Source organism: Sorex fumeus, unplaced genomic scaffold, assembly GCF_029834395.1.
Source record: "Sorex fumeus unplaced genomic scaffold, SorFum_2.1 ptg000003l, whole genome shotgun sequence".
NCBI classification, from domain to species: Eukaryota; Metazoa; Chordata; class Mammalia; order Eulipotyphla; family Soricidae; genus Sorex; species Sorex fumeus.
In genome coordinates this window covers 22,969,643-23,258,000 of record NW_026606060.1, presented here as the reverse complement: position 1 = coordinate 23,258,000, position 288,358 = coordinate 22,969,643, and the positions used below count along the sequence as shown (strand labels likewise).

Sequence of the window (288,358 nt, the reverse complement as noted above, 5' to 3'; positions counted from 1 at the left end):
GAACTAACTTTAATATGATGCTCCCTCTTTTTCTAAATGTTCTTTGTTCTTGTAGTTTATATTTCTCTATAATTTTTCCTTTATTAGTAAAAGTCAAATCTATAGTATAGGTCTCCCAAATTGTTTCCTCAGTCATATAAAGGATAAAATGATAAAGTAAAAAAAAAAATAAAGAAGTTTCCAAATTTCTCACTATTAGTAAATAAAACCTTCCATAGACACAGGAATAGCTGTGGCCTGTAAGTCACTCTAAATCACCTCTGTGTCAGTTCATGGGTGGAATTAGAAAAACGACATCTAGAACATCTATGTAGTTAGGTGATGGCATACAGCACACTTGTACAACAATATGCATTTCCCTTGGTGATACTAAGTAAAATTATTTTCCTTTTCTCTGTCATTGGCATTCTAGTTCTCCTTATAGGTGAATTCAATTTATGAAGTCAGAAAACATTTAGGAGGTTGGGCTGGCTCAGTGACAATAGCATCTGCCTTAAAGATAACAGAAACAAAAATAATTAAATGGGGCTGCATAAATTTAAAAGTTTTTACATGGCAATTAGTTCTAGTCACCTTGCTTGCCAGTATAATTATCAGCAACTGTGGTCTCCATCTTCTCTTTCCAAATGTTTTTATGAGTGGTTAGCTCTAAAATATTTTTTCAATAAAGCATGTAAAATCTCCAAAAATGAAAAAATTTAAAGTTTTTGCATGACAGAAGAAACTTAGGCTAAAATGTAGGTTCTGAGGGTCTGGAGAAATAATATGGTGGGCAGGGTACTTGCCTTGCACACAGCTGATTGGGTTCAATCCTTGGCACAGACTGTCCCTCAAACCTAGCCAGGAGAGATCCCTGAACACTGAGCTAGGAATAATTCCCGAATACAGCTATCTAAAAAAATGCATGAACAGCACAACTACAAGGAACAACCACCAGCAAGCACTGGTGCAAGCACCCTAGCAAGTGGGTGCAACCATCAGTCATTATAAGAACAACAGAAAGAAACATTTTTTTTTATTATTATTAGTGAAACACCATGAGGTACAGTTGTAGATCCACAAATTTTTGTGCTTGGGTCTCGACTATACAATGATCAAACACCATCCCTCCACCAGTGCCCATTTCCACCACCATGGGTAATATCCCTCCCACCCCCATCCCGCCCATCCCACCCTGCCTCTGTGGCAGGGCATTCCCTTTTGTTCTCTCTATTCTTTTGGGTGTTGTGGTCTGCAAGAGAGGCATTGAGTGACAAACATGTTCAGTCCATAGTCTAATTTCAACATGCCTCTCCCCTCCTGGGAGGATCCTCCAGACACCCTTTATTTGGTGCTCCCCTCTCAATCCGAGCTGTCCTTTCCCATAGAACACCCGGCTGGCCTCTAAGCTATGGAGTAATCCTCCTGGTGCTGATCTCAGCTATTCTTGGGTATTAATCTCATATTTTGTTATTTTATATCCCCCAGATGAATGCAATCTTTCTATGTCTATACCTCTCAGAAAGAAACATTTGTTGTGCTTAAACTCCAAGCCTGGTAGTTCTCTAAGTGCTGGGATATAAAGAAAAAAAATTTTTTTAAGAAAAAAATTTTTGTTAATTGTCTATCATTATCATGTTGTTTACTATCAGTAAACATTTACTGAGTTAGAAAATAAGTGGAATGCATTGAACTTTCTTTGAACCAGGTTTATCTCTCTTGACATGATTTAGTTCATTCTCACAAGACTTAGCAAAAATGATAACAACATTGGCTTCAATTTGAAAAATGCTAAGTAATAATATATGCAAGGATTTATTTGCATCATCACTAGTCCAGTCAGTAATCTTTAGGTGAGTAGGAACAAAGACAGATTCAAAAGGAGCTTATTAATTAAGAAAATGAAAGCAATGTCTAAGAATATTGATAAGCATTATTACAGTCTTCAAAGGAATCCAGAATCAGGACATGATGGGGCCTCAACAGAAGAAGCTCACATCATGACCATTTTGTATTGTGGATTATCATGACTTGGTGGTAATCCCACATGCCTTTCTGTCCTCCCCAGATAGCCACTCCTGGACCAAAAGCAAGGCACTAAATTGTGATTGGCACTCAATACAAGAAAGTCTGTTGATGGTGATGAAGTCTAGGATATATGTACAGGAATCAAAGTCTTATATAAAAGTGACTCCACTTGTTGCCAGGTGGAAATCTAGCTTCATTGCTATAAAAATATGACTATTTAGTCAGATAAGGCTATTCTGCTGAGCTATGCTCAGTGAACTACACCACATAGCTTGATACAATGCTCAAGGATCCAAAGCTGCTTGAGCCTCGCGAGATGCCAGGGCCCAATAGAGCCACCAGGGCCACACTCAGATCACCCTGTGGTAATCAGGATATTGTCTTAATTATTAAAGAGTGGCAGTCAGGGGACCAGACCATTAGTACAGCAAGTAAGGTGCTTGCCTTCATATGGCACACCCAGGTTCAACCCCCACACCCCAGATATGGTCCCCCAAATACAGCAAGAGTAATTCCTGAGTGCAGAGGCAGGACTAATCCCTGAGTAAGTGGCTCCAAAACAACAACAACAACAACAAAAAATAAGAAATGAGAGAAAAAATAAAGCATAAAATGACAATCAAGAAAAAATAAGCCCACCCCTCTCTGCAAAAAATTTAAAAAATTAAAAAAAATAAAACTGCATGAACAAATCCTGTTCTGACTGGTCCAACAAACGAACTAACATAGTAGGCCTAACTGTTCTAAAAACAGTCTCCTAACGTGGTTGACCCTTGGCTGCCATCTGGAGACTTACATTTCAGGAGGATTTTACCATTCCCAGAGGGATAAGCGTGACTCATTGGCCGGGAACTGCATAAGCAATATGGTGCCTGCCAAGCACCTGCCTTCCTTCTGAAAGTCTGGAATTTTGGTCCATGCCTAGAAGGCTGTGTGGGACCACTCTTCCACAGAATCCCCAGGCACTGAGTTTTACTCAGCTGTTGAATTGGCAGCATTTCCCACACCTGGTCACAACTTACTGCTGGGGCAATTGAGTAGTGCTCCCAAGGGCCCCCTGGTGATACTGAGGTATGAATATGAGGTAGCAGGGATTGAACCAGGGTTGGTCACATGCAAAGCAAAAGCCTTACCCTTGTGCTAACTCTCCAGCCTCAAAGAATCTTTTGTGTTTGTTTGTTAGGAGGGAACTACTTGTGGTGGTTCTACTCCTAGTCCCCACAGCAATCTTTGACCGCACTACAGGCAGGTGTATATGAGCACAAAAATGGAAAGCTTGGTGAGCACCACTACAAAATGTCTGAGCACCACATCAGGTGCAAGGTTCCTGGTCATCAAAGCAGCACCACCAACTGAAGAAAGGGTAGGGAGCAATTTTAAAAGTAAAGGAGAGAGGGAATTCTGGGTTAATTTGGGCTGGGTCCACATCCAAGAGGATGGTTGTCTCTGCCTCTGACTCATGGCTTGTCAGAGGGGAGCCATTGTTGTTCCAGAAGGTTCTGCAGTGTTTGAAGCAGAAACTTGTGTGGTGTTTGAGGGAGAGTGGCAGAGTTTGGGTATCTGGGTAAGAGGTTTTTAAGGCTGAGTTACAGTCTCAGAGAAAGAAATGGGCTTAGAAAGTACTGATCTAAAGCTTAAAACTGGCAGAGTCAAAAGATAGGAAGGGAAAGCAGCTTGCTAGTAGCTATTCTCTGGTCTGCTGAATATCAGGCTGAGGCCATCAAATCTGATGACATCCTCTTTCTTGAGTGGTCTTCTCATTAATGATGAAAATGAGCTCATAAAGCTGAGTAGACCCGGGCACCACTGAGAAAAGTAGGGGCTGATCCTTTCAATGGAGAAACATAGGAACACAGGTTTGCTTTGCAGTATTCAGACAATGCCTCTCTGGAATGACTCAGGAAGTATGAAGAAACCATAAATGATACACAGATACCATTTCAGTGAACTCGAAGGTTATAAACATTTTTAAAAAATCATGTTGCTAGTGTAAGCAATTATTCCCCTGCTAATCTGTTCTATGGATATTTTGATGTGAGGAAGTCGCTGAGTTATAAATATCAAGCTTGTGGGCATCCTGTCCAACAATGGACCCACCAGTGTCTGGACATCACTTGAGCTTGTGATCAAGGATCACTGTGGCGTCATAAAACTAAACATAAAGCAGCTGCTGCTCCGTGATTTGCATGGTTACTTTTACACACATAAACTCATAACTCCTCAAGGATATTAACTCAGTAATCCCATGACCTAGGTATATCATTATCATATTCATTCCATGGAAATAGGAAAGATTCCCTATACTTATTCAATATAAGGAAGAAATGAAGGCACCGAAACTTTAAGTACAATTTGTTTGGGAAGTGTCCTCTACGTGGGCAATGAACAATTTAGGTAGCGAAATAAAAACGAAATAAGACATTTTCAAATACGCACAACTTGTACTTCCTTCCTTCCTAGACATTCACTCCCAAACTGCCTAATCCTGACCTTTTGTTTCCGCCCTTTGTTCCCCGTGGCATCCAAGCTACTCTGATGCCACCTGTTGGCCAGTCTGGAGAACTTACCCAGTTCTCTTTCTGCGCTCATTTCTTCTAGTCAATTTCTTCCTTTTCTCTCCTACCTTTAGAATGTTCGTTTTCCCCATACAACATTAACTGCTATCATTTACGTCTATAGAAGCGATTGTTTAGGAGATTTATCTTAGGTAAAAACACTTAATTTAAGAGATATAGTTCATACATTGTGCGGGCTGAACTGTGGATTGCATGGTCCTCATCCTTACTGAGGGACCAGGACACAGAGCATTTAGCAGGTAGAGGAATGACTCCAAGAGGGTAGGTTGGTCTCCTTCAGCAGAGCTACCCATCCATGGGAGTTCTCATTCTTCTAACCCCAACAAAACAAGAGGTACTTGCAGCAAAATCCAGCTTACTCCAAGGGATGTTCTTTGTGGATCTCATCATTTAGAGTTTGTACCTTAAAGTTGGGCTGGAGCGATAACACAGCGAGTAAGGCATTTGCTTTGCACGCAGGCTATAGGGCCAAACCCAGGTTCGATTCCTCCAGCCCTCGCGGAGATCTGGGCAAGCAACCAAGAGTATCTCACCCACATGGCAAATATTCAATATGCCAAAAACAGTAATAACAAGTCTCACAATTTTTTGTGAGACGTTACTGGTGCCCGCTATAGCAAATCGATGAACAAGGGGAGGACAGTGCTACCTTAAAGTAACTTTTTTAGTTTCAACATAGACAGAATTTCTTCTCTAAATAGCTCATTTTATTCCTCTTAATGAGTATCAGCATTGGAAGAGACGTTACTGGGCCCGCTCGAGCAAATCGAGAAAACAAACTTAATTTTATTACCATCATTCCTACTCTTTCTTTTTTATAAATAAAGAGATTGAGGGGAAGAGAGATAAACAATAATTTAGTCAGATTCATAGGCAGAGAGCACAGAGCAGAGCAATGAATCCTGGGCTCCTACATCACAGAACAATACTTACATTTCTGTTTTGTCTAAAAGTTAGTATTGGGGCCAGTGTTGGGCTAAGCACGTGCTATGCATGCAAAAGGCCTGGGTTTGGTCATGGGCACCACATGGTCCCCCAGGCACCACTGGGAACCACCCTCCAGCACAACTAGGTGTGGCCCACCGAACCCACAAAAAGTAAAATAAAAACCACTATCATAACAATGTTTTTAAATGTGTTTTTGCTTATAAATATTTGATATTTCAACAACATGTTTTAAGTCTCTTAGTGGCCTCACCTCAGAAATGAATTATTTAAATCAACTTTTCTATGGGGAGAATGAATTTCTAAAACCAGGTTTCTGTTTCTATATTGTTTTAGTCAAGTCAGATAATTAAAATAACTTTGCCTCAGTGGCTTAAACAATGCACTGTTATAATCTCACCTCTTTTGAGGCTGGGAAGTCCAAGAGCAAGGTGCTGGTGGATTCAGAGTCTTGTAAGAGATTTAGAGACAGTCACATATTTGCTCTGTTCTCCTGTGGTGAGGGGTGAAGCTGGAGCTCTTTGATCTTATAAGACCTTGAGACCCATCATGCAAGTCCCACCTTCTGACCTCATTTGATTACCTTGCAGAGGCCCCTGCTCCAAATGCCTTCACAGTGAGGATTAGGGATTTAGCAGGAACTGGATCCAGCTCAATTCATCAATTCACTCTGAATTTTGGACAAGACACTTGGAACTTACATGTCTTTGGAAAAGCACATAAACGTTGGGAAGATTTCAGGACACCAGTTGAATTTTGTAAAACTCTTATATGGAAACGAAATGACTCAGGCCCTCCCACGATGTGCAATAGCAAAGGAAGGTCATGGTAACCTATGAGGAGGCGAACAGGCCACTGGCTCATCAGTTCACGGTTTAGTTTGTGTTCACATCTACTGATGTGATGATCTATTTCATTGAGATGGTCTTTGAATCATATTTCTGTTTTGCTACCTCCTTCTGCTGGAAGTGGGCTTAAAGTTACAAATAAATTATTGCAGGTCTCTTAAGAGCTGTTAGCTTTTACAAAGGCAAATCAGCAATAACAAAAAATAAGTTCACAAACTCAAAATGAATTGCTTGGAAACAGAAAAAAAGCCATCTTCAAACGCTGTTTCTATGGAGATGATAATATTAATAATAATACCATTTACTGAGCACTTAGTTTGTGCAGTTACTGCCACGAATACTTTAGGAACATGTTATTCAGTCTTCACAGTGGTAGGCAGAATTTTCTGGATAAAGAAACAGAGTCTGTGAGAGGTCAGCAGCATTTCTAAGAGTAATACAACCAGTGGGACTTGGGATTAAAATCTAGATCAATTCAATACGGAACTTTCAATCATCACCCAGTCTGTAGTTTTGTGCTTTTCAATTTCATCCCATATCTTCTTAGTCTTCTATCCTCTGAAAATGTATAAATTGGCTATTAGACTTCTGCATCTTTTGCTTGTTTTTGTTTTGTTTTGTTTTGTTTTGGGGACACACTTGGCAGTGCTCAGTAGATACTCCTAGTGTGGTGCTCAGGAGGATCATGTGGTGCCCGGGATCAAACCTGAGTCTCCTACATGCAAAGCATGAGTTCCAGTCCACTCATCTCATCTTTAGCCAAAGCTTCTCCCTTCCTTCCTTCCTTCCTTCCTTCCTTCCTTCCTTCCTTGCTTCTTTCCTTCCTTCCTCCCTTCACACCCAGCAGTGTTCAGGGCTTGCTCCTGGTGTGGCTCAGGGAATCATATGGGTTTCAGGGGATCAATTCCAGGTATGCCGCTTGCAAGGCAAGCTCCCTACCCGCTGTAGGATCTCTCCAGACCAGCTCTGAGTTTTCTTTCAAGCAGCGGGAGTGAAACGACCAGGTCAGTGTGCTCTTATCAGCTGGAAGCATGCTGGTACCTAAACTGCCACTTTTAGGTGTCCAGGGTACATGCCAAGTGACCTGTTAATGTTTGTATTTTTTTTTTAAAAGCATGTGATGGGGGTATGGTGCCGTAGTAGGTCAATCTGCACCTGTGAGGCGAGTGCATCAGCAGCCTGATGGCCCCTTCAGACTTCCAGATACCCCAAAATTGCTGCTGTGTCTTTGGCCAGATCCCAAAAACTTGGGACAAAGTTTACCAAGAGAGTAAACAGCCAAAACTTAGGTATGTGGGAGACACACCCACAAACCACCTTTGGCTCGGCTATATAATTGGAGGCATGGCCTCTTTGGTTCCTGATCGAACTGCTTAATGGCCATGATCCCAGGGACTCAGAAACAAATCTCGAAACCCAATGGCTTTTGGCAGAAATGCATCCGGTCCCTGCAGTAGGTTACTGGCACTGGGCCACCCCAGGTGGGAATAGGTTACGTGCCTTGGCCTGTTCCCCCTAGCGGCCCAGTAGCCTCCATCCTCCAGAGGTCACTGGTCAGGTTTGGGCCTGCAGTGACGAGACACGTGGGGCCTCACGGGATGCAGGTGGAGCCAGCCTTTTCCTCCCCATCCCAACAAGATCCTGAGTCGCTGCCCACAAACAGCCTCTCTGGCTCCTGATCAAGCTGCTTAATGGCCATGATCCCAGAGACTCAGAAACAAATCTTGAAACCCAGCTGCTTTTGGCAGAAAGGCCTCCGGACTGCGCAGTAGGTTACTGTTGCCGGGCTTGTCCAGGGGGGTAGGGTGCTCTCCCTCCGCCTGTTCCCCCTTGGAGGCTCAGTGGCCGCCTCCCTCCAGAGGCCATTGGACACTCAGGTTTGGGCCTGCAGTGACGAGACACGCGGGGCCTCACGGGAGCTGGGCCTTTCCCCCCCACCCCACGAGACCCCAAGTTGCCACCAATGAACGGCCTCTCTGGCTCCTGATCAAGCTGCTTAATGGCCATGATCCCAAAGACTCAGAAACAAATTGCGGAACCCAGCGGCTTTTGGCAGAAATGCATCCAGTCCCTGCAGTAGGTTACTGGTGCTGGGCCACTCCAGGTGGGAATAGGTTTCGTGCCTTGGCCTGTTCCCCCCCTGGTGGCCCTGTGGCCATCATCCTCCAGAGGCCACTGGACAGTCAGGTTTGGGCCTACAGGGACGAGACATTTTGGGCCTCACGGGATGAGGGTGGAGCCAGCCCTTTCCTCCCTACCCCAAAGAGACCCTGAGTCACTGCCCACGAACGGCCTCTCTGGCTCCTGATCAAGATGCTTAATGGCCATGATCCAAGAGACTCAGGAACAAATCTCGGAACCCCGCAGGTTTTGGCAGAAATCCCTCCAGATTTAATTGTTAAAATTTTGGAATTTCAAAATTGCACGGCCACTACTGCAGCCACATGACATCATGTGTTATTCATAACTAGCAACAGAAAACAAATTGTCTACTGCTGCCTTTTCAGCAGATCTGAGTTTTGGGGTAAAATCCCAAATAATAATGGTGGGTCTGGTGTCAAAACATTGATTGTAATCAAAGTAGAGAGAGAGTAATGTGGAAATCATCTGCCCCACAGGTAGGGGGAGGTTGTGGGATGGGGGTATACTGGGGATTTTGGGGTGGAGAATGGGCACTGGTGAAGGTACAGGTGTTTCATTGTATGACCAAGACTTAAACCCGAAAGCTTTGTAACTGCTCTCATGGTGATTAAACAAATAAGGTAAAGGTAAAGGTAAAGGCCCTCCTGTTGATCGTCGATTTGCTCGAGCGGGCCCAGTAACGTCTCCATTGGAGACTTTGTTGTTACTGTGTCTAGCATATCGAATACTCTCGGTAGCTTGCCGGGCTCTCCGAGAGGGGCGGAGGAATCGAACTCGGGTCGGCCATGTTGGCCGCTTGTAAGGCGAACGCCCTACCCGCTGTGCTATCGCTCTTATAAAAAATGAAAAAAAAAGTAAAGTGTAGTTCATGCCCAATTCAATCAGCTAATCAGTGACTGAATAAATAGCAGTACTCCTACATAAAAAAAAAATGTGACTCCTATTCATATCAACAACAGTAATGAAGGGAATGGAAGAGAGAACTTAAAGAAAGTAAGTCTGTAACAAAAAAGGGGAAAAAATGAAAAGAATAGTTTAGAGTAATGGTTTTTGTATTGATTTGGGGGGCACATGCAGCAGTGCTCAGGGCTTTTTCCTGGTTCTGCACTTAGGAATCCCACCTGGTGGGACTCGGGGGACAATATGTGGTGTTGTGGTCAAAACCGGGTCAAGAAATGCACCTTCCCACTTTCTGAGGGTAGTTAGGCGTGGCCTCATAAATGGGATTCTCTAAAAGACTTGACCTTCTTCCGGGCCAGTGATGCTGCCATTACCCTAGTACCAGCAGAGAAGCAGAGAGCCACGGGATGGCAGATACAGGCAGACAGTTCTTGCTTGTCACCAGTGATGCAGAAGCGGAGTGTGGTGGGTCTCTGGGTTTGTGCTTTTATTTATTTATTTATTTATTGCTTTTTGACTCACACCGGTGATGCTCAGGGGTTATTCCTGGCTCACGCACTCAGGAATTACTCCTGGCGGTGCTCGGGGGACCGTATGGGATGCCGGGAATCAAACCCGGGTGGGCCATGTTGGCTGCATGCAAGGCAAACACCCTACCCGCTGTGCTATCACTCCAGCCCCAGGTTTCTGCTTTTAGAGTCATGGCTTTTAAGCTCTGGCTTCAGGGTTATAAAAGTTGAAAACTGCTGGTCTGGAGCCTACGTGCCCATGAGAAAGCTGAACTGCTTAATAGAGAGTTCACGGAGTGAGAGATGAAAGAATATAGGCATACAGGGGGCTAGAAGTTTCTATTAAATAAAGTTCATTCTGAGCCTAAAACTTAAGCCAGAAAAAAAATAGTGAAGCAGGGGCAGATAGTACAGGAGGTACTGGAGGTAAGGTGATTGCTTTGCATGTGGCCACTTCAGCTGACCCTGGTTCAATACCCAGGACTTCCAAGGGTCACTCCTAACATACAGCCCCAAACAGCCCCTGAGCACTCCCAGGTGTGGTCCAAATCATCACCCGATAAACAAACAAAATAATAAAAAAAAAAACCTGACTTACTAAGAAATCAGGAGAACTGACATAAAATTACAAAATTCATGTTGTGAATTAGATTGTCTTGGTACATAATGTATGTACCAAGTTTTCCCCACATATACAAATGCTTCTTGGCTTGTCCTATAGGTTCATTATAGGTTGAAAATTAAGGTTTGCCATTTAAAAATGTGTCTAATATATTTAACTTAGCCCATGGCTGAGCTTGGCCTACCTAAACTTGCTCAGAATAGTAGTATTAACCAACAGATGGGCAAAAATAATCCATCATAACATCTATATTATTTTATTATTTTTCTGAAGCAAATAGCTTTATTGAAAGAAAATTAGAGATATGTAAAGGGAAAGAGAGAGGGGGAGAGAGAGAGATATGTTCAAGAGAAAACACAGTTTGGAAGGAAAAGGAGAGGAGAAAAAGAAAGAAATCTATGTTCAACAGAGAAAATAGGCTTGAAAAAGCAAGCAAGTCCATAAAGCCTATTTTAAAATAATGTGTTGAATTGATAGAAAGATAGTATAGGGGTTAAGATGTTTGTCTTGCACGCTGCCAACTCTGGTTTGATCCCTAGCAATGCATTTGGCCCAGGCGTGATCCCTGAGCACAAACAAGGAGTGAGCCCTGATGTAGCCCAAAAGTTAGTATAAATTTACTTTAAAAGTTTCATTATCTCATTAAAATTATTGGATACTGCACTGAAAGTGAAAAGAAGGATTGTCACATGGGTTCCCATAATTAATCTTAATTTGTGTGGTGGGGGGAACCTTCTACGTGGTGCTCAGCGAGCCACTCTGGCAGTACTTGATCAACAGGAGTGGTGGCTCAGTGCTATGGCCGAGACTGCCATGCGGCTTGGCCACTGCAGTGCCAGGAGCTACCAAGGTCAAGCTGGTTGGGTTCAGAGGCTCCCAAGGTTATACCAGCAATGCTGAGGGACACGTACTTCTGGGGTTGGAACATGCAAGACGTGTGCCTGAACCCCTGTACTATCTCACACTCCCGCTGTTAATCTTACATTTCTGTCTGAGATATCATAGGTAGATGACCCAGTATTAAGTAAGTATAATAAGGAAAAAAAAAAAAGATTAAACCCCTTCTTCAGACTAAAATGAATTTTTGAGAAACCATTGATATAGCAGATATCTAGTTTTATCAAAGAGACAAAATTCCAGCTCACCTTTAATTCAGAAGAATATATGCACACGTATGTTCATTGCAGCTTTTGGTACAATAGATAGGACACAAAAACAATCCAAATATCATATCTAACAGTGAGTGGATGGATAAAGAAGTTGTGTGAGGGGCCGGAGTGATAGTACTGCAGGTACTATCACAGCCGACCCCAATTCGATCCCAGGAATCCCATATGGTCCCCTGAGCTCTGCGAGGAGTAATTCCTGAGTGCAGAGCCAGGAGTAAGCCCTGAGCAACACCAGGTGTGACCCAAAAAGCCAAAAAAGAAAAAGAAGAAAGAAAGAGGTTGTGACAGATATACATAGTAGAATACTATGCAGCCACAAAGAAAAAAAAAACCAAACTGTGAAGTTTGTTGCAAAATATATAGAATCAGAGGGTATCATGTTAAATGAAGAGACTCAGAAGGAGAAAGACAAGTATCAGATATCTCACTCAGCTGTCACATACATCGGGACAAAACAAGAGAACAGACAGTATTAAACTGTGAATATGTTATCTGCTAAGAAGTGTGTTAGGCTTCATCAGTGAATTACCCCTTTTCCCAGTGAAGTTTATAGTGCTCTTGTGAGCATCTCTAATCCCCTGAGTTTATTTTTGTGTTTTACACCTCATTGTCACAGTTCTGCAAGTCAATTTTGATTACTTGTAAGCCAAAACTTTCTGGTAATTCTGGATTTTGTATTTGTAATGAATCACTTACTTTTCTATTTCCCCTATAGCCTTTTCATGTTTTACTATAGATCAATGTTTTTTGTTTAACATAGAAAGACCTTAATGCTATGCTCCTAATATTTAGAGGTTGATTGACTCTGAAATATATCTACTCCTGGGCATCCATCATAATTACTTGACTCACGCTTCAGTTGCTGTAGTTCCTAACACTCCAAAAGCAGGATGGACCTGGGGCAAGTGACAAAGCTACCCCAGAATTGAAATGGGACAGTCTAGAAATGCCTGGTCTTGATGCAAGCTGTTATGAATGAAGAGACAGGATCTCAGTGGGGAAGGACAAGCTGAACTGGCCTGAGGACTTGGTCTGGAATTTATGGTAAAAGCCTTGCTTGCTCTCAGAGCCCAGAGAACTAAGTGTTGGGATCTTTGTCTCTTACCGTGTTTATCCAAACAACTGCAAGTATTGATAACATATTCAACTAGAGGGAAAGATAAAAGCAATGTAGATGTCCCTGGGAAACAGAGTGTCTCCTTGAGTTAATCTCCCCAAGAGAATTTCATAGTTTTATCTATGTAAATTTCCAGATGTTTTAGCTATGTAAATGATCAGTCACACCTATGTCCTTACCTCAATCCCACTCAGATGTTCTATAAGTATGCTAGCAGCTCTGCATTAAATGGACCATTTTCAGCATCAGTCTGTGCTCCCTGTCTCTCTGGCTCCCTGTCTCTCTGCTGAGGAGGCCAGGGGAGGATGGGAGAGAGCTCTAGGACACCAAATGCACACGCATCACAGCAGCATCACCCACACACTTATTTTGTGAACTCACACTAAACAGTAACAAGCCCTTGGTATTGGAACACAAAAGAGCAGGGTTGAGGAAAGCCTGACCAGTGCTGGTTTGCAGGGACAGTGCGGAAGATCGTGGCACTCTGATGGTAGGTAAGGAAAATAATTTTGTATATCACCACTATAAACTGTAACTACCTAAACTATATGGTAACTAAAAATAACCAAAAGGAAAGAAAAAGAAACCCAGAGTCATGAATGTGTTGTTCATTTGTCACAAAGGAAAAGGCTAAACTCTCTTTTCTGACTTAACAAAGAAACCTCACAAACGTTTAATTATTTTCTTTTAAAAAGTAGAGAGGTAATTTTAATACCAGTGCTAGGCAGTGAATTACTAGAATATCTAACTGCAATTGCAGGCTGTCGAAGGTCAAGGGGGAACATTTCAGAGGACACAGCCACAGTTTCTCCTCCAATCTGGCTGTCTGTAAAAGCCTCCTTTGCATAGGCATCTTTCAAAGATACAATAATAGAAAGCAGCGATGGATCTTACATGTTCCCGAGTATCTCCAACAAATCAAACAGCAAAGAAAAACTGGTACCTTTGTGAATGCACACTAGATCACTAGATTCAAGTCTCTCTCTCTCTCTCTCTCTTTCTCTCTCTCTCTCTCTCTCTCTCTCTCTCTCTCTCTCTCTCTCTCTCCTCCCCTCTAATTTCTTCTTCCCTCCATGCCGAACCTCCATCACTGCTGTTGCAAAGACTGGGAGTCAAACACTTGAGCTGCTCTCTATGCCTGGGGTGCTCTGCATGGTCTGGTTGTGGTGCTCACACAGTGCTCACTTGGGCAAAGCACTCTGGACTTGAGGGCTCACACACAGTAAGTTGGATTCTTGCTGAGGCCCACACACTTGAGTTTAGTCGTTGCTATGGACACTGCTGTGGTGCCAGGGATCCCAGACAGCAGAGGTGCCAGGGCCATGTGGGCAGCTCAGGGATGAAACTCAGGCCTCTCGCTTGAGACCTCTGAGCCATCACCTGGCCTAAGAGTCAACAGCCTATGAGCAACACCTTCATCCTTTTACTTCTCTGTGAGGGGAAAATACATTTCCTATCTGGTTCCTTGAGACTTTCCAGTGGAGTAGAGATAAAAGAGATACTCAAAAGCCTGAACTCTACTGAAGACAAGCAAGTTTGCCTAGGTGCCAGAGTTAATGAGAAAAGACATTGTATCATGTTGTATTTAATGATTTGAATTTCTTTATTTACATAGGTCAAAATCATATAGCAATCAGTCATTACAAGTTGCATTAACATACACCTCAGAGACCTGGGCCCTACGCAAACAGGATGAGAACGCTATTCGGGTCTCCCAAAGAGGAATTGAAAGAGCTATGCTTGGAGTATCACGTTTTACTCAAATGAGAAAAAGAATCCGGAGTTTCGACCTCCTTCAACGATCAAGAATCAGGGACGCTGTCTTGTTTGCCATGATGTCAAAAATCAGATGGGCTGGTCACGTAATGAGATTTAGAGACAACCGCTGAACTAGAGCCATTACCAACTGGATTCCACGGGATGTCAAAAGACTGCGTGGCCGCCCACCTACCAGATGGTCAGACTTCTTCATCAAGATCATGAATGATCGGTTTGAGGCTCTTCGTGTTCCTAGAACAAACAGACGCTGTTGGGCTACACTAGCACATGACAGGGACAAATGAAGACGTTACTGGCGCCCGCTCAAGCAAATCGACGATTAACGGGAAGTCAAATGATCAAGTGATCATCACAAGTTGACTTTTATTGCTTTATTTTCAAACATCGCTGGAGTGATAGCACAGCGGGTAAGGTGTTTGCCTTGCAAGCGGCCAATATGGCCACCCGGAGTTCGATTCCTCCTCCCCTCTCAGAGAGCCCAGCAAGCTACCGAGAGTATCTCGCCCGCACAGCAGAGCCTGGCAAGCTCCCCGTGGCGTATTCGATATGCCAAACACAGTAACAACAAGTCTCATGATGGAGATGTTACTGGGCCTGCTTGAGCAAATCGATGAATAACGGGAGGACTGTGACCATGACCGTGATTTTCAAATAATCACATTTGTCAGTCCTTTAAGGCTTTTTTTCCCCCCAGCAAGCAATATGAAATGAATTTGTTATATACCTGCCAAGGGTGCTGTCTGGGGGTTGGGAGAAAGTCTGGGGACACTAGTGGAGAGAAGGGCACACTGGGCGTGGGATTAGTGTTGGGATACTATAGGACTGAACAACTTTGTAAGTTATAGCATCTTAATAAAAACAAACTAAAAAAAAAAAAGCAAAGCAACTTTGTTAGAACCTCTGGTGGTGGCAACTACCAGAAGCCCAACTGAATTCTATGAAGAAGGAAAAAGGAATTAATTTTGAGGATTGAGTTCCACCCCAAAATTTAGAGAGAGAGGTGCAGCAGGAACTAACTAGTCAGCTGGAACAGGACACTGAGCACTATTGGGAATCTGCACATCTTCCTCCATCAGACTGTCAGTCATGTCCCTCCACACTTCCCCACCACCATGTCTCCATCCTCCTTAATTCACAGGGAAAAATAATAGCCACCATTTACTACTACTTCCTTAGGTAGATCTTCTCTGTTCAAGTCCAGAAATCTAGTGAAATTTCTTATCCAGATTTCAGATCTCCAGCTATGAATCTCTATTCCTGAGAGGTAGTGTCACCATTTAGAAAAAAGAATATATCTATATCTATCTATCTATCTATCTATCTATCTATCTATCTATCATGGTGTGGACTGGAAAGCCGAGCTCCGAACACCCAGAGTGTGGGGAAACTGGAGGACGGGGCACACCAGATATTCTCTGGACGCCTCTCTGGGTCATAGGCAAATGTTCCCATCTCGGGCAACCACATCTATGCAGTTCCTAGGTCAGGTCACTGCAGGCTCCAAGTCCCAGGCCCTGGGCTGTGGAGCATGTATGGTAGGTTTGTGGGTTCTGCCCTCTCCCCGACTCCCCCACCCCCATCTCTCTGTCTTTTTTATTGGCCGCATTCACATAACAACAGACTGCCTCCGAAGCCAGAGGGCAAACACAAGCTAGTTCTGCGAATTGTCTCTTCTCAGAGCTCTCCCACTCTCTTTATGGAGCAACTTGGCCCTTTCCAGAAGTTTCTGGGTCTAGTAGTTGAAGAAACCAAAAGAGACCAGTCATGGGGGAGGCACCTGACATTCTTTTTTTTTTTTTAACCCAATCTAATTAACTTGAGTTTATTATTCCTCTGAAGAAGCAGATGGTGGTTGAGAAAAGAGATAAGGTTGAAAATTGTAACGAATTTTCTTTTACAAAAAATATTCCATTTATTTACTCCTCACTGCATAAAAATCCTGGGAAAACCTGTTGATGTGTTGAATTTCTATATAGTCACTGATAGAAGCTTAATTTAAGCAGCCTAGCATTCACATAAAATATTACAGGATAGAACCACCTTGAAGAGGTCTAAGGAATTGTCCAGTTTGAGTTTTCAGAAATTTGATTATTTTCTCCCAATATAGTCAAGCATTATCAATATCTCCAAGTCAGATTTCACCAAAGAAACCTGAGAATAAAATCTTAGTTCTCTCCTAATATTTCTTTCTCATTTTCTTTCTTTTTGTTCTTGGGTTTCAGTTATACAATGATCAAGTACCCATCCCTTCACCAGTGCCCATTTTCCACCTCCACAGGTCCCAGTATCCCTCCCACTCTCCATCCCCCCATCCCACCCTGCCTCTGTGGCAGGGCATTCCCTTTTGTTCTCTCTCCCCTTTTGGGTGTTGTCGTTTGCGAAAGAGGCATTGAGTGGCAATCATGTTTGGTCTATAGTCTACTTTCAGCATGCTTCCCCATCCTGGGAGGGTCCTCCAAACACCCTTTATTTGGAGGCACCTGACATTCTTTATTCTCTAATCCCTGAGCTCTCTGTCTCAGGCTTTCAGAGGAGGACTCTGGTAGCAGTGTTTTTGGCAACTTGCTGCTCGTCTCTGTCTGTCTGTCTTTCTGTCTGTCTATCTGTCTGTCTGTCTGATGATTGCTAGGGTCAGGAGCAGCTCCTAGTAGTGGCAGTAACCCTTAATTAACTGGACCTTGACATTGTTTCTTCTCTCAAGGGTCCCTGAAATTCCTATACTCTTAAGGGGGTGCCCACTAGCTTCTCATTCAGTGGGAGCCTCCGTCTAGCTTGCTTATTCTCTAGAGCATGCTAGAGTCTGGAGGAACTCTCTTTGATAGGAAAATAGAACAAAGGTAACTATACCTCTTTGCCTACAAAGCTCAGTCCCATTTTCAGGTACTTAAAAGTACAGCTATCTTACCTGAGTCTCATATTCAGGGTCCCTGTCTTCAAGGTCCTGGTATTTTTCCCCAAACGAAGGACTCATTCCCACCTGGGGCTCCCAAACATGTCACCAGGCACAGATCCTCTACAGGTCAAAAGTCTGTGTTTCGTGGGGAAGAAAAGCTTCACAAAAGCCGTACAGTCTTCTCTTATGCTGGAAATATAATGTACTGGGTATCAGTACACTTCAGGCTTTCACACTGCTTATTTTGTGCCTGTGTTTTCAGGGCAGCATTAACAGCGCACTCAGGTAAATTACTGTTCCATCTCAACTGCTTTGGAAAAAGCAGCTTCATTTGCTAATGTGTAACTCTGACCCATAAGAACTCCTTGCTAAAAAATTACAAGGGTGTTTTCAAGCTTCAAGCTAATAACACTGAGAAGCCTTATCTTTTTTTATGAGGCGAGCCCAAAATAAAGAAGTATTTTCTCAATTTACTTACATTTGAGAATTATTGTTTGGTTTTTACCAGACATACTTTTCCCCTATTTTCTCATAGAATCCACTTTTTTTTTCCCTTTATTGTATTTTATTTTTTTTTAAAGTTGTAGATTTACAATTTTTTGTGTTTTGGTTTCAATTATACAATGATCAGATACCCACCCCTCCACCAGTGCCCATTTTCCACCACCATGGATAATATCCCTCCCACCCCCATCCCCCCATCCCCCCTGTCTCTGTGGCAGGGCAATCCCCTGTGTTCTCTCTCTCCTTTTGGGTGTTGTGGTCTGCAAAAGAGGCATTGAGTGGCAAACATGTTCAGTCCATAGTCTACTTTCGACATGCATCTCCCCTCCTGGGAGGATCCTCCAAACATCCTTTATTTGGTGCTCCCTTCTCTATCTGAACTGCCCTTTCCTCTAGGATACCCGGCTGGCCTCTAAGTTATGGAGTAATCCTCCTGGTGCTGATCTCAGCTATTCTTGGGTATTAATCTCATACTTTGTTACTTTATATCCCCCAGATGAATGCAATCTTTCTATGTCTATCCCTCTCTTTCTGACTCATTTCCCTTAGCATGATACTTTCCACATTGTACCACTTGTATGTAAATTTCATGACTTCATCTTTTCTAAGAGCTACATAGTACTCCATTGTGTAGATGTACCAAAGTTTCTTTAACCAGTCATCTGTTCTTGGGCACTCAGTTTTCTTCCAGTTTCTGGCTATTGTAAAGAGTGCTGCAATGAACAAACAAGTGCAGATGTCACTTCGACTATACATTTTTGCCTCTCTGGGATATATTCCCAGGAGTGGTATTGCTGGGTCAAATGGGAGCTCAATTTCTAATTTTTTGAGAATCGTCCATACTGTTTTCCAGAAGGGCTGAACCAGTGGACATTCCCACCAACAGTGAAGGAGTGTCCCTTTCTCGCCACATCCACGCCAGCATCGGTTGCTTTTGTTCTTTTGAATGTGGGCTAGTCTCTGAGGTGTGAGATGGTATCTCATTGTGGTTTTGATCTGCATCTCCCTGATGATTAATGATGTAGAGCATTTTCTCATGTGCTTTTTTGCCATTCGGATTTCTTCTTTGAGAAAGTTTCTGTTCATTTCATTGCCCCATTTTTGGATGGGGTTGGATGTTTTCTTCTTGTGGAGTTTAACCAGTATTTTGTATATCCTGGATATCAACCCCTTGTCAGATGTGTATAGAGGAAGAAAATGAAAAAAAGGCTAGTGCTAGTTTCAGTGGAGTAAACAACAATCAAGGTGACTTCATCTCTCTTTTTTTTTTTTTGGTAATGAATCACGGTAAGATACAGAGTTACAAAGCTAATAATGATCTGATTTCAGTCACACAGTGTTCCAATACCCATCTCTTCACCAGTGGGTATTTCCCACCACCAATGTCCCCAATATTCCTCCTGCCACCATCCCCCTAGCCTGTCTCTATGGCAGGCACTTTCCTTCTTTCTTTCTATCTCTCTGTCTCTGTCTCTGTCTCTGTCTCTCTTTCTCTCTCTCTCTCTCTTTCTCTCTCTCTCTCTCTAACTCTCTTTCTTTCTGCCCCCCTCCAAGGTACATTGAAGATAAAGTTGGCAAAACCCTCCATGACATTGAAGCTAATGGTATCTTCAAAGATGCCACGCCACTGGCCGAGCAAGTGAAAACAGAGATAGATAAATGGGACTATCTTAAACTAAGAAGCTTCTGCCCCTCCAAAGAAACAGTGACCAAAATACAAAGACAGTCTACAGAATGGGAAAGGATATTCACCGAATACACCTTGGGGAATTGTGGTTTGCAATACAGGTACTGAGAGGTTATCATGTTTGTTCCTTTACCTGTTTCCAGCAAGCAGTTCTTATCCAGAGTGATCATTTCCAATTATCTTTATTATGGTGGTCCCTTCTCTATCCCAACTGTCTTCATTCCAAACATTTGGATAGGCTTCCAACCATGAATTAATCCTCCGGGCCCTTGTTTAAACTGTTCTTGGGCACTGTTCTCATATTATGTATTTTTTTAATATCCCAAAAATGAGTGCAGTCATTCTATATCTGTCCCTCTCCTTCTGACTCATTTCACTCAGCATGATACTCTCCATGTCCATCCATTTATAAGCAAATTTCATGACTTCATTTTTCCTAGAAGCTGCATAGTACTCCATTGTGTAGATGTACCATAGTTTCTTTAACCAGCAACTTCTTTTTAAAGGTGACACTTGGTGCCAGAAAAATAGTACAGGGGCTAAAGCCTTTGTCTTCCACATGGTCAACCGTGATTCAATTCTCAGTATCACATATGGTCCCCTAATCCCCACCAGGAGTGATCTCTGAGCATAGAGTCAGGAACAAGCCCTGAGCAAGAAAAGGAAGGATGGAAGAAGAGAAGGAGGGAAGAAGAGAGGGAGGGGTGGAGAAAGGAGGGAGAGAAGGAAGGAAAGGAGAGAGAGGGGTAGAGATGGAGGAAGGAGGGAAAGAAGGAAGGAAGAGGGAAGGAAGGAAGAAAAGAGCAAAGAGTGACAACAAAATTGTAAAGGAAACAAAGACATAGACATGATAATAATTGGGAGATCATGGTTTTTGAAGTGTTGATTTTCTCTGATTCCTAAACAGTTTCCAATAAGCTTAACAATCACAATCAAATGATCCTATAGGGCAACACAACTAAATTCCTGTGTCCTCCTTCAGGCCTGCCACTGCAGTCTCTGGTTCTGTCCCTGATTATTTATTCCCTTGCTCATTTTCCTCCACAAAGCAACAATAACAGTGTCCAGTGCTTCCATTCATTACAAGACTCTTTAAAAAGTGTCACAATTCTTCTTACCCTAATGACTGTCTTAAGAGCAGTTGCTGGGGGCAGTGTTGGTAAGGAGGATGTGTCTGTATCCATCAAGAACTGTTATTCTCACAGTTGCCTCTTAATTGGGGACCAAGATCAACTCCACAAATATACATCTGAAGTCACCATATACTTACATGCAAATAAATTCAAAATAATTTCACTAGGTTAATATTCCTCATCCCCAACACCCTCACATACACGGATGTTTATATTGGAGAACGCTGTTGCCAGTGCATCCAAGTAGAAATTCTGACATCAACATTGACTGGTCTTTTGTGGTTACGGCCCATTTAGCTCCCACTAGTTAACCTTCCCTAAAGGATGTACTCTTCCCCTGTCTTATTGCAAGCTGGGTTCCCCAGGAACTGACTCTAAGACAGTTAGTTCACTAAATGATGTCTTGGTATACGTGTTTATAGATGAGAAGGGAAGGAAGCAGTGTGCACTGATGAAGAAGATGTGATACTGCCCTTTGATGGATGCCACAGGTGATTCCAGTGTCAGAAAGGCCCTTTTGGAACTGTCCCTGGTTGGGGTGAGATAGCTAGACCTTTCTGCTCTCATACTAGTCAGCTGTGAGCAAATGCAGGCCACATAAGAAGGTGTGTGTGCAGGTGCTAGTGAAAAACCCCTGCACCTCCATCCCTGCTCTGCGAAGCCAACATACCATGGAAGAGGAAGCCTCAAGATGACTTCGGCCCAACAATAGCCTGAACTACAGTCACATACAAGACTGGGCTTAGCCAAGACCTGTGAGCGCCCAAAAGCTTGAGAGATGATGACAAAGATCAGGCACATTCCATGCTGGAGCTGCTGCATCCCAGTGTATGGTGTGGATTTTTCTTCCTGTTCTCTCTCTCTCTCTCTTCTCTCTCTCTCTCTCTCTCTCTCTCTCTCTCTCTCTCTCTCACTTGTTCTCAGCCTCTCCCTCTTTCTTCTCCTATTTTCTAAATAAAACTATTTTTACTTCACTAAAAATAAAATTGTTTTTCACTATTGAGTTGAGACGATTTCTTCCCAAAGAACTGAGAGTGTTTTACCCCAGCGTTGCCTAATCAGAAGCACTTAATGTTATACTCTTTGCATGGGAGACCATTAGAAAATTCTCTTTACAGTTTCCCGCAAAGACCTCTATAGCCTTCAAAATAAGATGCTGAGTTATCCCTTTTAACATCCTTAAGGTAATCATGTGGTAGTTTTCTTGCAATAGATGGCACTGAGCTCATCACCCTGGGGGACACTGAAGTAACAACTTACTTTCTGGTGAGAAAATCAGCACTAACATTGCAGAGCCAGGCAGCTACATCTAGTGAGATACTGTCCTTTATTGCACATATTTATTAGTTCATTCTGAGATGGTTTCCACTAATAGAAACTTAGTTTAGGTAAGGTAAAGGTAAAGGCCCTCCTGTTGATCGTCGATTTGCTCGAGTGGGCCCAGTAACGTCTCCATTGGAAACTTAGTTTGAAAGGGAAAAATTCATCAATTTTGAGAGAAAAGGGAAAAGGGTTGCCATGGAGGATTTAAACAAGAGAATAGCATATATATAAATATATATACACACATATATACATATACATATACATATACATATATATATATATATGCACTGTAGCACTGTTCTCCCACTGTTCATCGATTTGCTCAGGTAGGCACCAGTAACGTGAGTAACCAGGAATTGTGAGACTTGTTACTATTTTTGGCATATTGAATATGCCACAGGTAGCTTGCCAGGCTTTGCCATGCGGGTCGATATATATATATATGTTTTGGAGTGCACACTTAGTGCTGCTCAGGGCTTGCTTCTGGCTCTGTGCTCAGGGATCACTCCTAGTAATGCTCATGGGAATCAAACATGGGTCTTCCACATGCTGGGCAAACACCCTACTCGCTGTGCTATCTCTCCAGCCCCTATTCCAACTATATATTTAAAACAGTGTTGTTTCTGCTATGTGAAGAACATAACAAGGAAAATGAGTTATGAGATTATTAACTACATCAGTATATCAGATTAAGTATATCAGATTATTAAGTATATAGGTAAGAATTCATGATATGGACCTTGAATGTAATTAACATGTAAACAATATTAAGTAACAATTCACTAGAATTCCATAATGGGTTAGAAGTGGATCATTAAAAAAATCAAGGAATATTTCCACTCATCTTGCATAGGTAGCTTGAAAAATAGAACATGAAAAAATGGTATTGAAGGGGGAGATTATCCTTTTTCAAGTTCAGATGCTTACATGAATGAAAATAACAGGAAAGGGCAGATAGAGCCTGCTGGAATATCAAAAAAAAAAGTATAAGCAAATAGAAAAAAATATGAGTATGAGTTGTAAATAATTTCCCACATTTGTTTCTGCTTGATCAAATATACTTATTATTTTCTTCAGCATCTTCAGCAGCATCACTGAAAAATTGTTCAGTATTGCTTAAAAGGTGATTTTCCTCATTTGTAAGATTATTGTGAAATGTCTGCCATCTGGTGGACCATCAAGGAGAGGGTTAGACAGCTACCTCATCTGCTCCAACAAGTATCATTGACAAACTACTTTTAAATATCATTGAATTGTTAACAGTGCATATTTTTCATATACATCTAATTGGGAAAGTTCATTGCCATGTTTAAATGTAAACCACATCAAAGTATGTAGCATAGAAAGTATGTTTAAAAGGCATCTTTAGTTGTATAAAGTATTACAATTGTAAATATAATTTCCAAAACTATTTTCTAGGAACTACACCATTAGTTTTTTCAATCTTTAACAGAAATAATTATTTATTTTTCTTTCAGGTAATAGCCACTAAGTACTGAAACTGATTCATAAAATGTCATAAGAAACAACTATACAGATTTTTTCCTAACTGTATATTCAGTGATTCAAATTGGTAACTTAAAATTGGTTATTGGGGAGGAGCTTTTATAATAAAGAAGTCAACAAAAACTTCAAACTAGAACATTTTCCCCTCAAGAAAGTCAATTTACCAGCATGACCTGCATATATCTCTTTTCTTTATTGATCTTGTCTATTTTTCAAAAAGTGTTCCCTGGAAAATTCATCAAAAGAACTATTTAAGAATACTTAATTTCAAACTTGGGAGACTCTGAAAGCTTCTGGTAAATACTTGAGTCTAAGTTTTATTATATGTGTTGGATGATTCAGAATTAGTTCCTCTGGCATTTTTGAAGGCAAAGTGATAAGCTTTCCCTGGCTCTAGTTAAAGCTGTAAAGAGACCTAAACCATAAATGTTATGAAATTGTTTTTTTTTTTCCAATTCCAAATCTTTTAACACCTAAGGACAAGCCCTGGATATATTAAGCTATAGGACAAAGGTCTTTCTTCACTTTGCTGTATTCTAAAATGGGAGTTTCAGATCCATGGTTCCATCAACCCTCAGATAAAAGATAATGCATCTCTCTGCTTGAAACAGGAGCGAGTAAGACTGTTTTATGTCATTTGGGATTCAGTAGAGCAGAGGAATTTCATTCTGTGGAATGAAACTGAAAACATTAATTCTCCTTCCATTAGCTTTCAGTGGTAAGAGATGACAATAATATGTAATTGGTACAAATGGATTGAGATGGTGATGTGAGTGGAAAGGGGAGTTGAGTTGAATCACATTAGGAGGCAAAAGAAATGGCATTATTAATATTAAGGATGTCAACTAAAATGTTTTACTATGTAATACATTTATAGCCAGGTAGAATCTTCTACTTTGCAGAGACAGCTACTTTCATGTCGCTGATGCCTTGCACAAAGTCCCAGAAGAAATTTGTTAATTGTCTTCCAAGTCAAAGTGAATGCTTTTATTTCGTTAATTCCCATTGGTTGGAATCAACCATAAGTGCATGTGGAGCAGAGGATAGGTAAGATAGAAAAGGGACCAGGATGACAATAATAGCTGTAAATAATCATGCTGGACAAAAACTGATTGTAAAAAGTAGGTAAAGAGATATACTGGATAATCATTCAGTATCTGAATTGCAAACCACAATGCCCAAAATGAGAGAGAGAGAAAGAGAGAGAGAGAAAGAGAGAGAGAGAGAGAGAGAGAGAGAGTAAGGGAGAAGAGAGGGAGATGGAGGGGGGAGGGAGGGAGAGAGAGAGAGAGAGAGAGAGAAGAAAGGGCCTGCCAAGGAGACAGGCTGGGTGGTGGAGAAGTGATGGGAAGGAAATTAGGGACACTGTGCTGGGAAACGTACACTGGTGGAGGGATGGGTGTTTGAACACTGTATGACTGAAACAGCTTTGTACAAGATCTATCTCAGTATGATTCAATAATAATTTTTTTTTGCTTTTTTGGGTCACACCTCAGCGATGCTCAGGGGTTATTCTTGGCTCTGCACTCAGGAATCACTCCTGGCAGGCTTGGGGGACCATATGGGATGGCAAGGATTGAACCCAAGTTGGCCACATGCAAGGCAAACACCCTACCCACTGTGCTATCACTCCGGCCCCTCAATAATAAAATCTTTTTTTAAAAAAAGTGAATGTATTTATTTACTTAATCCCCATTTCTTCCCAGAGACAAGTCCCATGAGGTCAGCTATCTTATCTGTCTTATAAATATTATACCCTTCGTGCCTGACAAATGGTCGATAATTCCTACATTTTGTTGAATGAATAAACAGGCAATAGATAGTTGATATGCTGGATAGATATGAGCCCACTCCAGGCCCATTTAAACTTGTTTAAGGATATTATGGCTTACCCAGAATTCCATCCTGAATTTTGGGGGGAGTGGAGGCACAATCAACAGTACTCAAGGTTTACACCTGACTCAGAGCTCGGGGATCATTCTTGGCAATGCTAGGTGGACTCTGTGGGATGCTGGGAATCAATCCCAGATCTGCTGTATGCAAGGTAAGTGCTCTACTCTCTGTACTAGCATTCTGGCTCCACCATCCTGAATTTACATGGAGATTAGAAAGTCATATTTAATTCCCTCATGAAGGTTAGAACATTAGATTTTTATTTTCTTATGGGGATAAGTAAGAAATTATCTTACTAAATTATTTCTAATTTTTGGGATTCTTTTTAGCGTTGAAGAAAGAACTACTCAGCTGTACTTTTTGGGGAGAGTGACACTACTCCCCTTTAGAGAAGGTGAGGTCTGGGCTTCTGTGTTCATCAGTCATCCTGTCTGTTGACATCGCTTTCATTTTCACGAAATGAAGGAAACTGAAATAAAAACACAAGTACATACAGGTGTTCGCCACTGGGCAAAAAAATGTGGAAAACAAGCTTTTAACCTGCAAAACAAACTTTTCCTTTCTTAAAAACCAAACATCCCTTAAACAGTTTAGAGTTAAAATGTATTCCTGGGGAACATCCCAGAGAAGAGCCAGTAAACTGTGGTCCCATCCAGCTTTCCTTCCTGCTCTCAGCAAACAGATCTCCCTCTAGTGACTTTAGTGCATACAAAAATTTTGCTTTTTCCTTTTACCTGATACACGTTCAAACCTCTTTTTTTTTTTTGTCTTGGTGTTGGAGACATAGATCAAAGATAGCACATGCCTGATTTAAAAAGTCCCATGTTTTAATCCTTAGCTCTGCCCATGCCAGGCCTAACAGAAAACTGCCAAGTATGACTTAAAACCTTTTTTTGACTGATGAAAATCTCATCGGCTCTGGAAATTCATTTCTTTGATAACTGTAAAGTTAAACCACTGGTATATCTCTATGATATAAGCTGTCATTTACTCATCACTGGCAATAAGGAGATACAGTGTTCTTAGTTGCTGCCCAGAAATGCCGTGATATTCCATGACAAAGGTCATGGTTCTTAGCTTATGTGATTACATGTTCCCATTTGGTCTCTGAGAAGAAAGACTTCACTGTAGAAAAAAAAAAACCTTTTTCTAATCATTACAGTTCAGTGGTCATAGGAATATATGATGTTTCTACAAGTCCTACAAATCCAGGACATTCCAGATAGAACTGAGATGTACCATGAACTAGTCATTCTTAGCTTCAAAAAATAGAAGGACTCTATGTACCAAAACAATGAGAATAAAAAGTTTATTCCTCCAGAATTTTTTCTTTAATTTAAAATTTTTTATTGAGGTTTAAGTAACATAGCTACAATATGTCATGGTATTGATGTACACAGTTTTTGCATCTTCACCGCCACCAAAATTTTCCAGATTTTCTTTTTAATACATTAAGTGAAAAGAAAAGGATAGAGATTTCATAAAATGCAAAGGAGAAGAGGGAAAATTGAATTTCTTGAGTACTTACCAGATATCAAGGTAAAGAACATAACATGGTAGTAGTTTCTTGGATTTCTGCTTTTTCCTGAATTGCAAGAGCACCTGGCTGTATTTTTTATCTCCAGGATTCTTCAGTTCCTCTTTCCTTCTGTAAAGGAAGACCTTACACTTGGATGCTCAGATTTCCAACCAAAGGCATTCTCTGCTGTTGATCTCAATTGATTCCAGAAGATCTTATCTAGCTTATAAATAGTGTGTGTCTTTTTATAGCTTTTTATAGCTTTTTGTCAGGTATTTTATCTGCTCATCTTAAGCTGTATCCTTTAAAGCTAATTTTATGATTTAATATCTCTTGGTCTAAAATAAGAGACAGGATTTGTCATACCGATAGGAAATCTAAGTTGTCCCAAGGAACAGAGCCTCTGAACACAAGCCTTATCCAAATAGATTGTGTGTGTTTGTGTGTGTGTGAGTGTGTGTGTGTGTGTGTGTGTGTGTGTGTGTGTGTGTGTGTGGTGTTAGGGTTTTGCTGGCGGTTCTTGGGGATTACTTTTGGCTCTGTGCTCAGGAATCAGTCCTAGCAGGCTCAGCCAGGTCAGCTGAATGCAAGGCCACAGCCTAACTCCTCTACTATCTCTCCACATTCCTAGATAGACCTCTTAAGGAGGCAATCAATGAATGTCTGGATGCTTTCATGTAGTAAATGCCAATAATACTTTATTCCCAAAGGAAACTTTTTTTCATCTTTATAGAGCATAGGGAGACAAGACAGCTGTTTTTTTTTTCTTGTTGTTTTTTCTTTTGGGGTCACACCCAGTGATGCACAGGGGTTACTCCTAGCTCTGCACTCAGGAATTACCCCTAGCAGTGCTCAGGGGACCATATGGGATGCTGGGAATCAAACTTGGGTCGGCCGCGCGCAAGGCAAACGCCCTACCTGCTGTGCTATTGCTCCAGCCCCGGAGAGCCCCGGCAAGCTACTGAGAGTATTCGATATGCCAGACACAGTAACAACAAGGTCTCCAATGGAGACGTTACTGGGCCCGCTCGAGCAAATAGAGCATAGGGTAGAAAATACAAGGTCTTTGAAAACAAATGAAACTTGTTTTCAAATGTCGTTCTATCACTTCTGATCTGATCTGGGGATAGTTACTTAACCTCTTTGCACTGTATTTTCTCTTATGAAATTCCAGATACAATATCTAAGAGTTATTGTGAAGATTAATTGGCATAAAACTTACCATAATAACTAGCATATTCATATCACTCAATAAATACGTATGAGCTACCATTGTTAAAATGAATAAAGATCTCAGACTTATCCTGAGAAAAACTCTACAGAGAACTAAAATACCAACTGCATTTCTCATTTCCCATTTCACAAAGATACAGTAAAGCCAGTTTGCCTTAACCACAATTTTCTAAAAAAAAGTTAACTTCTAGCTCCTGTAAATGCTATAAAATTAAGTTGTTCCTTATTTGAAGGGCCATTTAAGTGTCTGGTAGGTAGTGAAGTGAAGTCATCCTCCTGTCTCACACAAACTGTTCCTTTTTCTGACTTCCTGATTTCTTTTAATACCATTTCTATTTTCCTAGTAACTTGTGCTTGAAATTCAAATTATTTTTAACATTTCTCCCTTTCCCCTACATATGATCTTACTTCCTTGTTACTTTCAAAACTCTGTATTCCTCATATCTCACTTCAATTGTCAGGGCTCAGGTCTCCAAACTGATTTTCTTGCTTCAAGTCATTCCCAAACAAATTTTTTCTAATATAGTTGCCAAATAAATCTTAAGCAAGCTTTTATATTAAAACTATTTCATCCCATTATCTCTGCCCAGACATTTTTAGTTGTACTCTAGTGCTTCCCAAATAAACTGTAGGCATTCAGCATCTTCTCTAAGCTGATCCAATACTGCTTTTCCAGCCGTGTCATTAATTATTGTACTACATACTTCCTTCTTAACTTCCTAAGCAGTTAGTTTCCTTGCTATTTCTTTTTAAGCTCCACATAATTTCCATAAGGGCTGGAGCAATAGCACAGCAGCAGGGTGTTTGTCTGGCGCGCAGCCGGCCAGGGCGAGCCAGGTTCAATTCCTCTGCCCCTCTCAGAGAGCCCAGCAAGCACCGAGAGTATCTTGCCCGCATGGCAATTCCTGGCAAGCTACCCGTGACATATTGAATATGCCAAACACAGTAACAACAATGGAGATAATGGAGACGTTGTCTCATAATGGAGACGTTACTGGGTCCACTCGAGCAAATCGATGAACAATGGGAGGACAGTGCTACAGTGCTACATAAGTTCCACAATTTTCCTTCCTTCCTTCCTCCCTTCTTCCCACTCCCAGCAGTGCTCAAGGAGCTACTTCTAGCCTGACAGAGGTCAGGGTACCATATGTAGTGTCAGGAATCAAACCAGAATTGGAAGCATGCAAGGCAATGGCCTTCCTTCCTGTGTCATTTCTCTCTAGCCCCAAATCTGTTCTTTCTCATACTTTAAAAAACTTACACTTTTGTTTCACATGCCCCAAACATGACACCTTTTAAAAACCAAAGTCAAATGAAATAATTCTAGGATATAACACAGTAGATTTGCAGAAAAATGTTCAACAGTCAATGTACAAATGAAGTAATGAATGGATGAAATGAAATTCTACCCTGAATGGCTAGGCTGAATTCTGATAACAAGGTCACTGTCACTGTCCTCCCGTTGCTCATCGATTTTCTCAAACAGGCCCAGTAACGTCTCCATTGTGAGACTTTGTTGTTACTGTGTTTGGCATATTGAATACATCACAGGTAGCTTGTCAGGCTTTGCCATATGGGCGAGATACTCTTGGTGGCTTGCTGGGCCCTTCGAGAGGGGCAGAGGAATTGAACTTGGGTTGGCCGTGTTGGCTGTGTGCAAGGCAAACGCCCTACCGACTGTGCTATCACTCCAGCCCAATATCAAGGTAAAGAATTAAAATGTAATCATTAGATTAGTGTAGTATTTGATTAGAAGGTTTAACATTGAAGCAAGAAATCTCTACTTAAGATGAAATTGGGAGTAAGTATCGTGGCTGGAGAGATAATACAGTGGGTAGACCACTTGCCTTGCGTGCAGTCTACCTGGGTTTGATCCCCAGCATCCTATATGGTCCCCCAAACACTACCATTAGTAATTCATGAGTGCAGAGCCTGAAATTAGCCTGAGACCACTTGGTGTGCTCCCCAGGCCCCCCTCCCCCACCTCAAAAGCCAAAAGAAGAAGAAAAAATCAGGAACTGAGTTAGAACTAAGAGCGGAATATAAAGGGTCATGATTGTCAGTCTGTGGAAAGATTGATGAAGGAATATCTAGGCCTAGAATGATTATAAGAGCATAACAACATAGGCACTTTGCAGAAAGGCAAAAGCTGTAGAAAATGGATTGTTCCACTTACGATGTAAGTTTTGTCTTGACCAGTAGTTTTCTCTAAGTGCTCAACAGACCCCAAGAAGTTCTTGAAAAATTTTCAAGTATCTGCAAGGTCAATACTATTTTCACAGTAGTAAGACATTATAAGCCTTTCACATTGTGTTGACATTTGTACTATGATACAAAGGTAACAGTGGGTAAAATTGCTGGCGCCTTTATAGAACTCAAGGCAGCAATACCAAATAGAACAACTACCCATTTTATTCTTCACTGTTATTCATTAATAGGAAAAGAGAGAATATTTATTTAAGAATATGTTGATAAGATAGTAAGTATTAACTTTACTAAATATGAACCCTTGATTACATATCTTTTAAAAATTCTATGCAGAGGACAGAGACACAATGCAGTGGTTACGGCACTTGCCTTGCTTGCAGATGGCCATAGTTCAATCCTGGCACAGCATGTGGTACCTCCAGCACCACCAGAGGCAATCCCTGAGCACAGGACCAGGAATAGCTTCTGAGCACAACTGAGTTAGTACAAAAATAAATAGAAATTCCGTGTGAACCAGAGAGAAAGCTCAGTGGGTTGAATGCATGCTTTGCATACAGGAGACCTGTATTTGATGCCCCTCTACAGCACATGATCTCTCACACAGCCAGGAGCAATCTTGAGCACAGAGCTGGGAGCACCCTCTTAGGACCATTGGTTGTAGTTCAAAACCACCCAACACCAAATGAAATAAAATAAATATGAAATAAAACGCATAACATATAAAAGCACAATAGTTTTCTTGAGGGAGGGGGTTTGTATGATTGAGAACAAGCCACTTTTTATATGAAACCATTTTTTACTTGAAAAAATGAAAAATCAAAAGATAATGAAACAAGGGTTGCAAATAAGGGCCCTAGGATAGGTGAGAGGCAAAGTCATCTGCTTTACAATCTTGAGGTTTGGAGCTCATCCCTAGACCCACTCACATGTGCTGAGTATAGTTCTCAGGCACTGTATTTTGGGGACTTTAGTGCCACCACAGAGTGTGTGTTACAAGGGAAACTTCAGCCAGGTGTGCGCAAGAGATATAACTCAAATGTGCAACATGGACAGGCACCAAAATTAAAGAGGTGTGAGCAAAATTAAGGTGTGCAAACCCTTGCATGCAAGTGTGCAAGCACCACAACTTAAAAAATGTGCTTGGTGCTTGGGAGAGAGTTCAGAGAACTAGAGTATACATGCTTTGTATGTGGGAGGCCCAGATTTGATCCCCACCATCACATAGTCCTCAAGCACCACTGGGAACATTCCCAGAGCATCAAACTGCAAATTTCCCCCAGGCACCATAGGTTATGGCAGCCCAATCCGCCCCCCCCCACCAAATAATGTGTGTGACCCCCAGTGAGTACCATGGTTAAGTGTACAAGCATCCTCACAAAATATCTGTGTAACCACCAGCCATCCAAACAATGAAGGGAAGGGAAAAGGAATTAAAAAAAAAAGATATTGCACCAAGGCATTGGCAATACATTGTCTCAAAAGTTAGTGAAGGCTTGCACTTCAGCTAAAATAACTTAAAGCATTTGCTTCTAGGAATAAAATTTTAAGGGGAGGAGCAGAGATAGTACAGCAAGTAGGACACTTGCCTTGCAAGTGGCCTGGGTTCAATCCATGGCACCACACGTCATCTCCCAAGACCACCAGAACTGACCTCTGAGCACAGTGCTAGAAGTAAGCCCTGAGAGCTGCTGAGTGTGGTCTACAAACAAAAGAATAAAAGATTAGGATCATGGAAAGAGTTCAAAGGGCTGAGGTGCATGCAGCTTTGCATATGGTAGGTCTGGTTCCTGGCACTGTGTGATTTCTCTCCTAGCACCACCAAGTAGAGCTCCAAAGCTCAAAATAAAACAACTATAATAAAGTTTAGCTTTCAAGAAAAATTGGAATTTTGAAAAATTGCTCTGTTGCTGGTAAACTGGTGAGGTCATGAGCTGGGTCCTTGAGCACTGTATGTAAAATTAGCACAAAAAATTCCAGGTGCTGATGAAGTTATAATTATTTACCAGCTTTATGAAGGCAGTTTGGCTCCTCTGATGTCCCATGTCCAGCCCTTGTTCCCCTCCAGTTCCCATGTCCACCATCCTTGGTCCACAGTGGTCTCTTACTGGTTCTGTCCCTCAAAGTCCATGGGTCCTTCTGGCCTGTCACTGCTGTTTTGTGATCTGCCTCTCCGTGCTGGTGCTTGCTGCTCTTTGTCCCTTTGGCTTTCCTTGGGGCCATATGCTTGTGGATGTGCCCAGGCCAAGAGAGGAACTGTGTAGGTTAAAGAGAGAATTACCTGACTGGTTCTCCTTTTAAAGTGCTATTATTCCTGCCCTTAGTCACTTTCATAATCTTACTAACCCTCCCATTAGCAAGATTTAACATGATCAATTGTATTTTCTTGGGTACCTGGCACCCTTTCCCGCCTCACCTCCTCTAGAGCATACCCATCACTGTGAATTTGACAATCTCAATTCTCTTTGCTGTTTCTGTTGTTTTTGGGCCATACTCTTTGCTGTTTCTGTTGCTCAGGGCTTACTCCTGGCTCTACATTCAGGAATCACTCCTGGCAGGCTCAAGGGACATTATGATGTGCTGGGATTGAGCCCAGGTTGAGCTTATCCACTGTACTGTCTCTCCAGCCCTGACACATTTTTTATTAGTGAATTACCGTGAGGTACAGTTACAGGCTTACAAACTTTCGTGCTTGCGTTTCAGTCATACAATGATAGAGTACACATCCCTCTACCAGTGCCCATTTCTCAACAACAATGTTTCCAAGCACCCCTCCCACCCTGTCCCCTCCACCCCACCCCAACTCTGTGGCAGGGCATTCCCTCTTGCTCTCTCTCTCTCTCTCTCTCTCTCTCTCTCTCTCTCTCTATCTCTCTCTTTGGGTGTTGTGGTTTGCAATAGCGGTATTAAGCGCACATCATGTTTGGTCTATAGTCTGCTTTCAGCCTGCATCCCGAGCGGGTCCTCCTGGTATCCTTTACTTAGTGTTCCCTTCTCTATCTGAGCTGCCTTTTCCCCCAGCATGTGGGGCTGGCTTCTAAGCTGTGGAGTGATCCTTCTGGTACTTATCTCTACTATTCTTGGGTGTTAGTCTCCCATTCTGTAACTTTATATTCCACATATGAGTGCAATCTTTCTATGTCTGTCCCTCTCTTTCTGACTCATTTCACTTAGCATGATACTTTCCATGTAGAACCACTTGTATGCAAAGTTCATGACTTCATCTTTTCTAACAGCTGCATAGTATTCTGTTGTGTAGATATACCAAAATTTCTTTAACCAGTCATCTATTCTTGCAGCCCTGAAAATCTTAATTCTTAAGAATTCTTCTCCTAAGGGACCCTCCTTCACTGCTGGTGGGAATGCCAACTGGTTCAGCCCTTTTGGAAAATAGTATGGATGATTCTCAAAAAATTAGAATTTGAGCTCCCATTTGACCCAGCAATACTACTCCTGAGAATATACCCTGGAGAGGCTAAAAAGTATAGTCAAAGGGACATCAGCACTTGTTTGTTCATTGCAGCACTGTTTACAATAGCTAGAATATGGAAAAAACTGAGTGCCTGAGAACAGATGACTGGTTAAAGAAACTTGGGTACATCTACACAATGAAGTACTATGTAGCTATGAGAAAAAATGAAGTCATGAAATTTACATACAAGTGGTACTACATGGAAAATATCATGCTAAGCGAAATGAGCCAGAAATAGAGGGATAGATATAGAAAGATTGCATTCATTTGGGTAACATAAAGTAACAAAATAAGAGACTAACACCCAAGAACAGGAGGTTCACTCCATGGCTTCGAGGCCAGCTGCACACTCTAGGGGTAAAGGCAGCTCAGATGGAGAAGGGAGCACCCAATAAAGGGTGCTGGGAAGATCCGCCCAGGACAGGAGATGCATGCTGAAAGTAGACTCTAGACCGAACATGATTGCCACCCAATGCCTCTTCTGCAAACCGCAGCACCCAAAAGGAGAGAACAAAAGGGAGTGCCCTGCCACAGAGGCAGGGTGGGATGGGAGGAATACTGGGATTGGTAGGGGTGGAGAATGGGCACTGGTGGTGGGATGGGTACGCGATCATTGTCTACAACTGTATCTCATGGTGTTTCACTAATAAAAAAAAAGAATTCTTCTCCTGGGGCTAGAATGATAGCACAACAGGTAGGGCGTTTGCCTTGCACGCAGCCAACCCAGGTTTGATTCCCAGCATCCCATATGGTCCCCTGAGCACTGCGAGGAGTAATTCCTGAGTGCAGAACCAGGAGTAAGCCCTGTGCATCGCCAGGTGTGACTCAAAAAAGAAAAAAAAAAGAATTCTTCTCATGAGATCATTGGTGATTCTAGGAATTCTTATTTTGATATTTCAAACATTATAATTATTATTATACTTATTTTGAAACATCAAAATAAACTATGGCTACCTGATCAGAGCTCTCAATTTCTTACAAAGCAGGTTGGTGCTCTTTGAAGTGTCTAAAGATAGTGACAACTGTGGCTGAAGTGCGTTGTGGGCACAAGCCCAGCACTGAGCTAATTGCTTTCTCTGCCATTTCACAACATCTTTATGAGGACCAATGCTATTATTATCCCTCTCCTAAGTATGGAGAAATGGTTAGCCTTGGTTAGGTTGTTGAGTAATTGCCCAAGGTCACACGGCTCATAAATGAGAGAGCTTAGAGCTTCAGAGCTCATGTCCCATGACTCTAAAATTAAGGCCTACAAAGGCAACAGAACCTGAGAACTGGTCTACAGAATTGAGAGCACCATGGCAGAGAGACATGGTGGTGGTGGAGGTGGGGGAGGGGGAAGGATGTGACCTTGAGACAATGGTGTGGGCGGGGGAGGAAGTGGTCACTCTGGTGGAGAGTGCGGGGTTGGAATATGATATGCATAAACCCTTCTAACAGTATTTTAACTGTTTTTAACAGTAAATCATGGTGCCTAAAATAATATGAAATTAAATTTAAAAATTAAATTAAGGCCTAGATCCTACTAGGATCTAAGTGATTTAAAGTTTATAGTTAAAAAGAATTTAGGTTTATTTCATATCTCATTTTAATCTCTGAAACAAATATGATTAACATGCTTGTTCTCTAGGAAATTCAGCTTAATCTATAGTGACAGAAGGCATGTAGCTGGATTTTAAGAACAAGCTGGGAGGAGCAAGAACAAGAGAAAGGGATTACAAGGTGGTATGAAAAAACTTTTGGGAGTGATGACTGTGTTCACTACTCTAATTGTAGTGACACACAACTATATGTAGACATGATTTAATACATATGTTTATAATGTTAATTGATATGGACATCAACACTTATCAAATGATATTTAAATATGTTCAGTTTATTGCAGATCAATTAAACTTCATTTTATGGATGAAGTAGGAAGTGGATATGAAGAAGTTCAAGTGTCTGTCAAAGATTCGCTCCAGACAGGTGGTAATTCAGAATCAGGAATTCAGCCATGCAAGTCTGACACTGTCCTTCTGAGTAACACCCCCAACTTTACAATTCTTGAACAAGTGTTTTTCTCATCTCAATATGTAAATTGTTTGCATGTGATTTTTTTTAAAAAAGGGATGATCAATTGATGCAACACATATTTATAGAAAGAAGATTGTATTTCATAAGTCTGTCTACTTGTCTCAACTGTACAATGGAAACTCACTGTGAATTAATTGGGTGAAAAAATCTGATGCACCTCTTTTTTTGTTTGTTTTTGTTTTGGGGCTATACTCTGAAATGCTCAGGGCTTACTTCTGGCTCAGGGATCACTCCTAATGTGGAGAAACAAATTGAGTGCAAATTGAGTGCTAGGGATCAAATTCCAGGTTGGCTGTGTGCAAGACAGTCATGGTACCCACTGAGAGAAAAAATAATAATTTTTAAGAATTTAATAAATTTCATAATTTATGACCAGTAGGGGGCAACTCAAGACTTCAAAAGCAGTATTTTATATGGAGGACAAGTTAATATTGCTGATTTAGAATTCTTATTTATGTAGAGCTGATTTCCTTCTAAAATGATCATTGACACCTAGCTACATATTCTCACAATATTGAATTTGTGAAGATAGTTACAATATTCTCTTGAGTAGATTACAAAACCATATTGTAATGCCTATATATGGCAAATTATTTGGGATTTCTTTTTTATTTTGCAAGGTTCTTTGTAAAAATTTATATACTGTATAATCAATAAGTTATTTTATTTTTTATATTATAGAAAATATAATAAGTATTAATTTATTTCTGTAGGTTATTCTAGGTTTCAGCTGTTTCACTGAACAAGAAAAGATCAAAGTAAATAGGGTTTGCAAATGACCTTATTTGTGGCCTACATGTAATAATGCGTCACTTCCTAACTTTTTTTTGTAGAGACTAATTTAAGATTATTGAATTAGTTGTGGGTCTTCAGAGAAAGAACCAGTGATAAAGAGAGAGAAAGAGACAGAGACAGAGACAGAGGAAGACTGTGATACAAGTCCGACAATGTAGAAGTCATTGGATGGATGGATGGAAATGGGGTGGGGGGTTGGGAGAGATTTTAAGGAATTTATCATGCAATTATACAGACCGAGGCAAGAGTTTCAGTTAAAAGACAATTTACTGCCAGAATACTTTCTTACTCAGTAGTTTAGCTCTAATAAGTCCTTCAATTGGTTGGACGAGGCCCAGCCATATTGAGAGCAATTTTGCTTTTCTTATTTCCATCAACTTGACTCTTATTCACATCTAAAAACACCTTCACAGAAATATCCAGAATAATATCTGACATCTTTTTGTGTACTGTGACCCAATCAAGCTCACACATGAAGTAAACCACCCCAGTTAATCTATTGTTTATGTTGCAGCCTCAAAGTTTGTAGAGATTGTCAAAGAAACCAACTCTTCCATATGCTACTGCAATAACTAGCACAAAGATTACAAATCAGCTTGCATTTGAATGAACAACTGTATGCTGATTTGAATTAGAGTTGAAGTAAATAGAATAGTATGTATAGCAGTGACTGGCTTCTGCCAGACGTTCAGTATGTGGAGGAGATAAGGTAAAGGTTAAGCTCAGGCTCTGCAGTCAGGTTACCCAGGTTCACAGGATGACTCCTCTGCTTACTGTGTAACTTTGGATGACTTACTTAGCTCTGCTAAGCTTCCATTTCCTCACCTATATAAACAAAACAGATTTAATAATGGCTATTATGGTACATATTGCCAGAGTTAATCAATATTCAGTTCTTTTTCCCTTCTGGGAACTCAGTGGATGGATTATATTTCTCAGCAACCCTGCAATTGTATGAGCCCATGAATTCATTCTTGCCAATGCGATATTGTGAAACAGATATGTGTCAACTTCAGGATGAGGCCATGAAAGGCTCATGTGAAATTCTAGTCTTTCTTCCTTTACTGGAACAAACATGAAAGGTGATTCATGTGAAGATGGTGGTGCCACAGGCTGAAGCAGCTTGGACTATCGTGCAGTCATGAGAGGATTGTTACTTATACTCAGAACCAACTTTTATTTAAAGGTGGGGTCCTACCAAGTAGTGTTCAAGAGCCCGAGGGCCACTCCTGACAATATTCAGCCAAGCAGTGTAGACCTGATTGGTCCCTGCTTGGGTTGGCAGTGCTGGGAGTTACGGGGCAGCAAAGGCAACAATTAGCAGTTCTGGGAAAGGGTTTAAGTGCCAGGGATCCAACTCAAGGCTTCAAGCATGTCAGGCATGTGACTATACCTCTTTGAGGTATCTCCCTGGTCCTAGAGCTAAAGTTTTGAAACAAGAAATAAATAGCTGTTAAGTTAAACCATAGACTTTTTTCTAACTATAGCATAATTTTGATTATTCTTTTCTGATTTGGAACTTTTTTGAGAATTGAATCACATGTTGCATAGGAATAGCTTATTTGGGAGGCAATAAGCTCAAATATTATTATTGTTATTATTATTATACTGAACAAATTACATTAGCTTTGAATATAAAACATTGCTCTGTCTTTGATCATTACTGTCACTGTCCTATCACTGTCCTCCCGTTGTTCATCGATTTGCTCGTGCGGGCCCAGTAACGTCTCCATTGTGAGACTTCTTATCACTGTATTTGGTATATTGAATACTCTCGGTAGCTTGCCGGGCTCTCCGAGAGGGGCGGGGGAATCGAAGTCGGGTTGGTCATGTTGGCTGCATGCAAGGCAAGTGCCCTACCGCTGTGCTATTGCTCCAGCTCATCTTAAGTTATAAGTAAGTTTATTTTCTTACAATGATTTACATTGTTGCTAATAATAGTTTCAGGCATACAATGTTCCAACTCTACACCCACCACCAACATCACAGTCTCTTCACCAATGTCTCACAGTCCCCTCCCACACTACAATTACTACAATCATTTCTGAAACTTGTGTTCTCTAATTGTCAAACTGGCGGGATTTCACTTTCCGTTTCTTCTGTCAGACTTAGGTTCTCATTAAACAACCACTTTGGGAGAAAGTTGTTTTATTAACCATGGGGCTTAGGCAGTGAAAACTTCTCATATGTCCTAACCCCTGAAGTCAGAAACAATGTAGACAGAGCAGTTTCCTGTTCTTTTGTTTGTTTGTTTTGGCTTTAGGGACACATATGGCTCAGTGCTTACTCCTGGCTCTATGCTCTGAGATCTCTCCAGGAAGGCTGGGAAATCATATGGGGTGTTGTGGATTGAACCACCAGATCAACTGCATGGAAGACAAGTGCCTTTTCCTCTGTGTATCTCTCCAGCACCCAGAGAAAGATTAAAAAAAAATCTATCTTTTAGGTGTCTTATGACACAGCATTGTCATTATGACACTCCCTACCCATTTTCCATAATTACCATACCATATTTGATGGGGATCAAACATTCATAGAGGGAAGTGTATATATATATATACATACATATATATATATATATATATATCTGCCCATATGGCAGAGCCTGACAAGCTACTTGTGGTGTATTCGATATACCAAAAACAGTAACAATAACGGGTCTCATTCCCCTGACCCTGAAAGAGCCTCCAATATGGCAGCATTTGGAAAGACGAGTAAGGAGAGGCTGCTAAAATCTCAGGGCTGTGACGAATATTACTGGCACCCGCTTGAGTAAATCCATGAACAATGGGATGACAGTGATACAGTGATACAAGGATGTTGTAGTTGAAACTGGGAAATATGACTTCAACATATGGCTATGGTCTGGACCAAGATGAAATGGGTGATGACATTCCAGAAGAAAATTTGGACCTTCAGGACAAAGTCAGGCAGAATTGTTGTTTCTCACTCAGTGATGTCAATTATATTTTTAAGATTATTTATCTATTTATTTATTTATTTTATATAATGTAGGAGCACTACTATTTATTCAGCCATTGATTAAGCTGATTGAATTGGGCATGAACTCCACATTACTTTTTAAAAATTTTTTTAATTTTATAAGTTAGTTCACAATGTTTGATTACATTCAATATTCAAACACCAATCCCACCATCATTACACCTTCCCACCACCAAATTCAGGATATTTCCATCCCAAACCCCAATCCCTGCCCCAAAACACCGCCGAAATAATATATTTTGTATTGTCTGTTATGAAGAACCGCTGAACATGCTTACAAAAAAGTGTTCACATAGGAAACAGTGTGAAGATTGTTCTATTTTAGCAGAAACCATTAAGACATTCTTTAGGATATCACTAACATGTTGTTAAGGTTTGGGTGATGTGAACTTAGGTATGTATATCTGAAAATATGTATATATATATATATTTCCCTCTATTATTTGTTGCCTACTATCTGAACTCCATCAAATGTGGTGTGGTAATTATGGAGAACAGGTAGGGAGTGTTTTATGATGTGTCCAGGAATATGTTTACTCATATGTGAGGTTCGGCCTGAGCGTGTGGGGAGCAGCCTTGGGCATGTCAGTGGTTGGGTTGTGGAGGTTTTTGGCTGCTGGATCTGGGTCCCTTGGATCAGGGAGGGCTATAACCAGCCCCCCTCTGGGTGCCCCATGTGGAACAGCCTGGTGCGGAGTCTGGTCGCGGGGTTACGGGGGCCTCATATTTTTTTAGATTTTTTTAATAGCAAGAATTGGATTTTATTTTTCTCTCCCCAAATCACCAACTAAATAAAAAAAATTTACTTGAGGAAAGTGACAGAAATATAAAGGGAAATTACTCTTCCCTAAAGTTCTAAAAGAATTTAAGCCCTAATTTTTAGAATCAGGTTGGGGAAAACAAAGAAAGGAAAGACAGTTCACTCTAAAAACAACAAAGAAGTCAGTATGACAGTCTTACAAACTGTGTTCTGAAGTTACTTTTTGATTTTATAAGAAATCTATTTTTATAATATGTTAATTATCAGCATATTCAAAAATTATAATTAATTTTCTGATATATCTTTCTCCTCAATTTTATTGTGCCATTTGTTGTTGTGGGGACCACACCTCATGGTGCTCAGATGCCACATCCAGTGGTCCGCTGAGGGCTAGCCTTTATTAAAAAAGAAGGTAGCACACCATGGGAATACAATTGCCATTGACCAGGAAAAATTCCCAAAGAAAATGACCTTTATAAACAAGTAAAGGTGGGGGCCGGAGCAACAGTACAGCGGGTAGGGCATTTGCATTGCACACAACCAACCTGGGTTTGAATCGGAGCATCCCATATGGTCCCCCTAAGAACCACCAGGAGTAATTCCTGAATGCAGAGGCACAAGTAACCCCTGAGGCTTGCTGGGTGTGACCAAAAAAGCAAAATAAATAAATGAGCAAACAAACAAGTAAAGGTAAGAAAAAAAAAGGAAAGGCACAGTTATAGATTAAAATAAACTTCTCAGGGGTCAGAGAGATAGCACAGTGAGTAAGATGCTTAGCTTGCATTGGCCCACCCCATTCAATCTCTTGCACCATGAGCACTGCCAGGTGTGATCCCTGAGCAGAGAGCCAGAAGTAGGCCCTGAGTATCACCTGATGTGACTCTTCCCCACCCCAAAACAAAATCAACATAAAATAGAACTTTTTACATATATCAATCAAATGTCCAAAGCCAAGAACATTTAAAAATTCTGGTTAAGGGCCAGAGAAACAGGTAATATGCATGCTTTGTACTTGGTCCACCTGGATTCAGTCCCTGGCACCCCATAGGGTCCTCTGAGCACAGTCAGGAGTGATCCCTGGGTGATTTCTGGCAGAGCCCAGAATAAGCCCTTAGCTTCACTGGATGTGGTCCCCAAACCAAATCAAACAAATTTAAAAAATCTGATTCACATAAATCATTTTCATTGTATTTTACTATTATTGTTTACTACCCAGCCGCTGCCACGCTCCAGGCTGCTTTCCAGACTGCGCAACCCATCATAAGAAACTTAATACCCATTTTCCATGATTACCGCACATATTCGATGGTGTTCAAATATGGTGTGAACCATGGGAACACCTGGAAGGGAGATTGGAGGCCGACCTAAAAGTCTCCATTCCTCTCAGAGAGCCCGGCAAGCTACGGAGAGTATCCTCCCCACATGGCAGAGCCTGGCAAGCTATCCATGGCATATTTGATATGCCAAAAACAGTAAAAACAATGGTCAACAATATCACTTGTATCACTTGTTATCCTGTTAATCTTCGATTTGCTCGAGCGGGCGCCAGTAACATTTTCATTCATTCCTGTCGCATGCTAGTGTAGCTCAATGGCATATTAGGGGCTCATATTAGGGAAATGAGACCCATTATTGTTACTGTTTTTGGCATATCTAATACATTTCCGGGTAGCTTACCAGGCTCTGCCATGTGGGTGGGATACTCTCGGTAGCTTGCCGGGCTCTCTGAGAAGGAGAAACTGCATCGCTCTCTTCTGGGAGTTTTGCTTTATAGATATAGAAAAGCATATTTTAAAAAATATTTTAAACCTAACAAAGATAAAAAAATTAAGATTAAACCTTCAATATATCTTTTTTTTACCCATAGGCAGTGTGCACGGAAATGTACTCTGCAAGTACTACTTATTATCCTGAATAAATCATTTCTCCTTATCATGTCTTTTTAGTTTTTTTAGTAAATGATTTTAGTGAAGGTATTCAAATCAAAAGCAACATATCTACCTCTTATTTACTTCAATACTTCTATTAAACCACCCTGAAAAGCTTAACATCATATGACCTGTGGTAAGTAAATCTGATTGAGCACGTTTTCATGTTCAAATTTATATAACTCATTCTGCAAATACAGATTACTCCAGAGATGCTAAGAAGCAGATGTACTGATCTCCTTGGCATTCACATGATTCAGCTACAAATAGAATTTGAACAGATTCCAAATGCACAACTGTCAAATTCATAAAAAGTAGCAAAAAATGTCAAGTGAAAGTTTAGGCTTTGCCTTGAATAACACTGACTGTTATCTGGAAACAAAATATTCTGTTAATGTTTTATTTCTTCTTTGCAATTATTTAACAAGAATCAAATACTTTCACTTCTAGCAGAGATTTTTCCATTCGGGTCAGCAGTGAGAATCTTGAAACTGTTCCAAGTCAATATTACTATTATGTCCAAGAGAAAAATCTCAAGATTTGTCTCAAGGGATCAGGAAGATGACCCAAAGGATTAGTGCACATGTTTTATGTGTGTGAGAACCAGGTAAAATGTCCAGTACTACACGTTTACCCTGAACATAGCCCAGAGTCAGCCCCTCAGCACACAGGCCAGGGGAATAATAGTCCCTGGAAGGTCAGATTGGTAGAACAGGGAGTAGGATATTTGCCTTCGGCGAGGCCAACCAGACCTTAATCCTCAGCATCTCATATGGTTCCCCAAGTCTGCCAGAAGTGGTCCCTGAATTCAGAGTTGAGTCAGGAATAAGTTTTGAGCACTGCCAGATATAGCCACAAATCTTCTCACCCCACACCCCCCAGATACACCAAAAGAGAGAGAGAGAGAGAGAGAGAGAGAGAGAGAGAGAGAGAGAGAGAGAGAGAGAGAGAATAGACCCTGAACATGGCCAGTTGTGAGGCGCACTACCATCCTGTAAGAAAAAAATCACTTCAGGTGCTAGATAAGTGGACAGTGGGTAAGGTGCACATGACAGTTCCCAGTTCAAATTTTAGCATCACAAATAGTCCCTCAAGTCCAGCCAGAAGTGATCCCTGAGTGCAGAGCCAGAAGTGAGCCCTGAGCAATGATAGGTATGGCTCAAAGACAATCACCAGAAACAGCAGTGAAAATTAGAAATTTGTCTAATTGAAGTAGAATAGTTTAAAGGAGTTGATCTTCAACTTTAAAGTTCCAGTTCAAAGAACATCCACTGCTGGCATGGAAACGGGGAAAACAGGACTCTCCTTCATTGCTGGTGGGAATGCTGAATGGTCCAGCCTTTCTGTAGAACAAATGGGCATTCCTCAAAAAGCTAGAAGTTGATCTTCCATATGACCCAGCAATACCACTTTTGGGATTATACCCCGGGGCCCAAAAACACACTGCAAAAATACCACCTGCACTTCTATGTTTATCGCGGCACTATTCACAATAGCCAGAATCTGAAAACAATCCAAGTGCCCAAGAACAGATGACTGGTTAAAGAAACTATGATACATCTACACAATGGAATACTATGCAGTAGTTAGGAAAAACAAAGTAATGAAATTTGCTTATAAATGGATGTACATGGAGAGTATCATGCTGAGTGAAATAAGTCAGAAGAAGAGGGACATACATAGAATGATTGTACTCATTTGTGGGATGTAAATAAACATAATATGAGACTAATATCCAAGGACAGTAGTAATAAAGGCCAGGAGGATTTGTCCACGGTTGGAAGCCTGCTTCAAGTGCTTGGAGGAGAGGCAGTTGGGGTAGAGAAGGGAATACTAGGACAAAGATAGAGGGAAGTGATTACTCTGGATAAGAACTGTGTGCTGAAAGCAGGTCAAGGAACCCCTCAGTATCTGGATTGCAAACTATAATGCCCAAAATGAGAGAGAAGGGGAGGGGGGTACTTGCCATGGAGGCAGGCTGGAGGACGGAGGGTGGTGGTAGGGAAACTGTGGTTATTGGTAGTGGGAAATGGACACTGGTGGAAGGATGGGTGTTGGATCATTTTATGACTGAAACCTGATCATGAATAGCTTTGTAACTGTGTATCTCATGGTAACTCAGTTTACAAAAAAAAAAGGTTCCAATTCAAACTCTATCATTGTACTGCTCTACAGTCTCACAAAATCTCTTTTCCTCACTGAAAATGTGAAGTTAAAAACTCTGTTTTTACCTCTACTCTATAGGAACCAGACTCAGGGGTGCTTGCTGAGACAGTGGCTAGGACTGTTTCTGGTGCTGCTTTGGTGCCACTCTGCAATCCTCACATTATCACATGTTGTCAAGGATCATACTGAAGAGTTTATACCACCTAAACATCTTGGTGCTATGATTTAAGTATAAAACAATGCAAGAAATAGAAACTCTCCTAATTACTCTTTTTGGGAAGTATCACATTCTGCACATAATTACTATTTTTACTTCACTCATTTGTAAACAAATTTCCCACAGGGCATACACTCTACCAATCTTATAATGATACCAAGGTTTTTTTAATTTAAGAGAATAATATAAGATAGACAGTATAACCTCTGGCTATAAAAGCAGTCTTACTTGAAACTCTACATACTCCTTCCCCTTGCCCCCACACAGCCCAGTTCCACATCTCATATGAAATGTGAATGAAAGTCATTTATTCAGCAGGCAGGAGGCCTACTCCATTGCAGAGTTGTGTTTTCCATTCAAGGAGACGTCCAGCCATACCTCCTTTTGAAATATATGGAGTCTGTGCTCTAGACCAGTACTTTCTTTCTTGCCTTAAGTTTTCCTTATGTGGAATGAATTCTAGTATCCGTAGTACAGAACAGTATATATATATATATATATATATATATATATATATATATATATATATTTCTTATCTTTCTGGTCCACAGTGTCACTATCAATGCAGAGCATCTTATCTATGACTTTTTTGTTTTGTTTTATATTTTTAGGCAACAGGTGCTCAGGGTTTAGTCATAGTATGGTGCTTGAAGGACCTTGTAGTGCCAGAGATGAAATCAGGTCCTTTTGCATGCAAAGCATCTGCTCCATCCCCTTGAGCTATCTCTCTGGCCCCTCTTTGACTTTTAATAGATGCAAACATGGGGGTATGGTGCCGCCAGCAGGTCAATCTGTACCTGTGAGGCGACTGCATCAGCAGCCTGATGGCACCTTCAGACTTCCAGATACCCCCAAATTGCTGCTGTGCCTTTGGCCAGACCCCAAAAACTTGGGGCAAAGTTTACCAAGAAAGCAAACGGCCAAAAGTTAGGTATGTGGGAAACAAACCCACAAACCACCTTCGGCTCAGCTATATAATTGGAGGCAAGGCCTCTCTGGTTCCTGATTGAACTGCTTAATGGCCATGATCCCAGAGACTCAGAAACAAATCTTGGAAACCAGCGGCTTTAGGTAGAAATGCATCCGTTCCCTGCAGTAGGTTACTGGTGCTGGGCCAACCCAGGTGGGAATAGGTTTCCGGCCTTGGCCTGTTCCCCCTGGTGGCCCAATGGCCACCATCCTTCAGAGGCCACTGGATAGTCAGGCTTGGGCCCCCAGTGACGAGACACACAGGGCCTCATGGGATGGGGGTGGAGCCGGGCTTGTTCTCCCCACCCCAACGAGACCCCAAGTCATCACCCACAAATGGCCTCTCTGGCTCCTGATCCAGCTGCTTAACAGCCTTGATCCCAGAGACTTAGAAACAAATCTCGAAACCCAGCGGCTTTTGGCAGAAATGTGTCCGGACCCTGCAGTAGATTACTGTCGCCGGGCCACCCCAGGGGGAAAGGGTGCTGTCCCTCCGCCTGTTTCTCCCTGGCAGCTCGGTGGCCGCCATCCTTCAGAGGCCATTGGACAGTCAAGCTTGGGCCCGCAGAGACGAAACTTGTTGGGCTTTACATGGGATGGGGTGGAGCCAGGCCTGTCTTCCCCACCCTAATGAGACCACAAGTCATCGCCCACGAATGGCCTCTCTGGCTCCTGATCAAGCAGCTCAACAGCCATGATCCCAGAGACTCAGGAGCAAATCTCGAAACCCAGTGGCTTTTGGCAGTAATCCCTCCAGATTTAAGTGTTAAAATTTCGGAATTTCAAAATCACATGGCCCTACTGCAGCCATGTGGCATCAGATGTTATTCAAAACCAGCAATAGAACACAAATTGTCTATTTTTGCTTTTTCAGCATATCTGAGTGTTGGGGTAAAATCTCAAATAATAATGGTGGGTCTGGTGTCGAAATATTGAATGTGATCAAAGTAGAGAGAAAGTAATATGGAAATCATCTGCCCCACAGATAGTATACCCCCTTGGGATGGGGGTATACTAGGGTTTTTGGTGGTGGAGAATGGGCACTGGTGAAGGTACAGGTGTTTCATTGTATGATCGAGACTGAGACCCGAAAGCTTTGTAACTGCTCTTACGGTGATTCAATAAATAAAATTATAAAAAATGAAAAAAAAAGGTAAGGTGGAGTTCATGCACAATTCAATCAGCTAATCAGTGACTGAATAAATAGCAGTACTCCTACCAAAAAAAAGATGCAAACATGACTCTTTTTTCAGTGCTCAGGACTTACTCCTGGCTTACTCAGGATCACTTTTGGCAGTATTCGGGGAACCATACGCAATGTGAGGGATCAAAATGGGGTCAACAATGCAAATGTCTTAACCTCTGTACTTTCTCCTCAACTTATGAAAGTGATGTTTTGGGAAACCTTCATTTGGAAGATATTTGTTGGAGTAAAATACACACTTTGGAATGGAATATTTGGGTAATTTATGATTTTATAAGCATCTTTTATCCCCTTTGATAAAGTAAAAATATTAAAGCTTACACTGATTTCAGAATAAAAGATGTGGCAGTCTCATCCTTATTTTATTAACATGTGACTCAGAAGCAATTTATATAGCATGGTGTTGATGCTTTAAAGATATCCAGTTTGGGGGCCAGCGCTATAGTACAGCAGGTAGGGCATTTGGCTTACACCCGGGTTTGATACCTGGCATTCCATATGGCCCTGCAGTACCGCCAGGAGTAATTCCTGAGTGCAGAGTCAGGAGTAACCCCTGAGCATCGACAGTGTGATCCAAATAGACCAAAAAAAAATTAATTAATAAAGATACCTAGTTTTTCTTCAAACATAAAGCTCATGCTTTAACCCCTGTTGAAATTGCTTACATAAGCCAGTATTTTAAATAAAAATCGCAGGGCACAAGATGTGGTTTAGAAGCATAAAGCACTTGCCCAGCTAGTATCAGGCTGCAAGTTCAAAACTCAGTGCCACCATACGTGTCCAGAGAGGGTGGCAAGAGAATAAACTAATGAAAGTGTAAAATAATTTTAGTTTCATCATTCCTTCTAATTTATGATTTCCTCAAGTAAAAAACTTGCCTTTACTACCTGAAACTATTTGGTTACCCTGAAATATAGTTCCTGCATGAAAGAAAAACATTAATTCCTTCATTTCAGGGTATTCAGGGATCTGTAGTCAGGGTATTCACCTTATTAATTTTCAGAGTAAGAATGAATATCTTTAGTGTAATGTGAATGTTTGGATTTAAGATAAGATGAAAATCCATTGACTTGGAAAGGTAGAAAAATAGACTACAAAATAACACTTGAGTATGAGACTATTTTGGTTAAAAACATACATTTATTTATAAGCATAGTATGTATCAATAAAGATCCGGAAAGATATGTAATAAGCTGTTAACAGTAGTAGTGTCTGGATTGGGGAATTTGGATGTTTTTCTTTTCTTTGTTTATATATAGTTTCTCACTTTCTACCATGCATACACAACTTTTGCAATAATAAAAGATTTTATTTTAAAATTACTATTTTGCACTTGAGCCCACTATAGCTTCTGAGTCATCAACACAGACTGGTATTCCAGCTTAAGAAGCTGCCAGGGCCTCAACCTAGCTGGTTACATCTTCAGAACATCTCTGCCTGCTTATTTTCAGTGTCCATGCATTGAATGTTAGGATCATATGTTTACCTTAGCACTAGATCGACATACCTTCTCCACCTTTGTTAGCAATTGGCAACTTCTTTGTGAGTTCCTTGGTTTGACTTCTTGTGGAGCCAGAAATTCTCTTTAGATTTTATATTATCACATTCTCTTAGTTTTCTTCCTACATCTCTCACCCTCTGGTCTCCCTTAAAAATTTATTTTTCATTATTCCTTTTTTAAAAAAACATTTATTGTTGGTCATCCACAGCTTTGGAGATACTCCTGAGGACAAAGCAGTGCTGGGGTTTGGACCAAGCCTCCAACATGCAAAGCATGCACTCCAGGCCTTTGATCTATCTCTTTAGCCTTCTGGAAGGGTCTCAGGGAAGTCAGGGGTTAAAAGAAATGATCGGGGTTAGGATTGGGGTTTGCTTTCAACTTTGTATATAGGGATGCAGGCAAAGGTTAGGTTCTGATAGGAATTGACTAAAACCATTTAGGGGAAACTATCAACAGGATCCATGAAGATGATTCTATAATATAGGTAGGGTACCTTCATTCTCTACCTTGCCATTTCTGGGATCAATGTTCTAGAGTTGTACAAAAGAGACACTAAAATGTTTAAGAGACACCCATAGGCCTCTAAGTGGGGACTGTGCTTACTGGAAGAACTGGAGTGATGGCTGCTAGTTGTTAATATTGAGTGTTTGTGGCACTTTCACACCTGGAAGAGAATAGCACGAGTGATTTCTGAAGCAGCTGATGTATAGTCATGGCCCTTGCTAGTTTTGCATGTATTTCAGCAAAGAGGTAGGATAACTCACAGATACTTAATAATTTGGGGGTGGGCGTGGAGGTTAGGCCACTTAACAGTATTCAGGGCTTATTCTTGGCTTTGTGCTCAGGAATATCATATTTGGTGCTGGGGATTCATTCAGGGTAAGTGGCATGCAAGGCTAAAACGATCTTGCCAGCCCTGATAATTTATTTCCATTGTGGTACTGGGGTAGTCCTTGAACTCCCGTAGTGAAAGATAACCAATTGAGAGAAGTAATGTAAAATCTAATCTATGAAAGTTATTTATCTTTGTTTTTATTGGCTACACTTGGCAATGTTAAGGGGTTACACCTGGCTCTGTGCTCAAGAACTACTCTTAGCAGTTCTCAGGGGGTCCTGTGGGATGCCAGGGATCGAGAGAGAGAAAACCCTAATAAACCAAATCAGAAATGAAAAAGGGGACATCACAACAGAAACCAATGAAATTCAAAAGATCATCAGAGATAACTTTGAGAGTCTGTATGCCACGAAACAAGAGAACAAGAAATGGATAAATTCCTGGATTCCTACAATCTCCCAAGACTGAGCCAAAAGAATACCTGAATAGACCCATTCATATCAAGGAAATTGAAACTGTAATCAAAAGTCTTCCCAAAAACAAAAGGCCCATATGGATTCACTAGCGAATTCTTCCAAACATTTATTTATTTATTTATTTATTTTAATGTAAGAGTACTGCTATTTATTCAGCCACTGATTAGCTGATTGAATTGGACATGAACTCCACCTTACTTTTTTTTTTTTCATTTCTTATAATTTTTTTTTATTGAATCACCATGAGAGCAGTTACAAAGCTTTCGGGTCTCAGTCTCGATCATACAATGAAACACCTGTACCTTCACAGGTGTCCATTCTCCACCACCAAAAACCCCAGTATACCCCCATTCCACACCCTCCCCCTACCTGTGGGGCAGATGATTTCCACATTACTCTCTCTCAACTTTGATCACATTCAATATTTCGACACCAGACCCACCATTATTATTTGAGATTTTACCCCAACACTCAGATCTGCTGAAGAGGCAACAGTAGACAATTTGTGTTCTATTGCTGGTTTTGAATAACATATGATGCCGCGTGGCTGCAGTAGGACCATGTGATTTTGAAATTCCGAAATTTTAACACTTAAATCTGGAGGGAATTCTGCCAAAACCTGCTGGGTTCAGAGATTTGTTCCTGAGTCTCTGGGATCATGGCCGTTAAGCAGCTTGATCAGGAGCCAGAGAGGCCATTCGTGGGCGATGATTTGGGATCTCGTTGGGACGGGGAGACCAGGACCGGCTCCACCCCCATCCTGTGAGGCCCAACAAGTTTCGTCACTGCAGGCCCAGACCTGACTGTCCAATGACCTCTGGAGGATGACGGCCACCGAGCAGCCACAAGGGAGCAGGCGAAGTGACAACGTCCTTTCCTCTCTGGGGTGGCCCGGTGACAGTAACGTACTGTGGGGTCTGGATGCATTTCTGCCAAAAGTCACTGGGTTTCGAGATTTATTTCTGAGTCTCTGTGATCATGGCCGTTAAGCAGCTTGTTCAGAAGCCAGAGAGGCTGTTTGTGGACGATGACTTGGGGTCTCGTTTGGGTGGGGAGGACGGGACCAGCTCCAACCCCATCCCATGAGGCCCTGCATGTCTTGTCAGTGGGGGCCAAAACTTGACTCTCCAGTGACCTCTGAAGGATGGCGGCCACTGGGCCGCCAGGGGAAACAGGCCAAGGCATGAAACCTATTCCCACCTGGGTTGGCCCAGCACTGGTAACCTACTGCAGGGACTGGACGCATTTATGCCAAAAGCCACTGGGTTTTGAGATTTGTTTCTGAGTCTCTGGGATCATGGCCATTAAGCAGTTCAATCAGGAACCAGAGAGGCCATGCCTCCAGTTATATAGCTGAGCCGGAGGTGGTTTGTGGGTGTGTTTCCCATATACCTAACTTTTGGCCATTTACTTTCTTGGTAAACTTTGCCCCAAGTTTTTGGGGTCTGGCCAAAGGCACAGCAGCAATTTTGGGGTATCTGGAAGTCTGAAGGCGCCATCAGGCTGCTGATGTACTCGCCTCACAGGTACAGTCTTCCAAACATTTAAAGAAGACCTGTTGCCAGTTCTCCTCAAGCTTTTCCAGGAAAATGAAAAAAACAGAAACTTTCCCAAACAGTTTCTATGAGGCACATATCTCCCTAATACCGAAAGCAAACAAAGACACCGCTAACAAAGAAAATTACAGGCCAATATCTCTGATGAACGTGGATGCGAAGATCCCCAACAAAATATTAGCAAATAGAATCCAACAACTCATCAAAAAGATCATACACCAGGACCAAGTGGGATTCATTCCGGGAATGTGCAGTATTGTTTAACATTTGGAAATTAATCAACATAATCCATCATATCAGCAAAAGTAAAGATAAAAATCATGTGATCATATCAATAAATGCAGAGAAAGCATTTGACAAGATATAACACCTGTTTTTGATGAAAACTCTCACCAAAATGGGTTTTGAAGGAACTTTCCTCAAGATAGTCAAAGCCACCTACGACAAAACTATAGCAAGCTTTATCCTCAATGGGAAAAAACTAAGGGCCTTCCCTCTGAGATTAGGGACAAGACAAGGATGCCCACTCTCGCCACTTCTGTTCAATATAGTACTGGAAGTACTTGCAATAGCAATTAGGCAAGAAAAAGATATTAAGGGCATCCAGATAGGAAAGTAAGAAATCAAGCTCTCACTATTACAGATGATATGATACTATATCTAGAGAATTCTAAAGCCTCTACTAAGAAACTATTAGAAACAATAGACTTGTGGAGTAAAGTTGTGGGCTGTAAAATCAATACCCCAAAATCCATGGCCTTCCTATATACAAATAATGAAACATAGAAAAGAGACATGAAAAAAGCAAACCCGTTCACAATCGTGCCCCAGAAAATCAAGTACCTCGGAACCAGCCTAACTAAGGAGGTAAAGGACCTCTACAAAGAAAACTACAAAATGCTACTCCACAAAATAAAGAGGACATGAGGAAATGGAAACATATCCCCTGCTCATGGATAGAAAGAATTAATATTGTCAAAATGGCAATACTCCCAAGGCACTTTACAGATTCAATGCAATCTCTATAAGGATACCTATGAAATTCTTCAAAGAAATGGATGAAACACTCCTACAATTCCTTTGGAACAACAAACACTCACAAATAGCTAAAGCAATTCTTGGGAAAAAGACGATGGGAGGCATCACCCTCGCCAACCTCAAACTCTACTACAAAGCAGTAACAAAACAGCATGATACTGGAACAAAGACAGAGCCAGACCAATGGAATATCCCTACACACAACCCCAAATGTATAAACATCTAATCTTTGATAGGGGAGCAAGAAATGTGAAGTGGAGCAAGGAAAGACTTTTTAACAAATGGTGCTGGCATAACTGAACAACCACATGCAAAAGAATGGGCTTAGACCTCAACTTAACACCATGCACAAAAGTGAGATCAAAATGGATTAAAGACCTCAACATCAGACTAGAATCCATCAGGTACATTGAAGACAAGGTTGGAGAAACCCTTCACTATATTGAGGCTAATGGTATCTTCAAAGACTACATGCCGCTGACCAACCAAGCGGAAACAGAGATAAACGAATAGGATTGTATTAAACTAGGAAGATTCTTCACTGCAAAAGATAAAGTGATAAAAATACAAAGAAAAATCTACAGAATGGGAAAGAATATTCACCTAATACCCATATGATAAGGGGTTGCTATCAAGGATATGCAAAGCATTGGTTGAACTCCACAAGAAGAAAACATCCAATCCCATCAAAAAATGGGGTGATGAAATGAACAGAAGCTTTCTCGAAGAAGAAATCTGAATGGCTAAAAGACACATGAGAAAATGCTCTACATAACTTAATCATCAGGGAGATGCAGATCAAAACAACAATGAGAAATCATCTCACACCACAGAGACTGGACTACATCCAAAAGAACAAAAGCGACCGGTGTTGGCGTGAATGTGGGGAGAAATGGACTCTCCTTCACTGCTGGTGGGAATGCCAACTGGTTCGGCCCTTTTGGAAAACAGTATGGACGCTTCTCAAAAAATTATAAATTGAGCTCCCATATGACCCAGCAATACCACTCCTGGTAATATATCCCAGAGAGGCAAAAAATATATAGTCGAAATGACATCTGTACTTGTATGTTCATTGTTGTACTGTTCACAATAGCCAAAATCTGGAAAAAACCCGAGTGTCCAAGAACAGATGACTGGTTAAAGAAACTTTGGTATATCTACACAATGAAATACTATGCAGCTGTTAGAAATGATGAAGTCATGAAATTTACAAACAAGTGGTTCTACATGGAAAGTATCATGCTAAGTGAAAAGAGTCAGAAGGAGAGGGACAGACTTAGAAAGACTGCACTCATCTGGGGAATATAAAGTAACAGAAGGGGAGACGAACACCCAAGAATAGTTGAGATAAGTACCAGGAGGTCAGCTCCACGGCTTGGGAGCAGGCAGCACATTCTGGGGGAAAAGGCAGTTCAGATAGAGAAGGGAACACCAAGTAAAGGGTATTTGGAGGACTCGCCCAGGGTGTGAGATGCGTGCTGAAGGTAGACTATAGACCAAACACAATGGCCACTCAATACCTCTATTGCAAACCACAACACCCTAGAGCAAAGTGAGAGCAAAAGGGAATGCCCTACCACAGAGGTGGGGCGGGGTTGGGGGGACAAGGGGTGTGGGGATAGGGGAATAGGGTGGGGTGGGGGTGGTAGGGGGTGTGGAAGGGCTACTGGGTTCATTAGTGGTAGAGAATGGGCACTGGTGGAGGGATGGGTACTTGATCATTGTATAACTGAAACCCAAGCACGAAAGTTTGTAAGTCTACATCTGTACCTCCTGGTGTTTCACTAATTGAAATTTAAAAAAAACACCCAGATCAGCTACATACAAGGCAAACGCCCTGCCTACCTGCTGGCCCCTAGTCTATGAAATGTAATTCCTTGTAACCTCACAGAAATCTCATATGTGTATACATACAGCATGGATCAAAGCTAGCTGTAATAATCTATACTTGTATGATAAATATATAAATAAATAAAAGACATTTTGACATCTGTAGTGAAATTATAGATCATGTTTTTATCAAGAAATTATTATTTAAGTACATGTTTTGGATAATTTCATGTAGTTGAGGTAACAAAAGTACATCTTTGGTAAAAAAAATTTTCTTTCTACTATAGTTATCACAATGATATATTTAAGGGCTTATATATTCTCCTTAACTTTGTTTAAGTGTTTATATAAACATCTTTTTATTCTGTAGCACTGTAGCACTGTCCTCCTGTCGTTCATCGATTTGCATGTGCGGGCCCAGTAACGTCTCCATTGTGAGACTTTGTTGTTACTGGGTTTGGCATATCAAATACATCACGGGGAGCTTGCCAGGCTTTGCCGTGCAGGTAAGATACTCTCAGTAGCTTGCTGAGCTCTCCCAGAGGGTTGGAGGAATCGAACTCGGGTTAGCCAGGCCGGCTGCGTGCAAGGCAAATGCCCTGCTGCTGTGCTATCGCTCCAGCCCATCTTTTTATTCAGTCATCTAAAATTAAGATAAAATCATATTTACAACAGGGAATTTAAAGTCTATGTAGTTATCTGAAAGAAATGGATTCTTCTTTCAAAAATTCATCTGCAGTTTATGATGGCATCTGAACTGTTTAAAACTCAGGAGTCAATTCTTCTACCCTGAGCATAAATTTCCAACTATTTCCAGAGATGGTGTTAAAAGTCATAACATGCACCTAATTTTGAATAGGACATGTGGGTGGAAAGTGTAGGCAGAGATTTTCAATAAGACTTAATTGTCCTTAACCTGTGAATACATAATTATATAATTTGTTGTGATGAACTTTCCTCTTTAGACTTCTGTGGTGAGAATCATTAATGTTTCATAGTTACTTGAAAATAGTATATAATTCTGCTTTTTTTATTACTCTAAATCATGATCTCCTAAAAATAGACTAATTTATTAGTCTGACTATTAATAATAATCATCTTCATTGGTACATTATGCAGATTTGAAATGTCATTATGAATAAAAATAAAATGCTACATCAGTCCAATCCTTTTAAAAGATTATACCAATAAATTATGAATATCATTTTGCTTATATAGATGGGAAAAGAAGAAAAATGTTTAGTTTTTTTTTAAAGGTATGTGTAAGGTGGAAGTATTTATATAAACAGGGAAAAGACTTGTCTGATGAGGTCTGTTTAATATTAGATACAAAGTTTAAGAATATTATTAGACATTTTTTCTGGTAAGGCACATAATTATTAGCTTTTCTTTTAAAAGTACAGAAATTGGGGGCACAGAGATAGTTCAACAGACTGGAGTGCATGCTCTGCACACAGGAAAACTGTGTATAATATCTGGTGTGGTTTGGTTTCCTGGACACCACCAAGAGCATTGACAAATTCAGGTAAGGAGTAGTCCCCTCAGCACTTCTGGGTGTGATGCCAAAAACCAAAAGCTACAGCAAATATATAAAACGTGATACCAGATGTTGTATTTTCATTTATTTACTTTTTCAGGGGTCATACCAGATGGGCTGGAGTGATAGCACAGAGATAGTTCGTTTGCCTTGTGCGCAGCTAGCCTGGCTGAGCCGGGTACGATTCCTCCGACCCTCTCAGATTGCCTGGCAAGCCACCGAGAGTATCTTGCCCGCACCGCAAAGCCTGGCAAGCTACCTGTGACGTATTCAATATGCCAAACACAGGATCAACAAGTCTCACAATGGAGACATTACTGGGCCCTCTCGAGCAAATCGATGAATGATGGGAGGACAGTGTTTACATTTTAATAACTCATACTTAAATTTTTTAAATTATATTTTTATTAATTTTTTTCTTTGATTTTCTTTTCATGGGTACTTTTTCCCCCTCATTTTTGGGAAGGTATATATTTTCAAACCTAACTTTCAAATTTTACCTTTGTCTGAGAACAGAAATGTGGCACCAGTTTCTTAGAAATGATTTACCAAAAGCAAGGTAGGATAGTTGATTTTCTTTTCTTTTCTTTTCTTTTTTTTTTTTTTTGTAGTTGCTGGGTCACACTCTGCTGTGCTTAGGGCTTAGTCCTGGGACTGCCCTCAGGTATCACTCCTGTTGACAAAGGAGAACCATATGCAGTTGCAGGAATAAAAGTCCAGTCAGCCAATGTAAAGCAAGAACCTTACCTCCTATACTACCTCTCTATGACTGTTAATTTTTAATGTAAATTTATGGGGATAGGTAAGACAGATATAAAAGAGAATGTATTTTTCCACTGAATAATCCTTAGAACTTAATTGATATGAGTGTGTGTATATATAAATAAGGTCAGCAGTTTGTTTTGTCAAAGGCTCATGTTAACTGGCAAATGATTTTGAGGTATAGGCTGACTTTAGGTTATTCTCAACTCTAGATTTCTACACAAATTTAATTTTTACTTCATTAATTTATTAATTTATTAAAGTTCATTAACATATTCAATAAGATTCAAAAATACATTTCAAGATCTAGGTTTTGGTGTGATCACCGCGTGAGTGGCTTAGCCCAAAATATTGCCAGAAATAGAAACTAGGATTCCAAGTGATCGTTTATAATAATTTACGTTTTCCATGAGGGATATTTCTTTTAAAAACGTTCTTTTAAATTTTAGGCATGGTGATTTACATTACTGTTAATGATAGCCTTTCATGCATAGAGCATTCCACACCCCACCCTTCACCAATGTGTCACCTGCTCAACCTTCCCCTCTCCTGACCTTGGTAAACTCAGTTCTATAGGCCAGTTCTAAGGTTCTGTTGCCTTTGCCCATCTGTTATTCCATGATATTTTTTTTAAGAAACAGTAAATAGATATAATTAAATCAACATGCAAATATTTTGCAAGCTAATTTGTAGATTTTTTAAAAGATCACTTTTAAATAAAAATTTTAGATGGATGTTTACTGATTATCTAGTTGACTGTTCTGTTTTCTGAAACAAAATTTTAATTATTATTTTTTTTTTTTTATAGCATTTGCTTTTCTTTCTTGATGGGGAGAGGCACCACACATAATAGTGCTCAGTGGTTTCTCCTAGCATGGCCCTGGAGGAAGCAAGTGATGACAAGCATCAAAGTCAGGTCTCCCAGGTGCCAAGCATGTGTACTTACTCTTTGTGCTTTATCTCTGGCCCAGTGTTTTATTTTCCTTTTGGAAAGGGCACACCCAACAATGCCTGGAGTCACTCCTGGGGTGCTCAGGGGACTGAACCCAGGCCTCTTGCATGCAAAGCATGTGCTCAGCAGATTGAGTTATCTCTCAGGCCTCCAGCTTTTTACTTTTCACCCACACACTAATCTTCTGGCAGAAAATTTACTTTAGGTGATTTGAGAGATTATGATGCATAGCAATTTCAAATAGTCTGTAATTTAGAATGACAAATATTTATGCTTTACTCTTTTTTTTATGTTTGTAGCTGCTGGGTCAGTTGCTGTGGAACCATTTCAGAATAAAGGTCATTTTCAGATCTGTTCTGTGTATTTTTTGATTTTGAGACCCAGTTTGAAACATTTTTTCTCAAGGCAGGCACTGCAAGACTCAGGGACTGAACTGAGGACATGCACTCAGATTTAAAGAAGTTGATATTTTCACATCTAATGAACTACTGTCTAGAGCGAGTCACATGATCAGTAATAAAAACAGAATCCACCACAGTTTTTGAAGTTGTATTAAATACCTTACATTTGAGTTTGCTGTCAATATCAGCCTTCTTCCAGAAAATAAGTATTTTAACTGAAAATCCTCATTAGTAATTCTTGGCAATGTGTCTAATTAGATACTAAAGAGGGGTTGGGGGATGTTCAAGCCAAATCTCTTTATTTCTTGGTCAGAGTTGAAAAATATTCTGGGGGTAAGACTATTATTTTTGTAAATGCTTAAAAAGGTTTAAAAAAAACTTCTTATTCTTGGAAATTTATAATTAAACAGCAGGCACAAGAGGTAAATTCTGAGTGAAGATTACTCACAATGCGAAGTATTATTTTAAAAATACTTTTTTTTTCTTTTTTGGGTCACACCTGGCTGTAACTTGGGTTACTCCTGGCTCTGCACTCAGGAATTACTCCTGGTGTTGCCCGAATGACCATATGAGATGGTGGGAACGGAACGTGGCTTGGCCGCTTGTGAGGCAAATGCCCTACCCACTGTGCTATCGCTCCAGTCCCAAAATACTATTCTTAAAATCATTTTAGGAGCAGCAAACTTGAAGAGTATCTCTTACCAAAGCACATGGGAATTATTCAGTATAGTGCAAAATTGAATAATGTAGTTTCTGTTTTATGTACTTACATTGTGCTACAGTGAATTATTTCTGAGAATCTTAGACTAGATCTGAAAGCATATATTTTTCATCTCTAATGCACTAATGAACCATTGTGCTGCAATTAGCTATACCAAACTCATTACTTTCTTTAAAAACTATTACTCTTGATGAGTAACTTACTGACAACAGTAAAAAATTCTGAAGACCATAAAAAATAGACCACCATTTTCCTTGATGTTCACTTTCACTTTAATTGCGTTGTTTCTTCTTCTTCTTCTTTTTTGAGTGGGACTAAAAAGAAGTTACAGCTAGTTTGACAAGAGTTTGCATAATCTTAAGTTTATTGCATAAGTTATTTGTTTCAAATGTGAGTATCATCTGTTGGGGGGAAAAAAGGTTGTTATCATTCCTCAAAGAGCAAGTAGGCCAACTCCCTACTTTTATCAGCAGAAAGTAATTTATCTAGTCACACATCTCATTAGTGAAGGCCTCCTTGTTCTCATTACGTTTTCCATTTCAGCATATGACCATTTATTTTCAACAACGAAATAAGAAAATGGGACTGAAGTAGAAGATAAGGCAAGGCAATCTGTCCCCTTTTCTTAGCTTTAGTTTCTGTTGTCAAAGTAAAGGGAAAGCACAGCGGAGTCAAGCCCAGATGGTATGTTTTACATATAGTCTATTCTCTAGAACCCGGCTTCTTAAACTGGCCATTCCATATGGAGGTCATGTACTGAATATGGGGGTCGGGAATCACCATCCCGACCTGTGTCACATACATGGGTCATGTACCTGAATGAGGTGATTGGGATTCACCTAACAGCAGTAAAAGGTTTGTGAATGCACACCAAAGATTGATTCAAAAGTCAACCCCATAAGGATTCCAAGGTATTTCCAGCAGTGTTCACTTGTGTGGCATGTCTCAGACATAAAGGGGTCATTGAAAAATATATATGTACAAAGTCCTGCTCTAGAACATTCTGTTTCAAAGCATTTGTGTATAACCACAGTAAGAAAGAGTTTAAATCAAAACGTAGGACACACTTACCTTCCCCTAATAACTGAACACAAGTTTCAGAAAGAATTTCTTGTCCTAATTCGATAAGCATGCTGGTTTTTCATACTTAATCTATTTTAGCCTATTCTATTAAAAATAAAATAGAATTTCGAGTTAATTGGAGAAATACTGCTCTAGAAAATGTGGCAGGTTTCCATTTGTTGACAAACTCTAAAGTTATTAGCTTTGCTGAAAGCTTGAGTCATAGACTAATAATGAATGTGCATTTGTTCTTCCAGAGAATTGAAGATGTAGAATCCATTCCTCATTTAGAACCCAGCTTCTTTATTTTGTGTGTGCTTGGCAGAAGAAGGGAAATGCCCAATGATGCTCAGGGCTTGTTCTGGCTCTTCGCTCAGGGATCACTTCTGGGGGTTTTCAGTGATTGTATGCAGTGTTCTGAACTGAACCCAGGACAGCTGGTTGCAAGACAATACCTTAACCTCTGTACTATGCCTCCCACCCAGAACAAGTGTCTTCAAAAAATTTCGTGACCCCAGGAAACCGAATGTGGTGGTTAGCACCAAAAATTAAACATGCAGTTGAGCGATCAATCTGTGGTTTTCTGGCAGCACTTGCCAAGACTGAATTTCTAGATAGAAAGGTAGTCTCCAGGGAGAAAATTAGAAAACCCGGGTTTAGAAAACCTTCGTTAGGGTATTTCCTAAAGAACTGACTCTAAGAGTTCATCTACTGTTATTTTTCTTGTCCTTATTTTTATGTTTTGTTTTAGCAGTGCCAGGGTGGTACCAGGTAGAACCTTTGCTTACATGTGTGAAGTTCTGGGGTGAGGCCATATTTTTTACATAGTTCAACAACTCTGAATTCAGGATTTGTCTTTTGAAAAATCATTTGCATGGAATAGTCTGTTAGCCATTTCTTTCTTTTTTTCTTTTGCTGGTGTGTGGGGGGAGGGGAAGTCATGCATCATAATAGAGAGTTCATGATTTCTTAGAACTCCATGAAATACAGTGGTTCATTGTTGCTCTTTCATTTTTTCTTTTTATTTATTTAGTTTTTTGGTTTTGGTAACTCAGGCATCACTCCTGACAGGGCTTGGGATTGAACCCGTATAAGGTGCTTGGGATTTAACCCAAGTCAGTCAGGTGCAAGGCAAGTGCCCTGCTTGCTATACTATCTCTCCAATCTGTTTTTCATTTTAAAGTATCTAGTTGACTAGAATGCTTTCTGAATTCTTGATTTTTTTCTTTTTGGATTTCAGATCACATGCAGTGTTGCTCAGGGATCATAGATAATGTAGGGACTTTGACTGAGGGCAGCCAGCAAATGCCCCTGTACTATTTTTCTAGCCCCTGATTTCTCTTCTCTTCTCTTCTCTTCTCTTCTCTTCTCTTCTCTTCTCTTCTCTTCTCTTCTCTTCTCTTCTCTTCTCTTCTCTTCTCTCTTGCTTTTTCTTTCTTCACTGTGAGATAGCGTTACAAAGCTTTCACAGTTGGGTTTCAGTCATACATTGAGTGAACACTCATCCTTCCACCAGTGTATATTTTCTACTACCAGTGTCTCCTGCCTCTGCACCTGGCTGTCCTCACCAGGGCCCCTTGGAGCGGGTGGGTTGAGTTTCCCTCCCTGCCCCGAGCCAAGTCCCGGCAGCTGAAGACCTCTGGAACCCAGCCACAGCCATGCTTAAGACCACTCTCCACATGTTCGGATAAGCCTCATACATGAAGGAACCGGCAGAGAAACCCAGGTCTGTAGGACCCAAGGCTGAGATCTCCAAGCCTGCTTGGATCAGAACTGGGCCTCCTCCACCCAGATCCCCCATCTTTCAGTAGCTAGACAGTTACACTCAGCAAATGCCCCTGGTGCCGTGTAATCCCATCAATGGCCTATAAAACCAAGCTCTGGAAGCTCTTATTGTCTAGTTCTCGCTCTCAGAGAACCCAGCAGGCTACCGAGAGTATCCTGCCCGCACGGCAGAGTCTGGCAAGCTCCCGTGGCATATTCGCTATGCCAAAACGCAGTAACAATGATGAGTCTCATTCTCCTGACTCTGAAAGAGCCCCCAATGTGGCACTTGCTAAAATCTCAGGGCTAAGATGAATGGAGATATTACTGGTGCCTGCTTGAGGAAATCTATGAACAATGGGATGACAGTGATACAGTGATACTTCCATCACCCCCAACCTCCTCCCTACCCCCCAAGGCAGACAATCTCCCTCTTAAGTCTTTCTCTAATTTTGGGCATTATGGTTTGCAATACAGATACTGAGAGACCATCATGTTTGGTCCTTTATTTACTTTCAGCATACATCTCCTATCCCCAGGAATCCTTCCAACCATGTAAATATGGTGCTTATTTAGTGGTCCCTTCTCCATCACAAGTTGCCTTCTCTCCCAGCTCATAAGGCAGTCTTGCAAGCATGAAGCAATCTTCCTGGCCCTTGTCTCTACTGTCCTTGGGTGTAGTCTCATATTGTGTTATTTATAGTCCACAAATGCTGACTTCTGTCTTATTAAGAAATGGTAAAGAGGTAAGAGTTGTTTAAATTATGAAAATCATTTGTCCTGGGCTAGAAGGAAAAAGTAAGTAACAAGCTCCTTTCGTCTTTTGCTAAAGAGTTTTCCTAGTGACTGAAATATGGTAGGGTTTGGTTGTGATATCTACCTACCTCCTCCCCTTATTTCTCTATTATTACTTTCTTTTTGTGCCAAGTATGTTGTTTTTTGGGTCTCATCAACAGTCTTAGGGTGTAGGAGCTGATCCCTTCTGTCATGGTGTAAAACGACAAAAGCTTAGAGGCTAGAGAGGTAGTATAGGGTAAAGACACTTGCCTGAGGCAGTCAACCCCAGTAAGGTCCCTGGGGCCAGCACCTTTAGGAGTTAGCCCTGATCACAGAACCAGGACTAAGCACTGAGCACCACCAGGTGTGGCCCCCATACAAACACAAAAATTTATGTCCAAAAGTTAAGGCAGCTTAAATTTTAAAAAGTAGACTTTATCTAAAAAATAAAAAGAAACGCCAAATAAGAGTCTGTTTAAATTGTCAGTCACCATTCCACCTCACACTTTATAAAATATTTGAGACCGGCATCAAGGATCCTAAACACGACTAGGCAAGAAAAATTAGTTTGCTTGGCTACTTTCATTCAGATTGATTAAAATGTCTCATCCCTTCCTAAAAATCAGCTTCTAAGAAATCAGTTATTGAAAGAGAATTAGCAGGAGTGAGGGGAGACATGCTGAAAAGAGCTAAAGTGAAACACAAGATAATCTTTTAGTAACTGTATTGCAAACCACAATATCTAAAATGGGACAGAGGAGGGAGAGGGAGAGGGAGAGGGAGGGAGAGAGAGAGAGAGAGAGAGAGAGAGAGAGAGAGAGAGAGAGAGAGAGAGAGAGAGAAAGAGAGAGGGAGGGAGAGAGAGAGAGAGAGAGAAAGGAGGAGAGGTGTTTGCCATAGGAGGCAGGTGGCGGGAGAGAAATGTACACTGGTGAAGGCTTGGGTGTGGAACACTGTGTGACTGAAACCCAATCGTGAACAACCTTGTAACTGTATCTCACAGTGATTCAATAAAAACAGGAAAAAAAATATAGCCCGAGAGAGAGAGAAACACACACACACACACACACACACACACACACACACACACACACACAGAGTGTTACGAGCCACAGACCTAGTATCAAGTAGCTGCGTTTATTTAATTTTGGGGGTGGAGGAGAGCGGTTGTGGGGGTCACACCTGGCCTTATCGGTGGGGATAGGAACCCACGACTAAGACCACGGATCTGGTCCCTGCTTTGCAAACTAGACGCCAGCCGCCGCCGCCTTCTTTTCCTCTGCGAAAACCCGAGCCAAGCTCCAGTGTGTGTGTGTGTGGGGGGGGGGGCGGGGGCCGGTCTCGGGCTTGGGCCGCAGGGTGGAAGCGAGCTCCGGGGCCCCGATCCGGGAGCCGCCAGGGTGCAAGGCCCGGGGCGAGTGGCGCAGCAGGCTTAGCAAGTGCCAGGCGCGGGGCTACGGGGCTGCGGGCTCCGCGGTCTGGGGGCGACTCGACGGAGATAACGCTCAGCTGGGGCAAGGTGTTGACAGTTACTCCCGCGCAGCCCACGCCGCTCCCGCCGAGAGCTCGGCCGGGCCGCCGCCCCCGCGCGCTGTCACGTGACGGGAAGGGGGTGTGGCCTGGGGCGCGCGGGGGGTGTGGCCTGGCGGGGGCGGGGCCGGCGAAGGGCGGGGGAGGGGCGGGGAGGCGGGAGCTCGAGTGTGAAGGCTCTCGGCGGCTCCGGGTGCCCACAAGCGGCGGCGACGCGGCCGATGACAACATTAGGTCGCGACGCGCTCCGGGCCGGGCGGTGCTGGTAGCGGCAGCCCGGGAGGCTGCGGTGCTCGCTTTGGCCGCGGCGGCAGCGACCGGACTTGAGGGAAGGTGGGGGGGCGCCCGCCCAGGCCCGTGAACTGCCGAGCGGGAGTTTCCGCCCCCCTAGCGGGCCGCCGCCGCCGGCACCTCGCAGCCAGCGCCCCGCGCGTCCCAGCTGCCGCCGGCCCCCCGCAGCCGAGGCAAGTTGAGGTCCGCCCGGACGCGTGCGGGGCTCGGGAGGAACCGGCCCCCCGCGCCCCGCCTCTCAGGGGGCTCCGCACCGGTGAGTGTCTCTCCCGAGTTGGGGGGTGGCGGCGAGTGCCGGCCGCACCCCTCCCAGCCGCCGCTCCGCCCCGTCCCGCGTTCCGTGCCCGGGGCTGCCCCGGCGGGGGGGGGCCCTCCAGCCTGGCGCCGAGGAGTTCCTCCTTACCCCGTCGTGCCCACTCCCCACCCCCGATTTGGGGGCGGAGAGAGGGAGTGGGGTGTTCCGGGGCCCGCCGGAGCGGCGTCCGCATCCTGACAAAAGCCGCGGCAAGGGGCGGGGGAGGGGGGCGGTGCGAGGCTTTTTCGGTGTCCCGCGAGTCCCTCGCCTTCTCCCGAAGTTTGACTGCGCGATCGGCGGGGGTCGCCGGGGAGCCCCCCACCCCCACTCCCGCTCCCCGCGTCGGGGGGTGCGGCCGGGGTGGGGGAGGGAGCAGCCGGCGCTTTGTCGCCGGGTGCGGTTGGGGCGCGGCGCGGGGGTCTTCCTGTGACAGCCCCGGAGGAGGCTCCGCACCCCGCCCTTGGCAGCGCCCGGCGGCTCGGCGGTGGCGTCCCCTACCCCGCCTGAGCCTCAGTTCCTTGTGGCCTCCTTCGGCCGCCCGCCCGCCAGCCCGCCCGCCCGCTGGAGGGAGGCGAAGCCTGGCCTCCCCGCGCCCGTTCCCGGTTTGGTTTCCGAGCCCTTTATCAGGAGTAGAATCAAGTTCCCCGGCTTGGGATTCCTGCGTTCTGGCCCGGGCAGAGCAGCAGCAGCCTCGGCCGATTGCCCGTTCCCAAAAGTCGTGTGAACAAGCACGGGTTTTCTAGGAGAGACGTCGCGTTAGGCTTTGAGCATAACCTCATTTCATCTCATCGAAACGTTGTCTCGAACTGATAGGTATCTTGGGCTCTCCTCACTGGTTAAGCAGATGGGAGAGCTTCATTGATGAGACTGGCACATTTGTGAAGTTTTTGCCTTCTGTTGCTGACTTAGAGGACTTGTGAGGAATTGAATGCCCTCTGTATGGCCCGAGTTACTTGTTTTCATGAACTTCTCCACATATTTAGCCTCAGACTAGCGCCACTTTTGGTCCTTTTTAAAATAATGACTTAATGCAGTTCTGTCTCCCATTAAGAATGCAGGGAGAGTAAAAACTGTGGAGGAACATGGGTGAATTACCTATTGCATTTTCTCCATCCCCTCCACCGTCATGTAAACCAATAACGAGAAACTGGGGTCAGTTTGGATGCTTGCTAGAACCTCCTTTGCAGTGAAATTGTAAAGAAATGTTAGTTTCATAAAATAGTTTGGGGAAGAAGACTAAAGTCAAGCGATTTGTTGTTTATTAGAAGTTGTGGGGCCAGAGTGATAGTACAGGGGTAGGGTGTTTGCTTTGCAGGAGGCTGACCTGGGTTTGGTCTACACCCCACTTGGCTACCAGCCCCCCCCCCCCAACCCTGCCAGGAGTGATTGATCCCAGAGCACAGAGCACTGAGCCTGAACACTGCTGGGTGTACTAATAGGACTACAGAAGTATTAGCTCAGAGGACTGAGTGTGTGAGGCCTGGATTTTATCCCCATACAGCATTGTCCCCTGAGCACTGAGCTGGAAAGTAGCTTCTGAGCACTCCCGGGTGTGTTCCCTCCGTGCAAATAATTTGTTATCCCTTTTTTTGATAATAAGGTAAAATTGACCATATGCCTGTTCAGAGTGCTGGGAAAGGGAATAGATGAAACCTAAGAACTAGCTTTTAGGTCTTTAATTATGGAGATTAAGGTTGTGGTCAAATTCCATGTGAACCATTGGAGCCACAATACATTGTATGCAGGTGCATAGAAATGACCGGTTCATTAAAATTAGTCCAGGGTTTCTCTCTCTTTCATTGGATATTGTATCACTGATCTGGGAAAGATGCTGCTGTTTATTAAAAGTGTTGTGTTAAAAGCAATCAAATATGTTCCTTACAACATTTATGGCACCTTAAATTGTAGTACCTAGTGTGAGTGTTCATTTTCGAATAGAAAACCTTAAAGTATACTTTGGGGATGAATATATATTTCTGTCTAATGTAATTATGCTTACGTGTGCTTTGCTTTAAAAATTGATGAAATAATCAATGTACAAAATGTGCACTATAAAAGTGTTCTTGATTTTTTGTGGGGAACACACCTGAACTCAGGAACTACTCCTGGCCAGGCTCTGTGCTTGGGGGTTCACTCCTGGCAGTTCTTGGGGAGCATGTGGTGCCAGAGGTCAAACCAGATTTGTATGCAAAACATGTGCTCAGTTTGTCTCTCTGGTCAGGATCTTTTTGAAGAACAAATGCACTCAATCTTTTAAACTAAAAAAAATTTTTTTTGTTTTGTTTTTCTGGGCCACACCTGGCAATGCTTAGGGGTAACTGCTGACTCTGCACTTAAGAATTACTCCTGGAGGGTGCTTGGGGGGTCCATACAGGATGTCCACGATTAAATCCAGGTTGACTGTGTAAACAAGGCAAGTGTCCTATCTGCTGTACTATTGCTTCTGCCCCAAATGCACTCACTTTAGTGTGCTTTTAGTGTATTTCAACTTACTTTGGTTTATAAATAGTCCATGAGGAGCAGGTTACTTGAAGTGTGAATGGCAAAATAAAGAATTGATAGTAACATATAGTATCAATTTTGATATTATTTTGGAAACATTTTGTACATTTTTTAACCTGAAATATTTAAATAAAATATACAATGTTGAACACGTTTATAACAATATTAGAACTTTGGGTTAAAAGTAAAAGATACAGTTTCTTGTCTCATTGTAAATATGACCTTCAAATTCAATGTGAATAAAAAGGCCTCAGAGTTGTTCTTTATGAAGGTGATTCAGTGCATGGAAACTGATGGCTTGATTAGAGCAATTATGGCGAAGGTATGGCCATTTTCATGTGGGAGAGACATAGATCTTTCAACTAATGTGAAGATTTCATGTCAGTATGTGGGAATCTGGACTTAGGTATCTGGACTTAGATCTATCCTTCTTTTGTCTTGGTCCCCATACTTATATGCCTTCTGAAAGGCATGAGTTGAAAGTGTAGTCTGGGATAAAAGAAATTATTCTCCTTGAAAAATGTATTGAGTTTGCAAGCAAAAAAGGATTTTCTTCAGAAACCTTACAGGAAATGAATCTCTGTTCTGAAAAGTCTTTATCTCATGCCCTGTGTTGTTATTATTTTTGTACCATATTTCCAGACAACCTGAGTGCTTTGTCATGCCAAGGACCATGTTTGTTTTGCTGATCTGTGAGTTTCCAAATGCTTTATAATTACTGAATGAAAAAAATGTAATTCTTGTTTTATGAATGGAGAACAAAGTGATGTGTGAGATTATATCAGTTCAGATAAAAGCCAATGTGGCAGTATTGGAAGTATGTTGCTAGGAGAGCAGAAAACTTTAATCTGGGAAACTTTTTAGGAAAAAGTAGTTCTTTAGTTAGGTTTTGCCTAAAGATTACCTGAAAATAAGTAGACGTTCTAAGGGGGCTAGATAGTTTAAAGCAATGCATGTCTGATTAAGGCTAGTCTCTGGGGTAATGTTATGAAGATCTTCTCCCTTCACAGTTGTCTTCCAGATAAAAAGATAGACTTACCCTATAAGATTAAGTATGCGAGTTTCAAAAGTGGCAATGTATAGTGAAAGCAAGGACACTGAGCCAGTGATCAGAAATTTTGAATGGAATTTGGATTGCATTTTATGTAAGTAAGTGTGCTTGGGCAAATCAGTGGGCCTTAGTTTAGGTAAAAGGAGGCCAATGGTATTAATCTCACATGGTTGTTGGGAGAATAAAGTTATGTAATGTTTATCAGTGTACCTGCCTCAGTATCTAACACAGAAGCTCAACAAACATTACATTATTTAAGATATTTCCTGTTTAGAGCTTTAAGAAGTATTTGAGGGCCTGGAGCTATAGTACAGAGGGTAGGGCACTTACCTTGCGTGCTGCCAACCTGGATTCAATCCCTGCCAATCACCATGGTTTCCCCAAGTCTGCCAGGGGTAATTTTTGAGCACAGAGCCAGGAGTAAGTCTTGAGTACAGCTGGGTGTGGCCCCCAAACAAACAAACAAACAAAAAAGAACTACTAAAAAATATTTCATGAATATCTATTTGACTTTTAGATGTTAAGTTTTCTATTACATGTAATGTTTTCTGATGTAATTGAAGTTTTATTTTATTACTTTATTAAAACACATTTTTTGGGGAGTGCCCCATACCCAGAGTTACTCTGGGTTCTTTTCCCAGTGTTCGGGAGACTGTGGCTCTTTGGATTGGACCCAGGCTTCCAGCTGGTTGTGCTTTCTCTGTGCTCCCTGTATTACTTCTTAAAGTCATAGATTTTAGCTTTTTAAACCGAGGGTCATGAGCCCATTTGTGGTCCAAAAACAATATGTGAGTTGAAAAAACTCGGCAACAAGTAAAAGGTTTCTGGAGACTCATTGCCAATAATTAATTGAAAATTAAATGTGTAATGAATCCAAGGTGTTTCTGGCTGCTAGTGGAAAAAAGTTTAAGAAGCTCTATTACAGACCCACAGAATGCTAATACCTTAAAACTTTAAAGAAAGGAATATGTGGTACTCAAAATCTGAGTTATTAGGCTTTTCTTTTTTACAGTATTTGTTTTTGAAGAAATTGCCTCAATCAAGGCAAGATAGATGTATCTTTTCATTGTTGGAAAGAAGGGGGATTTTCCTGTTATATAAGAACAGTTACCAAAAATACTTTCTGTTTTAAAAAAGTCTCAATCTGAGAGTAAACCTTGAAGAATTGCTGCTTGATGTGTTTTATTCTAGAACTGAATTTTTTTTTTTGAGCCAGTCGTAATAGACTTCTGATGATTTCTTATCTAAGCTTTTTGCTCCAGTAGCTTTTTGCTCCAGTAGCTGTTTTTTCTTTTGTGAATCTCAAATTTTTATTATGCTTTGTAAACTCTTTGTACTGTTTATGAGCTGCAGAGCAGTCTCTGCTTTGGAAGACTTTTATTAAAAGTATTTGGAAGGGAATTTTATCATAAAAAGACATAAACCATTTAAGCACTTTCTTCCATATTCACAAAGAACTGAAAGAGGAAATGATTTTAAAGCTTGAAGACTCTTTACAAAGATACAAAGAAACTTTCTGATAGTTATTAAAATTTTGATATAGAGGCAGATTGTTATAGTACCTGAAGGTGTTTTAGTAGTCGTAGGCTGGTTATAATAATAGTTCATGTGTTGACTGCAGTGTTCCAGGTATTGCTTTAGAAGTACTTGACATGTTATCGCATTTAATGCTCACAATAACCCCACATAACTTTTTTTTGTTCTTTTTATTTATTTATTTTTAATTTTTATTAGTGAGACACCATGAGGTGCAGTAGTAGACTTACACATTTTTGTGCTTGGGTTTCAATTATAAAATGATCAAATACCCATCCCTCCACCAGTACCCATTTGTTCTTTTTAAATCTAAGGAACTGAGAGATTGTGAGTAGGTAGTAAAGCCAGCATTTTAACTAAATCTGAGTCCGAGGAAGGCTAAGTAGTAGATGGTAGAGTTTACTAAAAGGATTTAATTTTGAGGTTTAACCTGACCCTTGACTTCATAGCTTGACCTTTTAACCACAGTATTATATTGCTGTCTATAATTTATTTGCAGGTTGACTTTCTGAGCCTGTTTTGAGTGTATGATTTTATGTGAATATACTTTGTGATGCCACGAAGACTTGATTTGGCTTTGCCTACTTTAAAAGTACTTCGAATGCTTAGGTTAGCTCACAGTTAGGGAAAAAGAATCATTGATAACAACAGCAACAATGAAACAAAAGAACCCCACAAAGGCTATTTCAATAAAACGTTGAGTATGTCATAACTTATTGAATACTGTACTTAAAAGAGTAATGGCTGAGGACTGGAGAGATAGCTCAGTGGGCTTAGCACGTGGAAGGCCTGGGATCCAGCGCAGCACAGAGTCAGGGGTAGTGCCCCTCCCACCTTCCACTTTCTAGCACTTCTGGGTGTGGCCCCCAAACAAACAAACAAAAAACCCCCCAAGAGTAACAGTTGTTTACTCTTGTGATCTGGTGGCTGTCTGGGAGCTGTGACTCATTGCTGCTGCTGGCGTCATGAGAGTATCTTACCACATATTATCGCTAGCCTGGAAAACAAAATAGACTTTCTACTGAATGTGTATCACTAGCACCACTGTAAAGTTGAAAAAGTCGTAGTTGAATCATCCTCAGTCAGACCTGTGTGTTGGTCAAGTGAAGAGGAGGGTGAGGGACTTAAAAATAATAAACTTTTGTATAATCTTCCCGGTCCCTGACTATAATATTCCATTCTGTTTTGTTTTGGGGTCTATAATTTAGGAATAAAGGCTGTGCACCAAATAGTAAATATCCACAGGGGCCTATAATTTTAATAAATTAAACTTGCTGAGAATTTAGGTTTTTTTTTGTTTTGTTTTCCAACTAGTAATGCCTTAACTATAAGCAAGAATTGCACAGAGGTGATAGTTGAGGTCCTGAGGATATTCATACCAGTAGATGCTGACATGGGGCCATTAGGAGGTTCAGTGGATGCCTGCTCTAATCTACTCATCAGGCATGCTTTTAAGGCTCTAAAGGATCAATGGGCAAACTGCAAAGACCTGTCTGGACCCAGAAGATGGCCCCTAGATCTCTAATCAGACCAATCATAAGACATCTGTGTACATGAAAATATTCCTTTCTGTCAGGATACCATCATAAGAATGTACAATAGAGCTCTGGAGAGAGAGCAGGTGAGATGCTTACCTTGTATGTAATCAATCCTGGATCCAATTCCTGGCACCCCTGAGTGACCCCTGAGCACAGAGTCAGCCACACCCACCAACAAAACAAAATGCTAAAATACAAAACAAAACAAAAAATGTGAAGCAGAGAGAAACTATTAATGCTTTTCCATAAAAGTTCCAAAAGTTCCCTAAGAAGTAGAATTGATCAACTTGTTACCACTGACATTTGGGACTGGATAGTCGCATCCTTGTCTTGTACCTTAATTATACAACAGCAAAATGTTGCTAGAGAGACACTGAGAGGCAAAATCATCTTCAGTAGAGAACCATTGACTTAAAAATATGGAGTCAACCTGAAATAAATAATTTTAAACAGAAAGAAGCTATCTTTTATTATAGGGCTTTCTCTGCTCTTAAGGAATGGGGGAAGGTTTGATTATACGTACAGCACAAAGGAAGCTCTGTTGTATTTCTAAACAAACTTATTTTTTATCGAATGTTCATCCACACTTCTTTTAATTTATCAAGTTAAGATAATACTTGAATTTTCTCTTTTCTTTTTTTGAATTAGTAGCTATAATTTGCATTGCTGATACAAATTCTCCCCACCACTTAGCTGTAATGTTGATAGTCCTCTCAAAATGATGAAAAACTGTATAATTTTGATATTAAAACTTTGTTTTGGGTCAGGTAGTATGCTCAGATTGTGATTTCTTTTCATCAGGTCCTATAAGCAGCTTCTGAGCCACTTGGAAGAAGAGTAACATCAGGGTCCAGTGGATTTTGTTTTACTTAATCAGTTACTCAAGCCTAGCTGTTTATTGTTTTATTTATTTATTTTTTTGCCACACCCAGCTATGCTCAGGACTTACTCCTGACTCGAAGATCAGGGATTACTTTTGGTGAGACTGGGGGTGCAAGTGAACCTGGGTTGACTGATTGCAAGCCAAGTGCCCTACTGGCTGTACTTTATTGTTCAGACCCCCAAAACCTAGTTATTTAATTAAAAACATTTTGTACATCATTTTTTCTCTTGGTATTTTAACTGCTCCCTATTTCTGCAATTTATACATCTTTATAGTTTGTCTTTCTTGTATGCCTATCGCCAGATCTAGCTTGATATCTATTGTGTTCTCTGTCTGGAGTTCCCTGTGATTTTGTTTCTATTTGGAATTTTTATTTTCTTCTCTTTCTTTTCCTTTCCTTTTCTTTTTATTCTGGGGAAGGCGGGGGTGTTGGGGGGAACACCTGGCAGTGCACAGGGCTTATTCCTGATTCTGCGTTCAATAATCACTCCTGGTGGGCTCAGAGGACATATGGGATGTAGGGAATTGAACCCGGGTCTGCCACATGCAAGGCAAGGCAAGCACCATACCTACAGTACTATTGTTCTGGGCTCTGGAATAGTTTTCTTTTAGGTCTTTCAGAAGTTCTTCCTGGAAGTTCTTTCCACTGACCCCTTGAATTAAATTCATTCATTGACACATTTTTTTCCCCTTTAATTTTATTTTCCAATTTTGGAGTATATCTTTAAGTGACTTCTTAAAATACGCATATAGAAGAGGGAAGTTTTTAAATTCTTCCGTGTACAAAAATACCTTCCTTCTGTTCTTGTACCTGATTGAGTTTGGGTGGAGTACACTATTGTAGGTTGCGAACAATTTTCTTTCAGTACTCGGAAAGAATTGCTCAGTTGTCTTTTAGTATCTAGAGCTGCTGTTTAGGAGTCACATAATGAATGAGAAGACAGTTATCCTTTTAAGGTGATTTGTTCTTTATTTTATTTGAAAAAATTTTAGAATCCTCTTTATCGTATACCTTTCAAATACAAAGTCGTATTGAGGCTTATAGATATTTTGGGGGTGGGAAGTTAAGCTTCTGTGAAGCTCAGGAGTTAATTCCTGGCAGTGCTAGAGGAACACCATAAGGTACCAGGGATTGAACAGGGGTCAGCTCCTTGCTAGGTAAGCACATACCACTAAGCTATCTTTCTGGTCCATATAGGTTGCCTCTGTTTTTGTTATTTATTCTAGCAACTTATTTGCCCTGGCAATCTGAATCCCATTCTTCAACTCAAATAAATTCTCTTCTATGAGATAAGTTCTTTGATAACTTCTCCCCTCACTTTGTCTGCTAGTTCTCTAGTAGGCAGATGTTCACTTTCTCAGTGATGCCTTTTGTTTCTTCTATACTTATAAATTTTGTGTTCATTTTCATGGTGTTCATGGGATTCCCCCCCCCCTCAGTTTTAGGAAGATTATTTTGATTTAATTAAAAACATTTCTTATAATGCTGTCTTTAGTCTCAGAACACGTAGATTTTAAAGAGATTTTTGTTTCTATTTACCCCCTGGTGAGGTTCTTTTTTTTTAATCATCCATTTTCATACTTACTTTTCGTTATTACTGCTGGCTCAGAAATTACTCCTGGCGGTGCTTGGGAAACCATATGGGATGCTAGGAAATGAACCCAGAATTGAACCAGGTTCAATTCCTCCGCCCCTCTCAGAGAGCCCGGCAAGCTACCGAGAGCATCCTTCCTGCATGTAGAACTTGGCAAGCTCCCCGTGGCATATTTGATATGCCAAAAACAGTAACAACAAGTCTCACAATGGAGACGTTACTGGTGCACGCTCGAGCAAATCGATGAAAGACGTGCTACAGTGCTACTTTTCTTTGTTAGACTGTTGATCCTTATTTGTTTATTTTGCTTCAGCAAGTTGATTGAGTTCCTTGGTCTGACTCTCATCCTATTCCTAAGACTTGTTTTCTCTTTTAAATATTTTCATTGAGTAAAAATTCTGATCAGAGCACTCTGTGGTCAGAACAGTATGGGGTAAGAACTGTCTCTTTCCAGGCATTGTCTTAGGGTAACAAGGATGGAAAATAGCTTCTGGGCTATGGTACTGTAGTGCCAGATCAGAAGGGTTTATGATATGGCACCATATTCCCACTTATTATTATTATTCCCTAGATAGCCTGTTCACTTTTCTTTAGAGAAAGTATTTTTGCCCCTGGGGTAAATGTCAGTTGCTTAGGGAACTCCTGGGAGGGGAGATATGCGATGAGAAATGTAATTGTCCCCTGTAGCAAGCCAGGTAATGTTTTATTCTCCTATTTTTAGCCTGCTATTTATTCCAACGCTTTACTGTATCATTTACTTTACAGTCATACTTCTCTAGGTTCTTGGCAGACATCCTCATAAATCTCACATTATTTTTATTACATTTTTATTATTTTTCTTTTCTTTTTTACACCTTTTTGTGGGTTTTTTTTTCATTTTGGGGACACATCTGGTGGTACTCAGGACTGACTCCTGGCTTTGTGTTCAGGGATTATACCCCTCGGCTTGAGGGACTATCTGGGGCATCAGGAATCGTACTCTGGCGGACATATTCATAAATCTCACATCACTAATCACACAATCTCATGTCTTTGAGGAATTTGCTGACTTGCTTCTCTACACCTATCCTCAGCTTTAATTAATTTCTTTGCTTTTAGGGTTTTGTTTCCTCTCTTTACGTTGTTGTCATCTCCATTATGACTCCGAAATAATTGGTGGGAGAATTCATATTTAGTCTCCTGTCGTTTATTGGAGTCCTTTCCTAGCTTCTTGGACAAAAGATACAAGGCCGATGGTATTTCTTTATAACATTTTAGTGATTTATCCATAGAAATTATAATTATGATATTGTTAAATTCTGTATGTTTCCTTACTATTTTGAATAGTTGTTTATATTTTCTGATTGTCCAAAACTTTACTTTTTGAATTCTTGTTTTTGTTTCTCTCTTGGTTGTTATTTGCACATGTCATTTTGATTCCCTTGCTATTTCTAGTTTGCTACTTGGAAACATCATGAGATCATTTAGAGTTGAACTTAAAAGAGAGACTTTGCTCCAGAGAGTGTCAGCTTTAAGCCCATGGGGCTGTGACATTTTGGTTACTCAGAGGAAGTAACCAAAGTAGCAAGGACTTATCCTTGTTTATTTTCTGTTTCTTAACTATGTTTAGATAGCAAGATGTTATTATTTATTTAGCCTTAATTGTTGCAGTTACTTTGTTTCAGTAGTTATTATCGTTTTTATTACTTTTCTTTCCTTTTTAAACTTTTTTTTTGGGGATCACACCCAGTGGTGTGCTCAGGAGTACATGTGGCAGGGTTGGGGGATGGGGGGGGTGGAGGGGGGAGACCATATGGGCCATCAGGGATTGTATTCTGGTAGGCTGCTTCCAATTAAGCACCCTACCTGCTGCATGATCTCTCTGGCCCCACTCTTTTACCTTAATTTGTTGTTTTGAGGTCACTCTTGATGGTGATTGAAGGACCAGATATGCCCAGAAATGAACTCCCTATACAAAGCACACACTCCAATCATTTGTGCTATCTCCCTGGCCCTACCTTATTGTCTTTTGGTACTTGAAATGTTGAACTTAGATTGCTGAGCCAGTTCATTGAAGATCTTAACTTTCTTCTCCTACTTTCCTTCTATATTAAAAATTTTCTCAGAATTGTTTAAAACTTTATTTAGCCCATTCTCTTTTTTATTTCCCACTCTCATTTTCTGAATCTTCAGGTTCCATTTTCATTGATGGTAAAATTATTGTGGGCAAATAAATTGATTTATTTCTTATCTCCTTTCTATGATTTTGCTGCATTTCCTCCTTAATCTTGAGCCTTCTCTTGTAAGAATCTGTAATTCTTTCTTTTTCTTTTTTTACATCTCGGATTTTCACTCCTGGTTTGTGTGTATCTTTTAATGATTGGAGTATAGGTCTTTTTCTGTTAGAAGTTTCTGCCATCCAGGTTTTGAAAATGCTGGCAGCTTTGAACTTGAAGTCCTCTCAGAGGGGCTTGTGATTGGGAAGGTTTAAATCCCAGATTTTATAAGATATTGTAGGACCGCCTGTCAAGCTACCGAGAGTATCTTGCCCTCGACACAAAGCCTGGCAAGCTCCCTGTGAGGTATTCGATATGCCAAACACAGTAACAACAAGTGTCACGATGGAGACATTACTGGGCCCGCTCGAGCAAATCGATGAACAGGAGGACAGTGCTACAGTCATGCTACATAATACTTATTTGAAATTTAAAATATCTTAGAAAATCAGTTAGTTCTTGTGCTGTTTTTTTTTTATTTGCCCAATGTAAAGGAACTCAAAATTATAAATATTTGCTAATGCTGTTGATATCTATTTACTGATTATTCTGTGAACTTTGGCTATATTCTGTGATACTCCTCATTTTAGAATCCAGCTATTTGATTAGCTAATGATATTTCTCTTTCAAGTATGTTAAATATTTCCTTCAGATGTCTTGTGATTAATTTCCTTCTTCACAGGTTATCGTGGTAGTCTTTGTTTTTGTTCTTGATTTTGGGCCACACAGAGCAGCGGTGTTTTACTCCTGACTCTGTGTTCAGGGGTCACTCCTGGTGGGGCCTGAGTTACCATATGGGGTGCCTGGGATTGAATATAGGTTGGCTGCAGGCAGGCAAGTGCCCTGCCCTCTGTACTATTTCTCCAGTCCTGTTATAGTATTCTTTATTGCTTCTTTTATGCTTATAGTTTTGGTACTTTTATTTGGTTCTGAAATTTAAAAGAATATTTAGCATGATTTGTTTGATTTAAAAAAAAGTTATGGTTCACGTATATTTTTAAAAGTTATGATTGGGGATTATAGAGATAGTACAGGGATTAAGGAATTTGTTTTATTTGCCACTGACCTGGGGTTGATCCCTGGCACAGCATTGGTCCCCAAGCATCACCAGGACTGAATTCTGAGCCCAGAGCTGGAGTAACTCCTGAGCCCCAGATTCCCCTCCACAAAAAAAAAAGGGTTTATGATTAGGATTAAGAATTAAAAATAATAAACAGTGCCCCCTTCATTGTTGAGGAATAATTTCTCTGGAAAAACAAAGATTAAGTGATTGATTGCTTAACATTTATTAACATTTTAACTAACAAGATTTTGTTTATTTGGATTTTGGGGGGATTTTCTAATTCACAGTAGTAGTTATTAGCCTAAGTTGAAATTAATCAGTGATATATTTTGTGATTATAAGGCAAATTCGAATTTTAATTTTCCTGAATGCCTTTTGAGTATTCACTGAGGGTTTTTCCTTATTATCATATTGATCAGTTTCCATGAAAATAAATTTTCAGTGTAAGAGTTATCTGCTTTATGGGGCCTGAGCGATACTACAGGAGGGAGGGTGCATTCCTTGCATATGACCAACCTGAGATTGATTCTTGTACCCCATGTGGTCCCCCATGCCCCACCAGGAATAATCACTGAGTGCAGAGCCAGGAGTAAGCACCGCTGAGTACAGCCCCAAAAGCAAAAACAACCAAAATAAACAACCAATAACAAATAAATAACAAATAAACAACCAAAAAAAAAAAAAGAAAAGAAAAGAAAAAAAATTGTTTGCTTACTTCCTCATTTCTGTGTCTTTAAAAAAAGTTGAGACCATTAAGTGATGCTGCTTAGAGAGCAGGACAGTGGCATGGCAGAGGTGACTCCTGGCAATGCTCAGCTTCTCAGTGTAGACCTAATAGTTTGGTACTTGGATCTTGTAGTGCTCCGGAGCCATGCAGTGCTGGGGATTGGAATCACACTCCAGAATCTGCTAGGCATGCTCTTTTGAGTTATCACCCAGCCCTATAGATCATACATAAAATCGTGTTGATTTTTCATAGGTCCTCTTTAAATTGACTAGCTGAAGTTTAATTCTGCATCTTGTTTACTTACCTGATGAATTAGAGATGTTGAGTACTTTGGTTGTGGTAATGTATACCTAGAATTCAAAACCCTAAAGTGTCTTGGCCAGACTTCTGCACTTACTCAGTTTTCTTTCATGCCTAAGGTAGAAGCCATTCACAAGTCAGTATCAAAAAATGAAGAAGATGCTTGGGGGTTGAGTAATAAAACCAGTAATAAAATTCCTTGCAAATGTCTTGAATAAACTTTAGATCTTGCATTTCAAGTTTTGATTCGAGTAAGAGCTCTCAACTAAAGTATAGATATGACATATGAATTTTCCTTATAGGAAACTGGGTAGCTCTTTTGGTTTATTAGAATCAGTTATCATAGTAATTGAGAAACACATTGACTTTTTCTGGTGTTTTAATTTAAAACAAGGCTCATGTTTACTTTAGAAGATTAACTTTCTAGAAAATAGTAAAAAATGTTTACAGAATTTGATAGTTTAAATTAAAATAATTAAAAAATCAAGACTTAAAATTCAAAAGAGAGATATTAATATATGGTTCTAAATTATTAATACAGATCACTATTTTCATATTTAAACAGTGCCCATTATAGGTCTTGATTCATTGTCTCAGAAACCCTCTGTGAAATCTTTTATTACAGGTTTGTGCAAATTAGCATTACAAACATTACCGATTTAGTAAGCAAATGCGCTGGGAAAATGAGAAAGCTACCAGAAGTATTGTCTTTCTTGCTAACTAACTGTGACCTTGGCAAACTAGTCTCTCTGGTCTTAAATAAAATGGAGAGTTTGGAATTGATATCCTCTTAGTTTCTTTTCAAGATTCCTTGAAGGTTTTAGTCTAGAATTCCATTCAGACAGTATGTAATATAATCCTCAGAATGGTTCTAAAATGGAAGGTATTTTCTCATTTTACAAATAGAATTAATCATGTCATACAGAGAAATGTTTGAGTAACATGCTCAGTCCTGTAGCTACTAAGGGGCCAGTCAAAAAGGTGAACCTTGGCTTCTCATTCTATAGCCATGTGTTTCTTTTTTCAGTTTAAGTAAATGTGCTTTTGCATTATAGCATCTGTTATTCAGGAAAAGCAGAATTTATAAATTCAGAGATCGGAGCTCTGTACAAATCAGTTTTGCCCCAAGTGGAAATATTGCCAGTTTCAAAGAGTGTATACTAGAATTTATGTATCTAGGAGAGGACTGTTATGTTCAGAGAGTTACCCATGGTTTATTTTTACAGGGCCTCCTACCTGCAAAGCTTGCATGCACTCATTAACTGAGCCACACCTCCAGCCCTCCTTTGACATTTCTTTAGAGCTTTCCGCCTCACTCTTTTAGCCTACATTCTATGGTAGCAAATTTTATCCTTGGAGAATAGATCTGATATTTGGAAAAACTGGAAACTCATTCCAAATGGAAGTTATATGCTTAAAATTAGGGGTAAAAAAAATGAAGAATGTCATTTTTGTTGTTAAAAGAAGGGTGGCTAGAGGGGTAAAGCCTATTGTTCTTGTTTGTTTATAAAATATCTAGGAAAATGATTAGAAGAGAGAAGCTCAAACTGGCTCGTGTGATGGTAATTTAAAATGGTCTCAAAAGGGGCTGGAGCAATAGCACAGCGGGTAGGGCGGTTGCCTTGCACGCAGCCGACTCGGGTTCGATCCCCAGCATCCCATATGGTCCCCCGAGCACCACCAGGAGTGATTCCTGAGTACTGAGCCAGGAGTAACCTCTGTGCATCGTCGGGTGTGACCCAAAAAAGCAAAAATAAATAAATAAATAAAATTGTCTCAAAAAAAAAAAACTGCTCTCACTGAAGAGAAGGTTTATTTGGCTTTAAATCCTGTTATGGTATTGAAAGTTACACTTTAGGATAGTTCTACCTTATTTGCCATTCGAAAGGTCAGTGCTATGCTGATTTAACTTGTACGTTATTATTTTTTTATTTGGAGGGGGAGGGACTCCGAGGCATTGCTCAGGGGGTGCTCACAATGATGCTCTATCAACTGGGTTGGATAGATATTTAATTGTTAGGATTCGAGGATGTGGCTTTTCTCTGGCTGTGTAGTACCACGGAGTTGCAAGGAACACACACAGTCCTACTGCACGGTCCAGACATGTAGTTTGTGCCCCTGACCCCAGTGTTTTCTCTCTGACCCCACACACTATTAAATTTTTTTTAATTGAATCACAGTGAGATACACAGTTAGAAAGTTGTTCATGATTGGGTTTCAGTCATATAATGTTCCAACAACATAGACTATTTCTATGGGGGCGACACCTGGTGGTGCTCAGGGACCACTCCTGAATATGTGCTTAGGACCATGCCTGGCAGTGCTCAAATCTGGTTCAAAACTGGGGATTTGAACCAGATTTGAGAGTGTGGTGTAGGCACATGCAAGGCAGGAGCCTTAATCTCTATAATACTATCTTTTGGGCCTAAATATTATGCACTTTAAGGAAATAGTTGGTGAATGAAGTATAGATGGCAGATTTTTTTTTCATTTTAAGTTAGATCAGAAGCTATAGACACACCATAGTTTTACTCTTTGAATTACTAATATTTCTTATACATTTTGTGGTTATTCATATTTAGGTTGATTTTTTTTTTTTTTGTTTTCTTTGTTGTGTGTTTTTACCACACCCCACACCTGGTGGTGCTCAGGATGACCATGTGGAACAATAATCTGGTTCTTCTGCATGCAAAGCATGAGTTTATGATAGATCTTTGAGCTATCTCCCTGGCTTCATCTTTATATTTAATTGTAGTTCTGTGATTCTTCCTAGAATGAACTAAAACCATTTGCGTTTAAGCCTGAGTATACTTAAATGAAGTTTTCTGTGAAGTGCACTTTTATAAAAAACACAGTAGCAAGTCTCACAATGTTACTGGACCCACTCGAGCAAGTCATGAACAATGGGAGGACAGTGACAGTGACAGTTTAGGTTACATTGTAAACTTATAATTGACTTTTGTATATCATTAGTACAGATAATGAGCAATAACACAACTTGTTGTAGAGGAACTTGTGATAGGAACATTTCATTTAATTTCATTTAATCTTTTAAAGGTATTGATTTTCTTGATTTTGAACTCTTCCTAGATAGAGTACTTCCTAGGTAGAGTTTAATAAAATTTCTTAATTTTTAACTATAAAACAATAGTAAAAAATCCCTCTAGTTCCTTTTCACTAATACTTTTTTCTTTCACAATTTCAAAATAATTTAAAATTACATGCACATGCTATAGATGTTTCCGTGCTCAGAATTATGTTGTGGAGAAGGGCCTGAAAATTTGGTGGCAGCTAGGAAGGCATGTGACTTTTTGGAGCGAGTATGTGTAGGAAGAGTGAGAACAGACAGTACTACTACTTCAAATTGCACAATTACCTGTAATCACTATTGAGAAAGTACTAAGAGAAAGAGAATATAGGTGATATAAGAATTTGCTGATATAGAAGGAGAGGGTGGCCGAGGAGACTGACTTGAGCTGAGGGAGAAAAAAGCAAATATTTCTGGCAGAACATCTTGTTTAAATATCCTGGAACAGCATGAGACTGGGCTTTGGCTGAGACCTGAAAGAGTCCACTGTGTTTGGAGTATGGAAAAAAGGCAAGCAGTTGTATGTTCGTTGTCAAGGACTGGGTAATGTGGGGCACCAGAGACCATGTTCAAAATGTCTTAATGGTAAAACAGGTTTAGAATAAACGCTCTGGGTACAGAAAGAATAGTTATAGGTGACCAGGTCAGAGGCTGTGAGGTCCTATTAGGTCATACTGAAATGAAGATACTCATGGCTCATCCAAGGAGAGACTGCCATAGCCAGTGGCTTTCCAAGTGTGTGTCATCTGGGAAACAATAGAATTCTTGGGTTCTATCCAGATCTACTGAGTCAGAAATCTTGGAGTTGGGTCTGTGAAATCAGTTTTAACAAGTCCTCTGGATGATTCTGATACATCTTAAAGTTTTTGAATTTTTGTCTCTCCTGTCTTTTTCTGCCCCCTCATATATATATGTATGTATATATATGTATATATATATGTATATATATATGTATATATATTACATTACAGTTACACACACACACACATTTTCTTTTTAAGGTCTGGAGATTGTACTGTACCACTGGCCCCTATGTACATACAACTTGTAGGTGTTGTGGCTTATTATTATTTTTTTTTTTAGATTTTAGGCTGTGATTTTTCAAAAGCTTTTATTTTTGTCTTTTGGGATACACTGGCAGTGCTCAGAGCTTACTCCTGGTTCTGTACCAGGGATTACTTCTGTTGGGGCTCAGGACTGTATGATGTACCTGGGATTGAACCTAGGTTGACCATGTGCAAGTCAACTGCCTATCCCCTGTACTGTTGCTCCAGCCTTATTTACATGTTTTGGGGATTCAGTGTTCCAATTTCAAATCCATGTGTGTGTTCTCTTAATTAAAGAAAGAAACAAACAAAAACACTGGGATTCGACTGGGGAGGTAGCTCGGTAGTTCAGGGGCCAAGAGTGCATGCCTTGCATGAACAAAGATCTGTGTTTAATCCTAAGCACCAAAGTAATCCCAGAGCACTGTTGGGTTTGGCCCTGGAAGCCTCTGAGCATTGCTGGGCCCAAACACTGAACCATCTAACCCAGTTGATTATCACTGGGAATGGCCCCTGGTCCTGAGCACTACTTGGAAAGTTTCCCCCTTCCATCTCCCCACCTCCCAGAAAAAGCCCAAATGACTGGGATTATGATGTAATGTAATTTTTTTTCAGGCTTTAGCACTAATAATATCAAAAGCATTGAATTTTTATAATTTCTCCTGTTGACTTTATATTTGTTTTTTGAATATTAGACTGGGAGTTACAAGCTTGGCTTATTTTGGTCACTTCCTGCTCCAAAATTATTATTTGCTTTGTTTTGGGGTTACACCTGGTGGTGCTCAGGGCTTACTCCTGGCTCTGCACTGGGGGATAATTCCTGGCGGTGCTGAGTGCGGGGAACCATGTGGGGTGCCAGGGATTAAAAGTGGGTTGGCTGCATGTAATTTACCTGTTGGATTATTGCTCTAGCCCCAAGGCAGGCATTTTATTTTTAAGTTTTTAAATTTCGTTTATTTTTTCTTTTTGGGTCACACTCAGCAATGCTTAGGAGTTACTCCTGGTTCTACACTCAGGAATTACACCTGGCAGTGCTCGGGGGACCATATGGGATGCTGGGAATCTAACCTGGGTTGGCTGTGTGCAAGGCAAACGCCCTACCCACTGTACTATCACTCCAGTCTGTTTATTTATTTATATTATTAATTCACCATGAGATATAATATATAATAACAAAACTTTAATGTTTGAGCTTTGATCATATAGTCATCAAACACCTATTCCTTCACCAGTGCACGCTTTCTACCACCGAAATCTCCAGTATCCTACCCCCCCCGCCCCCCCATCCCACACCTTCCCCTGCATGTGTGGCAAACAATTTGCAGAGTACTCTTTCTCTAGTTAACTTTGGTATTTCGAGACCAGTCCTACCACCCCTCATGCCTGCCAAAGTGCTAGACAATGTGTTTTGTATTGCTTGTTATGGATACAATGTAAGAGTGGCCATGCACTCTAGGAATTCTAAAATTCTAATAATTAGGGTCTGAAGAAATCACTGCAGTAAGTTGCTCGGGTCTGAGATTCATTTGTGTGTCTCTGGATTGTGGCCATGTGGGAGTTTAAGTAGACGGTGGGCGATGTGGTGTCGTTTTGGAGTTCCATCAGGGCAGGGGTAAGGAGAAGGGCCCACTCCTCCCCTGTCCTGCAAGACTTGGGATTTGCTGTTACCGCCACTGGTACTGGACCTTCTCTCTGACTTTTAGAAAATGGCGGCCACTGGAGCTCCTAGAGGGCAGGCAGAAGGACAGCACCTGCCCCCCATCTGGAGCAGCTGGGTGGAAAAGGAAGTCGGGCATTTTAAACTGCTGAACCAACTCCAGGCCCCCTGTTCAAGGTTTTTTGGCCAGAAATTCACGACATTTTTGGGTGTATATTTGGAGTGCGGGTGTGTTTGTATTTGTATTTTTTCATTGACTGCTCACTGGAGATAAGAGAATGGGACTAATAGCCTACACTTCATTTAGGAATCCCGTCAACTTCTCTCGTATTAGTATCTTAGAAAAGTCAGTGCACTAGAAATAGAAGCTTCTGAGGTTAGGAACTGAGCTAAGCCCTCTGCCCTTTTTACAACAGTCTTGAGAGGGATCAGGTATATAACTCATAGTTGAGCACTTGCCTTGCATGTGTATAACCCTGGGATTATTCCCTTGTACAACAAAAACAAAGCAAAGCTAAACAAAATACACTACCCCCTTCCCCAACAATTTGGGAGTGCAGAGTAGTCCTCATGGTGTTTCACTAATAAAAATTTAAGAAAAAAAATAAAAGGAAGTTCTGAAAAAATAATGTTTTAACATAACAAAAAAAAGAATCTTTGATCTTTGGTGAAGGTGTTTTTAACCTTTAGATTATTGTTGTTACAGTCTGCTGTATGCTCTAACTGGATAGATTAAAACAGTGTGTTTTTTGTTTCCCTGGCTTGATATTATAAGTTGCCATTTTAATTTTCTTTTGCTTTTTTTTTAATACTTTTTTCTTTTTTGGGTCACACTTGGTGATGCTCAGGGATTATTCCTGGCTCTTCACTCAGAAATTACTCCTGACAGACCTCTGGGAACCATATGGGATGCACAGGGAACAAAACTGGGCCAGCCACATGCAAGAGAAAAACCCAATCCACTATATTATCACACTGGCCGCCTCTTTTGCTTTTTTATTTAAATTTTTTTTTGTGTGTGTGTCTTCAGTTGTTTTTATCTTTTTTTTTTTTTTTTTGGTCCACAGCAAGAGGTTTTGCTACTGTCCCAGCCCCTTTTGCTTAAACTTTCAAACAATTGCACTTTCCCCCCAAATGGGTATTATTATTTTAATTTTTAAGTTTTATTTTTTATTTTTTGGTTACACCAACAGTGCAAAGGGGCTACTTCCAGATGTGTGCTTGGAAGTTATTCTTGGCAGTTCTCAGGTGACCATCTGTAGTGCCAGGGATCACACCCCAGATTCCTGCATTCCCATTGATCTATGTCTCTACCCCCACAAATGGATGTTGTTAAAGCAATAACACAAATAAATAATAGAGAAAATTGCTGGAGTGATACATCAACAGGATGAATTGCATGCAAGTGACCAGTGTTCAATATCCAGCATTGCTTGGCCCTCAGAGCTCTGTCAGGATTGACCACTGAGAACCTAGAATAAACCAGGTATGATCTCTTCCCTGCCCTCCTCCCCTGTTAGGTTTCCCGTCCAAGTAGAAAACAATAATGATCAGGTAGAGCTTTAATTTAGATTACATTTTTCTCGTAGTTTATTTTTCCTGTATAGATAACTGTTGGGCAACATAGCTGTTTGGTGGAAAGTTTAGAGTATGCTTCCTATTCTAAGCAACAGGAAGGGTACTGTTTATTTTCCTCATATTTAATAGTAACTCTTAAATTTTCTCATAAGAGACTTTCTTCTTTTAAGTTTTGAACTCTTCAGAAATCTAATTTGAATCTGCAGATAATTCATTTTCTAGCACAGGCTCTATTCCAGTATTACGCCTGGTGGTGCGTAGGTGACCAGGTGTGGTGTTTGTGCTGGGGATCTAACCTGGGCGAGGACTGAATCAGGGTTGGCTTCCTGCAAAGTGAGCTCTTTATCCCTCTGCTGTCTCTCGCCCCATCAAGTCTTTGAGCACTTTTTAAAGGGATTGCTTTTTGTGTTGCCAGTTACTCTATTGGTCACTATGAAGGTTTTTAATGTTAAAAGTTCTAAAATCTTCATTTTAAAGACAGTGTATAGGGCCAGAGTGATAGTATAGTGGGGTAGGGCATTTTTGCCTTGCGTGCGGACACCTTAAATCCCCCAGCATCCCATATGGTTTCCCAAGCACTGCCAGGAGTAATTCCTGAATACAGAGCCAGGAGTTAATCCTGAGCATTGCCGGGTGTGACCCAAAAAGCAAACATGATAAAAATAAAAAATAAAATAAACAAAAATAATGTATTATATGGAGCAGTATTATTCTTTCAATAAACATACACACATATAATGATGAATGTTAACTGATATTTTAGCGGGTAGGGTGTTTGCCTTGTATGCGGCCAACATGGGTTCGATTCTTCCACCTGATTTGGTGAGCCTGGCAAGCTACCAAGAATATTCTGCCCACATAGCAGAGCCTGGCAAGCTACCCGTGATGTGTTCGATAGTCCGAAAACAGTAACAACTAGTCTCACAATGGAAATGTTACTGGTACCCGCTCGAGCAAATCGATGAACAATGGGAGGACATTGCTACAGTGCTTATTTAAAATTTTTTTTTATAATTTGCAGATCTAAAATAGAAGCTTTTTTTAGTTTTTAAAGAGTGTATGAATTGACTAAAATACCATCGTCATATAAAGAACATTTTGACATTTTTCCTAAAGATTATAGTCATTTTTCAATTCAGTACCAGTTATCGTTGACCATATTTGTCAATGTTTTAGCTATTGGTAATATTGTAAATGGGCTTAAGAAGATAGAAGTAGATAAGGTCACTGTTCTAGTTTTTGCATGCCCTCCTCTGAGCCAAGGCCTCTAACTGAGGGTGCCCTAATATCAGACGGTGCTGATCAAAACCTTGCTTATTCCCTAGTTCCTGTCACTGCTGAACACCTTCTCTCAAAAAGATGTTACTTTATTCTGTAGTTTCCTTGTCTTTACTGTAGCTATACTCCTTCTACTTTGTTTAATTAGCATCAATATTGTTCACCTTATATTTCTCTTTTTTTTCCCCCTTGTTAGGAAACTACTTCATTGGCCAAGGTGTTACTCTCTTTGCTGTTTCTTCCCAGAAATAAAATACTGAAAAGATACTTTTTTTTGGGGGGGGAATATAAAATATAGATGATTTGCATTGCCATATTATGCAAAACCTTGATAAAATTTAAATCGATTTGATTGCCATACAAATGTCAGTCAGATTCACATTCTTTTATTAAGCACTTTTCAACTTTTCAATGTTAAAACAGTTCAGAATTATAAATTGCTCCCAAATCCTGAAGTTAGTCACATAAGGTCTCTTGAAATAGAGTTTTAGCATTTTGATACTTTTGTCAGTAGCTTGCCATAAGATCATTCTTGCTGTAGTTAAAGAGTGCTCTGAGGATTTTTCTTTTTTTGGTCTCATTTTTCAAGTTAACAATGTTAAAGAATTCAGATTCTGGAAGATGTTAAGGCTTTCATAATTCCAGGAGCACAGTGATAGTGCACAGTAAGTCCATCTGTTGCTTAGCTTTAACTGCATTTTAATACTGATTTTTTTTTTTTTAAGGAAAAACCAGTGCCACCCTTCAGGAGACTGAAACTGATGATTGTAAACATTTTTTTTCAGTAGACAGAACCTTTTATTTTTCTCCTATTTAAAAGAGTTGAATATATTTATCTTGTAGCATAGCATCAAGTGGATGAAGTTTCTATTCTGGATCCTACTGTAAAATTTAAATGACGTATCTACGTCAGAGAGGATGATTGCCCTGTTTTTTTTTTTCTTACTTCCGTATATGGACTTGTTGCCACAGGCATGCTAATTTTGCTTTCTCCTACACTAGACTTTCTCCTTTCCGCCTCCATTCTTCTGCACTGTACCATTCTGACCACCTACAGCTCCCTCCTTTCTTCCCATTCATTTCCTTTTCCTCATTTAAGACAGTCATCTGAAATAATTCCTGATATTCTTTCATAATTCACTCAATTTAATTGTTAGCTTAATTTTTTTTTTTTTGTAGGAGTACTGCTATTTATTCAGCCACTGATTAGTTGGTTGAATTGTGCATGAACTCCACCTTACTTTTTTTTTTTCCATTTTTTATAATTTTATTTATTGAATCACCGTGAGAGCAGTTACAAAGCTTTTGGGTCTAAGTCTCAGTCATACAATGAAACACCCGTACCTTCACCAGTGCCCATTCTCCACCACCAAAAATCCCAGTATACCCCCATCCCACACCCTCCCCCCACCTGTGGGGCAGATGATTTCCACATTACTCTCTCTCTACTTTGATCACATTCACTATTTTGACACCAGAACCACCATTATTTGAGATTTTACCCCGACACTCAGATCTGCTGAAAAGGCAACAATAGACAATTTGTGTTCTATTGCTGGTTATGAATAACATATGATGTCGTGGGCTGCAGTAGGGCCATGTGGTTTTGAAATTCCAAAATTTTAACACTTAAATATGGAGGGATTTCTGCCAAAAGCCGCTGGGTTTTGAGATTTGTTTCTGAGTCTCTGGGATCAAGGCCATTGAGCAGCTTGATGAGGAGTCAGAGAGGCCTTTCGTGGGCGATGACTTGGGGTCTCATTGGGGTGGGGAGGACAGGCCTGGCTCCCCCCCATCCCGTGAGGCCCAACAAGTTTCGTCACTGTGGGCCCAAGCCTGACTGTCCAATGGCCTCTGGAGGATGACAGCCACCAAGTCGCCAAGAGGGAGCAGGCGGAGGGACAACACCCTTTCCTCCCTGGGATGGCCCGATGACAGTAATGTACTGTGGAGTCCGGATGCATTTCTGCCAAAAGCCACTGGGTTTTGAGATTTGTTTCTGAGTCTCTGGGATCATGGCCGTTAAGCAGCTTGATCAGGAGCCAGAGAGGCCATTTGTGGGCGATGACTTGGGGTCTCGTTGGGGTGGGGAGGACAAGCCCGGCTCCACCCCCATCCCCTGAGGCCCTGTGTGTCTTGTCACTGGGGGCCCAAATGTTACTATCCAGTGGCCTCAGACGGATGGCGGCCATTGGGCCGCCAGGGGGAACAGGCCAAGGCACGAAACCTATTCCCACCTGGGTTGACCCAGCACCGGTAGCCTACTGCAGAGACCAGACGCATTTCTACCTAAAGCCACTGGGTTCCGAGATTCGTTTCTGAGTCTCTGGGATCATGTCCATTAAGCAGTTCAATCAGGAACCAATGAGGCCTTGCCTCCAATTATATAGCTGAGCTGGAGTTGGTTTGTGGGTGTGTTTCCCACATACCTAACTTCTGGCCGTTTGCTTTCTTGGTAAACTTTGCCCCAAGTTTTTGGGGTCTGGCCAAAGGCACAACAGCAATTTTGGGGTATCTGGAAGTCTGAAGGTGCCATGAGGCTGCTGATGCACATGCCTCACAGGTACAGATTGACCTGCTGGCGGCACCATACCCCCGTCAGCTTAATTTCTTTATCCTATTTTTTTTCCTTTTCTTGAGAAATGTTTTTGTGACATATCAGTTCTGGTATTAAACTAGCTATGTCATTTATGTTGACAGCTGTTTTGTGTAAGATTCCCATTTTACAGATGAAATGAGTTCCCTCAGTTACGTGTTTAGTAATAGCTGAGCTAGAATTTGAATATATTTTATGATTTTAAAAAACATTTCAGTATCATTTGACACTTCACTATTTCTGAATTCTGTGTTTTACTGCTTAACCCACAAACAACACTTGAGTAGTTTTCTTATTTAAGATACAATTTTCATGGAATAAAATGCTGCCATATGTAGTTTAGTGAATTTTGACAAATGTGACTACATGTAACTAATACCATAATCAAGATATAGAACATTTTCATCTACTCCCCAAATTCTCTCTGTCCTTTTCTGCCTAACGTTTCTCTTTTCCCCAGGAAGAATCTGTTCCCGATTTTTCCTCTATAGCCAGGGTTGTGGTTCAGTGGTGGAACAATGTTCTTGCAAGTATGAGACCTTGGTTTTAATTCCTTTTACCTCAAAGCAAAAACATACTTTAGTTTAACTTGTTTTTGTTTGTTCTAGAATGTCATATAAATTCTGAGGGTTGTGCCTTTATATTGCTCAATAGTATCATAGTGTATGAATCAGTCATTGTCCTTCTGTTGTTCATTGATTTGCTCAAGTGGGCCCAGTAACGTCTCCATTTTGAGTCTTGTTGCTACTGTGTTTGGCATATCAAATACGCCACGGGGAGCTTGCCAGACTTTGCCGTGCAGGCGAGATACTCTCAGGTAGTTTGCCAGGCTCTCCAAGAGGGGCGGAGGAATCGAACTCGGGTTGGCCGTGTTGGCTGCGTGCAAGGCAAACGCCCTACCCACTGTGCTATTGCTCTAGCCCAGTGTAAGAATAAATGTGCTAAATTTTGTTTATTCACCAGTTGCTAGACAGTTGACTTGTTTTTATTTTTTTTATTACGCTTGCAGCTTCTATGCAAATTCCATGTGAATGTCTCTGATCATATTTCCATTCTCTTGGGTAATACTTGGGGGTGGCTGTATTACTTTGTGTTTCCAACAATATGTGAGCATTCCAGTTGCTTCCTATCTTTGGCAACACACAATTGTTAGTCTAAAACATTTTAGCTGCATTTGAAGAAGGTAGCTTTTTGGGCTTGATTGAGCACAGTGCTTTTCATGCTGGAAGCTCAGGTTTGATCCCTATAATGGTCTCCTGACCACCACCAAGTGTGAGATTAGAGCCAGGAGCAGCTCCTGAGTACCACCGGGTGTCTCCCAACACCCTCTTCCCAAATATATATGTTAGTGGTTGTATAGTGTTAATTCTTTGATGATTTTGTTTTTGGGGCCACATGTGGTTGTGCTCAAGACTTCTCCTGACTCTGTGCTCAGAGTCTCTCCTGGCAATGCTCAGGGGACCTTACGTGGTACTGAGGGTTGAACTGGGGCCGTCCACATACAAGACTTTACTCCGACCTGTCATAGTGTTTGTTTGCATTTTAATTTCAGTGTCATTGAACATCTTTTTCTGGATTTATTGACCAAGCATTTGTATTTTTTTAAGTTGTCTTACTTAAACCATTGTTTTCTTATTATTTTCAGGAGTTCTTTGTGTAAGTCTGGATACTAGTTCTTTATCAGATGTATGTGTGTATTATATACATGTAGCATATGTATAGTGTTTGTTTTCTCCAGTCTGTCACTTGCCTTTTTATTTCTTTGAAGATAAGTTTCTAGTGAAGTCCAGAATATCATGTTTTTTCTTCATTGGTTTGAGTTTTTAGTCTACTGTGAAATTTTTTCTACCCTCTCCATTTGTGAATATTTTCTCTCATGTTTTATTCTTGAAGCTAATAGTGTTGGCTTTTGTATTTAAGATTGTGATTCATTTTGAATTAATTTTTTGTGCTTTGTGAAAGAGCCAAGTTTTTCTTTTTTCTTTTAATGAATATCCAGTTTCTATTGAGCGCATATTCCATTTATGTTGGATTTTCTTGCCCCTTTTGTTGAAAATTAATTAACTATATGGTTTGTTTTGGAACTCCCTATTCTGTTCCACTGTTACATACAGTCTGCCAATATCACAGAGATTTTACTTTATAATTTTGGCCTCCAAGATGTGCTCTGGGGGTTTAGCTTCTCTTAGGTTTCCTCAGTCATTTGGACTGGCACTTCAGTATGTGGGGCCTAGGCTCGATACTCTTGGGCTCTGCCATGTTGGGGATTTCTTAGGCTACCCTGACAGTGTTTGAGGGCCGCCAGAGCTTCACCCAGTGATACTTCGGTAACCCTGTGGTGCTGGGAATTGAACCAGGATTAGCTCCATGAAGGGGCTTTATAACCCTTGTTCACTCCTTGACCTGCACGTGCTTGTTATTTCACAGGGCAGATATTGTTTATATTAAGAAGATGTTGTATACTTTGAGCTGGACAGGAGGAGTTAGAATGTTCTTCTTTTGCCTCACTGTCATGGGTAGTAGGCATCTTTAAGGGTCTAATGGCACATCTGTATGGTTTTTGAGAAGGCTGAATCCAAGCATTAAATCTGAAATCTGATGGAAATGAAATTGCGATACTTTTCAATTACTCTAAAATAATGTCTTAGCTGTTTTTCAGCAGAAACGTCCCACCTTGTCTAAAGCAATCCTTTGCATGAGTAGTTAAGGAACTCTAATTCCAACCAACTTGGTGGGAACATATTGGAGAGCAATATAAGATGCAGATTGCATTTTTATTTAGTGTCTGACTCCATGTAAATGAGAGTAAAAGGGAATACCATTCTGGATTTCAAAACAGCTCCCAGATGCCTTTATTTTTCTTCTTCTCTTATACTATTTTAGAGTAAAAATAACAGAAGAAAAAATAAGTGTGATATATATTCAAGTACATATTAATTTTTATATGTCTTTTTTGTTGGGTGTATAATCTTTATTCTTTCAGTTAATTTTGTGTGTCTCATGTAGGAATTTTATCTGTTTATTTTTGTGTCCTTTTTCTTCATTTCTCAAATGCTGGAAAATATATCTGAATCTTGCTTATGCTTTTAAATCAACTTGCTCCAGTGAACAAATGTCCTTGGCTAGTGTAGAAATACATGTGTACATTTTCTTTCTACTGAAATCATATGACTCCATTGAAAGGTCTGTTTAAGCTTTGTGTTTGACACACTTCAGACTTGGAAACTAGGTCATTGTGGAGCAGAGGTGGGTTAATAGAGTCCCTCTTTCAAGATGTTGGTATGGATTGTGGTGCAGGGCTTCACACAGGCTGGTTATTACTTTGTGTCCACTTTTGTTTCCTAAAGACTACACTAGATTGCAAGATCACTCAGACAAGTGGAAATGTCAGTCAGCTGCTCAAATAGATATTTTTAGATATGTTTGACCTCTTAGTACTGATGCAGTTTACCACAAATCCTTCAGTTGATAGTGAGCAAGAAGACTTGAAGTGGGAGCTCCAGAGAAAAGAACTTAAATAGTAAGATTCAGACTAAAATTCTGACACAGTTCTGATTAAACACAATTATTTTCTTTATGATTCAGATAAAACCCTATGATTTTTTATTTGATAAATATTCAGTGTTATAAAAAGACCTAGTTAAAAGCACAGAGGTGACGATTAGTATGGTTGTATTTTGTTTTAGAATATCATACTTGGTGTTTACTGTTCTTTGTTTAACATTGATTTTCCTTTTTTGTAAATGCATTTAAAATATGTTGAAATTAAAATAATTCCAGTTTTTATCACTTAAAGATTATTCTTTTAGATATAAATAGCTTAAATAAGCAATATCAATAAGTGATATCAGTGAAATAAATAGTATCTATATGAATTTTGAGGGTTGTTTGATTTAGACTATCAATTTAGGTTGGGTTGACTAACCTAAAAGTTCACAAAATTGATAAACTGGGATTTTGAAAATATGAGCTGAAAAACTCATCTGGAGGTGGGATTTGAGCACTCCTGGCCGTTGGCCTGGCTTTGTACTCAGAAGTCACTCCTGATGGTACTCGGAGGACCATATGCAGTGCCAGCAATGGAATTGGAATCAGTTGTACATAAGTCAAATGACATAATTCTTATACTATCTTTCCAGTCTCTTAAAAACTTACTCCTTCACCTCCAGTTTATTTTTGGCTGGGATGAAGAGGGGAATCACACTGTGGATCTATGCTATTGGATCTGTATTCAGGAGTGAACCCTGGCAGTGTTTCAGGGAACCACATGTGGTGCCGAGTACTAACTAGGGTCAGCAGCATGCATGACAAGCATGCTACCTCCTGCATTATCTCTCTGGTCCCTGAAAAATTCAATTTTAGAAAGAACTTAAGTAGGTCCCATGATGTAGAAAGCAGGGAGCAGTGTATTGTCTTTATGGAGCTTCCATTAGGATGTATTGTTCTTCTCTAATTGTTTTTTCATTGATGCAGTCACTCTGCTCATGATTCATGTTTCTCAGAGAATGAGACAGGTAGCAACTAATTGTAGTGGCTTGGGTTTATTGCTCATACTCTGCCTAGAAGAAGGGTGGGGACTCAAGATTGCACACATTGATGGAGGAGTACTTTTCTTGAAGGACATACAGTTGCATGTCATAACAGGAAGGATAAGTGGACATGGACAGTTAAAAAGCCAACCACTGGTGTTGCAACATTATATGTCTGAAACTCTGTTATGAGCAACTTTGTAAATTACACTGTCTTTAAAAAATAAAATGACCACCAGTTTTTAGGTTGATGTGAAAATTTAGTTTTGTTTGTTTTTAATGTATACACTTTACTTATGTAATTACATGTACAATTATTTCTTGGCTGCACCCAAATCTTTCAGCTCTGTTGATTTTCTATAAATATAATAAAGCATTTGTTAAATGACCATGGAGACTGGCTCTGTTATAGGGAGCAATTGCCTCCTCCTGACTGTGGGGTGACTTCAGTAGATCAGCGGGGACATTCCAGCAGAGTTCCCTGGAGAATGCTCTGATCCTGAGCCAGGTGAACAGGCAGCACCAGAGTTGTGGTAGTTTGTAGACGTTAACTCTCTGTGTCCAGTAGCTCAGCTCTGGTCCTTGGCTAGTGTGGGATCCTCAGCGACTCTGAGAACAGTGAGTACTTCCAGCCACTAGGGTACTGGGTCAGCAGGGTAGTGGCCAGAGCCACTGGAGTGTGTGCTTGCTCATCTCCGGGGGCCTGGGCAGCATTCAGTGCAACATCCAGGATGTCTGATTGCAAACTCACACATAATGGTGAGAGAAGAGCAGTCAGCAAGACCTGAGCACCAACATTGGGTACATTGGTAGCAGGGGTGGAATGAGGTGGGGAGAAAGAGAGGGGAGGGAGAGAGGGGAAAGGGGCAGCAGGAGGGAGTGGGAGAGACAGAGAGAGACAGAGAGGGGAGAAAGAGAAGAAAGGGGGGAGAAAGACAGAGGAGAGAAAGAAAGGGGAGAGGGGGAGGGAGGGAGAGAGGGAGAGAGGTGGGTGACATGGGGAGAGAGAAGTGGTGGTGGGGGAGAGATTGATTTTCTGGGTGTCAGTGGCTCCTGGAACTTGCCATGGTTGTAGGCAGTGGAGGTCAGTGATGAAAGTTTGTTCGACCTGGTGAACTTTTCTATAGTTAAGTTTAGATCAGTGATGGAAGATAAGACTAATTTAGACCCACAGCCAGCTACCCTGGCTAGCTGTGGCTTCCCTGTGTCCAGCAGTAGAGGCAGGTGATAGGTGGCAAGTCATCTCTCTTGCAAGGGCACAGCTGAAGGAGCTAACACTGAGCACATGCACTGTAGTGGGAGTTATCCTTGGGAGTTTAGACATTTACAGGGACTTTAGGGTTGGTTATCTTTTATAAGTTTAGGTAGGCTTTGGATGCAAGGGGCGGGGGGGATCGGGATGCTCAGACAGCTGGTGTTTGGGATGTTTTTTCATTTGCTTTTTTTTTTTTGGCCCACATCTTGTGCTCATGGGCTACCCTTGCTCTCTGTTCAGGGTTTGCTCCTGGCAGTGCTCAGGGAACTGCGTGGTGCTGGAGATCAAACCCTGGGGACCCTGCATGAAAAGTGTTAGGTCTGTTAATACATCTGGGACTGCAGATACCTGTAGGGTGAAGGTATCTGAAATCTGCATATATCTGCAGTATCTCTCCTGGTCATGCTTTTTTTCAGTGACCAGTGAAAAAAAAGTGACCGATTCTTTGCAGAGCAGATTTCTGGGACCATGATCACTTTAAGTGTGTGCGTAATATTGGCAGTGTCTGTTTTCCTTCTCTGTCCCTGCCTCTGTACATCTAACAGTTTTGCCAGTAAGGTTTTGATGTAGTGTGTTGAAGCTGATCGATCACTTAGCTCTTTGTTTCCCCTTCAGGGGAGCTCTTTCTAGTGGGAAGTTCTCTCTCTCCATGCTGAGTGATTCTGGCATGACAGCTGGATGACGCATGTAAGACGAAGTTGCTGTCTTTCTTTCCCTTTTTAGGTGTGGTTATTCTTGGTGTTTGTGTTATTGTTCTTTTGTGTTGCTTAATTGTTCTTTGTTTGTTGGTTGAGTTTTTTTTTTTTTGGTGGAAGAATGGATGCTCAGGGTAGCCTAATACTACCCTTGTGGCCTCTGAGTCTTTTTGGGTGATGGCTAAATTCAGTGCAGAAGGCACTGATATATTTCAGTTATTAAGACAGAAGTTGGTGAGTTATGATGCATATGTAAAGTGGTTCTTTAAATTGGTTAAAATCGGATAGGAAAAATTCTGCCAAACACATCCAAGTAGATATTTACATAAGTGCCCTTAGGAATGGCTTATTATGAAATAAGCCGATGATTTGATATATGATTAATAATAACAAATACGAAGGTAAAATGTTATAGGGAGTTGGATAGTAGTAGTGAAGTAGATGGGAGTGAACAGGCTGTTGGAAGGCTGTCTTCTATTGGTTTCTTAGATTTCAGCATATTTTGTAAGTAAAGCACTGCATGTCATTTGTTTTAGGTATCTTTTAAAGGATGTTTATACAGAAGTGTCTTCCTAAGCACTGGGCAGGCATGCTTGCTACCCATTACAAACAAGAGGGATTTCTAAGCTCGGGGATCTTTCTGTTGAATTTCTTTCTTTTGATTCCCTAGGTAGTGTGGGCCCACTCACATTGTTTTCTTGGGACTAGGTATGGATACAGTACCCAGAAGAGATGGGGAAAGTAATGTAAACATTCAGGGGGACACTCTGAACTAATGGCTTTGCAAATACTTTGAATTTTTAATTTGAACTTTATTTAAACACCATGGTTTACAAAGTCATTCATAATAAAGTTGTTTCTGCATTCATTGCTCTAACATCAATCCCTCCACCAGTGTGACCCTCCATGTCTGCCCCCTTGGCAGGCACAGAATTTATTTTATATTGCTTGTTACAACAAAATTGTAAGTGGAATGAATTATCAAGAAATAGTTCAGTAAAGGAAAACTTGCGAAAATTGTTCTTTCTCTTTAATGGGATTATTAAAGTCATTGTCTGAACTGTTTGTTGCTGTTGAGCCTTCTGTGTTACTGTTTTTGCTTATTGAACTTAGTTGACTTCTACGCTACTTTCCCATCTAATTTTCTGTGCTCTTCCAGGCTATCAGTTTGGTGGAATTTGGAGGTGTTGCAAGGTTGCATATGCGGCCATATGCTTCAGGAATTCCAGGATTTGTAGAACAGGGACGATTTTCGGCTCATCCCCTTCCAGGGAGACCCAGAGTTTTCAGCACTGACACGGTTGTACCTGTGATTTTGATCAGCTTGGCATCTCTTCCAAGATTAGTCTGAAGCTGAGAAGCTGGGCCATTTACATGTCAGTAGCTGTGTCAATTTTTCCTCCCCCTTCCACCACCCTCACCTTTTTTCTCCAGTGGCAGAACCTTCTAAGTAGTGCTCACCTCTACATGTCTGGGGGGGTCTTCCCAGAGATTGTTGGCCTAGTAGGCTGAATGTTTCAATCCTAGGGCTCAAGGACATGTATTGTTTGATCCCTCCGGTGCCATGAACCCAGCAGAGCCCATCTTGGCAGTGCATGGGGTCCACTGAGGTCACATCCAGCAGTGCTTAGGGCAGTTCAGGGCTATATCTATGTGGTTTGGAGGGACCATGCAGTGTCCAGGATAAAACATTGATCTCTGCGCTATCTCCCTGATCCTGCAAGTTTTTTAAAAGTTTTTCTTCATTTTAACGATTGTGGTTTAGGAAAGGAAGAGGATGTTCAACTTTTAATTTGTAGATATATATATATATAGAGAACCACTTAAATGAAATGCCTTTACATCAAACTTGAAAATGTGTATTTCAAAAGATAATAAAATATTTAAACTATATATTATCTTTATTGTCTACTTGAACTTATTTTTAAATTTGTAATGATTTTATGAGACATAAAGGTTTTAATTGGGTTTGATGAAACTTAGGCAGGTTTTTTTTTGTAGATTTTTTGTGATTATTGTAAGTTCCTTTACAGTCTTTTCACCCCTGTAATAAGAATGGTACTCTGAAAACAGATTCACAGAATGGACCTTCAAGTTGATTGAGGAGTCGAATCCGGGTTGTCCGTGTGCAAGGCAAACACCCTACCTGCTGTGCTATAGCTCCAGCCATTGCTAATGTTCACTCAATCACTTGATTTCCTGTTATTGATTTGCTCCAGTGGGCGCTGGTAACATCTCCACTTGTCCCTGTCATGTGCTAATGTAGCCCAATGACGTCTCCTCACTCCAGGAACACAAAGAGCATCGTTCAGGGTCTTGACGAAGAAGTTTGACCATCTCGTAGGTGGGTGACCACACAATCTTTTGACGTTCCATGGAATCCAGTAGGTAATGGCTCTAGTCCAGCAGTCGTCTCCAAATCACATTACATGTTCAGCCCATCAGATGTTTGATGCCTTGGCAAATGAGACAGTGTCCCTGATTCTTGACCGTCGATGGAGGTCGGAACTCCGGATTCCTTCTCTCACTTATGTGAAGTGTGATACTACAAGCATAGTTCTTTCGATTCCTCTTTGAGAGACCCGAATAGCATTCTCATCCTGTTTTTGTAGGGCCCAGGTCTCTGAGGCATATGTTAATGCAGGAAGAACAGTGGAATCAAAGAGATGTGCCCAGAGCCGGAGGTTCTTTGTCCTCTTAGCTATTTCTTCGATGCTCTTGAAGGCGTTCGATGCTGCTCTCTTCCTTCTGTGCAACTCTGGTGCCAGGTCATTTGTCATGTTGAGTTCTCAACCCAGGTACACATAACTGCTGCGTTAGGAGATGTTCGTTCCATTGAGAGCAAATGAATCCTCAGGAATGAGTTCATTTCTCATAAACATTGTCTTCATGAGATTCAGCTGTAGTCCAACCTTTCCACACTCACGGTCAAAATCGGCCTGCATTTGTGCTGGTTGGCTAATGTTTGGTATTATTAGAACGATGTCATAAGCGAAGCAGAGATGGTGTAGCTGCCAACAATCTATTTTCACTCCCATTTTTTCCCATTCCAGTCATCACATGACGTACTCAAAGGTGACACTGAAGAGTTTGGGTGAAATGGTATCACCCTGCCAAAAGCTTCTCTTTATTTATTTATTTTGTTTTGTTTTTTGAGTCACACCCGGCAGTGCACAGGGGTTACTCCTGGCTCTGCACTCAGGAATTACTCCTGGCGGTGCTCAGGGGACCATATGGGATACTGGGAATCGAACCCAGGTTGGCTGCGTGCAAGGCAAATGCCCTACCTGCTCTGCTATCGCTCCAGCCCTGCGAAACTCTCTCTTTACATTGATTATCAATTCTTTATAGACTGGTGAGATCCTGGTGGTGAATCTGTAATACAGCTCACGGAGGATCCTGATGTATTGAGTTTGAACGCCCTATTTGGCAAGGGCTTCGATGACCGCTTCAGTCTCCACAGAATCAAAGGCCTTCTTTAAATCAATGAACGTTAGACAGAGCTGCATCTTGAACTTCCGAGAAACCTCAATGAACTTGGTTACCGTGTGGTTATGGTCGATCATGCTGAATCCTTTATGGAACACGGCTTTCTCGCATGGTTGTCCTTCATCTAGTGTTCTGCCAATCCTATTCAGGATAACTCGAGTAAACAGTTTGTAGATGACAGACAACAGGCAGATTGGGCAATAGTTGCCAATGTTGTGGATGTGTCGTGCTTGTTTTTTATTGGAATGGAACCTTGCATTCAGACAGGTAGCATGTGAAGAGCCAAGCCAGTGTTTTGAAGAGTACTGACGGAGGGTTCTTCAGGCATTCGGGTCTGACCTTCTGACCTTCTCTGGACTGGGTGCTTCTTGCTTCTTTACTGAAATGGCGTGTTGGATTTCGAAAGGGAGAATGTTGGGAACAACATATCTATCCTGCGGAATTTGGTATGTGGGCAGGTGAATGTGGCTCTTGAAGAGATCCGAGTTAGAAGTCATGGATAATCTTCTCCATTGCCCTTTTGGAAGATGTAATAGATCCATCAGGATGTCGAAGGGCACTCATCTTGGTCTTGTAGTTGGTGAAGGACAGGCAGGTGGGCATTGCGAATGCTTTCCCCGGATTCTGCTGCATCTGCCAGCACTGCTCCTCTTCTCTCTTTAAGGTCTTTATCGCTTCTCTGCACTACTTTGTGAGCTTAGACATTTGCTTGTGCTTGCCTGAGGCTTGTGCCCACCCACATTGGTGAATGAGCTCCAGAGTTTTCAAAGACAGGCGTCTTTTTGTGGCTTTCTCTCTCTCGGCGTTCCTTGCACAATCATAGAGGTGCTGAACCAGTCAATAGTATTCTTCGTCAATGTCGTCAACGATAGCATCTTCCCATGCTGCTGCAATAGTGCCAAAGAGCTCCCAGTTGGTCATTCTGGGAGTTCTCTTCTTAAACTTTGCAGCCCTCTCTCCCCACACCATGAAGTAGAATTTTGCACGAAGGAGACGGTGGTCCGATCCCGTTTGGAATTTTGGGACGACAATGACATCAGTCAGGCAAAACTATTGATCAGATATGATGTGATCAGTTTCGTTGTGGAACTGTTCACCTGGAGACTCCCATGTCCAGTGTTTAGATTCGGCCTTCTGGAACTGTGGGTTACCATGGATGGTCTTGGTCGACGTGATGAACTCAGACAGTCTCTCACCCTGTTTGTTCCATTCTAGGCCATGGGTCCTGATATGGAGTTCTTCAGGCCGATCTTCTCAGTCCTATCTTGGCATTAAAATCACTGGCATTGATCTTGTAGAAAGTGTGGTCTTCTTTAGAACTTCTCCAGCTCCATGTATAACTTCTCGATTTCTTCTTCATCATAACTGGATGTTGGTGCATAGACAACGAAGATAAAAACTGCTGGCAGCCAGCCATATCTATTCAAGTGTAATTATCCGATTCAGGTTGTTAGGAATTTGAATGAATCAGTGCTCATGGCCAAGTTTGTGTTGACAAGGACACTGACACCACCATCGCCTCTTTTGTTGCATGTTCCGAGGAACAGTCTTCTCTAGTGTCGAAAATGGTGTGATGTGATTGATGTCTTCTTGTCTTGGTCAGACCAATGATATCATACTTGATCTTTTGAGCTTGTACCATCAGGTCTTCTGTGGATGCTTCCGATGCCAGTTTACGTGTGTTGAAAGTACAGTCATTTTTGTCCTTCTTCGTTTTGGCAGCCTAGTTCGGCTCTGAGATTTTATCAGCCTCTCCTTGCTCATTCTTCTTAATGCTGCCGTATTGGGGGCTCTTTCAGTGTCAGGGTAATGAGACCCATTGTATTTACTGTTTTTGGCATATCGAGTACGCCATGGATAGCTTGCAAGGCTCTGCCGTGTGGGCGGGATACTCTTGGTATCTTGCTGGGCTCTCCGAGAGGGATAGAAGCTTTTAGGATGGCCTCTAATTGCCCTTGCAGGTGTTCCCACGGTAATCTTGGTAGATGGGTATTAAGTGTCTTATGATGTGTCGTGTGGCTGCTTTTTGTCTGCACGGTGTAGAAAGCGGACTGGAGTGTCACGGCGGCTGGGTAGTGGAGGTAGTGGAGATCGGCCAATGAGGTATTTATCTGGCTCCAGCAAGGTGGGTCTTCTGGGTGTGATCCCTGGGTTGGTGGAGATTGGTGGAAGCAGGCAGGGATCTTTGTTTCCTTGTCCTGTTGAGTCTGGAGTTCAAGGTCACAAAGTTCCACTTTACCTGGTTCTGTGGGGCTTCACTTGTGTGAGGCTTGATCCGAAAGCGGTTTCGAGTGTGGTGGCGGCTGGGTAGTGGAGGATTGGTAATGTTAAATGGTAAAAATCATGAAATTGGTACTCTAAGATTATTGAGAAATATTGCTACAAAAAAAAGTCAAGTTGTTATCAGGAAGCATAATTACATCTGGAGATGGTTCAGGTGCCATGGATGTGGTTAAGTGGTAAAGCATGTGTTTTGCATGCATGAGACCTGCGTTCAATCCCTCACAAAATTTATTAGTAGAAAATAAATTCAAAAAGGGTTAGCTGAACAAAACCTAGTGGTGTTGATGAATATTTGCCTATTGCTGGTACTGTTCTTTTTAAATATGCACATCTGCTTTTTCCTCTTAGGTTATTTAAAACATCTGTTATATAGTGAGGCAGATAGTGCTTTTTAGCTAGGACACAAGTTTGTTTCTAGGTTGTTTGTATTAACAAAATTGAAATGTGAGAGTAATTGTCAACATCTGATGGGAAAATGAATGAGCTTTCACAAAGAATTGATATACAGCTTACATATACTCAAAATGTGAATACATCAAAACTTACATGCCTAAGTGTACAGCTGGATTTTTTGCATATGTTTACACCTGAATAATTATCTCTCAAGTCAACATAATAATTTTCATTCCCCAGGGGGCATTAGTATGACTTAGTTTGTCTAATTATTTTTGAGAGGAGGGCCACAGCTGGTGATGCTGGGGGCCATGTGATGCAGGGAATTGACTTTCTATTTACTTGGCTTGTGCTCTACACCTTTGAGCCATCTCCCAGGACCTGACCGATTCTGCTGGCCTGTTATAATAGTGGTTCACAAATAGTGAGACTCAAAGATATCAGTTCAGTGACTAAGTAATTATTATTATTATTATTATTATTATTATTATTCTGCAGTTAATTTTGTTAGGGCCTAAAACACGTTTCCCCCAATCTTAAGCAGACATTTTTAAGTTCAAATATCACTGTATCACTGTCATCTCATTGTTCATCGATTTATTCAAGCAGGCGCCAGTAACGTCTCCATTCGTCCCAGCCCTGAGATTTTAGCAGCCTCTCCTTACTCTTCTTTCCCAGTGCTGCCGTATCTTTCAGGGTCAGGGGAATGAACCGTTGTTACTGTTTTTGGCATATCAAATATGCCACGGGTAGCTTGCCAGGCTCTAAGTTTAAATATGAAGAAGCACTGTCCTCCCCTTGTGATTGATTTGCTCGAGAGGGCACCAGTAACTTCTCCATTGTGAGACTTGTTACTGTTTTTGGCATATCAAATATGCCACGGGTAGCTTGCCAGGCTCTGCTGTGCAGGCAGGATACTCTTGGTAGCTTTCTGGGCTCTCCGAGAGGGACGGAAGAGTCGAATCCATGTCGGCCATGTACAAGGCAAACACCCTACCCACTGTGCTATTGCTCCAGCTCAAGGTCAAATATAGCAATTAAAAATAATTATTATTTTATTTCTTAGAGTTTGTAGGTTAAATCCATATGGTGTCATTTATTATATATTTTTTTAGCTCTGGTTCTTGAAAGTTGGTAGATTCAGGGGCTTCATATGAATGCAGATTCTTTCCCCCCACCCCAAAGTGTGTATTTTCGAATGATAAAGGATGCTTTCAACTCTTTGATATCTCTCTTTGGCTCATCCTTCGTTGTAAGATAATATTCATTACACATGTATGCCACATTTTGCTGACACATTCATCTTTCCCATGTTTTAGTTATTGTCATTAACTCTAGGAACATGGCGTAAAACTTTCTGTTTAAGATTCTGCTCATGATTCTTCTGCTTTTAGACCCAGAAGTGAAATGGCTTGATCATATGGCAGTCTTATTTATTTATTTATTTATTTATTTGCGGAACTACAATAATGTTTTTCCACAGCCTTTCACCGTTTCACATTCCCACCAGCAGTGCACAATAGCTTCAGTTGCTCCACATTTGCTAAGCACAACTTTTTCCTTATACTTCTTTTGGGAGGCAGAAATAGTAGCCTCATTATTTACAGTCCTTTAGAGTCACAACATGTTTGCATAATTATAATTGAGTTTTGGATACTGTGAAAACCCAACGTGTGTGTTATGAACAGTTAAGAATATTTTCATTCACACTATTTTAAGTGCTGATTTAATAAAACACTTAACTGGGTATGAGAAGATTTCAACCTTGTTGGAATCTTTTTTTTTTAATTTATTATTTTTTTTTATTTTTAGTGAAACACCATGAGGTACACATGAGGTACACCATGAGGAACGCAATCCCTTGTGTTCCCTCTCTCCTTTTGAGTGTTGTGGTCTGCAAAAGAGGCTTTGAGTGGCAAACATGTTCATTCCATAGTCTTACTTTCAACATGCATCTCCCCTCCTGGGAGGATCCTCCAAACACCCTTTATTTGGTGCTCCCTTCTCTATCTGAGCTGCCCTTTCCCCTAGAATGCCCGGCTGGCCTCTAAGCTATGGAGTAATCCTCCTGGTGTTGATCTCAGCTATTCTTGGGTATTAATCTCATATTTTGTTTCTTTATATTCCCCAGATGAATGCGATCTTTCTATGTCTATCCCTCTCTTTCTGACTCATTTCGCTTAGCATGATACTTTCCATATTGTACCACTTGTATATAAATTTCATGACTTCATCTTTTCTAACAGCTACATAGTACTCCATTGTGTAGATGTACCAAAATTTCTTTAACCAGTCATCTGTTCTTGGGCATTCAGGTTTCTTCCAATTTCTGCCTATTGTAAAAAGTGCTGCAATGAACAGACAAGTGCAGATATCTCTTCGACTATACATTTTTGCCTCTCTGGGATATATTCCCAGGAGTGGTATTGCTGGGTCAAATGGGAGCTCAATTTCTAATTTTTTGAGAATCGTCCATACTGTTTTCCAGAAAGGCTGAACCAGTCGACATTCCCACCAACAGTGAAAGAGTGTCCCTTTCTCGCCACATCCGCGCCAGTATTGGTTGCTTTTGTTCTTTTGGATGTGGGCCAGTCTCTGAGGTGTGAGATGGTATCTCATTGTGGTTTTGATCTGCATCTCCCTGATAATTAATGATGTAGAACATTTTCTCATGTGCTTTTTTGCCATTTGGATTTCTTTGAGAAAGTTTCTGTTCATTTCATTGCCCCATTTTTGGATGGGGTTGGATGTTTTCTTCTTGTGGAGTTCAACCAGTATTTTTTATATCGTTGATATCAACCCCTTGTCAGATGTGTATTCAGCGAATATCCTTTCCCATTCTGTAGACTGTCTTTGTATTTTGGTCACTGTTTCTTTGGAGGTGCAGAAGCTTCGTAGTTTAAGATAGTCCCATTTATCTATCTCTGTTTTCACTTGCTCGGCCAGTGGCGTGGCATCTTTGAAGATACCATTAGCTTCAATGTCATGGAGGGTTTTGCCAACTTTGTCTTCAATGTACCTTATGGTTTCTGGTCTGATGTTGAGGTCTTTAATCCATTTTGATCTTACTTTTGTACATGGTGTTAGGCAGAGTTCTGAGCCCACTTTTTTGCATGTAGCCGTCCAGTGATGCCAGCACAATTTGTTAAAGAGACTTTCCTTACTCCACTTCACATTACTTGCACCTTTATCAAAGATTAGATGATCATATGATTGAGGGGAGATGTCAGTGTATTCAACCCTGTTCCATTGGTCTGCAGTTCTGCCTTTGTTCCAGTACCATGCTGTTTTAATTATTACTGCTTTGTAGTAGAGTTTAAAGTTAGGGAGGTTGATTCCTCCCATTTTCTTTTTCCCAAGAATTGCTTTAGCTATTCGTGGGGGCTTATTGTTCCATATAAATTTCAGGAGTGTTTGCTCCATTTGTTTGAAGAATGTCATGGGTATCCTTATAGGGATTGCATTGAATTTATACAATGCTTTCGGTAGTATTGCCATTTTGACAATGTTATGTCTCCCGACCCATGAGCAAGGGATATCTTTCCATTTCCTCATATCCTCTTTTATTTCCTGAAGTAGCGTTTTGTAGTTTTCTTTGTACAACAACCTTGTTGGAATCTTAAAGAGCAGGAAATGTTATTAGAAAAAAAAGGTAGGTTAATAAGGTGAGAACAGTGATCTGCTCTTTCTATAGAGTATGTCCTATTTTTGAACTTTCTTGTTTACAGCAGAGTTCTATCAAAATTCTAGTGCTTTCTGTGTTGCTTTTACACCTTATACTTATGGTGACGAGTGGAACTCCTGAAGGGGGCTTTCCCACTGGTTGCTTTTCATCTTTTGGGGAGTGAGGAGGGAGCACACCTGGTTGTGCTCAGGGCTAACTCCTGCCTCTGTGCTCAGGATCACATCTGGTTCATGCAAAGGAGGTTCAAGTTAACCTCCTTTATTACCTGTTGTTCTCCCTTTCAGGTGAGTTGAGGGTTTGGACCACACCTAGTAGTGCTCAGGGTTTAATCCTAGCTCTGTGCTCAGGGGTATTCCTGGCAGTGCTTGAGGGACCAGATGGAGTGCTGGGAATGGTACCAGCGTCAGCCATGTGTAAGCTAAACCTGGTAGCCCTATGCTATCTTTCAGGCCTCTGGTTTCCTTTTTTTTTTTTTTAAACTAGTTAAATAGTATAAATTTTCTTTTTCTTTTTGGCTTTGGGCCTCACTTGGCCATTCTAGGGGGTTACTCCATTATGGCACTCAGGGGATCATGTGGTGCTAAGGATTGAACCCAGGGCTCCAGCATACAAAGCCTCTGCTCTACTCCTTTGAGTTGACTACCTAATCCATAAGTAGCTTGGCATTAGTGTGCCATTCAAATCCAAGATACCTAAATTTGAAGGAAATAGGACTTATTGTATTTGCTTAATTTTTTTTTTTTTTTGCAAAACACAAGCGGAGTTTATTCAAGCCAGCTAGCGTATTTGCTTAATTTTAAAAATTTTTCCTCTCACACTTTCTTCCCCATGATGTCGTCATCCCAAATATAACTTACCTATTTTGGAATGTGTGGTGCTGCTGGAAATGTGGAGGTATGCTCTTGCCTTAGGGGTTATGCAGTCTCTACTGAGAATATGTGACTTGCCATTCTTTGTTAAGTAAAATGCCATTCATCCTTTAGGTTTAAAAGCATCATTTCCCATGAGAAGCTTTGCATAAGGTTAAGAACCTTATGTAAGCTCTGTGCACCTTGGTTCTACCAAGTGTTGTGTAATGCTGGAACATGTTTGTGTTATTAATTTGTATAAGTTGATTGTCATCAAGAATTTTTTTGGTTATAAATGTGGGAGAAAGATGGATAAGCTAATAATTAGAAATGCAGTGTTCAGTTTTAGTACTAGCATTTTGAGTTCACAGAGGAGCAAAGTACATTGTAGAATTTTGTAGACCATTTGTTCTATTTTGTTTAGAACTAGTGTGACATTCTGTGTATATATCAAATTCAGTCATTGATATAAAAACATTTAGACTGGTATAGCCACCAGGTTCTTAAAGATGCTTTTCAAAATAATTTGTTACCTTTTTTTAGGGTCTTTGTAACCTTTTAATATTACTCTCTCTAAAGTTATTTTATGGAAAGGTTGTGTGGGTGGTAGGTGAGAGGACATTCCTATTCTTGTTTTCAGTGGTTTTTTATTAAACAAGTAAATTTCCTTGTACATCACTGTTTGTAAATTCTTGAAGCTAAATATTTGAATGTTATCATTGTCTATCAGTAAATATACTAGGTTTTTTGTATATATGATTATGAGAGATAAGAATTATCTTTCCTAAAATAGTTTTAAGAATATCACAAGATAGATATAAATAAATATATTAAAATATAAGTGGTGGGACAGGAGATGCAGTGTAGGGGTTGAAGTATTTATCGTATACACAGCTGGCTCTGGTTTGATTCCTGCCTATTGCCCCCTGAGCAATGCCAGGAATGATCCCTGAGCACAGAACCAGGAGTAAGCCCTGAAGCCCTGAGTACTGATAAGTGTAAGTGTATCCCCAAAACAAAACATTCAGATGTTTGTGCTTAATATATGTTGTAGGCTACTTAATAAAACCATTAATTTAATATTATTCAAATATTAATTCAAATATTATTTCCATTAGGTAGTTAGTATAAACTATTCTCAGGACCTCACCTGTAATTTGACTACCTGGAAACATATTTTGGAGATCATGGGAAATGGTTTTATTTTGCTTTTGCAGTGCTAGACTTTTTGAACACAGGGCCTCACGTGTGCAGTGTGAGTGCTCTAACATTGATTTACATCCTTAGCCCAGAGTAGTCACTATTCCTTTAAACTTTTTTTTAATTTTTAATTGAATCACTGTGAGATAGATCCTTACAAAGCTGTTCATGACTAGGCTTCAGTCATACAGTATTCCAACACCCATCCCTCTACCAGTGTACGTTTCCCAGCACCAGTGCCCCCAGTTTCTCTCCTATCACACCATCCCCCTTGCCTGCTTCTATGACAGGTGCCTCCCTTTCTCTCCCCTTCTCTCTCTCCCCCTCCCTCCCTCCCTCTCTTCTTGCCCTCCCTTTTGGGATTGTGGTTTGCAATACAGATACTGAAAGTTTATCAGGTATATCTCTTTACCTACTTTCAACACTCAGTTCTTGTCCAGCATAATTTTCGGTTATTATTGTCATACTGGTCCCTTTTCTATCTTACCTACCCTCTGCTCCACACACACTTGTGGTTAATTCCAACCATTAGTCCTCTTAGCCCCTGTTTTCCCTGGCTGTGGATATTAGTCTCTCTCTCTCTCTCTCTCTCTCTCTGTCTATATATATATATATATATATATATATATATGCCACATATGAATGCAGTCTTTCTGTGTCCCTCTCCTTCTGACTCATTTCACTCAGCATAATACTCTCTATGTCCATCCATTTATAGGCAGATTTCGTGACTTCATTTTTCCTAACAACTCCCTAGTATTCCATTGTGTAGATGTGCCATAGTTTCTATATCCATTTGTCTGTTCTTAGGCACATGGGTTGTTTCCAGATTCTGGCTATTGTGAATAGTGCTGCAATGAACATAGGAGTTCAGATGGTGTTTCTGCTGTGTATTTTTGAGCCCCCAGAGTATATCCTCAGAAGTGGTATTGCTGGGTCAAATGGGAGCTCAATTTCTAGTTTTTTTGAGGAATTCCCATATTTTCTGAAAAGATGGGACCAGTCGGCATTCCCACCAACAATGTATGAGAGTCCTTTTCTCCCCACATTTATGCCAGCACTGGTTGTTAATGTTATTTTGGATTTGTTCCAGTCTCTGTTGTTCCTTTAAACTTTAATTTTTTTTCCTGTTGCCTATTTTTATGTTGTCACCTTACTCTTCAACTTTGCAGTAGAATAGTGTATGAAAAAAATATAATTTATCTTCTACTGATGCAGTTTGATGTGGTATAAGATTATTGTATTTACTTGCATTTGGATTCTACATGTGTCCAAAAGAGGGCATCAACTAATTGTAAGAATGCTAAGCTGTCATTTAAAAAATTATTCCATATGTTTTATTAGATTTAGTGGCCATTTGGTTTTCTGAAAGTTATTTTACAAAAAATTTATTTTGAGACCTATAAAGAAGCTTTTAACCGTTCTCTTTTATTGTCCATCTCTTTTATTGTAAAGATAACACGGCCAGGTCAAGAACTGGAACATTGACAACATTCATAAACCCTTCTGTATCTTAATTATTAATCTAATTCTCATCAAAGATAAATCATTATTTGAAATTTGTTTTTATTTTGCAGTATGTAAAACTCAGGGTTTCGCACATACAATGCAAATCCCCACCCTGCTAAACAAAAGCTAATGATTTTAGCTAGTAGTGATGCTCAAGGGCTGCACCTGGCTCAATGCTCAGTGCTTCCGCATGCAAGGCAGGCATTCTAGCCCTTTGAGCTATCTCCCCAACCCTCTTATAATGGAAAAAAATAGAGACCACAGCCTTGCTCTTGGTGGCCACTCCTAATGATAATGTTGCCTGCTGTGTAGGTCTCACAATTCAGCTCTTGTGCATGAAGATGTGGAGCTTCTTGGGCCTGGTGGTGCTTGGGGCCACATCTGGTAGTTCCTAGGGGCCTCCAGAACTGTACTTGTTGGTGCTCAGGGAACTGTGCTATATTGGAGATCCAACTTGGTGCCTGAGATATGAAACCCCTCCAGATTTTGTTTTTGGGCTACACCTAGCAATGCTCAGGGGTTACTCCTGGCTCTGTATTCAGTAGTTACTCCTAGCCGTGCTTGGGGGACCATGTGGGATGCTAGGGAATTAACCCCTGGTCAGCCTTGTGCCAGCAAGTGCCTTACCCACTGTACTATTGTTTCAGCTCCAGATTTTGGAGCTGTCTCCCTGCTCCCCTTTATCTATTTTGTTTGGCACCCATAGTTTATATTTATTTAACTTGGAAATGAAATTTTCCCTTTCTGTTTATTATTTATTTCAAACCTTTCAGCTAGCTTATACTTTCATTTTAGTGACTTGCATGTTCTGATTTATGTTTGTATGCAAAACATGAGTTTTACTACTGAACTTTTCCTGGGCTCTTTCTTGAGGTTGAAAAAGGCAAGGATAAATGAGGTTTTAGGAAACTTTTTAGAAATTGAATGAAGTCTTTAGAAAATTTATGTAACTAAGTGCGGTATTGTCTATTATTTGCAAAAACCTTTTAACTGTAGAATTTTCAGTGATTTTTATATAGGATAGAATCTTGGTATAAATAGTGTTTGTTTTCAAGCTAGAAAATTCTCTTTCTAATCTAGTCGATTTACATGCATTTAAAAAATCTTTCAATTTGAAATTGGTTTCTTAACTTTTTTTCTTTGTTTTATTTTTTTGGGATGGGCTGCTGGAGTGGGGTCACACTTGGCATTGCTCAGGGCTTACTTTCTGGCTTTGTGCTCAGCCATCACTGATGACTCCTGCTGGTCTTGGGGAACTGTATGTAGTGCCAGGGATCTAACCAAGGTCAGCTGTGTGCAAGGAAAGTGCCGTACCCGCTCTACTACTGCTCTACTGTCCCCCCTTTACTCTTTCCTAGAATTTATATCTAATGGCAGATAATGTGAGCGATAGCACAGCGGGTAGGGCGTTCGCCTTACAAGCGGCCAACATGGCTGACCCGAGTTCGATTCCTCCGCCCCTCTCGGAGAGCCTGGCAAGCTACCGAGAGTATTCGATATGCCAGACACAGTAACAACAAAGTCTCCAACGGAGACGTTACTGGGCCCGCTCGAGCAAATCGACGATCAACGGGAGGGCCTGTGCTGTATATATGGCAGATAATGTAAACTCATTTTTTTTGTGGCTGTCTAAAGCCAGATGAATTTCAAAAAAGGAAACCCAAGTTTAAAATAAAATGTATGCTAAGTTCCTTTAGATTATCTTTATGAGAGGATCTGCATTAACTAATCCTAGTAAGGTTTTCTTTATTAATTGTGCTGCTAGGGATCCAGAGCCTCATGCATGCAAGAAGTTCTCTACTGATGAGTTATACCCATAGCCTCTATATTTATTTTTGTAATCTATTTCTGGTAGTTAATTTGTATTTAACATAAAGGGGGGTTGTGAGATTGGGTTTTGTTTTGTTTTAATGTTGCTTAACACTTAGAATCTAGGCTTAATATTCTTTTATACTCTCATGTTCATATCTTTGTAATAAAGCTCATTACCCTGTACCATACTAGTTACTTTAACTTGCTTCCTCTGAATATATGAATGCTGTTTATTCTCTGTATGTCTGTAATCTAGAATAGAGCATCCTACATGATTAGAGGTAGGTATTTGATGAATGTATTTTGAGCCCTATGAAGGATTGGAACTGATGAAGATGTCACAATAGGTACCAGTATTTGTAAATCATAACACTTACGAATTCGCATATAAGTAGTTTATATTGTGATAATGGGAAAGTAATTTATAACTTTGCCAAAAATTTAGTAGTGGTAATTTTCTTTTTTTTCCACTAAAGCTAGCCTGGTTGGTTTTCCTCTGGATATTAATGATACAGTGTTGGGTGGAGTTTATGTGAAATAGGGTTTACTTTGTAACAACAGCAGATAAAGAAAATCCATAAGAGTTTTCTCCTGGGTTTTCTTTTTTCTTTCTTTTTAATTTTTGGCCTATATCAAGCTGTACTCAGGGCTTACTCTTGATTGTGCACTCGGGGATCACCCCTGGTGGATCTTGGGACCACATTGTATGAGGAATTGAACCAGGTTCGTCCTCATTTGCAAGGCAAGTACCTTACCTGCTGTGCTCTTCTATCTCTTTGGCCTGTTTTTGTTTTTTGTTTTTACTAGTAACTGCTGTCACTTGAATTGATGGTATATAGATACATGTCTCTATTTAAAACGATACATCTATTTTAAGTGTTTAATGTGTTTGCTACATCCAGATTTACAGAAATTATTTGGACATCCTTCTAAGTTAGGATTTAATTGACTTTTAATGTCTTATCAGACAGTTATTCACTGAATCAAGCTAGATTATAATGACTGACTTTGAGGCATAGTGGTGTGTATTTATTGTTTGTGAGACACAGTGCTTTTGCACCAGTATTTTGTGGGAGTGGGCAATATGTGTGAACATCTACATTTTGCTACGGGTGTTATAAAAAAAAAAACAAAAACAAGAGAAGTCCTCTAGATGTCCTCTAGTCTTCTAGGATCTAGAGTCCTTGAGGATCTAGTCCTCTAGATCCTGGCCCATCTCCTTTACCAAGTTAACCCTCTTGGTAACGTTCTCTGCCTTTCCCTCTTCTTGGAGTTGAAGTGATGTGTCTGTTGTTGTTTGTGTTGTCTTCCTGTCTCCTTGATTGCATGTCATCCTCATCCATCTATCTAAGGTTGAGCTGGTATAGTAGGCACACTTTGCCCACATATGTCTATTGTCTTCCCCTTGCCCCTTAGTCTCCAGCTATTCTGTTGCCTTCTAGTTTTCCATTATCACCACCACTACCATCGTCGTCCTTGTTATTTTTATTTTTAGAATGGAATTCTCTTCAAAACATGACCCCCTGATGTAGTTAATGTAGCACTTTAGCACTGTCCTCTTCAAAAAAATTCTCTTCAAAACATGATCCCCTAATGTAGTTAATGTAGCACTGTAGCACTGTCCTCCTGTTGTTCATCGATTTGCTTGAGTGGGCACCAGTAATGTCTACAACAAATTGTGAGACTTATTGTTACTGTTTTTGGCATATTGAATATGTCATGGGGCTTGCCAGGCTTTTCGATATGGGCGAGATACTTTCAGTAGCTTGCCGGGCTCTCTGAGAGGGGCAGAGGAATCAAACCCGGGTCAGCCATGTTGGCCGCATGCAAAGCAAACGCCTTACCCACTGTGCTATCGCTCCAGCCCAATGTAATTAATAGTGCCAACATGTTATACTCCTAAGAAGTATATGTTCTGCACTATTTTGCAATCACTTTGACAGGACCAATTTAAATTTCTTTAATCAAGTAATGCACTTACTTGCACTAAGATTTATTTTTCTTTCAAAATATGTATGAATGAGTAGGTGTTGATGGTGGCTTGCTTTTTTAAACTGTCACAAATGTATAATGTGTCATTATATCAAGCTTTCCTGGAAGATTTTACCTAGTGCAAACACTGTAGATTAGTTCACAGACGACATATGTAACTGTTGCTGCCTTTAGAGGAAGCTTTCAGAGGGTTGTTATGACTAAGTGACATATTTGATAGGAGGCCAGTTTTGCTTGTAGTTGTTCAACTTTCTTTGTGACTACAGTAACAATGTAAGCCCAAAATAGAGAAGAATTTTTATAAAAATTGCTTTCTCTAAAAACTTTCTTAGTTTGAAGCATTGACAGTTAGGCTCTGAACAATGCCTTGGCTACTGATAACAAAAGAAACAAAGGAGGGAACATAATATTCTTGAAACTTTAAATTCAGCTAGTAATTATGTTTAAATTAGGATGCAGGCCTAGCTTTAGCTTGGCAATTTGTGGAAACAAATTTCAGGATTGTGATACACTGTCTTCTTTTACAAAAAAAAAATATGTTAAACATGTTTCGTTATGAAACATCATAATATTAAAAAGTCAAAATAACAGAAAAGAAAGTTTGTTCTCCAGAAGCTTATTCCTTAGAGAGCAGTACAATTAGGTTTGTTTCTAATTGCTCTTAATATTTTTCCATTCCTAGATTTATTTTTTTATTGCGTTTTGGGACACACCCGGTAATGGTCAGGGATTACTCCTGGCTCTGCACTCAGGGATCATTCCTGGTGATGCTCAGGGGACCATATGGGATGATGGGGTCGAACTCGGGTCAGCTACATGCAAGGCAAAAAGTTCTCCTGCTGTACTTATTGCTCCGGCCCTATGTTCCTAGATTTATTGTCATTTAAGCATCTTTTGATTTTCCCCTCAGAGAAATGGGGAAATTACTAAGTATATTCAAGCTTCTAATAATCCTTTTTCTTTTGTTATATGTGTATTTCGGGGAGAGGTTATTGAGCAGTGTTCAGGGGGCCTAGGGTCATTCCCAGTTATCCTCAGCTAACTGTGCAGGTAGTTTGATGTGGAACTCCTGAGGATGAAGTCACTCTGTGTCTGTGATGTTGGGGTATCCAGGATTGAACTTGGATTGCAACCACTCTATTATCTTTTTTGTTATGTGTTTTTCTGTTTTAGTATTGGTTTCAAGAAAACTTCGCTGGAGCGATAGCACAGTGGGTAGGGTGTCTGCCTTGCACGCAGCCAACATGGCCGACCCGAGTTCGATTCCTCCGCCCCTCTCGGAGAGCCTGGCAAGCTACTGAGAGTATTCGATATGCCAGACACAGTAACAACAAAGTCTCCAATGGAGACGTTACTGGGCCCGCTCGAGCAGATCGATGATCAACAGGAGGGCCTTTACTTTACTTTCAAGAAAACATTATATACTTATTTCTTGACATATTTGCACTATTTCTTGTCTTAGGATTATTAAATAGGGCACATATCAAAGGCGAGTACTTTAGGCCACTTAATCTTAATTTTGCTTTGCTTTCCTTTTCCTGCCCCCTTTTTTCAAACAGAGGATGTTTTGATTTGTACTGTTATGTGTGGTGTCTTTGCTTTTTATATATGGATGGATTCAATTTTACATCTAGTGATTGTATAGAGTAATTATGTCTATTATTTTTGTTTTGAAAACCAAAAACTTGAGAGTCATTCATTCTGTAAATATTGATCCTTTAATACATTATGTTCCCTAGGCTCTGAACAGAAGCCGCCTCTTTCTGCAGATTCCTAAATCAATCAGTCTTTCATTCATTTTCCCCTTTGTGGCTTTGTTGTGATGACTGGAGGTTACACATGCTTGGTTGTGTTGTTCCCTGGGGGTTGCTTATCTGATTGTGGTTCTCGCACACTGAGTAGTGATGCTTGTTGGGGTTCACTTTTTTTAGTTATGATGTTCACCTGTGCACTTATGCAACAATGGTTTCCAGGCATTGCACACTTTTATTTGTGCTGCTTATTGGAGATTACACATTATGTTGCAACTCTGGGGATCAGTCCCTCATGCTTTTGAGACAGCTGCTTTTTTGCCACTGAGCTATCTTCTGGGTCTCCACTCTTATTTTAAATTCCATCTGTGTGCTGACTCTGTATTTCTAGTTTGGCTTCTCAGCTTCACATCTGCATATACAACTGCCTCCTTGATATCTCTATTTAGTTGTCTCTGTGGCATTCAAAATGACTGTTTCCAAAAGGAACTCCTGATATTCACCCTTCCTCTCCAAAACTTAGCATAATGAACTCCATATCTATCCATGACAGTTTTATTCCAGCTACTCAGGACAAAATTCTTCTAAACACACACTCTCACCCTCTCCATCTCTTTCCCCTTTTCCCTTCCTCCCTGCCTTTCCCCCTCCATTCTCTATTTCCTCTTTTCTGTTTCTCTCCCTCTTTCTTTTGCCTTTTCACCCTCTTTTCCTCTCTTCTCTTTCCCTGTTTTTCTCCTTTCTCTTCTTCCCTCTTTTAACTCTCCTTCAGCAAAAGACTGAATTCCTTCCCCTCTCCCCACTTACTGTACTGCCCCCTCCACTCTTCTCCCCTTTGCTCTTTTTTTCTTTTCTCTTGTCTCTTTCTTTCTTTCTTTCTTTCTTTCTTTCTTTCTTTCTTTCTTTCTTTCTTTCTTTCCCTTCCTTCCTCTTTCTTTCCTTCCTTTTTTCTTTCTTTTTGCTTTTAGGGACACACCTGGCAATGCACAGAGTTTACTTCTGGATTATACACTCAGGAATTACTCCTGGTGGTGCTGGGGGACCATATGGGATACTGGGAATTGAACCCGGGTTGGTTGCACTGCATGCAAGGCAAATGCCCTACCCGCTCCAACCCCTCTTTCCCTTATTCTACCTTCTGTCTATACCCTGATGCTGTTTTTAAAATTCATACCCTGTACTTGTTTTCATCAGCAGATTCTTTTGACTGTATCAAAATATTTGACACAATTCATTGCTGCGATGAATTTGGCACAAGCAACTGTCTTTTGCCTGGCTTATAGCACTAGTCTTATTTGTCATTTTTTTTTTTTTGGCCAGCACTAACCCTATGTGAGTCCAATTCTATAATTTCTTTTCTTTCACCAGTAACTTTCCATCTCATAGAGAATAAAAGTCAAAAACCTTATGTCCTCCAAGGCTCTGTGCTGGGAAGCTTACATTTCTGTTCTCATTGCTCACCACTCTGTTAGTTATTCTAACTTGTCACATTTCTTGCTAGGTACCACGTGGTCCTCCCTCAGAATCTTTATGTTGGTGATTGTTGTTTTCTCTTCTGGGAAGAAGCTTCTAAATAATTTGAATTACCACCCTCATGTTACTGAGCATTTCATTCAGTTGGTTCTTTTAAAATTCTACCCTGTGAATATTACCCTCTCCCCATTTTTGTTCTTCTTAGTCACTGTCACTGTCCTCCCATTCATTAATTTGCTCCACCGGGCCCAGTAACATTGTGAGACTTGTTGTTACAGTGTTTGGCATATTAAATACGTCACAGGGAGCTTGCCAGGCTTTGCTGTGCAGGCAAGATACTCTCGGTAGCTTGCTGGGCTCTCCAAGAGGGTCTCTCTGAGAGGGGTGGAGGAATGGAACCCCGCTGGGCTGGCTGGACATGCAAGGCAAATACCCTACCACTGACCTAATACACATTAGGTAAAGGTAAAGGCAAAGGCCCTCCCGTTGATCGTCGATTTGCTCGAGCGGGCCCAGTAACGTCTCCATTGGAGACTTTGTTGTTACTGTGTCTGGCATATCGAATACTCTCGGTAGCTTGCCGGGCTCTCCGAGAGGGGCGGAGGGATCCAACTCGGGTTGGCCATGTTGGCCGCTTGTAAGGCGTAGAACTTGGGTCGGCTATGTTGGCCGCTTGTAAGGCGTAGGTTCGCCTTACAAGCGGCCAACATGGCCGACCCGAGTTTGATCCCTCCGCCCCTCTTGGAGAGCCCGGCAAGCTACCGAGAGTATCTCGCACAGCAGAGCCTGGCAAGCTACCCATGGCTGGAGCGATAGCACAGGGGTAGGGCATCTTGAAAGTTTAAGGGATTACTAATCCCTAATAATATCAATACACATTATTTTATTTTTTTTTCTTTTTGGGTCACACCCAGCGATGTTCAGGGGTTACTCCTAGCTCCTAGCTCTGCACTCAGGAATTATGCTGGGGGACCATATGGGATGCCGGGAATCAAACCTGGTTTGGCCGTGTGCAAGGCAAATGCCCTGCCCACTTTATTATTGCTCTGGCCCAGTATATTGCTCTGGCCCACGTTTCACTCAAATGAGAGAAAGAATCCGGAGTTCTGACATCCGTTGACGATCAAGAATCAGGGACGCTGTCTCGTTTGCCAAGGTGTCAAAAATCAGATGGGCTGGTCACGTAATGAGATTTAAAGACGACCGCTGGACTAGAGCTGTTACTGACTGGATTCCACGGGATGTCAAAAGACCCCGTGGCCGACCACCTACCAGATGGTCAGACTTCGATCGGTTTGAGGCTCTTCATGTTCCCAGAGCGAACAGATGCCATTGGGCTACACTAGCACGCGACAGGGACAAATGGAGACGTTACTGGCGCCCGCTCGAGCAAATAGACGACTAACGGGAAGTTAAGTGATTTAAGTGATTAAATATATTTTAATTTTTTTAATTGAAAATGTCGGTGAGGTCAGGAATGAAATTAGTACAGATGCTTGAGTAAAGGAGAATTGGATGCCTCAAAACATACTGGAAAAACTGAAGACCTAGGATTTGGAAGGATGTTTCTGTCTCAGTTCAGCCCACCTTGGCTGCTGATTGTAGCTGCCTGTCATCATCAACATGGGAACTGGCAGGGGGGGATCGCTTAGTCATCACTGTGAAAGCTCAGATCTGGCAAAGCCCATGTGTCTGTTGACTGCTATCAAAGAAGAATGATTTGCTTTCTATCTCTTTTCTGCCTTCCAAGTACTGTGCAGATGCATTAAGTTGCCTGAATGTAAATTGCTTTTGGATTCCTAGGAGCAAAGATATTTGTAAAATGGGGTTCTCATAGCTTCTGTGGTACAGAAGAGAGGGCAGAGGGTGATGACAATGATGAGATAAATTTATCTGAATCTGTATTTATGTGCAGAAGTTATGGATAGATACATACATATTGTGTTAGGGGTCTGCAGAACAAGAGAACCAACAGGACGCATGCGTATAGAAAGAGATGAGGGGGTGGGAGCGGAAGAAAGGGATTTATTTTGAGGAACTGGCTCATGCTATTGTTGTGTCTGGCAAGTCTGAAATTTGTTGAATTGGGCGACAGGCTAGAAACCCTGGAGATGGGTTGATGTTGCAGTCTGAGACCCAGGGCTAACTTGAGGAAGAATATTTTAGAGGAACAAACACAGTCTTTTTTTGTTTGTTTCTGATGTCTTCAACTGGGTCAGGAATACCGAGACCATACAGGAAAGTCTGTTGTAGCCAGATTAATCTTAATCAGTTGATTTCATTGTTAATCATATCTAAAACATACCTTCACAACAACATTTACATGTTTGGCCAAACAATGATGTACAGCTTACCCAAGTTGATACAAAAATGAATCTTCACAGCCCACTTCTTGTTAAATTGGCACCCATAAATCATACTTAAATCATATTTTTTTACACGCTGGATTATGTTGCTATTCCCAGCCCTAAGGTTTATGTTATAGTCCTGTACCCTATTACTCAGATAATGAGTATATTTGAAGATAAGGTCTTTAAAGAGGTAGATAAATTAAAATGCAGTCATTTGATTTGTGCTGATTGAACTACTTATGATGTTGTAAAACAAGGAAGTTTGGACTCAGACATCCATAAAGGAACAGCATAGAAATGCCAAAAAAGAGAAGATGGCTGTCTACATACCAGGGAGAGAGGTCTCAGAAGAGGCCAATCCTGCTGACACCTCAGTTTTCAGACTTAGCTTCCAGAATGGTGAGAAAATCATTCTGTGTTATTCTTCTCTCAGGCTATTGTTCATTTAGTCCTCATTTATTGGCTTTGATGGATTCTAGTAAACTGAAATTTTAAGTATAAGATGATATATAGTGATAGCAGTTTCTTGAACAATGCCATTGTTTGGTTTGACACAGTCTAGTCTTATTTTTTTCATCAACATTATAATGAAAGAATATTGAATAAAATCATATTATTGGAGGACTTGCTGTATTTTGTTAAGGAAGCATTAGCAAATTAATACAATACTTTATTTCTTTAAAAGTACCCTTAAACTTGCCTACAATTCTGCTACTTTCATATGTGATATTAAGACTGAAGCATTATACTAAGTCACCAAACTGTGCTCTGCTTTATAAATACATTCTTTAAAGACTCATTTGTTTTTATTTTATCTGTGCTTATCTTTACACTATAAGGACAGAGCTGTGTCTTTGCAATGAAGGTTCTGTGATCTATAAGGTCTAAAGTTAAATATGTTTGTTATCTGGCACTTTACATAAAAATTGTTTACTGAGGGGGCTGGAGCCATAGTACAGCAGTTGGGGTGTTTGCCTTGCATGCAGCTGACCTGGTTTGATCCCTAGCACTTCATATCAACCCTCAAGCCTACCTGAGTACAGAGCAAGGAATAAACCCTGAACTGCCAGGCCCAAACACCCTCCCCCTCCACCCCCCAACACACACACACACACACACACACACACACACACACACACACACACCTTTCCCCAAATACTATAAACATAACAAGAACAAACTGCTAATGTGTAATTAGGGTGTAATTTCAAAGTCATTAAAAATCAATGATAGTAAGTTAGTCAATGAATAAGAAATGAAGTAGACTAAATGTGTAGTAATTTATTTGCATTTAGTTTTTTTTTATTGTACTGAATTCCTTAGGGTAACAAATGTTAAAATAGTGAGCTAAGTGTACTGTTAATTACTAATCATGTTCTTTGCGATGTTGCTGAAACTCTGATATTGTTGACACTTTGTCATCTTTTGCTGTTTTTACATTATTATAATGGGTTGAGAATTGGCTTATACAACAGTAAGTAGAAATTTGAGGCAGGTAATAATTTACACATAAAATAACCTTTTACAAATATAAATGGCTAAAAGGCACATGAAAAAATGCTCTACATTGCTAATCATCAGGGATATGCAAATCAAAACAACAATGAGATACCATCTCACACCAAAGAGACTGGCAACACATCAAAAAGAACAAGAACAACCAGTAGTGGTGCGGACATGGGGAGAAAGGGACTCTCTTTCATTGTTGGTTGGAATGCTGACTGGTCTAGCCTTTTTGGAAAACAATATGGACATTCCTTAAAAAACTCTAGAAATTGAGCTTCCATATGACCCTGCAATACCATTTCTGGGAGTATATCCCAAGGGTGCAAAAAAAACACAGTAGAAATAACATCTGCAGTTGTATGTTCATTGCAGTACTGTTCACAGTAGCCAGAATCTGGAAACAACCCAAGTGCCCGAGAACAGACAGCTGGTTAAAGAAACGTTGGTACATCTGTACAATGGAATACTATGCAGCTGTTAGGAAAGATGCTCGAGCGGGCCCAGTAACGTCTCCATTGGAGACTTTGTTGTTACTGTGTTTGGCATATCGAATACTCTCGGTAGCTTGCCGGGCTCTCTGAGAGGGTTAGGAAAGATGAATTCATGAAATTTGCTTGTAAGTGGATGGTCATGGAGAGTATCATGCTTAGTGAAATGAGTCAGAAAGAGAGGGACAGACATACAATGACTGCACTCATATTAGGAATATAAAATAACATAATATGAGACTGACACCCAAGGACAGTAGACACAAGGGCCAGGAATATTACTCCATGGTTGGAAGCCTGCCTCATGAACTGGGGGAGAAAGCAGCTGGAATAGAGAAGGGATCACTAAGTCAACGTGGACTGGTGGAGGAATGTGTGTTGGATCATTATATGACTGGAACTCAAAAATGAAAGCTTTGTAACTGTATCTCATGGTGATTCAATAAAAAAGAAAGAAAGAAAACAACCTTCTAATTTTAAATGTAAATAAATGAACCCAAGATGGAATAAAATCTTAACTATCAAGCCTGGCAAGCTACCCGTGACGTATTCGATATGCCCAAAAGAGTAACGACAAGTATTACAATTTGTAGTGAGATGTTACTGGTACCTGCTGCTACAGTGCTACAGTGCAAGCCTTAAATATCCAATCAGCCAACACATTTGGGAGTCGCTTTGCTGAGCTGGATGAATATAAACTTGAGAAGTTCTGAAAGCTGTCTTTGATGTTTGTTTCCTTGAAGATTTGATTCAGTCACATGGGATTTGCCACACCATCAGTATGCCAACACTCAAATTTGTATCTCCAACCTAGGCTTCTTAACTGAGCTTCAGACTCTGGTAGCCAACTCTGCTGATTATGCCCCCTTGAATATTGAATAGATAATTTGTTAACACATCCCAAACTAAATTTCAGATCATGTTTACCCCTTCCCTTACTCCATACTCCATACTCAGAAAAAACCTTCACTCTCCCAGTATTCTTACCCATCTTATTTGATGACTGTCATCCTTACAGTCACTTCAAGTCAGTATTCTTTGTCTTTAGTGATGACTTTGTTGTTTGGTTCGTCAGAAATCCTCCGCCTACTTCCCCCTCCCCCACAACGTACCTGCAACAGATGTATAGAAGGATCCTGCTTCTTAATATTTTTATGACTCTTATCTTCTTCCTACTATCTGTTGGCTTTCCTGGATTATTATAACTGCCTTTTAATTGAACTCCCATTTCTACCCTTTCCTCACTACTGCAGCTATTACCAGTGTGTAGAGAAACTAAGCATGAGTCAGATCATGTTATTCTTTCCTATGTCCTTGTAAAAGGATCAGGTCTATAGTGGCCTGCCTGTAGGACCAGATATGATCTGCTTGTTCTTTGGACATCTCTGATCATGTCTCTAATCATACTCCTTTTCTCACATGATTCAAGCCACACTTGTTTTGCTGTACCTCAAATTTACAAGCTGTATATATATACTTAGGACCTTTGCACTGTTTTCTATCACCCATCATGACTAATTTCCTCTCTACATCAAATATTTAATCAGATGTTATCTTTTCAAAGAGACTTACCATGAACATACTGTTTAAAATTATAATTCTTTCTGCTCCTCTTCTTAATCTGCTTAATTTTTTCCCAGGTATCATCATCTTTAATATCATCTATAATATAATATGGCAAATTTTAATTTATTTTTCATTTGTTTTTTTCTTAATTACAAGATCCATAACAGATTTTTTAAAAAGATTTTAAAAAAAATCTTCTATTGCTCATGATTATATTTGAAATATCTAATATATTGCTTAGGAATAATTGAGTTCCATATATGGATGGATAAGATGAAAATTGGTAAAATATTCCTGAAGTTCCTATGGGAATTTTGTTACTTTTAAAAACAGTATCAGTTTCCAGAATGTGCTGTTAGGTACAGATCTGAATTTTAGTGTCCCATATGCATAAATAATTTTGCATCATTTACATTTTGAATTCTTATTTGTATAAGTATTTGAGTTGACAATATTAGATTACTACAATGTTTACTAATTACTGTGGATTAGTTCTAGTTAGATGAATAAAACACAGTATCTGTTCTTGAAAAGAATTGAATATTGAGACTAATAACATACATCATGATGTTATATGTATGTTGAAAATCAACTTGGGCTAAATTTATTGATTCTATATATCTGAAAGAACAACAACAACAACAACAACAACAACAACAAACCCAAACCAAATGACAATCCTCTAGAACTCATCTAAAGAGTACTTTAAAATTTTTTTTGGTTTTTGAGCCACACCTGGTGGTGCTCAGGGTTAATGCCTCGCTGTGCACTCAAGAGATCACTGCTGGCGGTGCTCAGGGGACCATCTGGGGTGTGGGGAATCAAAGCTGGGTCACTCACATTCAAGGCAAACATACTTACTCACTGTACTGTAATGTCTGCCACAAGATTATTTTTGATAAAGATTTGTATTTCAGCTTTTAGTATTTATAGAAAGAAGGAAGTTGGCAGTAATGGGGTGATGGTGCCGGGGGGATGACCTCAAAGGACGGGAGCATATGCTTTGCATGCTGGAGCCCCAGGCTCCATTCCTATTACTGCATGGTTCCGCAAGTCTCACAGAAAATGATCCCGGAACACCTCTGCTATAAAACAAAACAACTTTAGGATTCCAAGAGATGCCTATAGTTCTAGTTTGTTGTTTTTGATTTGATTAGTTAACTGTTCTAAGGAAGAGTGTTTTTTTTGTGGAGTCGATAGGGGTTGTGGAAGACATACATGTGGCAGTGCTCAGGGGTTCGATATCTTGGCTGCAGCAGCTTTCAAGAAAAATACTTTAAAGGTTTTAATATCTTTCAGGTTCAGGAGTTCAGAGGTTTATTCAAAAGTTCAAAATAAAAATCTTGTGATAAATACATGCTTCTAAGACTTTTCAAATCTAAAGTACAAAAGTAATACACATCAGAGGGAGTATGTAGGAGGTATCAGCATGCAGTTCTTTTAGATCAGATAAGGAGCTCTAGGCAACCCCAGAGTTGGGTGGGGTCAGACACAGATTTGGTATGGAGAAAGGAAGCTGTGGCTGAAAATGAGAATCTCCACCCTCACAAAATCTGAGCCGAGAGGCTCCACCCTCTTGAAACTTGGTCCTGGCAGGTTTCACTGTGATCATCACAGCAGACACATATCTGTAGCTCCTGACAAGAAAGCGACTCCTCTGGCATTTGAGTTTGAGGTAGTGGGCAGACAGCTGCTTGTTCCAGATGAGGACAGAGGTCACCTCCATATCACCTTGTATCAGAAGTAGTGCAGATATTTAGTCTGGTTTAGAGAGATTTGCACCAAGATCAAGGACTCTGGCAGCAGGGTAGAGTGGATGGTGGTGAGATGAGGCACCAGAAACTGTGAACACTGGGTAACAACACAGGTCTGCACGGCAGTCTCTGTAGCATTTGGAAGGAACATCCAGCCCCACAAACTCTGTGAGGAATGGGCAGATGTGAATCCTAGATTTCACTAAAGCCTGCCTATGGCCTGATCCTTACCCCTACCCCTTACAGTGCAGCAGACAATGAAGAAGCAGAGAAGTCCACCATTTAAAATGAATTTTAAAAGAAAAGTGAAATTATCAAGAGGCCCACTTTAAAAAGAAACAACTTCTGAATATAGGAGTCCTAGGAGGAGAGGAAACAGAATGGGGAAATTATTGGTCAAGGAAATTATAGCTGGGAACTCTCTCACCCTGAGGATCAAGTTATTTTCCTAGAATCGAGAAACTCTGAGTCCAGACAAAATAAGCTCAAGTAGAAGACCACCAAGAAGACACATTATAATGCAAATTGCAAAATCGAAACATAAGAGTGGCAAAATCAAAGAGGAAACTTAGAAAGGGAACTTCTATATTAACCACAGTAGATCTGTATTCAGGGATCACTCCACCTACATTGGTTCAATATTACAACAAGCACTGAATGGTTTCTTATTAAAGGCAAAAAGGGCCCTAGCTTAATGGGATACATGCTTGTTTTGTATGGAGGGGTCCCAGGTTCAGATCCTCGGCACCATATGGTTTTCTGTGTACTCTCAGAATACTCAGCACAGAGCTTGGAGTAGTTAGTTTCTGGTATCACTTGGTGTGGTTCCAAAACAAAACTAAACAGATTTCATCGGACTAATAGTAGATTTTATCGGACTAATAGTTTCCACAGTTCAAAAGAAATTATGACTAAGATAAATAGATAATCTAAATGAATGAGAGAAAATATTTACCATACATCTGACAAGGGGTTGAGACCTAAGTTTTATAAAGCTTTCACAAAACTTGGTCACACACAAACACACAGACATGCATGTGTGTGCACACACACACAATCCCATAAGAAATGGGGAGAGGAGATGAGCGGATGTGGGAGACTTACATATGGCCAATAGGCATGTGAAAAAGTGTTCAACATCACTGATTATTAGAGGAATACAAGTCAAAATGTCTGTAAGGTACCAACTCACAACAGTAAGAGTAGCTCACTTTAAAAAGTGAAAATCAAGCGCTGGAGCAATAGCACAGCAGGTAGGGCGTTTGCCTTGCATGCAGCCGACCCAGGTTCGATTCCCAGCATCCCATATGGTCCCCTGAGCACTGCTAGGAGTAAGTCCTGAGTGCAGAGCCAGGAGTAACCCCTGTGCGTTGCCGGGTGTGACCCAAAAAGAAAAAAGAAAGTGGAAATCATCAGTTTTGTCAGAAACATTGGGAAAAAGTAATTCTCATCCACTTTTGGTGCAATTTTCATCTGGTATAGTCGCTGAAAAATAGTATGCAGACTTCTTTTAAAAATGAAGACTAGAGTTTCCAAATTGTTCTGTGATTCTACTTCTTGGCATCTACGTCAAGATCATTAAAACATCAATCAGAAGTGATCTAATTAGAATTAGATGTGTGCTCCTATGTTTATTGCAGCACTTCATAAAATCCAGGATCTGGGAACAGCCCAAGAGTCCATTAACAGATTAGTGACATTATGTATACATACTGGAAGGCTGCAAGCTTTAAGGATAGATAAAAACCTTGCAGTTCACTTGGATGGAACTATGGAGTATCATGCTAAGAGAAGTGACTAGGAGGGAGAAGGACAGATACTGAATATTCTTTCTCATGTGTGGAGTATAAATAAAAGTATGGCAATAAGCAGTAGGCAATGATAAGAGGCCCTGAGAATCTGTCTGTAGACTTGAGCAGTGTGTGTGTGTTTGAGGGTAGGGTGGAGAACACAAAAAGGTACCTAGCATCAGCTGTTGGAGGATGTTGGCACTCTGGTAGTGGGTGTCATGTACCAATGATTCTTAAAACATTTAATATTGATCCTATGTAGATTTTGGTGCCGGAATTTTAAAATGTTAATTATAAAAGTTAAAACAATACTGAAATACTAAGAGTATTTGGGCTGGTCAAAGACTAATTATTTGTTGTATTGTTTTGGGGTCACTTCTGTTGGTGCGCAAAGAGTGATGGGGTTGGGGGGATCAAACCTAGGACTCCTACTGCAAACGTGTGTTTAACCCATTGAGGCGTCTTTCTTAATTTTTCTCCTTTTTTCCTTTGTTTTTGGCGGGGGCACACCTGGTGGTGCTCACTACTTACTCTTGGCTCTGTACTCAGGAGTCACTCTTGGAGGACTTGGGGGACCCTACGAGATACCAAGGATCAAGCCTGGTTTGGCTTTGTGCAAGGCAAGCACCCTACCCTTTGTACTGTCTGTGCATACCTCCTGCCCTACACTGAGCCACTTTTCTGGTCCACTAGGAGAACTCTATATTTAACAATCTAACAATTGCTTTTCATACATGCATTTCTTCTTTACAAGCCCCGATAGCACAGCGGTAGGGCGTTCGCCTCACAAGCAGCCAACATGGCCGACCCGAGTTCGATTCCTCCGCCCCTCTCGGAGAGCCCGGCAAGCTACCGAGAGTATTCGATATGCCAAACACAGTAACAACAAAGTCTCCAATGGAGACGTTACTGGGCCCGCTCGAGCAAATCGACGATCAACGGGAGGGCCTTTACCTTTTACCCTTTACTATATAATAATATATATGATGCAATTTATTTCATTATTAGCAGATGTGGGGCAGGAGCCATAGCACAGTGGCTAGGGTGTTTGTCTTGCATGCTGCCGACCTGGGTTCAGTTCTGTCCCTCGGAGCCTCGAATACCGAGAGTATCCCGCCCGCACAGCAGAGTCTGGCAAGCTTCCCGTGGCATATTCGATATGCCAAGAACAATAACAACAAGTCTCACAATGGAGACGGTATTGGTGCTCGCTAGAGCAAATCGATGAACAATGGGAGGACAGTGCTACAGTGCTATTAGCAGATGTAACCAAATTTCAATTTTTGAGCAGTATCACGTTTTTAAACTTGCTTTGCTCTGCATTTCATGTAGAATGTTTTTGTTAGATTTTTTTCCTTTGCCCTTCATGATATTTACTCATTTTTGTGGGACCATTCCTTGTGGTACATGAAGCCTGGGGGGGTCATATTTGGCTGTACTTGGGGACCATGAGGGCCACATTTGATGAAATTGGGGGATCCTGGGTTCTCAGATATGTAATGCATGTGCTTTACCACTTGGATCACATCCGTGACCCATCTTTACATTTTTCAATTCCTGTGGCAAAATCTGCTTTTTTTTCCTATATTGGATTTTTCAGTAGCTTTTACCTAAAATTCATTTTTCCTTCCCAATATATTTGCTTTCTTTTCTTTTTTAAAAATAAGTTTATTTGGGGCTGGAGAGATAGCACAGCGGGTAGGGCGTTTGCCTTGCACGCGGCCGACCCTGGTTCGATACCCAGAATCCCTTATGGTTCCCTGAGCACTGCTAGGAGTAACTCCTGAGTGCAGAGCCAGGAGTGACCCCTGTGCATCACCAGGTGTGACCCAAAAAAGAAAAAAAATAAAAAAGTTTATTTTTATAAAATTACTTACAATATTTTATTATAGTCAATTTTCCAAAGCCAGTCCCACCATCATTACACCTTCCCACACCATATTTAGAATTTTTCCACCCCGACCCCAAAGCGCAACCCCAAAGCAAGACCTAAATAATTTATTTTGTATTGCTTGTATGAATAATCTGCTAAAAATAGTCAAAAAAAGTTTCCTTAGAGCAAAGTGTGTCAAGATTGTTGTATCTTGCCTTGGAGCTATTAAACCCTTGTATAAGAGTTTAAACATGTTCTTAAATGGTGAGCCTTGTGTTCTTTTGTGTGTGTGTGTGTGTGTGTGTGTGCGTGCATACACACACACACATATATATTTTTATTTACGTTGGTTGCCTTCTACTTAACACCCCATCAGATGTGGTGTGCTACTCTTGGTACATTCATGGTGTAGAGTATGAGTTATCTAGAAATTCTAAAATTTTAAATCGGGTGAATGCATCACAGCTGGAGTTAATTTTTTAACTGGATGGTGGCTTTGGGGTCCAGAGGCATCTTGAGCATGTTGCTTTCCCGAGATTTATTTGTGAGTCTCTGGATCATGGCATTAATGAGTTTATATGGTGACAGAGGCAGTTTGTGGGCATGACTGACTGCTAGAACAGGGAGTTGGAGCGAGGTTGCCCATTCCCAACTCCGTGTGAGCCTGGAGATTTTGGTCACAAAACTTACATACCTGAGTTTTTCAGCAGATTCACTCATGGATAAGACTCATCCACGTCTGTGGAAATAGGCCGTTTGCATGGCAACGATAGAGTTCTGGGAATTTTCGACTGTCAGGGCTCTGTTAGAGCAGGCGGAGGGACTCGCCTGACCCACTCTGGGTTGCCTCCTAAGAGACAGCCTGGCGTGGGGTCTAGAGGCATCTCTGAGGTGTTTTGCTCTCTTCTGAGATTTATTTGTGAGTCTCGTTGCTTTATTTTCTACATATTACAACTGAATACCAGTCCTAATCATATGATTTTTGTCTTCTAGGTTTTCCACCTTTACAGGATGGCTGAACTTTGATGGAAAGAGAAGCATAAATCTATCTTCTTTCACTATGGAGGCAGGTTTGGCAGATGGAGAACTTGACCGAACCTCAGTAAGTGGTTCAGAAAAGCATATTTAAGCAAACATTTATTTTATTTTATTTATATTGTTTTTGGGTCCTACCTGGCAGCGTTTAGGGCTTACTCTTGGCTCTGTGCTCAGAAATCACTTCTGGAAGTCTTTGGGGACCATACAGGTTGCTGGGGATTGAACCCAGGTTGGCTGTGTGCAAGGCACTTTCCCTACCTGCTTGCCATACTATTCTTCCACCCCCTAAAGCAAATGTTTAAAAAATATTTAGCTTCCTGGTTGATATGAAAACTACAGGTTCTCTAAAGCTTCTTTGGAATATTGCCCAGTCAGTTTCTGATATTTTAGACCTGTCTTCTTCTCTCTTTCCCAACCCTCCCATTGTAAATTCTATTTACGTAATAATTTGTGGTTGTTTTTCCCAAAATACATTTTGCCATCATGAGATCAATGGAAAATTAGCAGTTAAGGAAGTGAAATGCCTTTAAATCTGAAACCATGTAACTGTGAACAGGTGAAGGGAGTGAATCAATTAGATAATTCAGAATAGTTACTTCGAAAAAAAAAGTTTTGTTTAAAAATTAAAAAAAAATTCTTATTGTTGCTTTTTTTGGACCATACTCAGCGGTGCTAAAGGTTTATTCCTGGATCTGTGCTCAGGGATCACTCCTGACAGTGCTCAGGGTCCCTATGTGGTATAGGCGATGGAAGCTGGATCGGCCTTGTGCAAGGCAAGCATCCTAACAGCTGAACTCTCTCTCCTGCCGCTAAGTATATAAGGGCTTAATGATCCTCATTGCTTTGTGGTTACAGTTTTATTATGTTATGAAGTGGAAATAAATGAGGAGTGTGACTTTCAGGGAGCATCCATGGCTAAGAAGTGTGATCTCCAGTGAGCTCCATGACCTTAACTCGTATGCTTCAGCAAGAGAGTGATCCCTGGCAGGCACGTCTGCAAGTATTGCAAGTCAGGTGTCCAACCCTCAGTGAGGGTGAGTGCCATGGCAGGTTGTGCTGGTCTCAGAATATGATGTGCAACCCCTTGGAAGCACCATAGTTAATAGTCCAAGCACCATAGCTAGTCATGTGTGCACACCACAGTCATCACAACAATGATATCAACGTGAGCCATAAAGGGGGACTGGAGAGGATGTTCAAAGGACTGGTGTCCTTCTTTATACGTAGGAGGTCCAGATTTAATCCCTGATACTGCATGATCCCCTGAGTGCTGACAGAAAGAACTCCCGAGCACCAAGTTGGGCTTAGCCCCTGGGCACCACTGGGTCTAACCCCAGAGTAAAACAAAACAAAATTTACAAAGTCAATGAAGGAAAGGGGCCAGAAATTTATAAATAAATAAAACGTGTTTATAAATAAACTTATTTACAAATAAATACATTTATATAAATACATTTATTTATAAATTAATTGGTAGGTCTAGGGCTGGAGCAATAACACAGCAGGTAGGGCCTTACATGCAGCCCACGCGGCCAACCTGAATTTTATTCCTCTGCCCCTCTCGGAGAGCCCGGCAAGCAACCGAGAATGTCTCACCCGCATGGCAAACGTTGGCAAGCTACCCATGACGTATTCAATATGCCAAACACAGTAACAAAAAGTCTCACAATGGAGACGTTACTGGGCCTGATGAACAATGGGAGGACAGTGCAGTGCAGCACCTGTAGGTCTAGACGTTAAAGATCCATTAGCAAATAACTAAAAATAAAATTCATTGAAGGATAAAAATAATCATCTGTGGGCTAGATTAAATTATGATTTGTAACTATAAAAATTTGCTCCGTTGTAATTTTCATTTTTATCTCTCCCCTCTCTTGTTTTTTTGGGCCACATGGGGCATTGCTCAGGGTTTATTCCTGGCAAGGCAAGTGTCCTGCCCACTTTATTTATTTATTTATTTATTTTGCCCACTTTATTTATTTATTTTTTTTTTTATGTCCATCATTTTCTTTTTTTTTTTCCCCCTTTATTTTATTTTATTTTTTTTTAAAGTTGTAGATTTACAATTTTTTGTGCTTTGGTTTCAATTATACAATGATCAGATACCCATCCCTCCACCAGTGCCCATTTTCCACCACCATGGATAATATCCCTCCCACCCCCATCCCCCTATCCCCCCGTCTCTGTGGCAGGGCAATCCCCTGTGTTCTCTCTCTCCTTTTGGGTGTTGTGGTCTGCAAAAGAGGCATTGAGTGGCAAACATGTTCAGTCCATAGTCTACTTTCGACATGCTTCTCCCCTCCTGGGAGGATCCTCCAAACATCCTTTATTTGGTGCTCCCTTCTCTATCTGAATAGCCCTTTCCTCTAGGATACCCGGCTGGCCTCTAAGTTATGGAGTAATCCTCCTGGTGCTGATCTCAGCTATTCTTGGGTGTTAATCTCATACTTTGTTACTTTATATCCCCCAGATGAATGCAATCTTTCTATGTCTATCCCTCTCTTTCTGACTCATTTCGCTTAGCATGATACTTTCCATATTGTACCACTTGTATGTAATTTTCATGACTTCATCTTTTCTAAGAGCTACATAGTACTCCATTGTGTAGATGTACCAAAGTTTCTTTAACCAGTCATCTGTTCTTGGGCATTCAGGTTTCTTCCAGTTTCTGGCTATTGTAAAGAGGGCTGCAATGAACAAACAAGTGCAGATGTCACTTCGACTATACATTTTTGCCTCTCTGGGATATATTCCCAGGAGTGGTATTGCTGGGTCAAATGGGAGCTCAATTTCTAATTTTTTGAGAATCGTCCATACTGTTTTCCAGAAGGGCTGAACCAGTGGACATTCCCACCAACAGTGAAGGAGTGTCCCTTTCTCGCCACATCCACGCCAGCATCGGTTGCTTTTGTTCTTTTGAATTTGGGCCAGTCTCTGAGGTGTGAGATGGTATCTCATTGTGGTTTTGATCTGCATCTCCCTGATGATTAATGATGTAGAGCATTTTCTCATGTGCTTTTTTGCCATTCGGATTTCTTCTTTGAGAAAGTTTCTGTTCATTTCATTGCCCCATTTTTGGATGGGGTTGGATGTTTTCTTCTTGTGGAGTTTAACCAGTATTTTGTATATCCTGGATATCAACCCCTTGTCAGATGTGTATTCGGCGAATATCCTTTCCCATTCTGTAGACTGTCTTTGTATTTTGGTCACTGTTTCTTTGGAGGTGCAGAAGCTTCTTAGTTTAAGATAGTCCCATTTATCTATCTCTGTTTTCACTTGCTCGGCCAGTGGCGTGGCATCTTTGAAGATACCATTAGCTTCAATGTCATGGAGGGTTTTGCCAACTTTATCTTCAATGTACCTTATGGTTTCTGGTCTGATGTTGAGGTCTTTAATCCATTTTGATCTTACTTTTGTACATGGTGTTAGGCAGAGTTCTGAGCCTATTTTTTTGCATGTAGCCATCCAGTGATGCCAACACAATTTATTAAAGAGGCTTTCCTTACTCCACTTCACATTACTTGCACCTTTATCAAAGATTAGATGAGCATATGATTGAGGAGAGATGTCAGTGTATTCAACCCTGTTCCATTGGTCTGCAGTTCTGCCTTTGTTCCAGTACCATGCTGTTTTAATTATTACTGCTTTGTAGTACAGTTTGAAGTTCGGGAGGTTGATTCCTCCCATTTTCTTTTTCCCAAGAATTGCTTTAGCTATTCGTGGGGGCTTATTGTTCCATATAAATTTCAAGAGTGTTTGCTCCATTTCTTTGAAGAATGTCATGGGTATCCTTATAGGGATTGCATTGAATTTATACAATGCTTTTGGTAGTATTGCCATTTTGACAATGTTAAGTCTCCCGACCCATGAGCAGGGGATATCTTTCCATTTCCTCATGTCCTCTTTTATTTCCTGAAGTAGCGTTTTGTAGTTTTCTTTGTACAGGTCCTTTTGCCCACTTTATTTTTAATTTGTCTTTTACTCTTGCATTTTGAGAATGCAAATAAGTATTAGATTTGAGAAATATAATAAGTGTTGATTTATAGATTTTATTCAGAATAAAATCTAAGGTAAGAGTGTCATTGAGTAAAATGTTCAGCTGGTAGCTGACTTATTAGGTGGCATATTCATTGATGGATTTATACTGTGAGAATAATGCAGAAGTCAACTATTCTCTGTTTCATATAAACATAGGAGTTTATATGTTTAATACTCTGGAGTTGAGAGCCACTGTTTCATTAAAGTATTTGTAAATTTAAAAACTTTAATTTAGTGAATGGCCTTTGTTCAGGTTCAAATCTAGGAGCAGTGTAATGATTGATAGCAGAAAGCTATCTTGCTTAGCTGTATTAACTTGGTCTCCACCTTTCTTATATTTCTGGTTCAGAGTTGTCTTAGTTTTTTAAATGGTTAAAAAAAAGAAGTTAAACTTTATTTAACTAAAATAGAAAAATGATAGACTGGACAGAGAAATAGTTTATTTATGAAGAAAATTATTGTCAAAGCAACTATAAATGGAAACTTGATGGTAGGACATTTTTATTTTTTCTATAATTTTAGAAAAAAAGTTAAGATTAAAATCTTAAGAGAACAGTGCTTACTATAAATGTCTGTGTAAAGCTAATGGAATATATTGGGCCAGACATGTGGTATGGAACACATGCCTTGCATGGGTTTGGCCGTGGGTGTGATCTCTGACATTGTAGCAACAGTATCAACAACAAAAACTAAGCTAATTGACTTTCTTAAGTTTTTTAGATGAATTGGGGGGTGGGGGTAGTGGGGAAACCGCATTGGAGATCAAACTCAGAGTCTCACATACGCAGGCCGTGTGTACTCCTCCTTGGAACCACATATCTCTGGTCCCTAAAATTCTTATGATGGTATGGTAATAGAAATCCCAGTAGCAATAATTGCTCTTTTGTAAGTATATACTTTTATCAAATGGCCTCTGATAAAAGTATATACTTAGAAAAGAGCAACTATTAAGGTAGATGTTGAAAGAAAACATTATTAAAGGTAGGTATTTTTCTACCTCCTCTTTTATAGATAGGGAACTAATCTCAGGGATGTTACATGTCTACTCTAAAGGCCCATATCTTAGTTTAACTAAGATATGTCTCTGAATTGTTTTATTTTGACACTAAGATGTTGACTAATATGTCTTTATGAAATTGCTTGAAATTTATTATCTTTAAAGTAAATATTTATGGGGGCCTGGGGAGATAGTACAGGGAGTAGAGGTGTGGTCTCACATGTGTTGACATATGCCATCCCTGTTCCATTTCCAGCACCGGTTATGTCCCTGAGCACAGGGCCAGGAGGAGCCCTGGATCACTGATGTATGTGACCCACTCAAAATATAAATGTTTAAGTAGATAGGATGAAATACTGTACCGAAATACCAGCATTAATAAAGTTTCAGTTACTTTTTAACTCAATTTTGTTGACAGTAAGAGGTTGGATCAAATTATTTTAGCAGTGAAAGCAATTTTTTTCTTTATTGAATTTCTTTAGTGAAACATTGTAGTTCATTCTAGAGAGATTGGTACCAGTAATTTCAGTGAGAACTACTGAAACATTCTATATTTAAAGCTTGTTTTGAAGTCCATTTTTGAGTTACTTATTTATAAAATACCACCTTTGAACTGGATGGCCTGGCCTAAGCTAGTAACTGTTTAGAACTAGGAGAAATGGGTATGAGAAGAGAAGAACATGGGTAAAAATTTAGCTAGGTCTTAAAATTTGAGTTCTCTACCTTGTTGTATGACTTTAGTTATTAATTAAATTCTCCAAGTTTCCAGGTTTCCTCTTTTCTTTTCCAGAGTATTGAGATTTAATTTAGATATTATATCTATAGTAAATATCAAACGTCTCCAGTAAGATAATGAGAAGGTTAGAAGAGATTTTAAAAGGAATCATCTGTCACTGTCACTGTCCTCCCGTTGTTCATCGATTTTGCTCGAGTGGGCCCAGTAACATTCTGAGACTTGTTACTGTGTTTGGCATATCAAATACATCACGGAGAACTTGCTAAGCATAATAAAACAAAAATTAGTCTGACTTTTCATATTTTCAAAATTTTATTTTTTAAAATATTGGGGTAAATGTTGTACTTCAATTAAAAAAATACAAGATCAGGAATTTTGTTTTTCCTTCATAGGTACAATGTGGTCTAGTGAAATCAGAAAGTTCATTGGAAAAGTAAAGCAAGATGGCAGTATGAGGTGATAATATATTTAAAATCTGTACTGTGGTTGCTGGAATGATAGTACAGCAGGTAGGGTGTTTGCCTTGCATGTGGCCAACCTGGGTTTAATCCCCAGCATCCCATATGGTCCCCTGAGCAACTCCAGGAGTAATTCCTGAGTGCAGAGCCAGGAGTAACTCCTGTGCATTGCAGAGTGTGACTCAAAAAGCCAAAAATAAAAAAAAATCTGTACTGCACTAGTTTTTAAAACATTAATAGTGAACTTTTGAAGGTTGTGTCCTTTGTGCTATATATGCTGTGACAGATGAAAGAAATGCTAAAATATATACAATGTAGCTTTTCTGGATTATATTTATTAGAACCAGAGAGATAGTACTGGGTTTAAGGCTCATGTTTTGCATGTGGCCAGCCCTATCCCTGGTTCTATCTCCAGCACTGTAGGACCAGGGCTACACCATATTCCTGCATCTAGCACTGAACCGCCAATCTGGTTGGTAAGAATCTCACAGGGAGGGTCTTCTGGATCTCCTGAGCATTACTTGAGCATACCCCCACCCCAATTATTTTTCTTTTGTAAATACTGGATAGAGAGGATAGATATGGCAATAAACAGAATTTACTGGCAAGGAGGCAGACTTTACTGGCAAGATTTGGTGGTTGCAATATGCTGAGGTTGAGAAACTTTTTTTTCTTTAATTGAATCAGCATGAGATAGTTTCAGACTTGCAAACTTTCATGATTACGTTTCGGCCATAGAATAATTGAGCACCCATCCTTCCACCATTGCCCATTCTCCACCATCAATGTTCCCAGTATCCTTCCTGCCACCCCCACCCCATCCCACCCCCTGCCTCTGTGGCAGGCACATTCCCTCTTAATCTCTCTCTCCTTTTGGGTGTTATGGTTTGCAATACAGGTACAAACAGGCCATCATGTTTGGTGCATAGTCTATTTTCAGCACGCATCTTCCATTATGAATGATCCCTTCAACTCTCATTTACTTAGTGGTCCCTTCTTTACCCCAACTGCCTTTTCCCCACAGCATGTGAGACTGACTTCCAAGCCATGTTGCGATCCTCCTAGCCCTTAACTCTAATATTGTTAGGTATTAGTCTCCTATTATGTTAGTTTATGTTCCACAAATGAGTGCATTATATTCCTGTCCCTCTCTTTCTGACTGATTTCGCTTAGCATGGTACTGTCCATGTCTATCCACTTCATGCAGATTTCATGATTACATCTTTTCTAACAGCTGCATAGTATTCCATTGTGTAGATGTACCAAAGTTTCTTTAACCAGTTATCTGTTCTCGGGCAATCAGGTTTTTTCCAGCTTCCACTATTGTAAACAGTGCCACAATAAACATACAAGTGCAGATGTCATTTCTTTTCTTTCTTTCTTTTTTTTTTTTTTGTCTTTTTTGCATCTCGGAATATATTCCCAGAAGCGGCATTGCTGGATCATATGGGAACTCAATTTCTAGTTTTTGGAGCAGTGTCCATGTTGTTTTCCAAAAAAGGCTGAACCAGTCAGCATTCCCACCAGCAATGAAAGAGAGTCCCTTTCTCCCACATCCAAACCAGCACTGGTTGTTCTTGTTCTTTTTGATGTGTGCCAGTTTCTGTGGTGTAAGATGATATCTCATTGTTGTTTTGATTTACATAACCCTGATGATTAGTGATGTAGAGTATTTTTTAAATGTGAGTTTTAGCCATTTGAATTTCTTTTTTGAGGAAGTTTCTGTTCATTTCTTCTCCCCATTTTTGATGGGGTTGGAGGTTTTTTTTCTTATAAAATTTTACCAGTGTCTTGTATATCCTGGATATTAAGCCCCTATCTGATATTGAGTAGATAATTTTTCTGGGGCTCTTTTTGTATTTTGGTCACTGTTTCTTTTGAAGGGCAGAAGCTTCTTAGTTTAATGTAATCCCATTTGTTTATACTTGGTGAAACTTTCTTAAGAGAAAATAGCCTTGGGTGGAGAGGGTTGTGGGTGTTGGGGGAAGGGATATAGTTGCAGTGGTAGAGTATATGCCCAGCATAACTGAGGCTCTGAGTTTGATCCCTGAGACTACATACCCCCCAGCACTGCTGAGAGAGAAACCAGGCTAAAGATTACCGTTAGAGTGGCACAACTGTGTGCCCCAAAGCCTGAAGATAAGAACTGTTTATTCTCAGTTTACCCTCTCCCCAAAGCCTAACTTTTATTTTGTTTAGGTTTGCAGATAAGATTAAGTATGCCTCTGGATCCAGTCTGAGGGATTTTATTATTTCTTCCTGGTACCTATTGGCCTGTGTTGCTTCCCTTTTTCTTTCCTTATAAAAACCTTTACTTGTGACCTAGCAGAAAGAAATGGTTGCTTTGAAGGCATGAGTCTGCCATCATCTGAACTGCTCATTGATTGCAAATAAAGCTCTTTCAGTTCCATTATGACCCTTGACCCACAATGGAATTGAATGTTTAGGTTTACAGGTATGAATGACTCCTATTTTTTTTAAAAAAAAAACCAAAGACAAAAGAATTGAGTACAATAAACTGAATAGCACAAGTTATTAGGATCATAGAATTTAAAGTGAATGACTTCCCACATAAATAATATAACTGCAGAGCTTAAGAAACTGGAAAGTGACTAACAAAAGGAGCCCAAAGCAGGAAGGAGAATGGAAATAATAAAACTTAGAGCAGAAATTAACATAGTAGAATTTTTCAAAAAACCAAAAGATTAATGAAACCAAGAGCTGGTTCTTTGAAAAATTAAACAAGATCTACAAACCACTAGCAAGATGCATAAAGAGAGAGACTCTTAATTAAGCAATTCAGAGATGAAAGGGAGGGTGGCATCACAACAGATACCACAGAAATTAAAAAGATCATCAGAGATTACTTTGAAAATCTCTACCCATGAAAGGAGAGAATCTAGAAGAAATGGATAAATTCTTGGACTTCTATAACCTCCAAAAGCTGAACCAAGATGATATGGAATATCTGAGCAAACCTAACACTTTTGAGAAAATGTAAACACTAACCAAAAGTCTTCCCCCAAACAAAAGCCCAAGCCCAGATGCGAGTTCTTTTAAACTTTTAAAGAGCTCCTGCCAGTACTTCTCAGATTCTTTCAGGAAACTGAAGAAACAGAAACAGTTTCTACGAAGCAGACATTATCTTGATACTTGAAGCAGACAGACAGCACACACAAAGAAGAATTATAGCCCCTTTGCATAGATACAGAGATTTTCAACAAAAAATACTAGCAAATAGAATCCAACAACTCATCAAAAGGATGATACACCATTACCAAGTAGGAATAATGAATCCCAGAGATGCATAGATGGTAGAACATATGCAGGTCGACCAATGTGGTATATCAATACAAGAAAATAAATACGTGTGTGTATGTATACATATATACATATATATATATATATATATATAAATAGATGCAGAGAAAGCTTTTGACAAAATCCAATACCCATTTGTGATAAAAGTTCACATAAGAATAGAAGGAGATTTCCTCATCATAGTCAAGCTATTTACCAGAAAACCACAGCAAGCATATTCAGTGAGGAAAACCTAAAAGCCTTTCCTCTAAGATCAGGCACAATACAAGGTTGCATGCTCTCACCACTTCTATTCAATATAGTATTAGAAGTACCATAGCAATTAGGCAAGAAAAAGATATTAAGGGAACCCAGATAGGATAGAAAGAAGTTAAGTTGTCACTATTTGCAGGTGACGTGATACTATATCTGAAAATGCTTGGATTTGTATAATAAAGTGCCAGGATACAGCATATAAAAGTTAATGGCTTTTGGGGCTGGAGCGATAGCACAGCGGGTAGGGCGTTTGCCTTGCACTCAGCCAACATGGCCAACACAGGTTCGATTCCCAGCACCCATATGGTCCCCTGAGCATCGCCAGGAGCAATTCCTGAGTGCATGAGCCAGGAGTAACCCCTGAGCATCGCCGGGTGTGACCCAAAAAACAAAACAAAACAAAAAGTTAATGGCTTTCCTTCTGTTCAAATGGCGGGGAAGGAAGGGGGAGAGAGAGGGTGAGAGGGTGAGAGGGTGAGAGAGAGAGAGAGAGAGAGAGAGAGAGAGAGAGAGAGAGAGAGAGAGAGAGAGAGAGAAAAGAGGAGAGAGAGTTCCATACAGTTGTTCCTCTGAAAAGTAGTATCTAGGAATCTGCTTAATTAAGGAGGTGAAAGACCTATACAAAGAAAACTAAAACATGCTATTTAAAGAAATGAAAGAGAACACAAAGAAGTGGAAACACATCTTCTGCTCATGAATTAGAAGGTTTAACATCAAAATGGCAATGCTGCCCAATGCAGTATTCAGATTCAGTACAGTTCCTGTAAGGATACAAGGGGATCCATGATATTTTTCAAAGTAGTACATCAAACACTCCTGAAATTCATATAAAAACAATATCCCAGTGCTGGAGTGATAGCACAGCTTGTAGGGCGTTTGCCTTTGCATGGTTCTTCCGCCCCCCCCCCCCCAGCACTGCCAGGAGTAATTCCTGAGTGCAGAGCCAGGTGACCCCCCCCAAAAAAAAAACCCAAACAAAACAAAACAAAACAATACTCCTCTACAACCCTCAATCGCCAAAGCGATCCCCAGGAAAAAGAGGAAAAAAGATATCAGTTTTCCCAACTTCAATTTGTACTATAAAGCAGTAGTAATTAAAATAGCATGGTACTGGAATATAAACTCTCAGATCAATGAAATAGAATAGAAAATCCAGAGACAGTCCCTCAGATATATGGTCAGTTAATCACTGATAAAGGAGCAAAAAAATATAAAAAGTGGAGCAAGAAAAGTTTCTTCAAATGGTTTTGAGAAAATTGGCTGGTCACATGCAAAAAGATAAACTCAGACAGACCTCTTTCTAACACCATGCACAAAAGTCAAATCAAAATGGATTAAAGAACTTGCTATCAGACCAGAATTCATAAGGTATACAGAAGAAAATATAGGCAGAACTTTCCCTGACATTGAAGCCAGAGTTATCTTTAAGGATGAAATGCCACTGACCAAATAAGTAAAAGCAAAGATAAACAAGTGGGACTGTATTACATTAAAAAGCTTCTGCCCCTCCCTCTGAGGGGTGTGGCTTGAGTTTTCTTCCCCGCCCCAAGTGGCTGAAAACCTCTAGAACCCAGCCGCTGCCAAGCTCAAGGCCCCTTTCCACACACTTGGATGAGCTTCACCCCAGGAAACCGGCAGAAAAACCTAGGTATGTGGAACCTGTGACTGAAATCTCCAAGCCCTCTAGGATTGGGACTGGGCCTCCTCTCCCAGCCCCTAGTTTTCTAGTAGCTTGGCAGTCTTACCCACAAACTGCGCCCCCCTCACCACCCCCACCCTGTGCCATGTAATCTCATTAACAGCCAAGATCCAGAGATTGTAAAGCTCCCAGAAGAGAGCAATACAGAATTTCCTGGAGCAGGAAATTTCCAGCCACTTTCACTCTAGCCCACTTACTTACCAAAAGTAGCACACATTGGCCTTTTATTTTGGCGGGGGGGCGGGGGGGGGGGGGAACGTCACACCCAGCAATGCTCAGGGATTACTTCTACCTCTGCACTCGGGAATTACTCTTGGTGGTGCTTGGGGGACCATATGGGATGCTGGGAATCGAACCCGAGTCGGTTGCATGCAAGACAAATGCCCTACCTACAGTACTATCACTCTGTCCCCGAGAAGTAGCACACATTTGTTTGGCTTTAACATCTTTGCTTGTATTCTCCTATATATGGGCTTAAGTGGCTACAGAATGAAATACAACAAGCTTCACACACTTCCCTCTTATTGTGGTGGGAAAGTTCTCAGTGGTGGGATTGGTGTTTGTTGTATGTTATCTATAATGAACTATTATGAACTACTTTTTGAAAATAAAAAATATATATAAATTGAAAAAAAATGTTTCTGCCCCTCAAAGGAAATAAAGACCAGAATACAAAGACAGCACACAGTTTAGGAAAAACTGTTTGCCTGACACTCATCCAATAAAGGATTAGTATCTAAGATATATAAAGCATTCTACAAGAATTCTTGAAGAATTCTACATGAAGAATGTCCAACCCTATCAGAAAGTGGAGAAAAGAGGTGAGCAGAAACTTCTCAAAGAAGAAACACAAGTGACCAGAAAGCATATGAAAAATGCTCTATATCACTAATAAACCAGGAAATGGATAGCAAAACAAAAATGCGATATCATCTCACACCACAGAGATTGAAACACATGAGAAAATTACAACAACCAGTGTTGGTAAGGATGTAAGGGAAAAGGAACTCCCATTCACTGTTGGTGGGAATGTTAATTGCTTAGCCTTTTTGGAAAACAATATGGACATTCCTCAAAAAAAAAAAAACACAGGAATTGAGTTTCCATATGACCCAGCAATTCCACTCCTCGGAATATACCCCAAGAATCCAAAAGCACAGTGCCGAAAAGACATCTGTAATCCTGTGTTTATTGCAGCACTATTCACAGTAGCCAAAATCTGGAAACAACCCAGATGTCTTAAGAATAGAAGACTGGATAAAGAAACTGGTATATATACATAATGGAATATTTCTTGGCCATAGGAAAAGATGAAGTCATGCAATTTGCTGCTTTGTGGATGGATCTGGAGAGCATCATATTGAGTGAAATCAGTAAGAGGGAGAGGAACAGACTCAGAGTGATCTCTCTCATATGTGACAGATAAAGAAACTTCCTAGGGGGATATCAAATGCCCAAAGGTAATAGAAATGAAGAGCAGAACTAGGCTTGAGTATTAAGCTTTACCACTGGGGTAGGATTGGGAGGGAATAAGTTAGGGAAGGGGGAACACTGGGACAAACGCAGAGGGGAAATGTGCCTGCCACAGAGGCAGGCTAGGGGTGGATGAGTGGACGTGAGAGAACTGGTGACATTGGTGGAGGGTAGTGGACACTGGTAAAAGGAGTGTCCAAACAAGTTGCTTCTTGTGAGAAATGGAAAGTCAGTCCTAGCTCCTGCCCAGGTTTTCCAGGAGCAGTGCCTTTTCTCACAGAAAAGAATTTGTGAAGATGAATCACAGTCACAGTCACAGTCCTCCCGTTGTTCATCGATTTGCTCGTGCGGGCCCAGTAACGTCTCCATTGGAGACTTTGTTGTTACTGTGTTTGGCATATCGAATACGTCACGGGGAGCTTGCCAGGCTCTGCTGTGCGGGCGAGATACTCTCGGCAGCTTGCTGGGCTCTCCGAGAGGGGCGGAGGAATCGAACTTGGGTCAGCCATGTTGGCTGCGTGCAAGGCAAACGCCCTACCACTGTGCTATCGCTGAAGATGAATAGTGAAAGTAAAAAAAATTTTTTTAACCTTTTTGTGTCATACCTGATGATGCAAAGGGGTTACTTCTGGCTCTGCACTCAGGAATTACTCCTGGTGGCGCTCAGGGGACCATATGGAATTCTGGGAATCGACCCCAGGTTGGCTGTGTGCACGGCAAATGCCCTACCTTCTGTGCTATCACTTCAACCCCAAAAGTAAAATAATTTTATTTAGAGGAATATAAAGGGGAGGAAGTGCGAGAACACAGGTTTCTCTACAGGAGAAAACGCTTAGAGTACACATCTTAGGTTGATAACGTGGGAAATCTCCAAGGTGGCGAATCCTCCATAAAGTAAATGAAAGGAATCACGCATCTTAGGGCATGATGTGGGCGAATCTCTAAGATAGAGAATACACAGACTTCTTTTTACAAAGTTGATTTTTATAGTCAGGCTTTTTCCAAACTGCCCCCATTTGGGTGAGAGCCTGTTGCTAGGGCATTGTCAAGAAGAGACTTGACTTCTTAATTACTCTCTTTCATATTCTTAATATGACCTTTAGTTTCTCAAATAGTTTCTCCATTTCTGAGGGGTCTATTCTGGTCCACCTTTTTCTAGGTGGTGCTTCATTTACTCCATTCCAAAGAGCTCTGTGTTTGCATCTAAGAAGGATGTGGTGTTCATATCTTTGCATTGCTTCAGAGATGGTAATTAGGCTATTTCTTCTTAGTTGTATTATTTTCCAAAAAAAGTCATTACAGAAGTATAGCAGGAGGCTGGGATGCATGAGAAATTAAAATTTCTTAATGTTTATTTAGGGGGAATTGAATAGGTTGGTTGGAAGTTGTTTATATAAATCATTTCAGGTAACAAAGATCAAACTTAAGGAGACTTTAGTGATAAATCAGGATTTTGAACTTGATTCTGTAGGCAAAGTTATGCCATTGAATACTTTTATGTAGATCAGGATTGGCAATGTCTGTCCCATAAGCCTTCTGTGATTTGGCCCTGGTACATTGCACATATGTACAGACACATATGCTGCCAGTGTATTGGTAGTATAATGATAAGCATAGCTGCCTTCCAGACATGTACGCTTTTCACTGACTGGTCTTGGCCTCTCTCTGTATATTGTATGGCCTGCAAAGGACCTTAGAAATATCTAAATGACCTTTGGCAGAAAAATAAGGTTATCCACTCCTTATATTGATAAATAATATGTATTAGCAGGATATTAAAAGATTTGGAGCGATAAAGATCTTAATCCAGAGATTTAGGGATTCTCAATTACAGTGATGATGGTGTTATTTTTGGTGTGATACTTTTGATGTTAGTTGAAAGTGTGGACACAATCCAACTTTGTTGTTGGTCTATTTGAGTGTAGGGGTTGGGCCATACTTGTCCGTGCTTAGAACTTTCTCCTGGTTCTGCTCAGGGATCATGTCTAACTGGGCTAGGGGAACCATTTGTATGCTGGGAATCAAACAGGGGTTGGCTGGATGCAAGGCAAGTACCTTAACCCCTATCTCTGTTTCTTTGTCTCATTCTTTTAACTATTTCTCCAGTCAAGTTTTTTTTTATGAGTAACTCACTAATTTATCTTGCTTGTCAAGATTGGTTAGTTTTACTTTTATACCACTTAGAGGCAAAGAACAGTAATTACTTTTGTTTGTGAGCTTACGCATTCCTAAAAATAATACTTTCCTGGAATAATTGACTGTCTTATCTGATACTGATATAGACAGAAAAAGGGCAAATTTCTCAGCATTTTGGTCAGACAGGGGAATACATGTATTATTACTTAGGTTAGAGAATCTCTTGTTAAGATGACATTTTTAATCATTTATTTGCCCCTTTCCACTTATATATTGGGTTTCTCCAGGAACTATTTTGTATTTCTGATCAGGGCATAACTCTTTTCCACATGGAACTTCCCGAGTTGTAGTCACTTAGCTCTTTTGGGGGAACAGGTTTTGGAAGGTGTAAGCAGCCTTTTTGCCTATACTATGTATGTATTGCAGTTGGATGTGAAATGTGTCTGTTGTTTCTGGCTGGTATTAAAGCACTGTCCTCCCGTTGTTCATCAATTTGCTCGAGTGGGCCCAGTAACGTCTCCATTGTGAGACTTGTTGTTACTGTGTTTGGCACATTGAATACATCATGGGTAGCTTGCCAGGCTTTGCCATGCAGGTGAGATACTCTCGGCTGATCGAACTCAGGTCAGCCAAGTTAGCTGCATGCAAGGCAAATGCCCTACCACTGTACTATTGCTCCATTGCTATGGGCTGGTATTAAATTATGTTTTATATTGACCTGGATTTGATTCCTCTGCCCCCCTCGGAGCGCCCGGCAAGCTATCGAGAGTATCCCACCCTCAGGGCAAAGCCTGGCAAGCTCCCTGTGAGGTATTCAATATGCCTAAAACAGTAACAACAATTCTCACAATGGAAACGTTACTGGTGCCTGCTCGAGCAAATCGATGAACAAGGAGAGGACAGTGCTACAGTACTACAGTGCTTGTTAATATAGGCAGTGTGGGCTATGATCCCTTCCAGAGTGTATTCCAGATAGAACAGTTTATAGGGCCCTATAGTTAGCTTAACTGATAGAACACAGACTCTGCATTCAATCCCCAGGCCACGTGGTCCCTCAGATACTGCTTTGTATGGCTCCAATTTTAAAAAGAAGAAAAAGGAAAAGAAAACAGATTTAGAGAAATAATTTTTAGGTCTCACTTTTACTTCCTGCATTCTGACCTTTCCTGCATTTATGGCACTATACTTTATTTCTGCTCTAAAGTTACTCTCCATCCATCTGTCTCCAGGAATGAGTTTAGAGAGTATATTTACTTCAGTAGAAACTCTGTTCCTATTTGTAAAAGTGATTGCTTACTTCTCTTTGGCTTTGTGTTCACTGTTTAGAATGGCTGAGGTCCTGACTGAAAGTGGGACAATGATTTAAAAAGACAGCAGCACAGTTGGACAGATTTTTCATATTAAGGTCTTTTCCAGTTGCTCCCACTGCTTAAAAAACAAAAGTAGTACTAATAAAGTAACCAAATTCCCAAATATGGACAGTATTTAACTTGGAAATCGAGCTATTTGTTTGCTAGGCACAAACAAAACTAGACACAAAGGAAACTGAGTTTCAAGACTTATTATTTGTTTTAGTTTCTGTAAACAATGTCATTCTGATAATATCTGAAGACTTTCCATAAGCATCTTCTCTTACATTTTTTTTCCTGTTGTAAATAAGTGACACTTATTGAAAGCAGGATATCATTAAAACTAAGATACCCAGAGCTTTACAATTAACTCTTAGTTAAAATTATGTACATTTACAACCAAAAATAAATTTCTACCTATTTTAAATTTTGTTGAAATCCCAAGAAAACATCCACTCATTCAACTGTCTAGTGGGAATAGAATAGCACTGTCCTGTAGCACTGTCCTCCTGTTCATCAGTTTGCTCGAGCAGGCACCAGTAACGTCTCCATTGTGAGACTTGTTACTGTTGTTTGGCATATCGAATAAGTCAGGGTTAGCTTGCCAGGCTTTGCCATGTGGACGCAATACTCTCGGTAGCTAGCCAGGCTCTCTGAGAGGGGTGGAGGAATCAAACCGGGGTCGGCCTGGGCCAGCTGCGTGCAAGGCAGGCACCCTACCCGCTGTGTTATTGCTCCAGCCTGGGAGTAGAATACTGGAGGGCATTTTTTCCAGAACTTAGATCTCATTGGTAGGTTTTCACTAATTTAGGAGCAGTTACTTCAGAAGTGATCTTATGTTTTCAGAGGTTAGAAACAGAGCAGGAAAGAACTCAGGAGAACTGATGAATTGATTTAAGAGTACATAAATGTATATACACACATTGCCCACAAGTAAATTGTTCAACTTGGTACAGCATTCATTGAGTTTAGCAAGCTAATCTTCATCTTGCAGGAGTCTATGATCATTAGAGTAGGTGATGAATGTTACTGAAGTAAGGGAATTAGTAGAAAATAAGCTAAAAAAATTAATATTTTGAGAATTTATTAAGTTTATTAGTTAAATTTATAGCTTTAAATTTCTACCATGTGCCAAGGGCTGTTCTAAATGACCTCCAGATAAACAAACTCATGTAAACATCATTCAACCATATGAAGTAGTGCTTTTATCTCCATTTAACAAAATAAGATAGAGGTAAGTTAACCAGAGTAATGTAAGTATGTGTCAGTATTAGAATACATTTGGTTTCAAAAAGCAAACAAATTAAAAATTAAGTAAGTAAAAATAAATTTATACTGTTTCCTTGCTTTATTTTATTTTTGTTTCCTGGGCCACACCTGGTGATACTCTACGGTTGCTCCTTCCTCTAAAATCAGGAATTATTCCTCGTAGCCCTCGGGGGACCAAATGGGATGCCAGGGATTAAATTTGGGGTGGCCACATGCAAAGCAAGTGCCTTACCTGCTGTACTGTTGCTCTGGTCCCCCCCCCTTTTTTTTATTACATTTCACTTAAATTGGAATCAGTTATAGAGAGGCATGGAATATTATTTTTATAGTTAGAGGGTTTTGTTTTATAAAAACAGGAAAGCAAACCTTTGGAAGTTGGTGACTCAGGAGAATGATCTTGGCTGAATTAAAAGATATTGAAGGGACTAACAGAGTGAGCATAAAGCATTAAAAACCAGTTCCTTAATAGTTGTCTAGAGTATTTCATTGTAAAAACCTTAGAAATAACTGTGCTTAGCCCAGGTAGTAAGTTCGAATGTACTTACCTAATCCCAATAAAAGGTCATTAAAGCCTGCAGAATAATAGTCACAGTAAAAATGTGTACAAGAGATCAGAGGTAAACTTTGTGGAGATGGGAATCGCTCAGTGTCTTAAGCATCTGCTTTATATGCGTGAATTCATGAGTTTGATTGCCAGAATTGCCTTCATGCTCTTGTGGTCCCAGTGATTTTGCTGTTTGGAATCCCTGGTGCTGCACCAGAGTATGTGATATATGGCATGCTGCAGCCAGGAGAACACTGCAGCTCAAGCATGTGTGTGAGCACTGCAGCTGAAGAATTCTACCCCCCAGTGAGCAACACTAAAATGTGCTTTAGCAAGCACAGCTGGAGTGTGTCATTCATGGAGCTTCATAGCTGAGTGTGAGCACCCCACTAGATGTCTGCGTGATACCTTATATGCACCCCAATTAAGTGACCAGCCTGTGTCACCCAGTCAATGCAGTAACTACAGCAGCAGCAACAGGAGGAAAGGGAATTTTTCAAAATGGAAAGAAAAACTAGTAGGACCTTATAATTGATGTGATGTGCAGTTCCAAGAAGATACTAAAGAATATAATATACATGTACTTTTGTACTCTGTAAATTATATAAGCATCGTGGCCCTTCTCCGTAATGCTACGATAGTATGCTCATTTTAAAAATAGAGACTGACAGGAAAGTAAAGTAGCTTTTAAAGATGATGTTTTTGTTTTGTTTTGCTCTTTTGTTTTTTTAAACAGGTAGACAGTGGTGTTCTGATACCAAGCTGCATATTCTTTTCATGAGTCTTAGGGTGTTTATGCATTAAACAATTCATAATGGGTGAGGTAATGTGTTAACTCATGGCTAAATATGGCACAGAAGTTCTTTTAGAGGGGAGGAAAAGGATATGCCAGAAAAGTTCCTCACCCCACCACCAAGCCTGTGCTTGATCTGAGTGTAGAAAGAAACTTGGATTAATGCCTTTTAGTAAATCTGAAGATTATGCTGGGGAGAAAGGGAGAGTGAGAGTAAGGATGAATAGGTTGTGTACCACCATGGTATGTTCAGGGAAGTGAAAAGTGATTTGTTGTTTATTTATAAAGGGCTGGAGTGATAGCACAGTGGGTTAGGGCGTTTGCCTTGCACACGACCGACCCGGCTGACCCGAGTTCGATTCCTCTGCCCCTTTCGGAGAGCCTGGCAAGCTACCAAGAGTATCTCGCCTGCATGGCAAAGCCTGGCAAGCTACCTGTGATGTATTCGGTATGCCAAATACAATAACAGCAAGTCTCACAGTGGAGATGTTACTGGGCCCGCTCGAGCAAATTGATGAACAGTGACAATGACAGTGACAGTATTTATAAAATAGATTATTGATATATGCATGACCTAGAATTAGCAAATACTTTAAAGATGAGGCTAAAAGTATCTCTTTTTGTTTCTTTTGGGGCCACACTGGCAGTGCTCAGGGACAACTTTTATTTCTATGCTTAGGGATCATTCCTACTAGTACTTGGGGATCAGACGTGATGTAGCATATTGAGCTGGGCTCAGTGTGTACAAAGGTGAGCACCTAAATCTGTGTACTACTTCTGGGGAATTATCTGTAATTTTTCATTTAATCATTTTTGCAGCAATTCATGACCATTCTTAGAGCCATTAATTTATACAGGATTGAAAAGTGTTGATTCTCCAAGTTGATTTCTTTTTCATTTATTGACTGGAATTCTAAGTAAATTACAACTTTCTGTCAACTATTTAATGACCCTAAAATATAGTTTGTGTAGGAAATGGAATGGATTTCTAATTTTTTATTTACTAATTACAGCAGGTAGGGCGTTTGCCTCACACACAGCCGACCTGGGTGACCCAGGTTCGATTCCTCCACCCCTCTTGGAGAGCCCGGCAAGCTAACTGAGAGTACCTCGCCCATATGGCAAAGCCTGGCAAACTACCTGTGACGTATTCAATATGCCAAACACAGTAACAAGTGTCACAATGGAGACTTTACTGGGCCCGCTCCGACAAATTCTCAAACTAATCATTTACTTCTCCAACATCTTTCAAAAGTGAATGATTTTTGTTTGAATTAAGTTTTTTTTAAAGTAAAATTGTGTTATTTAAAGAAATTTAAAGAAATGTGGGAGGGGAGAGAGAGAGAGCAAGAGCAAGTGAGCAAGAAAGAAAGACAAAGATCTGTTCAAGAGAGAACATGGTGAATCAATTGGATCAATCACGTGGACTAATCTTTTGATTGTTACATTACTTCATCTTTGGTCTATGATGTTCCTTCCAGTTGATTCCAGAGTTTGCTTGAAAGAACTGTAGTCATTTTTGACAACTTCATTTTTCTTTGTTGTCAACAATATGTTGTGCTTCTTTTGTATATTTTCTGTCCCAGACTGAATTCAAACATACATTTCTATAGAAGATGGTTTCTTCCTATTTTAAGAATTTTTTCAGAAGCCAGTCTGTTTTCTCATCATTGTTTTTAAGCACTCCTAAGAAAGCTCTCTCTCCTCTCTCTCTCTCTCTCTCTCTCTCTCTCTCTGTCTATTTTCTGCACCAGGGTGAGGAAGATAGTTCCAAGGGCTGAAGCATATGTGTAATATGCTCAAGGCCCCCCCAGACCGAATCTTGGCACCACTGAATTCCCAAACTATGCTGGCAGTCCTCAGAGATCAGAGGGCACACCAAGAAATAGGTTTTTTTGGTTTTGTTTTGGGTTTTTTTTGTCTTTTTTATTGAATTTATTTTCAAAGAGTTGTTCACAGTAATTGATTACATTCAGTATTTCAACACCAGTCCCACCACCATTATGCCTTCCACCATCTTTATTTTGAGTTTTCCCACCATCACTCAAGCCTGCCCCAAAGGCAGATGCTAAATAATTTATTTTATATTGGTTGTTATGAATAATAATCATAATAATAATCACTGTCCTCCCATTGTTCATCAATTTGCTCAAGTGGGCCCAGTAACTTCTCCATCATGAGACTTGTTGTTACTGTTATGTTATGAATAATTGACTAAAAATGATTCTAAAAAGGTTTCCTCAGAGGAAAGTGTGAAAATTGTTGTATCTCATTTTGGAGCCATTAAGCCCCTGAATTAGAGATCGTTAACATATTGTTAGAGTTTGAGTCTTGTATGCTAATACCAAAAAATAGTTTTATTCTTTGGTGTTTTTTAAATTTATAGTTTTTTTAAAATATTATTTTAAAAATATATTCCATTTTTTCTCAATTTTGCTTGCTTTCTTATGTTTTTAGAAACTGCACTTCCCATGTTAGGCTTATGGTATTCATGTGAGGAGGAAAAAGGCTGTTTTTGCATCCTTAGTATACAGTCTGATCTGGAATTGTGGTCTCACACAATTTTTCATTTACTCTTCTCTGTAAAACTGGGAGGTAGGGAATACTGTATTATAGGAGCCTGACAGAGATAATCTAGGAGATAACCTAAGAGCGTGGCTAATTAATAGCTGGGTTATGTTAGAATTTGTATATATATTATCTGATACCGAAATTCTTTTCATTGAGCTTAGTTACCAGCCTATATCATACTGAGTTTTCTTTTATGTGAAGACCTTGATAAAGGAGATTGGTTTAGTCATGGTAAATTATCATAAGTACCAGAAGAAATATAATTCATGCTCCATTACCAAAAATTTGTGGTGAATGTATAGTATTATAATGTTTTTATTTAACTATCTGCTGTATATCTTGGTGCATGTTTTTTAAAAGTTTTTATGAGGGTTGCCAGATATAAAGTATATTTTGAAAAGTATGCAGTACATGGTTTTATTTAGCTGAAAGCTTTGTTCTCTCTAGCTAATTTTGACTCTTCTATCTTTGGTGAATATTTTGACCTTTCGGTACCAAAAAGTTGCTGAGACTTCACCAACAGTTGCTAACTGCATTTTTATGTGTGGTAGATAGAGTGAGTCATGGAGGTTGATATTTCCATAAATGCTAATAGATTTCCACAAATCTATTAGCAGCCTTCCCTCCTCTGGCTTTATACTGAACAGTGTCATATACCATCACTGATTTGTTTGAACTGTACAAGGAAAGGACTTGTTATGCAGTCTTTGTCTTGATTCAGATTCTAGTCATGATTCAGCATGGAATGTAGGTTCATGTATCTATGTTAAGAACTGGTTAAAATAAATTCTAAGTAACAGCTCTTATTTCAGACTGAAAATTGAAATTATTTAAATAGGCCATAAGATTAAGTGTACACTGAAATATTTCTGTACATAGACTATTTTATATAACTAGCTGACATACTTAAGCTGTGATGTGATCACTTGATCACTTGACATCCTGTTACTCATTGATTTCTCCAGCAGGCACCAGTAACGTCTCCATTCATCCCTGTCACATGCTAGTGTAGCCCAATGGCATCTGCTTGTTCTAGGAACGCGAAGAGCCTCAAACCGATCATTCAGGGTCTTGAGGAAGAAGTCTGACCATCTTGTAGGTGGGCGGCCACACGATCTTTTGACGTCCCATGGAATCCAGTAGGTAATGGCTCTAGTCCAGCAATCATCTCCAAATCTCGTTATGTGTCCAGCCCATCTGATTTTCGATGCCTTGGCAAATGAGACAGCATACCTGATTCTTGACCGTCAATGGAGGTCAGAACTCCAGATTCTTTCTCTCATTTGAGTGAAGTGTGATACTCCAAGCATAGCTCTTGCAATTCCTCTTTGGGAGACCCAAATAGCGTTCTCATCCTGTTTTTGTAGGGCACAGGTCTCTGAGGTGTATGTCAATGCAGGAAGAACAGTGGAATCGAAGAGATGTGCCCAGAGCCGGAGGTTCTTCGTCCTCTTGGCTTTTTCTTTGACGCTCCTGAAGGCGTTCCACACTGCTCTCTTCCTCCTGCACAACTCAGGTGCCAGGTCATTCATCATGTTGACTTCTCGACCTAGGTACACATAACTGTTACATTCGGAGATGTTCATTCTGTTGAGAGCGAATGGAACATCAGGAATGAGTTTTTTCTCATAAACATTGTCTTTGTGAGATTTAGCTGCAATTCGACCTTTTCACACTCACGGTTAAAGTTGGCCAGCATTTGTGCTGCTTGGCTAATGTTTGGTGTTATTAGAACAATGACATCAGTGAAGCGGAGGTGGTGTAGTTGCCGACCGTCTATCTTCACTCCCATTCCTTCCCATTCTAGTCATCGCATGACGTTCTTGAGGGTGACACTTGAGGGTGACACTGAAGAGTTTGAGTTCACCCTGTTGAACCCCTCTCTTGACATGGATGATCACTTCTTTGTAGAATGGTGAGATTCTGGTAGTGAATCCGTAAGGAGGATCAAGGAGGACCTTGATGTATTGAGGTTGTTTTTTTTTTTGCCTATTTTTTTCATTTTTTATAATTTTATTTATTGAATCACTGTGAGAGCAGATACAAAGCTTTTGGGTCTAAGTCTCGGTCATACAATGAAACACCCGTACCTTCACCAGTGCCCGTTCTCCACCACCAAAAACCCCAGTATACCCCCATCCCACACCCTCCCCCTACCTGGGGCAGATGATTTCCCCATTACTCTCTCTCTACTTTGATCACATTCAGTATTTCGACACCAGACCCACCATTATTATTTGAGATTTTACCCCAACACTCAGATCTGTTGAAAAAGCAATAGTAGACAATTTGTGTTCTATTGCTGGTTATGAATAACATATGATGTCGCGTGGCTGTAGTAGTGGCCATGCAGTTTTTAAATTCCGAAGTTTTAACACTTAATCTTCTCCATTGCCGTTCTGGAAGATGTGATAGATCCATCAGGATGTCGGAGGGCAGTCATCTTAGTCTTGTAGTTGGCGAAGGATAGGCGGGTGTTGTGAATGCTTTTCCCAGCTTCTGCTGCATCTGCCAGCACTGCTGCTCTTCTCTTTTTGAGGTCTTCCTTTATCGCTTCTCTGCACTGCTTTGCGAGCTCGTACACTCGCTTGCGGTTGCCTGAGGCTTGCGCCAAGTCACGTTGGTGAATGAGCTCCAGAGTTTTCGAAGACAGGCATCTTTTTGTGGCTATCTCTTTGTGATGTGATAACATGGTTTTTGGTGAGCTTTTATTACATTTTCACGTAGCATTTTCAGATAATGAGAGGAATGTTATGAGGTCAAAGGTCAAGGTTACAGGTAATTTTATAGTGGTTAACTATTTTTCTTGTTTTATAACGTGAATTTACTAGCAGTCTTACCAGATGCAGCACATCAATTACAACAGACATTGTATTAATAAAGGCTTCCCTTGTATGGGAATGTTGGGAACGACAACATTCTTGAAGAAAGAGGTTGATTTAATTATGGCAAGAGACCACAGTGCCAAAAGAAATATTACTGATGCCCATTACCAAAACTGTGAATAACAGGTAGTGTTACTTATGAAGGACCAAGTTATTTAAGAAAAAGGGTGAAATGGTGGTGGAAATCCTAGCAATAGGATTTGGTACATGTTGACCAAGAATGAATAGAATGAAAATATGCTTTAAGTTATAGCTAAGGATATTCTTAAGATTGACATCATTTTTCTGTTCAGTTGTTTGTATAATTTTATCACAAATATTTTATGAGAAAAGAAGGAAATTTAATTCAGATTATTTATTTACATTCATCCAGGGGATATTGATAGAATTTGGTGTAACTCAGATTTCATTCTAGTCTATATTAATGTATTATGCATGTATGATGTTACGTTTCACAAAGCACAAAGATAAGCAAGACTTCTTTTTGCATAATATAGTAACTGTTGATATCTTAAGGTATATGTCAGTGACCAAAGCAGTTGAAGGTTATATCCCAGTGGAGGGAGACCAGAAGCATATATAAACATACTTGTGTTATATGTCAATTACTGTCTTTGTTATATTCTTGGAATGTTGTGGAAACCTTCTGGTGAAGTCACTTTGAGCAGAATCCTAAAGATACTTTTGTCGCAGAGGAGAAAATCAAGTGTGAAGCTTACAGGTCTTCTAGGCAGGCAACTTCTGATTTGGGTAAAACGGTGACCAGTGACTAGGGGTCTTGTCCATTTCTTCAGGACTGTGGAGGTGCGGGGGCAGTGTCCCAAGAAATTTTGTGGGTTCTCTCCTGCAGTCCTGCCTGATAGAAGGCTGAAGTACCAGTTTGGATAGTATATCCCTTTATTTTGTCTGCCTGGAAGATCAAGAAAGCTCTTACCAATGATACTTTATTAGGGTATATGAAGAATGAGTTCATCAGGCTTGTAATTGGGATGGTTTTCAGGGGCTGGACTTTCAAGAGAGGTTCAAGTGGGCAAACGATTTTGAGGAATTGTCAGTGAATAGAATCTGTTTGAACACCAAGTGAATGGAATCATCAAGGGAAAACATGATGAATGGGGACAATGGATATAGTATACAGCCTTGGGGAGTATCTTAAGGGAGCTGTAGGGAAGGGAGCCAAGAAGAGAGAGTGAATATGAGAGAGGCAACGTAGCTTGGAGATTAAGGGTTTGAGTAAAACATTCTCAGAAGTGACAAATGCTACTGTGACAAATCATTTTGGTTGAGCTGGTTAAAGCACAACTGCTAAACATTAGATGTCCTATTTGATAATCACTTAGAATTACATTTCAATTAGTTGGATATAATTCCTCATAGTAGCCATCTTTCAAGAATTTAATAGCCATGTAGTAGATACCCTGGACATCTGTTTTTATTATTTCTATGATTACAAAAAACTCTTGTAGTAGAACTTTACTATAGACCACTATAATAAGGGGGAAAATACTGGTTTTTAGATTTATTATAGCAATAGAGAAAATGCTGTGAGATTTCTGTGCAGTGTCAAAGAACTGATAGCAGGAGGTTAGAACTAGGGAAGGAGAGTTTATGCTTGAACTTTGGTCATAGAATTGGCAGTTTAAATTGATTTTAGTTCTTGACCAGGGAAGCAGCTAGAAAGTCAGGACAAAATTACAGATCACTGAACAGTTTTTTTTTTCTTTTTGTTTTCCCCCATCACTGTAATTTTATTTTGAATTTTTATTTAATGTATTTATTGTTATCTATTCACTGAAGAGAAATTAAACCTCAAAAGGTGAAATAATTTGTTAATAATGAGCTAGCTTGAATAAATAATAATGGGTATGCTGGAAATATTTTTTTATTTTGTTTTTATTGTTAGTTATTTGGGCCCACACCCTGTGGTGCTTAGGGTTTATTCCTGGCTCTGCACTCAGAGTTCACTTTTGGTCAGTTTAGAGGGATTGAATAGGATGCTAGGGATTGAAACCTGGTCAGCCGTGTGCAAGGCAAATGCCCTACCCACTGTTCTATCACTCTGGCCCAATAAAGATGGTTTTTAGATGATATGAAACATATGTAAAAGTCATCACAGTTTTCTCTGTTGGTTTCCTAACTTTTTCAATGCTAGAATTTTTTTATTGGTATCTTAACAAATTATCCCAAAATTGAATGGTATATAACAAATAAGCGGTGTTACTTTGTACTTTCTACATGTTAGGAATCCAAAAACAATTTTGTTGAGTATCTCTCATTCAAAGTTTCTCATGGTTTGTAATCTACTGGGGAATTGAGCATATTTGGGGTCTTGTATGAAAGTTAGACTCAGTAAATGGGAGTGTGGTTAGAGTCAGGAGACAATTTCCCAGCTCACTTAATAGTTGTTGGCAGACCTTAGTCCTTTGCCTGATGGGTCTCTTTATGAGAACTTCTCTTGCAAGGCAGCTCACTTTCCCCAGAGTTTTCTAGCTAAGAGAGTAAGTGAGATGGAAGGCATAGTTTTTTTTACAGTATGATCTCAGAAGTGAAATCCCATCACTTCAGCTGTAGTATGTCCTTTAGAAGCATTTCAGCAAGTCAATATCAGCCAGAGAAACAGAATTAGTGCCAAGAAATAGGGATCACTGGGGCCATTTTAGAGTACACAAATTCTTTTATCTCTTTACACATGCTTACTAGTTGCAAAAGGTTGAGGACAGATTAGTTCAGTTTTGTTAAAACTATTTTTTATCTATGAAACTGAAATAATTTTATAGAAGGAAAAGTTTAAATGGCAACTTCAAAAGAACAAACATGAGTAGAGCAAATGCTTTTAATGACATCAGAGCATAATGTCGAAACATTGTAAAATAGTGTCATTTTAGAAAGTAACAGGAACAAGAGTAGATTGCATTCTAAGAAGACAACAGAAGTTTGAGGTAAACAGAAGTTTGTTCGCATGTTTACTTGTTTCAGTCATAGCCTATGAAATTTCCCCAATTTCCTTTACAAGGTTTCAACCAGGCTCAGGGATTTGACTGTCAAGCGTCTGCCTGGTAGGTGGGAGGCCCTGTATTTCATCTCTGGCACTGCAAAAAAGAACAAAAAGAAAATGGTTTTTATGTGGTACTAGGGATGGAGCCCAGGGCCTCATACAAGTACATGCAAGGCAAGTACTCTATTGTTGCACTTATATCCCTAGTCCCCTACATATTATATGTAACTTAACTGTCATATATATTATTGCATATAAATAATATAGTTTATACATTACTGTACTACTTAGTTGCAGTGAAGGAGAACTGAGAACTCTGTTCCTGCTAGAGTAAAACATGTCCCTAGGTGACATGTTTTTAACATGTTTCTTATTCATTTCAGAATTGGGTTTCTAACTTCCTAAAGATAAGTAATTCCATATGATAAACTTGATATTTAAGGGCACCTACAAATATTTTATCTAACACTTAAATTTTGTCTTTCTATTTAGTGTTCCTGTTTTTCGGGTTTGGGTTTTTTTTTTTGTTCTTTGTTGATGTCTTTCTTTGTAAAAGCTCTTTGCACAATGCTTGGCATATAATAAGCATGCAGTAAATGTCTTTGTATTTGTAGAAGAAACAGGATGAATCTATGTAGTGTTAAGTGCTTTCATGGCATGCATAACTAATACTTAATTAGTGCATGGGTATTACATATTTTAAAATGCAAACAATTAAATTTTAAGAATAAATAACTTTTGGTTGTCCTTAGCAGCTCCAAATATTTTTTTTTTTACCATTCTTCACCTTTTTCATTAATTATGACTGAAAATAATTATTTGTTTGAGTGATTTTAAAAAAACACAGTGTTTGGATTATTTCATTTTTCTCTTTCCACTTTCATTTTGCAAAATTAAATTTAAAAAGTTCTTGATAATGCCTAAACCAAGATCTTTTTATTATGAAAAAGAAAATTTCTTGTGAATTAAGATTAGGATTGATATGCATGTGCTTTCTACTTATAAACTAATTCTATTTTCCTTGTCCTTTTGTTTTACTGCTGCTTCCATCCTGATGCGTTGTGCTTCTCCCTGGTTTGGATTGTATTTGTTTGCTGCTCAATTACCCTGCATTAAAAGCTTCTTGGTGATAGCAAAGATGTCTTTGGGCCATCAAGTAAGTAGCTACATTTGAATGGCATGTTTGGGGACATGATAATATTTTATGATTTTAATACGTACTTTAAAAGGTATATGGTATGTCTCTTTTAATTATTAAGTCTTCTATTGTTCTTTTGAGGCATTGAAAAACAGAGTAAAGAATATAAGTGACTAAACATTGTCTCTATTTTCTCAGTGGCCGTGTAAGAACTGGTAAAAATGTGTATTTGTAATTTTATTGCCTAAATATGGATTATTAGTCATTTTTAAAAAAATTATAGTTTAGGACTTCTGAAATACTCTTTTTTTCAGTCATTATCAGTCATAAAACAGATACTGAAACTGCACAAGAAATTCACAACCATATGAAGATGAGGATTGCTGTTTATCTTGTTAGAGTTTTTATACAGTAGATTATTTGGTTATGAAAAATGAATTATAGTTTATACTTTGGGTATATTTATTGATAGAGCATGTTTCATGTTAGAGATTCAAATATACCCTTCAAAATTATGTCCCATGGTTGTTTTATTTTGTTTTTTCTTTTCTTTTTTTTTTTTTGTGGGGAGGAGGACCAGATGTGGGAGGTTTGGGGTATAAGGAGATTCCAGACGAATAAAATTGTTACTCAGCATACCTATCATGATTGTCTACTTAGGGAGTTAAGTCATTTCAGTGAATTATGACAGGGCAAGGAAAATTTTGCATTTAAAATCATGGTGGAGCTGGAGACATACAGTGGGTGTGGCACTTGCCTTGCATGCTGCTACCCCCAGTTCAATACCTAGCACTCCATATGGTCCCTAACCATAGTCAGGGTTCACTGAGCACAGGGCTCCTGAGTACTGGGTGTGGCCCCCATGAACCGTCCACCCATCATGGAATTGGTAAGATGAAGGAAACTTAAGAAAGCATCTAAAAAAGGATTAATTTTATGAATGATGAACCAGAAACTAAGAACTTAAAATTCCAGTACTTAATATTGACTGGTAGTTCCCTGTGTCTTTTGGTTTTCAGAAATCAAATTCAGAGTTTTTAAAAAAAAATCAGAAAATATCAATTTGCTTTAAGTCTAACCAAATAGTTTTACTGCATCATAAAACAAAGATTGTAGTTTTATTGAAAAGCTATGTAGAAATTTCACTGATTGTTCCTCAACATACATATCATTATAGTCTCCCTAGAGTTAAGTCATTTCAATGAATTGTGACAGGCAAGCAAAATTTTGCATTTAAAAATTATGGGTGGAGCTGGAGACATGCAGTATTTTTGTATTCCTAAAAACTGTTTCTAAAAATAGTCACCTGCAAGTCAGTTCTGTAGTACCCTTTTTTTTTTTTAATTAAAGTTGGGGATTGGTTTCTACTAATTATAAAATTCTTTGGCTACAGATCAGTTGCTGTTTGACCTTAATACTGTTCATAGTTGAAATGTATTTTATTTTTTCCTAAGGAGCTAAGGAGTGGTTGGAGCGATAGCACAGCAGGTAGGGTGTTAGCCTTGCACTTGGTGGACCCGGGTTTGATTCCTCCGCCCCTCTCAGAGAGCCTGGAAAGCCACAGAGAGTATCCCGCCTGCATGGCACAGCCTGGCAAGCTCCCTATGGCATATTCGATATGCCAAAAATAGTAGCAACAAGTCTCACAATGGAGATGTAACTGGTGTCCGCGCAAGCAAATTGATGAACAATGGGAGGACATTGCTACAGTACTACAGTGCTAAGGAGTGGTTTTCTTTGAAGGGGATGGGTAGGTAGAGCTCAGTAGGCTAAGTGCATGTTTTGTTATGCTGGAGGCCTAGATTGCACCAAAGGTTCCCAGAATATCACTGGGAGCACCTGCCACCCCCGCCCAGCACCATTAGGTGTAGTCCCCCCCCAAAAAGATATTATTTAAAGGGATATGCTAAAATTTCCTGATTTGCAGGAATTGATCTATTATTTAAAGCCATGTTATTAAAACAGAAAATTTTGAAGTAGGAAAAAAATAAATTCTGTCCCCCTGCATTTTTCCCCCCTAAGCCTTCCTTGTGGTACCTTACAAATATTTCCAAGGAGCGATAGCACAGCAGTAGCGCGTTTGCCTTGCACGCAGCCAACATAGCCGACCCGAGTTCGATTCCTCCGCCCCTCTCAGAGAGCCCGGCAAGCTACCGAGAGTATCTTGCCCGCACGGCAGAGCCTGGCAAGCTACCCGTGACGTACTCGATATGCCAGACACAGTAACAACAAGTCTCATGATGGAGATGTTACTGGGCCCGCTCGAGCAAATCGATGAACAACGGGAGGACCGTGACCGTGATGGATTTTAGTTAAGGATATTTTATTTTATGTTAAGGGGCTGGCTCAGATGAACTGATTGGCACTGCTACAGCTTTACAAATAAAATCACATTTTGAATAGCAGTTGAATTGTTTCTATCCAAGGAGCTGGGTTTTTAATGGATGCCTTTCTAATTGGGATAGAATACATTTCCTATTTATTTAAGAAGATAGGGATTAAAATATACATTGTATATATGAGGTGAATTTGTACCGTGTGCTACCAACTCTTAAAAGATTAGGTCTGTGGCATTTTTTGCTGGAGATGTATCTTATAGAATGAAAAGTAACTTCATATAGAAGTACATTATTAGGATTTATACTGCTGAATAGGAAAGCTACAGCAATATGTATCTGCATGCTTGTTTTTATAGTATTTGAGAAAATGTATGAGGATATTTATGTAAAATATTTGTGATTTTAATTAATTATGTAATTTTTGCTTTCACCTAGAAAAAGGAAACTCTAGACTTTAAAGTTTATAAAATTTTCAGATTTTATATTAGTAAATTGAATATATAATGTAAATGTTATTTATATAATATTTTTTTAAGAAGTTGCTGCTAATGTGCCAGAGAGATAGCTCAATGCACTGAGCATGTTCTTTGCATGCAGGAGGGTTTGAATAAGCCTGAATTTAATTCCTGGCTTTCTATGGATCCCCAAGCTTTCTGGGAGCAACCTTGAGCCCTTTAAATGTTGTACAAAAACAAAATAATGTACAGAGAGCTGGTGTATATTTGTTTACAGTTACTTTGTAACCAGTGTGATTCTTTCTACTAAATAAAGCAGTGTGAATAGATATGTCTGTTACAAAGTAGAGCCAGCAGAGGGCACTGCGATGCTATCTTTAATCTGTGAGGCAATTGCTTGTAGCATCAGAATCTATATTAGAATCATGCTGTAATTTATATCTCAGCTATCTAGCTAGTCATTTTTAAAATGTGTTTCTTATGTGTCATTTATCTGTATCGAGAGATACAGATAAAAACAGTCAATGTCTCACTTGAGCTTGAGCCAAATAATATTATATTAGTTTTTATTTATGTGAATATTCTTATGTCTGTATACTTGATAATATTTAAAAATGGAATTAGAGCAAATAAACAGAAAAGTGGAATTTCTTTTTTTATATAAAGTAGTTTACTCTGTGTGTTACTATTTCTCCAAGCCACTCTTACTTTCAGGTTGTCAGGATCATAAACAGTAAAACTGTCAATTAGAGGCTAGAAAAAGGGTTAAAAGAACTGCATTTATATTTCTTAGACCATTTCCCATTTTATGTTATGTATGATATAAATGCCCGTGTCTTATAGAAAAAGCACAGATAAGTATTTTAATTCTGTTAGTTGTATTTTAATAATGTACTTTAAATTAATCTTAAATATACAGTTTGGTGGACTATAAAATACTTATAGTATATGTGAAAAAAAATATAATGATGTGAGTATACATTCATACCTTTATTATACCACTTAATTTTTTGTTTGCTTTTTGTTTTATTTTGTTTTTAACTAAACCACTATGAGATACATAGGTACAAAGTTGTTCATGATTGGGTTTTGATCATACAGTGTTCCACCACCAATATCCCCAGTTTCGCTCCTTCTATTCGCCCTCTCCAGTCTGTCTTTATGGCAGGAACTCTCTCTCTCTCTCTCTCTCTCTCTCTCTCTCTCTCTCTCTCTCTCTCTGTCTCATCTGTCTGTCCCTCCTTCCTTTTGGGCCTTATGTTTTGCAGTACAGATACTGAGAGATTATCATGTAGATCCCTTTCAGCATTCAGTTCTTCTTCAGATATCACTCAGCTTTAGAATATGAATCTTAGAAATGCCTCATGACCTGGAAAGATATAAGCAGGCACTTATTTTTGCATGCACCAGAACCTCCAACCGCCCCTTGATGCACATACACTTCCCTGATCACAGTCAGGAGAGAGTCATGAACACTGCCAGCTGTGACCCAAAATCCAGAAAACAATAACAACAACAAAAACAATAAAGAAACACCTCAGGTCTATTTATGTATGGGCTTCTCTCTTCCATGCCAAGATTATCTCCCAGAGATGATGACTAATTTGTATTTTTGCGTATCATTCTTTGCTTTTATAAAATTTTTTTGGTTAATTTGAAATTATGTGTGCATTCTTCAATTTTTCCTAGTTCTCAGTTTCATAAGAATGTTATACTCTAAAACATCTCTAGACCTTGTATTTGTTGTTAATACTATATTCAAGATTCAGCCATGTTATTTTGTGGCAGTTATATTATTGTTAATCAGTGCTATACCTATATATCACAGCACATTAATGTTTTATTTTCATTCGATGTATAAACTGTATTGGTTTTTGCTGTTATCAACAGTGTTGCTATAAGCATTCTTTTTTTTTCTTTTGGTTTTGGGGCCATATCTGTTGTACTCCTGATTCTGCACTCAAGGGAGCACTCCTTGCAGTGCTCAGGGGACCATATGGGGTGTCAGGAGTTAATCCTAGGTTGGTTATGCATAAGTTCATGCCTTATTATACTGTCGCTCTGGCCCCTGCTATGTCTCTAATAAGATATGAGTCCTGAATTGCTTCTTGACATATATGAGAACTTTAATAGGTGTAAGTGGAAGAGTCGAATTACTGGGCCCATAGAATATGAGTAAATTCAAAGTGTTATATTTTAAAGGGACTTCCCAAACAATGCTCAGATGGTCTGAGGGTCACCCCCAGTAACAGTCAGCCAGTTCTGTTGATGCAACACTGCTTGAATGCCATTGTGTGGGGGACCACATGTGGTACTCAGGGGACCATGCAGTGCTAGATTAAATTTGAGTCCTTCTGCACTCAAGGCAGATGCCTATGATCACTCAACTCTCTACCTGTCCTAAAATTTTATTTTAGGGCCCACACCTGGTGGAGCTCAGGGTCTCCAACCAAATCAGTTCTTCAGACTTGGTCTGCAATGCAGAGGATCAAACTCAGGCTCCTACATGGAAAGTATGTGCCCAGCCAGCTGAGCTGTGGTCTCTGAAATTCAATTTTAGTAGGGAGTGTATAATTGTTTCCAAATTGCTTTTCGAGGACTTACCCACTGTACTATTTCTTCAGCCTTGTGCTCTCATTTTTGTAATTACGTTTTGATCTCTCTAACTTACAGGGATTTTTTTAAATTTAGATTTTTATTAGTGAAACACCATGAGGTACAGCTGTAGACTTACAAACTTTTGTGCTTGGGTTTCAGTTATACAATGATCAAATACCCATCCCTCCACTTATAGGGATTTTTAAAAAGTATTTTCTGTATGTAAGCTCTTTGTTAATTATATGTTACAGATATCCATTCCTGTGTTGTGTTTCTAATTTTGGTAGTTTTTATTAAATATGATTTATTGATTTCAGTGTGTAGCTCTTAAAAACTTTTTTTTGTTTGTTTTTTGCTAGTACTTTGTTGGTGTCTTTTGGAAGGAATTACTCCCCACCCCAACTGTATAAAGATATTTTCATATTTTTCTAAGAATTCTCAAGCTTTGATCCTTACATTTTTGTCTCTAATTTATATAAAACTATTCTATATTTGGTATGAGGACAGGATCTGTTTTTATGGATAAACACTTGTCCTAGCTTCATTAATCAAATAATTGTTCCTTTTCTCTTTTGTCTGTCTAGGCTCTATATATGAATGAGTTTGTTTCTAAAAGCTCTCCATTTCCATTTTAAAGTCAATTTGTCTCTCACTACTTTAGTACCAGCACTGTAGCACTGTAGCACTGTCCTCCCATTGTTCATCGATTTGCTCAAGTGGGCCCAGTAACGTCTTCATTGTGAGATTTGTTGTTACTGTGTTTGGCATATCAAATATGTCATGGGTAGCTAGCGGGCACCCCTGGTGGTGTAGGAACCAGGGCCACTCATTGTGATTCTTGGCCAGCAGTATGGGACTGACAGTTCTGTGCTTGGCCCAGTGGTGTGGTGTTACTAATTGGCCATGTTTGGGGTCTGTGGGTTACACCTGGAGGTTCTGGGAACTGGATTGAACTCAGTCTCCCACACATGAGACATGTGCTTTGCTGCTTGAGTGATTACCATTGAGTCCTCCTTATTCCCCACCTTTTTTTCTTTCAAGTGTTAGGGATTGAACCAGTGACCCCTTATAGCCAAGGCAAGTGCTCTACTGCTAAGCTACATCTCCAGACCCTAACTTTTTAAAAAATTTTAGCATTAATTCTTAGGGATTAAATGGATCTTGGATTTAGTAATTAAAAGAACCACCATATGTTGGGAGGATCCTCCCAGGATGGGAGATGCATCCTGAAAGTAGACTCTAGACTGAACATGATTTCCACTCAATGCCTCTTTTGCAAACCACAGCACCCAAAAGGAGAGAGAGAACAAAAGGGAATGACCTGCCACAGAGGCAGGGTGGGGTGAGGGGGAAGGGAGGTGAGAGGGTTACTGGGATCAGAGGTGGTGGAAAATGGGCACTGGTGGAGAGATGGGTACTCGAACATTGTATAATTGAAACCCAAGCACAAAAATTTTTAAGTCTACAACTGTACCTCATGGTGTTTCACTAACAAAAATTTAAAAAACTTTTATAAAAATATAGAATTATCAATTGATTCAGCTAGTAAAATTCTTTTGAATATACTAGCAGCTGTTCCAGGATTTGAAGATATATTGGGAAAATAAGGCAGGCCAAGTTACATTCTCTTAGAAATTTATAGTCTATTGAAGAAGGCAGGCATCCAAATAAGTGACATAATGTTAGCCAATGATAAGATCTATAATTAAAAATCATGTGGTGTAGAGTGATAAAGTATAACTCTGGAGTAGTGAGCCTTAACTGGAAAAAAAAAAAGTTGTGCTATATTTAACTTAAGAACTTCGGCTGGAGATGTGCTGGAGCACGTGCCTTGCATGTGAACTAGCATTGGGCTGTCCTGGACACTGCCTGCACAGCTCAGGGTGCTGCCCTTTTGCACTCCCCAGCCAGCCCTTCAGGCCCTGATCTGCTTTCAGGCCTCCTCCTCCCCACATCCCACATTGCCAGGTCTAACCCCAGAACAACAGCCTCCAAACATATTGGTGCAGGTGCAGCAGAAGCAGCAGCAGTGGGTCTCTGTTTGAGACTCCTCGATCATATGAATAATAAAGATGCTCATATTCAGAGTTGAAATGTAGAAAAGTTTATTGGAAAGTGGAAGAGAAAAGGAAAGGTGCTCCACAAGTTGGGGGGGGGGGGCACTTAATAAAGGACTAAGTTAACTGTGACTCTTTTTGTGAGGTTTTTATAGAAAAACCAGGTCTTTGTGTGACAGAGAATCTATATAGCGAATCTACATAGTGGTTGGGCTAGTTTGTCTTTTTGGTCACCTGCCTTGGGTATTATTCATTATCTTAGTCTTGTCACTTTTACTTCTGGGACAGAAGAATATGATTCTTGGGAACTCCAGGAATGTTAAAGATAGGGCCTTGGGGATGAGGTGTGGTTGGTCCGTGAGGAGAAATGGAACTGCTGGCGAGGGAAAACTGTGGACTCCCCTCTTGTGGCAAGGGGAAATTGAGACTTCCTCTTTCAATATTTACCAAAAAACACCTGGAGATGACATTTGCACACAGCATCTGAGAAGAGTAGTCATTAAAGTGAAGTTGGGAATGCTGATAGTATTGCAGATAAATGGAACAAGTTAAAAGCCCAAAGACTGGGACACCTGGCATGTAGTTGTTGTTTTTTTGTTTGTTTTGTTTTGATTTGATTTTTTGGTGATAGCCACTTAACATAGATTCTCATATATGTAAAGCTAGTACAAAGATTGTTCATGCTTCTGTATAGAGAATAAACTCTACAAAGGCAAGGAGCAAGATAAATCTATTTGTAGATGATATGATAATATATGTAGAAGATACTAACGGTGAAAAAAAAAGACTTCTAGAAGCAGTACAGCAAAGTAGTAGACTATAAAAACAAATATACAGAAATTTGTTGGATTCCTATATGCAAATAGTGAACTAGAAGAGGAAGAGATTAAAGAAATTACCCCATTTAAAATAGAGTTTCAAAAAAGTCAAGTGGTTAGGAATCAACTTAACAAAAGAGACAGGACCTTGATCTGAGGAACTAAAAATCACTTAAGAAAGGAATAGAAAAGAACCCAGGAAATGGAAAAATATTCCTGGATTGAAAGAATCATCGTTGTCAGAATTATCATATCACCTTGAATACTATGTAGATTCAATGCAATTCCCATCAAAATCCCAATGACATTCTTTAAATCACTTAGCGTAATCACTGATAAAATTTGTATGGAGCCGTGAAACACCCAGAATAGCCAAAATATTTTGAGAAATAAGAATTGGGTGCTGTTGAAACTGTACTTTAAAGTTATATTAATCAAACAGCATAATACTGGAATAAGAATAAACTCTTGGGTTAGAATTGAGTACCTAATGATCACTGTTATTTTCCTCCCGTTGTTCATCGATTTGCTCGAGAGGGCCCAGTAACGTCTCCATTGTGAGACTTGTTACTGTGTTTGGAATATCAAATACACCACGGGGAGCTTGCCAGGCTTTACCATGTGGGCGAGATACTCTCCGTAGCTTGCCAGGCTCTCCAAGAGGGGCGGAGGAATCGAACTCGGGTGGGTCATGTTGTCTGCTTGCAAGGCAAACGCCCTACCCGCTGTGCTATCGCTCCAGTCCACCTAATGATAAATCCTCAAATATTTGGTTACAACTAATTTATAACAAAGGAGTCAGATGTATGAAGTAAAGATAGCCTCTTCAACAAATGGTGTTAGGAAAACTGGAAAGCTACATGCAAAAAAATAACAAGTGGTACTACATGGAAAGTATCATGTTAAGCGAAATGAGTCAGAAAGAGCGGGATAGACACAGAAAGATTGCATTCATCTGGGGAACATAAAGCAACAAAAAGGGAGAGTAACACCCAGGAATGGCTGAGATTAGTACCAGGAATTTTGCTCCATGAATGGAAGGCCAGCCACAGGCTCTAGGTGAAAAGGAAGCTTAGATAGAGAAGAGAGTACCAAATGAAGGGTGTTGTGAGGGTCCTCCCAGGGTGGGAGAAGCATGCTAAAAGTAGTCGATAGACCAAACATGATTGCCACTCAAAGCCTCTCTTGCAAAACACAGTACCCAAAAGAAGAGAGAGAACAAGGGGGAATACCCTGCCACAGAGGCAGGATGGGACGGGGTGGGGGGGGTGGATGCTGGGACCCATGGGGATGGATGACGGGCACTGGTGGAGGGATGGGCACTTGATCATTGTATAACTGAAACCCAAGCACAAAATTTGCAAGCCTATAACTGTACCTCATGGTTTTTCACTAATAAAAAAAGAAAAAAAAATAATATGGGTCTAGACCTGTCATCTTACATAGAAGTCCATTCAAAGTAGATCAGAATCCTAGAGATTAGACCAGATTTCAAGCACTTGTTAGAAAAATATAAGCAAAATGTTCTAAGATTTGTCAAAATACCTCAAAGGTGTTTTCGATAATTATATTCCATTGGTAAAGACTACAGAAAAAAAAATAATAAATGGGACCACTGCAAATAAAAATAATTCTACATAGCAAAAGATGTGAATTAAAATTGAAATATATCCTACTGATTGAGAGAAAATATTTACACACAATACATCAGGCAAAGGGGTAATATCCATGGTATACACAGCAATTACAAAGATCAACATTAATAAATTCAATAATCACATAAAAATTGGGAGAAAAAAATGAAAAGATTTTTTTTTTTGAAGACAAAAAAACCCCCATATTTATCATCACTTATTATCAGAAAATCAATAAGAAGATGATGATGAGATGCCCCGTGACATCAGTAAAAAGTCATATACCAGAAAGGATAGGAACGGCCTGTGCTGGCAGGGATATAGTAAAAAAGGAACTCTCATATACTGTTGATGGTGATGAATGTTGTCTCATTTAGCCTTTAATGGAAAACATTATGGAGATTCATCTGAAAACTAAGAATAGAGTTTCCATATGATTCAGTGGTCCCACTGCTTGGTATCTCCCCAAAAGTTGCAAAAATATTTTACGTGAAAAGTTGGGGTGGTGGGTGGAGGGTAATGGGAGGAGACCTTGGGACATTGGTGCCGGGAAGTGTACACTGTTGGAGGAACGGGTGTTGGAATACAGTATGACTGAAAAATCCAATGATGAATAGCTTTGTAAGGGTCTGTCTCACAGTGATTCAGTAAAAAATGTTAAAAAAAAAAGAAAAGATACATGCACACCTATGTTCATTGCAGCACTTAATACATTAGCCAGGTTATGAAAATGTTCCAAAACGAAAGAATGGTTAATAAAGAAGGATAATGAAGCTGTGGCATTTATGCCAGATGTTCTTACTGCGAATGGTTTAGAATGGTATATAGAATAACTTGCCTAGGGAATAGTAGCCAAGTTGGCCAAAATACTAAGAATAGAGCTGCCATATGATTACAAAATATAAATGGGTCTAGATTACAAAATATAAATGTCAACAACAAAGAGATAGAGACGTAAGCAAGAAGGGAGATCTGGAAGTAACTTAGGGGTTTCAGGAGTTAGGGGACCTTGAACTCCTCTGTGGTATAGAAGTGAACTATGTGTGATACACACACACACACACACACACACACAAACACACACACACTACTAGAGCCAACACTCCTGTGAACACAGTATTAAACTACAATAATTGAACTTAAAAAAGTTTATCTGTCAAGGAGTCAGATTGGAGGGATGGGGGCAATGAGGTGTTGGGATTGTAGGTGGGAACATTGTATGCCTAAAATCCCTCATAAACAACCCTTGTAAACAACTATGTAAATCACGATGTCTAAAAAACATACAGACATACAAAGAATACATTTTGGTTAAACTAAAGGCTAAATCTAGAATGAAGTCATTAATGAATGAAGATTCACTAATTTTCATAGAATGAAGATTAAAAAGTTTTTGTAGACTGGAGCATTTTTTGTTTCTATGGACTGTGGAGATCCAAAAATGAATATGGGCAAACTAGACACTGCACTTCCCTTGCCCTATTCTGTCATTTATTTCCTCTTCCACTCTGAAATTGGGTATAGTTCTCCTCTATTAATTACTTGCCCAAAGGAGTGTTTCAAGTGTTTGGACGGTGTTTCAAGTGAAGTGAATCTCTTTGTTGGGGCAAAGAGATTTTTGAGATCACACATTGGAGTCAAATAATCCTGACCTGAATCTTACCTTTATTGGTTTGTTTTTGGCAAAGCAATCTCCAAAACTCAAACTGGCCTCTCTGAAATAGCTGTAGGGTTAAAAATTTCCATGAAATTTAAAAATAACAGTTTGGACGGCTACATGCAAAAAAGTGGGCTCAGATCTCTGCCTAACGCCATGCACAAAAGTAAGATCGAAATGGATTTATGACCTCAACATCAGACCGGAATCCATAATGTTTATTGAAGACAAAGTTGGCAAAACTCTCCATGATATTGAAGCTAATGGTGTCTTCAAAGATGCCACGCTACTGGCTGAGCAAGTGAAAACAGAGATAGACAAATGGGACTATCTTAAACTAAGAAGCTTCTGCACCTCAAAAGAAACAGTGACCAAAATACAAAGACAGCCTACAGAATGGGAAAGAATATTCACCAAATACACATCCGACAAGGGGTTGATATCAAGGATATACAAGGTACTGGTTAAACTACACAAGAAGAAATCACCCAACCCCATCAAAAAATGGGGCGAGGAAATGAACAGAAACTTTCGCAAAGAAGAAATCTGAATGGCAAAAAGGCACATGAGAAAATGCTCCACATCATTAATCATCAGGGAGATGCAGATCAAAACAACAATGAGATATCATTTCACACCACAGAGACTGGCCCACATCCACAAGAACAAAAGCAACAGGTGCTGGCGCAGATGTGGCAAGAAAGGGACCCTCCTTCACTGCTGCTGGGAATGCCGCTGGTCCAACCCTCTTGGAAAACAGTATGGGCGATTCTCAAAAAATTAGAATTTGATCTCCCATTTGACCCAGCTATAGCACTCCTGGGAATATATCCCAGAGAGGCAAAAAGGTAGTCGAAGTGACATCTGCAATTGTTTGTTCATTGCAACACTTTACAATAGCCAGAATCTGGAAAAAACCTGAGTGCCCAAGAACAGATGACTGGTTAAAGAAACTTTGGTACATTTACACAATGGAGTACTATGTAGCTGTTAGAAAAGATGAAGTTATGAAATTTACATACAAGTGGTACTACATGGAAAGTATCATGTTAAGCAAAATGAGTCAGAAAGAGCGGGATAGACACAGAAAGATTGCATTCATCTGGGGAACATAAAGCAACAAAATGGGAGACTAACACCCAGGAATGGCTGAGATTAGTACCAGGAATTTTGCTCCATGACTTGAAGGCCAGCCACATGTGCTAGGTGAAAAGGAAGCTCAGATAGAGAAGAGAGCACCAAATAAAGGGTGTTGTGAAGACCCTCCCAGGGTGGGAGAGACATGCTAAAAGTAGTCTATAGACCAAACATGATTGCCACTCAATGCCTCTCTTGCAAAACACAGTACCCAAAAGAAGAGAGAGAGAACAAGGGGGAATGCCCTGCCACAGACGGGGGGGCTGGGGGGTGGGAGGGATGCTGGGACCCGTGGTGGGGGAGGATGGGCACTGGTGGAGGGATGGGTACTTGATCATTGTATAACTGAAACCCAAGCACAAAAATTTGTAAGTCTATAAAAAAAAATAAAGGGAAAATAAAATAAAATAAAAATAACAGTTTGAGGAAGAGTAAAATATTTTATTTCGATACTAATTTGTATGTTTTCTGATTATATGTGTATTGACCATTTGCATTTCTTATCTGAAATGCCTTATCTTTTGTTTATTGTTAGCAGCTATAAGAGTTAATAGCACAATGAAAGATCTGCAGCAAACCTTGCAATACCTTTTGTTAATGACTATACAGGGCCAAAAATGTAGCTCTGCAGGCTGTGCTCAAGCTGTGCATGCAGTACACTTGAGTTCAGCTCCCAGCCCTGCATGGTTTCCTGGACACAGAGCCAGAGTAGCCCCTGAGCATTACCATGTGTAACCCCAAAATCAAAACCAGAATTAAACAACCCCCTCCTCCCCCCAAAAATAGTATAAGCCCATAAGCAAAGTCAAGAAAATATTTGAAATAAATCAGAGGGACAAGGACAAATACCAGATGATCTCATTCATATATAACATAGAGAGAGACAAAACAAGGAACTGTTAGCCCCAGATTATAAAACTCAAACTGCCAAACAGTGGGGGAGAAAAATTCTAAAATGAAGACTAGAAGTAGCATAAGGACATTTGTGGAGGGTATTGGGCCCTTTGGTGGTGTTGGGTATAGTACTTTGTACATTAATACAATAAACATTAAAAAGTATTAATCATGTTACCTAAATGACAAAAATAATTTCAAAAGAAGCAGTGAATGTGTGTTTTTATTTTTATGTCTAATTTGTATAATTTATGCATTTGTTAATTTCCCTTGCTCTGACAAACTAAAACTAAATAATTACATATTAAAGTATTGCACTAGGAAAAAAGAATGTAAACATTGAGGTCATCTTCATCGAATTCTATTCCATGTTATTAAATACACCATTATGTAAATCTGTGACCTAAATGTTATTTTTCTCTCCCTTCTTTCCTTGAGCTGTGGTAGCAAGCAGTGACGAATCTCAACTTGTGACACCAGTAAAGATGAGTCAGCGCCAAGGGAAAGAAGCTTTTCCAACACCAACCAAAGATTTGTATCAGCCGTCTTTCAGCCCAGCAAGTCCTCATAGCCAGGGTAAGACGTTTTGATGGAAATGATTTTGTGTACACGACCCATCCTTACACACATACACACTTACACACACACACACACACACACACACACACACACACACACGCATGATTTTTTGAAGAAAATAACATCAAATCTACAGAAATTGTAGCCTCATGCATGCAGGGCATATGGTCTACACTGAGCTACAATGTCATTCTCTTTAATAATTTTTGGGCTACTGTTGGCAGTACTTGGAGGACCATGAAGTGTGGAGATCCAACCTGAGGCTCCCCTATCCTAAGCATTTGCTTTATTCTATCGTCTGTTTATTTCCCTGCCCCAACTTTTAAAACCGTTTCCTCATGTAGGCTTTTTTGGTTTTATTTTGGTCATCCAGAATACTCTTGAAACTCTTTAACAATAGAGTTTCAAGTGTACAATGTTAATGACTAAAAACCCATCACCAGTGTCAGTGTCCCACCTCCCAATTCTCCAGCTCTCCTCCTACTCCTTGTCTTGTCTCTCAAGGACTTGTTTTTATAGTTTTTATAGTTTGGGTAGCATAGTTTTGGTGCTCATGGTTTTTTTTTTAAACATAAAGTTCTTCAAAATAATTGATCACATTCTATATTTCACCAATATTTCGACACCAGTCCCACTATCATTACACCTTCCCACCAACAATTACATTTTCCTACCATCACTCATCTGCCCCACAGGCAGTTGCTAGATAATTTGTTCTGAGTTGCTTGTTATGAATAGTAAAAGATGTCTGTAAGGGTCTATCTCATAGTGATTCAGCAATAACAGCAGAAAAAGAATATGACATATAAAAGCGGCTACATGCTTCTGGGATCATAAAAATTTAAATAATTGGGGTCCCTGGCCATCCCTGCAGCAAGTTTCGCTCAGTTCCAAGATTCTTATGTGAGTCTCTGGATTATGGCCATTAATGCATTTCAATAGCTGCCTAAGGCAGTTCCTGGGTGTGACAGCCAAGACCCTGGTAGGGCCAGAGTTGGGAAGGGATAGCCTATCCTGACCCCTTGAGGCCTGGCACTTTGAATCCCTGATCCTGCATACCTGGGCTTTTCAATGGATTTACTCTCTTGGTGGAGGCCCAGGACAAGTCTTTGAAGGTCAGCTGTGAGGGTGGTGGCGATTGGTTTCTGGAGTTTTGGGGCTGCTGCGGGTTCATCTGGCGCAGGAGGAGAGAGAGGAGGCCTGCTCCTTTCTGAGGTGTCCTAGTGAAATTAGCATGGCATGTTGTCTGGAAATATCCCTGCTGTGAGCTGCTGCTTGGTTCTAAGATTCATATGTGAGTCCGATGCTCATGGTTTTGATGAGCACAGTTAACCTCACCTTGTGCCAGCAAAGTGTCCAAGACTCTCCTGGCCTTCAGTTACCTCCAGTCCACCTCATCGTCTCCTTACTTGGTATTCTGTAATCTGGGGCCAAGAGTTTGCCATCATTTGATAACTTCCATTCCCTTCTCTTGTTACTCTATATTCTATCCTTTTAATTAAGTGATTCTCAAATTCGGGGGTTTCAGGACCTCTTTACATTATAAAGAGTTACTGAAGACTCCAAAAAATTTTTAGTTGTTTAGATTGACATTGGGCTGGAGCGATAGCACAGCGGGTAGGGCGTTCGCCTTACAAGCGGCCAACATGGCCGACCCGAGTTCGATTCCTCCGCCCCTCTCGGAGAGCCCGGCAAGCTACCGAGAGTATTCATATGCCAGACACAGTAACAGCAAAGTCTCCAATGGAGACGTTACTGGGCCCGCTCGAGCAAAATCGACGATCAACGGGAGGGCCTTTACCTTACCTTACCTTAGATTGACATAATTTTTGCAAATTGAAAGAAATTTTAAAATACCTACTATTAATATAAAATAAATCTCTAACATTGATATGAATAAAACATTTTATGAAAAATAATTTTGTCCTCTTTCCACTCCCTAATAAATTGGATGAAAAGAGTGGCATTCTTTCTCTTCAAGTTCCCTTGAACTTAGTCTTACACATACTCTTGGTTGAATAATTCTTAACTATGGGGAGATACACACAAAAGTACCAAGGGCATTGTAGGTGTTTGTTTAGCATCATCTTTTGCTTTGATCCCTTACATTTCCTTTCTTCTACTTGTGAAAATCAGAAATGGCTCTAGATATTGCTTTTAAATATCCCTTGAGGGATGAAATTGCATGGTTGAGTACTGTTGTTTCATAGGTTTTGTATATCTTTTTAATGTCTATTTTTATAAAAATTCTTGAACTTTTATTTTTGTTTCTTAATCTGTTGTGATGATTTGATTTACATAATTGAATAAAATGCAGCCTGATAAACATGATTATGCAGTTGCGAACAGGGAAACAGGGATGCTACAATAATAGATTTTATACCCAGTTGCGAATATTTTGTTTTGACATTACCTCCAAACTTGACAAGTGTTAATCTCTTAAATGTTTATGCTTGCTACAGGATCTGAAGCTATATCATAAAGCATTGCATACTCTGTTAAATTAGAATCCATTGATCTGTTTTGAAATTTTAATAGTTCTTTATTCAGACATGATTTTAAAATATCTTGCATTTGTCATTTGGAAAATAGTTTCTCACTAAGTGACAAAAATCTACCAAGTGTTGACACATTTTAAAATATAATACAGAGATGTACTTTATGGTTCTCATTTTGTCAGACAGATTATAATCAGATGCTTTGGACATCAGCTTTGGTAGAAAGATTGTGTGTGTGTGTGTGTGTGTGTGTGCGCGCGCGTGTATGCGCATCTGTTACAATAACCAAGTTTTGGTATTGTTAATTATTCTTTAAGATTAGATTTTAGTTACTTTTTAAATGAGTTAACTGGTAAGTAATAAGATACATGATCATTTTTATTTTTAATATCAGGAAAATATTTAAGCAGTTAAGTATTAGATGGAACATTTCTTTATAGCATTGTTGGAACCAGAGAAACTTTTATCAGAAAGAATCAAAATAATTACTATGTTACAGGCCAGAGATATAGTTTAGGTTTTGCTCACAGCCAATCCTTCTTGGACCCCCAGCACAACATATCATTCCCCAGATACCACTGTAAGTGATCCCTGAACACAGAGCGAGAAGTCAATCTCAGCCCTGCTGGATGTGGCACAGAAACAACATTTATTAACAATGTCAACTTTGTTAATAATTATTAAATTATTTGTTAGTAATTAATTATTAAATGCGTTAACATTTATTAACAATGTCAACTTTGTTAATAATTATTAAATTATATGTTGGTAATTAATTATTAAATATGTTAACATTTATTATTTGTTGAACATATTTTTGGAAAGTTGGCATCTTATGCCACAATGCTTTTATTAAAGCCTGACAATGTATACATGGTATGCACTCTATATAAATAAGCTTCGCTAACATAAATTTTGAAAGAATATAGTTTACTTGGCTTTTCCTTTCTATGTCCTAGAATTTTAACTGATATGGTTTGTCTAATTCATGTTTTATTCTCATACAAGAATATCTAAAGGAATTCTTGAATCTTAAGATAAAGAAGAATTATTTAATAAATATTAAGATTATCATTGTCTGCATCCATCGATGTTTCATGCATAGATTTTGAAGGAGTAGTACAGTGAACATTAACATACCCACCTTGTATATTATAGAACTATCTCATATTTTTCATTTATTTAGCATTAGGACCGAAATTAATTTATATTTTTATTTTTGTCACACCAGCTAGTGCTCAAGACTTACTCCTGACTCTAAGCTCAGGAATCATTCCTGGTGGGGCTTATGGGACCATATGTGGTACTGGGGATTGAACCTAGGCTTGCACACATAAAAGGCAAACTCCCTACTCTGTGCTATCACTCTAGAACCAAGGATGGAATGTTTGGAATAGACTATCTGTGTTGGTATTGTACCCCAAATTACTTGAGTGCATCTCAAAAAATCAAAAGTATTTTATGTAATCTTAAAACCATACCGTGTGTCACATAATTAGTAATTGTGCTAAAATTGGTAAGTTTAATCAAATAAAAGTATTAATTGACTTAATTTATTGATTTTCTTAGTTAATTCAGCTAATATAATTAATAATTTTTACCTCCTTTAATAATGTGTTGTTTAATTTTATTTTCTCTTATGCCTTTGACTTTAAAAAGTTTTAATATTTTTAATTAGACACTGTGATTTACATTGTTATCCATAGTTGAGTTTTATTCATAGGATTTAGTTCCATCACCAGTCACACTACCAGTGTCAACATCCACTGGGTATGGCCAAAAAAAAAAAAAGGTTATACATACAGAGATCATAACAGGGACTAGTAAATTGTAACCACTTAAGATTTCTTATCTGTAGCAGTAATTGTTATTGCTTTATTTTATATTGTTTATGAAATTGTTAATTGATTTTATTATATGTATAAATATATATGTAATTTCAAACAAACCTGATACATAAAAACCATGATATGCAGTGCCAAAGTGCCAAGGGATTGAATTTAGGACCTTGTATATTCAAGACAAGTGCTCTACCACAGAATTATGTCCCTGGCCCTGTTGTTTTCAAATTTAAAAAAGTGACTATCTTTGGTTTGGAGTCTGCTATTTCAGCCTTTGCTATATGTCAACATCTTCTGCAAACACTGGCAAAATATTTTAGTATGGATGGTCTATTTACAATCTCTTATTTGCTTGTTTTGGCCCACACCTAGCTGTAGTTAGGGCTCACATCTGGCTCTGTGTTCAGGGATCACTCCTGGTGGTGTTCAGGGAGGAACCATATGTGATGCCAAGAAAAAACTCAGATTTGCCACATAAAAGGCAAGCACTTGGGGCTGGAGCGATAGCACAGCGGGTAGGGCATTTGCCTTGCACACAACCAACCAGGGTTCGATTCCCAACATCCCATATGGTCCCCTGAGCACCGCCAGGAGTAATTCCTGAGTGCAGAGCCAGGAGTAACCCCTGTGCATTGTCGGTGTGACCCAAAAAGCAAAAAAAAAAAAAAAAGAAAAGAAAAAAGGCACTCTATGCACTTTACTACTGCTCTGGCAACATCTTTTTTGGGGGGAGGGGGAGGGTCACACCCAGTGTTGCTCAAGGGGTTACTCCTGTTTCTGCACTCAGGAATTACTCTCGGCAGTTGCTTGGGGGACCATATTGGATGCTGGGAATCAGGACCTTATGGGATGCTGGGAATCAAACCCAGATGGGCCATGTGCAAGGCAAACGCCCTAACCACTGTACTATTCCTCCAGCACTTCTGGCAACATCTTTTTTTGTATAAGTGTTCCTAGGTACATTACAGGTAAATTGATACTTGTAGAGTGAATTATATAAAATCAGTTCTTTGTTAAAATTGGCTTTTTGTGGTGCAAAAAAAATCTTCCTCTGATTTTCCTGTTGAAATTCCATATCATAGTTTTCAGGTTTTATTTGAGTTCTGCTTGAAATAAAATATACCCACTAATTCTTGGTTAATGGGTATATCTTAAGCAAGATAAACTGGGAAACAAATGTCTAAAAAACCTCTTTGGTACGTCTACTGTGTCTCAAGTACTTTACATCATTATTTCAGCTCCTAAATGAATAGCATTAGAGTATCAAAAACGTATTGGTAGTAATAATGATAGCATTTATTAAAAGTTTCTTTTTTTAATTTTACATTCATTAGCTCATGAAATTTACAGAAGAACTTCATGGTGTATAAATAATATTCTTAGTTTCACAATGCCCTTGTTGTTTCTTCTATTTTCACAATGGAAAAAGAGCAGTTTAATAAGAGGAACTCCCTTGCCCCATTTCACTATTTTGTGTTCAACCTAGATGTGATTTTCAGAGCTTGTTTGAATATTGAATTAAAGTCTTTAAAGATCTGAAACAGTAAACCTACTAGAAGAAGACTGACAGATTTACATTGGTTTGGGCAGTGATTTGTCATCAAAAACAAAGTTATTTCTTTTTTAAAATTTTTTAATTAATGTAGATATATTTTATGAGGATCAAACTTTATAAACTTTAACTCTGTCACCTATGCCTTTTGATATAACCACATTATATGTACAGTGCTTCATATGAAGATTTTTTTAGCAGTAGAATCATATGACAAGTGTATGTTTTATTAAATTTATGAATATGTGATTTTGTGACCATGCCATCATCTCACTGTGGTATTAATTTGCATTTCCTGATGAAAAGGTGTTAAATACCTTTTAGTAAATTTTTTTGACCTCTAATTTATCTAACATGTTAGTTCAGTGTTTTTGCCACTTTAAAAATTAGCCTATTTATGGGGCTGGAGCATTAGCACAGTGGGTAGGGTGTTTGCCTTGCATGCCATAGACCTGGGTTCAATTCCCAGCATTCCATATGGTCCCCTGGGCACCGCCAGGGGTGATTTCTGAGTGCAGAGCCATGAGTGACCCCTGTGCATTGCCTGGTGTGACCCAAAAAGAAAAAAAAATTACCCTATTTAAAAATCCTTGTGTTTTTAGAGGTTTTTTTTTTTAATGTATTTCAATATAATCCTTCTCTAGATTTGCTTTTTCTTTCTTGGCATGCCTTTTCATTTTCTAAATTATTTCTTAAGAACAGATGTTTTTAATTTCAATGACAGTTTATCAGTTTCTTTCCCCTAAGACTCAGATTTTTTTCTTATTAAATAAGCTATCTTTTTTTAAATATTCTTAAGTTTGCAAAAGTAATTTTCTGTAATTTCTTCCAGAGGTATAAAAATGATAAGGTTCTAACCTCTTTCCATTTTTATTCTTATATTCCTAATTCATTATTTTTTCATAATATTACCAGTATTATTGTTTTACACTTGTGGTGCTGCCATACCACCCTCACCACCAGAGTACCAAGATCCTTCTTCCCTTATCCAAAGATCCCCTTTGTATCCCCATCCCCAGAACACTCAGAAAACAGTTCTGTTTACCATTTCTCAGGGTCCTTTCTATGGGAAATTATCTAATCCCCTGCTTTGTTTCTTTATATCCTACAAATGAGTTAGATCATCTGATGTGTTTGTCTTTTCCTTCCTAACTTCACTTACCATTGCTTCCTCCAGTTTCATCTAAGTTGCCACATGCTTCAAGATTCATTGTTTTGATAGCTGAATTAGATGCCAGGAAGAGAGAGAGAGAGAGAGAGAGAGAGAGAGTATCCCACAGTTTTCTTTATCCACTCATCTGTTGTTGAGAGAGAGTGTGTGTGTGTGTATCACAATTTTCTTTATCCACTCATCTGTTGTTGAGTATTTGGTTTGTTTCCAGATCTTTGCTATTATAAATTAAAATGCAGTGAACATAGGTTTGGATATGTCCTTTTGAATTAATGTTTTTGTGTTCTTGGGTACATGCCCGGGAGTAGAATTATAGAGACATATGGAAGATTTGTTAAAAAAAGTTTTGAGAAATATCCAAACCATTTTCCAAAAGGCAGAGACAAGCAGCAATCCTCCCAGCTAGAGAATGAAAGTTCCTTTTTTGACCACATCTCTGCAGCACTTTTTGTTGGACTTTTCGCTATAGGCTATTCTTACTGCTATGAGTGATATCTCATTATTATTTTGACTTGCATTTCCTTGATAATCAGTAATGATGAACATTTTTTTCATGCCTGCTCACCATCTTTTTTTTTTCCTGCTCACCATCTTTAAGGATTTTTCTTTTTTAAATTAATTTTTTGAGTAAGGGACTGATTGACTTATTCGTAGTTGAATTTCAGGCAGAGACTGTTCCAACACCACACTCACCCGTAGTGTCAGCTTTTTTCCACTAGTGTTCCCAGGTTCCTTCTCACCCCCTAGCCTGCCTCCTTGACTGGTACGTGCTTAAGTTTGGTTGTTTTAGTTTGGATCTTTTGCTTCCAGTATTGTTGGCTTTGTGGTTTAGAGTTAGAGATACGTCTCAGTTCCACACAACTGATGTGCCCGGGGTCCCAGACCTCTGCTCCTGTTACCTTGTGTATCTGTTTCTCTCCTCTCCCAGTATTTGATGGGGTATTGGTTTTTTTTGTTGATGTTGTTGAGCTCCGAAAATGCTTTATATAACTTCGGTGTTATCCCTTTGATGTGTGATGTACAAATATTTTCTACCATTAATGGGGTATCTTTTTATTTTAGTTCTCATTTCTTTCTCGGTGCAGGTTTTTAGATTGATGTAGTTCCATTTATTTCTGTTTTTGTTTGTTCTGCTAATGGGATCATATCATTGAAGACTTCTGAGGTCAGCATCTTGGAGAGATTGGGAGGAACAAGTTTTCCTCCAGGCATTTCATAGATATGGGTTTGATAATTAAGGTCTTTTGTGCATGATCACTGTTGTCAGCAGAATAATTTCCATGTTGGTGGGCTTTTGCTCTAGATACAGGCAGAACCACGCAACAAAGCATAACTTTGAAAGTTTTTTTTTTAAGTCAAAGGATTTACATATTCCCACAGGAGAAGTCCAGACCATTAGCTCTGAAGGCATGGAGACGCTCTCTTAGGTAGGGCCTCTGTTCCAGCCTTTGGCTGTGTCCAGCAGTGGCTGGGGTCTTCCAGTGACATAGCCAGCTGTCTAGTCCTGTGGGTTGAGCTCAGGGAGATAAAGAGAAGCAAAACTGTTTCCCATTCTGCACAGGAGGTGGCTGGAGAGGCAGCTAGTAATTTAAATGGACCTTTCACTTTTTCTAAGACTAAAGCAGTTAGGTGCACGGAGGCAAGAAGTGCCCTGAGTGGAGCTCTGCGTGGAAGGAATATCAGCACCTGTGACATCAGTAGTGTAGTAAATTGGGGCTGGAGCAGTAGCACAGCGGGTAGGGCGTTTGCCTTGCACGTGGCCAACCCGGGTTCGATTTCCAGCATCCCACATGGTCCCCTAAGCACCGCCAGGGGTAATTTCTGAGTGCAGAGCCAGGAGTAACCCCTGTGCATCGTCAGGTGTGACCCAAAAAGCAAAAAAAAAAAAAAAAAATAGTGTAGTAAACTGATAATAACACTAACAGTTTCCATCATGGGTCAGAACCTTATCTCTTTATACCCTTCCTCCAGGCCACACTCACCTCCTAATTTCTGTGAGGACTGTGTTCTCCTATACGGTTAATAATCTTTCTTAACAACCAGACCTTGATTATTTTGTGTTGAAGGGAGATTGTAATGGGATTATCATTCTTGTGGATATATGTGGACAGAGAATATGTCATCTTATAAGGTAGGAATTTGAAGAACATAAAATGAATAAAAAGAAAATTATAAATGGAAGTGTTGCCTTTTATCAGTTTGCTTGTAAATGAAAACTAAATGCTACTATTTCTTTGTTTTGCTTTGTTTTTTGTTCTTGGGGCAATGCCTGATGATGAACAGGGATTACTTCTGGCTCTGCACTCAGGAATCATTTCTGGTGGTGCTCAGGGAATCGTAGGGGATGCTGGGGGTCAAATCTGGGTCTGCTGAATGCAAGGCAAATATTCTATGCACTGTACTGTCACTCCAACACCTGTGTGCATTTCTGTCACTTCCTTCTCAGATTGTTGTTGCTTGATTGTTGATTTAGGGCAGTGGCTCCTCAGTCCAGCCGAGTCTGATACTCACCTGGGAGCTTTGCTTAGATACAGATTTCTACTTCAGCCTTTTAAAATCTCCAGGGGGAAGGTTGTGTACTTACTAAGCTCTCCAAGTATATCTGATGTAACAACATTTGGACCAGCAAGATGAAACTAGCAGTTAAGAATTTAACTGGAGGTTTTCAAAATCTTGTGGTCAAGGTTCTTAGTATATCTGATTTTATGCTGCAGTTTTGTTCTGTGTTTTCCTTGATCAAGAACCCAACTAGATGGCTTCCTTGCTTATTCCAGAGTGAGACCATACCTTTCTTTATCCTAATCTTCCCTACATTGTTTCTCCCTTTATCTAAATACTTCTCAATTCTAAGGTGCTATTTGTAGAAAATGACTTCCATTTAAGCATTAGATCACAAGTGCTTGCTTCTGTAAGATTCACTGTTGAGATTTCAAACACTTAATATACTGTATCTTAGAATTTTCAGCTAGTCAAAAGAGCTTTAGAGAGTCTAAAGGTGTACTGTTTTGAGACTCAAATACTCAAAGAAGCTACCAGGCTCTTAAATCTCCTGCTCCACAGTACCATGGTACTCAGCCCAAATTGGAGAATCATTCATCTCATAGAGATTTGTGGACATGTCATCTATCTAGTAAAATTAATTCCAGTAGATCTTAAAGGAACACACAATTTTTTAAGAAAGAAAGCACCACCAGCTTAGGAAAAAGATGGACATAGGTTAGTCCTGGTTGGAGCAACAGCACAGGGGGTAGGGCATTTGTCTTGCATGTGAGTTCGATTCCTCTTTCCCTCTCGGAGAGCCCGGCAAGCTACCGAGAGTATCCCACCTGCATGGAAGAGCCTAGAAAGCTCCCCCTGGCGTATTCAATAGTCCAAAAATGGTAACAAGAAGTCTCACAGTGGAGACATTACTGGTGCCCGCTTGAGCAAATCGATGAACAGGAGGACAGTGATATATCTATATATCTATATATATAGATATATCACTGTTCTCCCATTGTTCATCGATTTGCTCAAGCAGGCCCAGTAACATTTTTTTTTTCTTTTTGGGTCACACCTGGCAATGCATAGGAGTCACTCCTGCTTCATGCACTCAGGAATTACTCCTGGCGGTGCTCGGGGGACCATATGGGGTGCTGGAAATCGAACCTAGGTCGTCTGCATGCAAGGCAAACGCCCTGTGCTATTGCTCCAGCCCCAGGCCCAGTAACATTTTCAGACTGCATGCAAGGCAAACGCCCTGTGCTATTGCTCCAGCCCCAGGCCCAGTAACATTTTCAGACTTGTTGTTACTGTGTATATAACTTCCCTCTATGATTTGTTGCCTACTGTGTGAACCCCATCAAATAAGGTGTGGTAATTATGAAAAATGGGTAGCATGGCAGAGCTTGGCAAACTACCCGTGGCGTATTCGATATGCCAAAAACAATAACGATAACAGGTCTCATTCCCCTGACCCTGAAAGAGCCTCCAGTATGGCAGTGTTGGGAAAGACAAGTAAACTTAGAAGAATGTGTACCCCCAAATCCTCTTTTCAGAGAACAGAACTGCATTTTAATCAACATTTGCATAAAAGTTTGAAGTTTCCATGGCTTTGCTATGTATCTTTTCTGTGGTTCCTCCTGTACACAGTTTGAACTCAAGTGTGTTTTGGAGTTCTAGACCTGACTTATAGGACAGATTATCATGTTATCATGTAAAGTGATGGAAATTTTTTGGTTTAAGATGAACTGTATCTGAGGAATTATATGTAGGCAACTAATCCCAAAGAGTACCATATACACTCAGATTGGATTTAGATAACTAGTTCTAGGGTTGTTTGGTGTGTGTGTGTGTGTGTGTGTGTGTGTGTGTGTGTGTGTGTGTGTGTTTTGCTTTTTGGGTCATACTTGGCGATGCTCAGGGGTTATTCCTGGCTCATGCACTCAGGAATTACTCCTGGTAGTGCTCAAGGGACCATATGGGATGCTGGGAATCGAACCTGGGTCGGCCATGTGCAAGGCAAACGCCCTACCTGCTGTGCTATCACTCCAGCCCCTAATTCTAGGTTTTATAGCCAATGCTGTAATAGGTTACTGTTTCCATGGGGGGAAATATTTTTTTATGTGTAGACGGAATTTGAATTGTGTAGGTATGGTCTCTTTAATTTTAAATCTGATCAACAATATCTGTGTCCTTGGGATTAATCCTTCAGTAAATAAACTGATATCCTCCTCCATCTCCAACCTTATTGAATCTACCCGGCCCATGTGATTGCTCTGATACTCATAGAATGTCACTTTTGTGGTCATTCTAGGACTTTTGAGATCAGGCATCACAAAGAACTGTTGGCGATAACAGGTCTCATTCCCCTGACCCTGAAAGAGCCTCCAGTATGGCAGTGTTGGGAAAGACACAAAGTTCCTGCAAAAGGAACTGCTGTTACTTTTGCATTTTATAGGCCATCAACTTCTTTTTTTTTTTTTATATATTTTTTTTTCCCCCTTTATTTTATTTTATTTTTTTTAAAGTTGTAGATTTACAATTTTTTGTGCTTTGGTTTCAATTATACAATGATCAGATACCCATCCCTCCACCAGTGCCCATTTTCCACCACCATGGATAATATCCCTCCCACCCCCATCCCCCCATCCCCCCGTCTCTGTGGCAGGGCAATCCCCTGTGTTCTCTCTCTCCTTTTGGGTGTTGTGGTCTGCAAAAGAGGCATTGAGTGGCAAACATGTTCAGTCCATAGTCTACTTTCGACATGCATCTCCCCTCCTGGGAGGATCCTCCAAACATCCTTTATTTGGTGCTCCCTTCTCTATCTGAATAGCCCTTTCCTCTAGGATACCCGGCTAGGCCATCAACTTCTATGTTAAAAAAAATCTCATTATTCAGACTCTGTCACAGTGTATAAACACCCAAGTCGACAGCTTACAGTTCTAGGCTGTCCCAGGTGAGGAAGAAGACCTGCAAAACCACACTGGGTATTCCAGAGGACACTGTGTGGATCGGACATATGCCTTCCTTCCCCAACCTGTACAGAATTGTGGGCAAATAATTATAGCGTATTAAGCCACTGTGGGGTGGCTTATTGTACAATTAATTGTAGGCAGTTAGACATGATTTAGAATTGCATTTAAACATTTTAAAGAATACAGTGAAACTATGAAACTAATGTCTAGATAAGGTAAATGCAGAAGAGTGATAGTGGAGAACTGTGATAGTGGTTGGAATAAAAAAAAATCCACAGCAATATAGAAAAAAAATTGTGAAGGATTAGTGATTGAACAGTTGGTATATCAATGGAAAGAGAGAAGAGACCATTCATGAACTCTTGTTATTTTGCCTGAAAAACTGGTCTGTTCATTTATCAAGATAGGAAACTCTGGAGAAGATATTTTTGGGGCAGAAATACTGAAATTTCTATTTTGGACATAATGAATTTCAAGTGTATTTTTTGGGAGGGCCTACACCCAACTGTGTTTAGGAGCCACTCCTAGGGTTCTTGGAGGACCATATATATTTCTGAGATTGAATGAAATGGTCCTGTTCAAGGCAAGCACCTTAACCCCTGCCCTTTTCTCTCTGGCTATGAATTAGAAGTATTTTGTAATTAACCATGCAGAGTTGCTTAGAAGGAAATTAATTGGTTTTAAATGTTTGGGATTTAATAGACCTTCTGCAGTGGAATTTTAGATTTAGACTTCTAAATGTCAGTATAAACAAAATAACTGAAGCTGACTAAACGAAACATCTAGATTAGACAGAATTGGTTTATTTTTAAAAGTGAAACAGAATAGGATTAAAAAAATAAGGGGCTGGAGTGATAGCACCACAGGTAGGACGATTGCCTTGCACGACTGACCAGGTTTCAATTCCCAGCATCCCATATGGTCCCCCGAGCACTTCCAGAAGTAATTCTTGAGCGCAGAGCCAGGAGTAACCCCTGTGCATCGCAGGGTGTGATCAAAAAGGAAAAAAAAATCAGTGCTGGTATGTTTTGTGAAAATTTTATCTGTATCTCATATTTGTTTATATATATTCACACACATAAACTTAGTGTAAAAAAATACCTCTTTGTGGAGTTCTGTGAAGTTAGAGACAAGTTGTAGTTTTGAGAAAAGAAAAGATTGAAAAGGTTGACTGAAAAGATAGTATAGTGGATAGGGTGTTCGCCTAGCACAAAGAGACCTGGATTCGATTCCTAGTACTGCATATGGATCCATGAGCACAGATCCAGAAGTAAGCCCCCAAACACCACAGGGTATAATCCCAAATCAAAACAAACCAACAAATAAAGAACAAAAAAGATAAGAAAGGAAAAGACAAAAGAGAGTTGGAACTAATTTTAGGAAATGTCAACATTTAAGTATGATGGCAAAGGAGATTTCTAAAAGATGACACTGTTATTTCTCAGAAAAATGAAGCAGCATTTTATGAAGGAGTGAGAATGATCTGCAGATTTAGTGCAGCTCAAAAGTTAAGGTGTCAAAATAATTTTTTTTTAAAAATTGACCATTGACAAGGTTTCTTTGCTTACTTTTGTGAACTCAGTTTTGGAAACCATGTTCAAGGCACAGTGTTGAGGAGTGAGATAGTAAGACATTTAAAATAATAAACATTTAGAATGACTAAATCTTTTAGCAGTTGTGTCAATGGGTGGAAGCAAAGTATGATAATTACTTTGGTGGAAAAGGAGGCTTGTTAGGATAGAAAATATTTGAGCATTTTACATATAGGGAAAGTCAGTAGAGAGAAATGGAATGGGGGATGGGGGACTGATCTTTATTTGCTAGAAGTTTGTTCTCTAATTTGAATCCCATATGTAATATCATTCCTATGATTGCTATAGAGAGTCCTACAAGAGAGTAAGTGACCATGGGAGAAATAGGAAGAGAATGAGTAGGCAGGTTCTCAGAGAAGACAAAAGGGATGGGACTCAGTGTGAAGGTGGAGGGATCCGCCATCTTGGAAAGAACTCCATCACTTGTCTGGACTCAGAATCTGGGTAGAGTGGAAGGACTGCCAGCTGCTGGTTTGGCCTCAATTGAGGCTGTTGTCAGTTTGCTCCAGTGTGGGATTTTCTTTTGCATAGTAGGCTTTTGTAGGTGTGTAACCAAGGAAAAGGAGCAGACTGAATTAGTTGCTAGTGAGGGAGTCCCAGGTTCAGAGTGAATATGCTGAATTGCTCTGGTGGAGGGGAGTGGCTCTGTGGAAGTTTAGAGATTTTGTGTAGGTGGCCTTCAGGCCTGACATAAGAACCCTTGTACCAATAAAATAAGAGAGGATTGTTGTAAAAAGAGGAGAGTTGACTTTGTCTGTAGGCACCACAGGGTAAAAATTGTGTCTTATTCTTTTAAAAACTTTTCTCAAAGAGGCCGGAGAGGTGGTACAGTGGTTAGGATGTTTGCCTTGCATGCAGCTGACCCAGGTTCATCCCTGGCATCTCGCATGGCTAAAATCATTCCGATCCCACTAGGAGTGATTTCTGAGTGCAGAGCCAGGAGTAACCCCTGAGCATTACCAGGTGTGGTTCATATTAAACAAAATAAAACCAAAATACTGCCAGTTTCTAGCATAGAATCTGGAGCATAGTAGGTAATTTTGTGCTTAATGAGTGAGTATATAATTAACTATCGTGTATCTGTCTAATGCTTGTGAAGCATATAGTCTCATTTTTTAATGAAGAATAAATGAAATTTGGGAGACTGATCTTATTTGCTAGAAGTTTGTTCTCTAATTTGAATTCCATATGTAATATTGTTCCTATGATTGCTATAGAGAGTCCTACAAGAGAGTAAGGGATCATACAGCAAGGACAAATGGCACTTATTTTGCTTATAATTGTTGCATTCATAATAATGACTTCTATTTTTTGAGTACTTAGAGTTTTCCCTCTGTGCTAAAAGTTGTGTATTGTACAATATTAGATTTACTGCTGAGACTACCACACAAGATTATTCTCTTAGATGCTTAAAGTAACTGTGCTTACTTTCTATGTCTGTTTAACAAGTGAAAAATCTTGAGACATTAAGAAATATGTCCAAATTCACAAAACCAGTAAATGGTAGAGATGGCTTTGATCTTAGGACTATCAAAGGCGGTTGTATTTACAGGAGTGAATCATTCTGTGAGCTATTTTCTTATCATGGTTTATACACATTATGGTGTTAGAGTCTTGTTTTTGCCATTGCTTAGAATAGCAAATTCTCACTGCTCTAATTTCCTGGATTAATATCTTTATGTATGTATATTAATTCATGCCAAATTAATGCAGACCATAACTTTTTCTTTTGTATTGTGGCTTCCTTTCATAATATAAAATGTTTTTCTTTGGAGTGAAAGCAGCAGGCAAGGTGAAGGCCTTGCATGCAGCTGACCTAGGTACCATCCCCAGAACCACATACGGTCCCCTGAGCTTTGCTAGGAGTGATTCCAAAATGCAGAGACAGCAATAAGCCTTGAGATCACTGGATGTGGCTCCAAATCCAAAACCAAATAATAAATATTCTCTGTCTCTCTTCTTTTCTCTTCTCTCTCTCTCTCTCTCTCTCTCTCTCTCTCTCTTTCTCCAAACTGAAGATTCACAAATTCTTAATTTGTCAAAAGTGTTATTATAGTGATGAAATAGATCATTTCAGAAATTGTGCATAGCTAGATTTATTTTTCTATTTGAAGACTGGGTACCAGTTTACTTTAAATTTTTAAATTACAACCTTTTAATTTGGCTGGCATTTGTTTTCTGCTGACATTTTCCAATTTCATATATTCCAATTATTTATCAAGACAAATATTTAGATAAAATAAGCTTGTTGCCTCTGTTTTCTTCTCATTTTGAGTATGGATGATGCCAAAGGAGCCTGGAGACTAAATTATAGCTCATCTCATGAATAGATATTCTATTCCCTCAGGGTCACCTTGGAGATTGTTATCAAAGCACCACGTGTGGCTGTAATTTATCTCACAGTGTTACCCTTTTATCTTTGGTGGTAAATAGCTATGTTACACACTTTTGTACATCTTTCAGTTGTGCCTTGTTAGGGAAAAAGTAATCTTGCTTTATCTAAATGTAAGCGAATTCATTTCAAATTAATTTTTTTTTTGTATTTTTAATTTTGTTAACTTTTGGACCACACCCAATGTGTTAGAGATTATTCTTAGCAGTGCTCAGGGGACCATACAGTGCCAGGAATAGAACCAGGGTAGACCACATACAAGGCAAGCAACTTATTAACACCTTTACTATCTTTTCGGCCCTTCCAACTAATTTTAAATATTTAACATTTCTATAACTTTAAAAAGTAAATATCAGCCTGATAAGATTTGTAGAAATAATTTATATCATGCATGGTTAATCTAAAATTAAATTAAAATTTCTCTTCTTTGTATTTTGTTTTCTCTCATCTTTTAGAAAAATCTCTTAAATATGCAATGTCCCTTCACTTTGAATGCTCTGGCAGCTTTAGACATGGCATGATGGGTTTCTATCTACAACTTGATGGAAAACTTCAGAAATACAGGGAAACTGTTTTCTATATGTACCTGTTATTTTACATCTATGAAGCTCTTGTACTGCGTTCCCTAGGGTCACAGTGGCAGACACTGCTGGTATAATCTCAGGTGGCTAACACGATATACCTTCTTTAAAGAGATTCACAGACAAAAGGAGACTTAGAAGTCAGTTTTCTCAATGAACCGAAGCAATTCCTCCTTCCTTGGTAAGACATTTTAGGATCTCATTCTGATATAATTGAGAAAATACATAACAATGTGTTCTTGAATAATGTGCTATATTTCACACAGTTTTATCTGAAAGAGGGCTCAATTTATCCCTACTCCTCATTATCAAATTTTCTTGGTCTGAATGCTATGCTTTGATTTAACAACCATAAGTTGCTTTATGTAGAAATAATACGAATTGGGTACTATACTAATTTTCTTCTGAATTAAATACTATGCTAATTTTCAACACATTACATTTCTGAAATGATTTCTTTAAAATTTTTATTTATATTATTGTTTTAGGGGTCCTCAGACAGTGCTCAGGAAATTAGGTCAGGGGCCCTGCCAGGAATTCAGAGTCAACTGGGCCAGAGTTTGTATCAAGGGTCAAGGTTTGGTGCTGCTCTGGCCTGTGCATGATATTACAGTCGTCATGCTATTGGTGCTTAGGGCCTCCAGGCCTATACCCAGCTATCCTCGGGGAACCAGGTGCAGGGGGTAGAATGGGGGGTCGGCTCTGTGAAAGTAGTACCTTACCCCCTGTGCTTACTCTTTTCTTTCAAAGAGTAAGCACAGGGGGTAAGGTACTACTTTCTTTCAAAGGCCCAGTTTGCTGTTTTGAAATTCCCATATTTGTTTTATAGAACTGGGAAAGTACCACTGAAATAAGAGATAATATTTGGCAAATTAAAAAGTAAAAATTTTTTTCTTTAATCTCTTGTAAAATGTTGCCATGTCTGTGTTATTCAGTTGTTCCTGTGATCCGACAGGGAACATTGAAATAGCTGGAAGTATTTACTGAAAAGTGAGAATCAATAATTCAGCATTGTTAGATACTTTTTTTTTCTCTAAAAAGGAAACAATCTCTGTTATCCTCTCTAGGTCATATTTTTAAAGATGTAAAATGAGGAAGATGGACACTAATGGACACTTTTTATTAAAAAATATTTGTTCATATTTATTTTCTTGCTTAAAATAACATTTGTTGACTATCAGATATACACTGCACTTATTCCTTTACTCATATTCACTTGTAATGTCCTTTTGTTTCCAAAGTCTGAGAAACTGAAGTCTGTTTATAAGAGTAGTAAAAAAATTATGCCTGTAAAATTGACAGTTTCTTTTCAGTTTTTCTTTCGGTTTGGGGCTACACTTGGCGGTACTCAGGATTTACTTCAGGTAGTGCTCAGAGACCACTTGTGGTGCTAGGATCAAACCCAGGTTCATTTATGCAAGCCAAGTCCCCTACATGCTGTACTATCTTACCAACCTTTTTCAATTGAAGTTAAATGTGCTTAATTTCTGAAGGAAGTTGCTTTCTTATAAATATCTGAGTTTCCATTTTCCCTGGGTGGTTGGAACTTGATTTATGTATGAATTTTATTTAAGAATGAAATGGTGAATATTTAGCATGCCCATCTCTTTCCAGGTGGAGACTGAAGTTCATGACAGTTGGAGGGGAGCCCTCCCCTCCCAGGAGTAAAGGAACTCATCTGTCAATCTGACTTTTGTTTAGCTTCTTGTACTAGCTTTGTACTAGGAAGCAAGAACAAACAAATTCTATTCTACACACCCCTCTTCAAGAGCATAGTTTGTAATTGGGAAGTTAAGGGACATGAAGTAGGGAAAATTAAGGAAACATGAAAAGATATCATTGAACTTTCAGTTTCAAAAGCATTGCAACATAGATGTTCAGAGAAAGCCTTTTCAGTAAAAACTTCAAAATAAAGGATGCACTAAAGTTTTTATTTTTATTTATCTTATTTATATTTTATTATTTGAGAGCAAGTTGGGCTATACCCATCTGTGCTCAGGACTTACTCCTAGCTCTGTGCTCAGGGATCTCTCCTGGCAGTGCTCAGGGGACCATATGCAATACCAAGAATTGAGTTGGAATTAGTCCTGTGTCTTAGCCCTGAATTGTTTCTCCAGTCCACATCTTGTTTTTTAAATATGGATGAACTGTCAATAATGTAAAGGAATAAATAGGAAGGAAAGATTGATTGATCTAGAGAGGTAATGAACCCTGGAACTTGCATTTATTGCTGAGTTGTGTTTGCTCATTCCCAAACGTCTAATTAAAATTTGGGTTTTAGGGGCTGTAGTGATGTACAGTGGGTAGGGCATTTGTCTTACACATAGCCCACCCAGGTTTGATCCCCAACATCCCATATGATCCCCTAAGCCCTCCTGGTGAGGAGTGATCCTTGAACACAGAGCCAGGAGTAAGCCCTGAGCACTAACGAATGTGACCCAAAATAGAACAAAATAATAATAATTTGGTTTCAATAAGAAAAAAGAAAAAAGAACTTAGTTTTGTTTTTATGATTGAAACTTGGATTGGAGATCTCTCCTTGTGAAATTAGGAGTCCTGAATTATTAATAAAAACTGGAAAAGGTACACAACAGGGGAGGCTGGAGTTTTGTGTTTGCCTGTCTTGGTCTTCTTTCTAGGAGTGTGGGAAGAGAAGTGTTCTTAAAAAGTCCTAACCACAAACACATATTTATATGAGTTTGGGCCACAGTTCACACACACCCAGTTCAGTTAAAAAGGATCTTGAGTTATTTAGGTGTCTGGAAGAATTAACACATACCTTTAGAGGAGTGTGTGTTTGTGTGTGTGTGTTTGTGTGTGCATGTGTGTTGTATAACTTTATTTTGTGGGGAGGAAACATGCCCAATAGTGCTCAGGACTTATTCCTGACTCTGTGCTCAGGGACCACTCCTGGTGGCGCAGGAGACCATATGTGGTATCGGGAATCCAATTCAGATTGGTCTTCTGCAAAGCTTGTACCCTACCTGCTTGTCCAAAAAGAATTGATGAAAATAGCAATCCTATGATTAAAGAGGTCTTATAGTTGCAAACCAGAAAAACCAAAATATTGTTAAATTTTTATTTTATTTTACTTTTTATTTTTTAATTTTTTTTGCTTTTTGGGTCGTACCCGGCGATGCACAGGAGTTACTCCTGGTTCACGTACTCAGGAATTACTCTTGGAGGTGCCCGGGGGACCATATGGGATGCTGGGAATCGAACCTAGGTCGGCTGTGTGCAAGGCCTACCTTGCCCTACCCGCTGTACTATTGCTCCAGCTTCTAAATTTGTAGTGCTAATACTTGGTAAGAAGGCTAAAGAAAATGCATTAAACACTTAGCTTAATAGAATAAACACAAAGTAGATAGAAGAAATGAAATCATATAAAGAATAAAGGTAAAGGTAAAGGCCCTCCCGTTGATCGTCGATTTGCACGAGCGGGCCCAGTAATGTCTCCATTGGAGACTTTGTTGTTACTGTGTCTGGCATATCGAATACTCTCGGTAGCTTGCTGGGCTCTCCGAGAGGGGCGGAGGAATCGAACTCGGGTCGGCCATGTTGGCCGCTTGTAAGGCGAACGCCCTACCCGCTGTGCTATCGCTCCAGCCCATATAAAGAATAGACACAGTTAAAATTATTAGGAAAAACAGAGCAAAATTGGTTTCTAGGGGCTGGGGAGATACTTCATACGGCTGGAGCACATGTGAGGGGGTCCCAAGTTCAGTTCCCAGTACCACCCGTCCCACAGAGCACATGTGTACAGTCCCGGAGACCTTGAGAACTGCCAGGTGTCACTCTGCTGACCCCTGCTTAGTCTCCTGGTCAATCATCAGGCCATCCACTGGATTGGCTGAATATCACTAGGAGTGAGACCCAGACCACTGCTTCAGAGACCCTCCAAACATCCCCTCCACAAAATACTTCTAGTGTGTTGCATATAACCTTCAAAACTATTCTGTTGGTCTTACAATGATCTTTGTATAAGATTTACTTGTTTTTTAATCTATAGATACACCATGTAAAATAGAATTGGTAGATTGAAATCTTAACTCTAATATTCTTTTGTTTTTCGACCTTGCCTGGTGGTGTTCAGGGCTCACTTCTGATCCCTTTGTGCTCAAGGATCACTCCTGGTGTACAGGATAAGAAAGGGTGGTGGATAAGGATAGGACCATAGAGGATTCCAGGGATCGAACCTGGGTCCACCATGTGCAAGGCAAGTTCCTTACCTACTATAATATCTCTCCAACTCAGCCCTTTATTTTTTTCAAAGTGAAGCAATAGTGTTTTAATTGAAACTGACATAAAAAGATATGAAGAAAGGGAGTATTATTTAAGAGAGAATACACACTTCTCCAGACTGGAATAAGTAAGCAAAAGAAACAGACGAGCAAACTAGATATGAGTTCAAAGGAATGAGATTTGTGAACACGGACTGGAAGAACAAGCCTCAGACTATTTATTATTTATTTATTTATTTATTTGCCTGTTTTGGTCATACCCAGCAATGCTCAGGGCTTACTCCTGGCTCTGCACTCAGAAATTACTCCTGGTGGTGCTGGATGTGGGATGGTGGTGATTGAATCAGGACTGCTGCTTGCAAGGCAAACACCCCTACCCGTTGTACTATTGCCCCAACCCCTCAATCCATATTAAAAATTTTTTTTTGTAATTTTGTAAATGACTTGTGTCTTTATCAGGGCTACACTGGTGTTCAGGGTCCATGAAGGGAGATAGCCATGGTGTCAGGGATGAAACTCAGGATTTCTAACATGCATGGCACCTGCTCTTTTGTGCTATCTTTCTGTATCTCTCCCTACCACCCATGTTTTTTTTAAGAGCATTTAATTTTTTTTATTAATTTATTTTTTTTAATAGTGAGACATCATGAGGTACAGTTGCAGACTTACACATTTTTGTGCTTGGCTTTCAATTATACAATGATCAAACACCCATCCCTCCACCAGTGCGCATTTCCCACCACCATGGATCCCAGTATCCCTCCCACCCCCCAACCCCCATCCTACCCTGCCTCTGTGGCAGGGCATTTCCCTCTCTCTCCTTTTGAGTGCTGTGGTTTGCAAAAGAGGCATTGAGTGGCAATCATGTTTGGTTGATAGTCTACTTTCAGCATGCTTCTCCCATCCTGGGCGGATCCTCCCAACACCCTTTATTTGGTGTTCCCTTTTCTTTCTGAGCTCCCTTTTCCCCTAACATGTGTGGTTGTCTTCCGGGTCATTGAGGAAAATTCCTGGTACTAATCTCTGCCATTTTTGGGTGTTAGTTTCCTATTTTGTTACTTTATGTTCCCCAGATGAATGCAATCTTTCTATGTCTATGCCTTTCTTTCTGAGTCATTTCGCTTAACATGATACTTTCTGTGTAGTACCACTTGTATGTAAATTTCATGACTTCGTAAGAGCATTTAATTTTGCTAGAGATTTTATAGTAGTTGACTCTGATTCGCCTGGCTTAGAAAATGTGATTATACTCTCAGTCTTTAAGAGAGATTAAATCAGACTATGAGTGTAGTTTGGTTTGTAACCTGGATTTTAAATTTATATAAATTATATAGTGATTATAAGTAGAGTCTGAAATTTAACTGAAACTACAGATACTGTTTTAAATTAGATCTTTGGCTTTTAAAATCCGCAAGTCCAGAATTTGGTTGGTTGTGAATATTTGCCTTTAAATTTTATTTTTAAAAGCGTATATTTTCATTATTGGGGGAAAGAGTATTGTGTTTCTTATGAAGGCATTGTGTTTGTTTATGTGTATCTTTGAAATTATATGCAATTATGTTCTAGGTAGGCATGGCATCAGATAGCTAATTACTGAACACCCAGAATCCATGATAATATTCTATCCTACTAATGGTTCCACTGGTTCTGAGGTAGTACTTTCTTCATTTACCAAGTGTTTTCATGGATTATTTTAAATTTGCCAATTACATAAAAGTGTTTTACATAAAAAATTGGGGGTTAGAGAGAAGGTACAGGAGGTAAGGCTCTTGCTTTGCATGCCTCTGATAGCCTTAACCCTGATGCAGATCTCCAGTACTACCTACGGTTTCTGAACACTGCCAGCGGGCACTCCTGAGCAGAGCCAAGAATAGCTCCTGTATGCTGCCAGATGTGGCCCAAATATTCCCTGTCTCTCCCTACCCCTACCCGCACCCCGCCATTTTCATGGAACTTTTGTGAAGTTTCTATAAATCTGGGCATCAAATTGATTACACTACTGTTCAGATGAGGTGGCGAACTGGGGCTCTTACTTAAATTTTCAGATGACTAAACATTAATGATCAAACACTGATCTGGAAGTTCGGATTACTCCAGTGTATGCAGATTTAGAAGAGATCTTTGCTTGCATTTTAGCTATCTTTAGTCTGTTTCTCATTTTCCCATGTTGCTGCCTACTTGCCCCAGGCAGCTGTCCTCTTTGTGTGAGTTTTCTTTGTCTTTAGATGTTAGTTATTTATACATGTCTGAACCTTTTGTAGTTTATCTTGTAAGACTGAATAATGTGCTGGAGAGATTACCAGGGTTCAGGAGCCAGTCATTGCTGGGTGCAGCCCTGGAGGCTCCCAAGCAGGGATGCAGAGGACATACCTTGGCATCACAAGGCCCAAGTAACACCACATCCTTGACCCTGACTTTGAAACTGTACCCCAATTGCTCCAAGAATCGTGAAGAGGGACCCTGACTTTGAAACTCTACCCCAATTGCTCCAAGAATCGTCAAGAGGGACCCCCTGGTCCTATTGACTACCACTTGCTATCTCGCTCCTCCCCAGCAGGGAAAAAAAAAGGGAATATTAAGCACAGATTTAGTTGGGTAAGAGAATAAGAATACAGCCACTTTTTGATATCTATTAGTAAACATAGTTAATCTGTCTCTGGGTCATATTTTGGCTTTTAATCGATTTGAGAATTTTAATGAAAATCACTGGGAAAGATCACTAGTGAGTCCTAGGAAACAAAGGTTTTGTTATATTTTATGGCTTAGGTACCTGGAAGTACATGGGAAGAACATTGATTTTTGCTTTTTAATTCATATCCTGCCAGGGATAGGTAGAAGGTAGAATGTTTAAATAAAATATTTTTATTTGTAAAATTATGTGTGATGAGAATAAAAAGATGAGTGACTGGGTGAAAATATTTGTGAAAGACTCTGGATAGTATTATTATGATTCTTTTTAAATCTACAAAGAATTTTTAAGACCCAATAAGAAAACAGATAATCCAACTGAAAATGAGCTAAAGACCTTAACAAATACTTTGGAAAAAATAAATACAGATGGCAAATAAACATGTGAAAAAATTCTTCTATATTGTCAGGGGAAAGTAAATGAAAAGAACATTGAAATATACTCTATCTGTTAGCCTGGCTAAAATCTGAAACACTGATATACACAATTTCAGCAAGGACGTGAAGCACAGGATAGCTCAATTATGGCTATGGAGTAGCGCACTGGTACAGCCACTTTGGAAGACAGTTTGTCATTTTCCTATGAGATTTAACACATGCTTACTATACAGCAGAGTAGTTACATCCGTTGGTATTTACCCACAGAAGTTGAAAATTTGGTCCGTACAAAAAAATTACACAGCATGTTTATAACAGCCGTATTTGTAGTTGTCAAAACTTGGAAGCAACCAAGATCTAAGTGAATGCGTAAATAAACTGATATGTTTATATAATGGAAGATTGTTCAGAGCCCCCGAAAAAAAACCTATACAAGCTCAAGCCATGAGCTTTTTTTTTGAGCAGTAAAAATATTTACACTGATACTCTCTTGACAAATACATGTCATCTATAAATTTATCCAAATCTGTAGATTAATCAGTCATAACAAGTATATTACTTTAGGTGAGGTACGTTGGTGATGGGGGGGGGTGCAGATAGTACACACTAGTGCTCAAGGTATACAGGTGAAATCTCTGAGCTGCCTTTTACATTTTGCCATTAACCGGGGCTGAAACGATAGCACAGCGGGTAGGGCGTTTGCATTGCACGCAGCCAACCCGGGTTCGATTGAGCATCCCATATGGTCCCCTGAGTACCGCCAGGAGTAATTCCTGAGAGCAGAGTCAGGAGTAATCCCTGTGCATCGCCGGGTGTGACCCAAAAAGCAAATAAATAAATAAATTTTGCCATTAACCTAAGCACACTCTTAAATAGTCATAAAGGAAACAACATATTAGAAATATCCTCTGCTGGTGCAAATTTCAGGGCATTGGAGGAAGAAAGAAATTTCATGAATATAGTATTAAGACAAGTCAACATCAGAAAAAAATGGGAGCATCTTATCCTATCAATTTGTCCTAATTTAGGATGTCTTAGTGGTAGGGAACTTTTTAATGATGGAAGCTTTTTTATATAGAGTATCCTGATTATCTGTATCCCATGCATTGTATCCATACTTATTTGAATTAATTTACTGTCACTTGTTGTTAGAGTCTATACTAGTGTGACCATTCTCAGTTTTTTATTTTTGTTTTTGTTTTGTTTGGGGGCCCTGGCAGTTCCCAAGGTTCATTTCTGGCTTTGTGCTCTGGGATCATTCATAGCAGTGTTCAGGCGACCATATGGGGTGCCAGGGTTTGAACCTGAGTCAGCCGAGTACAAGGCAAACACCCTTACCTGCTAGTCTAGCCATTCTCAGTGGGGTCTTGTGAATGGAATTAGGCCTACATAAAATAAGTGAATATTTCCTTTAGTCTCTTCAGTATAATGTGGTGCATGGTTATAGCTTTCATACATCCTTGCATGGTAAAAGTGGTTATTCTGAACAATGGGTGTCTTAGCACATTCAATCTTAATTCTATTATAAGAATTTCTCATGTGAGAAAGATTAGAAAATACTTTATAAATATGTGTGGAAAATAAAATTTTGAGATCTTAGAATTTTTTAGAATTTTGCCCTAAAATGTAACTGATAGTTTAACAGGGTCTTAATTTATAAATTGGGCATAAAAATTTTCCTTCTAATCTTTTTTTAATTTTTAATTTTATAAAGTAGTTCACAGTATTTGATTATATTTAATATTCAAAAACCTATCCCACCACCATTACACCTTCTCACCATCATAATTTATTTATTTTCATCCCAAATCCCAATCCCTGCCCCCAAACAGAACCGACATAATATATTTCCCTCTAAGGTTAGTTGTCTCCTACTTTGAATCCCATCAAAGGTGGTGCAGTACTCTTGGACTATGGGTAGGGTGTGTTCTGTGAAGTGTCTGCGCGGTCCAAGCGTCATGTTATGCACCCTTCTGGAAGAGAAGGACATCTGATCTGGATGGTGGCGGATGATGAAATTATCTGGCACCAGCCAGGGGTGGCTATGGGCATGGCTGCTGAGTTGCCGGATGTTTGTACATAAATCTATGATCAGGAAATTTTGGTCTAGCTTTTAGGAGAGAACACATTAAATTAGTATCTTTATTCTGATTTAACCTGGATTCATTCTATAATTTACTATTTGATTTAATCATTGTACCAATTCCATAATGTAAGTAATATTACTAGTAGCTTATATATAGAGAGATATATACATATATATATATATATATATATATATATATATATATACAAACACACACATATTCGAAAATAGAAACCCTGAGAATGTAATTTCTCAAAAGTAAAATAGAACTGGGATTTGAAATCAAGCTGTTTGGTTCCAAATCCTGATTAACCATCATACTAGAATGTCTTTTGTGCTATTACAGTATTTATCCCTTGAAAGACACATACTACTGCATGAGTTATTTCTCTATTGTTTATCATTAACATTAATATTTTATGAATAAAGAACACACATGTACAGAGTTCTATTGTAGTTGTGGTAAATGTAGACTTCTTTTTTATTCTTATTGAACCATTAATTGATTTTGAGGCATGATTTTTTTTTTGGTGGGGGAAAGGGGACAGGGGCAGGGTTGGACCACCCAGCTGTGCTCAGTACTTACTCTTTACTTGCTCAAGGAATTAACTCCTTGCAGTGCCAGGTAAAGAACCAGGGCTGGCAGCACACAAGGCAAGTGACTTAACACTTGTGTTTCCAGTCCACTTAATTGATTTGACATGCCTTTGCTCAAGAAACACTCTTATATTGCATACAGTAAATTATGAGGTTTTTTAAAAACTATTTTTTAAATAAAGAGAATCAGTTTTACATTATATGGGATGTTGTATGGGAATAGAGAAGCAGCCTTAAAATGTGTGCTTAACGAGGAACTATAAAATTCACGAAGTACAATAATTTACTATAAGATCTGTGTTGACTAGAGCTTTTTAACTTCGGTTTAGGTAGAATAAATGGATTTTAATATTATTAGCATATAAGTACTTGGGATTTTAAAGACTAGTATAAAAAATTATAATGATATATTATTTTGACTAAGGTACTTTCCTGTTAAATTTAATGGTATGAAATGAGTCTTTTAGCCTAGTAAAGAAGGATATTTTTATAACTGTGATAAAATCAGTTTTCAAAATAGGGGTTTTAAGTGGAAAAATTCTCTGGTACATTATATATTTTGAAATGTTCAAACATGATGAGAAAGAACTGTAGCAGCTTGTTTCAAGGGAAACAAATCTATTAGGGTATATAGTACTGTAATGGTGTCTTTTTAACCTTCTCTTTGCTTGGATTGCATTAACAATGTCTTAATGACTCTTATAACCCTGCTAGAGGTAAAACTTAAGTGTTTGTTCTTGGTTTTAGCTGTTGAAAGCCATCAAAATTGTACTTGAAAGACTATCTTTCCTTATGAATTCTTAATCATGGCTGAGGCAAGCATTAGATTAGATATAAATCTAGAAGCTTCAGGAAAGATAAACGGTGTTAGGTATATATCTGTTTTTTCAGTAAGCAAAAACCAGAAAGGAAAGAGTCAGAAGAGGTAAGGACTGTGGTTAATGTTGCAAAAATAGAAGAAAGAGGAGAAGATAAAAGGCTTATGTTTTTGAGAAGGAGGAGAAACTGATTTTTTTTTTCAATCTCTAAGTATTGATCTTGCTTTGTTTTCCTAAAGCTGCGAGTCAGTGCAGGGCATTATAGCTTTGATTAAAAGGTAAAAATCTTAGTGAAATAGCCTTCCTTGTTTGTCAGTTCATTTAAAAAGCCCAATGCGTGGCTTAATGCCTTTTCTGCCAGTCTCTTTCTGTTTATTGCTGATTTGACAGCCTCTGGTCCTTTTCCTTTGCTGTTAAATGTGTGTGTCCTTTGTTTGTGCTGGTGGATTTTGCTACATTTGTACGTGAGAGAAAAGCCTGTCATTGCCAGTCTGGTCTAATTATCCTTCTGGGTGAGCATATACATTAAATAGACCTTGTAAGCCATGAAAGAAGAGAGCTCAAAACAGCGTAGATTTTCTTCATGTACTATGGTTTCGCCTGTTTTATTTCCTCCACGAATTGATGGCCGAAAGCTTGTCCGGAATGCTTCGTTTGGAGGATACAATGAACTTTCTCCTTCATTGGCAGGTTTGTTTGTTTAATCTTGTATTTCTTTCTTAATTTCTTTCAGATGTTTTATTAAAACAGACTAGGTATTTTAATATCTTAAAACTGCTTCATTCAAACAAAAACAATCCTAAGGTGAGAGGTTAGGTTTTCATCACTGATGTTTATATGACTTGACTTGGTCCATTTTTTCTCAGTCGCTAAAGCTCAAACTTGAGAACTAATGAATGATTCAGTAAAGTATGAGTTTTGAGTGCCTAGAGTCTAAATGTTTACTTTGATTATGGAAGTACATATTATGACCCATTAGTAAAATTAGAACCTTTCCTATACTTGAATAAATGCAGAATTTTATAAGAAATTGCCCTGAGGTTTTTGCAGTTGGAACCCAGGTTTAAGATTAATATACTCGTTCATTTTTATAATTTAAATTGATGTTTATTTTACGCTTTAATGTCTCAGCTCCAACTATAGTAAAGTTGTCTGCCCAAGTATAATTTTGAAATGCTGTGCTACTTATTGATGGATGTATTTCCTGCGATTAGTTTTTCCTAAAAAACTGTTATGCTAATTTTAGGGTAGTGTTTATTGAATAAAATTAGGCATCTGACGGGTATGATTTGATGTTAAAAATTTGTCAGTGAGATATCTAAATTGATCTTTTGAAAAAATTGATCTGTTTTTTGTTTTCCCTTTTTGAAAATTTATCAACTAAATGTCTATATATTTTGAAATGTAAATATCTTAAAAACTTTAAACTGCTATATTAATATATTTAATCCATTTAACTTAATTTTTATTTTAAAATAAAAATGGCCTCAGCAGTTAATTATAGCGAAGGAATAATCATTGAAACAAGTACATGCTTTAATATCTTTTCCTGACACTCATTTTGTTACATTTGAATCCGCCTTCCTATTTTTACATTAATATTTATTTTTGGATTTTTTTGAATATTCATATCAATAGGTGTAATATGCAGTCTCTTGAAATAGTGAAACCTTTTATAGAAGGTGTTCACAGTTAAATAAATTGCTAAAATTTTACCTCTCTTTTTGTTTGCTAACAGTGTTTCTGAAAAGAATTGAAAACTATAGTCCAGAACTCTGTTGCCTAAGTAGCATATGCTTTAAACAGCTCTAAAATTCATAATCTGTAATTATGGTATCTAAATATAGCTGGGTTGCTTTCATGCTTCTTTTGCTCTCAGTGGTATGGATTTTAGAAATGGCTTTACAGATACAACATAATTAAGATATTTTAATGTTATTAAATACTCATTTTGCTTTTAAGTGGAATTTAGCTCCATTGCTATATTTGTCTGTTTTCTTAATTTTTACCCGTAAGCCGACAAGTTTGCTAGCACATGTGTGCTGACCTTCATGCCACGAGTCTTAATTAATATTAAAGAAAAATCATGTGGCCCCACTAAAGAATAGAAAAGCCCATCTCACATTGTCAAAGTAGATTTATTTAAGTAATTTAAGGCAGAATTGTCGAGAAATTTAGTCAAAGAGTATAATGAAGGTCATCTTGGATTGGTATGTTTCAATAGTAAACGGTCAGCTTTGTTTTTCAGTTACTGAATGGAGAAAATCATATCCCAGAAATATGTCTCTGTTCCCCTTACTATACCCAATAGTCATATTACAATCAACTGTGGCAAAAAGCTCTTTAAGTGTTTTATTTTGTCAACTAGGGAATAGAATAAAATTTCGTGCTTCAAAAGAAATGGCTTTTTAATTTTTAAGTGAAATATAAAAATTAAAATTTATTAGACATTTCATTGTACTGGAAAAATATATCTTTTGTCTGATATTAGTGGAGAGTTAGTGAATTAGTGAAATGTATATATTCTGTATATGCATACACATATTTTATATTTGGGCCACACCCAGTGGTGCTAAGGGCTTACAGCTGGCTCTGCACTTAGGGGTCACTCTTGACAGTACTGACGGGCCCCTATGAGATTCCAGAGATAGAAACCAGAGTAGCCATGCTATACTATCTCTCTGGCCTTCATGAGTAATATTTAAAGATAACTTTGACGCACTCTTGTATAGATATAAGCTTTTTAAAATTTTCGTTCCATAAGAAAAATCTCTCTGTAATTTCTGCCATAAATACATTGATAATCTCAGGCATAACTTCTGGATATTCTCATTGACCCAGTTTCCGAAACAGTATCTTAAAACTGGAATAAACTTTAGGCAAAATAAAATTTATAGAAAAATCTGAGTTTTAGTGAATTGGTGAGTTTCTTTTTAGCATATTTGACCTTTTCTGAGATTTGTTCCTTATGCCAAGTTTGTATTCTTGGCAATGTTTGGTATAAATACAGTTTTCATTATCTTGAAGGTAGGAAAGAAGTGTAATGAAAAATAATATAACCAGTAATGGTTATATGCCTTTTCCCCTAAAGAAAAATTGAACCCATTGAGAGTTTAGTTGCTTGGCTAGCATCATTCTGTTAGTAAGGGGAAATGCAAGGGTTGAAACTCGGTAGATTTATGTTATCACTTTTTTTCAGCTCTTCTACTGCCTTTGTTATATGCAGCTATTTTGTGGTATTATAATTTTCATTTGAATACCTGGCTTCTCACTAAATGGTAGGCTCTACAGAATTATTATAATAAATAACAAACTACATGTTTTTATCCCTATACTACTCCATGCTTAGAGGCATATATAAGCATGGAGTGTATGTGTGTGTGTGTGTGTGTGTGTGTGTATATACATATATATATACGCATATATATATATACACACACTAGGTTTGCTATAAATATTTATGGGGTGAATTGGTTGTTCTCTCTCCATTGATTGAAGATACGTATTCTTTATAAAAGGTATTCTGCTACTTTTTATAGTATAAACCAAAAAAGATAGTTTTGGATAAAGCTTCTGTGACAATACTGAAAATAGAAATTTATTTGCAACTATGTTCTTATCAGCATTATTCATAATAGACCAAATATAGAATCAACCTCAATGCCTTTCGAAAGATGATTCCTTTTATCCTATCAGCCAACTCCCACCCTCCTCATGACTTTGGTTTTGTAGTCAGTCTCCCAAGTGACTTCAGTTTTATAGAGTCTACAGGGTTTTTTGTTGTTGTTGTTGAGTATTCTGTTTCTTTGCACTTTTTATATACCATGAGTGAAATCATTCCTTATTTTTCTCTCTCCTTCTCCCGACTTATATTGTTTAACATGCCCCTCCAGTTCCAACCATTCGTAGCAAAAAAAAACACAAACTTTCGAATAAATAGTTCCATTATGTGTTTACACATGTACACACATATTTAACACATCTCCATTATCTATTCATTTGTAACTGGGTTGTTTGCCAGTCTTCTTTGTACTTTGTATTTTCAAAGAACCAGTTTTTAGTTTCATTAATCCTTTTTTTTTTTTTTTTGGTTTTTGGGTCACACCCGGCAATGCTCAGGGGTTACTCCTGGCTCTGCACTCAGGAATGACTCCTAGCGGTGCCCAGAGGACCATCTGGAATGCTGGAAATCAAACTTGGGTTGGCCGCGTGCAAGCCCTACCCGCTGTGCTATCACTCCAGCCCCTCATGAATCTTTTGTATTTTTTTTATTTTAATTTGTTTATGCTTTAATTTTTATTCTATTTTATTTTCCCTTATACTTACTTTTGGTTCATTCTGGGCTTTTGTTATTGTTATTTTTTTTTAGTACTTAAAACTTTATATTAGATTATTTTCTATTTTTCTTTTTTTCTGATAAAAAGTCTTATTGCATGAATGTCGCTCTTAGTGTTACTTTTACTTTGACCTCAAATATTCTAACAATTTATGTCTTCATTATCTTTTCCAATATTTAAAAAAAAATTCTCATGAACTCAGTAGTTCAGTAGCACATTTAGTCTTCACATGTTTCATGATTTGTTTGTTCAGTTTTCTTTTTATGGTTGATTCCTGGTTCTGTTCGAATTGTGATTTTAAAAAAGACAATATCAGACTTTAATCTTCTTTAATTTGTTAAAACATATTTTGTGTCCCAACATATGGTCTCTTCCTGAAAAAGAGATGCACTCAAGAAGATTTTTTATTCAGCTCTTTAGGAGTGAAGTGCCCTATAAATGTCTATTAAAGCCAATTTTTTTCATCTCATTTAAACTCTATGTCTCTCTTTCAGGCCTATTTTAGAGTTGCATTATAGATTTTTTATATTCTTTCATTTGATGCATAGATGTTAATGAGTGTTAAATTCTCTTGATACTTCCTTAACCTAAATGCATTTCCTTTCCCTTTCAATGGTCAGTGGTCAACTTTTTTCATTTAGGTTGAAGTCTGTTCTATTTTATATAAACATGACTGTCTTTGACACTGTTTCTTGTGTTTTGGTTGAAGGGGCCCCACCCAGCATTGCTTAGGGGCTACGTCAGACTTGGGTGGAGGTAACACTCCAGGTTATTACCACGTAGTGCTAAGTATTGATTGTGGGACCCCATCATTTCTCCAGTCCCGTATCTTTCTATGTTCTTTTTGTCTTTTGGACCACCTCCTGCTGTACTCAGAGCTTCCCCATTCGACCATAAGCAGTGGTCCAAGCTCAGTGGACCATAAGCAGTGTTCTGGGATTCAAACTCAGGTCGGGTACCTACATGGCAAGTACTTTTACTGCTCTACCATTTCTATATCGAAGCATATCGAATACTCTCAGTAGCTTGCCGGGCTCTCTGAGAGGGGCGGAGGAATCGAACTCGGGTCGGCCATGTTGGCTGCGTGCAAGGCAGACGCCCTACCCGCTGTGCTATCGCTCCAGACACAGTAACAACAAAGTCTCCAATGGAGACATTACTGGGCCCGCTCGAGCAAATCGATGATCAACGGGAGGGCCTTTATTATTTTTTATTATTTACCATTTCTAGCCCTGTCTTTGTCTCCCTTTAGGCTACCATTTGCCTGTCTGATTGTATTCTAGTCTTCTATTTTGAGCCTAGGTTTATCATGTGGTCTCTTTGTATTTCTGAGCTATCAGGTCTCTTTGTACCTTCTGATTGATTGATTTAGCCATTGATTTTTTTTTTAACGTTAGAAAATTATTATGTATTTTCTGTATCTTTATATAAAAAAGTACAAGTAGAAAGCTTGTGATATAGCTCACTTGGAGGGCCCTCACCAGGAGGTCTGACCATTAAATCTAGAGGAATTCATAAAATGCGGTAGGGCAAGTCTTCTCTAGTATAGAGTGATACATAAAGAGAAGAAGTAAAGGAAAGAACAACTGGAGAGTATCATTATTGGACTTCTTATCAGACACAGTCCAGCAGAAAAAGAGTGAAAGTCTTCTATCCCGTAGGCCTTGTCCAAATGTACCCTGAACTTTAGGAGGGATTCTGTTATTTCCTTTTTCGAGTATAGCATGAACTACGTTTGTGACCCCAGAAGACCTACAGCCACCATGTAGCCCCAGAATCCTGCATGGTCAGCTTTACAGCCTTGGGAGAGGACTCTTTATTACATCTTAGAGTAGACACATTGTACCTCTGCCTGGCTTGTCTAAGTATGGTGTTGCAGATCTGACCAACTTGTGTTTTGTGTATGGCGAGTAAGAATAATTCACCAGATGTTTTTAGTATTATAGCTCTTCCTATATGGTGTGTATGGGTACATCTCTCCAGACTGACTCTTCTGACTTATGCCAGCACTGCAATTTGTATTTCCTAGTGGTGGCATTAAATAAACCCTGTTTTTCAGTAGATACATATTTGAAATTATCAATAAATTAATTGATTTGCAACTGTATGTCAGTTCTTTTATATTTATCAAACCAATTTAACAAAATATTGTGTATATTTGTTGGATACATGCCATCTGATGGGACAACCAAGTGTGAGCCACTGGGGGTATGCAGCAGTATCAATGTCTTGATGGAATCCGCAGCAGCAGTAGCCATAGATCCACAATAGCACCAGTCACAACAATAATCCCCTACATAACAACCTGAGCTTTTATGTTTAACTGCCATTTCTGCTGTCTAATTAATTGTATCATATGTAAATGAGTTTTATGGGACAACCAACTGGATAATGTATGCCTTATGAAAAGTATTCGTGGGATTAACCAGTCAGATTTAGATCATGTATGTAAGTGATAAGACAGAAGTCTTGATTATCTGGCTCCTCTCTGACTTTCTCTGTAACAATTCTTTTGCTTTAATATACTTTTATATTTTTAAGTAATATGTGAATATAGATATAAAGACCCAGTGAACTGGGTCTTTTCCTAAGTAATAAATCAGTTAATATTTATAGCAATTATAACTGAGGAAGATAATTAGAATTGCACTACACTATAGCACTGTCCTCCCGTTGTTCATCAATTTGCTCGAGCAGGCCCAGTAACGTCTCCATTGTGAGACTTGTTGTTACTGTGTTTGGAGTACTGAATATATCACGGGTAGCTTACCAGGCTTTGCCGTGCAGACGAGATACTCTCGGTAGCTTAGAATTAGCTATAATTAAATATATGGTATGTTCAGAACACTGTGTTTATTGCTTTATTTTCACAATAAGGACACTATTAGATTTTTTACAAACTTTTTTCACTGAATATGTGGTTTTTCCCAAGTCTTTTGTCAATAATTCTGAAATTGTTTTCCAGTCTGACAAAAAATGTAAAGGAATATTTGGTTTATTTTGTCAGTTAAGTGTTTTTAGTTAGAAACAAGTTTACTAAAATGAAACTTCCATGAAGCCTGAATTCATTCAAAGGAGGACAGAAAGAGGTGTTTAGCTTTTACATTTGTTTGTTAAGTAAAGACTTCATTCCCTCTGTAAACCTTAATTTATTCTAAAGTTTATAGAGACAACGCCTTAGATATCTTCAAACTGTGATAATTTAAATAGTATATTCTAAACTTCGTATACTGATCTTCATCAAATATTGCATTTATTTTAAAATTCAGTGATGTATTCATTTACTTTTATACAAAAATATATATGTTCAAATATAGAAATACTGAAATAATGACAGTGCTTTTTTTTTAAGGGTTTGAAAGAGGAAAAGAAGACATTTCTCAAAATAAAGATGAATCTTCACTTTCTATGTCAAAGAGCAAGGTAAGCATTACAGCCTCTGAAAACATGATGTTTTAAGTGAAAAAACTAACACTGAAATCCTGTCCTTTTTTTTTCTGGGATATTGTTGGTGTTAACTAAGCATGTAGTATGTATTAAAAAGGTAATGTTGTACTGGGACTGATTTAAATGCTATTGGTAACTTGGAAATACAGCCTATTGGTTAGCCAGTGTTTACTCAAAAGATACATTATTCTCGGTGTGTCAGCTGTAGCAGTACTTCCCAAATTAAGAATCTGGGCATTTACTATTCAGAGATATTCCTCTGATTTGTACCACTTAAAATGAATTCTTAAATGTCTTAGTGTTATTTGTATCATACTCAATATGTATCCATTTTATCAGTTAACATTCAAAAATCTTCTGTAGTAATAGCCTGCAACTGAAAGACATTTTCTTAAAATAAGATCGTTTTCTTACTAATTTGTAGAATATCAGGAGTTTGGCTCTCTTCAGCTATATGTGTAGGTGTCATCACCTCTACTATATAAAAAAAAAAAACTGAGAGGAAGACAGAGACAGAGACAGACCTATCTCAAATATGAGATTTTTAAAAAGGGAAATAGTAAGGGAATAACAAATGGACAAAGTCATAAGAACAGAAGATTTTATCTAAGAACTGAACTTACCTGGGACTTGTGGGGAGAGAGGGGAGGGGTCCTTGGGACAGTGGTACATGGCAGCAGGCTCTCTGGTGATGGGTATGGTATTGAAATGTTGTATCTGTGAAAAGTGTGAGTAACAATACTGTAAATCTCTAAATAAAAAATGATTCTTTAAAAATATGGTTAAAAAATAAGAGAGGGGCTGGAGTGATAGCACAGCCAGTAGGGTGTTTGCCTTGCACGCAGCCGACCTGTATTCGATTCCCAGCATCCCATATGGTTCCCTGAGCACCGCCAGGAGTAATTCCTGAGTGAGAGCCAGGAGTAACCTCTGTGCATCGCCAGATATGACCCCAAAAAGCAAAACAAAAACAAAAACAGAGTTTCTTAAATGGGCATTTCTTAAACTATGCTGCCTGTACATATTCTTAGGTTTGTTGAGAATTTTTGCTTTAAGACTACACTATGTTATGCATTGGCCTTCTTATGAGCTTGTAATTCACTCATTTTACTATAATTTTTCAAGGGAGTTGACAAATTATGGAAAAACTGTTTACTTTTGTTCACATTTAGGAGCAGAAAAGTTTGTGGAATCAAATTTCAGTGGTTATAAGTAAACCTATTCCTTAATCTTGAAATGTTTCTGCTATTTTCAGAAGTAGGTTATACTCCATTTATGTTTCTATTTTGGGGAGTAGTTAAGAGGATTTCACAGTAGGGGTTTTTTTCAACAAGTTTTATTCACACTTTTCAAGAATTCATTATGTAAAGCACAGTCTCTAGTATGTGTAAAAGTACTTTCAAAGGAAGTTTTTAGTATTTTTAGTGTTTATCATGTGTATGTATGCTATAAATATTAATTATATTAATTATTTGGGGTATTATTTTTTACCACTTAAGAATTTTCAAAACAAGTTTAATATGTTCTTATACATTAATGGCCCATTTAAATTAAAAGGCCAGTTTTTTTTTTTTATGATACAATCTGGAGGCTAGTGATTTGAAACATGAAGCAAGTAATATGTATGTATTAAATCTTATGTTAAAATTACTATGCTACCCCATTTAATGGGCTAGAGCAATAGCACAGCAGGTAGGGTGTTTGCCTTGCACACGGCCGACCTGGGTGACCCGAGTTCGATTCCTCCACCCCTCTCGAGAGCCCAGCAAGCTACCGAGAGTAGTATTTCGCCCACACGGCAGAGCCTGGCAAGCTACCCGTGATGTATTTGATATGCCAAACACAGTAACAAGAAGTCTCATGATGGAGATGTTACTGGGCCCGCTCAAGCAAATCGATGAACAACGGGAGGACAGTGCTACAGTGCTACTCCATTAAATGCTCAATGATAGTAAGAGCATCTTCGTTTTTTTTTTTTTTATTAGTGAGACATCATGAGGTACAGTTGTAGACTTACAAATTTTTGTGCTTGGGTTTCAGTTATACAATGATCAAATACCCATCCCTCCACCAGTGCCCATTTCCCACCACCACGGATCACAGCATACCTCCCACCATCCCTCCCACCCTCCATCCCCCCATCCCACCCTGCCTCTGTGGCAGGGCATTCCCTTTCGTTCTCTCTCTCTCTCTCTTATTGGGTGTTGTGGTTTGCAAAAGAGGTAATGGGTGACAATCATGTTTGGTCTATAGTCTACTTTCAGCATGTTTCTCCCATCCTGGGAGGATCCTCCCAACACCTTTATTTGGTGTTCCCTTCTCTATCTGAGCTCCCTTTTCCCCTAGCATGTGTGGTTGGCCTCCAAGCTATAGAGTAAAATTCCTGGTACTAATCTCAGCCATTCTTGGGTGTTAATCTCCTATTTTGTTACTTTAAGGAGCATCTTCATTTTACAACAGAGATAATCCTGAGAAATTGAGTAACTTTCCAAAGTTATTAAGTCTTTGTAGTGACAAAAATTAAGGGGGGGGGAGGGAAAAAGGCGAGAAAGAAGTAAACTATATATAACATGCTAAACATTCTGTGACTGCTTAATGAAGAGACACAAACGACTATACCGTATTATATTACTATACTCTGTGATCATCATTAAGATAATGGTCAGCCAATTTAGAAGAAAAAAGTAGTATAGTAAAAGATTTCCATCAAAAATTTTTCCTGATATTTGTTTTCATAACCTGCTGATTGCCCAAGTTAGATGTTAGTGTATTTAAAAGGTTATAGAAGTTTGTCACCCGATCATTTTTTTCCAGGACTTGCTCTACCATTTGGTAAGGATTTTTTGGGGTGTATGTGCACTAATCTGCTAAGCTCATCTGATGTCCTTCGGACCTGCTGGTTCTTTGTATCCTTGAACTTTCAGGAATAACCAAGCTAGATGTTACCATGAAGTGACAGATATCCTTTAGTTCCTAAAGATAGGTCTTAAATTTGAGTTTGCCTGCAGTAATGTCTGAACAGTTAAAAAATGTGATCATTCAGTTTAGTGAAATGGCTAAGAATATGATGTGGGGAATTTGGCAGACCATAATACAAATCCCAGTACTTACTGACTATTTGATTTAGGAAAGCTATTTCATCTGCTGGCTCTAGTTGCCTTACTAGAATAGAAAAGAATTTACTGTTACTATCTCATAGGGTTGCTTTAAGGAACCCTATAAGGTTGCTCTAAGGGCAGGTCACATAGAATGTCTAATATGGTATACTTGATAAATTGTCAACAATCATGATTTTTCATTTCTTTTTAATGCTGTTAATACTATTCCTTGAATGATATGAGAAGTATTTTATGAGATGTGTGTCCTGTGTAGCTGTAAGAAACAGAAAGTTCATATTCCTCTTATGGTGGTAGTGGCATCTTTGAGTTCTCTAGATACAAAAAGATGGAGATCTGTTTGGTTTGAGAAATTTAACAAAATTGTTTTGTTATTCTAATAAATGCATCATTATGGGAGCAAACAAAGTGATGTTTCAAGTCTAGCTCTCAAAGGAGACTCTGAGAATTTGACTTTAACAAAAACTTAAATTAGATTAATGCACACTATCTACATTAAGCTGAGTTATCAGTTTCTTTCTGGATCAGCTACTTACTGCCTTCAGCCCAGTAAACTGCTTTTTTTTTTTATTCCAAGTAGTGGAGCTTTTTAAGGGGAGAAGTGAGAAATGAACTGCAAATTGCTTTCATTTTATTAATTCATCAGATACTTGCTGAGTTCTTCCCTTTTTTCTCAGATGATAATTTGGGTATTATTCAGAAGTAGGTTATACTCCATTTATGTTTCTATTTTGTAAGTCTTGTTTGTGCTATCACAGATCTTAAAATTGAGTGAAGGAGTCATATGTCCAAATATTTCTCTTGATCTTTTCTACTTATATCAATAAGTGGTGTTCAGCATTTTAAAACCAGCATTTGGATCATGTCATATATCTTGTCACTAGGAATACTGCTAACTAGTTTTTTCTTTTCTGCGATGTCTAACTATAGATAATAATGAAAGCCATAGGACAATAGAGAAATACACTTGATTCTGTTATTTTGGATCTTAGGGAAATAATGTTAGTTTTATGCTCTCCTATTTTGTTAAAAATAAAGATTAAATTCTCTTAGATGACAGAACTTTAAAACACTGCTGACTTAGGAGACCCAGATTCTGATCTGAGCTATATTATTGGTTGATTGTCTGTGAAAGCATCCTTCTGTAGCTTCCTTTTTCTAATTTTTAAAATGGTGGAATGCTTTGGTATTCATTGAAGTTGGAATTAGGCCTCTTCTTCAAGGTTTTTAGGAAGATAAGTGGAATACGTGAAGTATAAAAGTTTGGAAACCAGTTTAATAAAGTAATAATAATTTAAGAGCACTAGGTAGGTAGGAAGAGTAGGTACTAGGAAAGATAGTTTTAAAACGTACAACTAAGAGTATTTTAATTTAGTTTCTAAAGATGTGAGAGTAGCAACAATGTGTGTTTGCTGGAATTGTGACTCACTTATGTGCATTTCAACTGTTAAAAATTTGGTTACTTTGATCACTGCTTAAAACCAAATGCTTATATTTATTTCTTGGAAAATTATGTGCAAAAGTTTATACATAAGTTTATTTAACTTCATATCACAGATTGATTAGTTTTTGTGTGTGTATTTGTGGGTTTAACATGAATTTATTTTTTTCCACTTTTTTAGTTAAAGCACTGTGAGTTATTCATAGTTTTAGACATCCAATAGTGCAGCACTGGTCCCACCACCAGTGTCAACTTCCCTCCACCAATGTCCCCAGGTTCCCTCCCATATCTGTGCCCTCCCATCTGTCCTCTTGACAGCACCTTTCTAAGTTTGGTTGTTAAAATGAGTCTCTTGATTTCAGTGTTGTTGATTGATTGATTCTGTGCTTTGGATATTTGGCTGTATCATTCCTTAATACCACTTTAACCAACTTCCCTGACCTGGCCCCCTTGCTTCTCATCTGTTTCTTCTCATCCCCTCCTTTCTTTCCTTCTATTCCCTATATACTCTGAAGCCAAGTTGGTCAGGGCATCTCTCTTTAAAACATTGCATTTCCTCATCCAGTTATTCTAAATGCCATGTATGAGTGATATCATCCTGTGTTTATCCTTTTCCTGGCTTACTTCATTTAACATGATGTCTTCTAGTTCCTTCCCATATGCGTTCTTTTTTTAAAAAAGCCTAATACTATATAGGTAAAGTTGGTATTTGAAAATTGATGATTGTAGTATTGTGATTTGTAAATCACAGCAATAAATAACTTAACAATGAATACTTTTATATACTATATGGGTAGGGGAAAATGAAGGTATTAATGATGATTTCTGCTGTGATTTCAGTCTGAATCCAAACTCTATAATGGCTCGGAGAAGGACAGTTCATCCTCAAGTAAGCTCACAAAAAAGGAATCTCTTAAGGTTAGTTTCTTGTTATTTATGTGCAGTAATTAATAAATAATACTTTGCATGTACTAATAAGAAAAAGAGAAAAACATGTGCTTTCCTAAAAGAAAAAAAAATATTCAGGCAAGTACACATAAAAAAATGTAGCACTCTGTGTAGCACGCTGAAATTATCTGAGAGTCTGCCTGAAGACTATACAGGGCTACTTCTAACCCTTGCTGGCTGCTCAGGGCACTGAGGCCTGAGACCTTGGCACAGCTGGACCCATGACAGATGCATCATTATTTTGTAGATATAAATGGGAAGCTCTGGCATAGATTAAAGTTGGAATTTTCTGATTACTGGGTCCACCAGTAGGTGTATTTTTCTTTTTAAAAATATCTTTCTGGTAGTACCAGGAATTGAACCTAGGACCTCACACATGCAAGCACGAGCTAATGCTCTACTGCTGAGCCACATCCCGTGCCCCATATTTTATTTGATCATAATATACATGGCTTTAAAACTTTGAGTCACCCAAGTCTAGATTTCCAAGAGCTATTTATTATTGGGCCTGCTTTTCCAAAAGATCATGGAACACTGAGTTTCATTCTGAGGCCTGAGAGACAGCGTGGAGCCTAAGGTTCCTGCAGCTTTGCATGTGGCCAACTCTTGTGTGTGGTTCAATCCCTGTGCATGACCGCTTAGCACTATGGGTCTTCACATTGAACTCTCTCATTCTGGTTTCGCTGAGCATTGTTTGGGATGCCCAATGATCTTCCTCACCAAAAAAGTATCCAAGCATTCCAGTTGACTCTCATCCCTGTTCGGTCTCTTTTATCCATTCTTTTACTATGTCTGATCTGTACCTGAGTGCTGAGTGCACTTGCCTTTGGAATCTCATATTAAATTTAATTTAAAGTCAAATATACATATTGGTGAAAACCAAACATCTAAAGTTGCAGTTTATCCTTTTTGGGATTCTGTTTAAAATTTTGTTTTCTTTTGGGCTACAACTGGCAGTGCTCAGGGACTGCTACCAGCTCAGTGCTTGGCGGTCATTGCTGTTGGTGCTTGGAGGACCATGCTGGGCTGGGGAGTGAGGTGGGGGCTTCTGTTCATACTCCAGCCTTTTAGCTATCTCCCTATCCACTCTGAAGTTGTTTAGTAGTAGAATTGCTAAAATATTTTGTTAGATGTGTATAGTTCTCTTTACCACTCAGTGCAACTAAAAAGATTTTGTGTTTTTGCTTAAAAAAAATAAGTCACCAATGGTTATAACTGCTCTTCTCCCATCTTTCTAATAACTACAAATAATTATAGGACTGCATTATTATAGTACTATTTTCCCAGAATATCTCAGATGTAATTTATGAAGTGTAAAACTTTGATATTTTGAATGAATTTATTTCACTGTTGTGTTTCATATGTATCTTAAAATGTTAATATTAAGAAAGAACAAAATCTTCAGTTGCAAATGCTTGCATTTTGATGACTAAATAAATAACAGATTTTCAGCAATAAGTGTATGTGTTTAAAAAATGTTGGAATGTTCTAGCGTGATGTTAAAAAGTATGCTTTCTATAGTTAGTATGCCTCTCTTAATGCTGCCTAGTACACAGTCTGTGATTTACTAGCTGTGTTATTCTGGGAAGCTATGCCTCAGTTTTCTTATTTGTGAAATAAGTACAGTTATGGTGCTAAGTCAAGAAAATTTTGAATTTTATCAGGAGGATTGAATGAGGTAACCCATGTAAAAGGCAAGTTACTGTTCTAGTTAGAACAGTAACTAGTACACGAATGTTCCCAGTAAATATCAGTGCTTATAGTATTATTCATAGTAGGAATCCTGAAAAGCCATTAAAAGAATGAGGTAAAGTGGAAAACACTCTAAAGCATATTGAATGGGAGAGTGTTTTTTTATATGTTAAAACTATAACGGGGCCAAGAGACAGTGCTGGAATTAAGGCACTTGCCTTGTATACAGCCTGTCCTAGTTCAATCTCCAGCACTGCATATGGTCCCCCAAACACTGCCAGTCCATGTGACCCTAAGCACAGTCAGTATGACCCAACCTCCCACTACCACCACCTGCCCAGGTAAATGAATAAATAAATTAGAAGAAAGAACCAGAGAAAAAGTTCAGAGACAAGATGCTTGTCTTGAATATTAACCAAACCCAGTTGGTTCTGCAAGTTCTGTCAGGGCCCATTTCTGAGCACAAAGCCAGAAAAAGCTCATGTGTACCATCAAACCCAGTTCCTTCTCCCCAAAAGGACAGGGAGGTGACTAATGATTAGAAAATTAGTCTAGTGTCTTCTCAGAGTCGGGTGAGCAGACTTCCCCCTTCCCCCAGGTCCCAGCAGCCATGCCTACCTTCCACCGTCTCAGCCGTATTGATTTACCCACCAGACCTGCTTTACCACTTTATGACTGAATTTTGGAGGAGATGCAAATCAAGCAGCTAAAATTCTGCCATGTTCCGCAGGGCAGAAAACCCTGGGGCACTCTCAGGAGGCAGGCAGGCTGCTTACCTAGGCTGCCTATGCCCTGGCAGCTATACCCATGCCTCCCCCCCTGCAGCCACAGCAAGGCTCAACTCCTCAATGTCACTAATATTCTCTGCAGAGACATCGAACTGCAAATAATTTCAGGTACCCCAGTGCCCTGGCTGATAACTCTGGTATATTCTCAAAGTCGGGGTTGACAGCCCCCTCCACCACCCCACCTCCTACTTTGCCAAAGTCCTGACAATCCACGCCTATGTTCTGTACCCCATGCTGTGTCAACTCATTGGTCCAAACCATAGATCCTGAAGTCTCTGAACACATCCTAATCCCTCAGTACTAAAGTTCCAATAGGAGCACACCAAATTAGATGGGAAAGTAACAAGAAGCCAACTAAAATCAACAAACAACAACAAGAACAGCAACAATAAAAACACAGAAGGCTCAACTAGCAGCAAACAGCTTAATAAAATCTTAGGCAAGGATTTAATAACCCATTGATCATGTGTAACAATTTTTACATAAAAATTGACTTTTTATACTTACCGATTTTAATATTGGATTTCTGTTATCTAATCAGTTTCAACTCTAGAGTTTTATCAACACGTGTAGCTTTTGTATTCATTGCAATAAAATTTAAAATTAAGAAAATTAGACTGATCTTTCTTCTGAAAATTTCTACCAGTTCTTAAAGATCATTCTTATAACATAATATGTTAGAATTCTACATTTTGAATTTTATACTTTACATTCTGTAGACCTAAGAACTATATCATAGATGTTCAATTTTTTTTGCTTTTCTGTTATTTTTCTAAAATAGGTACAAAAGAAAAACTACCGAGAAGAAAAGAAACGAGCTACAAAGGAATTACTCAGTACAATCACAGATCCTTCTGTTATTGTTATGGCTGACTGGTTGAAGGTCAGTTTGTATTAAATCTTGAATTCAAGTTACTGCATATTGACTTCTAAATTTGGAAAGCCCAGAGTGCAATCTAAAGCCCACAAGATAAAAATCAACTCTGTGGTGACTGTTTTACATTGGCAAAGAAACTATTAGTTATATCCCGGATGCTCTGTCTTCCAGCATTAATGGGGAAAAGGAATCTTAATGTTGTCTCTCTTGACAGTAAAATCAAGTAGAGCTAGCAGTTCTTCTAAAAAGACTTGATATGTGTGACTTTATGTATTCTAATCAGTATGTTGTAAAAATGTTTTGCTTATGTTATCATTTAGCTTAGAGTATACATTATTGAGAAGATATGAGATAAAGTTAATGTAAAAATTATTTTTATGAAGAATTTCTTTTCAGAAAAATATACTTTTTTTTTGGTTCAATACTCATTTGATCTTGGAATACTCTCATTTGTTTCATTTCCTTTTCTCTCATCCTAGTCTCTTTTGTCCTCTTTCTCTTTTTCCTTTTCTCCCAGTGTTAGGGATGGAACTTATGGCCTCACAATGGAAGGCCAGTGCTCTATCTCTGAGCTATTTCCCCAGCCCACTTCTTTCTCATTCTTATCTAAAGGATGTTTAGTAGGAGTCTTACAAATTAATGCTAACTCTAAAAATAATAACATTAAGAAGCTGAAGAATATGAATCAGTAGTAGAATACCTACCTTACATGTGGTTGGATTACCAACACCAACTCACATTTTTTAATGCAGTCTCAGGCACTGCTGCTGTGATCTCTAGCACCATGGCTAGAATAACCTCTAGAGGTATTGCAGCCAAACTTGGTGCACTGCAACCAAGTGTGTGACCTCTAGACACCACATGTGTACCCCCCAGTACTGAACAACAAGAAAGAGAAGTGAGGGAGAAGACTCTGTAAGTCAATAACACTCAAAGTATATGTGTGTATACAAAGAAAGAGTGTGTGTGTGTGTGTGTGTGTGTGTGTGTGTGTGTGTGTGTGTGTGAAGAAAGGATCAAAGAAACTATAAGACCCCCATCTCCCAGAAAGTTTGTAAGTACCGATATTTAAATAAAAATCATCCCAGCTCAGAAAGTTTTCCTTTCCCCCAAAGTTGGTGTTACTTCCAACCAAGAGTCTTTAGAAATCTGTCAAATTCTCTTACTAAAAACTGGAGTCTTGTGATAGTTTGCTGATGGTTAAAGTAATACTGAGTCTTTTTTAGTACTGTGCTTAAAAACTTAAGATCACTCTACCTAGAAGTCTTTAAACTCCAGATCTTACTAATTTTAACAGAGCTGATCCCACATTTGCCCTTAAACCATACCCCAGTAGACTACCCAGCACATCTCCTGTAGGTTACTTCATTTTGATAATTTTCCCTCCAAATGCTACTGTTAAATCACCAAGATCCAAAATACTGGCTTAGAGTATTGCATCCTTTCACTTCTCTTGTATTTTCACCCTTTTCACATGTGTGAATGCTTTTTTTCTTAATTATTCTCTTTTTTTAATGCCTGACTCCAAACTCTTCTCTTTAAAATTCTTTCTTAGCACAGTGGGTAAAGCATTTGCCTTGCATGCGGCCAACATGGCTGACCGGGGTTCGATTCCTCTGCCCCTCTTGGAGAGCCCGGCAAGCTGCTAATTGTATCTCACCCTCACGGCAAAGCTACCCGTGACTCGGTATGCCAAAAACAGTAACAAGTCTCAGAATTTGTTGTGAGACATTACTGGTGCCTGCTCAGGCAAATCGATGAACAATGGGAGGACAGTGCTATAGTGTTGCTATGGTATTCCTATTTAGGAAGACCTGAATATTAATAGCACATGACTAGTTCATTTAGAGTATATATGTCTTACAGTAAGTTAAAGTGAGAATAATTCTTACTGTTTAAAATGTTATTCTTTTCAGTTCTTGAATTCATTTATTTGCATGGAAATAATTTTAAAGGACTACAGGAATAGAAATTGATAGTAAAACCTCATCAAAGTCTTATTGGCATAAGCAGTAGGGTAAACAACATTTTATGAGACTGTAGAAAATTTTAAAGAATTTTAAAAAATTTAAAGCTTGTGTTTTAATGACTTATGCTTTTAATTTCTCTCCAGGAAATGTATCTCACACACTCTTTAATTTCTAAGAACAAAGTAATTTAGAAAAGGCAATTGTAGTGGCTATAAGGTGATTCTTCCCTTCCTCTTTCTCCTGTCACAGATCAGCATTCCCTATATAGTGTATTTTTAGCACTGTTGATTTAGTGATGAGGGGAAAATGGTATAAAGCATATTAATCACATATGCCCATAAATAATATAACATCTGTGGTAAATGGTAAGGAAAAATTCTTTGCTATAGAATTTATTTTATTGCCCCTGGCCTGGCCAGGAAGATTGGAATAACAGTTTTGTTTAGTATATTACTTCAAAATACTTGATCCTATCTCACTAGAATTTAAGTTCCTTAAGTTCCTTAAGAGCTTTTAATCAATCAGTCAATCACAACCATCCTGTTACTCGTCGATTGCCTCGAGCAGGCCCTAGTAACGTCTCCTTCGTCCTAGCCCTGAGATTTTTTTAAAAAGTGCCATATTCAAGGCTCTTTCAGAGTTAGGAGAATGAGACCCTTCATTGTTACTGGTATTTCGCATAATGGGTACGCCACGGGGAGTTTGCCAGACTCTGCTGTGTGGGCAGGTTACATTCGGTAGCCTGCCAGTTTGTCCAAAGTAGAATGAGATGATAAGATGTCGCGCAGCCACAAATGCGGCCGTGCTTCCGGGAGCTGGGTTTTTCCTGGCAGTTGATGGGATTACATGGCGCCAGGGGGCCAGTTGGTGCGTGTGACCCCCGCCTACTGGAATTTGGAGGATCTGGGTGGAGGATGCTCAGCCCCAATCCGAGTAGGCTTAGAGATGTCAGCCCCAGGGAGATCAGTGAGCCTGTAGGAGACACTTCCTGCTTCTAGTTATTTGCAATACTTAACATTGAGTAGCTTAATAATGTTGCAGCCTAAGAAAATTTTCAGTTTGGATCTTGTGCAATTGAAAGATAAATACAGCGCTTTATCATTTTTTATTGAAATAACATTGGTATGTGACAGTACAAAGCATTATTTCTTTTATTTTTCAGAGTATTATTTCTTAAATAAAAAATATCAATTTAGATTCTGTGGTTTATAGTACTGCTAATAATAGGTTCCCGTGCTCATAATTCCAATACCACACCCATCAGTGTATCCACTGTACTTAAATAAACTTTATTTTTTTTTTTGTAGATTCGTGGTACTTTAAAGAGCTGGACCAAGCTATGGTGTGTGTTGAAACCTGGGGTGCTACTGATCTATAAAACCCAAAAAAACGGTCAGTGGGTAGGGACAGTCCTTTTGAATGCCTGTGAAATCATTGAGCGTCCATCAAAAAAGGATGGATTTTGTTTCAAACTTTTCCATCCTTTGGAGCAATCTATTTGGGCTGTGAAGGTAAGTAAGCATTTGTTATATAGATAAAAAGTTAAAGATAATGATATATGAATAGACTGGGGCTGGAGTGTTAGTACAGTGGGTAGGGCATTTGCCTATACATCATGCGGTCAACCTGGGTTTCATTCCCAGCATCCTATATGGTCTCCAGAGCACCTTGAGGAGTGATTCTTGAGTGCAGAGCCAGGAGTAGCCCCTGTGCATCTCTGGGTGTGACTCAAAAAGCAGAAAAATTAAAAGAAAAAAAATTTGAGTAGAATTGAGCTAAATCACTTAGGAATTTATAGGATTGTTGTCCTTTACTAGGATTTCTAAATTTATTTCTGTTTTCAAACGAACATTCTCCTTTCTGTCATTAATCATAATGAATTACGCTCTAAAAGATTTTGTTTACCCCTATGGCTGAACTTAAAAATTTCCCTAAGAAATGTCTCCCAAATTTATACTGTACTTTAATATCCTCTTTGTCAATTGGGATTCCATTTGTCTTTTTTTTTTAACTTGCTGTGACTAAATTTGCTTCATATTATTGCATCATTTTAATTGTTCCTCCTTACCAGAGTTGTAATTATCCTTAAGCAGAAACTCCAAGTCTTTTTGTGGTCTTGTTTCTAGAGATGTAGAGATGTGATAAGATGTCTATAAGAAAAGACAGTTCTATTCTTGTGAGAGACAACTTTCTGTGAAAACGGAGTTCTAAATACTAATATAGGTAAAAAGTATAACTATGGCCCCCTTCTGTTTTTATAAGAGCATTTATTTAATCGGGAAAATTTAAATGCCATATTTGATAACCAAGTAATACTACAAATATGTGCTAGCTTAATAAATGAGTTCTGCTGAGGATTTTACAAAGCGAGCATTGCTTTGTTTCTGAGGTACCTTTAATTTTAATAAAAGATTTAGAGTTCCCCCTTTAATTAGACCTCATGAGATTTGCACCAGCTAAACATAGGCTTAAGTTTTTTAGCTTGTTCCAAATTGCATAATGGCCAGTATGTGTAAACATAGGAAAAGTCCTGGAACTTTCAAACCTCAATTTCACTGGTGTGCAACAATAGCAGGGATGAATGTAGGATCCAATGTGGGATTAGGTGCTTCCTCCAGTGAAAGGAGTCAACCCGTAAAACCTCTGGTATTTGTATGTCATTTGGTTTTCAAATAAAAGTTACTTTCAAAAATGTTTATATGTACTATAGTTCGGGGGGCTAGGAGGTTGCCCACCTGTGCTTGAGAGCTTGGGCATCTCTCCCAGTGATGCTTGGCCTTGTGGTAGGAGCCCTGACAGTGTGATTGCTCAGACCCAGTATTTCTGGGGTGACCAGGATTGCACCTAAAAGAGTCCATAAAATGCCAGCAGTCAGTTTTGGGGAATGGAAAAGCATATGTTCCACTCACTTTAGCTCTCTCCATTGCTATTCTCTGTGTTAAAGTTTTTATATCCTTTCCTCTGTTCTTAGGAATTGTTAGAATTACGGTGAAATTTTAAATCATTAAGAATATTTTAATGTAAACCTGACCTGAGTGCCCGAGAACACATTTGAAATTTTATTGACATTTCTTTTACTTTTTAATGTTGACTGCATTTTCTAATGTTTATGCTTCTTAAAATGCATTTTTCTTGATCTTACAACTTAAAAGTGATACTTTTTTAATTTAAAATTATATCACAAATTTAGTCCTTGAATTTTCTTTCCAGAGAAAACTTGTGAGTTTATCCTGGTTAAAGAAACTTTGGTATATCTACACAATGGAGTACTATGTAGCTGTCAGAAAAGATGAAATCATGAAATTTACATACAAGTGGTACTACATGGAAAGTATCATGCTAAGAGAAATGGGTCAGAAAGAGGGACAGACATAGAAAGATTGCATTCATCTGGGGAACATAAAGTAACAAAATAAGAGACTAACACCCAAGAATAGCCAAGATAAGTACCAGGAGGTTCACTCCACGGCTTGGAGGCCAGCCGCACATGCTAGGGGAAAAGGCAGCTTAGATAGAGAAGGGAGCACCAAATAAAGATGTTGGGAGGATCCTCCTAGGATGGGAGATGCATGCTGAAAGTAGACTATAGACCAAACATGATTGCCACTCAGTGCAAACCACAGCACCCAAAAGGAGAGAGGGAACAAAAGGGAATGCCCTGCCCAGAGGCAGGGTAGGATGGGGGGATGGGGGGTGGGAGGGATACTGGGATCAGTGGTGGTGGAAAATGGGCACTGGTGGAAGGATGGGTACTTGATCATTGTATAATTGAAACCCAAGCACAAAAATTTTTAAGTCTACAACTGTACCTCATGGTGTTTCACTAATAAAAATTTAAAAAAAGAAGGAATATTTTAATGTTAAATTTAATTCCAGGTATTGGTAGAAGGAGGGAATTTTTGTACAATTATAATAAACATTAGTATATCCTCCTTAAGAATATCTACTTTGGAACATTAAGGAATTTCACAGTCAGTGGTTATGATTAGGAAATTGTAATGTTTGAGTTTTTTGTGTCAAGGATTCTTAACTCTTTACATGGACACTTACTTCTCAGACCTCTAAGGAAAATTCATTCTTTTCCTCAGTATACAAATAAAATATTGCAGCCCAATGAGATTCCTTAAGTTACATTTCTACCATGAAAAAAGTTTGAAATCCAAACAGCCTGACTCTAGGTTTTGCTATACACTGGTTCTAGAATTGACACATAAATTATAGGGTGACCTAAAAATAATCAACAGATATTACAGAATTCATTGAAATTTTATTGACATTTCTTTTACTTTTTAATGTTGTCTGCATTTTCTAATGTTTATGCTTCTTAAAATGCATTTTTCTTGATCTTACAACTTAAAAGTGATGCTTTTTTAATTTAAAATTTTATCACAAATTTAGTCCTTGAATTTTCTTTCCAGAGACAACTTGTGAGTTTATCCATTATTGTTCTAATTATTATAGATTTTCTGGAGTTGTATACTTCTAAAACAAGCAACTCCATCTTACAACAGAAGTCCTTTTTTCATTCTTGTTTCTGGAAATAATAGTTTGTTTTTATAGTTGTTATTTATAGAAAACATATAATTATAAGGTTATAAAGTTGAGGTTTATTTTTGTCTACTTATAGTCAAAATCATTTCTCTTTACCTCTTAAATTATAATCTGTCCAATATGGTGAATTCTATGCTTCTTTTCAATACGAACAATATAAAGTTGTTGGTTGATAAACATGATTTAACTTTCTGTTCAGATGGTGTATTGTTGAGAGAGAAAAAGTTCATAAATGTTAACACTTAAAAGTTAATTCTTAACAGTTGCATTCTTTTTTGGGGGGAAGCAAAAAAGTTAGGATGTGAAGGGAGAGAGAATAATTGCATGTATGAGAGAACACAGGTTTCTCTAGAGTGGAAATAGGCAGGCATTGAGACAAGCAAACAAGATATGTCATCAAGGGAAAAATGGACTTGAAGAGCAAGGCAACATTTGCTTTCTTGATTAAAAAATAAACTGCTATTTTAGCGTTAATAAGAACATTAGCTATTTTAATGTTATAAATTATAACATTATTTTGAAAATAGATTTAATGTCAGCATTTATACTTAATAAGTATGAGACTTATTTTAAATAATTGATGCCTAACTTAGAGTATTGCATTTAATTATGGGTACGAGAAGGGCGAGATTTCCTAAACTCTACACCATTTGTTTTGTTTTTAAGGGTCCAAAAGGTGAAGCAGTTGGATCCATAACTCAGCCCTTGCCCAGCAGTTATTTGATCATTCGAGCTACTTCAGAGTCAGATGGTAAGCACAAGTTTTGATGGACTGGATTTAAGAATTATTTAATATATTATTTTCCTCGCGGGTCCGGAAAGCGTCCTGGAGTGTGGCGACGGCTGGGTAGTGGAAGTAGTGTCCAAATAGACCACATCATATTCAATCGACGGTTTTGCCTGACTGATGTCGCTGTTGTCCCAAAATTTCGAACGGGATCGGACCACCGTCTCCTCCGTGGAAAATTCTACTTCACAGAGCGGGGAGAAAGGGCTGCAAAGTTCAAAAAGAGAACTCCCAGAACGACGACCAACTGGGAACTCTTTGGTACTATTGCGGCAACATGGGAAGATGCCATTGTTGACAACATTGACGAGGAATACGATCGACTGGTTCAGCACCTCCATGAATGTGCGAGGAACGCCAAGAGAGAGATAGCCACAAAAAGTCGCCTATCTTCGAAAACTCTTGAGCTAATTCGCCAGCGTGGTTTGGCGCATGCCTCAGGCAACCGCAAGCTAACGTCCGAGCTTGCAAAGCAGTGCAGAGATGCGATCAAGGAAGACCTCAAAGAGAGAAGAGCAGAAGTACTGGTAGATGCGGCAGAAGCCGGGAAAAGTATTCGTAACGCCCGCCTGTCCTTCGCCAACTATAAGACCAAGATGACTGCCCTCCGACGTCCTGATGGATCCATCACATCCTCCAGAACGGCAATGGAGAAGATTATCCATGACTTCTACTCAAATCTCTTCGATAGCCATGTCCACTTGCCGACATACCAAATTCCACAGGATGGGTATGTCGTTCCCAACGTTCTCCCTTCCGAAATCCGACACGCCATTTCGTCAGTAAAGAAGCAAACAGCACCCGGCCCAGACAAGGTCAGACCTGAACACCTGAAGAACCTGCCGTCAGTACTCATCAATACACTGGCTCGGCTCTTCACTCGCTACCTGTCTGAATGCAAGGTTCCATCTCAATGGAAAACCAGCAGGACCGTACTACTGTTCAAGAAGGGAGACATCCATGACATTGGCAACTATCGCCCGATCTGCCTATTGTCTGTCATCTACAAGTTGTTCACTCGAGTCATCCTGAATAGAATTGGCAGAACACTAGATGAAGGACAACCATGTGAGCAAGCAGGGTTCCGCAAAGGATTCAGCACCATCGACCATATCCACACGATAACCAAACTCATTGAGGTTTCTCGGGAGTTCAAGATGCCGCTCTGCTTAACGTTCATTGATTTAAAGAAGGCCTTTGATTCTGTTGAGACGGAAGCGGTCATTGAAGCCCTAGCCAATCAGGGCATTCAAGCCCAATACATCAGGATCCTCCGTGAGCTGTATTGCGGATTCACTACCAGGATCTCACCATTCTACAAAGAAGTGATCGTTGATGTCAAGAGAGGGGTGCGGCAGGGTGATACCATTTCACCAAAACTCTTCAGTGCCACCCTCGAGAACATCATGCGACGACTGGAATGGGAAGGAATGGGAGTGAAGATAGATGGTTGGCAACTACACCACCTCCGCTTTGCTGATGACATTGTTTTAATAACACCAAACATCAGCCAAGCGGCACAAATGCTGGCCGACTTTGACCGTGAGTGTGGAAAGGTAGGACTACAGCTGAATCTTACGAAGACAATGTTTGTGAGAAACAGCCTTGTTCCTGACGCCCCATTCGCTCTCAATGGAACGACCATCTCCGAATGCAACAGCTATGTGTACCTAGGTCGAGAGGTCAACATGACAAATGACCTGGCACCCGAGCTGCGCAGGAGGAAGAGAGCGGCTTGGAACGCCTTCAAGAACGTCGAAGAAATAGCTAAGAGGACGAAGAACCTCCGGCTCCGGGCACATCTCTTTGATTCCACTGTTCTTCCTGCATTAACATATGCCTCAGAGACCTGGGCCCTACGCAAACAAGATGAGAACGCCATTCAGGTCTCCCAAAGAAGAATAGAAAGAGCTATGCTTGGAATATCACGTTTCACTCAAATGAGAGAACGAATCCGGAGTTCTGACATCCGTCGACGATCAAGGATCAGGGACGCTGTCTCATTTGCCAAGGTGTCGAAAATCAGATGGGCTGGTCACGTAATGAGATTTAAAGACGACCGTTGGACTAGAGCTGTTACTGATTGGATTCCACGGGATGTCAAGAGACCGCGTGGCCGCCCACCTACCAGATGGTCAGACTTCTTTGTCAAGGTCATGAACGATCGGTTTGAGGCCCTCCATGTTCCCGGAGCGAAGAGATGCCATTGGGCTACACTAGCACGCGACAGGGACAAATGGAGACGTTACTGGCGCCCGCTCGAGCAAATCGACGACTAACGGGAAGTTAAGTGATTAAGTGAAGTGATTATTTTCCTCCAGGAAAGGCTGCCTTTAGTTTGATATTTGAAGAGAGGATATTGTAATCACAAGTTACTTAGAACAACTGAGAACGTTACTGACTTAGTAGACAAATGAGATAATATGAATGGACAAAAACAGTGATAGTTGGATGAGTCAGCCTAGTAAAATTCTTTATTCTCCATTGACATATTCACTTGTATCACTTGTCATCTCGTTGTTCACTGATTTGCTCGAGCGGGCGCCAGTAACATCTGCATTCATCCCTGTCGCATGCTAGCGTAGCCCAGTGTCATATTGGAAGCTCTTTCGGGGTCAGGGTAATGAGGCCCATTATTGTTACTGTTTTTGGTGTATTGAATATGCCACTGGTAGCTTGCCAGACTCTGCTGTGGACCATTGACATATAAGCAGGTTTTTTTTTAAACTTGGTTAGTGAACCCTAAGGAAACTGGTTCAGTTTTTTCATTTTGAGATAAATCAAAAACTTTATTTTTATTTCATTAAATATTAACTGAGATTTTATTTTACTAAAATATTCAAGTAAAAACTAACTTTCTGCATTAATACTTTAATTACTGAAGCAAATACAGAGAGAACAAAACTTATTTGTATCCAACCACAGATACAAAACTTAATTTTTAATCTTAATCAAATCTTTAAAATCTTTATTACTGGGGTCAGGGAGATAGTATAGTGGTAAGGTGTAATGGCTTATAGTGCATGCGTTGACCCAGATTCCATCCCTAGCAATGCATATGGTCCCCTGAGCCAGGAGTGAGCTCTGAGAACTGTAGGGTCTTGCCCAACCCCCGACCCCACCCCTGACTGGAATTCTCTCACTGTCATAATTTATAGTTTAGGTAAAACTAGCCTAGGGATTCTTGCTTTTCCCAAGTTTATGTATACTAGGGCTGTGGGGTTTCTAGACAGTGTTCAAGGTGCCCAGAAGTTACTTCCAGTAGTACTCAGTCAGCCAAAACTAAACTCTTCATAATTGCCAGGACTAGATACAACCCTGCTCAGACTCAGCTGTGACAGGGACTACCAGGGCATGACCCAGTGATGCTTGGGATGCCATGCAGTGTCCTGACCGCCATGTTATCTCCTTGACTCCCCGATGATTATTGGGTTATTATTTTTATTTTTATTTTATTTCATTTTATTTTTTTGCTTTTTGGGTCATACCCGGCAATGCACAGGGGTTACTTCTGGCTCTGCGCTCAGGAATTACCCCTGGCGGTGCTCAGGGGACCATATGGGATGCTAGGAATCGAACCCGGGTTGGCCGCATGCAAGGCAAACGCCCTACCTGCTGTGCTCTTGCTCCAGCCCTGGATTATTATTTTTAAAGGTTAAATATTTTAGGCATGAATTTTTGTGTATGAAGAGTTTTACCTGGCATATATTTCAGTCACACCATGAAACAAATACATACATATATATATATATGAATTTTGTGAATAACTTTTTCTACTAAGATATTTCTAAATTTTAATCTAAAAGCAAAATTATTAAGAGGCAAGAGAGATAGTTAAAAGGTTTAAGGCATTTGCCTTGCACACCACTGACCGGGTTTGATTCCTGACACTGCATGTGGACTCCTGAGCACCACTGGGAGTGGCCTCAGTACAGAGCTAGTAGAAAGCCATGGCACTGTCAGGTGTGACCCATACCCCCCTAAAGTTATTAATGTTTCTACTTATAGTGTAGTAGTTAATGACAGCATTACATAGGCATTCCTCTGGTTTAAAATTCCTCATACATAGAAGTAGAACGGATGATAAACCTGGGAATTGACCTCCTATCAGTAACAAATATTATTCTAGATAGTTTGTTTATAGTTAGAAACATAGTCCTTGGCTTGCTGTTTAATCCATGTTCTCCTATAAAGGTATGTCACTTGTTTGCCCTGTTTCTTGCTCCACTTTGGAGAAGCCAGGGTTCTCTTGAGCACGTATGTCTCTCTTTCTCTCCCCTCACATTTTTCTAAATAAGTTTCAGTGTCTTGTTAGATAAGTAATAATCTTGCTTCACAAAAAAAAAAGACGAAACCCTTAATTATATTTTATATAATGTTTTGTATACTTTAAGATTATATGTTATAATTCTTAAATAAACTTTTCTAGTGTATAACAAAGAAATCATAGTACATTTAATGATGCCATGTTAAATTAAGATAAGTGCTAGTTTTTTTTTTCATAGTTTCTTCAATTATACTGCTTATAATTTCATGTTCATCTAGGAAGGTGCTGGATGGATGCTTTGGAGTTGGCTTTGAAGTGTTCCAGTCTTCTTAAACGCACAATGATCAGGGAAGGAAAGGAGCATGACCCCAGCATTTCATCAGAGAATACACATGTGACTTTGTATGGCTTATTACGTGCTAATAATCTTCACAGTGGTGACAACTTCCAGTAAGTAGATAATTTCCACTAATTTGGTGTTGTTCACCAGTCAGCAGGCCTAGAATTTTTGCAGCATATGTAGGATTGGGACTTGACTTCTTTATTACCATGACACCACCACATGCTAACATCCCTACACCACAGTTCTATTTTTAATTTTTTGGGAAAAGATCTTCAAACATAGAGATGTCACCAAGTTACCCTTCTCACTGACTATGAATGAGGAAGGCTTCTAAACTTTATACTTCACCAACACTTTTTATTTCTGACCTTTTTGAGAGGCTGCTCTCACAAGTGATGGGTGACATTGTTTTGATTTGAATTTTCCTAGTAGTAAGTGATAGCATTTTTTTATGTGAATATTGGCCATCTTTTGTTTCCTTTCAAAAAGTGTCTGTTCAGTTCTTCTCCCCATTTTTTGATAGGGTTTATTTTTTGGTTTTGAGTTTTATGAATTTTTTATATATCTTGTATATTAGCCCTTTGATGTATAATGTGAATATTTTCTTCCACTCAGTAGCACTGTAGCACTGTCGTCTCGTTGTTCATCAATTTGCTCGAGCAGGCACCAGTAACATCTCCATTGTGAGACTTGTTACTGTTTTTGGCATATCAAATACGCCACGGGGAGCTTGCCAGGCCCTTCCACTCAGTAGGATGTCTTTCTGTTTTAATGATTTTTTTTTTCAGTATAGAGGCTTTTCAGTTTTATGTAATTCCATGTATTTTACTTTTGTTTTCCTTGTTAATGGAGTTGGGTCCTTGAACACCCCACTGAATCCAATTTCATGTTTTTCTTATGTTTTTTGTAAATTTTGTATTTTGTAGATTTAGGTCTAATATCTGAGTACTTAATCCATTTTGAGTTAACTTTTGTGCATAGTGTGAACTAGTAATACAATTTCAGTATTTTGCATATAACTATCCAGTTTTGCTAGCATCATTTGTTAAGAGACTTTCTTTCTGCCATTCTTTTCTTTTGCTTCCTTTGCCCTAAATTTGGTATCCCTATATATGAGGGTTTATTTCTGAATTCTCAATCCTATGCCATTATTTAAATGTCATCTTTTGTTCTAGTAACACTGTTTTGATACTAATTTTATAGTGTAGTTTAAAGATGGGGAACATGATATCATCATTCTTATTTTTACTTAGAGTTGCTATTGCTATTCAATGAGTTTTATGGTTCTGTGTAAATTTTAGTAACTTTTTTCCTTTAATGTTTTTAATAGAAATTGCACTGAATCTGCATAATAATTTTGATTGGAGGTCCTTTTAATAAATTGAGTTATCCCAGTCCCTAAGAAAGGAATAGCTTTCCATTTCCTTGCTGTCTTCTCTTTCTTTGTGCAACTTCAAAGTCCTGATGTATAAGTCTTAAACCTCCTTTCTAGGTTGACTTCTAGGTACTTAATTTTTATTAATACAGTTGTAAATTGAACCTTTTTATTTTTTCTTTTTTTACTCTTCTTAATAAATGTTACATATCATCCTCAAATATTCTTAACCTCCTTTATTCTTCTAATCCTTTGTCTGAAGGTTAAATGATAGTGAAATTGAACGACAGCATTTTAAGGACCAAGATATGTATTCTGATAAATCTGACAAGGAAAATGATCAAGAACATGATGAGTCTGACAATGAGGTGATGGGGAAAAGTGAAGAAAGTGACACAGATACATCTGAGAGGCAAGATGACTCATATATCGAACCTGAGCCAATTGAACCTTTAAAAGAAACTACCTATACTGAACAGAGCCATGAAGAACTGGGAGAGGTAAAGAAGTTAACACATAGATGTGTCATACAAATACCAATATTTCCTATTAAATTTAAAGTTAATGTTTTTCTCACGTCGCTTTTAAAATTGAATTTGCTTGATATCAGTACCAGGTACAAAATAAATTGCAAATATTTTAATTTTCTTATTATTGTGAAGTACCTAAAATAGAAGTAAAGACAGTGCAATGTTTTTGTAATATATGTGGTGTGTGTGTGTGTGTGTGTGTGTGTGTGTGGTGTGTATGTGTAGGTGTGTATAAAATTCCCTTTAAGTTCTCTTGCTACAACCTTTTTTACCTAACATAGCTATATACTTTATTTATTTTCACATTTTAAAAATGCTTATAAAAGTGCTAAAGAAAATTCAGGTTTTATCATTAGCTGTCTTCTATATATGTATATGTCGGAAATAAATACAATATTTTAGTATTTTTGTTAATTTCCAAAGGCAGGTGAGGCTTCTCAAACAGAAACTGTTTCTGAAGAAAACAAAAGCCTTATCTGGACCTTGCTGAAGCAAGTCCGTCCTGGCATGGACCTGTCCAGAGTGGTTCTGCCTACATTTATTTTGGAACCTCGATCTTTTCTGGATAAGCTTTCAGATTACTACTACCATGCAGATTTTCTGTCTGAGTAAGTAAATTTTTTTCTTCTTAAAATAGAAGATAGTTCATGAGTGAGGGGTTTTCAGAATGCAGTTCAATGGTTGTGCCTTATCAAGATCAGATTGAAGGGGCTATCACTCTCTTCTCCATCACTTCAATAATAGCTCATAATGAAAAGCATATTTAACATCTTGCTATAATATTTTCATGTGTGACATTGAATTGCAGGGTTGCAAACTTGAGAAAAATAGAAATTCTATTTAATACCCACAGCATTGCTATCATAGGTTCCCCAGCCTATATACAAACCTCAAATTAAAGGAAGGTAGTTGGCATTCTTGGTTTTCCTTGACCTAAACCCTCATTCAGGGACTATTCTGGGACTTAAGGTTTTGTTCAAACTTATTTGTACTGCATTTTGGGGGTGAGGGGCCACATCTGTAGTTTTTCACAACTGGATACCCTCATGCATAAACCCCTCCTCTTTCTTGTCTTTGTTCATCTTGGGCATAATTCTGAAGAAGGTGGATAGAAAGGAGATAAAAGAGGACGTGGCCACTCCTTCTCTAACAGTTTCTTGGAAAACCAGTAAAAAGACATTAACTTGATGTACACAGGGGCTAGAACAATAGTACAGTGGACAAGGCGCTTACCTTGCACATGGCCAACCCTGACACACAAAGTAAAAATGCAGATTCACTTTTAAAACTAATTACTTCTGTGTCACACTTAATACCATTCTTTTTTAAAAAAAAAATATGTATAGAAACTAATTTCTCAGCATGTGAGGCAGATTTCTATATATAGGATAAAATTATCTTGAGTTGCCTGTTTTCCTAAGTTGAAAATGTATTCTCTTCTGACAGTGCACACTGTTTCCAAGCCTTTGTGAGACTCTAGGTGCTCACATACATTGCTGCAGGGCATTGCAAACTAGCATCAGCTAATAGCATTTATCAAAATGATAGATGCATTCAGTACTTGATGCATTCAGCATTTATCAAAATGATAGATGCATTCAGTACTTGATGCATTCAGTAATTCAGCTCCTACCAACAACTCTTCAAGATAAAGCTCCACTTGTACAAAGTGCTATCAAACAAGATTTTTTTTGGGGGGGTGGTGGGGGTCACACCCAGCAATGCTTAGGGGTTTCCAGTCTCTGTGCTTAGGAATTACTCTGGAATGATATGGGATGCCAGGGATCCAACACAGATCAACAACCTGCAATGCAAATGCTCTCCCCACTGTTTTGTCACTCCAGCTCCAAACAAGATTGTTGACATCGAGTTTATTATCATAAAAGAGTAGATAACTCAGATATCCAGTGATAATTGATAGATTAAACATCCACATAGGAGAAAGAGGTCTATAAAGTGATATGAAGGGACATCGAAGATTTTGTATGTGTAAAAAATAAAAAATGATGAGGCTGGAGTAATAGCACAGTGGGTAGGGCTCTTGCCTTGCATGCGGCCAACCCGGGTTCGATTCCCAGCATCCCATATAGTCCCCTGAGCACTGCCAGGAGTAATTCATGAGTGCAGAGCCAGGAGTAACCCCTGTGCATCGCCAGGTGTCACCAAAAAAGCCAAAATAAATAAACTGGAAGCTAAAAGTCAACTAGAGAAATGGTACAGTGGTAAGAACTATACTTTTTTAAATTGCTTCCATTTTGATTATATCTACAATTTTGATTATAATTTTTTAAGTAAGATAAGAGAATTAAAACTAAGATAGGAGGAGAAAATCAGGATTGTGACTTTCCAAAGAGTAGCCTTTCTACTTGGCACAATCAGTAGTAAGCCTAGGTCTAGCATACTCTATTTCACACGTTATTTTAAAAAGAAATCATAGTAGATCTTTAGAAAGTTGAATTGTATTGTAAATAATTGTTTTTTTAAAAAGAGAAGAACATAAAAATTCACTTTTGGCATGTGCACTCAGTGTTTTGTGCAGAGTTTATAGCAATGGAAAAGGGGCAGCTGAGTCAAGATTTCTGAAAATTTCTTTTTTTGAAAGGAAAATTACTCTTTTGCTCCCACTAGAATGACTAATACCTTCAATCAGTCTGGAAAATCCCTTGGTAGCACATTAAGGGGAAGCTGAAGGCTAAAAATAGTTACAATCTTTTGAGTGATTTTAAATTGTTTAACATTTTTTATGCTTTGTGATAATAATAGTAAAAATGAGGAAACATTATCAGAACTTATACTTAAAATATTATTGCTATGAGATTCTTGGTGTTTTTTGTTTGTTTTGGCATTGGACCATGTCCTGGGTGGTACTCAGGGCCCTTTCTGGATCTTTGCTCAGTGCTCAGAAGTCCATGTGGTGCCACAGATCAACCTGGCTTCTTGCATGCACAGCATGTCTTCAGCCTATTGTGCTCTCTCCAGCCCAATTATCATCTGCTTTAAACATCAAGTTTGGGGCTGGAGCAATAGTAAATTGGGTAGGGTGTTTGCCTTGTATGCAGCCAATCCAGATTCAGTCCTCAGTCTCCACCATGAATAGTTTCTGAGTTTAGAGCCAGGGTTGCCAAGTGTGACCCAAAAAGCAAAAAACACCTAATATCAACTGTACTTTTCACCTACATCTCATACTACGTTGTTAGCTTGAAATATATATGTGAGGGAGAATTTATATTTATATAAATATTATATTTATGTTAATTTTTCTAGTTTGGGGAAATAATTGACATGCATCATTGTGAGTTTGAGATGCACAGCATGAATGCACACATTTTGTGATTTATGTATATTTTGAAGTAATTAACACAAAACGTTCAGCAGCTACATTTTCTCATGTCATAAAAAATGCAGAAGGAAAAATTCTCATTGCCTTATCGGTTCTTAAGGGTTTTTAGTCTTAAGAAGTTTCTTATATATCATACAGTAGTGTTAGAGACAGTCATGTTGTGTGTACGTTGTATTATAGCCCTGTTGCTTATTAATCTTAAAAGTAGCACTGTCCTCTCATTGTTCATCGATTCACTCGAGCGGTCACCAGTAACATCTCCATTGTGAGACTTGTTGTTACTGTTTTTGGCATATATAATAGACCACAGGAAGCTTGCCAGGCTCTGCCCTGTGGGAGGATACTCTCTGTAGCTTGCTGGGCTCTCCGAGAGGGACAGAGGAATTGAACCCAATTATGGACAGGAGCATTAATCTTAAAAGTATAAGTAAAAATGTGAGTTTTTACTTTTGAGCACTTTCCTTCAGTTCATTCTGCTGATAATTAACCTCAAGTCTGATCTACTTTCATGAGTTTATTTTAATTCGGGGATTTAAAAAAAAATTCTAAGTCAGATCATACAGTGTTTATCTTTCTCTAGCTGCCTTCATCTTTCATGATGCTCTCGAGATCTATCCATATTATTGCAAATTAAAGAATTTCATCATTTGTATGACTAAATAAAAGTCCTTTGTGTTTGTGCACATTCATACATTCTTAATGACAACAAAACATTCTGAGAAGTACATCCTTGGGCAATTTTGTTGTTGTGTGAATGTTGTAGAGTATAGTTATACAAACCAATAAACTACACATCTAGTCTAAATAATATAGCTTGTTGGGACAGCCATTATATATATGTTCATCCCAACATATTTATCAGTGTGAATTGTGACTATATATTAAAATTTCTTTATCTGCATTTATTTATAGGCACATAGGTTTGTTTCAATGACTTGACTGTTAAAAATAGTGCTGCTATTGAGCCCAAAGTGGTTGTATAGTGGGTAGGGTGTTTTTCTACATGCAGCCAGCCTGGGTTTTATCCCTGGCACCCAATATGATCCCCAGGCATTGCCTGGCTCTGAGTACAGAATCAGGGTAAGAACAGAGCACCGCTGGATGTGATCAAAAAAATAAACAAAAAAAATGCTGCTATTAATGAGGGTGCAAATATCTCTTTGGGCTAGTATTTTTGTTTCCTTTGAATATATTCTGGGAAGTAGAATATATTCATTTAGTAGTTCATTTAGTTCACTAGTTCATTTAGTAGTTCCATTTTTAATTTTGTGGGCTCTCTATACTGCTTTCATTAGTGGTTGTATCAATTTATAGTCCCACAAACACTGTACTCAAGGCTCCCTTTCTTTCATATTCATATGCATTTGCATTCATATTGCCCATCTTTTTGATGATGGCCATCTTAGGAATGAGGTGATATCTGACTCTCTCCCTCTCCCTCTCTCTCTCCCCCACCCCCTCCATCTCCTTCTCCCTCTCCCATCCAAGACAGTTTTCTAGATATTGGTAGCAATAGGATTAACAGCATATCTAGATATTTAAATGGAATTCAGGGTCATTATTGTCCCAGGCAAAGAAACAGTATACTTTTTTTACCTAACAGTATAAATTTTATCTATGACCAGCAAGCCATTCCCATAGTCTTTGCTTTTAATTTTCATGAGTTTCTTTTCTGTTTCTGCTTAAATGTCTTCCCTTTCTTGTTCATCTCCTTGTGCTGCTCCAGGGTTTTTTTCTTCCACCTTTATAGCCAGAAATGCCATCTGCTGCCCCTTCCCCTATGGTGTAAGTACACGTGTCTCTAAAGATTAATGAGTCACAATTCTGTGTTTATCATTTTGTGTTTTAGGGCTGCTCTTGAAGAAAATCCTTATTTCCGTTTGAAGAAAGTAGTAAAGTGGTATTTGTCAGGATTTTATAAAAAGCCAAAGGTATTTTCTTTTGTCTTATATGGGTTTTTTTAAATGGGATCTTTAACTTTTTTTTAATTAATAATTGTACTACAAGAAATCTTTGAGCTAGTAAAATTGCAAACATTTAGTCACTAGACCTATATTGTAATTGAAGTCATTTCATCTCATTACACTACTGTGAAATTTTATAAACCTGGCTCATAAATGTTTAATTAAATCTATTTTAACTGGTATAAAATAATTCAGATCCTCTGTATTTATCATTTTAAATTTGTGTGTATTTTACTAGGGATTGAAGAAACCTTATAATCCAATACTTGGTGAGACTTTCCGTTGCTTGTGGATTCATCCCAGAACAAACAGCAAAACCTTTTATATTGCTGAACAGGTACTAGACATGCATGTTATAGAGAAAAGAAAAACTAATTCGGAAGTTATTGAGATTTGAGGGTGTTGGGAGTAGGGAAGAAAGCACACTGAATGGTACTCAGGGCTTACTCCTAGTTCTATACTCAGGGATCACTGGTGGTGCTCAGAGGATCGTATGGATACCACACTGGCTGTGTGCAAGGCAGCCATTGAACCTCTCCAAGCACTAATCAGAATACTACCATTCTGGCTCCATTATTGGAATTTTTTAATAGATATACTAATTCACTAAATTCTGTGGATGAATTTTATTATTGGTGCCCATATGATAGTGCACATTTAACCATTTAGTAAAGAACGTGATACATATTTAACTATTTAGTAATGAATAGTACCATATTTAAAAGTAATTTTATTATAGTTATAGGATACTGTGATCAAAAGTAAATATTTTTCCTGTCTGACCCCTCTCCTCTTTTTTTTTCTTTTTGTTTTCTTTGTTTGTTTGTTTGTTTGTTTGTTTGGGAGCCATACCTGGTGGTGCTCAGGGCTTGTTCATGGCACAGTACTTAGGAATCATTTGGTTAGGCTCAGTGGACCATAGGGAATACCAGGGGTTAAACCAGGTTTGCTGTGTGCAAGGTAAACACCTTATCCCATGTGCCTCTCTAGCTTATCCCCAGTTTTTTGATCAAATTCCTATTTCCAAAACACTTTTTTTTATCATATATAAAATTCTAAACTAGGTACCAGGAAAATTGCTCAAGTGGCAGACAGAGCACATGACTCTCATACAGGAGGCCCTGAATTTGATTCTTATAGCACAAAGGCCCCTGAATACTGTTAGGGTTGCCCTGGTGATCCAGTAGTTATTCTAAGCCTGAGTACCACACCATCGGGCTGTACTTATGGAACAACCATCGCCAGCAATAGCCATTGAACCTCTCCAAGCACTAATGAGGATGACTCTGTACCAAAAAAAGTTCTTCAGGGTTCCTCAGTTCCCAAATAAAATTTACACCCATTTGTCCACATTTAGGTTTTCTAAATTTATCTCAAATTATATGCCCTCCATTGCACTTATATCTAACTATACATAATTATATAACCTGATAATTATAGTTCCTTGTCTAATTATATTTAAATTTATTTTTCTTACCCCAATATTTCTTCTCAACTATTCTTCATAAGTCATGAGCTAATTATCACTCAGGAGCCATCTCTAGCATCCAGTGACTTCTCCCTTCACAAAATTATGTATTGCTTTCGTGACTGTTCTTTAATCTGTTATTTTAGCACAGTATTTAACTTTTTTTACAGAATATTTCTGTAACTGGTTTGCTAGCTTCTTAAAGATATATTTTCCCCACTTTTGTTGTACACATAGTAAACAAAAAAAAATTCTTAGTTTCAAGCATTCAATAATTTAGACCAGGATACCTCTATATTAAAGATTTTGAATCCTCTCCCATTCTAATGGCATGAGGAATATGACATTCTTATTTATAGTGGCTCATATTATAACCCCTTATATGTAAGGAGATTGAGGAAACCATATATCATTTGAAAAATCTTACTCTTCCCTTAGGATTTTCATTGTTTGAGCACCTCAGACTGAAAACATTTATGAGTCTTAATTTGTTTAATAATGATGATAATACCTTGCCTATTAATTCACTATAATTCTTCATTAAGTTAAAAATATTTAGAAGAGTTAAATTATTTTGGCCTTACCTCTTTTAGAGCTTTAAATGTGGGGCCAGAGTGATGGTACAATGGGTAGAGGGTTTGCCTTGCATGCGACTGACCCATATGGTCCCCCAAGCACCACCAGGAGTAATTTCTGAGTGCAGAGCTAGGAGTAACCCCTGAGCATCACCAGTTGTGAACCCTCCCCCACTCCCCCCCACACACACACTGTAGCACTGTAGCATTGTCCTCCCATTGTTCATCGATTTGCTCGAGCGAGCCCAGTAACATCTCCATTGTGAGACTTGTTATATCGAATACATCACAGGTAGCTTGCCAGGCTTTGCCATGCAGGTGAGATACTCTCAGTAGCTTGCCGGGCTCTCCGAGAGGGGCGGAGGAATCGAACCCAGGTCAGCCCGGTCGGCCGCATGCAAGGCAAATGCCCTACCCTCTGTGCTATCACTCCACCTCCCCCCATAAAAAGATAGAACTTTAAGTGTGTACATATTGAAATGGTAGATCTCTAAAAAACATATTAATCAGAGCTTTGGTAGTTGACTAAAATCTATTCAGTAATCCATGTGATGACTCACTACGGTGTTAGGTATTTATTACTGCTTAACAGATTAATGCCTAGACAGACATATAATCTGATATGCTGAGGTTCAGTAACCAAGGCTGCTTAGCCGACAGGCTCTGTCTCAGGTCTTCTCAGAAGGTTGCAATTAAGAAGTCCGTCCATTTTGATAGCTGAAGGTTTGATTAGGCTTGAAGATTTCAGTTCTCAGCTCATCACTTACATCTGAGAAAGGAATTTAGTTTCTCACTACCTGGCCTTTTCCAAAGTGTTGTTCACAATATGTAAGCTGACCTTTCAGGGATAATGAAAGGGATAGAGGGATACCATGGTGAATGGATCTTAGGGCACTTCTACAAAGATCCACTTTGCGACATTTTAAGAGAAACATACTTTACAGAGGCATGCTTTTTTCTCGTGAGACTCTTATTACAGTGTTTCCCAAGTGTACGATTTCAAGCCTATGTTCTTGAATATGTATCTCTCTTTTTTTCTGCTTTTTTTTCCATTCTGAATAAGCCTGTGTTCTCACCTGATAATGTTTTCCTCTCTTACTCTTCTCTCATGTCTAAGTAAATTTCATCCAATAAAAAACTATTTTGCTTCACTTAAAAAAAAAAAAGAAGAAGAAGAAAAGAAGAGAAGTAGTGGATAGGGTGTTTGCCTTGCATGCAGCCAATCCGTGTTCTATCCCCAGCATCCCATATGTCCCCCAAGCACTGCCAGGAATGATTCCTGAGTGCCAAGCCAGGAGTAACCCCTGAGTATCGCTGGATGGGACCCCAAAAAAGCAATAAAAATATAATGTATTCCAATTCAGCCAAGCACCATTTCTGTGGAGTTCTTAGCTGATTATAATGTCCAGTGAGGCTAACGTTACAATTGGGGCCTGGAGAAATAGCACAGAGTTAATGCAGTTGCCTTGCTTACTGATGACCCTAGCTCAATCTCCACTTATGATCCCCTGAGTACTACTAGGAGTTAACCCAGAGAATGGATTCTGAGCACTGCAGGGTGTGGCCCATAAGACAAAAAGAAAAATAAAAAGAAGAAGTATTTTCAGTGGGTTACAGACTTGATTTTTTTTTTTTTCTGAAAAGTGGGTGGTAGACCAAATAAGCTTGGGAGCCTCTGTTAAGAGCGGCTATACAGGGGCTGGAGCAATAGCACCGTGGGTAGGGCATCTGCCTTGCATGCACCCGACCCGGGTTCTATTCCCAGCATCCCATATGGTCCCCTGAGCACTGCCAAGAGTAATTTCTGAGTGCCGATCCAGGAGTAACCCCTGAGCACTGCTGGGTGTAACACACACACACACACACACACACACACACACACACACACACACGAATGGCTATACAACTATTAATATGGAATTCTTAAAATGTTTTTTGTTGGTTTGTAAAGTATACATTAAAAACTTAAAAATTTTGATAGCGCAATAATATGTTTATTGTACTTTGTTTTTTTCTATACTTAATAGGTGTCCCATCATCCACCAATATCTGCCTTTTATGTTAGTAACCGGAAAGATGGATTTTGCCTTAGTGGCAGTATCCTTGCTAAGTCTAAGTTCTATGGTGAGTTTCCCTTTGTTTCAGTCTCCATGTTTTTCTGGTAGGGGAAAGATAGTATTTTTCTGTTAATTTTTATTAGTGTCTTGGACTGTTTACGGTGTGAAATTTATATATCCTGTTAAGATTTATATTTACTTGCATAATGCTTTTTATGATGTTTTTCTTTGCCTATTCATAAATATATGACTATCATCATGAATACCATTTACAAAAGACAATAATGAACTTTTTTGAATTGCAGTAACATTGTGTTATAAGCTTCAGGTGTGCTTCATTTCATCAGCCTGTGTATTTAACTACATGAAGTTTCACAGCTGATTGTGAAATTCATCTTCCATCAAACATAGTGTATCTCTAATCTTTAGCGCTTCTAAAATTTGGGGTTTTATTGAGGAGAAGAGTGAGCCACACCTCCAGCATTGAATTAGTGACTAGCAACCACACCATGTCAGGGATTGAACAAGGGCTTCCCTCATACAAAGTGTGCACTATCTGTTGTAGTCCAACCCTCAAAAAAGGAACTTTATTGGCATGCAGACAACTTGAGTTGAGAATGATGTCTACCAGCAAAGATGGAGAATAATTTCACTAGCAAAGTTTTTTATTTCACCTCAGTATATCTGAGAAGGGTCAGTTTTTCTATTTTAGTTTTTGAATAGAGAAGGGATCCAAGTACATTTAAATACTTGGTTCAGGGCCAATCAGTAGTAATACATTTTTTTCTTCAGTTTAATTTTTAATAGGTAAACAGGATACAACTCTGGAAACCCGTCCCCTGCCCCCTGTGGGAAATAATCCAGGAATTGTTCGGTAGTGATACTTAATTTTGGTTAAAACACACATAAACACACACACAGACCCAGGTACTCAAATACATAGACTCATATATAAATGCAGAAATTCCAATCCTAAGTATTAAAATAAGAAGTGAAATTCTGTGATTATACAAAGTCTTGACATGAATGCTATAGGAGCATTATTCATAGTAAGTCATGACTGATCCAACTGAAATGGCCACCAACAAATATAGAAATGCTATCTGCTAACTGTTCCTCACAAAAAGGAGAAAAGGTTGATAAGAACAGTTCGCTTAAATTAAAAACATTTTGCTAAATAAAAGTAGTTCAGCAGAATGGAGTACACATTCTATGATGTCATCTCTACAAAATTTTAAAATTGGTAAAATCACAGTGGAAAAAAAAAAAACCAGACTGATGGTTTCCTAAGGCTCAAAGGATGGATTGATTGCTAAAGAGCAAGGGGCAACCTTTCGTGTTGATAGAAAGTTTTCATTTTAATTGTGGTATTAGAGGTTACATGACTGGACATAGTTGTCAAGACCATCTGAAGGCACACTTAAAATGGATATAGAAATTGAATGTCAGTTTTATTGGGCAGGGGTGGCAGGGGTGGTGGGCTTCCATGCAGTGGTCGGGGCCATATGGTGCCAGTGACCGAACTTGGACCTCTGCCTGCCTTGGTTTGTGCTCCATTCTTATACACTGTTCCCTGATTTAATTTATCACTTTTAAGATTATAATTAATGGGTAGGTATTCTAACTATGTCCTGTTTGATTTAGTTTTGTAAAATTTTACAAACTGTTTCAGGAAACTCATTGTCTGCAATATTGGAAGGAGAAGCACGGTTAACGTTCTTGAATAGAGGTGAAGATTATGTAATGACAATGCCGTATGCTCATTGTAAAGGTAAATATTTTTCATACTTGGCGAAGCAGAGCTTGAGTCTGAAACCTTAGACTACTCAGGTAGTAGTCTATCCTGACACCCTAATATTTCTCATACTTGAGCTATATCCCTTACACTTTCTTTTTAAGTAAATGTGTATGGCCAGAATGGCTTATGTTTTGAGATTGATAGAGCCATCCTTTTGTTTGAAAGTGTCCTTTGTTTATAAACACTTGGAATTCTTGGTATCTGTTGTACATTCCTGTGGTGAATTAAATCACATTCAGTGAACTTGTGGCACAGTTTTGTTGGAAAAGGTTATTTTATAATAGAATTTCATTTGCCAAATGTGCATTGGAGTCAGGGTGTGGGGCAGAAGCTACTCCTGGCTCTGTCTGAGGAGGCATTTACTGGGGCTAAACCTGGGCTTCTCTCATGCACGGAAAGCATGTGCTGAGCCCGCTCAGTTCTCTCTGTGGCCTTATATACAGGATTTAAAATTCACTAAACTGGTCATTATTTTGGATTAGTTAAATCAAATGTATTTCCATCTTCTCACCACCACCCCTCTTTCAAATTTTAATACACTGAATTTCTAGGTACCATCATTATTTGACAATTTCTTAAAAGTTATTTTCCCCCCTTTATTTAGTCTGCAGATAAAAATTAAAGAATACTATGATTTTTGACCAAGCATTCAGCTATTCTGTGTATCTGTAAACTCATTTCATCATTTCAGCAGTTCTCTAAAGTTTAGAATATTGTCCCTGTTTTATGGATGAGGAATTGAGACACTAAGGTTAACTTACTGCATACTATATTTTGGTTGTTATACTCTCTTCTCTCTTCCCTGTTTTCTTTCCCTCTCCCCCCTTTTCTTTCCTTCACTCTCTTTCCCCCTTCTTCTGTTTCTCACTTTCCCACCTCTTGCATGTCTTAAATAAAGTTATTTACTTTTTTTTAAAGAAAGGAGAAGAGATAACTTACTTGCAGTTATAGAGCAAGGACACTTGACTTGGGCATCATGTGCACTGTCCTTTCTAACCCATTGCTTTAAAATAAGTTTAAAATGATTATCTCCTATTTTAGGAATTGATACATTAAAAACAAATTGGTGGAGCTGGAGAGTTAGTACAGTAGGTAAGGCATTTGCCTTGCACTCTGTAGGCACAGTTTGATCCCAGCACCCCACATGGTTCCCTGAGCACTACCAGGAGTGATTCCTGAGTGCAGAGCCAGGAGTAACCCCTGCTCAGTGACGGGTGTGCCACCCCCACCCCCGAAAAAAAATAAAACAGACATCAGTTTACATGATTTTATTTCACAAATTAGAAAACTCAAGGATAGGGGTAAGAGTGTTCTCTATAGCAAACCCCCAGCATTTGGTAAGCTTGCTAAGGTTCCGGTCTTGGTGGCTCCCATTTACTTGGTACTACATAGAATATTAGCAAACCTGTGGCTCGGGCAGATCATTCTTAGAGCTTCAGGTGTAATCTTGAACTAAATGTGAAGTATTTGAAAAATTAAAGTGGTAAGAACATATTTTTAAATTTTACATCTTTTGAGGGCTGGAGCGACAGCACAGCAGGTAGGGCATTTGCCTTGCATGCAGCGGACCCGGGTTCGATTCCTCTGCCCCTCCCGGAGAGCCTGGCAAGCTACCCAGAATATCCTGCCTGCACGGCAGAGCCTAGTAAGCTCCCTGTGGCGTATTTGATGTGCCAAAAACAGTAACAACAAGTCTCACAATGGAGATGTTACTGGTGCCTGCTCGAGAAAATCGATGAACAACCTGAGGACAGTGCTACTACAGTGCTACATCTTTTGGAATAAGTAAAACAACAGTTTACATAGATACCCATACCATACCCAGCTAACTACAGGAAAACTTTTTTCATAGTAGTGGCAAAGTTTTTCATATCAAGAGCATTTTATTACATGGAAAATTATTACAACTTTGTGAACAAAATAGGAAGTAATTCCTTTCACCCATGTTTATTTTCTAAAGTGTGCTCTCTTATTAGTCTCACAAATGGTTTCACGAAAGAAGAGTTTCGTTGCCAAATAAGTATGCAAAAACTCTTGGTCTTTTTTCCTGTTCCTTTTTATTTTTTCTTTTAAATTAGCACTATGTGCTTGCATATATGAAGACTGCTTTTGGAGTTTAGTCTGAGAACAGATAATCACATTCATTCTCTTTCTCTCTGTCTCTGTCTCCCTCCCCTCCCCCTACCTTTTCTCTCAAAAATGGAAATGTTCTAACTTTAAGCCACAGAACTGATTGAGCAAATTTTTTAAATTGCATTTGTCTGTTCTAAACAGTTGATTCTTATTCACAGCAGTCATGTTCTATAACAAACCCTGAATTAGTGTAATCATTGCTCTTAGAGGAACCAAAGTATAATTCCTGGGAGCCTCTTCTCACATTTTCCTCAAACAATCAGTGCTAATCTGGCTCTTCTTTATTTGGGGGAGGGGCTTCCTGACAGTACTTCAGGCCTGGGAACACTCTTTGGTGACACAGGGCCTGACTGTGTGGGCCAGATTCTTTCTTATGCTTGGGCTCAGTATTTTTGGCCTGAGGACAACCAGAATCACCCTTGCAGTGTTCAGAGTACCATGAAGATGCCATTTCATCATGACTCATAAGAGTCGTTTTCAACAGTAAAATTACCAACCAAGAAAAGGACAAAAATAGTGGCACAAAGTATACTTCAAAATGAATATGTTGTGGGAGGGCCCTTACAGTAGGAGGCCCTAGCTAGAATGTTCATGCTAGGCAAGTCAAAGGGTTTGCCACTTCTTGTATGGGCATAGTAACGAAAACAGTACATAGATGTCGATTTTGGAGTTGCCAGGAATCTGTGGATTTGCAAATATGTGATCTATAATAATAGGAATCAGTTGTTATCTTTTCAAATACTAACTTAATTTTTAGTGAGTGGAGCAGAATGCCCATAAATAATAAATGATAATTAATATTTATGTAGTAATTATTTGTATTATAAATATATTGATCATTAAAAGTATTTTATTTTTAGAAAAATCTATTATAAATTTCTCTTCTTATTAGTGTTTTCTGCAACAATTTTAAAAACTTTTTTCCTTAGGAATTCTTTATGGCACCATGACACTGGAGCTTGGTGGAACAGTCAATATTACATGTCAAAAAACTGGATATAGTGCAATACTTGAATTCAAACTAAAGGTTTGTATAGAATGATAGAAGGCATGCCTAATTAAAGGAGAATGATATTACATTAATCACTGTCACTGTCCTTCTGTTGTTCACCGATTTGCTCGAGCAGGCCCATTAACATTGTGAGACTTGTTACTGTGTTTGACATATTGAATACGTCACGGATAGCTTGCCAGGCTTTGCAGTGCGGGCGAGATACTCTTGGTAGCTTGCTGGGCTCTTCGAGAGGGGAGGAGGAATCGAACCCGGGTCGGCTGGGTCAGCCGCGTGCAAAGCATACAGTTTAGGGGCCAGAGTGATTGTAGTATAGTGGGCAGGTTTCTTACCTCTAATGCAGCTGACCCACGTTCGATCCCCAGCACCCCATATGGTCCCTGAGTCTTCTAAGAGTGATCCCTGAGTGTAGAGCCAGGGGTAAGCTTTGAGCACAGCCAGGTATGGCCCAAAAGCAAAAACAAAACAAAACAGAAAGAGCAAAGTTTAGTTCCTAATTAAGGACTAACTATAGGAACACAAAATTTGAGCTCTGGATATAGATCAGAGCAGGACACTTGCCTTGCATGTTTATGGCTTTTGAGTTCAATCTCCTATAGCACAAGTACAAAGCAAACCACACAACTATTGAAAGGATAGCCTCGAATGATTCAAAACAACATAGAGCCATCACTATCTGTTTTAATTTTTAGTTAATAAAATTGATAGCATAAAGGATGTGAGATTTAAGGAATGTGTAGAAATTTCTCAGTAAATTATGTAGCACTGTAGCACTGTCCTCCCATTGTTTATCAATTTGCTCAAGTGGGAACCAGTAACGTCTTCATTCTGAAACTTGTTATTGTTTTTGGCATATTGAATATATCACGGGGAGCTTGCCAGGCTCTGCCGTGCGGGCGGGGTACTCTCTATAGCTTGCCGGGGTCTCCGAGAGGTATGGAGGAATCGAGCCCAGGCCAGCTGCATGCAAGGCAAATGCCCTACCTGCTGTGCTAGCTTCGTACACTGAGACAGAATTCTGTTAGTTCCTAGTTGTTCATAATAACTGACTCTAAAACTCACAAACTGAAAACAGCTGCCTTCAGATCCTTGGAGTTCTGCATGTCAGCAAATACAACAAAACAACTCTGATCCTGTTGGAGATGTGTCTGCTACATGATGTTTGCTGCTTCAGTTATTTAAGACTTGCAGATTACAAGAGATTTGACAGTAGGACCCTGGATCATCTGAAAGTTCATAATTTTTGCCTAGAAACTGGGGTGAGATGACCACAGATCTAGGACTATTAATCTGGGCACCTTTGTACATGGCTTTCCCCAGTGCCTTATTCTTTAAAGCCTGGCATGAACATGGTAATCTTGTCTCTCTATCCATGACCGAACCTCTGAAGTCAAATATCATATCTTCCACTATCCTCTAATCATTGAGGAATTGTGAATCCACCCACATTCAAGGTGAAGGAATATAGACCCCACTTCTCAATGGGTGAATGATTTAAGGAAGAGCTTGTGGGCTGGAGGGAGAAGATACAGTTTGATGCCACCTTGGAAAAATTTTGTGCTTCAGAGTTAGAGGAAAATATAAAATCTTCCACAGTGTCAGTTATAGTGGGAGAATAGTAAATTATATTTTTACTATAAGCTAAGATTTCTATAAACTAACATGTTATTGAAGCTGAAATTTTAGTACAACTGGTTGAGCATTTGCCCTGCATATGGCTGGCCCAGGTTTGATAGCTGGCACTCCGTATGACACCAGAACATGCCAAGAGTAAAAGAGTGAACCTAGAGTATAGAACCAGAAGTACTGGCTAGTTATGACCCCAAAACAGAGCAAAAAAAAAAAAAAAACCCACCTAGCATTTATTACTAAATTGCTCCAGAGTTGCAATAGCAACTCCAGTAGCAACTTTTCTCTACAAAGAAGGATCTCTTTTTAGTATAATTTGATGCTTTGATGCTTTGCCCTTTGCTTGATTTTTTTTCATCTTAGCAAATAATTTCACATATACTTGAAAATCCTGGCAAAAAGATATTTAAGTTATGATATCTTTATGGTCATTAAGGGTGATTGGTGCATTGAATTTTGTCTCTGAGAGAAGTTAGTAAAAGAAAAAAATGTAGTAAGTCAAATTTTGTTTCTTGGAGTATGGCCAGAGTTTATGTTTTGTGGAGTTTTTGGTTGAGTATTGCTTTACTATTTTGTTTTGAAGGAGGTGTTATTTCTTCAGTAGTGGAGTTTAAATTCCTTAGGTTTACTGACTTGTTCTTGATTAATGTATTACAACATTGAGAGTATATTTCTTCAGTCAGAAGAGAACATATTAGTCAGTTATAAGAATATCAATTAGTCAGCTATAGAAATGTAATTTTTCTAGATGCAATCTCTTTCTTGTCTATTTTTTTCACAGCAGCAAATTCAAAGTTCTTTGAACTGAATTATGAGTTAGCATTTCATCAGTAGCACAATCCCTATACAATTACATTTATGGTTTTTTGTCTACATTGCATATAAATGTGTAATAATAAAATGGTTTTTAACACTTTTCTCTTTTAAAAGCCATTTTTAGGTAGCAGTGACTGTGTTAATCAAATATCAGGAAAACTTAAATTGGGAAAGGAAGTCTTAGCTACTTTGGAAGGCCATTGGGTAAGTATTTCATTGCCTAAAGTACCAGTGTCCAAAGAAAGTAAACTTCAGCTTGGAACAAATATTTTGGTGTTTATTACCAGTGATATTTTAAGTAACATTTTATGATTTCAAAATCTCTGATTAATGAAATTTTAAAATGTTAATATAGCACTTATAGAGCTGGGAAATGACTCCAAGAAAGGCATGCAGGAGCTCTGGGTTTAATCCCCAGCATAGCATGTTTCTTGATTTCTAACAGATGTAGTTCCCTCAAAGATTTTGTTTAAAAATTACTGATTTAATTAATTTGATAGTCAATATAATTGCCCTACAGGGTGAATACTGTTATTTTCTCATTTTCCAGAGGAAGAAACATATCTAGAAAACACCGGTAATTCAGTGATGGAACAAAAATTTCAGCCTGACTCTGACTTAGAATAAAGAAACACTTCCAATTAGATAACAATTCTTTGAGGAATATGGAAAAAATATAGATGGTATTTAAAAGTAGTAGCTTTTAGTTATTTATCTGTTGATCTAAACTCACATTTATGTCATTGATTGTTAAGAAGGACTTTAATAAAAATGGCCATGATACTAGTTAGCATTCCCACTATGTGACCTGGTAATTGCTATTTTCTGCCTTATAGTTAGCAAAAACAAAAAGAAGAGAGAAAAAAGAATGAAATTTGATCTAGAGTTCTAAACAATAACATTTTAATTTTATTTCAATATAGGATAGTGAAGTTTTTATTAATGAGAAAAAGACTGATAATTCAGAGGTTTTCTGGAATCCAACACCAGACATTAAGCAATGGAGACTAATAAGGCACACTGTAAAATATGAAGAGCAAGGAGATTTTGAATCAGAGAAGTAAGTATTCATTTTTCAGTTAAATGCATGAAGATGAAAGAAAAAAAATTTTATCCCTCGGTGTTGGGTTTTCTTTTCTCTGCCTTCAAGTCATATTTTAATTCTACAAAATAATGTAACATTTGTGAAATGTGATAGGATTCTGTCTTGGCACTTATAATTGTCAAATGAATGTAATCAAAGTTATATTTCTCTGTAACTGAAACTTTCATTGTTCCTTTCTTATATGCTACAGGATTTATCAGAAACGGGGAAAAAAAAACCAAAAAAACCTCTTTTGCCTAAAATTGTAGTGCTAATATTGATATTCTTGGTTTTTACCTGGCAGTTTTACCTAGCAGACTAGGTTAGGTGTGCATAATTCTGTGTGAAGGAAGTGCTATAAAATCTATTCTGCTTCCTTTTTAAAATACAAGAATAATGCCACTAAATGTGTATAAATAACAGTTAAGGCCATAGTTTCTGTTCCTATGTCATGAATTTCTTGATTATGCTTTTCAACCCAAAGTATTATACATATATGGTTTTATTTTATTTTATTCTCAGTTAGTAAAAGGAAGCAGTTTAGTGTTTAAAAGAGAGAGAGAGAGAGAGGGAGAGAGAGAGAGAGAGAGAGAAACACTATAAGAGGTGCTTTATGCACTTTATCACTTAACATCTCATTACTCATCAATTTGCTCAAGTGGGTGCCAGTAACATCTCCATTCATCCCTGTCGCATGTTAGTGTAGCCCAATAGCATCTGCTTGTTCTAGGAACATGAAGAGCCTCAAACTGATCGTTCAGGGTTTGACGAAGAAGTCTGACCATCTTTATAGGTGGATGGCTATGCGATCTTTTAACATCCTATGGAATCCAGTCAGTAATGGCTCTAGTCCAAAGGTCATTTCCAAATCTCATTACATGTCCAGCCCATGTGATTTTCGACGCCTTGGCAAATGAGACAGCGTCCCTGATTCTTGACCATGGACGGAAGTCAGAACTCCGGATTCTTTCTCTCACTTGAGTGATACTCCAAGCATAGCTCTTTCAGTTCCTCTTTGGGAGACCCGAGTAGCGTTCTCATCCTGTTTTCATAGGGCCGAGGTCTCTGAGGTGTATGTTATTGCAGGGAGAACAGTGGAATCAAAGAGATGTGTGCCCAGAGCCGGAGGTTCTTCATCCTCTTATCTATTTCTTTGATGCTCTTGAAGGCATTCCAAGCCGCTCTCTGCCTCCTGCGCAACTCAGATGTCAGGTCATTCGTCATGTTGACTTCTCGACCTAGGTACACATAACTGCTGCATTCAGAGATGTTCATTTCATTGAGACTGAATGGAACATCAGGAGCGAGTCTGTTTCTCATGAACATTGTCTTTGTGAGATTCAGCTGCAGTCCAAACTTTTCACACTCACGGTCTAAGTTGGCCAGCATTTGTACCGCTTGGCTAATGTTTGGTGTTATTAGAATGATGTCATCAGTGGAACGGAGGTGGTGTAGCTGCCAACTGTCTATCTTCACTCCCATTCCTTCCCATTCTAGTCGTCACATGACATTCTCGAGGGTGGCACTAAAGAGTTTCGGTGAAATGGTGTCACCCTGACGAACCCCTTTCTTTTTTTTTTTTTTTTTTTTTTTTTTTTTTATAGGTTAATGTTTTTTTTTTTTTTTTTTTTTTTTTTTTTTTTTTTATTTATTGAATCACTGTGGGAAAGGTTACAAAGCTTTCAGGTTTATGTCTCAGTCATGCAAATATCAAACACATTTCCCTTTACCAATACTTATTTTGTCCCATGAAGAACCCCAATAAAACCCCACCCCCCACCCCTCCCCGTCCCTGTGAGGCAGATGAATTCTAGTTAACACTCTATCCGCTTTGATTAGATTGTTTCAATAAAAGATTCACCACTATTATTTAGAGTTTACCCCCCCCCCCCAAATCAGACATGCTGAAAAAGCATTGTGGAGTGATTTGCTTTCTCCAGCTGGGTTCAAGAATTAAATGTTGGTTTTGGATTTCTGCTATTTTACTTATTGACCCTGGAAGTATTTCTACTGAAAGTCAGATAGTTAAGAAATTGGTTTCTGTGTTCTGGAGTCGTGGCCGTGCTGGAGAGCCGCTCGTGGGGGGCAACTGGTGGCCTCGGTAGAGCGTGAAGGGCGGAGTGAAACGCCCCCCTTCCCATGAGGTTTTAGTCGCCCCCACACTCCCGGCTCATACCTGCTGTCCACAAGGCTCCCATGTGGCCGCCATCTTTCTTTCCAGAGAGGAGAGGGCGAATGGGGCAACACCCTTTCCCCTCCGGCAGACTTGATGGGCTGGATCAACGCATAGTCCATTCACTTTTCTGCTCCAAGCTGCTGGGTTCTGCATTAAGTCCTTGTGCTTCTGGGGCCATGGCCGTGCTGGAGAGCCGCTCGTGGGGGGCAACTGGTGACCTCGGTAGGGCATGAAGGACGGACCGGAACGCCCCCCGACCCATGAGGTTTTAGTCGCCCCCACTCCCCCGGCTCATACCTGCTGTCCACAAGGCTCCCATGTGGCCGCCATCTTTCTTTCCAGAGAGGAGAGGGCGAATGGGGCAACACCCTTTCCCCTCCGGCAGACTTGATGGCCTGGATCAATGCATAGTCCGTTCACTTTTCTGCTCCAAGCTGCTGGGTTCTGCATTAAGTCCTTGTGCTTCTGGGGCCGTGGCTGTGCTGGAGAGCCGCTCGTGGGGGGCACCTGGTGACCTCGGTAGGGCGTGAAGGACGGACCGGAACGCTCCCCTTCCCATGAAGTTTTAGTCGCCCCCACACCCCCGGCTCATACCTGCTGTCCACAAGGCTCCCATGTGGCCGCCATCTTTCTTTCCAGAGGGAGGAGGGCGGAAGGGAGCAACACCCTTTCCCCTCTGGGCAGAAATGATTGCCGGGATTAACGCATAGTCCTTTCACTTTTCTGCTCCAAGCTGCTGGGTTCTGCATTAAGCCCTTGTGCTTCTGGGGCTGTGGCCGTGCTGGAGAGCCGCTCGTGGGGGGCAACTGGTGACCTCGGTAGGGCGTGAAGGACGGACCGGAACGCCCCCCTTCCCATGAGGTTTTAGTCGCCCCCACACCCCCGGCTCATACCTGCTGTCCACAAGGCTCCCATGTGGCCGCCATCTTTCTTTCCAGAGAGGAGAGGGCGAATGGGGCAACACCCTTTCCCCTCCGGCAGACTTGATGGCCTGGGTCAATGCATAGTCCGTTCACTTTTCTGCTCCAAGCTGCTGGGTTCTGCATTAAGTCCTTGTGCTTCTGGGGCCGTGGCTGTGCTGGAGAGCCGCTCGTGGGGGGTGACTGGTGACCTCGGTAGGGCGTGAAGGACGGACCGGAACGCCCCCCTTCCCATGAGGGAACCCCTTTCTTGACATGGATGATCATCACTTCCTTGTAGAATGGTGAGATCCTGGTAGTGAATCCGTAATACAGCTCATGGAGGATCCTGATGTATTGAGTTTGAACACTCTGTTTGGCTAGGGCTTCGATGACCTCTTCAGTCTCAACATAATCAAAGGCCTTCTTTTAATCAGTGAACATTAGGCAGAGCAGTGTCTTGAACTACCGAGAAACCTCAATGAGCTTGGTTATTGTGTGGATATGGTCGATCGTCCTGAATCCTTTTCAGAATCCGGCTTGCTCACATGGTTGTCCTTCATCTAGTGTTCTGCCAATCCTACTCAGAATGACTCGAGTGAACAGCTTGTAGACGACAGACAGTAGGCAGATCGGGTGATAGTTGCCAATGTCGTGGATGTCTCCCTTCTTGTACAGTAGTACAGTACTGCTGGTTTTCCACTGGGATGGAACCTTGCATTCAGACAGGTAGGGTGTGAAGAGCCCAGCCAGTGTATTGATGAGTTCTGGCAGCAGGTTGTTCAGGTGTTCAGGTCTGACCTTGTCTGGGTCAGATGCTGTTTGCTTCTTTACCAACGAAATGGTATGTTGGATTTTGGAAGAGAGAATGTTGGGAACGACATATCCATCCTGCAGAATTTGGTATGTAGTGTGGTGGACATGGCTATCAAAGAGATATGCACTGCTTTGCTCAGATGTTCGCTTGCAGTTGCCTGAGGCTTGTGCCAAGCCACATTGGTGAATGAGCTCAAGAGTTTTCGAAGAAGGCATCTTTTTGTGGCTATCTCTCTCTCGGCATTCATCACACAGTCATGGAGGTGCTGAACCAGTTGCTGCAATAGAGCCAAAGAATTTCCAGTTGGTGGTCGTTCTGGGAGTTCTCTTCTTAAACTTTGCAGCCCTTTCTCCCCACTCCATGAAGTAGAATTTTGCACGAGGGTGAGACAGTGGTTCGATCCCATTTGGAATTTTGGGACAACAGCGACATTGGTCAGGCAAAACCATCGATTGAATATGATGTGGTCAGTTTTGTTGTGGAACCATCCACCGGTAGACTCCCATGTCCAATGTTTAGATTCGGCCTTCTGGAACTGTGAGTTACCATGGATGGTCTTAGTCGACATGATGAACTCAGACAGTCTCTCATCCTGTTTGATCCACTCTAGGCCATGGGTCCCCATGTGGAGTTTTTTGGCTGATCTCTTGGTCATTAAAATCTTGTCATTTTAATCTTGTCATTTGATCTTGTCATTTAATCTTGTCATTTGATCTTGTCATTAAAATCACTGACAGTCATCTTTAGAAGGTGTGATCTTCTTTATAGAACTTTTCCAGCTCCATGTAGAACTTCTCAATTTCTCCTTCATTAAATTGGATGTTGGTGCATAGACAACAAAGATAGAAACTGCTGGCAGTGAGCCACATCTATTCAAGTGTAATTGTCCAATTCAGGTTGTTAGGCATTTGAATGAATCAATGCTCATGGCCAAGTTTGTGTTGACAAAGACATTGACACCACCGACACCTCTTTTGTCGCATGTTCCGAGGAACAGTTCTTCTCCAGTGTAGAAAATGGCGTGATATGATTGATGCCTTCTTGTCTTGGTCAGACCAATGACGTCGTACTTGATCTTTCTCGCTTGTACCATCAGGTCCTCGATGGGTGCATCCGATTCCAGCGTACGTGCAAAGTACAGTCAGTCTTTTTTGTCCTTCTTCGTTTTGGCAGCCTAGTTTGGCCTTGAGGTTTTATCAGCCTCTCCTTCCTCATCCTTCTTAACGCTACCATTTGGTGGCTCTTTCAGAATCAGGGGAATGACACCCATTGTATTTACTGGCTTTGGCATATCGAATATGCCACAGATAGCTTGCCAGGCTCTGCTGTGCAGTGGGATATTCTCCGTAGCTTGCCAGGCTCTCCGAGAGGGATAGAGCTTTTAGGGCGGCCTCTAATTGCCCTTGCAAGTGTTCCCATGGTTCAAACCATATTTGAACCCTATCAAATATGGTGCAGTAAGGTGTCTTATGATGTGGCGTGGGGGTGGGGGCTGGCAGGAGGGATACTGGGGACAGTGGTGGTAGGAAATGTACCTATCTGGAAAGCATCTTGGTGGCGGCTGGGAAGTGGAGATAGTGGAGGTCTTCCGATGATGTATTTATCTGGTACCGGTAGGGTGGTTCTTCTGTGTGTAATCCCTGGGTCACCGGAGGTTGGTGGAAGCAGCAGGGCAGGCTAGGTTGGGGCTTCTGGTTTTAATCCCTTGGTCGCTGAAGATTGGTGGGAGCAGGCAGAGGTTTCCATTGAGCCTAGAGTCCAAGGTCACAGAGATCCACTTCCCTGGTTCTGTGGGGCTTCACTCATGTGTGAGTCTCAGCCCAAGCATTCGGAAAGCGTCCTGGAGCATAGGACGGGTAGTGGAGGTAGTGGAGCTTTATGCATATGAAACAAATTAATCCTCTGTACCTATTCTCATATGCCTGTCATTCTCTCTCCTGTGTTTTAAGTCTATGTAGTTTTTTTTCTAACAATCAGTAATGTCAAAAGGTAGAATCTGTAGGTACCAGTTCTGATCATTCTATTTCAGTTATAACTACATGGTACTTCCCATCCATAGCTAACTTTGACTAAGAGTGTTCTTCAATCATCAGTCTACATGCCAGTCAACAGGTGTGGAAAGTTTAAAAACGACTGATCTGCAAACATGGTGCCTCTCAGTATCTGTATTGCATAATGGCCAAAAGTAGAGAGAGAAAAAGAAGAAAAATGCCCATAGAGGCAGGCATGGGGGTGGGGGCTGGCAGGAGGGATACTGGGGACAGTGGTGGTAGGAAATGTACACTGGTGAAGGGATAGGTATTGGAATGTTGTATGACTGAAACCTGATCATGAACAGCTTTGTAACTGTATCTTACAGTGATTCAATAAATAATAAGAAAATATCTATAAAGTATTGAACAGCCAAAAAAGAAAAAAATAAAAAGCACTAGTCTGTGACCTTACCTATAACGGCTGGTTATAAAACCAAGTTTTTAGATAGAATTTAAGTTTACAGTGGAAAAGTGGCAAATCTAGGACTCAGTCCACATCTATCTGATCCCATACATGTATTCGTTATTCTTTCAGTTTTGAAATTCTACCTTCCCAGATGGGTGGAATACAGATAATATGTTTTTGTTTATCTAACTTAAAAGACCAAATTTTTATAGCGAATAGAATTTTAACCTCATAGTCGTGTTTTATCAGTGGTTTTCAATACTGGCTGCATATTAAAGTAATCTGGGAAATATTTAAATGAAAAACAGTTCTTGAGTCTGGTTTCAGAGATTTTGACCTTTAAAAGTCCAGGATAATTTGGGTATCCAAAGTCAAAAGCACACATCTTTGAGATATTTGAGACTGATGGATCTCTTCATTTCATTCCTATCAACCCAGCTTTACACCACCCACTGATATATTTAAGAGCTCATGTAATAAATTTCTCTTGTTGAGAAAAAAGTCCCCATTGTGCCTCTCTACTCAAAGCACTGATTCTTATTTCTGACTCATTTCTAAGTATCTTACTATAAGTTTTGCAAAAGTCAAAAGCGCATATAAACACTAGAGTCTCTTCATTGTAGACTTTTGACCTGTTGTATTGTTAATACTATCTTTGCATGTGTAATAGACTCTGGCAGCGGGTAACTCGAGCCATAAATGCCAAAGACCAAACAGAAGCCACTCAAGAAAAGTGTGTTTTAGAAGAAGCTCAAAGACAGTCCGCCAGAGAACGGAAAACTAAGAATGAAGAATGGAGTTGCAAATTATTTGAACTTGATTCACTCACAGGAGAATGGCATTATAAGTTTGCAGAGTAAGTAATTAAAGTGTAATATAGACAATATATCAACATAGTTTGTTGCCTTTTATTCCAAATTTTTATAATTACTTAGCGGATTTTAGTAAGCCATTTGTGTTTATGCATGTATGATTTCAAATTTACTGTTCTTCTTTATCCATTTGACCCTATGTAATTAGTCATCCTAATAAGTTGAGGAATAGGAGGTTAGATAGGACAACTTATTCTTATAATTATTAATGAAAATCTAATAGTTGAATATAAAGTTCTTGGAAACTTTTCAATTTTTTTATTTAGCCACTAAACAAGTAATTACAACTGGTCTCATCCACCTGACCCTGACCCACTAAACAAGTGGTATTTTTAGTTTCTTATTTTTTGTTTTTTATTTTTATAGTACTCGACCATGGGACCCACTTAATGATATGGTACAGTTTGAAAAAGATGGTGTTATCCAGACCAAAGTGAAACATCGCACCCCCATGGTATGTAATAACAAAAGTAACTAGCTCTGGGAGGCATATAATTTATCCAAAATCTTAGTATGAGTCACCAACACTCAAAATTTGGTTTTCAAATTTTTTAAGTTTTGTGCCAGCAAAATAGAATAGGCAGCTCTAAGCTCTTATCCTCCCAAAGAAGCATAAAAAGTAAGCTGAAACTCTTACTTGCCAGGGTTCTGGGAAACAGACCTTTGCAGCAACTAAATGAATGGACTCAAGGAGAATGACTTCAGAGCAAGAGGAAAAAGTTTTGTCATTGTTACTTGTCCAGAGTGATATAACAGCTATAGTGAAGGGTCCACATATTACCAGCTGGAGAAGAAGAGATCTTATTCACTGTGAATGTCTCTTCTGACCTCCCTGGGGTTTTCCTGAAGGAATCTTGCAGGACTCACATTTCTACTTTGTCTGCCTCACAGCTTAGTAAGAAAAGCTGCATGCATTGGTTCAAAGGGTAAAGCAAACCAACAACAGTCTGCGGCCATCTAGAGCAGAGATAACTTTTCGGAAACAAAAAAATAGAGCTTCCCAGAAATCTGTCTTCTTTAAGTAAACAGGAAGCGCGCCACTGCCAATTGAGTGGGGACTCAATTGCATCCTAAGATACCACTGCCCCTCTGGATTATTCCAGCACTCTACAGATGATAATATCACTTTAGTAATAGTTGAAGCCCTATAGCAAAAGTACTGTTGGAACAAGTCATAAACCATGTAAGACCTATGAACTCAAGAAGGGGAAAGAGTGTTTGGGAAAGAAGGGCATTACAGAGTCCCATGTAGAGAGAATTGAGGAAGTTATGCAAATGCTAAAGGCAAGATATATTACTTATGCTCAAAGAAGACATGCAAAAACCCTAGTCGTTAACCCTAAGTTAAAATGTAGCCTCAGTGTAAGCCAGTGTAAGTGTTGAAGGAGTAACCCCTCCCACACAGCTCATACAGTCAGTATGTGGTCTTGAATATGCACATAGAGTTAAAGGAAACAGAGACAAACTACTGAAGGAAATCAAGAAAAAGATGTATAAAATGAGAAATATCAACAATAAAATAATAAGTATCAGTAAGAAGAAATTTGTATAAAGAAATCAAGCAAATTCTGGCACTAAAAAGTATGTTAACTAAGGTGACAAATTCACTAGAGATATTCAGGAATCAACATAGTTACATATAGGACAGCTAAAGAAAAGAGAGACAGTGAACAGAGACTCCGTGAACTTTGTAAAACTATCACGTGTCAGTGAGTCCCAGAAAAGGGCCAAAAAAATATTGGGAGAGAGCCTACAAATACTTAGTTTTGATATGAATCTACAAATCACATTAGAATAAACTCGGATTCATCAAAATAAAATAAACAGAATGTCAAAAGACAAAAATGACAAAGGGAGAACATTAAAAGCAGTAAGAGAGAAGGAACTTGTTACATATGAAATCCTCCACCAGTTTAATACATTTTATTTTTATCAATATAATAATAATTAATAAAGCTATTAATAGCCAGATTCTTATCAGAAACCACGGAATCCAGAAAGTGCATATTTAAAGTGCTAAAAGAAACTCCTTGTCAACTGATAATTTGTTATCCAGCAAATTGTCCTTTAAATGCAGGGAGAGAAATTAAAACATTCCTATTAACAAAGACTGAGGGAGTTAAGGACAGCATATCACTGTCTTGTGACCTCAAAGCAATTCCACAACAAGAAAATCTAAAACAAAGACTCAACTACATACTTGAACACCAGCGTTTATTGCAGCATTACTTTCAATGTGCAAAGGTAGAAACATTTCAAATGTCCATCAGCATATACACAAAATATGATTTAAAAATTTTTAGTGAGGGCTGGAGTGATAGCACAGCGGGTAGGGTGTTTGCCTTGCATGCGGCCGACCCGGGTTCGATTCCCAGCATCCCATATGGTCCCCTGAGCACCGCCAGGAGTAACTCCTAAGTGCAGAGCCAGGAGTAACCCCTGTGCATTGCCAGGTGTGACCCAAAAAGCAAAAAAAAAAAAGTTTTTAGTGAAGCAAGAAAACTTTTATTCAACAAAACTTACTTAGAAAGATGGAAGGGGAAAGAAAAAGAGGAAATACATATTCAAGACAGAGCACAGACTTCTGCAGAGTGAATATCCAAGCAAGCAAAGGTACATGGAGAAATAGCAAGTGAGCTCTGTGTTCAAGGGAGAAAACACAGGCTTGAAGAGCAAGCCAATATATGGTATATTACTCAGCCATAAAAAGGGAATTAAGCCTTGTTCCATGCAATGACATGGATGAAATTTTAAAATTTTGTGCTAAATATACCACAGAAGGACAGTATTATATGATTCTACTTATGTAAAATATCTAGAATAGGAGAATTCATAGAAATATTTGAGTATAGTGGGAAATGAAGAAAAGAGGAAATGGGGAGTCATTGCCTAGTAATTAATGGGTTTTGTTTGGAAATAGTGATGGTTGCACAATATTGCTTATTCTACTGTACACTTAATGGTTAGAATGCCAAATTTTGTGTTACCACAACTTAAATTTTTTTTTAATTTGTTTCTTTAACAAACTAACATGATAGCGACACACAGTACATCTGTTTTCTGCAAATGGTACATTTACTGAAAACAATAACTCTATCCTGAAAGTTGTATTTCTGACTCCTTTGCTCATGTCAGTTTCATACCAGTCTTCATCAGTCCTTGTTTTGAACATACTCAATAAATGTGGATTTGAAATCTAAAGGTTATGAAAAGGTTTTAACCTTTTAACTTGTAGTAAGAGGACACAATTCAGTGTAAGCTAAATCTGGAACTTTGTACTTATTTTCTATAATAAAATTGTAAAAATTTCACTTAAAGCACATGAATAAGGTTTTGAAAAATTATTTCAAGCCATATCACCACAACCACTTTTGAATTTTTTAATTTGGGAGCATTTACTCAAATTACTGGCCAATCTCTAGGATAGAAAGAAGCTAAAATTTAATATTCTATAGAAAGCATAGCCTGGTTAATGGTTTGATAAATTTTAAGAACTTGTATATGTACTCAGTTGCTTTCAGTAAGTTTACATAATGCTCTTTAAAATCATTTCCATTTATAAGATTCATTTTTGTCATACACTAAAAGAAATCTAAATAATTTTATTGGAAACACAGTAATTCATTGGGAATGTTTCTTATTGGGAATAAGATAATTAAAAGTTAATTATGATTTTTTTTAATTACCATTTAGCATTCAACTAGAGTGGGGATCATATTTGAATGTGCATAAATTTGGTGGGGAGAAACTACAAAGACAAGGGACAGAATTGGGAAACTCAGTAATTCAATACTTCTGATATTTAGGTCAAATTAATTTTTCTTTTTAAACTTAATAACTTGTATATTTTTTCTAATTTATTAGGTTTCATTCAGTTTTATTATTTTTGTTTCCAAATATTGTGTCTAAATGGGTAGTTTTGAAGGTTGTACAATAGTGGCATTAATTACATTTTTTTTTCTACTTAGGTTAGTGTCCCAAAAATGAAACATAAGCCAACCAGGCAACAGAAGAAAGTGGCAAAAGGATATTCTTCCCCAGAACCTGATATCCAGGATTCATCTGGAAGTGAAGGTAAAAGTATTTATTTTTAGACCAGTTTTAAAAGATGCTATTATACTGTGTTTGGTATATGAAAGTAGTATTTCATAATAACTTGAGAAAATATGTAAAGTTTTGGTGGGGGCAAAAATGGTGTGCAAAATAAGGTGTGTTGTAAATAAATTTCAAGGACTGAAGAGTTAGTACAGTATGTAGGATGTTTTCCTTGTATGTGACCAATCCAGTTCAGTCCCTGAGATCGTATTTGGTCCTCCAAACACCATAAGGAGTAATTCCTGAGCACAAAGCCAGGAATAACCTGTAAGCATCACTAGGTCTGGCCCAAAACCCAAAAAATTAAAATAAATAAAAAGACTAGGTCACAATATATTCACAATGTATAAGGAAATGTGCAAATCAAGAACTATGCTGCATGTAGCAGTTCTTTATGCCTCATCAGTTTTTGAAAAATTGAGGGATGATAGTTCACTAAATTCCATTTAGGAAGTTTTTTTGTTTGGCTGGTTGATTTTTGATGTTTTGCTTTTGCACTGTTTTATGTTTCAGAAAAGTTACGTTCTGAAGTCACATACAAGAAAAATTTTAGGTATATCAAAATTATGGAGTTTACTGTGTGCTAGTTTTCTTTCAGTCACATATAAACCTTCTTTAATAATATTATATAAGGGCTGGAGCGATAGCACAGCGGGTAGGGCGTTTGCCTTGCACTCAGCCAACATGGCCAACACAGGTTCGATTCCCAGCATCCCATTTGGTCCCCCGAGCACTGCCAGGAGCAATTCCTGAGTGCATGAGCCAGGAGTAACCTCTGAGCATCGCCAGGTGTGACCCAAAAAGCAAAATAATAATAATAATAATAATAATAATAATATATAACTAGGAAAGGGTTTATGTTTTAGATCTTATGAAAAACCTTTAAGCCATAACCTTTGCTTAGCTCACACTGAGTTGAGTAACTCAGTTTTACAAAAATATAGTAGAGTGAACAAGTAATAAATGCATAGAACACGGTTGCAAGGAGTAATCTCTAGATTTTTTATAAAATAATGCCTAAGTACATTTTAATTTTTCTAGGATTCAATTATAGATTATTTACAGTTAATTATTTTTGCCAACTTTTCTGTAAATGCCTTTTATGGTTTTTTTGTATTGTTTTGTTTTGTTTTTAGCTCAGTCACTCAAACCAAGTACAAGAAGAAAGAAAGGGATAGAACTTGGAGATATTCAAAGTTCAATTGACTCTATAAAACAAACACAGGAAGAAATTAAAAGGTAACATATATGAGCACTAACAGTAAAAGAAGTTAAATATCTTGTTATGTAAGAAGCCATACATGAGCTTTCTATTTTATAATATTTTTAGATCCAAATACAAATTTAGTTTTTATTATCTTATGATTAAGACTTTAAATTCCTTTAGCAGTATTATATTGGAGCAGAGGAGAGGTGTTTTCTCACATCTATGAGAGTAAAATTGGATTTTTTCTCTTGCTGTAACATACTAGGACTGTAGCTGAGTTCTCTGTTGAAATAGTTCTTCCTGCCTCTCCAGAGTGTACTGTTCTCTTCATCTTTTTCTCTTTTACCTATCAGGAATCTGTTTCTTGGATTGCCCATCTCAATCTGTCCGTTATGAAAGTCCCTGTTGATCTTTCAAATCATAACTCAAGTGCCACCCTTTGTGTAATATTTCTTATCGCTTGCCCTGCTCTATGGAGTTCATTTATCTGTCTGCTCAGTTTGTGTAGCTCCCTATCCATCTTTGGAGCACTTTACTCCATCACAAAGTTACTGTATTATTATATCAGCCCCAGTGGGTCATGAACTCCTTTAGACTCTTCTTGTCACCAGTACTAATTTCCTAATTATATAATATCCATAAATTAGTCCTGTTTGCCTCCTTTCATTTTCTTTACTGTCAAAACACTTTAGTAGAAGTCAGGGAAAAAAAAAAAACCATCTTCACTAATTAACTCTTTTTAGCCAGAAACACATAGGGTGGCATGAAAATAATATGTCAATTTCATGACTAAGAATTTTTGTTAGCATAAGAAGTGCCTATAAATATTCTTTAAGTTCATTTAGTTATTTTTTCCTGGAGAATTTAGGATGTTTTTTCAACCCTACCTCTGTTTCCCTGGAGATAAAAGAACTTTAATGTCAATTAAGAAGCAAAATTTTCAGTTTAAAACAATTGGATAAGAGAGATGATTAATTCTACAACATACAACCTTATGCTGTATGTTTTATGCGTATAATTAATGCATATATTTGGTATATAGACATAGTACAATCAGCTCCCCATTTTGGTGGTAATAATTGAACTGGTTACTTTAGATAATTAAGTGCTGTGTGACCATGTATGAAGTTATGCATACTATGCTAATGTTTTGATAATTATAAAATTTATTATTGTTATTTTTGTAGAAATGTTATGGTTCTTCGAAATCACTTCATTTCAAGTACACCTGCCACGGATTATTTCCTGCAACAAAAAGACTACTTCATCATTTTTCTCCTGATTTTGCTTCAAGTTATAATAAACTTCATGTTTAAGTAGAAGTTCTTTAGTTGATTCAGTGAAGTAGATCTGGACTGGGACCAATGTTCAAGTTCGTTGGTCTTTATCAGAGCATCACATTTCTAAAACAAAAACCTTAGAAGTACACATAGAGGTATTGACTTTTCATACCTTTCATCCTTAATGGAAAACAAGAGCTGTTCTCTTAAGGGTTATTAAAGTGAGCTATATGTTAAGTGCCAGAAAATTTCTAGCTTTTGTGAGAATGTGTCTACGTGTGATTATAATAAATCCACATGTACGAACACAGTTTTGTCTTATGTATACCTGACAGTAGTCTTTGTATTCTGTAGTATGTTCTAGACTATAGCATTAATGTTGTTCATAACAAAATGCTATCAATCTTATAAATACATGTATAGTAATCTGTTTTCTTCAAAAACCTTTATCATAAGGAAATATGAATGGGAACTGATGGTATAGTAGATATTATCAGTAGTTGAGTAACAACTTAGAAACTCATTTCCAAAGCATTGAGCTTAGTTGACTTCTGGGAAACAGCAAGGAAAATATATGGTCAAAATATACATTTTAAGGGAAAGAGATGGCATCTTGCTTTTTTTAAAAGTTTACACAATATTTTTTTAACCCCTAGAATTTAATATTACAGATACAGGTATGTGTATGTATGTGTATATCAATATGAAAAACAGGGGTGCAGCTATTTGGATCTATTGACTATACCTTTCTTATACATATATAATTACCACTCGCAGTTCTTGCTAAAAAGTGTGGTTAAAATTGATTGCTGTTCTTCATTATTTTTGGTTTGAATTCAGCTGGTCCATGATGTAGACCACACTGTAGAAATGTTTATAGGGCAATGATATGCTGATAATTCATGTTTTTTCATAATGAAAAACTTATTTAGCATTTATTTAGGCCCAGATGTATTGAATAAATTATGGGATAGAAAAAAACAATATTTATTTCAAAAAAAGGCGTGTAAGAAAAGATATTTAGTGTAGTGCCATTTATATATACATTTAAATTGGTTTCTTTAAAATGTGCAATAAGTTGAGTAAGAAGAGCATCAAGTTCTGAAGTTTAATTCTTTATTACCTTCTCTATTCTTAGTTCAGTATATGGCTAAACACAATTTTTCAAGATTCCTTTTGTTCAAACCCAGATTTTTTCTTAAGTATTGTTGTATTTTTTAGTTTACTATTTTTACCTTTTTACATAAATATAGTTTTTAAAAAACAAGTTTTTGCAAATGTAGTGAGGCTTAGGTACATCTTCCTAGGACATCTTAGAATCATGAAAATTTCTGTTTCAAAATGATTATTAATAAAAAATGAAGTTCAGAAAAAATAATTGTTTTGGCTACATTTGCCTTTGACTAAGAAGAAACTGTGAGGTACTAATAAAGCTATAATCAACTGTTTACACCATAATAAATGAATATATGGTCACCAAACTATTACTAAATTAAGAAAATTAAAAGTGCTTAAGAATTTTTTAAGAGCCTGGTCCCCACCCCCCCACCCCAACTAATAGTAGCTATTTCCTTAAGGCTTTATGAAGAGCAGTTTCCTATAGGCAAACCAGTGCTGTAATACATACATGTGAAAACATTTTTTAAACTGATATATAAATAAGATGTATCTATCCCCTGCATAAGAACAGATGGGGGGGTTGTTTGTATTTCATACTTGTCAATATAATTTTTGTACTTGCTTTCTGTTACCAATGTTATGCTCGACTGCCTATTCATATTTTTTATAAATATTGTACAATTTTATCTTTCTATGGTTTAAATTAGTATTAATTTAAATTACATATCTAACTACATTGACTGATCAATAAAAACTCATTTTGTGGAGTTCATGCACAATTCAATCAGCCTAATTAGTGGCTGAATAAATAGCAGTACTCCTACATTAAAAAAAAAAATTTCATTAATAGGCCCTGAAAATTTAAAATTGGTGTTTCCATTTGTGTATGGATTATCTTCCAAGGCTAGAAGAGAAAGTTTCTTCTTTACTTTTAAATTTTCTTTTTAGGGCAGATATTGTGGGTCTTAATACCTACTGATTCAAAAACTGTTCCATGAGAAAAAGCAGGGTTACTCAAGACTGTTTCTTATGCACTAAAAGTATATTTCGAATCTAATTGTCTTCTTATGCTTTTAGTTGTATAAATTCCTTTCTGTGAAATGAACACAAAACTCAGGAATTGGTGGTTTAGTTTTAGATCATTGCTTATGCTAGACTAAGTATGCGAATCCTTTAAACTCATTATTTTATATTTAGCCATATATGTAATTGACTATGAATGTTCTACCTGAGTTTTAATTTTCCTTCATACATGAAATCAAAAAAAGTTTGTGATTTACAGTTCCCTGTTGTCTGAAAGCCTCGTGATGGTTTTCCTAGGATTTAAGACCTTAGACCAGTTTTTCATTTAATTAAAAATTTATTTTTTCACATGAAAATTTAAATGAATAATAAATATTGACACGTGAATTTGTTTTATTTGTTAAATGTACAAAGCCTTCAGTTACCCAACATTTAATGAGATGTAGCTGGCCCAGGAGAAGACAAAAATAGGGCATGTAAAATAGGTTTTAGCAAGAGATATTTTACTTGTAATTCATATCAGCACATTTTTGTATCACTTATAAAGGTACAGTGTAATCTTTGTCACCATTCCATTGAAAAAGTTGGCCTTGTAAAATACAACCCTCATTTAGTATTCACGCTTTTGTGCCTTTAAGAAATACTTCTGTCATTTTTTTGTTACAAAACTGTAAGATTCAAAGTGTTTATGGGCTTGTCATAAAAGGGTCATTTCTTTGTCACTTTATTTCATTTTATATATTGCTATAGTTTAAATAGTAATGCTGTACTTTTATAAGGGTTTATCTATTTACATATTTCAAATATATCCTTCTTTCAGACATCATCGAAGTAGATTTGTCAGATTCTTGGTATTGTAAACAGTGCCTTTTCAATGGAATTCATACTGTTTTTGCGTGTCAACTTGTGCCATATACACACAAAATTCTGTGGAAGACAGTTTTAACTTTTTGAAGAATGTCTTAAAATATTTAAGAAAGCAAATATGTAATACTTCATTTTTTCCAGTGGTTTGGCATTTCTAATGAGCGGTCAATATATTTGAGGGGTTTCTGTTTTACTTACAGTGATGATGGCATTATTGATGAGCCATATGTGACAATATTATTTTGAATTATTTTAATGTACAAATAAAATTAGCATTCATACTACCAAAATTTCCAGTTAGATCCCATGGGGAAACCCTGCAAATTAATCAGTAAGTTTACATTTCAGCTTATTTGACCGTATGTAAGAAGAGATTCTTAAAGTATACAACTTGCCATTATTAATTTGGTTTCATTTTTGTTTACCTATAATGTGTGAATTTATTTAATTTACTTTTTGTTACTCTTAACATACTGTTTTTTTACAGTTTTTAATTGAAGATGGACTGTTAACATTGTATAGGACCAGTGTCTACATAATGATTAACATTTAGAAAAGCCACAAGAAACCCATGACAAAATGAATGTGAATTACTTTCTACTAAACTATTTAGAAAATTTATCTTTCTGCATTGATCATGTAAAATTATTTTAGTTTGATATTAAAATTTAGTGAAAAATGCCACAACACATTTGAACCGATGAGCCACAGAATTTCAGTTGAAAAATGTTTTCACTTTTTAGCATGCTAAATATACATCTAAATTAAATACTCTGTTAAATGGTCATTTATAAATTCAAACACTACCACTGGTCAGTTTTGTATAATAGAGTAAAAGTATGTTACCTGCAGTGTAAGTACAGCACACTGTCAAATTCTTTTCCTTAAGGTGCATAGCAAATGTACAGATAGTCATAGGCTACTGTTTTGTAATGTATTGTTTCTAATCTATATTCCTAACCCATTATCAATGTTTGAAGAGACAAAAGCATTGAATTTTTATAATGATCTGTAAAATTATGCTAACTTCTACAAGTAGGCATTCTAAATAAAATTTTAAAGAATAAGTTGTGATCAAATGATTTTGAATATAACATGGTGATTAAATTTCATAGGTCTAATTTTGGGATCTTTGGGTTTTTGTTTTTGAGGGAAATCGCTTTGAAGGATGATGAAGGGTTAGAAAGGTTTTAACACTTAGAATCCCTGGTGTGTGCTTTATATTCATTCTTCTTGAATATTCATAAAAACCTTATATGGAAGTTAGCCCGATTTTATAGACAAAGGATACAAAACTTAGAGTGAATTCCAAAAACATGGTAAAACAATAGTGAACACACTTATGAATCCACGGCTGACTCCATTATCCTTTCTCTTTACACTCTACACTTCAAATAGAACTGTGTCCTAACACAAAATGTTTGGAATAAGCCATTGTCAGATTTAATAATTAAGGAATAGGATCCTTTTGTGACTGGTGGAATCATAAAAACAAACAGGAAATTTCGCTCGTCTAAACCATATAAATCAGATTGAGTTTAAGAAATGATTCCTCTCCGCTTTCCCCCATCGTTCTCTCTCTTCATCACCAATTGCTTCTAGCATTTAGTTCTAACTTACAAATTAAGGGGTGGGGGAGAATAGAGCAGGCTTACAGGTTTCTCCAGTGCATAGGATAAACAGTATGGAAAACAGATCCTCATTATTCAACCTCAAACACTTTCTTATAGTAATAACACTCCACTAGGTGCCCTTTGTTTTACTATTGAATTTAAAGGACTCTTATGGAGGTAGTTGTATATGTGGTGACATATCAGTAGTTCTGTGGGCCTGTGATATTTGACCATCTAGTCCTTAGGCACAATGCAAAGGCGAAGAAAGCACTTTGTTGATGTTCAAAACTTGACAAGAATTTATATATATATAATGATATATAATAATATATAATGGAGCGATAGCACAGCGGTAGGGCGTTTGCCTTGCACGCAGCCAACATGGCCAACCCGAGTTCGATTCCTCCGCCCCTCCCGGAGAGCCCAGCAAGCTACCGAGAGTATCTCACCCGAACGGCAGGGCCTGGCAGGCAAGCTCCCCGTGACGTATTCGATATGCCAAACACAGTAACAACAAAGTCTCCAATGGAGACGTTACTGGGCCCGCTCGAGCAAATCGATGATCAACGGGAGGGCCTTTACTTACTTATACACACACACATTTAATATGCTAGGCTGGAGCCATACCACAGCGGGTAGGGCATTTGCCTTGCACAGGGCCGACCCAGGGACCCGGTTTGATTCCTCTCAGGGAGCCCTGCAAGCTACCGAGAGTTTCGCGCCCATAGGCAAAGCCTGGCAAGCTGCCCATGACATTGATATGCCAAAAAACAGTAACCAGTCTCACAATGGGGACGTTACTGGTGTTTGCTCGATCAAATCGATGAACAACAGGACAGTGCTACTTAATAGCTAAAACAATATATGAGGCTACTTGCTGAATGTCACAGTTACGTAAGTGGCACAGCAAAGCCTTACTTAGCCATGTCATTAATATATCAACGTGTTCTTTGTGCCAAAGAAGCTTTGCTATGACTTTATTTTGCTGCTCCCTTCCGACCTCCGTCCCCTGCTTTGGCTCACGCAGGGGTGCCCAGGATTGATCCCAATAGGTACTTGGGACCATCTACAGTGTTGTAGCTGCAAGTGCCTTACTCTCTCTCTCTTACCTGGCCTTTGTGTCTTAATAGAGAGATTACCCAATTAATGCGGATGGGTCTACAAGTCCGTTGCCTCTACTACAGGGGGAAAAAAGAGCCAGGACGGTGGCTGGGTGTTAAAAGCGCTTGCTTTGCATGCGTGAGTTCCTGACATCGCAGGAGAGAGAGCCCTGCGCACCAAATTAACTCCGGGTGCAACCCCCCAAAACGACAATGAATAAATAAAGTAAGTGGTGCCTGGGATTCTGAGGCACCTGGGATTCTGATTCTGAGGCATTCTGGGATTCTGATTCAAAGCACAAAGCTGCAGCCTAGTGTGACCAGGCCCTCCCCTGCTGTTCTGCATCCCCAACAGCATTCCTAATAGGAAGAGCAACTGATGGGGAGTTGTGCGCGTCACTTGGCATGTCTGTGCACCACAGATTTTGCTAGGAGCAGCTTTGAGGGGAGGTGAAGGACGAACTCTGTCCTGGCGGTGCACACTGCCGACTTCAGAAGGAAATTTTGGGGGTCTCAGGGATTAGATGGCAGCGGAAACCACTGTGGGGGAATGATTTCACCAAAGGAAGCCGAGACGAGCGAGCAGATATCTGATTCAGAGACTGCCCCCCAGGAAGTTCGAAGCATTCTTTGCGGAATAATGGACCGAGACCCCTCAACAGTCATAATAGCAGAAGGGCAGTTGCTTCACCCAACCGAAAAATGCCCGGTAGCACAAACTTCCGCTCTTATGCCCGCCTTTTCCGCTAATGGCCCCGCCCCCCGACCGGTGTGGCGGCCAGTGACCGGAAATGGAGCACACTCAAGGTGCTATGGCAACGGGGGCTTCTGTGAAGGTGGCGTTGCAGGTGGCGGAGGTCCTGGAAGCCATCGTGAGCCGCTGCGTGGGGCCCGAGGGGCGTCAAGTTTTGTGTACGAAACCCACCGGCGAGGTGCTGCTGAGCCGGGAGGGAGGCCGCCTCCTGGAGGCGCTGCACTTAGAGCATCCGATAGCCAGGTATCCGCGTCCCGCTTAGAGCCCACAGCTGGGCACCGGCAGGCTATTAACTTGAACTTTTTGTCCCTGGAAAACTGAGCGTGCGTGAGATGTTTGCAAGCTAGGGTTAATGCATGATCGATAGAAAAACTTTCGGTCGTCAAATTTTGGAAAAAATTCCCAGCGCTTCTCACTCCCCATCCCCTCCCAATCCTAGAACTTTGGAATAGAAGGAACGAAAAAAAAAAAAAAAACTAAAGCATACTACCATATTCATTTTATATCTAGAGTTATGAAAGCATGGTTTCGACTTGAAACAGATGCACAAAAGCAACCTGCTGAGTGTCTTAGTTGGTTTATTTTTTTTTTTTTTGTGCAGGATGATGGTGGCATGTGTTTCCAGTCATCTAAGGAAAACAGGAGATGGTGCAAAGACATTTATTATCTTCCTTTGCAATTTGCTCCGAGAACTAAATGCAGTGACAGACAAAGCAAAGGATTCTTTGATTTCCAAAAATATTCAGACCCACGAAAGGCATTGGAAAAATTGCTGTCAGTGGAAATTTATTTCCCAAGCTCTTCTGACTTTTCAGACAACAGTATTAGACTACATTATGGATCAATTCTTAAGTAAGCACTTTTTGTCCATCTTCTCTTTATCCACTAAAGAAAGAACATTGTGTAGGAGCTCCTTGTCATTGCTTTTAGAAGCTTACTTTTGTGGGAAAGTGGGAAGAAACTGTCACAATTTTATTTCACAGTTGATGAGTGGCTACTTTTTCAAGTGCACATCTGGTGAAAGTGGATTTGAGGAAGTGTTACAGTTAGTGGATGACTGCTTTGTAGAGCTGAACGTTGGTGTAACAGGCCTGCCTGTTTCAGATTCCAGGATTGTAGCAGGGCTTGTGCTGCACAGAGACTTTTCTGTGTACCGTCCAGCAGATGGTGACATACGGATGGTGATTGTAACAGCAACCATTCAGCCTTCTTTTTCAACTTCTGGATCCGAGTTTCTTTTTAGTTCAGAAAAACAGTTTCAGACTTCTCAGCTTTGGATTATGCAGAAGACGGAAGCAATAATGCAATATTTACAGAGTCAGAATGTAAAACTGATTTTATCTAGTGTGAAACAATCAGACTCGGTTATTTATTATGCAGGGCTAAATGGCATATCAGTGATAGAGTGCTTATCCTCTGAAGAAATTTCTCTTATCCAAAGGATCACAGGTATTATTCCATTTGTACTACAGCAGAGCTCTTCACAGTGTGAAATTGCTAACACTGCTCTGGTGAAATTTTGCAAGTCCTTTATCCTCAGATCCAAAAGGTATGTTCATCTTGGCTTGAGTAGCACATGTTCGTTTATACCACACTCTATAGTTCTTTGTGGACCCGTGCAGGGTGTTGTTGAGCAACATAAGAATGCTTTACATGGGGCTTTTAAAATGCTTCAGCAGTTATTTAAACAAGTTGATCTAAGTTATGTAACACATATGAGCGACCAGAATTATGTATCAAGTTCTTTTATTCATAAGAATAGTAGAGAAAGCAGTAAGCCATCTGAAATTACTAATGACTCCATACAAACACTATTGGAAGATACTGCCAGAAGTAACATGGACAAACTGAAAAAAATTCAAACAAACTTTGAAGTATATTCAAATGAGGTAGTTCCAAGGATAGAATTAGAAGCATATAATCCAGGTTCAGCATCAAAAGTGACATCAACAGATTCATACAGGAGTAATGAAACACTGCAGTGTTTATCTCCAAACAAAACCAGGATTATTAACAACCTTGAGCTACTTATTGAGAGTCCTTCTCTTGCTAGTTCAACAACAGAAAATACTAGAACAGAAATTTTTCTTGAAAATTTACAAACCACAGAAGTTACTGAAAAAGAGAGCCTGTTGCCTCTTTCATTTCCAGTGAAATCTGAGTTACTGGAGGAGTATCCTTCCCAGAATTACATTTTCTCATCTATACCAGCAGGTTGTGTTTTGCCAGTGGGTGGTAATTTTGAGCTCTTGTTACATTACTATCTTCTTAATTATGCTAAAAAATGCCAGCAGCCAAGAGAAACCATGGTTGTTAGTATAATAGCTAATGCACTTTTAGGCATACCCAAAATCCTGTGTAGGTCTCGGAAAAGAAACCACAGTTTTCCACAAATGTATATAAGAGCTCTTCATGCACTGCAGGTCAACGAACCAATGGTAAGCAGCCAGACAGGTTTGGAATCAGTGGCTGGTAAATATCAGTTAATTAATTCAGTTCTTCAGTGTTTGACAAAAATTTTGACCATTGATTTGATAATTAATATCAAGAGACAACCTCACAAGATCAATGATCAAGATTCAGAAGATGAATTATGAAATTGGAAGTTTTTATTAAGCATAGCTTTCCAGTTTAAGCCATTAACGCCAAACCTGTATGTCACCACTGACTTTATAAGTCAATTCAATCTAAATAAGAAACCAGCATAACTGTTTTTAAAAAATCACCCATTTTCTTTTCTTTGTCTTTCTCACCCTCCTCCCTTGTCTTTCTGTATTTAGTTGTAGAATCATCTGACTTGGGTGGGATCTTCAAATGCCATCCTATTTTAATTGTTGCATTTTTTTAATAGTGAAAAATTGGTACCTTTTTTTTAATTTAAAATACTTTTATTTTCCTATTCATATGTTCCAAAGCATTGAGTTAAGAGTCTCAAATTTTCTTCCTTGAAAATTGTCCAAATGGGGGGGAGGGAGGGATGCTGGGAGCATTGGAGGTGGAGAATGGGCACCGTTGGAGGGATGAATATTCAATCATTGTATAACTGAAACCCAAGCACAAAAATTTGTAAGTCTACAACTGTACCTCATGGTGTTTCACTAATAAAAATTTAAAAAATAAAAAAAAATTGTCCAAATGACCCAAAAGATAACTTGATGAGTTGAGTACTTGTTTTGCATATAAAATACCCAGGTTCCATCTCTGGTACCACATGATCCACCTGGAGAACTGCTGGGAATGATCTCTGAGACTGGATGAGACCCTCCAAACAAAAAAAAAGTAAAAGCATAAATATTAGTTTTTCATTTCATATGATCCCTTATTTCTATTTCATGTGAAAAAATTAAAATTAATTTTCACCAGCTGCACACCACTAAATGTTACTGGAAATGTTTTCTGCACTGTGAAACTTAATATCTATAGTTAAAATTAATTTCACTTTCACTGTCACTTTCCTCCTGTTATTCATTGATTTGCTCGAGCAGGCCCAGTAACGTCTCCATTGTGACACTTGTTACTATGTTTGGCATTATCGAATACGTCACGGGTAGCTTGCCAGACTTTGCCGTCAGAAAGATTTAAAAATTTAAAAATAAATTTTGAGGTTCTGTGGTTTACAATACTGTTATTGGTAGTTTTCCATGTACATAATTGCAAATACCACACACATCACTAGTGTACCCACCTCCCTCCTCCAAGGAATATGAATTTTATACTTTTTTTAATCTTATCCTTAAGAGCTTGCGAAAGTAATTAATGTGTTTGCTGTTGGTGTGGTTTATATTTATTGTATAGCCAATGTTCAATAATAACAAATAACAATAATATTTTCTAAAGTGAATTTACAAATGTCTATATAGCTTTAAAAGTTTATAAATACAAGTGATAACTGAATTCAGTGTAGATAGAACCTACTGCTCTCTTATGTCTTTATCATCCATGAAATGGTAATAACAGCATTTAGCTCACACAGCTGTGGTGATGATTAATAAAGAAATATAAGAAATAACTAAAAGGACAGTTCAGATAGAAAAGGGAACACCAAATGGAGGGTGTTTGGAGGATCCTCCCAGGAGGGGAGATGCAGGTTGAAAGTAGACTGGACTGAACATGTTTGCCACTCAATGCCTCTTTTGCTGATCACAACACCCAAAAGGAGAGAGAGAACAAAAGGGAATGCCCTGCCACAGTGGCGGGGGGGATGGGGGGATGGGGGTATGGGGGAAGAGGGATATTATCCTGGTGGTGGAAAATGGGCACTGGTGGAGGGATGGGTATTTGATCATGGTATGACCGAAATCCAAGCACAAAAATTTGTAAATCTACAACTGTACCTCATGGTGTTTCACTAATAATAATAATAAAAAAAAAAGTTGAAAAAAAAAAAGAAATACCTAGTTCAATGCCTGTTATATTATCAAGTGTGAACCTTAATAAATAGCATTATTTCTTCCTCAGCTTGGCCATTTTTAACTTCTTTTTTTCCCCAGCCTGTCGGTCATACTAGTTTGTCTGTGCCCTCACAGTGACAGCATGGAAATAGACCTTTGGGATTAATGGTGCCAGCATGGGTGTCCCAGACAAAACAGATATATTTGTTATGGCGCATTGTATTCTCACTCCCCCTCCTTTTTAACCTTGCCATAGTCTCCTCTTAAAATAAGACCTTGACAACCCTAAGGAGTGTTTATTAGGTGTAAAGGTCCAAGTCCATCTTCAGTACAGTGAGTGTGATGCTTGCTTTGCGTGAGTGTGATGCTTGCTTAGCAGACCTGGGTTTGATCTGTGGCACCGCATGTGCTCCGCTGAACATATTCACCCACCAGGAGTGAGACTTTGAAGTGAATCCTTGCATACTTATAATTGAGACATTTTCTTCATGCAAGTTGTACCTATTCCCAGATGAAATTAGTTGATAACAGCAAAGGGAGATAACTTTACTGTTCTATTTGGTCTTAACATATAGATGAATAAATTAATATGCTATTCACTGAAGTGCATTGAGAGCTGGATATAGTATTGACATCTTTCTTGGGGGCTAGAATGGTAGAAAAGCAGATAGGGCATTTACCTGGCATGTGGCAGATCCAGCTTCAATCCTTGGCACTCTATATGGTCTCTCAAGCCCGCCAGAGTGAGAGCTAGGAGTAAAACCTGAACATCGACAAGTATAGTCCAAAACCCAAAAATTAACAAAATAAATCGGCATCTTTTTGATTTGGTTTGGTAAATTGCTGCTGTCTTGAGCCTCTCAAGTGCTGATTCCCTAATCAAGCTCCTCTCAGAAAACCCCTGGGCTAGCTGACAATTCAGATTAATGACTGATTTAGCAAGGAAACATTCAGAGATGGTGTAGGCTTTAGTTAGTGAAGAATTAATCATGCATATAAGTTAAAGTATTTTGAATGTTGGTCCTCAAAACAATATTAAATATGTTAGGAAAAATGATTTTTAAATATCACTATACATACCATTTTGTTTGGGGGAGTCTTCAGGGTGGGTGTTTGAGGAATCGTGTGTCACTTGCCTTGTGCCCCTCTTTTCACATAGCATCACAGCTGCTCCCACAATGAGGCAGCCCTATGACCCACCTGGTAACCTTCCCTATTTTCCACTAGGCTGCTCATAAAATCTTCTAGAGGAATGGAGAGGTAGCCCAATGGCAGAGTGCCTGCACTGCAGGTGTGAGGCTGTCAGTTCTATCCCATATACACCCCACCTGCGAGTGTGATCACAGGGTACTCTGGCACACTGCAAACACCCTACAGCTAAACTGTGCAGTCCTCAGAAAGGACCTAACCCCATGTGCTCACATCACTGTACATTGGGCATGAACTACACATTCCTTTTTTTTCTTTCAGAATGCTTATTATTATTATTATTATTATTTAATCACTGTGCGATACAAAGCTTTCCTCTTTGAGCTTCAGTCATACAGTGATCGATCACCCAACCCTCCACAAGTGCACATCTTCCACCACCAAGGTTCCCAGGATCCCCTCCCCCATCCCACACCTCCCCTTGCCTCTACGTCAGACAATCTCCCCCATACTCTCTTTTGTATTGCTTGTTATGAATAGCATAAGATGTTGCGCGGCTGCAAGACAGGCCGTGTGTTCCTGGAATTCAAAAATTTCAGATAATTCGGGTCTGGAGAAATGTCTGCAGCGAGCCACTCGGTCCAGAGATTCCTTGTATGTCTCTGGATCATGGCCATTAAGGAGCTCAAGTAGCTGCTGGATGCAGTTTGTGGGTGTAACCACATCCAGGGTCCCATAGGGGGTGGGGGGGAAGACATCGCATAAAAGACAGCAAGAGTAAGGGAATGGGGGGAGAAAAAGATTATATATGCATATTCATATATGTGCTTTGTTTTACCTGAAGATTCCTCCATTTCATTCCGAGCTGTAAGGGGAAACAAAGGAATTTACCTACTTGTTGATTCTGGGTGGACTCGGTGCTCTTTCTCTTGGTGAGTTTCACTCCTGTGGCCCATAATAGTGCTGCGGACAGGTAGGCAGAGGGTCCTGGTAATGTTCTTTTGGGGAACAATAAAATTTAAGAAGTGTCCCAAGCTCCTACATAGCCCGAAGTCATGAAAACCACATCCATTTGACTTGCAAATCCTGACCTCTTTGCTCTTTGAAGGTAGAATAATTTTTTTCCCTAGCCCTGATATTTTATTTATTTATTTATTTTGTAAATTTTTATTAGTGAGACACCATGAGGTACAGTTGTAGACTTACAAATTTTTGTGCTTGGGTTTCAATTATACAATGATCAAATACCCATCCCTCCACCAGTGCCCATTTTCCACCACCACTGATCCCAGTAACCCTCCCACCTCCCTTCCCCCTCATCCCACTCTGCCTCTGTGGCAGGTCATTCCCTTTTGTTCTCTCTCTCCTTTTGGGTGCTGTGGTTTGCAAAAGAGGCATTGAGTGGAAATCATGTTCAGTCTAGATTTTAGTTTAGTATGCATCTCCCATCCTGGGAGGATCCTCCCAACATGTGGTGGTTCTTTAATTACTAAAGCCAAGATCCATTCCCTTTTGTTCTCTCTCTCTTATTGGGTGTTGAGGTTTGTGTAAGGTCCCTTGGGACCCCGAGGGAGATTCCAGAGTTAAAACTCTACTAATTAGTAACTCTCCCTTTCCTGCCCCCTCCCTAGTAGAGCCTTAGCTGTAAAGCCCTTCCTTATTTGGATGTAAATTCTGAAACATTTGTTGACTCTTCCTTGCTGGGATGCAAATTCTGAAACCATTTGTTGACTCTTCCCTGTTGGGATGTAAATTCGGAAACCATTTGTTGACCCTTCATCTGTTACCTCTGTTAGGAACTCCTCCGGAATGCAGGTGCCATGAGCTGAGAATCAAAGGGAGCCAGGTGATAACCAAATGTCCGAGTTACCAGATGCCCACTAGCCACAATGCCTATGTATGTAAATGCTGTTCTTTGAATCTGTAGGCTAAGGAGTGATGTACTTTTAAATGGATCGGTTAAGAAAGTATATGTTGTTACAAATCTATTGGCTATGAAATGCAAGGGCTTTGCTGCAACGGCCAGTGAAGGCCTATATAAGATCCCCTTTGAAGAAGTTCGGGGTCTTGCCTCACCTATCTGACCTGTGTGTCTGTGTAGGCGGCTCGACCCTGGCTAGCCAGTCTTACAATAAACCTTGCTTGCTGTTTGCAGTCTCTGGAGTCTCTTTGTTGTTAAAGGGAGATCACGATCCACGTCCTAACAGTTTGGAAAAAGAGGCAATGGGTGGCAATCATGTTTGGTCTATAGTCTACTTTCAGCATGCTTCTCCCATCCTGGGAGGTTCCTCCCAACATCCTTTATTTGGTGCTCCCTTCTCTATCTGAGCTGCCTTTTCGCCTAGCATGTGTGGCTGGCCTTCAAGCCATGGAGTAAAATTCCTGTTACTAATCTCGGCCATTCTTGGGTGTTAGTCTCCTATTTTGTTACTTTATATTCCCCAGATGAATGCAATCTTTCTATGTCTATCCCTTTCTTTCTGAGTCATTTAGCTTCCAACGTGATACTTTCCATGTAGTACCACTTGTATGTAAATTTTATGACTTCGTCTTTTCTAACAGCTACATAATACTCCATTGTGTAAATGTACCAAAGTTTCTTTAAGCAGTCATCTGTTCTCGGGCACTCAGGTTTTTTCCAGATTCTGGCTATTGTAAAGAGTACTGTAATGAACAAACAAGTGCAGATGTCACTTCAACTATACTTTTTTGCCTCTCTTGGATATATTACCAGGAGTGGTATTGCTGGGTCAAATGGGAGCTCAATTTCTAATTTTTTGAGAATCGTCCATACTGTTTTCCAAAAGGGTTGAACCAGTCGGCATTCCCACCAGCAGTAAAGGAGGGTCCCTTTCTTGCCACATCCATGCCAGCACCGGTTGCTTTTGTTCTTATGGATGTGGGCCAGTCTCTGTGGTGTGAAATGATATCTCATTGTTGAAGATAGAATAATTGAGGCACCACCTGCATGCAGAAATTTAAGGCCTACGCCCAGAAGAGTGAATCACTCAGAAAAGGAAAAACTGCAGAAGAATGCATGAGATTATAAGAAGACCATCAGTAGTGCAAGGAGATTATGAGACCAATAATAGCCAGGGCCTGGAGAGATAGTTCCAGGGTAGGGCCCTTGCCTTGCACATGGCTCACCCAGGTTCTATCCCTGCCATCCTATATGGTCCCCTGAGCACTTCCAGGAGTGAGTGCAGGCCAGGTGTTACCCATGGGCATCACTGGGTTTGCCCCCATCCCTCCAATCAAAGAAACAATACAGGGGCTGGAGTGGGTAGGGTGTTTGCACAGCAGGTACGGTGTTTGCTTTGCATGCAGCCAACCCAGGTTCGATTCCCAGCATCCAATATGGTCCCCCGAGCACCGCCAGGAGTAATTCCTGAGTGCAGAGCCAGGAATAACCCCTGAGCATCACTGGGTGTGACCCAGAAAGCAAAAAAAGAAAAAAAAAAGAAAGAAAGAAACAATACAAATCAGCAGTTGGGAACCAAGACTGGGTTGGTCTGTTTGATTTAGAGAAGGGACATTGACCCTGCTTCATTCAGCACTCTAAACCCCAGTTCCCCAATGAGAAGTACAGGTACACGAGTTCAGTGATGACAAACTCCAGGCCTCAAGGGATAGGGGATGGGCTGGTCAGTCTCATCCCCCCATTCCTATGAGACCCTGGAAGTCATGCCCACAAACTGCCTCTGACTTAAGCACTTAAGCTTCTTAACGTCCATGATCCAGAGACACTCAAAAGAATCTCCAAACCAAGCAGCTTGCTGCAGAGATGCTCTGGACTTTAAGCCAGGCCAACTTCACCAGGGTGCCTCAGATGGGGGTAGGCATGGTTCTTCCACCTACCCCTAAAAACCCGGTAGCCACCAACTTCCAGAACCCAGTGAGAAGTGCAGGTACATGGATTCAGTGACGGCAAGCTCCAGGCATGGGACCCTGGAGGTCATACCCACAAACTGCCTCCAGCTGCTACTTGAGCTCCTTAATGGCCATGATCGAGAGACACACAAGGAATCTCTGAACCGAGCAGCTTGCTCAGAGATTTCTCCAGACCCAAATTATCTGAAATTTTGAATTCCAGGAGCACACGGCCTCTCTTGCAGCCACATAACATCTTATGCTATTCATAATAAGCAATGCAAAAGAGTATGGGGGAGATTGACATAGAGGTAGGGGAGGGGTGGAATGGGAAGTATACTGGGGACCTTGATGTTGGAAGATGTGCACTGGTGGAGGGTTGGGTAATTGATCATTGTATGACTGAAGCTCAAACAGAAAAGCTTTGTAACTGTATCTCACAGTGATTAAATTATAATAATAAAATTAACATTCTGAATTTAAAAAAAAAAGGAATGTGGAGTTCATGCCCAATTCAATCAGCTTAGTCAATGGCTAAATAAATAGCTGTACTCCTACATTAAAAATAAATAAATAAATAAATAAACCCCAGCTCCTATTTGTGTATTACCAGGAGAATCTCCCTCAGCCTGACTCCCACATCTATCTCCTAGTGGGAGGCAAGTTATTATTGTGTCCTCAGATGTCTCATGCCTGCCTCATTCACCAACAGCTTTTTATTACCCATATCAGGTAATGTAGCAGCAAGGACACACTGAACATGCTCCTCACCATCATCACTGTGTACTGACATGGACAGGCTGACACAATGAACTCTCTCCCCACCTCCACCCACCCAGGAGCAAGCCCAGCAAGAGAAGAGAAGAGAGACCAAGCCTCTATCACAACAGCTGAACAGTCCCTAGGGGAAGGACTATGAAATAGACAGGAGACAAAGGTTTCGATTGGCTCTAAGAGCAGTCACTGCATGGACTTAATTTAGCTAAGGAGCCCCAAGGGCTGTTCCTTGGCACTATAAAATTTTCTCAGATTCAGGACCAGAGAGAAAGCTCAACAGGCTGGGGACATGTTTTCACATGCAGGAGCCTATGTCCAATCCTCAGTATTCCCAGAGACCTGCTGAGTGTAACCACCAGACAAAATCATGAACTATAGAAAAGCAAACTTATTGGAAAAACCCAAGTATTACATATTTGGGCCACTAAATAGAGATTTTTCCATTAAACCTATTCCACAGGGGGCTGGAGCAATAGCACAACGGGTAGGGCGTTTGCCTTGCACACAACCGACCCGAGTTCAGTTCCCAGCATTCCATACATTCCATATGGTCCCCCCGAGCACCGCCAGGAGTGATTCCTGAGTGCAGACCCAGGAGGAACCCCTGAGCATCGCTGGGTGTGACCCAAAAAGCAAAAGAAAAACAAACAAACAAAAAAACTATTTCACAGATATGAAGACAGAATCACACACTAACGATGGAGAGGGCACTCCAACTCTGGTCTTCAGAGCTTGGCACATGGCCCAGTCGTATTCCTACTTTTGGATGCTGGGAGGCTAATTAACGTCGTGTTTTAAGGTTGGCATCCTTTGTGTTGTTAAAGAATTTTTTATTTTGTTCTGTGTTTGGACCATACCCAACTATGCTCAGGAGTACAGGATTTACTCCTGACTCTCATCCCTCCTGGAAGGGTTTGGGGGACTATGGAATGCCAGGGATAGAATCCAGTTCAGCTGCATACAAGGCAAATGCCCTACTCCCTGTACTATCACTCTGGCCTGTTTAGGAAATCTTTTTTCCTAGTCTAAGTTTTGGACCTTTGTAAGGAAAACTAAAAAATATCAGGAAAATGCTGAATTTCAGAAATTCCTCTATAAAAATAAAATCTAGTTAGGCATAAGTGTATATTAAATACACAAATATGTAATTAAAATACATATGTATTTACTTAGGTATATAGAAATAAATATAAAAACAGTTGTATAAAGTCATAATAAGCTAAAGAAAGACATTACTTTCAAGTCATCTCTTCCAATATATAGCAGCTTCTTCAATCTCCTTTTCTAGCAAAATGTCTTCACAGAAGTTCTTTAAATAGTACATAAGTGTATTTAAGCTTCTTCATGAGAGTTGTCTTTTTACTCGCCATTCTCTGAGAACTTCCTCCAGTCAGCAGCTTTTTTGGAAATCCAGAAACAACCTTCTGAAATTGTAACATGAGCCAATCTGCAAAAAAAGATTTTATAATAGCACAGTCAAGCAATTTTACACTTGCCATACTAAGCAAATTTAGGAGACAGTGTGACCTGAGACAGAGAGATAGAGCTTTCAAGCCACAGGGACCCATGATTGGTTCTTGGATCTGCTGTTTATTGGTTGAGTGACTTAAAGCATTTGACCTTACTGTGCTTTATTTACCTCACCTCCTGCCATGTTTCAGGGAGAGAACCAGGAGAGCTGAGAGCCACATGGAGGTGATGTTGGGAACTGGGGAGGAGGGAAGTTGAACTCAAGGGATCAAACAAACTCAGAGGCTCAGGTATGGCTAGCATATACTCAACCACTTGAGTTCTCTCCCTGCTCCTACTCCATTGGGCCATTCAGTTACCTGTTGTTGATACTAAATTCTGTTCAATCTTAGCTTGAAACAACAAGCATTTACTCTCTCCCACAGTCTCTGGAGGTTCAGGAATCTGGCAGTACCTTTACTGGGTGATTTCACATCCTCTGTAATTTGCAGTCAAAAGATGTTAGTCAGGGTTAAGTCCTCCAAAGACATGACTGCAGCGGAAGGGGTGGTTTCACTTATGGATATGGCAGCTGGCGGAAGGTACTCCCGCATTCAGTTGGCTTCCCTGAGTAAGTGACCCCAGAAAAAATAAGGAAAAATGCAGTAACATTTATGGTACAATTACTTCTATTCTATCGCTCCAGGGCTGGAGCGATAGCAGGGCTGGAGCGATAGCACAGCGGGTAGGGCGTTCGCCTTACAAGTGGCCAACATGGCCGACCCGAGTTCGATTCCTCCGCCCCTCTCGGAGAGCCCGGCAAGCTACCGAGAGTATTCGATATGCCAGACACAGTAACAACAAAGTCTCCAATGGAGACGTTACTGGGCCCGCTCGAGCAAATCGACGATCAACGGGAGGGCCACTTCTATTCATTTAGAAGTGAGTTGCTGGATCAACTCATGTCCTGTGGGTGGGGAATTTGTTTCTACCTTGAGGGGAAGTATCTCAAAGCATATATGTCTTTAAAATAATCACTTCACTAATAATTGAAAAAAGTAATATTGATAATATATTATTAATAATATTGATGATAATGAACTCCACGCCAGGCTATTTTCACTCGGGGCTCCCCAGAGGGGGTGGATGAGAGCCCTCCCCAACCCAAGGGACCCAGCCCCAGCAGCCAATATCCACTACCCAACCACCGCCACGCTCCAGGCCACTTTCCAGACACGTGACACATTATAAGAAATTTCCTACCCATTTTCCATGATTGCCACACCATATTTGATGGGGTTCAGACATTAGGCAACAAATAATAGAGAGAAATATATATATATATATATATATATATATATATATATATATATATATATTCACCACTCAGAGAGCCCGGCAACCTACTGAGAGTATCCTGCCCACACAGGCAGAGCATGGCAAGCTACCCGTGGTTTATTCAATATACCAAGAACAGTAACGATAACAAGCCTCAATCCCCTGACCCTGAAAGAGCCTCCAATCATTGGGAAAGACTAGTATGGAGAGGCTGCCAAAATCTCAGGGCTGGGAGGAATAGAAACTATAGAGACATTACTGGTGCCCGCTTGAGTAATTTGACGAACAACAGGATGACAGTGATACAGTGATACAGTGATTGCTTATAATAATAATAATAATAATAATAATAATAATGATCCGCTTGAAAGAATAAAAGGTAAACACATATTGGCTTCAGAGGTTATGTTTGTCCTTGGAGGATATGTTGGTCCTCGTCCAGTTACTCAGGATTGAGGAATGCACTTTTAAGTGGTTTTCTTGTGAACATAAAATTACAGCATCAAGAAATTCAATGTGACATTGTAAATATATTTTACGTTTTGTTTTCTGAAAAATAATTTATTTTCTCTATATTGCTCTATTTTAAGAATACAGTACATGGGCCAGAGCGTTATTAGCAGGGTTTAGGTACTTGCTCTGTATGCAACTGTTTTGATCTCAGGTACCATATATGATCTCTTGAACACCACCAGGAGTGACTTCTGAATTTCGAGCAAGGAGTAGGCTCTGATCAAAACTAGGAATGGTCCCTCTCTTAAAACAAAAGAAAAAAAGAATATAGTATGCAATTTATACACAGCTAGTATGTAATTTATATACAGAATATGCTTATCTACTGCTTATTTTATTAGTAATCTTCCAGGTCAACAACAGGCCTAGTAACAGTTATTATGATTTGAGGGAATAAAAATTTTAAAGTGGAAGTTCAGCTGTGTTAAAGAGGATATCTCTAACCCTCTTATTATTCAAGAGCAAACTATATTCACTGACTTCACCTTTATTGACTGCCATTAACTATGCTGTATGCTCAGCACATGATCATGAACAGAATCAGGCCAATACCTGCCTTCATGCATCTCACAGGTTAATGGGAAAAAACTTCAGTCAAAAAATACAAAATCCAGTGTAAAAATCATGTGGCCACTTTGTGTGTTCACTAGTAGGATTTGCTTTTTGTTTTTGTTTTTTAATATTTTATTTATTTATTGAAGTGTGTTCACTAGTAGGATTTGAACAAGTCGAAAAAGACTTCCATACGAAGATGATGTTGAAGTGGAGATCTCAAGGCTTAATAGGAGTGACTTGGTGCAGAGGGAGAAGAGGGCTCTAGAGGAAAGACTTGTACAGAAGTATGGAGAGGAGTAATTGCTGGAAGTGTGTGGTACAGCCATGTGGGAGAAGTAACAAGGGGCCAGACTCTGCACTGTCTTCCTGTGTCTGACAAAGGAGGGGAATAATGAAACACTTTTTCGGGGGAGGAGGATCTTCCAAGCAGTACTCTGTCACCCTAGTGGTGTTTAGAGTTCTCAAGATATACCAAGTGATACTTGGTGGTCTCTGGGACTGTACCCAGCTCTGTTCAGGGAACCACATGGTACTGGTGATTGAATTCGAGTTGCTGCATGCAGAGAATGAACCTTAACTCCTACAACTATCTCTCCAGTTCCATACAATTTTATGAGGTGGATGGTTGCCAGTGAGTAGAATTGAAAGTAAAAGGATGCAAACAAAAAGAATTTTTTTCGTGGTGACAGACCACTATGTTGATGGTGATAAGACTTTTGAAAATCACAGAATTTTAAACTCAGAGTGTGAATTATACCTTAATTAACCTAAGTTTTTTTATTTGTTTGCTTAAGGGGTTTTTTTTTGGGGGGGGGGGTGGTAGACTACACCCAGCAGTGCGCAGGGATTACTCCTGGCTATGTGCTCAAAGATCACTCCTGAATGGATGTAAGGCACCATATGAGGGATCAAGCCCAGGTTGGCCACATGCAAGGTAAATGCTTTACCCATTGTACTATCACTCTCATCCTCAATTAACTTGAGTTTTTAAAGGTGTTTATGCAGCACTTTTATGAAGGGGTTACATAACTGTGAATTTTTTTATAGTGGGGATATATTTTTTTAAATTTCCTTTAAAGTAACAATTTTCTTAGCATCAGTAGAATGTTATCAATGAAGCTTAGTCCTTTAAGAGGTGCTGTAGCTTAAAACCTATAGACAATGTGTATGTTGGTGAGGGGAATAGATGTATCAAAATAGTACAGTAGAGTTTTTGGTAGTAAAAAGTAATATGTTTTTATAATTATTTAAAGCATGGAAAAAGATAAAATTTCAGAGTAATAAATCAAGTTACTTTAGTGCACATGCTGACTCTTTGCTGATCTATTTATGCTACAAAAAGATACTGCTGCATGAATAATTTTAAGATCTATGGTAATGTTTAACATTTGAATTGAAGAGATTATTTGTTATGAAATGAAAAACATGAAAAATGTGTGAAATGGAACAAATCAGTTGTTCTGGATCAGGAACTCAATAGTTCTTACAGTATCACCATCCTTTGGCAAGCCTCTGAGACCATTAGGTTTCTAGGACCATTAAATTAAAGATTTGAGAACAACACTATGCTCATCACAGCATTGACTTCACTTTAAATAGCTGTACTCTTAAAAGTTCTAATATCAGACATTGTTGATGAAAACAAATGAATGACATTTTATTGTACAAATATAGCACATATTCAGAGGATTAGGAAGAATTTCCTACAGTGCTCAAAACATCATTAACCTTGTCAGGCAACAGAAAAATAGCTCTACAGCTGATACAAAGAATGAATGGTAAGATATACTTACTAACATTGAGATGAGCTTACTGTGTTTGGTGTAAAACAGGAAAAGTTTATAAAAGGAAATAGAACTTAAGTTGGAAATTGAAGGAAGGGATTTAAAGTAGAAAAGTAGACATGGAAAAATGAGAGATAATATTAACATAAAGATGAGAAGGGAACAAAATTAATGGGGATTTAACTGGGATTGCCATATACTCAGTCTCTGAGAAGATATCTTCAAAGAAACTCTGTGATTTGGGTATATTTAGCTATACACTCTTTCACCACCAATATACTAATCCCCTTGATCCCTTCCTCACTCCTCCCCAAATCTGCCTACCACCCTAGTTGCTGCCCATCTGTCTCCTCTTCCCCTCTAGATTTATTTCCTTCTCTTTCCTTCTCTTTCCTTCTCTCCCTATATTCTGTGGCCAAGGATGATCTAGGCATTTCTCCTTTCAAATATTTCATTTACTCATCCAGATAATAAATGAGATTATCCTGTTTGTCCTTCTTCTGGTTCACTTCATTTAACATGACATTTTCCAGTTACATCCAGGTTGCAGCGAATTATATGATTTTATCATTCCTTGAAGCTGTGTAGGACTCCATTGTGTATATATACACTTTATCTTCATGACCCATTTATGTCTCGTTGGACACCTAGGTTTATTTCATATCTTAGAAATTGTAATAAGTGCTGCAATGAATAACGGTGTTCAAAGGTCTTCTGAATGAAAATTTTTGTGACTTGAGGGTAAATACCCAGAAGTGGAATTGCTAGGTCATATGGCAGCTCAATTGTTAGTTTGCTGAGCTATTTCCACACTGTTTTCATAAAGTTTAAATCAGACAACATTTGCACCAGCATTGCATGAGAGTTCATCAGGGATTATTTTTGTTTGATTGGTTTTGATTCACATCCCGCCAGCCATGCTCAGGAGTTACTCCTGGCTCTGCATTTAGGAATAATTCCTGTCAGTGCTCTGGAGACCACAGGGGATGCTGGGAATCAAACCCAGGTAAGTTAGGTGCAAGACAAGTGCCCTACCGACTATACTATAACTCTGGCCCCATGTTCCTGGTATTTTTGGTATGTGTCATTCTCACTAGTGTGAGACAGTATCTCATCGTCATATTTATAAGGAATTCACTAATAATAAGAGATGATGAGCATTTTTTCTTGTTGTCAATCCCCTGGTCTTTTTCAGAGAAGTCCCTGTTCATTTCCACTTCACATTTTTTTATTGGACTTTCAGATTTTGTTGGTGTTATAAATCCTGGATATCAATGCTTTATCTAATGTGTTGAATGCAAATATTCTCTCCCATTAAGTTTGCTGTCTTTTAGTTTTAGCCTGTGTTTCTTTTGCAGGTAGAAACTCTTTGATGTAGTCCTATTTTTTTATTTTTGATTCTGTTGCCTTTGCAAATGACATCATATCACTAAATACTTTTGAGATCCATATTTTGGAGCATTCTGCCTATACATTCCTCAATATACTTTATAGATTCTGGTCTTTGATCCACATTGAATTGACTTTTGTGTAAATTGTAAGATGTGGATCCAGCTTTAATTTGTTTACAAGTAGTTATCCAATTTTTTCCAGCACCAATTTGTTAAAGAGGTTATCTTTATTCCATTTTAAATCTTTTTTTTTATTTTTATTTTATTTATTTATTTTTTATTAGTAAAACACCATGAGGTACAGTTATAGAATTACAAACTTTCATGCTTGGGTTTCAGTTATACAATGATCGAGTACCCATCCCTCCATCAGTGCCCATTCTCCACCACCAATGATCCCAGTATCCCTCTCACCTCCCCGCATCCACCCCCCATCCTGTCTCTGTGGTTTGCTCTCTCTTCTCTTTAGGGTGTTGTGGTTTGCAATAGAGGTATTGAGTGGCCACCGTGTTTATTCTATAATCTACTTTCAGCACGCATCTCGCATCCGGAGCAAATCCTCCAAATATCCTTTACTTGGTGTTCCCTTCTCTATCACCATTTCAAATCTTTATGGAATCCTTTAAAGACTATCCATACGGATTCATTCAATTGACAATACTCAGCATCACTTCTCAAAATGACCCTTTCTAAGGCCAGAGAGATAGAACAATGGGTAGGGTACACACAGCCAACCTGCATTCCATCCTTGACATGCCATATGGTTCCCCAAATTCCAGGAGTGATCCCTGAGTGCTGAGCAAGGAGTTAGCCCTGGGCACTGCCTGCGCACATGTATGCATGCATGCCCATTATATCTGTTTCTTTGGCAACATTTTCTTTAAAAGGTCAGATAATAAGTAGTTTAGCCTTTACAGGTCAGATAGTCATCACAACTGGAAAACAGAAGGAGCTGTGCAATATGCAAATGATGGATATTATTGTGATTGTGCACCAAGAAAATTTATTTATTTACAATAACAGGTGACAAACTGGATTTGTTGTATAGTTCATAGCTTGCCAACCCCTGAACAAAATCATCCCAGTCAACCCTGCTATGTTGCCATATATTTTTGCTTAATTTTTCTAAGGTCTAAGCTATCTTCTTGTTATATCACAAGTTTGAAGTCAAGGATTCAGTCTTTTTTAACCATTTTTTTAATCCTCTTCTGGCAAAAGAATTTGCATAAAATTCTGTCTATTAAAGTAGTGAAAGCATGAAAAATACTCCACAAGTGCAACTGCACCTCACAATCTAACTTTTTCATTTTACCCTCCCCAGCCCCCAACCCTTTGATGCTTCTCTCTCACAACTATATTTTACTCTTTGTGCTGCTAACTCGCATTCTGTGTGTGATAACCATTAGGGTCAATTGCTATGAAAGAACAAAAATCCCCTACAGGGCTAGAGAGAGCTCAGTGGCTGAGCACATGCTTTCCCTGCAGGATGCCTGGGTTTGACCCCTAGCATCACATAGTTTCCCAGGACTGTGACGATCAACCCATGAGCACAAAGCAAAGAGTAGTGTTTGTGCATTTCAGGGGGAAAGAAAGCAAGAAAGAAGGGAAGGAGAGAGAAAGAGAGAAATGAGAAGGAATGACAGAGAGATTGGAACCAGGCAAAGAAATACCAAACATGTTGTAGAACTAGGGACTATTTCTAAATAGAAAGAGTGAGTCCATCTAAGTGATGTTATACAAAAATCTGGTAGAAGTGTGTGTGTAGGATGGATTTCGTAGGTATAATAGAAAGCAGAGAACAATTAAAAAGTTGCTGCACTGCACCTTAATAGAAATGGTAATCAAGATTGTGAGTTCAAAAGTTTGTAAAGTGTGGGTGCAGCATGTGCATTAGGCGGCCAAGAACCAACTCCCCAGGCCGACCAAAGGCACAGATGAATGGAGGAATGGGGGAATGGGGCGACAGAGGAACAGGGACCACAGGCTGGTTGGGAGTCAGGGCCCATTTATTCCTCCTTTCCTTTTTCTCTCTCCTCCTCCTCTCTTACAGCGTGGTTATTTCTCCTTTCTCGCTCCTTACAACATAGTTATATAGTAATTGTGAAGGATGGGGTTACACATAAGTGGGGTTGAACATTATCATAACAGTAAACAGACATAAAGCCTCTTCTTCAGAGGAAGTTCTAGGAGATTAACTCAAGGACAAAATCTCAGATTTCAGCACTCTAGATTACTCGGATAATCACTCAAAGGCAGGATTCCATCTAAAAGCAGATTACTTCCTCCTTTCATTAGCTAGTAATCCATTTAAACAATCATATTGAGTGCTAATATTTCTAGTCATTTTGTATGAACACAGTAAGAAATATATTAAGCTTAAAGAGTGGTTGTTCCTGGGAATATCTCGTTATATTTTCCAGACTACAGCCCTCAGGCCGCGTTAGTCTTTCCTAACCCCAGCAGGGTTCTTATTCAGTTCCTTCTCTTTGGGTCATGACAGAATTTGTCTCATGACCATGCTATACTTTTTATGGCACTTAGCTTGTCCTTTTTCGATGCCAGCATAGCTGATAGCTTGCCCTGGTCCACCCTTGTCCCTTCCTGTGACCCTCCTTTTGGGGGTGTTAGGAAGTCAGGGCAACTGAGGCTTAAGTCAAATAGGTATGATGGATGGCCAGGAGTAAATATTTTGAGTCAATTAACTTCCATGTTACAAAGGCATAGCATCAACTGTCTTCCTGTGCCTATACAAAAAGGACATTGCTAAACCATGCAAAGGACATAAAGGAAAGAAAAAAGCAATATAGGACTATTAGCGTCTGATAGAATTGGGTGTGCCTCAGGAGCACTATGATGGGAGTTCTGAGGTAGGAGCAAGAACAAACCAATATATCAACACAAGATACAAAGACAACCCACAGAATGGGAAAAATTATTTACCCAATACCTATCTGATAAGGGGTTAGTATCCAAGTTACATAAGGCACTGGTAGAACTGTACAAGAAAAAACTTCCAACCCCATCACAACGATGAGAATAAATGAACAGAAATTTCCTCAGAAAGGAAATTCAAATGGCCAGTAGGCACATGAAAAAAACGCTCTGCATCACTAATCAACAGGAAGATGCAACTCAAAGCAGCAATGAGAAATCATCTTGATGCAGGCAGGTTAGGGAAGCCCCCCCCCCCCCCCCCCCCCCCCCCCCCCCGCGCAAGATGGCAATGACATTTCTGGGAAAGGGAAATTCTAAGGCTGACCCACCTTGTGGATACAGGAAGCAAGACCAAAGATAAGACCTTCAGCAACAGACCCTAGGAGATTTGACCCCTCCCCATGAAGGAAATTCCTTGAATACCCTTGGACCTCTTCCTTAATCCGATAAACTTTAGTGATTCAGCCCAGAGAAGATC

At 39.3% G+C, this 288,358-nt stretch overlaps 2 protein-coding genes across 6 annotated transcripts; both read left to right on the top strand.

Moving 5' to 3' along the window:
- The first annotated feature begins 64,272 nt into the window (after window positions 1-64,272).
- OSBPL8 (oxysterol binding protein like 8) lies at window positions 64,273-261,491 on the top strand. Of its 5 annotated transcripts, none has more exons than XM_056114713.1 (24): window positions 64,273-64,395; window positions 128,363-128,471; window positions 157,046-157,082; window positions 171,101-171,229; window positions 206,813-206,883; window positions 212,305-212,382; window positions 215,674-215,775; window positions 219,047-219,250; window positions 222,957-223,041; window positions 227,623-227,794; window positions 229,325-229,562; window positions 230,016-230,200; window positions 234,782-234,863; window positions 235,135-235,233; window positions 238,967-239,063; window positions 240,669-240,767; window positions 243,857-243,954; window positions 246,499-246,588; window positions 247,308-247,444; window positions 254,470-254,655; window positions 255,038-255,125; window positions 258,640-258,745; window positions 259,903-260,005; window positions 261,161-261,491. In XM_056114713.1, exons 2-24 carry the CDS (start codon window positions 128,430-128,432, stop codon window positions 261,291-261,293), a joined length of 2,661 nt encoding a protein of 886 aa, XP_055970688.1. In that variant the 5' UTR covers window positions 64,273-64,395; window positions 128,363-128,429; the 3' UTR covers window positions 261,294-261,491. The 5 variants fall into 5 exon arrangements, with proteins under 5 accessions (XP_055970688.1, XP_055970681.1, XP_055970705.1 ...); XM_056114706.1 differs by having other exon boundaries at window positions 171,092-171,229; XM_056114730.1 differs by lacking the exons at window positions 64,273-64,395; window positions 157,046-157,082 and having other exon boundaries at window positions 171,092-171,229.
- A 6,275-nt stretch (window positions 261,492-267,766) lies between these two features.
- BBS10 (Bardet-Biedl syndrome 10) lies at window positions 267,767-270,329 on the top strand. The gene is made up of 2 exons (XM_056117285.1): window positions 267,767-267,972; window positions 268,331-270,329. The coding sequence occupies exons 1-2, from the start codon at window positions 267,767-267,769 to the stop codon at window positions 270,324-270,326; spliced, it is 2,202 nt and encodes a 733-aa protein (XP_055973260.1). The 3' UTR covers window positions 270,327-270,329.
- Window positions 270,330-288,358: the final 18,029 nt, after the last annotated feature.

Coding starts and splice junctions, on each gene's coding strand:
- OSBPL8 (XM_056114706.1), top strand. CDS start 128,430: ATGGAGGCAGGTTTGGCAGATGGAGAACTTGACCGAACCTCA. Junction 215,776..219,046: donor TTATGGCTGACTGGTTGAAG/GTCAGTTTGTAT, acceptor TTTTTTTTGTAG/ATTCGTGGTACTTTAAAGAG. Junction 227,795..229,324: donor CACAGTGGTGACAACTTCCA/GTAAGTAGATAA, acceptor CTTTGTCTGAAG/GTTAAATGATAGTGAAATTG.
- BBS10 (XM_056117285.1), top strand. CDS start 267,767: ATGGAGCACACTCAAGGTGCTATGGCAACGGGGGCTTCTGTGAAGGTG. Junction 267,973..268,330: donor TTAGAGCATCCGATAGCCAG/GTATCCGCGTCC, acceptor TTTTTTGTGCAG/GATGATGGTGGCATGTGTTT.